Source organism: Aristolochia californica, unplaced genomic scaffold, assembly GCF_029961685.1.
Source record: "Aristolochia californica isolate CCGP_79_NKW_82.1479 unplaced genomic scaffold, dmAriCali1.0.hap1 SCAF_4, whole genome shotgun sequence".
NCBI lineage: Eukaryota > Viridiplantae > Streptophyta > Magnoliopsida > Piperales > Aristolochiaceae > Aristolochia > Aristolochia californica.
In genome coordinates, this window is record NW_027182103.1 from 42,874,143 (window position 1) to 43,148,757 (window position 274,615).

General features: G+C 39.1%; 34 protein-coding genes, 2 long non-coding RNA genes and 2 pseudogenes across 53 annotated transcripts in view; 14 read left to right on the forward strand and 24 right to left on the reverse strand.

Moving 5' to 3' along the window:
• The first annotated feature begins 1,761 nt into the window (after positions 1-1,761).
• Positions 1,762-2,331, forward strand: LOC137963386 (uncharacterized). Its single transcript, XM_068810510.1, has one exon. The coding sequence runs from the start codon at positions 1,762-1,764 to the stop codon at positions 2,329-2,331; it is 570 nt and encodes a 189-aa protein (XP_068666611.1).
• A 2,219-nt stretch (positions 2,332-4,550) lies between these two features.
• On the reverse strand, positions 4,551-6,582 carry LOC137961871 (probable membrane-associated kinase regulator 2). Its single transcript, XM_068808477.1, has 2 exons — positions 5,139-6,582; positions 4,551-5,010 (listed from the first exon to the last, which is right to left on the reverse strand). Exons 1-2 carry the CDS (start codon positions 6,565-6,567, stop codon positions 4,907-4,909), a joined length of 1,533 nt encoding a protein of 510 aa, XP_068664578.1. The 5' UTR covers positions 6,568-6,582; the 3' UTR covers positions 4,551-4,906.
• Positions 6,583-16,474: 9,892 nt separating this feature from the next.
• LOC137961873 (RING-H2 finger protein ATL67-like) lies at positions 16,475-17,398 on the forward strand. The gene has a single exon (XM_068808479.1). The coding sequence runs from the start codon at positions 16,564-16,566 to the stop codon at positions 17,146-17,148; it is 585 nt and encodes a 194-aa protein (XP_068664580.1). The 5' UTR covers positions 16,475-16,563; the 3' UTR covers positions 17,149-17,398.
• A 5,733-nt stretch (positions 17,399-23,131) lies between these two features.
• Positions 23,132-25,239, forward strand: LOC137962541 (reticulon-like protein B2). The gene is made up of 5 exons (XM_068809460.1): positions 23,132-23,553; positions 24,206-24,386; positions 24,468-24,609; positions 24,698-24,767; positions 24,862-25,239. The coding sequence occupies exons 1-5, from the start codon at positions 23,355-23,357 to the stop codon at positions 25,029-25,031; spliced, it is 762 nt and encodes a 253-aa protein (XP_068665561.1). The 5' UTR covers positions 23,132-23,354; the 3' UTR covers positions 25,032-25,239.
• Positions 25,240-26,562: 1,323 nt separating this feature from the next.
• LOC137962937 (CRS2-associated factor 1, mitochondrial) lies at positions 26,563-30,978 on the forward strand. The gene is made up of 5 exons (XM_068810076.1): positions 26,563-27,248; positions 27,542-27,669; positions 27,948-28,173; positions 28,255-28,382; positions 30,594-30,978. Exons 1-5 carry the CDS (start codon positions 26,708-26,710, stop codon positions 30,831-30,833), a joined length of 1,263 nt encoding a protein of 420 aa, XP_068666177.1. The 5' UTR covers positions 26,563-26,707; the 3' UTR covers positions 30,834-30,978.
• Positions 30,979-31,470: 492 nt separating this feature from the next.
• On the forward strand, positions 31,471-43,949 carry LOC137963687 (golgin candidate 3-like). 2 transcript variants are annotated; one of them, XM_068810848.1, is made up of 15 exons: positions 31,471-32,029; positions 33,426-33,524; positions 35,154-35,282; positions 37,536-37,691; positions 37,818-37,956; positions 38,658-38,719; positions 38,891-39,058; positions 39,173-39,265; positions 40,559-40,657; positions 40,924-41,220; positions 41,336-41,401; positions 42,608-42,810; positions 42,894-42,948; positions 43,060-43,245; positions 43,397-43,949. In XM_068810848.1, the coding sequence occupies exons 1-15, from the start codon at positions 31,820-31,822 to the stop codon at positions 43,724-43,726; spliced, it is 2,292 nt and encodes a 763-aa protein (XP_068666949.1). In that variant the 5' UTR covers positions 31,471-31,819; the 3' UTR covers positions 43,727-43,949. The 2 variants fall into 2 exon arrangements, with proteins under 2 accessions (XP_068666949.1, XP_068666950.1); XM_068810849.1 differs by having other exon boundaries at positions 37,830-37,956.
• A 2,078-nt stretch (positions 43,950-46,027) lies between these two features.
• LOC137962023 (uncharacterized) lies at positions 46,028-52,313 on the reverse strand. Of its 4 annotated transcripts, none has more exons than XM_068808721.1 (17): positions 52,001-52,313; positions 51,111-51,380; positions 50,393-50,514; positions 50,219-50,307; positions 50,101-50,136; positions 49,867-49,960; positions 49,747-49,789; positions 49,563-49,663; positions 49,183-49,247; positions 48,494-48,990; positions 48,306-48,393; positions 48,075-48,221; positions 47,137-47,702; positions 46,916-47,054; positions 46,758-46,826; positions 46,551-46,679; positions 46,028-46,469 (listed from the first exon to the last, which is right to left on the reverse strand). In XM_068808721.1, exons 2-17 carry the CDS (start codon positions 51,317-51,319, stop codon positions 46,356-46,358), a joined length of 2,508 nt encoding a protein of 835 aa, XP_068664822.1. In that variant the 5' UTR covers positions 51,320-51,380; positions 52,001-52,313; the 3' UTR covers positions 46,028-46,355. The 4 variants fall into 4 exon arrangements, with proteins under 4 accessions (XP_068664822.1, XP_068664821.1, XP_068664820.1 ...); XM_068808720.1 differs by having other exon boundaries at positions 49,563-49,666; XM_068808719.1 differs by having other exon boundaries at positions 46,551-46,826.
• Positions 52,314-60,015: 7,702 nt separating this feature from the next.
• On the forward strand, positions 60,016-64,141 carry LOC137962708 (S-type anion channel SLAH2-like). Of its 4 annotated transcripts, none has more exons than XM_068809730.1 (5): positions 60,016-60,228; positions 61,154-61,307; positions 61,802-62,479; positions 62,570-63,372; positions 63,523-64,141. In XM_068809730.1, the coding sequence occupies exons 3-5, from the start codon at positions 61,814-61,816 to the stop codon at positions 63,842-63,844; spliced, it is 1,791 nt and encodes a 596-aa protein (XP_068665831.1). In that variant the 5' UTR covers positions 60,016-60,228; positions 61,154-61,307; positions 61,802-61,813; the 3' UTR covers positions 63,845-64,141. The 4 variants fall into 4 exon arrangements, with proteins under 4 accessions (XP_068665831.1, XP_068665829.1, XP_068665832.1 ...); XM_068809728.1 differs by having other exon boundaries at positions 61,154-61,285; XM_068809731.1 differs by having other exon boundaries at positions 61,154-61,272.
• Positions 64,142-68,971: 4,830 nt separating this feature from the next.
• Positions 68,972-69,895, reverse strand: LOC137963388 (probable membrane-associated kinase regulator 6). The gene is made up of 2 exons (XM_068810511.1): positions 69,205-69,895; positions 68,972-69,114 (listed from the first exon to the last, which is right to left on the reverse strand). The coding sequence occupies exons 1-2, from the start codon at positions 69,893-69,895 to the stop codon at positions 69,059-69,061; spliced, it is 747 nt and encodes a 248-aa protein (XP_068666612.1). The 3' UTR covers positions 68,972-69,058.
• Positions 69,896-70,692: 797 nt separating this feature from the next.
• Positions 70,693-79,124, reverse strand: LOC137963130 (uncharacterized). The gene is made up of 4 exons (XM_068810305.1): positions 78,577-79,124; positions 78,000-78,152; positions 71,964-72,035; positions 70,693-71,416 (listed from the first exon to the last, which is right to left on the reverse strand). The coding sequence occupies exons 1-4, from the start codon at positions 78,724-78,726 to the stop codon at positions 70,748-70,750; spliced, it is 1,044 nt and encodes a 347-aa protein (XP_068666406.1). The 5' UTR covers positions 78,727-79,124; the 3' UTR covers positions 70,693-70,747.
• A 381-nt stretch (positions 79,125-79,505) lies between these two features.
• Positions 79,506-81,777, forward strand: LOC137963859 (delta(8)-fatty-acid desaturase-like). Of its 2 annotated transcripts, none has more exons than XM_068811076.1 (2): positions 79,506-79,686; positions 79,939-81,777. In XM_068811076.1, the coding sequence occupies exon 2, from the start codon at positions 80,031-80,033 to the stop codon at positions 81,387-81,389; it is 1,359 nt and encodes a 452-aa protein (XP_068667177.1). In that variant the 5' UTR covers positions 79,506-79,686; positions 79,939-80,030; the 3' UTR covers positions 81,390-81,777. The 2 variants fall into 2 exon arrangements, with proteins under 2 accessions (XP_068667177.1, XP_068667178.1); XM_068811077.1 differs by having other exon boundaries at positions 79,950-81,777.
• A 2,940-nt stretch (positions 81,778-84,717) lies between these two features.
• On the forward strand, positions 84,718-88,423 carry LOC137962373 (G-type lectin S-receptor-like serine/threonine-protein kinase At5g24080). The gene is made up of 5 exons (XM_068809198.1): positions 84,718-85,282; positions 85,606-86,981; positions 87,116-87,296; positions 87,416-87,869; positions 87,945-88,423. The coding sequence occupies exons 1-5, from the start codon at positions 84,846-84,848 to the stop codon at positions 88,284-88,286; spliced, it is 2,790 nt and encodes a 929-aa protein (XP_068665299.1). The 5' UTR covers positions 84,718-84,845; the 3' UTR covers positions 88,287-88,423.
• Positions 88,424-88,666: 243 nt separating this feature from the next.
• Positions 88,667-90,013, forward strand: LOC137962039 (uncharacterized). Its single transcript, XM_068808750.1, has 2 exons — positions 88,667-89,106; positions 89,350-90,013. Exons 1-2 carry the CDS (start codon positions 88,721-88,723, stop codon positions 89,774-89,776), a joined length of 813 nt encoding a protein of 270 aa, XP_068664851.1. The 5' UTR covers positions 88,667-88,720; the 3' UTR covers positions 89,777-90,013.
• Positions 89,970-105,006, reverse strand: LOC137962040 (uncharacterized). The gene is made up of 8 exons (XM_068808751.1): positions 104,784-105,006; positions 103,838-103,913; positions 91,535-91,588; positions 91,352-91,443; positions 91,100-91,213; positions 90,578-90,645; positions 90,391-90,502; positions 89,970-90,297 (listed from the first exon to the last, which is right to left on the reverse strand). Exons 1-8 carry the CDS (start codon positions 104,835-104,837, stop codon positions 90,202-90,204), a joined length of 666 nt encoding a protein of 221 aa, XP_068664852.1. The 5' UTR covers positions 104,838-105,006; the 3' UTR covers positions 89,970-90,201.
• Positions 92,827-96,753, reverse strand: LOC137962058 (eukaryotic translation initiation factor 5A-like; annotated as a pseudogene).
• Positions 105,007-105,353: 347 nt separating the features above from the next.
• On the forward strand, positions 105,354-110,151 carry LOC137962038 (protein ABIL1-like). The gene is made up of 9 exons (XM_068808749.1): positions 105,354-105,664; positions 106,755-106,837; positions 107,724-107,874; positions 108,038-108,137; positions 108,230-108,316; positions 108,446-108,530; positions 108,625-108,677; positions 108,818-108,918; positions 109,884-110,151. The coding sequence occupies exons 1-9, from the start codon at positions 105,578-105,580 to the stop codon at positions 110,052-110,054; spliced, it is 918 nt and encodes a 305-aa protein (XP_068664850.1). The 5' UTR covers positions 105,354-105,577; the 3' UTR covers positions 110,055-110,151.
• A 3,737-nt stretch (positions 110,152-113,888) lies between these two features.
• LOC137963796 (bidirectional sugar transporter SWEET3b-like) lies at positions 113,889-116,701 on the reverse strand. Its single transcript, XM_068810998.1, has 6 exons — positions 116,622-116,701; positions 116,454-116,490; positions 116,124-116,346; positions 115,372-115,533; positions 114,359-114,478; positions 113,889-114,259 (listed from the first exon to the last, which is right to left on the reverse strand). The coding sequence occupies exons 1-6, from the start codon at positions 116,656-116,658 to the stop codon at positions 114,077-114,079; spliced, it is 762 nt and encodes a 253-aa protein (XP_068667099.1). The 5' UTR covers positions 116,659-116,701; the 3' UTR covers positions 113,889-114,076.
• Positions 116,702-118,300: 1,599 nt separating this feature from the next.
• On the reverse strand, positions 118,301-119,773 carry LOC137963782 (transcription factor TRY-like). The gene is made up of 3 exons (XM_068810985.1): positions 119,657-119,773; positions 119,431-119,518; positions 118,301-118,754 (listed from the first exon to the last, which is right to left on the reverse strand). The coding sequence occupies exons 1-3, from the start codon at positions 119,706-119,708 to the stop codon at positions 118,640-118,642; spliced, it is 255 nt and encodes an 84-aa protein (XP_068667086.1). The 5' UTR covers positions 119,709-119,773; the 3' UTR covers positions 118,301-118,639.
• Positions 119,774-122,310: 2,537 nt separating this feature from the next.
• On the reverse strand, positions 122,311-126,053 carry LOC137962981 (RNA polymerase sigma factor sigE, chloroplastic/mitochondrial-like). 2 transcript variants are annotated; one of them, XM_068810137.1, is made up of 6 exons: positions 125,981-126,053; positions 124,262-125,056; positions 123,918-124,064; positions 123,586-123,822; positions 123,116-123,379; positions 122,311-122,782 (listed from the first exon to the last, which is right to left on the reverse strand). In XM_068810137.1, exons 2-6 carry the CDS (start codon positions 124,955-124,957, stop codon positions 122,585-122,587), a joined length of 1,542 nt encoding a protein of 513 aa, XP_068666238.1. In that variant the 5' UTR covers positions 124,958-125,056; positions 125,981-126,053; the 3' UTR covers positions 122,311-122,584. The 2 variants fall into 2 exon arrangements, with proteins under 2 accessions (XP_068666238.1, XP_068666239.1); XM_068810138.1 differs by lacking the exon at positions 125,981-126,053 and adding an exon at positions 125,245-125,380.
• Positions 126,054-130,216: 4,163 nt separating this feature from the next.
• Positions 130,217-132,845, forward strand: LOC137963803 (probable WRKY transcription factor 41). The gene is made up of 3 exons (XM_068811006.1): positions 130,217-130,944; positions 131,037-131,165; positions 131,890-132,845. The coding sequence occupies exons 1-3, from the start codon at positions 130,628-130,630 to the stop codon at positions 132,536-132,538; spliced, it is 1,095 nt and encodes a 364-aa protein (XP_068667107.1). The 5' UTR covers positions 130,217-130,627; the 3' UTR covers positions 132,539-132,845.
• Positions 132,846-134,927: 2,082 nt separating this feature from the next.
• Positions 134,928-136,841, reverse strand: LOC137964019 (uncharacterized). Its single transcript, XR_011115275.1, has 3 exons — positions 136,496-136,841; positions 135,399-136,082; positions 134,928-135,239 (listed from the first exon to the last, which is right to left on the reverse strand). It is a non-coding gene; the product is annotated as an uncharacterized lncRNA (long non-coding RNA).
• Positions 136,842-137,638: 797 nt separating this feature from the next.
• LOC137963389 (bidirectional sugar transporter SWEET3b-like) lies at positions 137,639-138,889 on the forward strand. The gene is made up of 6 exons (XM_068810512.1): positions 137,639-137,678; positions 137,761-137,797; positions 137,940-138,162; positions 138,255-138,416; positions 138,514-138,633; positions 138,729-138,889. Exons 1-6 carry the CDS (start codon positions 137,639-137,641, stop codon positions 138,834-138,836), a joined length of 690 nt encoding a protein of 229 aa, XP_068666613.1. The 3' UTR covers positions 138,837-138,889.
• A 107-nt stretch (positions 138,890-138,996) lies between these two features.
• Positions 138,997-143,369, reverse strand: LOC137962663 (uncharacterized). 2 transcript variants are annotated; one of them, XR_011115154.1, is made up of 8 exons: positions 143,107-143,369; positions 142,604-142,937; positions 142,197-142,226; positions 141,801-141,956; positions 141,072-141,172; positions 140,822-140,933; positions 139,700-139,828; positions 138,997-139,189 (listed from the first exon to the last, which is right to left on the reverse strand). It is a non-coding gene; the product is annotated as an uncharacterized lncRNA (long non-coding RNA). The 2 variants fall into 2 exon arrangements; XR_011115153.1 differs by lacking the exon at positions 142,197-142,226.
• A 2,898-nt stretch (positions 143,370-146,267) lies between these two features.
• On the reverse strand, positions 146,268-148,654 carry LOC137962662 (transcription factor SPEECHLESS-like). The gene is made up of 3 exons (XM_068809664.1): positions 148,109-148,654; positions 147,428-147,955; positions 146,268-146,557 (listed from the first exon to the last, which is right to left on the reverse strand). Exons 1-3 carry the CDS (start codon positions 148,523-148,525, stop codon positions 146,492-146,494), a joined length of 1,011 nt encoding a protein of 336 aa, XP_068665765.1. The 5' UTR covers positions 148,526-148,654; the 3' UTR covers positions 146,268-146,491.
• A 4,914-nt stretch (positions 148,655-153,568) lies between these two features.
• On the reverse strand, positions 153,569-154,682 carry LOC137963390 (hydroquinone glucosyltransferase-like; annotated as a pseudogene).
• A 6,387-nt stretch (positions 154,683-161,069) lies between these two features.
• Positions 161,070-162,948, reverse strand: LOC137963582 (hydroquinone glucosyltransferase-like). The gene has a single exon (XM_068810710.1). It carries the CDS (start codon positions 162,873-162,875, stop codon positions 161,436-161,438), a length of 1,440 nt encoding a protein of 479 aa, XP_068666811.1. The 5' UTR covers positions 162,876-162,948; the 3' UTR covers positions 161,070-161,435.
• A 14,623-nt stretch (positions 162,949-177,571) lies between these two features.
• On the reverse strand, positions 177,572-178,042 carry LOC137963391 (uncharacterized). The gene has a single exon (XM_068810514.1). The coding sequence runs from the start codon at positions 178,040-178,042 to the stop codon at positions 177,572-177,574; it is 471 nt and encodes a 156-aa protein (XP_068666615.1).
• An 11,762-nt stretch (positions 178,043-189,804) lies between these two features.
• LOC137963783 (probable GABA transporter 2) lies at positions 189,805-192,341 on the reverse strand. Its single transcript, XM_068810986.1, has 6 exons — positions 192,150-192,341; positions 191,862-191,959; positions 191,075-191,261; positions 190,785-190,912; positions 190,314-190,550; positions 189,805-190,228 (listed from the first exon to the last, which is right to left on the reverse strand). Exons 1-6 carry the CDS (start codon positions 192,295-192,297, stop codon positions 189,839-189,841), a joined length of 1,188 nt encoding a protein of 395 aa, XP_068667087.1. The 5' UTR covers positions 192,298-192,341; the 3' UTR covers positions 189,805-189,838.
• A 520-nt stretch (positions 192,342-192,861) lies between these two features.
• Positions 192,862-195,432, reverse strand: LOC137963545 (high mobility group B protein 6-like). Its single transcript, XM_068810663.1, has 11 exons — positions 194,938-195,432; positions 194,716-194,838; positions 194,384-194,626; positions 194,262-194,290; positions 194,090-194,195; positions 193,935-194,000; positions 193,788-193,853; positions 193,583-193,687; positions 193,402-193,493; positions 193,242-193,326; positions 192,862-193,172 (listed from the first exon to the last, which is right to left on the reverse strand). The coding sequence occupies exons 1-11, from the start codon at positions 195,382-195,384 to the stop codon at positions 193,050-193,052; spliced, it is 1,485 nt and encodes a 494-aa protein (XP_068666764.1). The 5' UTR covers positions 195,385-195,432; the 3' UTR covers positions 192,862-193,049.
• Positions 195,433-196,092: 660 nt separating this feature from the next.
• On the reverse strand, positions 196,093-201,353 carry LOC137962822 (protein trichome birefringence-like 25). Its single transcript, XM_068809909.1, has 3 exons — positions 200,974-201,353; positions 200,187-200,476; positions 196,093-197,064 (listed from the first exon to the last, which is right to left on the reverse strand). The coding sequence occupies exons 1-3, from the start codon at positions 201,206-201,208 to the stop codon at positions 196,291-196,293; spliced, it is 1,299 nt and encodes a 432-aa protein (XP_068666010.1). The 5' UTR covers positions 201,209-201,353; the 3' UTR covers positions 196,093-196,290.
• Positions 201,354-204,409: 3,056 nt separating this feature from the next.
• Positions 204,410-209,299, reverse strand: LOC137962628 (protein ENHANCED DISEASE RESISTANCE 4-like). Its single transcript, XM_068809617.1, has 5 exons — positions 208,855-209,299; positions 206,338-208,651; positions 206,146-206,206; positions 205,776-205,999; positions 204,410-204,962 (listed from the first exon to the last, which is right to left on the reverse strand). Exons 1-5 carry the CDS (start codon positions 208,967-208,969, stop codon positions 204,908-204,910), a joined length of 2,769 nt encoding a protein of 922 aa, XP_068665718.1. The 5' UTR covers positions 208,970-209,299; the 3' UTR covers positions 204,410-204,907.
• An 8,600-nt stretch (positions 209,300-217,899) lies between these two features.
• Positions 217,900-224,187, reverse strand: LOC137962309 (dihydrofolate synthetase). Of its 2 annotated transcripts, XM_068809104.1 has the most exons (11): positions 223,474-224,187; positions 222,018-222,381; positions 221,134-221,231; positions 220,582-220,732; positions 220,317-220,379; positions 220,046-220,207; positions 219,650-219,841; positions 219,345-219,444; positions 218,866-219,000; positions 218,651-218,782; positions 217,900-218,514 (listed from the first exon to the last, which is right to left on the reverse strand). In XM_068809104.1, exons 2-11 carry the CDS (start codon positions 222,312-222,314, stop codon positions 218,150-218,152), a joined length of 1,695 nt encoding a protein of 564 aa, XP_068665205.1. In that variant the 5' UTR covers positions 222,315-222,381; positions 223,474-224,187; the 3' UTR covers positions 217,900-218,149. The 2 variants fall into 2 exon arrangements, with proteins under 2 accessions (XP_068665205.1, XP_068665206.1); XM_068809105.1 differs by lacking the exon at positions 223,474-224,187 and having other exon boundaries at positions 222,018-222,756.
• A 2,456-nt stretch (positions 224,188-226,643) lies between these two features.
• On the reverse strand, positions 226,644-232,247 carry LOC137962308 (jasmonoyl--L-amino acid synthetase JAR4-like). 2 transcript variants are annotated; one of them, XM_068809101.1, is made up of 6 exons: positions 232,118-232,247; positions 231,203-231,258; positions 230,106-230,441; positions 229,916-230,017; positions 228,921-229,741; positions 226,644-227,411 (listed from the first exon to the last, which is right to left on the reverse strand). In XM_068809101.1, exons 3-6 carry the CDS (start codon positions 230,384-230,386, stop codon positions 226,873-226,875), a joined length of 1,743 nt encoding a protein of 580 aa, XP_068665202.1. In that variant the 5' UTR covers positions 230,387-230,441; positions 231,203-231,258; positions 232,118-232,247; the 3' UTR covers positions 226,644-226,872. The 2 variants fall into 2 exon arrangements, with proteins under 2 accessions (XP_068665202.1, XP_068665203.1); XM_068809102.1 differs by lacking the exon at positions 232,118-232,247 and having other exon boundaries at positions 230,106-230,430; positions 231,203-231,215.
• Positions 232,248-238,981: 6,734 nt separating this feature from the next.
• Positions 238,982-249,031, forward strand: LOC137962317 (mitochondrial adenine nucleotide transporter ADNT1-like). The gene is made up of 8 exons (XM_068809117.1): positions 238,982-239,478; positions 240,209-240,257; positions 240,828-240,991; positions 241,317-241,354; positions 246,476-246,588; positions 246,716-246,829; positions 247,359-247,703; positions 248,258-249,031. Exons 1-8 carry the CDS (start codon positions 239,312-239,314, stop codon positions 248,339-248,341), a joined length of 1,074 nt encoding a protein of 357 aa, XP_068665218.1. The 5' UTR covers positions 238,982-239,311; the 3' UTR covers positions 248,342-249,031.
• Positions 249,032-249,473: 442 nt separating this feature from the next.
• LOC137961913 (COP1-interactive protein 1-like) lies at positions 249,474-258,608 on the reverse strand. 5 transcript variants are annotated; one of them, XM_068808549.1, is made up of 4 exons: positions 258,465-258,608; positions 257,867-258,011; positions 253,679-253,844; positions 249,474-253,078 (listed from the first exon to the last, which is right to left on the reverse strand). In XM_068808549.1, exons 3-4 carry the CDS (start codon positions 253,770-253,772, stop codon positions 249,600-249,602), a joined length of 3,573 nt encoding a protein of 1,190 aa, XP_068664650.1. In that variant the 5' UTR covers positions 253,773-253,844; positions 257,867-258,011; positions 258,465-258,608; the 3' UTR covers positions 249,474-249,599. The 5 variants fall into 5 exon arrangements, with proteins under 5 accessions (XP_068664650.1, XP_068664649.1, XP_068664648.1 ...); XM_068808548.1 differs by having other exon boundaries at positions 253,679-253,859; XM_068808547.1 differs by having other exon boundaries at positions 257,836-258,011.
• A 751-nt stretch (positions 258,609-259,359) lies between these two features.
• LOC137961914 (mitochondrial carrier protein MTM1-like) lies at positions 259,360-265,682 on the forward strand. Of its 2 annotated transcripts, none has more exons than XM_068808551.1 (11): positions 259,360-259,602; positions 259,754-260,015; positions 260,494-260,583; positions 261,233-261,361; positions 261,840-261,899; positions 263,622-263,792; positions 263,973-264,069; positions 264,397-264,488; positions 264,594-264,743; positions 264,850-264,905; positions 265,059-265,682. In XM_068808551.1, exons 2-11 carry the CDS (start codon positions 259,761-259,763, stop codon positions 265,189-265,191), a joined length of 1,233 nt encoding a protein of 410 aa, XP_068664652.1. In that variant the 5' UTR covers positions 259,360-259,602; positions 259,754-259,760; the 3' UTR covers positions 265,192-265,682. The 2 variants fall into 2 exon arrangements, with proteins under 2 accessions (XP_068664652.1, XP_068664653.1); XM_068808552.1 differs by having other exon boundaries at positions 263,673-263,792.
• Positions 265,683-266,789: 1,107 nt separating this feature from the next.
• LOC137962363 (arabinogalactan protein 41-like) lies at positions 266,790-268,506 on the reverse strand. The gene is made up of 2 exons (XM_068809186.1): positions 268,199-268,506; positions 266,790-267,245 (listed from the first exon to the last, which is right to left on the reverse strand). Exons 1-2 carry the CDS (start codon positions 268,314-268,316, stop codon positions 267,139-267,141), a joined length of 225 nt encoding a protein of 74 aa, XP_068665287.1. The 5' UTR covers positions 268,317-268,506; the 3' UTR covers positions 266,790-267,138.
• A 1,285-nt stretch (positions 268,507-269,791) lies between these two features.
• LOC137962293 (tubulin gamma-1 chain) overlaps positions 269,792-274,615 on the reverse strand; it is a 7,518-nt gene continuing 2,694 nt past the window's right edge. Inside the window, exons 4-11 of the mRNA XM_068809075.1 lie at positions 274,181-274,581; positions 272,658-272,711; positions 272,469-272,573; positions 270,677-270,751; positions 270,528-270,572; positions 270,283-270,411; positions 270,060-270,164; positions 269,792-269,974 (exon numbers count right to left, since the gene is read on the reverse strand). Coding sequence (XP_068665176.1) covers positions 269,906-269,974; positions 270,060-270,164; positions 270,283-270,411; positions 270,528-270,572; positions 270,677-270,751; positions 272,469-272,573; positions 272,658-272,711; positions 274,181-274,581 — 983 coding nt within the window. The 3' untranslated portion in view covers positions 269,792-269,905. The remainder of the gene's footprint in view (positions 269,975-270,059; positions 270,165-270,282; positions 270,412-270,527; positions 270,573-270,676; positions 270,752-272,468; positions 272,574-272,657; positions 272,712-274,180; positions 274,582-274,615) is intronic.

Genomic DNA, 274,615 nt, shown 5'->3' on the forward strand with positions numbered 1-274,615 from the left:
TTGCAATTGTTCAAACTTTATCTGTTTTGAATTTTGATTCCTCCAATATTATTCCTCTGAATGGTAACAATTATGGTGATTGGAAGGAGAAAATTCTCCTAGCATTGGGGTGCACGGATATTGATTTGGTACTTTCGAGTGGATGAACCTCAAAGGCCCACAAAATCTAGTATCCAAATTGAGAAAACATCATATGATCATAGGGAGCGATCCAATCGCTTAAGTTTGATATTTTTCAAATCTCACATTGGGAAGAGTATCCGTGAATCCATCCCTGATTGCGCCAATGCAAAGGTAAGCTATTCATGATCAGTTTGAAACTCTTGACAAGGCATTAGCAAGCAACATGATGACAAAAATATGTTCCATGATATTTAGTGGCATCAAAGGTGTGCACGAACACATTATACAGATGCAAGACAAAGCTGGAAGATTGAAATTGTTGGAGCTTGAGATGTCCAAGTCATTTATGGTTTAATTCATCATTGACTAGCTTCTGTCTAAAGGTGAACCCTTCAAGATCTCTTACAACATACATAGAGAGAAATGGTTAATTAATAAACTTCTTATCATGTGTGTACAAGAGGAAGGGAGATTGAATCAAGAAAGGATTAAAATAGTGCATTTGATGACTCGTGACATGAAACCATTTAAGAAAGGGAAGGAAAAAAGGCCTTGTAATCAAGTTTATAAGGGTGTTGTCAAATGTTTTTTTTGCTATAAGAAATGACATATAAAGAAACATGTCCCAAATTCAAGCATTGGCTTAAAAAGAATGGTAATCACATCTCTTTAGTGTGTTTTGAATATAATAAGTTAACATTTCTTATAACACTTAGTGCACTGATATACCATATATTTAGGAAACAAGATGGGTTCATATGTGGAGGCGGCCGAGAACAATAGACTTGTCATAAATACTAGTTTTAATTTCAATTTCCTTGGTAATTCCCTTCCTTTGTATAAAGACAATGTTCTTGTTGGAAATATCATGGATGATGGGTTATTTAAAAGATTCCATTAATTTCATATTTGTCTTCTCTTGTTTAGTTGTAAACATAAAGTTGTATGCTTAAATTTTGATAATGAGTATTTGGAAGTTCATTCATAAATATATATGTCACATATGGTTATCATTCAAAGGAGAAAGTTACATTGTGATACGTAGAAGGTAATAATTGCTCTAAAGGACTTATCGTCGCAATTCATGTAATTTAAATTCTTTTGTTTGGGTATAAAGATATTATATCTATGGAAAAAAGTTTTGAAAATGTATCAATATTGAATAGCATATATTAGGTAACTGCCCTCGTACTGTTTTCTCCGCTTTTTCATCAATAATACTCTTATGCTTTTTAATTGCATGCACAAAGCTAGTTTCCTGTAACCTTGTTTTTTTGGACTTGGATCTCTCTTTTGAGTTCTAGAGCAAATCACAATGACCATCTTCCATTAAGTTTTGTTTTGGCATATCTAGGTCTTTGCTTGGCTCCCTTAAAAACGGAGATGGAGCAACGCATACCACGACGAGAATAATGGAGGATTTACAGAAGTGTAACTAATGAGCATCGCCGAGGTCATAGAGACCCACTTTAAATTGCCTACAACAAAGGGGAATCCCGTTAAAATAGAGATGTTAGCAACAGATAGATTCATCTCGATCCTGATCAGTGACATTCGATATCAATTCCTGCAAAGAAAGATACGAGAGGAAGATCTCTGCTCTAGGGTGCTCAAACTCGGTATTCTTCTTTTACAACGATGTCGAAGAAGGTCTGTATCATCTCCTGCTGCTCAGTGCTTGTAGTACTCGTCGTGGTATGTGTTGTTCTTTCTCAGACGGTCTTCAAGGTCAGAAATCCCGATGCCCATATGCTCTCTGCCACCATCAACAGCATGCAGTTCAATACTTCGGAGAATCCTCCGACTGTGTCCGCGACCGTTACTGCAGATTTGTCCATCCGGAATCCAAACATACTTGATTACAGATACAAAAACGGGTACGCCTATGCCATTTACCGTGGGAGAATCCTGGGAGAGGGTGAAGTTCCGGGAGGGATGTCTCCGGGGAAGAAAACCCTTTGTATGAATCTGACAATGGACACGCATACTGATCATCAGTTGATGCTGGATCCCGACTTCCTTGCTGATTTTACAACCGGTGCCGTGCCAGTGACTGCTTATACCAAGCTTGATGGATGGGTGAATCTGCTCGGCGTGTTCAAGCCGCGGTATGATCTTAGCATTAACTGCTCCATGAACGTCGTTGTTTTCAACAAGACAATACAAACCGGAAGCTGTCTAAGCACGGTTCGTTACCACCGCCACTAGCCACTAGCCACGAGCCATGGTTCAACTCCATCTTGTCTAGAGTTTCTTAAATTTACATCTCCATCCTCATTGCTTCCTCAAAAACACATTTGTTTGGTTTGTTGTGAAATGTGGATCCTGATTTTTCTCATCATTTTACGGCAGCCTCTTGGAGTATCGATTGGAAAAATGGGCAAAAGAAGACGTTTTTTTCTTCGCTTTCTCCTTTGCATTCTGTTGCTTTTCTGCAGAAAGACACAAAAAGCCAGGTTGAATCACAATGACATAAATTAAGCAGTAACTTTATCTTGAAATACCTTTGATCGTTTGGTTTATAGCGCTAGTTCTATATCATTGGCAGCAAAACACTTCAGCAACCTTGTATATATATTATGAACAACGATCTTGTTAGGCTAGGCCACAATAATCTTTCGGCGAATTCAAAACGAGAGTGCAAGAGAAAGTAATGATAAATTGCTATCTGAACTTAATTTGAACATCATAAAAATGGGTATTTACGCAATTGGGGTGCCTATTCACAAGGAAAGAGAAGAATTCTAAGAAGCAGAGAGTTGCATACTCCATCTGCGGTTGTGGTTCGGTGAAAATCAACTTAGTTGCGCGAAGAGAGGATCTTATTCCTAGAAATAACAGAAATACAGAGTTTTTCTGAAATTTTTGAAGGAGGAAGCACCAATCCTGATTCCTGTTTTACGTTTTCTGAGTTTTCTCCGTGGTTCCATACACGGTTCATGAACCGTCTTCAAATTTCAAGAAGGCCTTTTGAGGTGGAGTTTATGAGAATCGCAGGTGCATGAACGAAGAGATAGACTCCAGACTCCCAATGAATACATCCGTTGAATTACAAAACAGATGAAAGATTCATGGTCTGTGATGAGGACAGAATCGCCATTGATGAGCTGCGCACGTTTGTCTGTGAGCAGGTGAGCGAACCAAAAGCAGTAAGAAGTGGGTGCGCGCTTGAGATTTTTGTTCCCAAGTTACCGAAAAGGGGGCGGCAGCTCTGTCTTCTCGTCCTCTTCTGAAGTTCTAACTGCAACTCTCAAATAAATGTTGCTGAGAATTCGAAGCTTAGACTAAGAAAAAGAATCTGACAGCGTTCTCAATTCAGTCGATAAAAGAGTTTATTAGAAAAAATTTCGCATCAATCTATAGGCGTCCACCTAAATTAGAACAACAAAAACAAAAAATACAAAGTGTGAGGAGTGTTAAGAAATAGTCTTACATGAATTAGTAGATACAAAGATCTTGAATTTATTAGTTGAGAGAAAAAATTTCCTAAATGACTAGTTATTTTGGGATAAATCTTTAGACCCAATTTAACAAAAACCTTTTTACTAATAAATAAATTTAATATATTTATTTTCACTAATACATGTATGACTATTCCTTAATACTCCGTTCGCATAAACCATCTGATTCTAATATGTGAATAATTTGGGTGAAGCTCATATATGAGTACCTGTTATGATAATATAAGTTTAGTAGAAAGACCTATAATAAACTCAACATATTTGTTCTCGATAATCTATCAGAGGTGGGTGAAAAACAAAACTGGGACCGAGCCATCCTTATGTTGGGAGGGAAGTGTGAGAGTGGGCCAGAGGGGTATATCTCTCTCGGAGATAATGACAAAGAGAGGGTACCTTGATTTCATAAGACGCATCGACAGGGGAAAGGTTTTGAGAGATGAAAAAAGCTAAAAACAATTTCTCATGCCGGCCCTACATCCGATATATAATTTTAAGAAATGGAGCCTTCGAAATTCGAACTGGCGGGATCGTATCGGGTGAAAATTCTCTTTCCTTAGGGGTAAGAGAGCAGAACCGATACGACATCGATATATCGTTTCGGAACAACTTTGGGGAGGGTATCGTTGAAGAAGGCGACAAACTGCATCTCCAGGTGTACTAACAGAGGCAGAAAACAGAAACAGAGCGTCACAAACCAAGGGATCACGAGAATCAACCTACTCCCATTCTTTTACTCCTTTCCGTAATTTTGCTCTTCTTTATTCGTTTCCTTCCGATGCTTTGGTTCTTCTTTTCTTGGAGCTTTTTACTGTACTTCCCCCGAGCTTTCCACGACTTCCTTCCTTGGCTGACCGAAACAACAAAAGATGCAGCAAAGCTGCACTGCCGCTCCTTCTAGCTCATCTTTTTCAGTTTTGGTATGGAGGAAGAAGAAGAGGAATTTTCGACGCTAATTCTTGCACAAACTTGTAATGGAAAATATTAGGCACTAATGCAGCAAAAAAGCTGTTGATCATGGCTTTACACGAAATCAAAGCTCACTCTTCTCACATCTGCTGCAGGGGTTGGTTTGTTCCTAATCATAATCATCAGTTTTACAGTCACTGAGAGATCAGAATTCAGAACCTCCCTGCTCACAATTCGTAATAATCATCATCACCTTTACAAAAACTGACTAAACTACAAGCCTATCCCTATATATCATTCTAAGCTTTGCATAGATACAGCGAGGTTCTTCTCCTCCAACAGTCCCATCTCACTTGGGCGTTCCGTCTCTCTCACAGATACGAGCAAATTTCGAGTCTTTACTTCTCCCCCACATGTCACATCTCCCCCTTCACTTCTTTCGCTTTTTCACAATTTAGAGACTTGTTGCATGAGGGATTCCTCGCAGATCGTGGGAAAGACAGAGAGCCCTGTTCTTGATCTGCAATAAAACAAAGAAAACTGGGTCGGATAAAGTTCAAATCGTGATCCGAATGGGGCAACGCAGCAGTCAACACCACCTTACCCAACTTAAAATAACAAATGGAACCATTAACCCTTAAATCTCACCTTTCGAAGCTTTAAGGGACCTTTTGCAGTGAAGAATGGCGCTCTGGATCCCATCCTGTTGTTGCAGCAGAGAATCGTCCCGTCTCCGGCATTGAAAAGTCCCAGCCGGTGCGGCAGCAACTGCCGATGCTGATCGACTCTTACCCAAGTGCTTGCAAACAACGCGCAACCCCGACGGAATATGGTTGACTTGCTTCTGGTTCTTACCAGCAGCAGTCGAAGAAGCAGAGTCAGCTTCCCCTACCGCACCCACTTCCTGAGTAGCGGCCTTTCCTGTCCCCAAGCTCAGCTGCCCCGAAAACCTGAGCTTGTCCCCATACCTCTTTGAAACCCTAACATATAGGGGCTTGATCATCTTAATATACTTCTGTAAGACATCTTTCGAAAAGCGCTTCATGTCTGAGGAGGAGACGCCGTCGTCGGAGATGATATCGTCCAGCTTCTGCGGCTTCCCGCCGGAGGCGCTCCTGGAGCTGTAGTCTCTTGTGAAGAGTGACACAATGGGAACCTCCTCGACCTTAAACTTCACGGTAAAAGACTTACCGTGCTGCTGTTGGTGCTTCTGAGTGGCCTGCGTGGGACCGTCGCCACCGTCGTTTTCTGGCACAGATTTGGGTCTTTTGAAGCCCAATAAGAAAACGCGGAACTTTGTAGCTGATTTGAGAAAAGAACCGGGGAACTGAGACTTGGAGTTGGATTCTGAGTGAAGCGAAGCCGCAGGCTCGAGGGGAACAAGCCTGCCTTTGAAGAAGAGATCGTCGGAGGGTGACAGAGCGAGGTTTGGATCTGTTCGCGCTTCGGCGGCAGTTGAAGAGAGAGTGAAATCGAACTCTCTCTCCCCGTCGGTTCCATCCTCGGAACCAGAACCCGCGTCGTCGTCGTCGTCGTCGTCATCGTCGTCGTCATCTTCTTCCTGTTCCGGTTGTTCATCATCGTCGTCATCGGGGACGGCGAATTCGAGGTCGAAAAAAGGACCCTCGTCATCGTTGTCGCCGCCAGTTTCGGAGGATGAAGAAGCGGAGACGGTGGAGGTAGTGGCGGGGATTGGCGTGGCTCCACCGCCTCCTCTCCAGTATTTAAGCATGCTTAAAGCTTCCATGGTGGGGAAAGCCAGAGCAGAGAGGGGGCGTGCGGAGTAGGGTTGTTGAAGCGGGGGTATGAGAAGAACAGGTTCGATGGAGATGAAAAAGGGACGCAAAGGGGAGGATGAGTCGAAGTTGAGTAATAAAGTAGAAGCCGAGGGGCTTTGTTTGTTTTTTCGTTTGTTTAATGGCTCTGGCGGTTCTGATAATGGTGTGACAGGGGAACGGATGGAGCTTTTTGACAGGACGCTGGCGTGACTCAAGGCCACCTCCTCTGCTACATCCTTGGCCGCGGCCACTGGTGCAATCCGACCAGAGAGCATAAACGATTGATCATATTCATTCATTAATTTGTAAAACAAATTTGAAATTTCAGTCTCCGGGGAAGAGCAGCAGGTTCAGGGCAGCCATGTGAGGTCCGGTCTTGAGGCGAACTTCGCAGTCACTTGTACGTGTTTCGTTCGTATATACACTGTAACCTCACCCGTGGAGGTTGCCAGGAAAGTTGGGAAGAAAATAAAGAGAAAAGAAGAAAACAAAAGGGAAGGGAAAGCAGTTCTTTTCCTTCCTTGCAAAAAAAAAAACGGAAAAGGAAAAAGAAAAGAGGAGTTGCTGTTACTGATAGGGAAAATCAAGTCCGTGCTCTTCTGCCCAGACTGCCTTACTACTATTTCTTTCTTTCGCGCCGCGCCCTTTCTTCCTTCTTTTCATAAAAAGGACAAGAGATGCGATGCTCCTTGCTCTTGCTTTTTAGCCTTTTACCCATTCGCTGCTCCGTGCTTTTTCATTTTGACTCGAAATTGCCTGTAGGTTTCACCCTTCGGCTAACCGCCGGTGAGGTCTCCCTCAGTCTGAGGAAGCTCGGTCGAAACAATCTAATTCTAAACAGCGACACTAGGATTCGACGCTAATCCCAAAAATAGTCAGTTTCTCAAATATGAGAGCAGACAAGATTTAGACTACACGGAGACGATAGAACCAAAATCATAAAATGGAAGCAGAAGAAGACGGAGCAAATATCGTCTTTGCAAAAATGTCCAGATACTTTTTTTTTTTTGTTTTATTTTGTATTTGACAGTGGGAGAAAGAAGGACGAAGGTTTCCGTAACTCTCTCTATTCTGTTTTGTTAAAAACAAGAAGAAGCTGTGAAGAAAAATTTAGTCCTAATTTTTTCTCTTTTAATTTATAAATAAATGATTATAATGATATATTGATTTATTTGTTTGAATTTATTTATATAGATAAATATTCAATATTTGGTGAATGGTTTAGTAAACTTGTTGTTTATTTTGCAGTTTTCTAAAATTTATTTGTTCCAAATTTTGATTCGTCCTATTTTTATACTAATTGGATGAGAAAATTCTTGACTTCAATTCGAGTGGTCAAGGCCCATGGAATCCAATACCCACTTATATTTTAGGTAAAGTTTTAAATGTAGGTTGGAGTTCCAACTCGGTTAAAATTATTAGGTTTGATCTCGATTCCAATTTTAGGCTCGAGGATGGGCTCAACTCAAATTCAAGTTCAATGTATTTAAATCAAGCTTAGTTCAAATATATGCAAGTTCGAGATAGGTTCGACTCGATTCAATCCCTAACTACTCTTTTCGAGATGGCATGAGACACAAGTATTACAATTTGAATATTTATATCCCCACCAAAGTTCAAAAATTAGGTTTGAAATGAAAACGATGGCGATCTTAGGAACAAGGCCTACCGGGGGGGGCGTACACTGGCGATACTGCGTAAAAGGGGGTTAGTCAAGTTGAATCAAGAGATGAACTTCAGTCACATTATTCAGTTCATCTCTTGATGCTGTTAGTGGAACACCAATGCCCGATTCATGTTGATGAATCAGATGAATCCTAAGATAACACCCACAGTTTAATTTGGGATTTCAGATTCCGCAGTATATTGCGAATCAATTAGATGAAGCGAGCGGGACACGTCGAACCTATCGTCGATTTTTTTTTGTCTCTCACTCACTCTTCCATCTCTCAATCTCCTTCTTCTCTCGTCTCTTCTTCCTCTGATTTTTTTTTCTCCATCTCGTTTCTCCCTTCTCTCTCTCCCTTCTCCCTTCTCCCTTCTCCATCTCGACCTCCCTTTTCCTTCAACCTCTCACTGCAAACAGTCGAAAAACGTACTTCAATTTTCTCTCATATTTCTCATTAACACCGTCGACTTAAATATCCATTTTACAAACTGCACATGGAAGAATTGCGAGTGATTACAGGGATTACAAAGTTTACAAAAATTTTGGGATTTATGGAACATTTACAAAATTTCTTCTTAAGGTAAGAAATTTTAGAAGAAATCTCAACACACCCCCTCAAGTCAGTGCATAGATATCACTCATGCCCAACTTGTCGAGACAATTGTTAAAGGCTCGGTAAGACCCTAGTTTGGTCAACACATCTGCAAGCTAATCCTGAGACCGAACATGAGGGACTTGAATGATTCTTGCTTCTAATTTTTCCTTAATAAAGTGTCTATCACCTTCAACATGTTTAGTTCATCATGCTCGACTTGGTTGTGGGCAATATCACATGTTGCCTTACTATCACAGTATAATTTCATAGGACTGGTCAGAGTAATATGTAGTTCTAGTATCAGATTTTTGATCCATAATAATTCACATATTGCCTTGGTCATTCCCCTGTATTCGGCTTCAGCTGACAATCTAGCCACCACCTCTTGTTTCTTAGTTCTCCAAGTGACTAAATTTCCACCTACAAATGTAAAATGTAGATTGTCGATCATCTATTGACCCAACCCAATCAACATCTGTATAACTTTCAATTTTCATGTCGCCTCCTTTTTTAAATAAAATACTTTTCCCTTGAGATGATTTCAAGAAGCGCATGAGACGGTTGACGACATTCATATGTTCTTCACTTGGAGAGTGCATAAATTAACTAACCACACTTAGTACATAAGCTAAATTTGGTCTGGTATGTGCAAGATACATACCCCTCCCGACTAGTCTCTGATAACGTTCCTTGTTAGCAGGAACTTGATTTGAATATGTTCCTAGTTTTAAATTTCTTAAATGGATGTTGTCATACCAGTTTCCTTAACCAAGTCTAAAGCATATTTTCGTTGAGATAGAAAAATTCCTTCATTTAATCTTGACACTTCAATACCAAGAAAATATTTTAAGTAACCAAGATTTTTCATTTCAAACTCTCTAGCAAGATGACTTTGCAATGCCTTCTCTTCCTCTAGAGCATTCCTAGTTACTATCACATCATCAACATATACAATAAGAGTTATGATTGCCTCCTTGTTAGATTTCAGGAAGAGAGTGTGATCTGAGTTGATTTAATTGTATCCGATAGATTTCATAAAATTTGTGAACCTTCCAAACCACGCCCTCGGGGACTGCTTCAAACCATATAGGAATTTCTTCAGTTTACTTACTTGTTTGCATAATACATCTAGGAGGTAATTCCATATATATTTCTCCTTGGAGATCTTCGTGTAAAAATGCATTTTTAACATCAAACTGATATAAGGGCCAATCAAGATTCACAACCAAAGATAGTATAATTCGAACAATATTGATTTTGGCCACTGTTGCAATTGTCTCCATGTAGTCGATCCCGTAGGTTTGAGTATATCTTTTGGTGACAAACCTTGCTTTTAACTTTTCAAAGGTGCCATCGGCTTTATATTTGATGGTAAATACCCACCTGCATCCAACTGGTTTCATTCCTATAGGTAGATCAACCATTTCCAATTGAATTCTTTTGGAGCGATCTCATTTATTCATTTATAGCTTCTTTCTACTTAGGATCTTTCAAGGCTTCCTGCACACTATTAGGAATAGATATAACACATAAATGATTCACAAATACTTCATTTTGCCTTTAACAATCAATGATAAGAAAAAAAATTATGCATAGGATACTGAGATTTATAGGTGAGAAGAGGTTCATAATTGACACTAGGTTTTTCTCTTGTGGTTCGATGAGGTAACACTTGTAGTTGGATTTCTGAACTTATCTGAGGCTTAGACATGGACTCTGAAAGTAATTGATCCACTGGTACACTATGAAGGGGGGAAGATATCGGTTGAGATTCTGATTTCATCACTTCCATCTGGACTTGTCTGTCTCCATATTGTGAATCATGCTCATTTGTATCATTTTGATGTTTACTACTGTAATCTAAATACTCACCACTTGTAGTATCCAAGGTGTCCAAACAATGATGAAGGGTCTTCAATTCAATCCAGTTCTCCCCCAGTGTGAAGACTCGGGAGTAGAATAATACGTGTTATCTTCGTGAAATACCACATCAAGCGTGACATATAATTTGCGATAGGGAGGACGATAACGTCGATAACCTTTTTGATGTTGAGCATAATCAACAAAAACACACTTGAGAGCTTAGGGTTCCATTTTATTTCTCAATAGTTTATGGAGGTGAACAAAGGATACACACCCAAAAACTCTAGGTGGCAGATTCGGCACAATAGGTGAACTTATGGTTTTTTGAAGAACACCCAAGAGAGTCTGAAATTGTAACACACTTGAGGGTATTCAATTGATAAGATAAGTTGCACTTGTGATGGCTTCACCCCAGTAACTAGCTGACATATGAACTTTAAACAAGGAAACACGAACAACCTCAAGAAGGTGGCGGTTCTTTCGCTCTGCAACCCCATTATGCTGAGGAGTGTACGAACAAGTAGTTTGATGAGTAATACCATGATCATCAAGATATTCTTTCAAACTTTGAATCACAAATTCTCCACCATGGTCACTTCGAAGAGTTTGTATTGTATACAGATATGAGTGACTTGTTTGAATAACGAACAAACTTCACTTTTTGACTTCATTCAGCAAATCTAAGTCATACGGGTGTGATCATTAATAAAAGAAACAAACCACCGTTTATCACTAAGAGAAGCTATATTTACTGGACCCCACACATCAGAGTGAATAATCATAAAGGGTACTGGACACCTATTCATGCTTATTTGGAATGGAACACGTTGGCTTTTCGCCAATTCATATACATCACATTTAAAATATGAAAGAGATAATTTTGCAAAGAGTTTAGGAAACAATTTCTTTAAATATACTAAAGGATGAGTGACCCAATCGTATATGCCATAACCAAAATTCAGAATCTGTAGATGTATTCTTCATGGACAATGCTTGGGCTAACTGATGAGAACTTTCTAGCTGCAGATTATGGTAATATAGTTTCCCCCTTCTAGTACCATAACCAATTGTCTTATGAGTTCGAATGTCCTTAAAAAGACAAAAGTTAGGCAAAAAATACAATAAAATGCAGAGTACGAGTTATTTGAGCAAATGATAATAGATTATGATTGAGGGTTGGAACAACTAATACAACATCAAGACTCAAATTTTCAGTGAGGGTGATGGAACCTTCTCTAGTATCATGAGAGGGAGTACCATTTACTGTAGATACGATATGTTGTTCAGATGGTTTCATACTTTTAACATGATGATTGTCAAAGGTCATATGATCAGTAGCACCAGAATCAATTATCCATTCACTATTTCTACTAGAAGCGGAAGTATTAAGAACCTTACTAGATGTAGCAATTAAGACTGATGCATCTTGAGTTGAGTGAGAGGTGGAAGGTTCTGCTACTGCAACGGAAACATGATTATTTGGTTTGGAGTTTCGTTTGCGAGGCACTTTGGTAGGTTCCCACCATTATGGATACCCGATAAGTTCATAATATTGTGACTTTGTATGCCCAGTCTCACCACAGTGAGTACAAATGCTCTCTGGTTTGGCTGTTCCACCTTCATAGCTGCGATTACGAGATCCTGATGTTCGATTTTGATTACTGGTAGGACCAGTTGGTCGAGTTGTTTTAGGCTTAGCTCGACGTGCTACCATTACAGATGTCTCAACAAGATCAACTTCACTATTTAAAATGATTATGCGAATAGAGTCACGACGTACGTAAGCATAGGCTTCTTCAAGATCCAATATCGGGTCTTTTTTGAGAATTTCGCCACGCACTTGTTCGAGTTCTACATCTAATCCGTTTAATAAAATATGAACACGCTATCTTTTAAAGGATTTTCTATAAGCGATAAGATCATCATGATCTTTCATTATAATCCTATCACGATGATCAAGTTCTAGAAAAAATTTCACAAGATCACCATAATACGTTGATAGAGGGCGACCAATCTGTTTGGTGGAGAGAATTTTTGCTAGAGGATTCTATATTTCGCTTGCGGTGTGTAGCCAAATATAGCGCTTCATAATATCTAGTGACATAGAGGTTAACAACCACCCCTTGACTTTTTGATTTTTAGCATACCACTTCGCATAGGAGGCATTCGTTTCTTGTGGGAGTGGTATTTTTCCCATAATATATTCTAGCTTCTCATGTCCTGCAATTTGCATCTCCATGATCTGGGACCATACATTGTAGTTTACTTCTATAGGAATTGCGTTGGTTGTAAAATCAGAGTTTTCGGATTGCACATGAATAATCAGTGTTGATTGCTTCGACATGATGAAAGAAGATCAGTGGTGATCAGAATAAAAAAAAATCATCCAAAAATATTGGTCCAGTCCAATTACTAATTTGGTCCATTTTTTGTTCACTAGTTTGATCTGGTTTGGGTTCCGGTTTTCGCTTCGGTCGATTCTGTGAACTGATCCGGTTTGGTCCGGTTCGCTCTCTCTTGTTGGGTTGATCTTGGTCCGGTCCGAGACCGGTGTGCTCGACAAAAATAATAACAATCACGGACCAAAGTTGAAGCGAAAAAATAAAATTTCATGTACCTCGTCTTCTTCGTCAAGACAGTGAGTCTCTTCCTCTTCGCCGATGCTGATTGGAATGGCAGTTTGCAGGAAGGCAGAGCGGTGGCTCAGTTGTCGTCGTTGGTGACGTCTAGAAGGTTCGACTTCCTCGAGGAGCACGCTAGTGCGCGTTGGTGAGGCTCTTCGTCGGTGGTCGGCAACACTTTCTGATGTAAGGCCGAGCGATGGCTCGGCTACAGTCGTCAATTGCTGACAAAACTTTCGAATAACGCTGTTCACGGAGAAACCAAAGTAAAACGGGACAGAGCTTTGGCTCTGTTCTTCGGTGATGGGAGACTACGAGATAGAGCTTTCACTCTGACCTTCGGCAACGAGAAGGAGATAGAGAAGGATTCTTTTGCTTTGATACCAAGTCGAAAAACATACTTCAATTTTCTCATTAACACTGTCGGCTTAAATAGCCATTTTACAGACTGTACATGGAAGAATTGCGAGTGATAATGGGGATTACAGAGTTTACAAAATTTTTGGGATATATGGAATATTTAATGGATTTCTTTTTAAGGAAAGAAATCTTATAAGAAATCTCAACACAAACATTCTCTCGGCCTCCTGCTTGCTTCTCCCTCTCTTCTCCTCCCACTCCCTACTCCCTTTCGTTGCTCTCTTTTCCCCCGAAATTCCTCTCGATTTTCTTCGATTTCTCCCATTTCGATTTTGATTTTCTTCGATTTTTGACATTTCGAAGTCGATTTTTTCGATTTTCCCATTCGGCTTCTATTTTCCCCAAATTTCAGAAGGTAAGCCTAAACCCTATTTTTTTTTATTAATTTAGTGTTGTATTTGATTTAATTTTAATTTTTGTGCGTAATTTTTATTGATTGTTGCATAATTGTGGGATTTATGGTATTTAGGGTTCAATTTCATCGTTATATGGTTTAATTTCGGGATTAGGGTTAGGGTTTAGTGTATTTAGGGTATGGTTCAAGGTATTTAAGGGTTTAGGGTTTGGGGTTTATGGTTTTTAAATTTTTTTTAGGGTTGTCGGTTTTTAAGGTGATAGGGTTTAGGGTTTAGGGTGTGGGACTTTTTGGGGTTTTAAGGTCTAGGGTTTAGGTTATGGAATTAGGGTTTAGGGTTTTTCAATTTTTTTAGGGTTCTCGATTTTTGGTGTGATGGGTTTAGGGTTTGGGGTTTGGGGCTTTTAGAGGTTTTAGGGTCTAGGGTGTAGGGTTTAGTTATGGAATTAGGGTTTTTGGTTCGTTTTAATATTTTTAGGGTTCTTGGTTTGGATTTGGAGTTTAGGGTTTGGGGTGTTTAGTTCAATTCAAATAAGGCTGAGTGTTCTACACATGTGTCCATTAGCCATTGAAACTCAACCCCCGTCATTAACGAGATATGGTTCGTAGTGACTGCGAAGTCATATGGGGCTGCACCATGGGTGTTCGGTGAATTCAGACTTAATGAGTGTGTTTTTGCATTGTTTATTGCATTTGCAATGAAATTAGTTTGATTAACTTTGAAATATTTTAGAATGTTGTGTAATATTTTATAAGTGTTATGGAATGATCTTGCCATGTGGTGAGGAAATGTTTTGTTATAAATATCCATCACATGCTATTTTTTTTTTTTGTGTTTTCGTGTGCCACTAGTTACTATGACCGGTAAGTGTTGTGTGATAAAGTTTTTTCCATGAGGACCACCGGATTTAAATTATACATGGTTGTAAGAAAACAAAAAACTGCTCGATCATATGACATTTGGATCTTCGAAGAAGACAACAAAATGCTTAATCTTTTGGACGAGCAAGTCAATTTAGGGAATAAGTTGCCCAATGGGGTTTGGAAGCATGAGGTATATATGGATTGTGTCAATAAGTTCAATGAAGACCCTGTCAATAAAAAAAATTGTTGAGCAGCTCTAGAATCGAACAAGATCATGGAAGAAAACATACCAAACAGTAACGAGTTGTTTCAACACTAGTGGATTTGGTTGGGATGCAACCACACAACGGGTCCAATTTAGTGCAATGGATGATGTAAACAACTATGATAACAATGATCTTGTGGATGAGGGTAGCCAATTAACAAGCATTCTGAGGCAGCGTGCATTATAATCCACAAAAGCTACACAATGTCAAGATGCTATAGCGACTTGCATGTGGAATAATAAATTATAGTTTTATCTTATTGCTTTTGAACATGTGTCATTCATATGTACTAAATTTGTAACTTGATGATTTTAATATTAAAGACACAAACTCATTATTTGAATAATCTTTCTTAGGTTATTAATAAAGTTGTATATTTATTTATTTATTTCATTTAATTTTATTACTATTTTAAACTAGATATTTAAGCCTTGTAATTAAAATATAGTTAAAGTATGCATTTGAACAATTAATTATTTTTTATTTTGTGGAAATATATTATTAATTAATACCATGTAACAAATCCATCTTGTGTTATTAATAAATATTTTTTTATTTATTCAATATGTTTATTTTTAATTACTATATTATATTAGTGATTTAATAGTGGTAATTTAAATATTGTTAGATTAAACATTTGATCAATTATTTTAGTTTAATTAACCCATTTTTATAATTAATAAAATCAATGGTTTTAAATTTAACGGAAAAATATTATTAATTAATAATTCATAAAGATATGTAGTGTGTTAAAGTTAGCATTTGATCGATTTTTCTTGTTTAATCATTCATTTTTATGTTAAAGTATATCATATGTTATTAATAAATTAATAACTTAACTTATTATATTCGTTTATGTTATTTTTAAGGTTTTTTTTATAATTAATCATATGCACAGTTAATTGACTCATGTAGTTACTATATTAATGTACAATAAATTGTACTAATTAAATAATATAATATTTAAATTAATTTATTAGTATATTAATATATTTTATTTATACATTAAATTACATATTCATATAGTTATCATGTTTATTTTATCTAATTTTGGGTTTAAGTATTATATTTCAATTAAGTATAATATTACACGTTAATCGTTCTCTTGTGTTATATATTTTTCTCTTGAATTTCATGCCGCGAATAAAATGAAAAAAATAAATTTGAAGTAGAAGATAAACTGAAGTTAAAATTTTAGTTCTGTTGAATAACCCCTAAGAGGCGAAGCTCTACGGACTGAAGATCACCCGGCGCGGTGAATCAAACTCCGTCATCGTTAGGGTTATTGTCATCATTATGTGGATCAAGTAAGGTTTTTCGTCGCGGTTTGCCGCTTCGGTTTGGTTTCTGTCGGGAAAAAATTGAATCAGATGGTGAGTCTCTTTCCTTTTTTATGCCACATAGCAACCTTCCGTTGAATGGAGCAATTAATTCTCTTCTCTTTGCCTGGTTCGATTCACTCCAGAATTGAATGTAGCAGCAGGGAAACCCCACCCACCTCCCCTCCCCTCCCCTCCTAAAAAAAACACCCGTTGATTCCTTTTATAATTAATTTTAACGAAAAGGAGGAAGTATATCACTATTACCTTGAATCGATCTTGATCTTTTTGGAAATGAAATCCCCCCCCTTGGACGAACCAAAATGTCCAGCAACGTCCCTGCTGCTGCTACTGGTGGCGGCGGTGGGACCTCCGACCATTTCTTTCAAAACCTCGGCAATCTTGGCCTTGGAAATGCTATTGCCATCGCTCTCGGTTTTCTGGTTCTTCTCTTCACCATCCTTCTCGCCTCTTATATCTGCTGCCGAGCCTCCCGAAGCCCTAACCCTGAGGACCCAATCCCTACCCCTAACCCCAATGGTGTTATACTCCCACGAATAATCTTCGTTGCCGAGGACGACGAGGAAGACGAAGCCGGAGGTGCTGCTATGCCCGGCCTCAACCATGCTGTTATCAATAGCTATCCCAAATTCTTCTTCTCAGAATCCAAAGGGCGCTCCGAAGACGATTCCGTTTGTTCCATCTGTCTATGCGATTACAGGGAAGCAGAGATGCTTCGGATGTTACCTGATTGTCAGCATTTCTTCCATCTTTCGTGCGTGGATGCTTGGCTGCGCCTCAATGCCTCCTGTCCTGTCTGCAGAACTTCGCCACTTCCTACTCCCTTGTCCACGCCGCTCTCGGAGGTCGTTCCGCTCTCGCAATATCCCGCCAACCAACGCTGGTGAACTCCGCCGTGTTTTTTGTCTTTGTCCTTTTTCACCTTCTCTGTAATTTTTATGGGTTTTCACAGGGTCCTCCAACTCCCTCCATCACAAAATACTGGTAATATGATTATGATGCTCCATGGATGGATTCATTTGTGTTTCGGATTGTCCATCCGTGAATAGGATGCGAGAGATAGTATAATGGATAGGTTTATTGGTTTTTTGGCTTCAATAGCAGTTCCTCTCGTGTTTGTTTGTTTGTACTATGAAAAGCAAGGATCTCGAAGTGTTTGACTGTAGAACACACCACACCTCCTGACCCTGCGACGAACTTGACCTCCGATTTCCTTATAGAAGACGTTCTAAAAATTAAACCGGCAGGAGGTAAGGCTCGGTCTGGATTTCAGCGTCGGAACGGGGACTTTCGCTGCCAGGATGAGGGAGTTCAATGTCACCATTGTCTCGGTAACCATCAATCTGGGAGCTCCCTTCAATGAGATGATTGAGTTGAGAGGCCTTGTTCCTCTGTACCTGACCATAAATCAGAGACTTCCGTTCTTTGATAACACTCTTAACATCATCCACACCACACGATTTCTTTATGGGTGGATATATTTTCTTCTTTTGAACTTCATCCTCTATGATTGGGATCCTATTCTCAGGCCAGGGGGTTTGCTTTGGATTGACAGCTTCTTCAGCTCACACAAGGTCTTGGACGATTATTTAAGATGCTGGGTACAGGAAATATGAGTGGGTGGCGGTGCCGAAGTTGGATAAAAGACGGCGATGAGGTCTCCGATATGATTTGTGCAATATTAACAAATCATGTCATTTAAAATATTTTTACAAATATTTTATGTACAGAAATTGAAACCCACTTAAAGTTTAGAACTCAATCAATGCCTCAAACAATCAACCATAATGGAACAACCACAATACAAGATTTACGTGAAAAAACCCTTAAGTGTGAAGGGAAAAAACTACGGGGCAAATTCGAATAATCTTCCACTATTAAAAATGGGTTTATAATATCAATTTCTCTCAAGTTTGCCCAAAATTGAAGTTTACAAAATCATGAGAGAAAACAATTCATAATTCAAGCTCATTCACAAGGATTGTGAGATAACGAAATAAACAAAGGTTAGAGATTACCGAATATGGAGATTTCACCAAAATAAGAATGTAGAGAAAAACCAACTTTGGAGAAGGTTTCCTTTCTTTTCTCCTCTCTTATTTTTCTCTTCTTTTTCTTCTCTGTCGAATTCTCACTGAGGACAACAGCAGCAAGCAGCCAAGGCTCCCTCTCGAGGATGACGACGAAATGGCTAACGCTCTCACTTCCCCCTTTTCCTCTCGGCTTGGCATTCTGCACTTTTTCCTTTCTCTCGCATTTTGTTTCTCTCTCTCGGCCAAACCCCCTTACTTTAGGGTTTTATTTTATTTTCTTTTTATTCTCTCTCTCTTTCACATGTGAGAGATTTAGTGGTGGGGGCCACTCATGGGTTGGACCCCACCTACTAAAAGCAATAATCTCCCCCTCCAGACCATGAGGAGGGCTCGCCATAATCTTCCATACCGGCTAGACTTATGCACAACTCATGTTTTTCCTTAGTCACCACTTTTGTCATCATATTTGATGGGTTTTTATCATTGTGGATCTTCACAAAAGATAACATATAATTTTCTAACACATCTTTAATCCAATGATACCTCAAATCAATGTGTTTTGTCCTACTATGAAAAGTAGCATTCTTACTCAAATCCAAAGTACTTTGACTATCAAAATGAATTGCATACCTCTTTTGTTTGAAGCCTATCTCACCCATCAACCTCTTCAACCACAACATTTATTTACTACCTTCAATTGCTGCAATTATTCAACCTCTGTTGTAGAAAGAGCAATGCATTTTTTAAGTTTACATTGCCAAGAGATGGCTCCCCCTGCAAAAGTAAACAAATAACCTTACGTAGACTTTCTCCCATCTATGTCACCTGCCCAATCTGCATCTGTAAAACCTTCTAATATAGGTTTTGAACCACCAAAACACAAACACAATTTGCTAGACCCTTTGAGGTACCTGAGAATCCACTTAACAACAACCCAATGTTCTTTCCCTGGATTTGCAAGAAATCTACTCACAACACCAACTGCAAAAGCAATGTCTGTTCTAGTACATACCATAACATACATTAAACTTCCTACTGTTGAGGAGTAGAGAATCTTCTCCAGGGTTTCCTTTTCCTTCTCAATTGAAGTACATTGTTGGGAGTATAATTTGAAATGATTTGCAAGTGGTGTACTTACCGGTTTTGCATCTTTCATGTTGAACCTTTCAAGAATCTTTTCAATGTACTTTTGTTGTGACAACCAAATTTTCTTCTTCCTTTTATTACGAGAAATCCTCATGCCCAAAATTTGTTGTGCTGCACCTACGTCCTACATATCAAAGGACTTGCTGAGATCTTTTTTCAACCTGTCAATCAAATTCATGTCTTGCCCAACAATTAGTATATCATCAACATACAACAAAAGAATTATAAAACAACCATTTGGGAACCTTTTACAGTAAATACAATGATTTGAGATGTCCTCTTGTAGCTTTGACCCATTATAAAGGAGTCAAACTTTTTATACCATTATCTTGGGGCTTGTTTCAACCCATAAAGACTCTTTTTCAACTTACAAACCATATGTTCTTTCCCTTTTTCTTTGAATCCTTATGGTTGTTCCATATATATCTCCTCTTCTAAGTCACCATGGAGAAATGTTGTTTTGACATCCATTTGTTGAATCTCTAAGTCTAGGATAACAGCTAGACTAAGAATCAGTCTAATTGATGGCATTTTCACTACAATGAAAAGATTTCTTCAAAATCAACTCCTTTCTTTTGGCTAGAACCTTTTACAATCAATTTTGCTTTGCACTTGACTTGATTATTCCCTTCTTGTTTCAGTTTGTAAACCTATTTGTTTTTCAAGGTCTTCTTACTCTTCGACAATGTCACCAACTCAAAAGTGTGGTTCTTATGCAAAGAGTTTATCTCCTCTTCCATAGCTTTCAACCACATATCCTTGTTCTTATCTTTCAGAGCTTCTTGAAAATTTTCAGGTTCACCTGCATCAGTAAGAATTATAAACTCATTAGAAGGATATTTCTGAGAAGGAATTCTACCCCTTTGAGATATTCTCAATTCAAGTTCAGCCACCGGTTGTTCAATAGGAGTTTTTTCTTCTTCAACTTCTTAAGATTGTTCATTTAGTTGCTCCCCCAATTCGACATCATTAGGAGTCACATCTTCATAGATAACATCATCTTCTTCATGAGATTCTACACTTTCTTTAATAACTGGTGTAGGAAGAGACACAAGAGGCAAGAATGAGGTAATATCTGGAGTACTTTGACTTTTCTCAAATTTTTCCAAGTCTCCAATGGTTTTGTCTTCATGAAAGACCACATATCTACTTCTATGCAACTTCCTGTATTTAGGATCCCATAATCTATATCGGAACTAATTATCTCCATATCCAACAAAGACACATGGAATAGATTTCACATCAATCTTTGATCTGTTTTCTTTAGATACATGCATAAAAGTTTTACAACCAAATACATGCAATTGAGAATAAGAAATATCTTTTCCTTTCCATACTCTGTGTGGAATATCCTCTCCCAAAGGGTATGAAGGTGACAAATTTATCAAATAAACTGTAGTCCTCACAGCTTCCCCCCAATAGGGTTTAGGTAATTTAGCTGTAGAAAGCATACACCTTACTCTCTCCACAATGGTGTGATTCATCCTTTCAGCTACACCATTGTGTTAAGGGTCATTGTAACTGTCAACTCATGCCTAATTCCATGTTTTGAACAATAATCTTTAAATGCTTTAGAAGTATATTCACCTCCATTATCACTACGTAAGCATTTAAGTTGTTTCCCTGTTTCCCTTTCAACCATGGCATGAAACCTTTGAAATATATAAAAAACTTCCTATTTGAATTTGATAGTGTAGACCCAAATCTTCCTGGAAACATCATCTATAAATGTAACAAAATACTCTGCACCACCAAGAGACTTAACATCCATAGAGCATACATCAGAATAAACAAGATCAAGAATCTTTGTGTCTTTCTTATGAGCATTTCTAAGTGTCTTTCTTATGAGCATTTCTAACAAAGGTAAGTCTATGTTGTTTACCAAACAAACAATGATCACAAGGAGAAATTTTCATACCTTTAGGTAAAAAGTACTTATTTGCGAGAATCTCTAACCCTTTCTCACTCATATGTCCAAGTCTCTTATGCCATAAATTTGATGAACTTACTTTTAAGGCTGCAGTCAAGCCTTCATTAATGACTTCTACTTCAGTTTTGTAAAAAGTACATGACTTAATTCCTTTTGCTAGTATAAGTGATCCCTTGCAAAGCTTCGACTTGCCATTAACAAAACAACTCTCAAATCCCTCTTCATCTAATATGCCTACAAAGATTATGTTAAAGCGAAAATCTGGGACATACCTTACATCTCAAAGAATTATCTTGCACCCGAGGTTAGTTTTGATGACTATGTCTTACTTTCTTTTAAGTTTTGAAAAATTTGTGTTTCCCATTTTACCCCCAAAAGGCCTCATACCAATAGAGATATTGTCCACACTTATATATCCAAGATCCTCCCCACTTTTAACCAATGTGGGACTTTTGGTCGTATACCCAATAATAATTGATACGACATGTATTGGATGCAAAGTTTTAAATGTACATTGTAGTTTGAACCCAGCTCAAGCTCGATCTCAAACTTGGTTATAATTATTAGGCTCGAGTTTGATTCCAATTTTAAAGTAAGTCATTGTGAACATAAGGCCAATTCATAAGATATGTAAGTCATTGTGAACATAAGGCCCAACCCGGCTTTGTGTTGCCACATTTCCTTGTCAAGACGTATTTAATTCACTTCAATCGTTTTTGCATGGCCCCCTTCCTGTCCCGTTTGGTCAATTTTTGGATCAAATCAATCACTAACCTTGAGGTCCAGTGACGTTGTCATAAACTACACTTAGCACTGCATAATGAGACATAATTACTTGAATTTTACTTTGAAAAAAATAAGTTATATCTTTACTCTTAGAACATGAAACTTGGGAATTTTGACTATGGTAGTTTTTTAGAATTACTATCCATATTTGACAAAATATGATTTCATTATCAGTTGATTATTGGTTAATTGTGGTTATTAGATGCTTCCTAAGAATTACCGGTTTTTTAATATAAACATAAACACTATAAATAATATCTTGTTATTTCCCATGGTGGCACAAATATAAGAAAACCGGTAAATATATTTTAATACTTTAATTAAAAATTTAATTAATAAATATTATATATTTTATTTTCTTATTGACTCAAATAGTCCTTAATATTAGGTTTAGGGTTAAGTTTGTATTAGTTATCGTATTTAGTCATCTTATCTTTGGAGGATTATAACGTGGACGGCAATCAAGCGCAACAAAGGAGAACCAGTCTCCAACGACCGAACATACGGGGTGCCGGGCACGTGTTACTTAAAGTATGTTTGGTTACGTTCAATTGCATCATTTTCATGTACTTGACCACGTTGGGCCACGCTGGTCATCCTACTCCTTTCACGACGCGTGGCGGTGCGTTCTTCATGCGGAACCACTTGTAAAAGCGACGGCAGATTGACGGCGTCCGGATCGGGTCCGTTTCGTTTCTCGTTTCCACAGTGTGGAGACTGCCTCCGTCAAGTGAGGTCGCCGTTTCGCCTCGAAAAGTCCAACGGGGCTTTTATCTCTTTCCAGACAGCTGCTGCCCTCGCCTGCCCGCTCCTCGCTCTGGATGACACCCCACCGTGCCATTACTCGCTAAGCTTCCGAACCAATAGGTTCGTTCTAGTTCCACGCAACATTTGCTTTTCCAAACCGACGCTTCTGATCGCTTCTCCCAGGGTCGGGGGGTCCTAAGCCGGACGGTCTGTGTATTTAATGAACTCTAGGTCTTCCGCCAAGCCTTGCCCGTGTCAGAAGAAAAAAGAAAAATATCTCACACTCCCTCTGGTCCTTTGCTGTACACCCAACTAGGGCTACACTTTTTGCTTCGTTTCGCTATTTTTCCCTTTCGATTCCGACTCTGAACCAGCTCTCCGTTTTTCTCGACGCCTTGTCTTCTGTTCTGATTCCTCTGGTGGTCTGTTAACTGGATCGGTGTTGGCAGCAATGGCGGAGCATTCAGAGGAATCCAGTTCTTCTGGAGTGGAGTCCTTGGTGGACAAAATTAAGGAAAAGATCCATGACCACGATTCGTCCTCTTCCGATTCCGATAACGAGAAATCATCTCCGTCCCCTGTTAAATCGGCGGTTTATCGTCTCTTTGGAAGGCAGAAACCTGTACACAAGGTCTTTGGCGGAGGAAAGCGTATGTGATTATCTGTGCTCTTTTTTTATATTTGTCCTGTTTGTTTTCTCAGTCCAAAGTGGAAGTGGATGAAATTTTATTTTTTTATTTTCTTTATATTCTGTATGTTGGCTGGAAAGGGATCTGTTTGTTATGCCTTGTAAACCCTCTCAGGGTTTTGAATCTTCGATATTGAAAAAGAATTAATTAATACTTGCCGATTAGTTTTTAAATTGTTTTTAGCAATTACTTTTTTTCCATGATCGACCTGCTCTGATCTGTCCTTCTTTCCCCATGAAAGGTTGTCGCTTTCTTAGCTATATTTTCCACTGCTCATGCAGTGACTTGCGATCGCGAATCGCAACCTTCCGAAGGTTTATCTTTCGCTTGCGTTCTTTCAAATGCATCAAATCTGCTAATGAGAATGTTTCTCCTTCTTTTCTTTGGTTGATGAGATTATGAAGTTACTTGCATTCTGTCAAGTTTTGGCCTACCTATAGTGACTTCCTGCGGTTCATTTTACCGCCGCCGTTGTTACCATGGAATTGTGGTCTTGAGAATTACTGACGAAAATGGTGTTAACGAAGCATTGATTGAGCTGTTTTTCTTTTCGAGATAATCTGTCTTTACTTGTATCTGCTTGTGAATTGATCTGATATTTTTTTTTCTGTAGCTGCTGATGTTTTCTTATGGAGGAACAAGAAAATTTCCGGTGGTGTGCTTGGTGGAGCCACCGCGATCTGGGTTCTCTTTGAGATGCTTGAGTACCACCTGCTTACCCTCATCTGTCATTGCTTGATCTTGTCCTTGGCAATTTTGTTCTTGTGGTCCAACGCGTCCACTTTTATCAACAAGTGAGCAATCCTTATCCTCGAATTCTTTTTTCAAACCACTCGCGAAGTATGTGCTCTTAACCTGTTCAATGCGTGCTTCAGGTCATCTCCTCGTATTCCTGAGGTCTGTATCCCTGAGGACGTTGTTGTGAACATTGCTCTTTCGCTGAGGTTTGAGATCAACCGAGCATTTGCAGTTTTGAGGGAGGTGGCATCGGGACATGATCTGAAGAAGTTTTTAGCCGTAAGATTTTGAATTTTTTTTCCGGTTTATTGACTTAAAAATCATTTTGTATGGTATAGCATATGACTTTGTTCCTTGTGTCACTCAGGTCATTGCTGGATTATGGGTTCTCTCCATTGTTGGTACTTGGTGCAACTTCTTGACATTATTCTACATAGGTAACCAATAATGTTCTGTACTTACTATCGTTGATTTGTGCTGATATAATTGTGTATAGTATGGTTTCATCTAACTTTGTCCTCCTGTATGCAGCTTTTGTTTTGCTACACACTCTGCCCGTTCTGTATGAGAAGTACGAGGACCAGGTTGATTCCTTTGCAGAGAAGGCAGTGGCCGAAATCAAGAAGCAGTATGCTGTGATTGATGCCAAAGTTCTCAGTAAGATTCCAAGGGGCCCGCTGAGGGACAAGAAAAAGGCTTAGAATTGTGGCTGTGATATTTTACAGCCATAGAAGGTTCTGACAGACAATAGCTAGCCCCTCTTTATCAGGCATTATTGTGACTGTTATATCAATTGCTGGCTATGGAACCCTTCATATTTTTGCCTTTTATTAGTGTTTGGGTTCTCAATTTGGGTGGATCTGGTGTTTTGTAGGATTGATATATATATGATGATTTGAATTTCTATTGTGTTTTCTTGTTCATTAGGCTACATTTCTTCTTTGATGCCATCTGGTGATGAACTGCTGCATCAACCATTGTTTGCATTATTGCCTGTTGTAAACGTAGATATAACCTCGAGTGACATGCGAGAAGATACTGATTCTTAATTTAAGACTTTTAAAACTATTTGATTAGTGACTGTGTCTTCTAATACCATGGAGGGTCTTTCAACCTCACGAGGTATTATATTGGTCTTGTTTCCACACAACCTTGAATGGGGAAAAGATACTGAAACTTATATTGATTGAAGGTAATGAATTTGTTTTGAATCTGTTTGCCTTTCGAAGAAATAATTTAGATTCATCTTCTTATAGTTTGTTGCTTTTAAGCTTCCCTATGCGCTGAGAATGTGTGGGTCGGTGCGTGTTTTTGTTCTGAGAATAATTGTTTTAGTATTTTCTTGCCAGAGTAGACCATGGTGTGATAAAGATTATAGTGTCAAAATCCCGGATTATGTAACTAGTAGCTGTCTTCAGATTTTACGCATTGTATGAAGTTTTGTTTCAAACAATGGAAGAGTTATGATTCCGAATTTTCAGTTCTGAAGAGATGATGCTGTTTTCTGTGTATTGATAAAGTCATCTTGCAAGGGTTATTGCGGATGTACGTGTTCTTATAGCTTACGGAGCTTTTGAGAAGATGGTCTCATTTTTGAAGTTCTTCCAATTTTGTTTGTTTTCCTTTGGTTTTGGTTATGGCTACGCAGCTAAGCGTATGCATTTGTGTGATAGTCCCAGTCAGTCTTTTAAATACTCGGGAATTCTCGACATTGGAGGAAAGTAGGTTTAGGCGTCGTATATATTGTATAACGATGAGTGTGATCAGTTGTGGCATTTATGTCCGAAAGAGCAGCCGTAGGTGAGGTATATATGGTCGGATGGTGAGCAGCTAGTTAAGCAAAATGTATGAATAAACTGTAAACAGATCAGAATTTTTACTCTCTGTTTAAAAGAATAGAAAGCAGATTCTCTATTGTTCTATAAAGGCCACAATTGCACAATTAATATAAATATTTATTTTCTGTGGTTATATTTTATATGATATATAATATAAATAATTTATTTTCTGTATTTCCTGAATGGAATTATAAAAAAATATATTTACACCAAGCTTATGAATTAGTACATGACATAAGACTTTACAGTATGATAGGAAAAAGAAAAGAAAAACCAGTAAACAACTACAATAATTTAAAAGAAAAAATTTCTATTTGATTATTAACCTGAATATTTTTATACATTTATACCAAATTTATTAAGCTACCATCCTTGCTTGGCGGGTCGGGTGAGCCGTTCTTTCCGTCTCTGCAAAACAGCTTTGCAGTTGCAAACTTGCAATGAAATGTTTTGACTGGCAGATAGCAATACTTGGATGCTTCATACTCCACATCTGTCCTTGCTCCTAATTTGCTTCGAACTCAGCCTGTGTCTTCCTGATGCTCATCAACTACTTTTCGCGCCAACGAGCTCGATTTCTTTCCTTGCAGTCTTCTCGCTCATTTTCGAAGCTCGCCGATTACGGCTTCAAGCCCCCGCCGTCTTTTGTCCAGGAAGATACTCAAAACCCTAGTGGTAGTTTTGGCAAAACAGAAACCGGGAAGAAGCAAAAGGAGAAACCTCGATACAAACCTCCGTCGTCGCTTAATGTGGAGGGTTTAAAGCCCGTTCGTTCGGACCTTCCATTTGATTTTAGATTCAGTTACACTGAAAGCAATCCCGCCACGAAGCCAATCGGACTGCGTGAGCCCAAGTACTCTCCTTTCGGCCCTGGGCGAGTCGATCGCCCCTGGACTGGAATTTGTGCTCCTGCTGCTGACCCCAAGGTGAAGTCGGTTGATGGGGATGAGAAATCGAGTGAGGACGATAAGTTAAAGAAATGGAGAGCCAAGATTCAAGGGGCACCGCTGAATGAAGCAGAGAGGAAATTTCTTGTCGAGAGGAGTCAGAGGCATCACACAAAACGTCAAGTGAATTTGGGTAAGTCGTTCTTCTTTTTCTTTCTGTTTGTTCGGGACGTTTTTAAGGTGAATAACATCAAAATTCGACGGTGGCATTTGAAAACTGGGTGAAATCTGTTCTGCTCACTCCCTATGCATTTAAGTTGCTCTGGTAGACAGTGGGAGTAGAGGGCTTGGTTTCGTCACTCTTCAAATTGAAAGTCGAAGGGTGTAGTTATTATAACCAAGAACAGGAACTGTGCATCTGTGTGTCTTCTCTTTCTGTCCCTTCCCTTAATGTATTCATCACTGCCTTGGTGAATTGTTTAATAGGAAGGGATGGACTAACCCACAACATGTTGAATGATATCCATAATAACTGGAAAGCTGTTGAGGCGGTACGCGTAAAATGTCTCGGTGTTCCGACTGTCGATATGAAAAATGTCTGCACACAGCTTGAGGTATTTTCCCCCCCTTTATATGAGTATTTCAATTTGCAATGATGCACAACTGTCTGATGGTCTTATTCAAAATTTTGCATTTTTTTTTTTTTGTTTTGTTTTTATCTTTTGTATCATAACCACATCTCTTATGTGTATACTAAATATGAAGAGAAACCTTTCTGGTTACTGATGTTTTATTGTAGCTCACATATTCATAAGTTCCAAAACGGGATTGTTGCCCACCTGATTTTCCATCTTTCCCTAAATTATTGCCTGACTCTATATTTCATATGTAGGAAAAAACTGGTGGGAAGATCATACATAGACAGTGTGGTCTTATTGTTTTGTACAGAGGAAGAAATTATAATCCTAAGAAAAGACCTGTAATTCCACTAATGTTGTGGAAACCCCAAGAGCCCATCTACCCGAGATTGATTAAAACGACAATTGAGGGCTTAACAATTGAAGAAACAAAAGAAATGAGAAAGAGAGGCGTCGCAGTTCCTGCCTTGACCAAACTCGGTAATATTTGTTCTGAGGACCTAGTTGATTCCAGCATTCATGTTGTTTTGTTTACTTCTAATAAGAAAATCATCATTGCAGCGAAGAATGGTTACTATGGGAGTCTAGTACCAATGGTACGTGATGCATTTTTGACAGATGAGTTGCTGCGAATAGACTGCAAGGGACTTGAAAGGAGTGATTACAAGAAAATTGGATGTAAGCTGAGGGTAAGATTTGAATTCTAAAATCAACTTTATTTGCTTTTTACCTGCACCATGGCTATTATTATTCAGGCTAAACAGAAATGTTTACATACTATTGTAGAGATTATATGTTTAGTTTTGTCTTTTTTATTAAAAATATTAGGATGCCTGTTGGATTACCTTATGGGGAAAAGAGTCCTCTGAAAATTTCAAATTTGATTTCCATTTTGTATCTGCATCTAAACATAATGAATCTTCTGTTATTTGTTCATTCAGTGCATGAGCTTTGTGGACCTTTTGCCTCCTGTAGTAACCTCTGATAATTGGACAAGAAGGTCACTGTCTATGTTTGAGTCTATCTCCAAAACACAGATTACTCAAAATGGCAGACACATTAAACTGGGAACCTATCCCAGAAGCCCCTAACTGCAGTCCAGACTATGGGGCTGCTTCAGGGAAATAACTTGTTAGCGAATGGGGTGGACTTAGATTTTGTTGAAACAATGGCAGTGAGAGAGAAATAGAAGAAACTTATAATATATATATGTGTGTGTGTGGTGTATGTCTTTCTAGCCTTTTCACATTTATATTATCCAAACTGGGCTTCTCATTTTTTTCTTTTCACTTTCTCTTTCTTTTTTTTCCTCTTTTTTCCCCCTTTCTCTCCCTTTTCTTTCAAACTAAAATAAAATAAAAAAGATTAAAAAGTATTAAGATGCAACAAAAGGTAAATTAATTGCATTGTTCTAACTCTCTGCCATTCTCTTTTTTCCTTTCTCTCTCACTACACTAAAACCTTGAAGTCACATCATGGAGACCTTTGACTTTGAATCTCTGTTTTCAGGTCCCATATTACCCAAAATAACAGAAGATCATGTTTTTTCATATTTACTCTCCATAGTCTCTGTTAGTTTCCCATCACCATCAGAGGAAAAAGCAGAGAGCTGTTTGATAGTCTGGCTTTGGTCAACGGTTTTCAGCTTTTTTCTGTTTCATCTCTCTTATATCTTAATCCAGCTCTCTATGGCCTCACCTTAGGATACCAGGTCTTTTTCTCATTTATATGACTTTTCCCTGCAACTTCCAGTCTTTATTTTCCTACATTCGTGATTGTAATGCTTTGCTTGTGAATATTTTTTTGAGTCTATAATGTCTTTTCTTTTTTATCAGGTCATGTGCTATATATTGGAAAGGTTTTTTTATTTGAATGGTTTAACATTATTGTTTCTAAATATAGTTTTGGTTGGATAATTCTAGTATTTTGATTCTGATTTCTCAGAAGTTAAATTATCTGCTTTATTTTCTGTTCATTTTATATTTTTTTTCTCGAGAAGTAATGCTTGCAGTGGGATAGATCAATTGCAGTACCTTTTTGGTGTTTTCCAAATCTCTTTTCTTGCTTACAGTATGTCTTCCATATTCTTTGAAACCCAGTCCCTCTAATCGTCCAAATGGAAAAGAGGATTCAGGTTTAGGAAAGTATGCAGTTTGAATATATGCAGGGAAGGTTTGGGGTTTGATATAATTCTTTCATGGAGGTTGATTGGATTGCTAAAGCTTCCCCTGTGGCCGACACACTTCCTTTCTGCATATGACAGTGCAGATTGTGGTACACATGACAAAAAATTGGTCACTTGTGATTCTTTATCAGTCTTTTTCTTGTCCTGTAACTTCACTTTAAACAAGCAAGTATTCCATTTGTATGAGGAATTGTCTTCAAGAGACAGAATGTTATGTTTAATACAAAGTAGGAGCAATCAAAAGAGTTGGAACAAGCTAGGATGGTCTTGAAGTTGTTCTTCCATGAATTGTCTTCTTAGAAGGTCATCTCTATAGGATTTGTTAATAAAGATGGGTGGATTACATTCTAATATTTACTAGTTAAATTCTGGAAATTCTTAGTACATTGATGAATAGTGATGAACAATGTGGACATTTTCTTTTAAAATTTTCAAAGATTGGGCCAAGAAGGGATAGGATAGACAACTGTTGACACCATCCTATTAATGAGAAGAGAACATTTATATCTTATATATAAAAAAAAGAGAACATTAATTTCTTCTTTGATGCAAATTCTCTACTAAGAATAAAGTGCAAGAGTTTTTTTTTGTTTTTTGTTTGTTTCTTTCTCATTGTTCGTTTATATTATTAACTCATGAAAAAATATTGTGTTAATTCCTTCTGTAGGTTGAGACAAGAATACTAAATGTGTTCCACTGGGGTCTGTTGTTGCAGGACTTGGTGCCTTGTGTTCTTGTGACATTTGAGAAAGAGAATATCGTGGTGTGGAAGGGAAAATACAACACCACAGAACTGCAGATGCCCAGCGATGATGATTTGTTCTCTCCACTTTCTGAATTAGAATATGACTCAGAGGAGAAGAGCAGCATTAGCGGCACAGAACAAACCTTTGGTGGTGATTCTACTTTTTCAGACACAAAAAATGCTTCTTCAGTGGATCTTATAGTCACCTAAAATGTTTTTCTTAAGCTTGTCTGGGTGGACGCATTTAGTCACTACAAATAGCATCATTGTCATTTGATACTGCTCTGTTTCTTCTACAGTTGCACGCCTGAACAAAAATTTACAAGTAAACTTAACAACGGCCTGTTCTCTTCTTCTTGACGAGAAAGTTATAGCGTTACTCCTCCGTTACTCCAACAATTTTGAGAGAGAACGCAAGGCCGTACTTGATATTCGTAGAATATGTGTCATTCTTTGAAAATTTAAGATTATAAAAATAGGTATAAATTATAAATGCAAGTGTCGATCAGGCGAAGCCGACCAGAGATCAGCGGTCCGGCTCTTCCTGTCCTTGCCATTGTGAAGTTTCAAATTTTTGTAGGTACTGCTTCCATGTTCACACTGGCCACAGCACTTCTATTTGATGGCGAAAGAGAGAATTAATCATCTCTCTGATCATTTTACAACAGTTAGAACCTTCGTTTCACGCGAGTATCGATTTACCTTGCATTGACTCGGACGGAGCCATCTTAGTGAGCGGCGTCTCTGCTACGGGACCCGAGTCCCTTGACTCAATCACTCACCGACTCGACTGCTCTTTGAGGTCTGTGTTGCCCAAACTTTGTCATCAAGGAGCAAATATTGTCTTCCCAAATCCCTGTGTTATATTTGTACCCGACCTTTTTTTTTTTCGTTTTTCATGGGGAAATTGCCGGTCATGTCTCCTGTAAGATTAAAGCAGAGTAGATTGAAACTGAATGTGATTTTCAGGTTTTTATACAAATAAGGGTAACAGCTCGGCGTTCAGGATTTCGGGTTCGAGGTCGACTCGTTTCAGATCTGATCTGGGACTTTGTCTTTCACTCACCTTCATCTGCTTTCTTCCGCTCATCATCCACTCTCAAAATTGGCGGATATCGCATAATTTATCGTGAATTGGTGGCGGGTGTGACTGGATTTCTTTCTCTCCGGAACCCTACGTCATAGTGGATTAAACGATGTGGAACAGTATAGCTACTTACAAGGAGAACCTCTCCCAGCTCGCTCTCGATGTCGAAGACGCTGCCGAAGAGCTAGACATTTATGGATCTCATTCTCCCGGAGAAGATGTTTCCGTCTTCGATCGTCGTGCTTCTCATCGGTTTGCTCAATCTAATTCCCCTAATCGGGCGTCTCTTCCCAACGGTACGTCCGCCTCCAAGGCTGAGGTAAGTACATTGAACACTTTGAAACAAAATTTTGATTCAAAACATTTTACGGTTATGGGTTTGTTGTTTATCACGCGTTTAAATTTACATCTGATCCTTATCCGAAAGGTGTTTTATCACGCTTGCATACGATTATGTGGAACTCAAATTCTCCAAGTTATCATGTTTACCCTCTCTTTAAAACAATAATACATGCCGACTGTGCATTGTAGAATTAGGTCGTTTGGTGGATTGCCTTCTTAATATCTTATTTGACCAGTGAAGGTTCACTTCATTTCGCCTTCTAGACTTGCTAAATTCTGTTAATGCAACCGAACTTTTGATTGCATTCGTGGCTTGCTTGGCGTATTTGCATTTGCCTTGCGGGATGCGATTTTAGAACAGCTACAGGTCATTGGGACAAAAGGACAAATTGATAATCAAATTATCTCTCTGTTTTGGTGGAATTATAAAAACGTGATAGATAGTTACTGCTGTGGCAAACTTCCTAAATGCTTTGCTCCATATTTCAAGTTTGGGCTAGTTGCCTCAAAATGCTGGGCAGTTCCTTCAAACTGGAGGCTGTTGCTTGTCTATGGCAATGCTGAATTTCTATTACAGCCTGCTGCTTGTGTGAAAATTTGTGAACATACATCCATTTCTTTTTTGACTATGGTCTTCCTTCTGATCAACTGTGACTTTCAAGTTTCACAATGGAGTTGCATCTCTAGCGTCAAGAGCAATGATTAGAGGCCAGGATGGAAAATTTTGAATAAATACCAAAAGGCTTAGCTGCTGATGGATAAGCCTGTGGCTTCAGCTATGGAGGTTCCTGTTAGGCTCATTTTCAGTGGCTTTTCAGCACATGAGAAAGCGGGATTTAGAGATCTCCATTTGCTTTCTAAATTTCAGTAGTACTAGCTGCTGTTGGCTTGTGTGTTTCTTGGGTTCCATCTCTTTTTCATACAGTAAATTTTGCATTATGATTGGCAGAGTATGATGATGCTCTACCCAAATTCTATTGAATCCTCCAAAATTTATGGACCATCACTTTGTTAGTCATTGATTCATACAAGACTTTCAAAAGCCCACTATTTAATACTACACTCAAATTTGCAGTACTTATAACAATGTTTACAAACTATAAGCTATGACGCAATTTTAGAATTGCATTTGGTTTCAAATATGAACAGCTAAATGCAAAACCACCATCTCCTTGGTTTGAGCAAGACAAGATCGTAGTACAGTTTGTTCTGGGATTTCTGCCACTCATGAAAATGATTGTAAGGGAAAAAGTTGATAGACTTTCAGTGCCACCAAAGAAGTCTTTTGTTGTTTATCTCTGCATAGTCTTTTTGAAATATATTCTCTAATAGTTGTTTGGAAGATTTTGTCTTAATCAGATTCCATCTTGTAGGTTGAGCAATACAAAGCTGAAATTCAGAGGCTTCAGGCATCTGAGGCTGAAATAAAGGCATTGTCAGTCAACTATGCAGCCATATTGAAGGAGAAAGAGGTAAGTTGGTTATTCTTGCCTGCTTGCAGTTGGACTGCAATACATAGAGTTTAATTAGTCTAATGAAGATCTCTTAGGGGTCTAACCCAAGATATCATTTTTGGAGTCTAAAGAAATATAAATATCTCTATTGGTGGTCGTTAAAGAACAAATATGGAAGAGTTTTATATGACTCTCATGGAAAGGAGTCTCATGGGAAGAAGGTCCAACTGAGGAATTTTAGTATTATTAGTTTTTTGTTTATGTTACAATTGCTTAGTTATTCTAGGACTTATATTTAAGAATTGTACTTTGGGAATAACTAGGATATAGGTAGTTTAATTCAACTCTGATTCTATGTATTCTCTCTATTATAAATGGAGACCCGGTGTACTTAATTTACATTAGTATTTTCCTCTCCAGGAGTACTACATGGTATCAAACTTGGTTCTATGAGTTTGACTCGGTTAACCCATAGAGAGAATGTGTTTATTTTCTTATATGTTATCTCTATCAGGTTAATTTTGTTTTCTTTTCCCTTTAATCTTCTTCTTTCCTAACACTCATTTTTCCTTCCGATTTCTATTGAATTTTTGGAAAAGAGATATACTTCATTGACTTATTATAATTTGAGTACAAGGAGTCTTTATTTATTATAAATGAAACAAGTAGAATCTAATTACAATTAAATTACCCTTGTCCCAGCTACACCTAAAGTTTAACACTTAAGATAAATCCAAGAATAATTGAACAATTAAATATAAATAGAAGACTAACATAACTAAAACACCTTTTAACTGTAACACTTAAGTGAGACATAGTCTAAAACACGTTCTACTCAAATTCAAAGGCAGAAAAAGATCCATTTTGAGGGCACAACAAAGAGACTATTCACTTTTTAAGGGTAGCTCAAACACAAATCACCTATTTGGTGAAGAACAAAAAGAATTCACTCAAGTTGGATGTTGGGCGCACTCCTATGCTTTTAGGTAGTGGTTCTAGGTATTGCTTAGAAGTTATGAAAATAAGAAATGATAAATTAAAGAAATACTAGAAAAAAACAACTTTAACCGAAAGGAGGCGACTATGCAACACTCATACTTCCAAATGAATCTAGAATATGACTAGGTAAAAATAGAGGAGACTGTAATATTAGAACTGTAAAAATAACTTATCAAACCAGTTTGGCCAAGTATGACCTCAAAGAAATTTTATGGGGGTGATCATAATTTTTGGAGATGACGATGAGGAAAATACATAACCAAGTATCAAAAACGCAAAAGATTGAAAACAACATCCAAGCAAGATATCGTATATCTTCATGTCTTAAAGAGCTTGTCTCTTACAGAATGAATTGTCTGAGCTTGCCCATCTATAGGCTCATGCCTTACTAGAATAAATCTGAATTTATAAAAAAAATTTATCTTGCCGAGAATTTGGACACTTTATTGCTTCAATATGCTTACTGGGGTATTTCTACATAGGCGGAATGATTAATAAAATTAATAAAAAGTGTTTTTTAAAATTTAATTGCTATACTTTATTTTGTTCTCAAATTGTTATTGGTTGAGGCTTTTTGTTTTGGCCTTTTTTCTTTGAAATACATGAATACTATGATGTGTTATATGTTTTTTTTCTGAACTTGATCAGGAAGAACTTTCTCGTTTGCATGGAGAAAATGGTTCATTGAGAAAAAGCCTGGAAACGGCAAGTGCTGTCAGCTACACTTCAAGAAGTGAGAACCGCAAAACATCTTCAAACAACTCAACTTTGGTTAAGGTATCTTTTTGGTTTTCATTTATTGTCTTTCAACTAGTGTCTAGCTGATCAAAAGAAAAAAGAAGAATGCAATGCAACTAATTGTGAAATTTTATGAGTTTTTAAGGGTGGTGATAGGTAATGGTACCCATTGAGTTTCATGGCGCTTGCGTCAAGCTACAACATTCACAATAATTTCTTCCTTTTTTTTCTTTGGTGGTGATGATACAAGTGAATCTTGTGGAAAAAAATCTTTTAGTTTCCAACTTCCTGAATCCATTTGTTCATAATTTTCCCAACAAATCTTCATGACAATCCACTCCCTATAGCTGTGTAATGGTTTCCTCTCCTCAAAGGATGGAGGAAATTAAATTTTGATAGATCATCCCTAGAAAATCCAGGTCCAGCAGGCTTTGGTGGAAGCCTGAAAGATCACAATGGATCCTTTCTATTTCTCTACTCAGGGCCCGTTGGGAACAATGATTCCACAATGTCAGAGGCTAATGCTCTGCTCATTGAGGGGGACTCAGCCAATCTTATCTCATGGGAAGCTGAGAATGCAGTCTCCATGGAGAATAGGCTATATATTTGATGAAATTACTGCTCTCTCCTCTACTTAGCAGATTTTCCCTTGGGAGGGGGAGTCTTCTGGGGACAACTAATTACTAGGAGCTGCTTCTGGTTGTAATGCGGGGATGTTTTCCCTCTTGTATTATGCTTTTTTTCCTTTGTGCTGAATAAAAATAGTGGACCATCTTCCAAAAAAAAAAGATTTTCCCAACAAACTTACTATCGTAAATACGAATTAAAGGTAGGAAGCTTCTTTTATTTTATTTTTTTAATTTAAAGGGATAAATAGCTAGAGAAAAGTCTCAAAGGAGATATTATCAGTATAGTGGCATTTCACTATGGCGCATTTTTTTTGTTTTAAATTTGGGTTACTAATAGCAAGAGATAAGCTTTAAGGGGGATAGAACTGAGTGGCATCTCACTAAGCAATTTAAATTCACTTGCATTCTAAAGTTAAAATACTATTGCTCGGGTGACAAGACATTATTGTCAATTCATTAACTAGTTTATTGATTGCTTAATTTACTTCCATTTGTAAAAGTATAATTTCCCATTAAGCTCAAAGAATTGGACAATCAATGCCCTGTTAGTTCTGCTGTAACTTGTAAAGAAGCGCCAGGATGGCTTCAGCTGCAAACATTTGAAAAATGAAAAACAAAAAAAGATTCATTAAATGTTTCTTTCTTTTGTGTGTGTTGAATTCTTTTTTTTGGTTGTATACATTTATATACTTTCCTCAGTTAGTGTATAAATTGAGCCATAAAGTCCTCAATATGAAATGATTCAGAACCATTTATATTTGAAAATCTGAACATCGTAGGAGTTTTTCTTCTAGTTGTTAAAAGTAATTTTCTTATGTCAATATGTGAGTTATTTTTTAACCCAAGGGCCTCACTGGACTTCATTTTAAACATGGATATGATAAATGAATAATGTCTTGAACTCTTGAACAACATAGTCTTGATGACATTAATACAAGTGTCTGAACCTTTTTTTCCTCTTGATGTAATTTTGAGCATTAAGTAAAATCTATGTATGTCTATAACTTCTGGGATTCATGAAACCAGGAGTAAACATTTTTCCTTCAGGAAGAATATCATCAAAAAATTATATTTACAAGCTGTTGAAAATATGGAAGATCAGAGAAAAAGCTTTCGAGGGAAGGGCCGGATAACAGTTCCTTTATTTTTTTTCTGTAAATGGTATTTTTTTTTATCAAAATCAACCCCATAAATGAGTGGAAGGGCTTGGCAAGATCCGATGTTTTTTTCTTGGATTCCTGTTTTGTTTTTAATGAGCAAAGATATAATTTCATATTTCCTTTTATTTCAACGTGCATGTTTGTGAGTTTCTTATTTAAGTGTCGAGTCTATGATCTCTTGGGTTCAAATCTCGTTGCCAATAAGCTTTGGGGGGCAGTATGTCTGTTTCAACATTCAAAAAGAAAAAGTAATAAGACACCCCGGATGTCAATGAAACTTGAAACTTATACCTCATTTCAAGAACCCCCATGTGGCAAATGAGTCTTTGCTATAAAAGAAATTTGTTTTTGAAAGAAATTGGCTATAAAGGAGTTGCTTTCTCTTGTCATGGTTTTTGAGACATGATTGTCTTGTGATTTGGTGCTGAAACTTTTAACTCCGATGGTTACTTTGTCCTACACGTTAATTCTTGTGGCATTGCTTTTGTGTGGAATCTGCGTAGGGAACAGGTGAGCAACTGTCCAACAAGCTACAAAGAAGTACCAGTCAAGTAACTGCTCATAGCTCTGGAAATTTTCCACACAGAGCCACTGGTCATAAACATGACACATCCAGCAATGGGGGAGTACAAATTACTGATGTGAGAGGAGATGAGAAGGTACTTTTAGTTTCTGCACTCTGATTTGCTAGTAACGCTTGTGTGTTGTCTATGTGGCTTAAGATGGCTTTCATAATTGTTGCCTTCTACACTCTTCCGTGTGAAAATATGTAAAATTTCTTTTAGGAGCTTGCCCAGTTGCTAGAAGAACAAAAGAAATCCTTGGCAACATTACGAGCTAATCACAAAGCAGAGATAAAGCAACTAAAGATGCAGCTGGACAAAGAACGTGATGCATTAGTCACATTAAAGTTAAAGCTACAAGGTACTGCAGTTGCACTATAAAGGGTTGAAATGACTATCCTTCATTTTTAGGAAAGAGTTGAAATGGCTTTCTTTTATTTTTTTGAATGAGTTGAAATGGCTTTCTTTTATTTTTTTGAATGAGTTGAAATGGCTTTCTTTTATTTTTTTGAATGAGTTGAAATGGCTTTGCTTTATTTTTTTTTTGAATTAGTTTAAATGGCTTTGCTTTATTTTTTTTGAATGAGTTGAAATGATTTTGCTTTATTTGTGAATGAGTTGAAAAATGGCTTTGCTTAATTTTTTTGAATGAGTTGAAATGATTTTGCTTTATTTGTGAATGAGTTGAAAAATGGCTTTGCTTAATTTTTTTGAATGAGTTGAAATGATTTTGCTTTATTTTTGAATGAGTTGAAGTGGCATTCCTTTATTTTTTTGAATGAGTTGAAATGGCTTTCCTTTATTTTTTCCTGAGTGAGTTAAATGGCTTTTTTTAAACTGTTTTGAATAAGTTGAAATTACTCTCCTTTTGTTTTTTTGAATGAGTTAAAATGTCTCTCCTTTATTTTTTTGAATGAATTGAAATGGCTTTCCTTTATTTTTTGAATGAATTGAGATGACTTTTTTATTCTTTTGACCGAGTTGAAATGGCTTCTTTCATTAGCACAAGTAAATAAATTATTATCATTTTTTCCTTCTTGTCTTATCTGGTTTCATCTCTAGGGCAAGAATTGAATGAATCGACTCAAAAGGAGCTTCAGTCTTTGAGGATGGAGAAAGAAAGAGTAAGCTGTTCATAAATTCTTTTAAAATGTCAGCATGTTCATGAATTTTTTCATATTTCATGTTTGCCAAGGTCTTACTTAGACTTTTAATTTTCAAAAAAAAAAAAAACAAGGTCTTAGACTTTCTTCTGTCTCATTTTATCTTATCATAATTTGCTTCATATTTGGTAGGCTTTTTTGGAGATGAACGATTTACACAATGAGTTGAATACAAAAGCTGCAGAAATAAAGCTATTGCGGTCTGAGTTGAATAGAAGGGACTTGGAAAAACCTGGTGAATCAGTAGAGGCTTTAAAAGGTTCAATTGCAACCTTAGAGGAGGAGAATAGCAGTCTTAAGGTTGCTAGTTGTCATGATCCTTTTGTATACCAAATGCATCATTTATTTTCCTTTTGATATTTTCTATTATTTCAGCATCCATTTTCTATTATGACATACTTACTTTTAGTGTAGGCAGAGAAGGGTGAACTGGTTGCTGCACTGAGACTCTCTGAGAAGCATAGACTTATAGAAAATTCAGATACTTCAAACCTGCACACAAACGAGGTACTTTCATCTTTTGTTTTTTTCCTCATATTTTCTAACCAAAAACAGTGTTTCGATTGTCCATCCTTGTTCATTTTATTTTTTTATTTTTTTATTAGATTGTTACACCACGTTGAACAATAAGTAGAAAATCTACAATGCCAATAACATGTTAGATCTATGGTGCAACCAAGCCTCTCAGTTATGATTTTATAATTCTTTTTGAACAAGTATAGATTAGAGTACAGTTCAAGAAGAGTGAGCATGTAGTATTAGATGCTTCAAGCAGGTTTGACAGAAACCTAGTAATACGCCAGCTCAAAAGGTTTTGTTGTTAGCAGATGTGGGGCTGGCAAGAATTATAGAAAGGCCAAAATGGGATGGATGAATTGTTGTTGTGATGCAGGAAGGGAAGAAATCTAGCAATGTAACTTGCTGTGAGCAGAATGGAAGGATTCACATGGTTGGAACCCAATATGTTGCAACAAGGTTATGATGAAAATGATGGTTGAATTTTTTTTAAATGCTTGTTCTTTTGGAAAATTTCTGCATGCTGGCGATTTTTTCCCATACCATACCTATAGGTGGATAATAATGTTCATGGACCACCAATCTATAGTTGTACATGAGCTACACGTGTTGGGAATTGTTTGAGATAGATTGTTGTGTGGGAGAATAGTCCCAGATTGGTTTAGGCTTGAAAAGGTCCCATGCGTGTTAGGAAGATACCTCTTAGATTTGGCGAGTTATTTTGGGAGGAACCACCCTAACTTTTACATGGTACCAGAGCCAACCCAAGTCCATGTTGATGTTCTGTGTGGTCTGTGTTTGTTCTCTGTGGCCCATTATGTATGTTCTCCTTCTTCACCAGATTGTTACTTTAGACCTGTAAGTGGGATTGTTCATGGGTGAAAATGTCCAACAATATATGTTGTCTATGTGCTTAATGTCTTTGGATTAGTTATTTGAGAGTGAGAGTTTGTTGTGTTTAGGCAAATAATCTCACATTGGTTTGGGTTTTGACAATATCATATAATACTTAGGGAAAGAGACCTTCTAACTTTAGCTAAAAAGAAACAGCCCAACTTTAACAGCTCCTTTTTCTTCATTGGTCATATTGATATTGCTTAATCTTCGAGGGAAATCAATGAGGTTAATTTTAATTGTTTGTCATCCCACTGGGAAATCTTTTCTGCTCGAGATTTTCTGTTGATAATGTTAGATGGAGTTCACAAATAATGATCGATTGGTATTATTGTCCTGTTGCACTTGTAAGTATCAATCTATTTAAGCTCTTTGGCTGCTTTGATACAGGAATTATTAAAGTTGGAGAAAGCATTGAAGGATACCAGCCGAGAGAGGGACAAAGCATTGCAAGAACTGTCTCGTCTTAAACAACATCTGTTAGATAAGGTTGTTAGAAAATTTTTGAATCATTATATGTAGCTGTTGCAAGAAATAGATCTTCTTTTTCAGGAAAAAAAGTGAAGCAGCTTTTGATTAATCTTGAGTTGCTCTTGCTTGGTTTTCAGTCCTGTTTTTAATCAAATTGTTGAACACAGTACTCAGCATAAAACCTTAACTGGGCTGTGTTTTTCTAAAGTAATTTTTGCTTTTCCTTTTGGGATACGGTAATTCGGTCAAATTGAAAAGGGCTTCTTCTACTCCATGTGTGCCAGGAACTGGAAGAATCAGAAAAAATGGACGAAGACAGCAAAACCATTGAGGAGCTTCAGGCCAAGTGTGAGTATCAAAAAGCTCAAATATCACACTTGGAGAAAGCCTTGAAACAAGCAACATCAAGTGTCGAGGAAGCTAAGAAAAGAAACAGTAGTGAACTTCATAAAGCAAATGAGATGATTCATGATCTAAAGGACCAACTTGCACACTATATGACCATTGTTGATGCAAAAAATGCAGAATTGTTGAATCTCGAGACTGCTCTTGGACAGTATTATGCTGAAACAGAAGCTAAGGTACCTTCAAAAATATCTCCCATTACTTTTAAGTGCATGGTTGCATTCTCTGATCAAGGAACAGGGAATGAGGATTTGATTGTTGATGTACCTTTGCTTGCACATCTGATAACAGGAACGTCTTGGAAGAGATTTGGCTGTGGCAAAAGAAGAATCAGCTAAACTTTCTGTGTCGCTGAAGGTATGAAAAGTCATCTATTTTGGCTAGTTATACCTGAATAACTGTATTCTATGATCTCCAGGATATGTTTGTTTATCTATTACCCATATAGAGCTAGCACTGATTTACTGAATGAACTTATAATTTTGTTACATCTGCATCTCAAAGAGGGGTAACGAGATCATATGCAAATTTTGACATAATACAGAAAATTTTCAAAATTGTTGTGGTTGGTAATAATTTTCATGCTGTGTTGAAGAGATTACTTTCTCTCTTGATTGTTTTTGGTCACATGTACCTGGATCAGCAAATGATATTGCTGATTCTTTAGCTAAACTAGGAGTTTCCCTACAATCTCTTGTTATTAGGGAACTCTTTTTTAGTTTTTATCTTCCTTTCCTCTTTTAATGAGGCATCTTATTCAAAACAAAAATAAAAAAATTAATTGTCATTCTGTGAATTGCAAATCCATAGGGCAGACATGGTTGAAGCCATACAGTCTTAGTCATTTATCACCCAGGTGGTGGCTAAAATATTCACAGTTTGCAAACTGTTTTTTGGTTAAGATAAGATAGTGTAAAACCAATCAAAGTGTTATGCAGTGTTTTGAGAAAGGTCTTTGAAGACCTGTGTCATGAGTTGGCTTGATGGTAACGTCCATCGTGTGTTGGTCTCATTTTGGAAAACAGTTATTTAGGATGATTTTTAATTTTCACAAGTTTTCACTTTGGAGTTAATGGTTTAGAGCACGGTGATTAACTTCCCTATTCTGATTGATCCTCTATCTTGTCCCTCTTCTTTTTCTTACGCTGTTTTCATACTTCGTCATTTTAGAATAGAATAGAAAAAGGGTGTGCTCATCTACAGGGTTGAAGATAGACAATAACACTATCCGTGAAATGAAAATGTACATTTTGAAGGGGATAAGGAGAAAAGAAAGATAGAAAGGTAATGTTCGCATGTCTGAATGACTGGATGTATAAATTTGGAAAAATAGGTTTTGTGTTGTTGTCCTGTCTATTTCTTTTCTCGGTTGTCTTTTTTCTCTACGATCTTTCCTTCGTAATGCCAGGTTCCTGTTATGTGTAACTTAAGTAGCTTATAAAGCCTATGGCCTTTGAAAATGTTCTGCTACTTATAAAACATGTGGATGTAATTGAAATGCTTGTCTCATCCTTGTCATTTTTTGTGTTCACTGCTTAGTTCTGTTTTACTGCTTTCTTTAAGGATGCTCACGAAAGGCTTGAGAATTCCAAACATGAAAAGGATGAAATATTGTCCAAGCTTTCACAAACAGAGAGGATGCTGTTAGAGGGTAAACAGAGATTGCAAAAGCTTGAGGGTGACAATTCAAAACTACGGCTTGCACTGGAGCAGAGCATGACCAGACTTAATAGGATGTCTATGGATTCCGATTACTTTGTTGACAGGTTGCAGACCATTTTTCTCTCTCATCCTTTCTATTTCTTTTTAGTCAATCAGTTGGTAATACTGATTTGTACCATTTTGGCAGGCGCATTGTGATAAAGTTACTGATTACATATTTCCAGAGGAATCACAGCAAAGAGGTAACTTCTTTTCTTGCCGATCTCTCAATGTTTTCTTATCTTATGTTGAAGGTTGCAGAATTCTTTGAAGTAGAACTTTTATTTCAATTGACCGATTAATGGATATTTCAGGTCCTAGATTTGATGGTTCGCATGCTTGGTTTCACTGAGGAGGACAAACAAAGGATTGGGTTTGCTCAGCAAGATGCAGGTAAAGGTGTTGTCCGAGGTGTGCTGGGTCTACCAGGACGTCTTGTTGGTGGCATCTTTAGTGGAAACTCATCTGAAGTAGCTGCTTCGGCCGCATCTGAAAACCAGGTGTGCTTTCAGGACTCAGATGGTTCTATATAGATTGGCTTTCGTAGAAATTTGGGGATTAATCAGAAAATTGCTGATTGATTCTTTCAAATTTTATTTACTAAAGGGATTATTCAGCGGTTTCTAATGTACAAGCGTCTCTTTTTGTCAGTCTTTTACAGATCTGTGGGTTGATTTTCTTCTCAAGGAGGGTAAAGAGAGGGAGAAGAGAGAAACGGCAACAACACCTGCTTCAGCATTTCTGATGGCCTCAGGGAGCAATACAAGTGAACCTGGGAGTACAGACGCTGTAGGAGAACAGCGGGCCAACCTTGATTCTAATGGTACTTTCTCGACGGTAAAACGCCCAATGAGTCCCATCACAGGTAATCATCACCTAAACGAAAATTCAGATACCGAGTTCTCGACTGTGTCTCTTACGTCCACAGCAGCTTCTCTTCTAGAAAACAGCTCCCAAATGTCGAGATTCCCTCCTAGATAAATATGATAGAGGTTCTAGCGTGTTAGAAGTTATTATCAAAATACCAATCAATTCATCAATTTGTTAATTCTTTAAGTTTCCGATGTAAATACATGAAAAGTTGCCTGTTTTTTGGGAATGTAACAGGTCTCCATTTGTGAGATAAAAGGTGGGCCTGAATTCGAACCGCATGATTTTGTTGAACCGCAGTTATGTGTCCTCTTTCAGTATGAAAATCTTTAGAACAACCCAAATGCATAACCTTGTAGGGCATTACTCCTGAGGCAAGAAATCGCAAGTGATTATTTTTAATCCATTTGTTGAAGTTCATCATAGATCAGCAACTGGGAATAACTTAATTTTTCATTATAAAATTTACAATTGACAATTTTCATACTTCCCATGGTGAGTCGATAGTGTGATAGTAGAGGATTAACCTAAATCATAGCTCTCTGTACTCCACCATGGTTTAGTTTTTCAATCAATTCATAAATCACGGGAATCCTCCTACATGAAATCAATCTTTTAAGCATTCAAAAAAAGGTGATAGAATTGTAATGAGGAAAACAAGATTGACAAAAATTTAAACGAAAATTGTGAAGAGATGCCTTGACGTTAATCAATGTTAAAGACAACAAGAACACTTTCATAGATCAAAAACTTCAATACTGTCGTAGAAAGGGAAGCCAGTTGCTTCCTTCAAAAACTTTTTGCTTGTTCTTCTAGTTGTGGCTCTTCTGATTGCGTAGAAGTTTTTGTTCAGAAATTATTTGATTGGATTTATAATTCCTTTACTTCATGTTAAAGAGTTTTATTTTTTTTATTTTTTTATGAAGCTTCGAAGATTGGTTTGGTCTTCCTGCTACAAAGCAAAACATTCTTGAAATCCCCATTGTCCTTGGACAGACGCTACGGAAGAACATGCTATGTTGAACGAAAGAAAAGATGAAATTTGGAAACCTCCGAATCGAGACAATCAATCAGGGATTCAATATAATGAAATTTAGGCGCTTTTTGTACGTAATAACACAGCTCCGCATTCGGATCCAGCCGCAGAACAACAGCAGATCCGAACCAGCGGAGAAGAACAAAAACCACCTCCGTGCGAGAACGGCAAAATTCTGTAAACCACAGAAATCACAAGAGGGAAAAGAACGGAATATAGCCGTGGTTTCAGACTATCTGGTAATTAGGGTAGCAGAGGTCCTACGAAACGGCCGACCCCAATATGTAAAACAAAAATGGGGTATCATTATTCGAAGGTTTTGCTAGTCGTTGGAGAAGTCTCACTGATAAAAGTGACCTCCCCGCTGGGACCTTCGCAAATAGTCAAATCTGAACTCTCTAAAATGTGTGAAAAACAGAATAAAAAGGCCAGCCAAACCGACACATCGATCCGTGCAGGCAGCAAGCCCTGTAATCACATGTGATTCTTTCCGAAGGCAAACTTGGTCGAAAGCGCACAGCTTTTTAAAGCGCTTCCTCCATAGGTCCTTCAGATTTCAAACGAAACGAGCAGACGGTAAACAAAACCAAAACGAAAAAAAAACAAAAAAAAACCGCGAATTGTAGAGAATGTGAGACATTATGATGCTCTGTGAATACGAACCAAATAAGGAGTGTCATCTTGCAGAATTCACGAGACCGCAATCTACAAGACAAGTCATTCTCTTCATCGCATCTACGTTTTCCATTCATCGTAGACAGAGGAGGAAAGCTGCCATGAGGCAAGGACATGAATGAAACCTTCATAAGCCCTAGGGCGAACAAAACCCTAGAAAATAGAAATAGCCTTGGCTTCGATAAGATACTTATAGGATTTCCTCAAAAGTAAAATTTCCAAAAGATCCTCCTAAGAATAGATCTTGCCCTTAATAGCCATGGGCGTCCAGGTAATTTCATATCTCATACCCCTTGATTTTTTAATAAGATTTTAAAATTTCTTGTATATGACTAATTCGAATATCTTTCAAATATTTAATTAATATTAAATTGGAAAAATCTCATTAAGAAATGAAAAAAAAATTAATGGGTTTTCAGTAATAGGTTTCGTAAATATATCTCCGAGTAAATGAGCTAAAACACAATCTGTATTTATCTATAAACTCCATCAAATCGAAGTCTATATCTTTGGAAACTCCAAGGCTGCCGTTAATAGGATAAATATCGAAATAATGTATCAAATAGATTCAAACTCAAAAGCGTTGTAATCTCTATAATCACTGTTGTAATTTTATAAATAATTATCTCCTCTTTAATGAAAATCACGACAAATATTATTCTTATCTCTAGGCCTGTTGAACACTTTTGTGAGAATTAAAGTTACATAAGAAAATACAAGATATATTGACATAAATAATTAATTACAAATTACCACAGGTAGGTAGATAAGGGGTTCTTTTCAATTTTATATGTGACTGAAATGTCCCTCCATTCTTAATCACGCTATAACCACACCAACTCACCCTGCTCGGTACAGATTCCAGCAAACTGTTTCATCAACCAGCTCCCGATCGATCAATTCCATGCTTAAATTCTTCCAATTGCCGATTGATTGGTTCCCATTGAATTTCGCCCACTTCCGTCACTGCAGGGCTCGTGGGAAGAACGAAAAGAGTTTCTGTGGTGGGATCGCTTATTTTTGTCTAATCTACAGGAAGTAAGATAACTGTTCTTTCTTTCTTGAACCTCCTTCTCCATACAATTCGTTCCACTGTTTCAGCTCATTCATGCCTGCTCCTTCGGCAGCAAAACTTGCCGCAACCTGCATTTATAGAATAAACACGTCGAGAGATATATTATAGGTTTCTTTGAGCAGTCTCTGAGGGCAGTCAAGATGGCTCACCTGGTTCTTTGCCAGCCTCATATCTTCCATGTTCAGTGGTCTGAGGGTTATCACTCTCTCTCCCTTTTCTTCTTCTTTGGCATCCTCCTCCCCCTTGTTCTGCGCTTCTGCAGCTCTTCTCTTCCGCTCCTGTGAGGTGAAAGGAAGTCGATAATAGCTCAAAATATGCTTCGCATATGAAGAAAGAGAAACCCAGTTTGTTCTTACCATGTCCTTCAATCTTTCCTTCTGTATTAACTCTCTCACAGGTCTGTAGGCAGCGGTCATGCACAAGTTCTGCTCACCAGGGTAACTCAAAAGGTCATAATGGTAGGCGTGGTGCTAGCATCTAAAAAAAAATTCTTAATGTCCAGAAGGAAACAGACCTTCAGATCGCTTCCACTATGTCCTTCAGTCATCATGGCCAGCTCCTTATAGTCAAGTCCTTCTTCCACCTTTTCCTTCGACAAGAGTGTTTTTAAGATTGATTCTCGACTCTCCACGCCGGGAAGACCCACCATGATTCTAAAGCAACAGCAGCAATTAGATAATCGCACCTCAATAGATGAAAATAAATACAGGTGCCTAATATAGAAACATGTCATACCTCCGCTCAAACCGTCTAATAATTGCCTCATCAAGATCAAAAGGCCTGTTCGTTGCAGCGAGTACAAGGATTCTTTCCCCGGGTTTTGTCATCAGGCCATCCCAATGTGTCATGAACTCGTTCTTGATCTTCCTCATTGCCTCGTGTTCGCCAACTCTTGTTCTTTGCCCCAGCATGCTATCCACTTCATCTACGAATATAATTGTTGGAGATACCTTTGCTGCCAGTGTAAACAAAGCTCTGACATTCTTCTCGTCCTCCCCGAACCATTTTGAAGTAATGGTTGACATGGAGACGTTTATGAAACTCGCCCCGGCTTCTCTAGCAATGGCCTTGGCCATCATCGTCTTCCCTGTACCAGGAGGTCCAAAAAGCAGAATACCTCTACAAGGCTTTAAGAGACCTCCTTTGAAGAGGTCCGGTCTCCGGAGGGGTAGCATGACCAGCTCCTGAAGTGACTCTTTGATCTCATCTAAGGCACCAACATCATCAAAGTTCACTCCAATTTCACTTGCTGGAATGACCTCTGGCCTAATGCGTTTCTCAAACTCATTGTCAGGGATTTCCTATTGCACACACAATACAAGCTCATAAGAAACTTGAAAAAATTCCACATAGAATTCAGTAAAAAATTTGATGAGGAGAATACAGAGTCCTGGTCTAGAAGTGCAAACCGTGTAACTTATTGATGTGTTGGAATTAAAACTTGACTAAAAATTAAACATATGGTACAGAACATGAGAAATGTATATATCCAGGCAACAGCTATTTGTCTTATCCCATTCCCCCATTGTCAAAGGGATTCACACAAGCTTGAACAAAATATGATAGGAACCACGAACATTCGGTTAAGACTCAACTGCAGAAACCTGTAAAAGTTTTTGACACATGAACATATTCAATCTTCTGCTTGAACTATTAATTTTACTAGAACTTACAGGTGCTTTTGTTGGAGGGGATGGATTCTCATTATCCTTGCCCACCACTGGCACAGTTCTCTCTGTTTCAGCTTTGCTTTCATTTGCTGGAGCTTCGGCTCGCGACTCAGGGTTTGCACCAGCAGCAACACCCTCTTCTGTATCTGCCTGAAATGGTGTGAAAAATAGAAAAAAGTGTCAAACCTGTACTCTCTATCTCTTGACTGTTGTATTGATGAATATTTAACTGACCTTGGCAGAGTCAACATTTGTTTCTAATTTTAGAGCATCTTTGCCACCTATTTTACTTTGCTGGAAAATACTCAATCCATGTGACAAGCTGTTCACAACGGCATATACAGCATTATGTTATTGATTAGCGCAAAAGAAATGCGTGAAACCAAATAACATCAATAAAATTATCATTCAAACAACCAGACCTCTTTGATGAAATGACAAGCTTCCCATTCCTGTACTCGGGGTCTTTAGTATTCATCAGATGGTAAGAAATTGCAGATACTACAATTTCTTCAATGTACTGGCAGAGAATTTCTGTATCAGATAGGCAGATGGCACCAAGATCATCACAGTCAAGATCATTTGCTGCTAGAACCTCAGAAATGTGGTTTCTGCTATCCTGGTACTGGATCATTTTCATGTCTTCTTCTAGTTGAGACTTCCAGCTATCAAGGTGGGTCTCGTCTTCCGGTGGTTTGATATTGATATTATAAGGAAATAGAACAGTGAGCCTCTCATCCACCTCTTCGTAATCATTACCTGTATCTAACATCCTTGAACCAAGGATCAATATGGGTCCTGACAGTTTCTGCAGCATTTTCTTGAACAAGTTATATACCCGTTGTGATCTAAACACAAGCCTCTCAACTTCCCTGAGGTAGAGAATGATGGGGCTGGTTTTTGATACTGAAACCAGGACCTGGAAGTGAAGAAAATATTGTTTTTCAATGGAGGATCACATGCTAAAGAACTTGTACCAGCTAACTAATTGAATATTTCTGATCCTAGTTCTGGCATTGCATTGAGTTTACCAGGATATATAGCAATGGAAATATCATAAAAATCAGAACACCTTCTAAAGGTTGTCCACTGCAAGGAGCAGCTTACAAACCTTATATAGTGACTGTATTAGGAGTTTCTCATCAAAAGACCAACTGCTTGTGCGCATGAGTGGAGCTGACAGGAGGAAAGGGACACAAGATGTCGGTTAAAACAGGACAGCTATAAGTTGAAATTATAGCAGTATTAATGACAGATATTGTTAAGCAGTAGATTTTGGTAAAACCAGGAAGAAATTTACATAAAAATGTTTTAACAAAATAAAACAGACAAGAAGCATTAAAGAAAAGATAATAAGGGCAAGCAACACGATTGGATGCAACATTTACGCTTGAAATTTTTAAGACAGTCAGGAATTCAGAAATGCACAAAACGAAGCACATTTACATTTCTCAACAGAGCAAATTAGATGAGAAGATATTGGATCAGAACCTGGATTAGGGGGAACACTTTGTGATGCAAGATTGCTCATATCAGCAGCAGTAGAAGCATTTCTTCGTAGCTTCGGAGGAGCACTCAAAGATTCAGAACCACTGCTGGTAAATGAAGAAGATCAGAGTTAGGAGAAGTACACCAACGATGAATGGAACTGTACTTCTAGACTGTCTGGTTATACCTTGATCTTATCTCCACAACACTACTCTGTCTTCTTAATTTCCCTGAAATAAAATTCTTTTTAGAGCTAGACACAAATTGGGAGAAAAACAAAGCTATTTAACATTAAGCCATTCTGTACCTCTGTTTTCCTCTGGTTGTGGAAGAACAGACAATGACCCAAATAGAGCAGAAACACGCTCCAGTGTGGTCTCAGAGATGGACCTCTTGAAAGACTACAAAGTTAGAATTAACAGAGAGGTATGGATCAGCATTCAATCGATGCAACAGGTAGATGCAGGTTGACCAGTGCAAGTCATGGCTCTCAATAACATGCAATGCATTAGAACTTTATATAAGAATAGAGAAATCTTACTGATTCTCTGTTTGCACTTCCATATTTGCCTGATATCTGCAGGAGAACAAGGTTAGATCCAGTAGGGAAATACAGAAAGAGTCAAAACCAAATTAAACTTGTAGACTATAGACCTTACCTTCAGTGAAAAATCAGTCACATCAAGCAACAGAAATTTGGCTTCAAAGTAATGCGCCAGAGCCTTCGCTAGCATTTGCTGGTAAAGCTCTTCACAAATAGAAAGTTTGAATGAGCAGAACATTCTACGAGTTATTTTGGATTACAGTACAGGATGAAATTCCAGATGACCTACCAGCAGGTCCAGAGAGCAAGATGGCACGGCTGGCTGGAGAGAGATTTCTGGTATATTTTGAAAAATCCACTTGCTTCAGATGAACATAGGCAGCACTAGTCAATAAAACTCGAGTCTGCTCACTGTCAACAGAAAAAGAAGTGATGTTCTTCAAATAATTCGTACGTCTTCTTACTGCCTCAATTGCATGAAACTGGAATTTAAAGACAGCTCGAGTCTATAAAGAATCAGGACTGCGGAAACAAGTTAAAAAGATTAACAGACTTAGGCCTACTCAGTGTTATTTATGCATCAATTATAAGCAACCAAGAAGTCAAGCTAATATAATCTTGAACACCTTTCTTCTGGCAAACAGGTTAGAGACGGAGATCAAGAATTGTCGATGCCATCCGCTTTTGGGTATGGAACCAGTTGCTGCAGTGAGCCTGATTTATCGGACACAGGAATCAAACCCATAATCGGAAACAGGGTGAAGGCAACTGACATTGGAATCACTAAACTGATAATATTTAGATGGGTTGCCCATCTCCGGTCATGGAAGTTGAAATACAAACAAGATCAATATCCAAGTAGTTAAAACAATCAAAAGGATTGAACGTTTGATCGTAGACACGGAAAGCCACAACGTTCTTTTCCGACGCATTTGTATTTTTTAATCACCATATCTTCATAAATAATCTACAAGTTAGGCCTCCGATCAAGCACATAAATCACCTACCTTAGATAATAAGGAAATTCGTCGAAAGTTACGTTACTACTCCTGCCATCAACGATCAGTCTCAGCAGCTCCCGCTCGATCCGCTCGGTAGTGACTCCGGAGGAAGAATTGGCGGACGACGACCATTTCGTCTGTCCAGAAGCCAAACCCAGACCAACACCAACACCGACCCCAACACTCAAGGCCGACATTAGAATTTGCCTGTCCATTGCTTTTGCTCGACACGATTTTTTCTACGTCCGCTTATTCTGAACAACTACTGCTTTTCCCCTGCGAAAAAACGAGACCAATGTTTTCCTATGTAAGCTTAAGCTCTCCTTCCCACGTTTAAATATGTAAATGAAAGAAATTTATGACAGATCTAGACATGAAAAACAAGGCACTTCTGGCAGATTTTACGCTGTGCTGGAAAAGAAAACGAAATTGAAAATCCTGAGCGACTCAGCGTTCCGTTTCGAGATTAAAAAAAAAAAAACTACACCGAAATGGATCCCCCACGGGATATTAAAATCTTGACGCTAAAAAAGAAGGAAATATCTAACAAATTCGACCTTCGAGGCTAGAAATGAAGCAAATAAACCAGAAGGCATTCGACGAGACGTTTCAGTATATTTCAAAAAAACTCCTTGAACGACAGAGGAAACAGGACGTAATGATAGGTGACGGTTACACAGATTAAATTGAAAAGTCAGATTTCTAGACAGTTAGGAACAACTGGAGAGCGGGAATGGTTTGATATATCATCAACTGAATATTGCAGTACTCTCTCCAGGAGAAAAAAAAATAAAATCAAACAGAAATCCAAAACCTGGCCAAATTAGGAAATCGGACAGATGTTAGCAATGAGAAATGAATCTTTGTAGGAAAAGAAGAGGAAAAAATGGTCAGACCAATCCGCTTCGGTGGAATTCAGACAGAAATTCTGTGCGTCAACCTCCGACGTGAAAATCTCTTAACAACCTCCGACGTGGGTGCTTAGACGGTTTCCTTTTTCTTCTTGTTTTGATGTCTTAGCGTGTGGGATGAGTGGTAATATATATAGGTGCGAGTAAAGCGGATCCGGATCTGTCCGCAAAAGCAGCTCCGTCAAGGGGGGAGCGCTTTTCGACTTTTCCGGCAGCCGGGGGAGGAAGAGATAGTTCCCGTTATTTCAGGCTCAGCTTCGTCCCTCGATTTTTGACTAGTTTTCTTTTGCTGGGGGCAGAGAAGATGCGGTCCGTCGTTCTGCATTCTCTCTTATTTCTTAGCCTCCGAAGGGCGTGCAATGCCTATGTTTATGGTTATCGCGGGTGTGGCTTGCTTCGACGTCTGTCAATGTCTGATTGACGTCCGCCTGAGGCTCTTTTTTTCATTTTTCTTTATTCACAAGCATTCCTTTTTCTTCATTTATTTATTTATTTTATCTTCCCTTGTCTAATACAATGTATGCTGTCAAGTACACGAAAGTCGACAATATACCGTCATCGTGTTCCTTCTCCCCGGACGCGCCGAAAAATCAGTCGGAGGCGGTTGCAACGGAGCTTCTAAATTCTACATTTCCATCATAATAATAATAATAATCAACAAATAACTAGCCTCCCTGTCGACTCCACCGTAACCAGATTACAGATATTTAAGACTGGTTAAGATGCTTGAAAATAAAAGAAATCAAAACAAAACTATCTCTTCCGTTTCGCTAACCTAATCAGAAATTCAGTAAAAAGATCTTTGTTGTTTTGTCATAAATGATTTTGTGACTGAGGCGATAAAAGTGGTAGCAAGCTTGGCCAATAAGAAATGGGAGGAAGGGTGACTGAGGGTGCTGTTACGAAGGGGTATGCTTCCGCCGCCAGGGAGAACGGGACAAAAGACGGACGGTGGGTGGCCCAGTAAACGACGGAATTGCGGCCGGGAGAGCAAACACAGCGGCTGATCAGTGTTAACTGTTCTTTTAATTTAACGCATAAAGGGTAACCGTGGAGTTGGAGAGAGATTTGATTTTCCGCTCCACTAAGATTATATATAATTATTTTAATAGACAAATAATTTTGGTTCTGTTCTTTCACTATTCTCCATGGCCAGTCGGCGGCCCGGCTGCTTTACAGCGACGCCTAGGTCTCAAAAAAGCTAGATTTTCTGGCTTTACACGCGTTCTTAGCCAACTGCTTTTGCAATGGGCGGCGGCCACGTACTGGAACGCTTTTCCTCGCATCGGTCTTGACCGGAAGAAAGCAAAGGGTTTCTTCCCCTGTTATTCCATGATGCATGGCATGGATAACACGTAAGCAGGTCCAGGAGATTCCACTCTTTCACTACAGACTCCGTGTAGGCTTCTGGTTCTGGTGCTGCGAGGAGGGGAGGGGAAGTTGGGACAAAAATTCTGGGACGATGAAGAAGAACAGATGTCCTCCCTGCGATTTACTTGGAAGTTGATAACGGTTCTCATCGTAAAATACATTAGATAATATTTCCCAACTCGGCTACGTATTTTACCGAGCACAAGAGGTCGAGATCGATCGGTTTAGATTTTTTTTAGTATTCACTGATAAGCAAGATGGGCAGAGAGACAAGGAAACCAGGCACCTGATGGGGGGCCGCCGTTCAATCAAATAATTCATTGCATGCTCTTCACGTACACATACAGGTAATGGTTGCTCTGTTGGTGGGCGAGTCCATCGACAGAGCCGTCCCTTGTCCGTTTCTGATCTATTGTTTCTTCCCAACAACACCATCTCTGTTGTGTTACTAGTAAACTTCCGCTTGGTAGCATGAGTCCACGAATTTGAGAAACCAAGACCTTTACAAGATTGTCCAAAAGTGCTTTCTTCCTTTTCGTTCTGCACCAGTTAGTGCAAGCGACTGGTTTGGACGACTCAGAGGGTATGTGATGGAATCCACAACGAAATGATTTGACATAAGTTTCCCTCTCTTCTGAGTGGTGCTCTTCAAAAGTCGGGAATCAAAAGCACCAATACAGAAGCCGAGAGATTATTTTATTTTTCCTCTTGCTTTGCGGAAGGTGATATCCAACTGCAAACAAAGGCCTAGCCTTCTTTCTTTCTCTCTCTCTCTCTCTCTCTCTCGCTGCTACCTTTACTTCGCTTTTCTTTTCATCTTTGCCAGTTCTTTCGCCCTTTTTGTAACTTGTTGACTTTCCGATGTCTTGGTTCTTAGATACCGATCAAAGGCAGCAAACTGTCTCTTAAGCGAGAAGGAAAAGTCACGATCTGAAGTCTAAACTTTGATGCCACTTCAGTTTTTCTGAAAGTAGACATTGGTTATCTGGGGAACTACTGATCAGATAAGAGGATTCGGTTTTAACGATGATTCTTTAAAGTAAGATTTAGATGGCAAGGATCTTATATGGACTTTCATGCTTTTCGGTGCTCGCGTGGGGATTGTGGGTTACACGCATGGCCACTAACACTGGTTGGGATTCTTTCAACATCATCTTCCTTTCCCACCCAGTTCCCACCTTGCCTTTTCTCTGAATCCACGCTTCTTATAACCTTCTTACATTCCGTTTGCTTCCACCCAAGTTCTGCTAACATATAAACGGATTCGCTTCTACGTTGTTGCTTAAGAACGTAAAAAAAAAAAAAAGATCTTTCTGGGAGGCTGCAGAATTACTGGTTAAAGTTGAATATTGAATTCCTCGATCAAGTGATTCTCGACATGTTGAAGCATATGAATTAAAACCCCACTAAGCGATGATTTGACATATTGTTGCTTGCCATTTTGTAGTGGTAGATTAGTCACTTCCGAAACACAGAAGTGTCGGTAAAAAGAAATGGGTCAGCATCTCCAGGAATCTTTCTGTACCTATTCATCCAGTCTTGCAACTAGCCAGACTCTTTAATTTATTGATCTGTTCTCTCCACCAATGCAGAACTAGGTAGCTTCTCCTGATAATATGGCTGATAGGTTTTTAATCCCAGTTTTATACAGGCAAGAATACCAGTTCTCGTATCATGTCTCGACGTCTCTTCATATTATTAGTGTATGTGATTGGTGTAATCTCTGTCAAAAGTAGAGTCTACAAGTGATTGAACAAGGTATAACTTTGCTGTTCTTCATGAGCTTCCCAAAGCTGCTATTCAGCGATTGGTAGTGAAAGTGTTCTGCATCGACAAATTTTGTGGCGGCAAATGCAAGACAAAAAGGCAGGTTTCCATGGTTCGTGATTGATTAGGGACGGAAAATGACTCAATCTGTAGCAAACAATACCGTCTTTTCATTCAAAATGCTTCAGCAACAAGACAAAGTAGCTTTTCTGCTTCCTGTTGGCAGTAGCCAGTGGGCTCCCTCCGTCTTCCGACTTACCGTCCGTTTCCATTTCTCCGTACCCAGACTTGTCGGCAAAAAGTGGCGACTCCAGAAGCTCCATAGCTTCTCGGAAGATTTCAGACACGCAAAGTCATGGATCAAAAAAGATGTTAGAAATAGATTCTCGTATTTAAATTCTAAAGGCGCTGCTTTGTTAGGTAACCACTTGCCAGTTCCATCCCAAAAGTTGCTCATGGTGGATGTCTTTTTTACTGGTTTTCCGTAAAAACTTTCGAAAGGAAGGTGGCAAATATAATGCTCGGATGGTCAAGAATTGGTCCAAAAAAAGGGGTTTTGGGCTTCAAATTTCATGGATGCCCTTAATTGGGCTACAGGCCCACAGTGTTTTGGACTTGAAAAGATTGTCCAAGTTCATTCCACCATGCCCATATAGGATCGAGGGCACTTCACCGACCACCCTCTTCAATAATATACATTCCAAAATGACTAATATTTTTTTTGTTGGTTTTTTTTGAAAATCCGAGAAGAAAAGAGTCAACGAGCGTTATCATTAAAATCAGAGCACATTGAATTACGTCATCATTGGGTATGTGATGTGCTTGTCATTAAAATCAAAGCACATTGAATTACGTCATCATTGGGTATGTGATGTGCTTGAAAAGAAAGAATTAATGTTGGAGAAAGTTCACACTAATGAGAATGACTCCGATATGTCAAACAAAGTCCTTACCGCCTTCGAAGCTTGAAGCTTGTTGTGACAAAGCGGGTTTGGTTAAGGGTTCTACCTCATGAATCATGAATGGGGAGGAGGAGTTTTGATAGGTCCCTATTTGGTTAGGACTTAATTATAAATACAAGTTTTGTTTAGACCTTTTTTGTAATTCTCTGTTTTGTAACCTAAATTTACTGTTCTCTCTGGTTCGTCGTTTCTCAACTCAGAAAAAACCAATAGTTTTTTAACTAATAAACTTGTACCCACTAATTCATATAATTTATGCAGAGACGAAACCTTTGTCCGAGATGAGTAAACCAGAAACACACATAAAATTGATAATGGTGAGTCGTGATCTTTCTGCATTTCCATGAAATGCCAGTTTGGATTTATTCTTTCATTACTTCTGACAGCCCAAGAGGACAGCAAATGGATGATGTCTCATCGTTCTCGTCATAATGGCTCTACTAGTCAGAATCCACCAAACGCATGCAGCAAAATTAATAGACACTCATCAAAACGGAAAGCCGTCCCTGAATCTGCTCAAGCATTGAGCTGGTGATGGTTGAAGTGATGTACTTGGTGGAAGAGTTTAGGCCGATAGTGGAATGGAGAATATAAATTCATTTTCTATAATCATGATTCTCTTGAAAGCAGAAGAGCCATGGAGCTTTTTGAAATAGCTGAGTTCAGTCTGGGAAGGAGAACGAAAGCTGCTAACTCCAGTGGAAAGAGCAGAACTGCTTTTGGTGTTTTATTGTGTTAGGTCGGAGTTCGGCAAGCTGACGGCGAAGCAGCTTTCTACTTTAGACGAATTGACGAGTGTTGTGGAAAATGCATGTGGACGCGGACTGGATGGGGACGGAGAAGCTCCTCAACTCAGAGCTACGACTTTTAAGAATTTTGTGCGGTCTCTTCCGATCTGATTTCCGACATTTCTTGCTTTGATTCCTCAGTTACCAGAATAAATAAGGGAATTTTACCAAAATACCGATTAAAAATAACTTATTTATAATAATAACGAAGACCATAAAATATTTACAAAACTACCGAACTTTGACTGGTCCACTGTATATGTGGACAGTCAAAGGTGACACGTAAGCTTTGACTGCTTACGTGTCGCTTCATCATCGGAGCGATGCTGCAGATGAACACATAGGCTGCCCCGTCATTAATTTTGACACGTCATCTGCCACGTAATTTACCACATCAATATAAATTACTTTCTGTTTTCACTGTCATCTGGCCACGTAAGCACCCGCCACGTCAGCCCTCACTTATGTTTTTAATTCTAATCTCTTCCACGATTTTCTCCTCTCCGCTCGTTGCTCCCCTGCCGCTCGCCTCTCCTGCTGCCGCTCGCCTCCCCTGCTACCGCCGCCGCTCGGCCTCGCCCCTGCCGTCGCTGCTCTGCCTCGGCCTCGCCCCTGCCGCCGCTCGCCTCCTGCCGCTGCTCTTCCTCTGCCTCGCCCCTGCCTCTGCCTCGGCCTCGCCCCTGCCTCTGCCTCGGCCTCGCCCCTGCCGCCGCTCGCCTCCCCTGCTGCCGCCGCTCGCCTCCTGCCGCTACTCTTCCTCGGCCTCGCCCCTGCCGCCGCTCGCCGCCCCGTCTCAGCCTTTTATCTCTCCTCTGTTCATCCTCTCGCCGCGAACGTTCTTCCTCTCTGTTCCCCTCCTCTCGACGCCCATTCCCTCGAAAATCAGGGGGGTGATTTTTTAGGATTTTTGTTAATTGAATCGAATTATTGTATTTAATTATAATATTCATTTGAATTTAGATGTTTAATTACTGTATTGATTTTTTTGTGATTTACTATTTAATTTCTGATTTTATGTTAATGAAAATTTTGCTAAATTAAAATTATAGTAAAATTTTGTAAGATTTTTAAATAAATAATATATATTTTTAATAATCTATTATTTTATAAATAAGGTAATAAAAAGTATACAAATAAAATATATTTTTAAACACTAAAACAACTTTTTTTATATATTTTTTAATTTATAAATATTTTAAATGGATAATATATGGTTAAGACTTAAGAGTAAATTTTTTTCTATTTATAAATATTTTAAATAGATAATATATGGGTAAGACTTAAAAAAAATTATTTATAAATATTTTAAATCCATAGTAAATGGGTAAGAGTTAGATTATTTTTATTTATAAATATTTTAAATTTCTAAATATTATTATTTTGTAAATAAGGTGATAAAAAGATACAAATAAATTATATTTTTAAACTCTAAAATATTTTTTTGTATATTTTTTTAAATTTTTAAATATTTTAAATCGATAATATATGGGTAAGACTTAAGAGTAAGATTTTTTAAATTTATTAATATTTTAAATTCATAATAAATGGGTAAGAGTTAGATTTTTTCTATTTATAAATATTTAGAATTTTTAAATATTATTATTTCGTAAATAAGGTGATAAAAATATACAAATAAATTGTATTTTTAAACTCTAAAATATTGTTTTTGTATTTTTTTTAATTTATAAATATTTTAAATCTAATTAATTTACTTATTTTATTTTATTTTTTAAAATATGAAGAAATAAAAAGTGTAACGATACTTTTTTTAATTAATTAATATTTTAATTGTTATTAAATGGTGTTAAATAAGTAAGAGTTAATTTTTTATTTTTTATTTTAATTTTTTAAATAATTTTTTTATTTTAGATATAAGGTAATAAAAAGTGTATTTGATTTTTTAATTTTTTTAAAATTTATTCAAAATTTTATCATGTAATGATATGGCAGATGACGTGTCAAAATTAATGACGTGGCAGCCTATGTGTTCATCTACAACATCACTCCGATGATGGAGCGACACGTAAGCAGTCAAAGCTTACGTGTCACCTTTGACTGTCCACATATACAGTGGACCAGTCAAAGTTCGGTAGTTTTGTAAATATTTTGTGGTCTTCGTTATTATTGTAAATAAGTTATTTTTAATTGGTATTTTGGTAAAATTCCCAATAAATAAACCAGCGTCCACCGTCTCAGCCTCTTTTGTCGTTCTTGGCTACTGTTAAAAACTCTCCTTTTCGTAGTCTCTTTGACGACGTCACTTGATTTCTTTCTGGTCATAATGTAGCATATCCACCATTGAAAGTCAGAAGGATTTCTTTTCTTCCTTTTTCTCTTCGCCACCAAAAATGTACCCCAAATTCCCGAAAAACTGGGTTCCACTTTCAGAACCAACCAGTTGGCCAGATTCCAGAACGAAAATATCGGAGAATCGACAATCCCCTGAAATCTCTCTGGTCCCCTCTTGAAATCCTTCATCGAACCCCAAGAAAAGCCTTCGACTGATCATTCTTCTGGACCTGAAGCACTTGAAAATGAACCGCTACTGCTGCTACAAGCTCGGAGAAACTCCGTTTTGAAACGCAATCGAGGGGAAGCTTCGCTGGGTCGGTTCGTACCTTATGTACAGGCCGATGCCAACGGAGCGTCAGTACCTCAAACTGCACCTTTATTTTCCACTCGGATGCCCTCGACGCATCTTCTGTCAACTCGAAAAGAAATCTTTTTTTATTCTTCTGAATCGATCGACCGCTTTTCTGTGCCTTCTCAATCACATTCTAGTTGATATGGTGATAATTCTGCGATCGAGACTGTATCATATCCAAAAAATTCCATCAGACTTCCATGATTCTCTGAAGATACGAAGAAACTTCTGGGAAGTCACCTTTCATTCCTTTCTAATTTCTTTGACAAAGAAGAACTGAAAATGCTTAGAGATGAACCCCGCGATCACGCCAAACCCATCACACACCCTTCTTCTAGGGTATAAAAGTATTTCAATAATTTACATTTGAATATTTATTGAAAAATTCAATAACTCCTAGCTGTACCAAGGCAGGTGCAAGTGCAACCATGCGTGATGTCCCACTGCGTTTTGGAATTTCAACTCCGATGTTGCAGTCCAACTCCGAATGTGGTGTCCGAACTTCAACATCGGAGCCGATCGACGTTGATTTCTTTCATCTTCTCCGCACTCTATCTCTCTTATAAATTTCGCCTCACTTTTCTTCTTCTCTCGTCTGTATTCCACCCATGATCTGCTAAGACTCGAGGCCTGTCTTCTCCCGGCGGCGCTGCGGCCTCTTTCCTCTATCAATTAAACAAAGTATGGCTTAGCTGGTGACGTTACATTACGCAATTTCGTCCCTTCTTCTGCCCGGATTTTGCTACTTATTCGATACTGTTTCACCTACCCATTTTTTATTCTTTTCTCTGTAGAATTTCTGTAGTCTTTCTTTTTTTTTTTGGTTGGATCTTGCGGTAAGCTATTTCATAGTTTTTGTAGCTTCGCTGTCACGAAGAATTTTTTTATTTCCTGCGTTTGGCAAGCGATTCTGAGTTGTCTTGCCATTTTATTAAGCTTTGTCAAACCTGAAAATACGGTCGATACTGAGAAGAGAACCTGAGAACGAGCTTTGATTTTCAATCTGAATAATATTCCAGAAATTTTCTCTCTAGGTACTCACCGTTCATGATATGTTCATTACTTTTTCTGAAACTATTGCAGCTCTGTCTCCCTTCGTTTTGTACTCGCACATATAATGTATGGTTCCTGGATGAGTTTTTTAACATCTACTGGTTATTCTCAGCTGTTTAGGCCATTGAAATCTCTTTCTATGAGCTTCTCCGCTCGCTTCAAACTCGGTTTTAGGCTCTCTGAGATTGAAATATGAGATTATGCGTTTTCATTGGGTTGATATTTTCTGATGACGTTTTGTGGTGGTTTTTAAAAATTTCTTACCCATATCATCGTCAAATTATTCGATAAATAACCCTAACGGTAGCGTCAATGCGTCTCATGGGCTGTTTTCATGGCTTTATTTGATTAAATTCTCTCTTACCGAGCTCTGTTTTTTCGTGATATGATTGAGTATAATTGATGCAACGCACATGACTTGGTTTATTATTATTATTTTCGTTTTCCTCATTAGAAATAGACTCTGATGTTTATCGGTTCTGAACCAGTTCGAATTCCTCGCTTTTAATATAAGTAGCCTGGCGAAGTGGCTAATTGGTGTCTGATTGCTCAGGTTGCAGATCTGGGCGTGCTTCCATTCCTGCTGAAGAACGCCTTTTTATCTCCTTCGATCTGATTCCTCTGGACATCGCTAAACACATTGAAACTGGTTCACCCTCCTTGCTGTTCAGTGTACGAATCGAAGGTTATTATATTTTCAGTCTCAAGTAATTTCTTCTGCTTCTAGATTGCCTCAATTCTCAAGATCCTTTTTGAAACGGAAGTGATAAAGCTGATGTTGTTTCTTCTCCGTAAGATATTTTCACATAACAGACGATCTTCCCCTGTTAGATACTAATTTCCGTCTTTTGCAAATGCATACATGAGCATTCAAACCAAAAATTTTAATTGTTTCTTCGACAGACGACTTGCTTCTTCTTTCTTTAGTATGAGGTCGGCGATCACCTTTAGAGTTCGTTCAGATGTGCCTATACTCTTCCGTTTTCCTTGCATCCATCTGATTGCTTATAAGCCACCACACCTCAGCTCATCGAATGCAAGTGAATTGGCTGCAATATCGTTCTTTCTGCTTTCCACTTGGCTTGATTACTGTAAAGAAAAGTGCAAAACTCTATGAGGATTACGACCTGAATTCTGTTTTTAGGCACTCTTCGTTCTGCAATTGACTAATATTCTCACTGTTAAATCTTTGTTGGTGCAGGAATTCTTTCCTATGGAAAACACTAAGAAATATGAGAATTCGGTCCAGCAGAATTCCCCTGATGAACTTCCCTATCTCTTCAATTATATAGAATCTAATGTTGTGACTGGCTTCGATGAGGAAAATGGCTCTGACAGTAACAAGCACCAACAAACAGCCACAGACTTCCATGATAATCCGGTTTCGACATCTACCCCCTCATCAAAGCCAGATATGCGGCCTATTGATTCCATTCGATCGCATTATATTTCTGTCAGCATACCCGCTTCACCTGAAACACTCTGTGTGGAGCAAACAAAGAAGGTCCTATTCGTCGATGAAGTCGAAAAGAATGCACGCTCTTCACCTACTAACATTCCGAAGCCGGGAAAGACCAAGTTTCACTCACAGCCAATGCCTTCGGGAGCTCCATATGTACAGAGAAATACCCAGGGAAAGTCAGTCTACTGGTCACAGGAACTGCAGAATTTCAGTAATCATCGGCATGGCGACTCCAACTATGAGTCCTTCAAGACATGGTCTGGAAAATTGGAGAGACAGATATCACAGCTGGTAACTGGAAGACCTCCGATGCCAAGACCAGAGGGCGGCGGCCCTTCACGAACCACTGAAATTGAAGCTGTACCCGTTGATCGCTTCTTTGATGCTTTAGAAGGCCCTGAATTGGATAAACTAAGGGTATGTGACTGGTACTCATATTCAGTTAATTGAAAAAAAAAAACATAGATTTTAAAGAATTTCTAACCTTATAAAAGTATTTTGATTTAGGCTTCGGAGGAGTTGGTTCTTCCACAAGATAAGCAGTGGCCATTCCTAATGCGATTTCCAGTCTCTTCGTTTGGTATCTGCCTTGGCGTCAGCAGCCAAGCTATCCTCTGGAAGACATTGTCGACATGCCAGTGTACAAGGTTCCTACACATTCACCCGGATGTCAACTCAATCCTCTGGTGCATTGGTGTAGCTCTTACAGTGATCATAGCCTGTATCTATTCTCTCAAAATCATATTCTTCTTTGAAGCAGTAAGGCGAGAGTACTACCACCCAATACGAGTCAACTTCTTCTTCGCCCCATGGATAGCCTTGCTCTTCTTATCCCTTGGTTTGCCTCCTCGTATAGCCCAAACCCTGCCTGCGTTTATCTGGTATGTGCTCATGACTCCAATTTTGTGCCTGGAGTTAAAAATCTATGGACAATGGATGTCTGGAGGTCAAAGAAGACTCTCTAAGGTGGCCAATCCATCAAATCATCTGGCAATTGTAGGGAATTTTGTGGGATCGTTGCTTGGAGCATCCATGGGGCTGAAAGAAGGACCAATTTTCTTCTTTGCCGTGGGTGTAGCCCACTATCTAGTCCTCTTTGTGACGCTTTATCAGAGGCTCCCCACCAACGAGACTCTCCCCAAGGACCTCCATCCGGTGTTCTTTCTGTTTGTTGCAGCACCCAGTGTAGCTTCAATGGCGTGGGCAAGGCTTCAAGGGAGCTTTGATTACGGGGCCAGGATCGCTTACTTCATAGCCCTTTTCCTTTATTTTTCTCTGGCCGTTCGCGTGAACTTCTTCCGAGGATTTAGGTAGCTACCATGATCTGTTCTCTAGTGCACTGAAATCTCTCTCGGCCCTTCCAACGGCCAACTCTGTCATTCGTGTATGTATTTGGTGGGTCTTGGGTCTTGGGTCTTGGGTCTTGACACTGATGCTATCCCAACTCATTTGTGTTACAGGTTCTCGTTGGCATGGTGGGCATACACTTTTCCGATGACAGGGGCTGCAATTGCAACCATCAAGTACTCGGCCGAAGTCCAGAACCCTGTCACGCAGGCTCTGTCCACCGTCCTCTCCGCAGCGTCAACCTTTACCGTAACTGCTCTGCTTGTAACCACCGTCGTCCACGCGTTTGTGCTTCGGGATCTCTTCCCTAATGATATTGCCATCGCGATCAGTCACAGACGACCGAAGGGAAAGAAACACTCGAATCATAGAGCCGTCAGTCCAGATGCGAAAAACATTGAATCGAATCGAGAGAGAAGCATAGACAGCTTCTGACGAGAGAGCTCCAGCATCTACGCTTCCTCAGGATTTGGAATTACGAATCCACAGGTCTCTCACCTAAGCAAACACGTAAATTATTTGGAATCTGGAGACCAGAGATGATCCTGACATTAAGCTCGTGGAGACATTTCCAAAGTAGCTTTGCTCGAAGATGGATGGTTAGAGTTTTCCAACAGCTAAGAAATCATTTAGGGTACTTGATAGCAACTTATGTTATTTTAATTGATGGATTTAATGGAAGTGGTGAAGTAACTCGTAATCAAACCAGATTTTAAAAGGTATAAATCGCATTCTGACTTAGATACCGAGTCTCGTAGCGTGTTAACAGTCGCTTGTGAGATTGATTGACATCAGTTTTCTTTGCTGCTTCTTTTGTAAGAAGAGATTGATTGACAGGTTATTACAGTGCTAAATTTTCAGAAATTTGTGTTTGAGAAAAATAACATTCTTATATTCAATAAATTTCACAATCACATCACTAAAATTCTTCTCATACAGACTACAAATAAAATAATTTGACATGAGAAAATAACCTTCTTTCTGGTGTGACAGTTTTTTGCACAACGAAGCGCTGTTACAGCAGGCCCTTCCGGTGACACCAGTGACCAATAGCACCGGCAACAACTACCTTCTACCCTCCCTGCAGCAGCTTCGCTTCTCACAACGGTGAGGAGCCTCTTGTCTTTCGGCACCGGTGACACTCGAGCTCATCTTCTCGCGAGGAAGGGGGGAGATTATTTCTCCCCTGTTCTGGTTTTCCGCCGAGACGACGCGGAAGGAAGGGGGTTACGGCGCTGGGGAGAACCTATCGTCGGGGATGATGGTCACGACGGAAACGACGGCAACGGCAAGGAGAGGAAGAAATCGAACGGACGGCCACAGAGGCGGCCGACGAGCAGCTGCGACGGCGGTATAGACGCCGGTGAACAACTACGACGGCGGTAGAGGCGGCAACAACAACCGATGGGAGGGGTCGGCGGTGACGAGGGGGGAGAAAATTTTTTTCCCCCCTCGCTCTCGCTCTCGCTCGCGATCCCATTACCGATTCATACCGATCCGACTCATTTCGAGCCGGTTCGCGAGCCGACGAACCGAACCTAACTTCGGTCGAGCTCGGCTCGTTAAGGTAAACGAGCCGATTTCAGTGCTCAGAGTTCAATAAATGATGAATCGAACCGAGCCGATACTGAGCCGAACCGAGCCGGCTCGCAAACCGGCTCGGTTCGAAGCCACCCCTAGGTGGGCCCACACGGGCTGAACCCACTGGTGTTGATTTTCAACATCTTAGAGAACACATCGTCGGAGGACTCCAGATTGATCTACCAAAGGCTTGATTTGAGTGAACGAATCGTTTTATAGGATGAATTTAACATGCTAATCAGCGTAAAAGCGCAAAAGCGCCAGCCTTTCAATTCTCTTTGCCACAAGGACATGGGAGACGAATTACAAGATTGATGGGAGGATTTTCTGTATGCTGACCCAGTTGCTACCCAACGTCTGCATCCGATTTTAGACCCATCCCAGCCGAAAATGTCTTAGATCCTCAGTGGAAGAGATTTGTTCTCAAGATCGCTACTCGCTTTGTTAAACTGCTGGACAACCAAGTAAAGCTTTTCTACATGAAGAAGCTGATACAATTGATGTAGTATCTGACCAGTGAAAGTGGTTGAACAACAAAAAGCTGTAGGGTGAGAAAGGAGATGAAGACCTGTGCTATGGGTGGCTGAAGAGGCAAGGGACATGGCAGAGACAAAGGTATTAATTGTAACAGTGACATCCTCGGTTGAGAGCCTGTAGATGCAGATTATGAGGCGCTCGGTCCCCCACCTATCCTTCCCAGGAGCTCAAGCTCCCTATTGTCAACAATCTCTGTGGCGTCCGATGGAGCAGGATCGTATGAGCGAGCCTGGAAGAGAGAAGCGAAGGAGCTCGGAGGTAGTGCTTTCCCTACTTGGCATTTCTCCGAACACAAACTTGTCCATGTCCCTCTCTGTTCCTCGCTGCCGTTCTCCTTTTCGACACTAACCCCGGTTTGGGTTTTCAATTTTCCACCAGGGAATCAAGCACCGAGAGCCATTCAGCCGCATTGCAGAGGACATGAGAAGCTAAACGAGTTCTTCAGCAAGGTTCAAAAATGGAGGGCCCCCCACAGGGGGCATAGAAAGCAATGGAATGGTTTCGGTCCCCGCCAGCCTGTTCAAAGAGAAACAAACCGGTGACAATAAAACCCTCCTTGCCTTCAAAAAATCAACCAAAGAAATTAATCAAGGGAATTTCACAAAAATAACTATTTAAAATAACTTATTTTGAAAAAGAATGATGTCATCAAAATATTTTCTCAAATACCCAACTTTGACCGGTCCACTGTACATGTGTGTAGTCAAAAGTGACACGTAAGCTTTGACTGCTAACGTGTCATGTCATTAGTGCAGTAAACATAGATCAACACGTCGACGGCCATGTCATTATTTTTACAACGTCATTTGCCACATAAGATGCCATGTCATTAAATGAAAAAATTGAATTTTTTTTTTAAATAAAAAAACTAGATGCATTTTTTATTACCTAATATCTACAATATTGGACATTTATCTTTGGGAAAAGTAATAAATTTTATGTCTCAAAGCCAAAAATAGAAAAAACCAAAATTATTACTAATTTTGATTACTTAAAGGTAATTTGGTTTTTAAATTAATTATTTGATAAATAAAATTTTAAAATTCTACTTAAAATCATGATAAATCTAATAAAAACTTATAGAAATGAAAATAATATGATTAATCATGTTAATATATTAATTAATATATTATTAAATTATTTTCAAGCAAGTATTTTTAAACTAAATCATCACTGTTTATAAAGAGAGGCTTTTTTTACTTGCATATGGAGAAAAGAATGTTTATAAAATAAAATTTATTGGATAAATAATAAAAGGGTAAATTAATAAATATTTAAAAAATATTAATATTTTTATTTATGTTACTTTTTTTAACAGAATAAAATAGTAAAATAAATAATTAATTATAATTACCACCCTTAGCGAATCGAGCCTACATATTGAACCGGGTTTAGCGAAGTCTATGAAGGTTAAAAAATTGAAGAGCGAGCGGCAGCGGCTAGAGGAGAGGGGGCGAGAGGAGACGAGAAGAGAAAGATGAGGAAGAGAGATTTTTGAGAAAAAAACATACAAGTGAGGGCTTACGTGGCACGATATGATAGGGCAAAATAATGACGTGGTAGCTTATATGGCAAATGACGTGGTAACCGACGTGTTGATCTATGTTTATTGCATTAATTACATGGCGACACATAAGCAGTCAAAGCTTACGTGTCACTTTTGATTGTACACATGTACAGTGGACGGGTCAAAGTTGGGTATTTGTGAAAATATTTTGATGATGTAGTTGTTTTTCAAAATAAGTTATTTTAAATGGTTATTTTTGTGAAATTCCCATTAATCAAACAACATATGGGTGAAAAGAGACAAGAAGAGAGAGAAACACCGAGACAATACTATCCGTTTCAACACTGGCACTCGTCTTCGAATATATTTATCTCTGTCCCCTCCACCTGCATCTTCCCATGTGTCAACACTAGCACTCGTCTTCGAATATATTTATCTCTGTCCCCTCCACCTGCATCTTCCCATGGGTCTGTTTGTCTCTCTGTATAACGCGCAATGAGACGCCCATTTTGAAATTTCATCAAATCTTCTCTTTCACACAATTCCCTTGTTTTTCAAAAGTTGGTTTTCATTTTTGTGGCGGAAAGCAGCGGTTTCGGCCGATTCTTTCGAGTTTATTAATATGACAAACGTTGAAGACTTGAAGCAGAGAAGATGCTTCCTAAACCTTGAGTTCACATTCTCCAATCATGGCGAGATATTATTTCTTTGGTTATTCTTTAATGGACTTATGTACTGACCACTGGGAAGTTGTACGTAAGAGACTGATTTACTTAAGTCTGCTGTCGTTGGTCTCTTCCCATTCCCATCAGATGGTGTATTCATTTCGACAAGTCTGCAAACAAAATATAAGATGGAATGAACTGTAAAAGGTAGGAGATGAAGTACGGGTGGTGGCGCTGCCGCTACGTGCCTCACATCCCGTTTAACATCAGCCTTCACGAGGTCTACTGTGTGGCTACGACAAACCAAATCTAGTTTATCCAACGAAAGCACGAAGGGCTAACACTTTAGTTTTGATACAGTTCAATATTAAAGAACTGGGAATCGGATCAGCCGGCTCAATCCCGTTGAACCAGCACCGCCGGAGTCCAATCCACTTCTTATACTTTAGAGAAATTCGGCGGAGCCCTGCATCACAGTCTTTTTTCATCTAAAGTTGACGACGTCCTTACTTGATAACTTTTTAGACTGGAATTTCCTACGCTCAAGTAGTATAAAATGATCTGCAAGGTTCACCATGACTGAGACATGGCTTTCCTAGCTAGTTCTCGTTTCCATTAGTATGCAAGAGCGATGTCTTCATCAACCTTAGAATAAAAAAGAGGAAAGAGCAGCCCTCTTGAGAAGAGAACTCTCAGAAAAGCGCAATAGGCGTCATTTCCTGAGACCCCCCAAGATTCAAGAAAGTTTTCCGGCGAGGACTGAGAAGATACATAGAAGGTCCTGTATCAAGAAACGGAAGAGTTGTTTTTGGCTCATGCACGTAGTTGTCCCATCACAGGTACAGCCCAATTCTCTTGGACTTAACGTTAATGAAGATGCCGTATTAGACGACACCTTAATTCAGCGGGACCGCCGACCTGAAACGTGGTACCGATAGGCTGACGCTTACGAACTTACAGTTTTTATCCTCGCTCAGCCATTACAATCCATGATAGACGATAAAAGAGGTGAGCAGGAGAAATTTCTATTATTGGTGAATTCAATAAAGAACAGAACAGACGCTTCTCTATTCTCAAGTAGTGAAGAGAATTACTTTTTATTAGAGGTGTGAACGCCACGCGTTCGTGGCTACCAGCATGATGCCAGCATCTACAACGTCTCATTGCCATTAAAAAAAAAAAAAAACTATACAAATGATCTCCATCTCCTCTCGTCACCAGACAAAATCAGCGAACCCATAATCAAGAATAGGAGAGAGAAGCAGTGAGAAAAAGAGAAGACAAAGAAGGAAATTCTAAGCCCCGTCCCCGTCGTCTTCTCCTTGTCTGTCTTCCCCCTTCTTCCTTCCATGCTAACGCTTAAATAGATGCTTCATTGCTCTGGAGTATTTCTTCTGAATCTATGCTCCTATTTTCTGAAACAAACGGAAGTTCCAAAACATATAATATAAATTAATACTGATTATGATTAGAAGAGAACAAAGTAAGAGGGCAAGACAACCTACCGATGGATTTCTTACAGTGGAGAACGGCCTCATAAATCGAGGTCTCCAAGTCGGCATCAAAGAGCACGTTATGATGAGAGAATTCCGGAGCAGAGAAGACGCTGCTCGTCCTCGGAGTCGTTACACACGAATGGTGGACGCAGCTGACTGAAGTGGGTTCAACCTTTGTCCCCTGTGTCATTCTTTTTTCCATCGGCGTCCTGCACAGGGGATTCAAAAAGCCCAAATACTTTCTCACAATCCGCTTGGAACATCTCTGCCACCTCTGTAACAAAGGGTAACGGGTCCCTGCGCTCGAGACTGCCAATTTGTAGGAAAATTGCGATGCGGTGGTGAGTCTAGAGTCGAGGAGGGGAGGCCGACCTCGGTCGACCAGCCCATCCGATTGTTGGGGCAGGGCCTTGGAGGATTGGAGGAGATGTAGAGGAAGGATTAGACCGTTGGAGAAGATCTGGTCTGCGTGAACCAAAGTGAGATGCTGAGAGTTGGGTAAGGTGAAGTTGAAATCCTGCACATCCGTGGAAGGTGTCTTGAAAGACACCAATCTAGGGTCCATTTCTATGTAAGAAGCCTCATCGGATGAGTCGAGGGATGGTCTTAGAGGGCCTTCCAGAGCATGCAAAGATGGTTTCAGATTGACTAACCAGCTGTAGGAGAAACTGTCGTTGGCGAGTTGTTGTAAGCCGTCCATGGCCTGCATCTTCCACCTCCGCGTCCACCCACCGACGACTAACAGATCGGGGTCCCGTTGGTAGCTTTTTCCTCCTCTTCTTCCTTCTTCCACTCGCTGGGGAAAAAAAAAAAGAAAAAAAAATGAAACGAACTGGTTGCCAAGACTGAAAGACACCCGAGTTTGCAGAGAGAGTGGAAACGGATATAAAGATCCTGAATACCAAAAATGCCCCCATGACTCAACACGTGAAGTACCGACAGTTAAGTACATTCGCAAGTACAGAATGACAATTTTACCCTTCGTGTACCGGGCACGGAAATTGATTTATTTATATTAATTTAAAATTTAAGATAAAATAAATGAGTGATGAAATAGGGAATTTGAGTAAATGATATATTTGATTAACAAATATATAAATTGGGAGCAATATTTGAAGGGCATATAAGTAATTTGGTAGGTTGATATAATGTTAAAAAAAGTTGGTGATGTGCAAACGACAACCCTATTCTAATCAAGTCTTTTAACCTATTACCCATATAAAAACCTTCCCAACCACTGGTTTTATGTGATGGTTTCAACCTTATAAATATTGGTTGGTAGTTCCTAATTAATTTACGTACCATGCCAGAGGTGCCTTCTAAATTGAACGAAGACGAAGACGAAGACAGTACCCACCACCAATGTTGGCAATGGGACAAACCCGTCTTTCAAGATCAGGAATCAGAGCCATGGACCCTTTCTCGCCTTTTCAGTTTTCGTTTAAACCATAATTTTTACAAGTAATTCACGAAACCAAAAGACAATTTCCATCCAGATGCTCAAACTTTCTTAATTTTATAGCAAAAGTAGAAAAATTATGATACAAAAGAGTTATTTCATTAGATCCAGGAAGACAAACCCATTCCATAGGCTATGCAACAGCATAGATGCAAATAAGTTTCTTGACCGGGCAAAGACGGCCCCCATCACCACCCCAAGAAACACCAGGGGCAACATCCTCTGTGCATTAAAATGTGCCAGCGCAAATGCAATTGCACTTACTAATATGGCGCACCACACCGGCATGTATCTGGTTAATGAAGGCAGCAGAAATCCCCTAAATATAATCTCCTCCCAAACCGGTGCACACACTGAGACCACAACTGCATAAAGAGCCATTGCAACCGGATCTCTTGCCACAATCGACATCTCCACACTTGAGGCACCCACTTGAGAAGTTGGTAGCGTAGGTAAGAGATTGACGTTGAACTGTGAAAGTCGGTTCACCAAGGGGAACATGAGGCACCCCAATCCCACATCTAGCTGCCAATTCCCCTTCAGACTGAACCGGAACCAGTTGGCTGGAAGAGGACGGAACCTTGACAGGCATCGGTGAAGGATTGCAATTCCTGCTAGGCCTTCAGCTACATCGGTCAACAGGCTGTATAAGGCTTGCCCTCTGTATGTCAATGTCTCCTTCCTGAAACCAGCTGTGTGGACCAGAAATGGAATGATCCATGATCCAACAAACCAGAATGAAGAGATCCAAAGGAGCGTGACCTGCACTTGTATGTTTGTAGACAATTAGAAAAGAAAAACATGACTACCTTTTCATCCGATTTAAGTGTGTATTAAGATAGGGTTATACATGCCACAGCCTTATCATTTTTCGGAATGAAGCACCCAAAATCATGCATTGCGTGTAAGGTTGTGGATGGATTGAAGCATTGCAGTTGCTTACCGCAGTATTCCAGCTAGTTAAAATCACAAATTCTCGTCCAACATGCATTTGCTTTTTAAAAAAAGAACAGGTTCCTGTAAGTGGGATATATTTTATTGAAAGCCATTGCATATCTGATGCAGTTCATACACAGCGTTTATCCTCCATCTAGAATAAAGATCAAATAAGAGGGCAAGGTAACATAATAATCATGTAAATGCAGTTAACACATCAGTGGAACATCACTTGACAAGCAAAGTCGGTCAATTTTAATAAAGCACCTCCACAACAAATAAATGAATATTTTTGTCAGGAAGAAACTTATTTTCTATGCAATTTTCATTCAGGGTCTTATGCAATGTAATGCTTCAATGCAGAACTTTGTACCTGGAGAACAGTCTCCGCTGTCCAGGGAACAGTCCATGCTTCTCCATGCTTTCTAAAGAATGAAGTTACTGCCTGAAACAGGATCAAGCTAATGATCGAACACATTTTGAAAAGATAATCAACTGAAATACTTGAAACACCATTGCTCATCAAATCAAATAGCATATGTCCATTCAATTCTTAATTCTGAAATACGCAACAATTTTTTTTACTTTTTTCATTGAAATGGCAAAAGATTATAAGTGCCTGAATGCCAAAAAGTAAAGAACAGCAAGGCAGGGAGTCTCCAACAATGAGAAATTGAAAGATTTGCATGTGATAGAAAATTTTCAAGTCAATTAGTGCATGAGAGAGAGAGAGAGGAACAATGCCTTTAAATCCTCCAGAAGATGAAACTTTAAGCATAAAAGAATATATGGATGAAGAAAGTTCAGTTAATAATCCAGGAACATATTCTACCTATCCTAGGCCTCCTCCTAGAGAAGTCTTTAATTCCGGCAATATGCCTAGACTTCCATATACAGAACCAGTCCATTTTGACAAAAAGATACACCCAAAAGGAAAAAGAAAAGAAACCGAAAGACCCATTTCCTTCCAAGATAAGGGCAAAGGAAAGATTCTTAATCTTTCTGCCCATGATCCTCAAGAATGGACTACGGTCTTAGACTTGTGGAAAAACCAAGTAGTTTCAGATTATATCCAGAATTTTTCTTCCCAAGACGTAGAAGAAATGTATAGATATTTAGAAACTTTTTTAGGAGAAAGTGTTAAAGCCCTTTGGGAAAGCTATAAAAGATATAATCCAGAAGAATTTGGACAATTAATGAGTTTAGGATCAAATCCTAATAATTTTGTTAACAAAGTTTTCCAGCTAGTAACAAGAGACGACCCTAATTTAGGATCTATTACATTACAGAAAGATGCCGTCATATACTTAGAACAACTTAGCCTACATAATTACAAATATGTTAAAAAAAATTTACAAGATTATTTTTACTACACCTGTATTTCAGGAAATGCTTTTAATAAAGATCTAGGAATAAAACTCTTTAGAAAACTACCAGGAGCTTTAGGAAAAGAAATATATGAGAAATGGCAGAATATAGAAAATGCTAACCCTACTTCTGTCTATTCCATAAGACAACGAACAAAATTTATTATGACTATTTTACAAGAAAAATGCACAGATATCCAGATCCAGCGACAACTTAAAGGAGATGACTTTGGGTTCTGTAAACAGATATATACTACCCAAGCTTACGGATTAAAAGATTCTAGACAAAAACCTAGAAGAACAAAAAGATTTGTCAAAAAGGGATATTTTATTAGAAGATCTAAAAGTAGAAAACCCTATCTAAACAAAGATAGACATGTTAGACGATTTAACCCTAAAAGAACTTATAAGAATAAACTTTCATGTTATATTTGTGGACAGACAAAACACTTAGCTAATACTTGTCCGAAAAGACAAAATATTAATTCTAGAAGATCAACTCTTGTAGAAAAAGTGCAACAAGACCTTATTGAGGTAGATGAGTATATGTCAGATACAAAATCTATTTACAGCATAGTCAGCATTCCCAATGTTCCTTACGAGACTTCTGATTCTGAAGATGATCTTATTTTAGATTTAGATTTAGATGAAAATATAGATCTAATGGATACAACCTTAGATTGCACACACTCTTGGTTATGGTTTACCGGATTAGATAGTAACCCATGTTTTAGATGTAACTGGTATCCAAGTAAGAAACAACGAGCCAAATGCTCCTTGTGCTTCCTCGAAGCCTGTCTTCCCTGTCTTAAACAGTTAGGCATAGCTCCAGTAGATCAACCTCAACCTAATAAGATTTATAATACCAAATTAGAAATTATGGCTCGAAAAATAGATAACTGCGAAGCAGAAATCTCTCTTCTCAAACATCGGCTTGATACTATTGAGAAAGACACATATGATGGTATTACAGTAGGTTTAGATGTACCTGAGACTTCTTTAGTTTGCAACCAAGATAAATCCTTTTCCAGTATTTTAGTTAGAGCTAAAATTTTTTTCCCTGACAAACACTCCCTTATTCTCGATGCTCTAGTAGACTCCGGCTATACCAAATGTATTATTCACAACTGCTTAGTTCCTTCTAAATATCTCAAGAAGACCCAGAAACAGGTTCTTAGCCAACAAGTTGATGGAACATATAATCCTTATACGACATATTTTGATGAAGGCAAAATCCAATTTTTTACTAATTGTTCTACCTTCTCCAGCTCCTATCCTTTACCATTAACCTGGGTTCGTGACCTCCATCTTCAGGTAGATTTTATTTTAGGCTTAAATTTTATCCTTCACAACAACGGCTCCTTAACTCTTAGCCGTGACTACCTTCACTTTAGTAAGAATTCTAGTACCATCCCTGTCCATACTACCTATACCCCAACCCTTTCTACTTCAGCGGCGCGTGGTGGCCCTACACCAACAGACAAAAATAATCCTTGTCAATGTGCAATTCCAGGAAGGTGTGAAATAAATCCTATGAGCCATGCTTTATAGACCAACAAATAGACAATACCTTAGACCAAAAATTTTTGGACTATTCAGTCACAGAACAACCAAGCTCTTCTCAAGACTCTCCAGAATATCTAGAAGAAATAATGGATGAACATGAAGATTTTGATGCATGGATAGAAAGAATGACTGACTTAGACTATTCTTTTTTAGACACAGAGAAACTCTATTTAGAAATAATTAATATTAATCATAAAGATAAACATCATTTACAACAGATTATAGATAAACTAGACCAATTAGAATACTTTGGTGAAAACCCCCCAAAACATTGGGAAAATAATCATATACAATGTAGATTAGAATTACTAAATCCTAGTTATATAGTCAAAACAGCCAATATAGAAGCCACTAATTTAGATAAAGAAGATTTCAAACTCCATATAAATGAACTTTTAAAATTAGGAATCATTAGAAAATCTATAAGTCCACATAGATCTGCAGCCTTCATTGTACGAAAACATAGTGAGCAGAAAAGAGGGAAATCAAGAATGGTAATCAATTATAAAAGACTAAATGATAATACAGTGACAGATAGCTATAACATACCAAACAAATCTCAATTAATTAATAAGATTCAGGATAAAAAGATATTTAGTAAATTTGATTGTAAGTCAGGATTTTGGCAAATAAAAATGCTTCCAGATAGTATAGAATGGACAACATTCACCTGTCCAGAAGGACATTATGAATGGCTTGTAATGCCATTTGGTTTAAAAAATACACCAGCTGTTTTTCAAAGAAAGATGGATAACATATTTAATAAATATGATAACTTTGTTTTAGTTTACATAGATGATATCCTTGTTTTTAGTAAAAACATAGAAGATCATATAGGACATCTTCAATTAGTACTTGCAACTTTTATGCAAGAAGGTATTATTATTAGCAAGACAAAAATAGAATTGTTTAAAGAATATATAAACTTTTTAGGAGTCAATATAGGTCAAGGACAGATTGAGTTACAAGATCACATATCCAAGAAAATTTTAGAAATGCCTGACGATTTGTCGGATACAAAAAAGTTGCAAAGATTTCTACGATTGGTGAACTATGCTAGACCATTTCTCAAAGATATAGGGAAAATAATAGGACCTTTATATGGAAAAACTGCCCCTACTGGACAAAAGTTTTTTAACCAGGAAGACAAAAATTTAGTTAAACAAGTAAAAGAAAGAGTTAAAACTTTATCTAAATTACAAATGCCTTTAGACTCAGATTATATTATTATCGAGACAGATGGTAGTAACCTTGGATGGGGAGGAGTTTAATTGCCAAACCTCATCAATATAGTACAAAAGATGAAGAATGAATTTGTAGTTATGCTAGTGGTAAATTTAAAGAAAAAGGCAATATGAGTAGCATAGATACAGAAATTTTAGCAGTCATATATTCCTTAGAAGCTTTCCGATTATTTATTATCAATAAAATGGAATTTACTTTAAGAACGGATTGTGAAGCTATTGTAAAATATTTCCAACGTAGTAAAGAAAATAAAATAAGTCGTAGAAGATGGCTTAATTTAGTTGATATTATTACAGGCAATGGTTATACTATTATTTTCGAACATATTAAGGGCAAAAATAACCATCTTGCTGATACTCTTAGCCAAAGATTTTTTGACTCAAAATTTATTTCTTGACAGATGGATTTTCCTGATCGTTCTTCCAGACCGTCTTCATCGAAATTTAATAATTATGGTCAAGAATTTTTATGTTTTGGTAATCAGAAGTTAGTCGTCTTTCCCAAGTCTAACATTACTTTTAAGACTTTACCAAGTGTTTCAGTTACTAAAGAAGAGCAGTGCTTGTTAGACAACTTATGGCTTTCTTATCAAAGAGTGCCAAAAGATCAGAAGTATTTTCTAGCAAGTTTAAACGGTCTCTCAGAATACTTTACCCAGAAAAAGAAAAGTTTTAATTTTTACATTGTCTTCCAAGGTCGTACACCAGGAGTCTTTCATTCCTGGACAGAAGTCGTAGAAAGTATCCAAGGTTTTCAAAGACCCGTTTACAAAGGATTTAACAACCTCCAAGAAGCCTTAGAAGCAGCAAAACTTACTATAGGTGCCAATTACTATATTGCCCCTTCGCTGAGACATATGAGAGAAGATCAAGTTTCTTATGGAGTAGCAAAAGACAACAAAAGAATCATTTTTTGTAATCATTGTGATACATTAGCAAAGACCATACAGAGACTAAATGAAAAAAGAAGACTATTGGAAGAAAAGAACGACTTTCAGAAAGAATATATCCAGACTCTTGAAGAAGAAAACAGAATTTGGAAGGCCAAGGCAACAGGTACTTTCAGTACCCAGACCCCTACTAGAGAGAGAGAGAGAGAAATTGACATGACACCTATGATCACTTAAGCCAATTAAAGTATTATCACTTAATATGCTCCACTAATAAATCCAATGAATACACTCACCAGACTGGTAGGGGTACTACTTCCCCACGACCTTACTTGAACAGGTGTACTACTCATCCTAATCAAGGAGTCCCTGCTAGGATGAAAAATGCTTTTCGGAAGGCACAAGGAGCTTCTCTCATGAAGCAACAAATTGGACATTCAAGATTGTGGTGAGGACAGGTCTCATGTTCTTTTATAAATTATTTTTAGTAGCAAGCAGTTCACACATGGTTTGCCATATTACTGATAAATATTGTATAAAGAAAATACATATCAGATTTGAGCCTAGTATGGGGAGATCAGTAACATAAGTCAATGCAAAATTAATACAGTCAGATAAAGTGAATATGTATCAGAATTTTGGGTACTAGGTATTATATTCAAGACCACATACTTAAAACTGGACCTTACATTAAAAAAAGGGAGTAGGTTGCACTTGAGAAAGGACATCAATTACCACCCCCCAAAAAAAATGTATAACAGACGCACCTTACTACACCCTCCTATATCCAAAAGTATCCAAATGTCATTGAAGTCTTTACAAGAGTAATAGAAAGTGTCAATAGAAGCTACTGAAATTAGATAATGATTTTTTGTATTGGCTAAACCTCTTCTGTCTGTCACTTAAAACATGCCCTAAGAACAATCTTTGACTGAATAAGAGCTTGATTAATCAATGATTGGATATAACACCACAATGAAAGAATGTGAAAGAATGCCTAGTGTTAGTTTTAGTCAATTGGGTGAAACATCTAACCATGCTCTACCAATTGCTGAAAACAATACCTAAAATTTGCTCATTGAATACCAGAGGAAAACCCATCCATGATAAGCACAATATATCAAACTCCAATAAAATGTCTTGCTACTCGGAACATGTGTATCAGCGAGAGAGAAAGAGAGAAGGGAGAGAGAGCAGTGACAAACAACCATGTGTTCCATGTGAATGAATTCGATCTCTTTTTCTATTTCTTCGTCCAATAAATCTTAATCCATTTGCACTAAAACCAACTGGATAGAAAAGCATCAGGCAGTATAAGACCAAAGAAAAATGATATCATTACCTTCTGAAAATTCAAAGTCCAAAAGTTACTTTCTGCTTTTGACTGATCCAACTGTGGCTTAACTGATTCCTCTGGGGCTTTATTTTCTAGAACCTCAGGTTTGTTGACACTGGAGGACGGCTCTTGGGGCACAAAGCATGAAATTTTCCATTTCTACATCAAAGAGAACCAAAGCAAAGAAAAATGATAAGCACAAAGACAGACCCAAAATATGGTGACAACTGTTGAACCCGCCCTTAAATTAACTTTAGTACAACTTAATCAAGTTGAGATAGACGCCAGTAAGTTGGTGAAACTTGAAGAGCACTTTAAAAAGAAGAGAGAGGAACAAGCAGAAGGGAGGAGTGCATAAACTGATTTTATAGATATAAAAGTTGCTGCAATACGATCCTCCCAAGTTTCCCACATATACAGTGAGTCCCCTAACATTTGCAAATTATACTTGAATTTATTAAATTTTAAAAAAAGGCGCACCTTGCGACAAAACTTTTCCCACATCACCGACTTTATCCATTTCAATTCGAAAGAAATAAAAATAAGCAAAAAACTAAAATTAAAATATTTAATTACGACGCACCTTTTTTGGAGTCTTGGAGATGGACTCTCGAGAGCGAAAGTTCGGAAAGGTCGGTCCTAATCTTCGGGAAGAATTGGAAAACCTAACCCTAGAAATGGGAGGGTAAGAAAGGGTGGGACGGTGAGTTAAGGAATGACAAAGGCTAGACATGAGCCAAGAGAGGGGACTACCGGATGTATCAGAATCCGGCGCTTACAAATCTTCTTCTGCATCAGAGAGGGGAAAAGAGAAAACCTAGTCAGGAAGCATGTGTTGAGAGTGTGAATACCAGTGTTCTCCAACAAGTTTGAGGGGAGAGATAAGGCAACTAGGGACAGCAACGGTGGTGGCGGCGGTGGTGTCGTGGGAAGAGGAGTCCGCCCCAGTCTTCCTCACCGCCGCCCGGAAAGAAAACTGAGCACCGACTAGCTTATATTCACCGAATTGATGGACAGGCAGTCCAAAGCTCCGCCTCTCTCATATACAGCTGGCCTGCACCAGCTTCTTCTCTTCTTCTCCGGTACTTTCTCTCCCGTGACGAGGGAGCGATGACTGAAAGCGGCGAGCAAGAACTGACGAGCCTGGGGTGAAAGTCACTGATTGGTCCTTATGTTTTTTATTCCCATCGGACACAAAACTCGGACTGCAATCACAACTCAGCCCCCACGCGTGCGAAACGAGTTGCAACTAGCGAGTGGTCTGTTTTGGGCTTATATAATGGGCCGTTGTCGACCCAATAGATTGTACCCAGCAGCACTCTCATTGGTCATTCCTCTTATAATAGCTCGAGGTCCACGAGGGAGAACCGCCGATGACCTAACAGCCTCACATTAAAATATTAAAATATCTGATGGAGGAGTTTAATAGTTAATTAATAAGAGTCGGAGGTTAACTGCATAAATTTAGGTTAATGAAGGGGGATTGGTTGATATCTTCTTCCATACCTTTCTTCCTACTCTGAAGGAGACTGCGGGTCGACACCTGTTCCATCCGGCGGGTTTTCCTCAAATACACCTGCGCAGCGATTCCATCTCGCTAGCCCTCCCCCCTGTGAAACACCTCCACCCCTGACAACCTCCGTCATGGTCGCCGCCCGGATTGGCAAAAACAGAGCGCTCGAGTAAAGAAAAGGTTCTCCTTCTCCACTGCGCTCCTTTCTATTCGTCTTTCCTCTTCCTCAACGGAAGAAGCAGAGAAAGGAACCATACTGTGCCAGTGCTTTCTATGCTTGTTCCTCGTTTCTTTCTTTCTTTCTTTCTTTTTCTCTTCTCTTACTCCAAGTGCATTTCTGCGGCTGAAAAGGAAATAGGGGGAGGAATTTGAACCAATCACTATTCTTCTTGTGGGTTGTTTCTGACTTTTTCTTTATAATCTCTTCGGAAGTCTTGCTTCAGGGGCATGAGTAGCTGAAGGTTTTGCAGAGGATAAAGGGAATAAAAAGGTTGCCTTTGTGTTCTTGTTCTTGTCTCTTTAACATGTCAATGGCGACCGTGGAAGGGACTGAAAAGAAGTACATTTCCACCGTGGAGCTCCGGAAGCACAATAAACCTGACGATCTCTGGATCGCCATTCAAGGCAAAGTCTATGACGTCACACATTGGGCCAAGGTCCACCCCGGCGGGGAACTCCCCCTCCTCAATCTCGCCGGTCAAGATGTCACCGATGCCTTCGTTGCCTACCACCCCGGCTCCGCCTGGAAATTTCTCGACCGTTTCTTCGTTGCCTACCTCCAAGACTACCAGATCTCCGAAGTCTCCAAGGATTACCGCAGGCTTGTTGCAGAGTTCTCGAGATTGGGTTTGTTTGAAAAAAAAGGACACGGTGTCTTCTTCTCTCTCTCCTTCATGCTCCTCATCATCTCCGTCGCCATCTACGGCATTTTGGCTTCAGATCATTTCTGGGTTCATTTGCTTTCGGGCGGACTCATGGGATTTCTGTGGGTTCAATCTGGCTGGATTGGTCATGACTCGGGCCACTACAATATTATGATCAATTCTTCTTTTAACCGATTTGCGCAAGTTGTAACCGGTAATTGCATGACAGGATTAAGCATAGGATGGTGGAAAAGAAATCACAACGCCCACCACATTGCCTGTAACAGCTTAGATTTCGACCCCGACCTCCAACACATGCCTGTTTTCGCAGTATCGTCCAAGTTCTTCAATTCCTTGACTTCATATTTCTACGAAAGGAAAATGAACTTTGATGGGGTTGCTCGATTCCTCGTAAGCTACCAGCATTGGACTTTCTATCCTGTCTTGTGTTTTGCCCGTATCAATCTGTTTGCCCAGTCCATATTTCTTCTACTATCCAAACAGACGGTGCCCAACCGGGGTCAAGAGATTTTGGGAATTATTTTTTTCTGCATCTGGTATCCTCTTCTCGTTTGGTCTCTTCCAAACTGGGTTGAAAGGCTGCTGTTTGTTTTAGCGAGTTTTGCCGTCGCAGGCATTCAGCATCTTCAATTCTGTCTGAACCATTTCTCCGCCAGTGTTTATGTTGGTAAGCCTAGTGGAAACGACTGGTTTCAGAAGCAGACTATGGGCACTCTCAACATTGCGTGCTCCCCTTGGATGGATTGGTTCCATGGGGGACTGCAATTTCAGGTTGAGCACCATTTGTTTCCACGGTTGCCAAGATGCCAACTTAGGAATATTTCGCCTTTTGTCAGGGAGCTCTGCAAGAAACATAACCTGCCCTACACAAGTGTGTCGTTTTGGGAGGCAAATAGGATGACGCTCAAGACTCTGAGGACTGCAGCTTTACAGGCTCGGGATTTCACTAAGCCAATCCCGAAGAATTTGGTCTGGGAAGCAGTTAATACTCATGGCTGAGGTTTAGTTGAAGATCTGAAACTACTTCTGATCCCATGACATTTTTCTTCCATTCTGATAGCGAAGAATACAGTGCTGTTTGGATTCAGGTTAATCATTTTTAGTGCACTTTGTTTGGCCATTACTTGTTTTTACACTAGTTGTTGGTGCATGTTTGCAGTTAAGTTCTGTCTCTAAAAAATTCTACGATTGCAAATATTTGTTGTTTGCTTCTAGGTGGAATGTGAAACAATTTAAAAAAATGTGTAATCTTTGAATTGTTTTGTTTTGGGGCCTTTTGGTTCATTCAGTTGTTTCAATACATGAAAGTCTGGTGTTGCAGTTATCACTGATCAATTTCTTAAGCTCTTATCCTCTGTCTATCTTTCTCTTCATTCCTTTATTCTGTCTTGATTCCTGTAGTCTCTCTGCTACTACTCATCCTTGAAGTCATGATGGAGCATATACTAAGATGGATGTCTTATTTTTCTTATAGTTGAACATTTTGGTTTGATAACACTATACATGCTAAGATAATAAATTAGAAATTGTTGTATACTGTGCCCTTCCTCGGAGAGTCTCTCAAGTATTTCACTTATTTAAGTTGAATATCCAAATCTCTTCATTGTGCAGGGTATTTTTTTACCTAGTGAACAATTCGATCTGTTCTTCTCATAGTGTTCACTTTTCATGTTCTTGCTTGAGGTTATCTCTGACAAATACTTCTATAGTGTTTTAAATTGTAAAACAAAAAATTTAAACTTGAAATCTCAGCCATGGCAGATCTACCATTCTCGGTTATAATTCTTTCTTGGAAGAAGTGAATGTTGTTTCAGTGTTTGACATGGAACGGATTTAAATTGACTGAGAAAGATGAATTGAAAAAAAAAGGATGCAGGGGTGGTGCAAAGCAGAAGATGTTGGTATACTGGTTTTTCAGTTTTTATGCACTTTTTAGTGGATTGATCGAATACAAGACTCCAAACTTTTCTTTGTTTGCTACTTGTATTACTTTTCAGTTGAGAGTAAGCTTGATTGCCTTAGGCATTTATGGAACTGAAACTATATAGTACCTTGAATGACTTACTTATGACCAGACCTTATGTCCATTGTAATCAAATTGGCTATATATATTTTATGGTTCTTTTTTCCTTCAAATAACTTAAGAAATTGAAATACTGTTAAAGACTTAAAAGTTCAATAAAATAAGCAAATTGATTGTTTATTTTACCAGCATCTGAATTATCCGATCTACTAAGTAAAAAGCAAGCTCTCTGTTATTGATTATATACAAATACTGTCACCGGCATATCATACTGAGAGAAAAGGTTCTTTCTGTCTGCTTTTTTCTTCCTGTCCTCTCCACTTGCGATACTCTAATTGTACACCTTATTAACTACAAGTTACTTGAACTCTTGTTCGAGTGCTTTTTGCACTCTCTTGTTCAAGATCCATGTGAAAATAAGTTACTTGAAGCTGTTAAAGTTAAACCATGTCAGCTAACTCCTCTGAACATCAAAGTTGCTTTGACAGAAGTGCTATTTATATGGGATGCTGTGGGCATTTAAATCATGTCTCCCTTTCTCTGTTTGTGTCACAACCTTCAATCTAAGTGCAACTGATCTTCTTTTCTTTCAATTCTCCATGGGTGTAAATTTTTATCAGTAGTAGATGTTTTGGGAGTAAACATCTGAAAAAGTCTTATTATTTTTGGAGTACACATCATTTATCATCTATGTCAGCAAGAGCTTTCATTTGCCACTGAAGGCTAACTTTACACAGTGAACATGGTTTTGCTCATCCTTGTCAGAAAGGGATAGTATAGGATCCCTTTATCTTGCCAATTTCATGGAAGAATGGAATGAAGACTGCCGTTTCTTAAAACTTTATGTTCTTCCTATAGTTTTGATACTCAACTTAGTACTTGCTCTCATAGCTTATCGATGAATTGAGAACCAGTCTCTTGAAGTACAGGAGCAGCAGAGATCCAGCCTTCATGATAGGAGTTAACTGGACTCTGACAATGTTGAACACCCAGATTAAATGCAACTATTATGTTCTTTAGAGTAGCCAAAAAGTTAAGTCTCCAGATTTCAAAATTATCCTTAGTTGTTTCTCCTGTTTATGAAATCTGGACTAGTTCATCAGGAGAGAGAGAGAGAGAGAGAGAGAGAGAGAGAGAGAGAGAGAGAGAGAGAGAGAGAAGAATGGTATTGGAATAGCCATGGAAGAGTTTGTTTCTCAATAATTGCTAAAATTTGTAGTGCAGTCACGGTGGAAAGGCAAAGTATACAATCCTTGACAGGCAAACGGCCAGGGATTTATTATTTGCTTCTTCCTTGAAAAGTTTTCTTTTTTCCTCTGATCAAACAAGAAATGCACATCATATAGTAACTACTGACAAAAATCTTTACGTTGAGATGAGATTTAAATCAATTCAGATCAGATTGCAATCAGCATTTGCCTCCGAGATTTTCTGTTTCTACTTGGAATGCATCAGAAGCTTATTGACATCCCGCAGTGTATTGACTTGCTGGGAAATCTGGAACTTCATACCTTCGGAACTTGGATAGTCGTTGAATATCTTCAGGATTTACTTACAGTTAGCTGAAGCTAAGCCCGAAAGTGAAATTGGGTCAGGAGCCTCGAGCGAGCCAAACCTTTAGTACTCTGGGTAGGATTCAATGCCAAAGACGAGGGTTTCTTGCAGCCGCAGCCTTTATTGCAATCATTATATCATGCAGAGAAAATTTTAGAGTTGTCTCCTCAATTCAATGTTAGTTGTTAGCAGTGGCTATCCATGTGGAGAAAAACAAGCACTCGATATTTTTAAACTCGTCCCCTCACCCACACTCATACAGAAGTTAAAATTAGCTATAGTAGGATTATGAACAATTTTTTTTTCATATTGATATGATATTGTCCATTTTGAGTCTAAACCCTCATGGATTATTATCTATACATATATATCAAAGATCTTCCCAACTTTTAGCCAATGTTGATTTTGGTTGTATAGCCAACATGCCAAAGGTTTCGTCACCTATGGACTGAAACAATGGATTAAAACAAAGCACCGGAAGCTGCTGTTCAGAACCAGAAGCTCTGTTGGACGGAAACCAGAAGCAAATGCCAAAACGTTCTCTTTTTGTGTCTTCTGTCGCCCCATCTCCATGATTGAGGACCGCTCCATGGATCCACCGCCCATGCATTATTACGCTGGAGCAGGCAAATCAACCTCTTATTTATTCACACCGTGAAAAACTTGATTGAAGACGTGTATGTCCATTGATCAGGTTGGTGACTTTCGGCCATTTTCATTCCTGGACGCCGGACATGGACTCCCCTATCAACACCTGTAACGGCCATGAATCTGAACACATTTCAGTTTGCGGCTTTTTCAACGATTAGTTGAGCTGCCGTATGACATAAGAGACGTGGGCCCCGGACAAAATCCAGTTCAACTACATTGGCTGGATCATGGTGGAGTCGGCCACCCCTGTCTCTTTTGATCGATTCTTGGCTTTGCTCCTCGAAAGTATAAGAATGAACAACTTGTCTGCTCATTTGTTTGGTTGCTGCGGATTAGGGAGGAGAGCAAATTTTACGGTTGAGACTACCGCTAGAAAAATCCAAATCCCAGCTCCCAAGTATATGGCTGCTGCGGCTCATTGGCTTCCCTTCTTCTTCTTCTTCAGTGTGGTTTTCTTTCAGCTATTTGGTAGTCGAGGGAGTGAAGAGGCAGGTAGAATTCAACTGGGAACGAGACTGTCTGCCCGCGAAAACAACTCGTGGCGCTCCGACAATGGAACCTTTGCTTTTGGGTTTGCTCCCGCAGGGTCAGCGGATCAATTTCAGCTGGCGGTTTGGTACGCTTCGCTTCCGGGCGATCTAACCACTGTTTGGTCTGCTAACAGGTGAGCTTCTTCCTCTGGTTACTTACCCGCTCCACAGCAACTGAAGCTCTTCTGTTCTGTGACTCTGTCACTGCGTTACCGACACATGCAGCACAAATGCTAATATTCTTTTGCTGTTTTATGTTTGTTTTTCCATAGTTGGACATTGGATGAGGAGGTACATGAATATTATTATGCTTCTTCTGTCGATCAGATTACATTTGCAATGAAAAAAAAAAGTCAGTTTTTGTCTTGCTGGGTTACTGTCATATTTGTCTAAACAAATGCATTTCCAGGTCATTTGACTGTGTCAACGGTTTACTCTCCTCTGCGTTCTTCTGTAGAAACGTTCCTGTAGGAAAAGATGCAGTGGTGGAGTTAGACATTAGTGGGAACCTTGTCCTTTCCGATCGGAATACCCAAGTATGGTCCTCAAACACTTCCGGCCATGGAGTCGAATTCGCTGTCATGTCGGATTCCGGCAACTTTGCCCTCTACAACTCCAACCTCCATTCAGTCTGGGAAACGTTCTCGCATCCCTCCGACACACTCCTCCCTGGACAACCATTAACGGTTTCCCAAGAACTCACTACACCAAAGTCGCAGGCCCATGACAGAGGTTACTACTCCTTAAAAATGCTTCAACAGCCCACTTCTCTTAGTTTGGCTCTCACCTACAACTCCCCCAAATCCGACATCGAAGCTGACACCGACGAGGACTTGACCTTACCGCCGGAGCCTTACTCCAATTACTCCTACTGGTCTAGTCCGGAGATATCTAATATAACAGGAGAGGTGGTTGCAGTTCTAGACCAGTCTGGCAATTTCGGAATTATGTACGGATCAGATCCAGCCGGGAAGGTATATGTCTACAAGAACGAGGGTAGAAACCATTCCTCATCGTCGTCAGTGATCAGCCGAGTTACCATCGAGTCCAACGGGAATTTACGATTGTACAGATGGGGGGAAGTCAATGGATCGTACCAGTGGATCCCCGACTGGGCTGCGGTGTCCAACCCCTGCATGATCGCCGGCGTATGTGGAAATGGGGTATGCACTTTGAAGGGTATCAAGTCGAACTCCTCCTGTACTTGTCTTCCCGGTGCATCTCCAATGCCTCCTTCAGGAGAATGCGTCTCCAACTCTTCCTATCTACCAGGCCACTGTAACTCCCGCTCCCGCGCAACCAACAGCTCGGCTTCCAATTTCAAGATGGTGACCATGCAGCAGACGACTTATTACTTCTCGGAAGCGTCGGTGATAGCTAACTACAGCGACATCCCATCGGGGCCAGACTGTGGCGAATCATGTCTGTCTGACTGTGAATGCGTGGCTTCAGTCTATGGGTTATCGGAGGAGAAGACTTACTGTTGGACATTGAGAAGTATGGTATTCGGGGGATTGCAGGATCCAAGCTCTACTCTCTCCGTCAAAGTTGAAAGAAATGGCTCGCCGACGCCCAAGGGCGTAGACGGCTCTCCACCATCAGAAGTCTCCAACGCGACTCGACAGAAGGTCTTAATTATCTCCGTCGTAGTCTGTATGTCGGTCCTCATAGGCCTCCTCTGTCTCTTGCTGTATTACAATATACATAAGTCGAGATCAGATTCGGGGGATTGTTGTGTCGATAGCCGTTTGATGGTGCCAGGGGCGCCGAGGAACTTCGGTTACCGTGATTTACAAATCGCAACCAGTAATTTCTCTCAGATGCTCGGAAGTGGTAAGATCGGCTTCTCCTTTACCTTCTTATTGAAAGCAAATTGGTTCCTGAATCCTGAGACAGAGAATTGAACCACTACTATTCCACTGTCCTGTAGACAAGATTTCTGATCTCTTCATCTGTCTTCCGAATAGGTGGTTTTGGGAGTGTTTACAAAGGGAGCCTACTGGACGGGACCCTGGTAGCTGTGAAGAAACTGGAACGGATTTTACCACACGGGGAGAAAGAATTCGTTACAGAAGTAATCACAATTGGATCTATGCATCACATGAACTTGGTTCGGTTGTGTGGATTCTGCTCCGAAAGAACCCATCGGTATGGTTTACTCTCTGCTTTGATTCTTCTTTGATTTCCTGAAGCTCAATAGCACGTAATCGGAAGCACTGATCTACAGAAAAGCATTATTCAAAGTTAAATTTGTTTCCACTTTGCAGTCTTCTGGTATACGAATTCATGAGTAACGGATCACTGGATAAATGGATATTCCCATCGTATAACAACCGGGGAAAGCTGCTGGACTGGAAAACTCGCTTTCAAATTGCAGTAAGCACCGCGCAAGGGATTGCATATTTTCATGAGCAGTGCCGGGATCGTATCATACATTGTGACATTAAACCGGAAAACATTCTTCTGGATGAAAACTTCTGCCCCAAAATATCGGATTTCGGACTCGCAAAGTTGATGGGAAGAGAGCACTCACATGTGGTGACCATGGTCAGGGGCACCAGAGGCTACTTAGCCCCTGAGTGGGTCAGTAACCGACCTATCACGGTGAAAGCCGATGTCTACAGCTATGGAATGCTGCTTCTGGAGATCGTCGGAGGGCGTAGAAACGTGGACATGTCTTTGGACGCAGAGGACTTCTACTACCCTGGTTGGGCATTCAAGGTAAACGAATCGAACCGAGAAAATCCAAATTTTCCGAGATGAATTAGAGTTCTCACTGGGTGCAAATCTTCGCAGGAAATGACGAGCGGGAACGCAATAAAAGTAGCAGACAAGCGGCTGAACGGGAAGGTGGAGGAGGAAGAAGTAGTGAGGGCGATGAACGTTGCCTTTTGGTGTATACAGGAGGAGGTGTGGGTGAGGCCTTCAATGGGAGAAGTGGTGAAGATGTTGGAAGGATCGGTTGAAATGCATACGGCGCCGATGCCTCAATCGGTGCTAGAACTGGTGGATGAAGGCTTGGATCATGTCTACCGGGCGATGAAGAGGGAGTTCCAGCACCATAGCTCCTTCACAGTAAACATGAGCAATCCATCTTCACAAGCCACCTGTAGCTACTCTACCATGTCGCCCAGATGAAACTCAAATCACAGAAAATGTCCTCTTGATTTTACAGAAGATTTCAAGAATTTTGTAATATCCCTTTTTCTGTGGGACCCGATCAAAATATTTCCTATTTCGGGTAATCTCCATTATTCAAATTACTTTTTTAGACTTATCCAAATCGTTTTGAGACCTCAGAGACTCGAAATCGCTAGCGTGGAGCCCAGCTACGCAACCACGTCGCCACAAATATTCGCTTCTATTGCTAATCACGGCTTAGTGTCTTTTTTGTCCGTTAATGAAGCGGCGAACAAGGTTTAAACTTCCATTTTAGTATGAACTCGAGTTACCAGTAATTCTTTTTCAATTGTGACCGATGGGTTTTGGTCTTTCCTGGTTGCGGTGGTGGAGCTGTTTATGACTCGCGGGCGTCGTCGCTTCGACGAAGGAAGAGTTGTTTTTTTCAGCTGATGGCTTCTCTCTTGCAGTCGCCTGATGTCGCCTCCGTTTCCGGAATCGGCCGTAGTCCCGTCCTCTTTAATCTCTGTTTCAACACTCTTTCCACTAAAATTAGAACTTTCGCGGTGGATAGAGAAATTCGTAGGAATCGAAGAATCGGGGCGACAGGATTTAGGGTTTGCGCGAGCACCGGAGAATGCAGGGTTTCTGCTTCTGGTTCTGTACAGAATTTGGGGAATTATTGTTATTTTTCTGCTCCCACGCGTCGATCCTGGACGCATGTACAAGGGGGAGATGATAAGGAGAACTACTACGTTAACGCGGGACATGCTATCCGTACCCTCAGAGATGAATTTCCGGGCATCTTCTACAGGGAACCCAGTTTTGATATTTACAGGTAGTGTAGCATCTTTTATCTCGATTCAACGTAGTGTCTGTTTCTTCGCATGGGATTGAAACATTCTCTGCTTTCAAAGATCTTCTACAGTTCTTTGCCTTTTGTCTTTTTTTTTTAATTTCGTCAAATTTTAACCGTAAGCATCAGATTATATTCTTTTTCGACAGGCAGAGAATCACAGCCTGGTACAAGGTAGTAACTTATAGCCTTAGAAATCAATACGTTCTGTTTCACTTCATGCAGGGAGGACATCACATTCAAGGACCCTGTTAACACTTTCGTGGGCATTAAAAACTACAAACTGATCTGCTGGGCTCTTCGAATCAATGGCCGGATATTCTTCAAGGCTCTGTGGGTGGATATAATTAGTGTCCGGCAGCCGGTGGAGAATACTGTTTTGATACGGTGGGCAGTTCATGGGATCCCCCGGGTGCCATGGGAGAGCCATGGTCGTTTTGATGGAACCTCGGAGTACAAGCTCGACAGAAACGGTAAGATCTTCGAGCATCGAGTTGATAATGTTGCCATGAACTCACCGCCGAAGTTCCGGGTCGTATCTGTGGAGGAACTGATTCAGGCACTTGGGTGTCCCTCCTCAGCGAGGCCGACTTGTTTCGAAACGTTGTCTTCGCTGGTGAATTTTATACCATTTCTGATCACATCTCTGTAACGACAGTGCGCTGACCGGCTTCCACAGCCCTGAGCCTTGGATGACTTTTGACTGTATCGCCGATGAATTATGTAGTTGCTGTATAATGTCGTGAATGTACATATTCTTTATAAAATTCAGGGTGCAAAAATTTGTGTTGCTGTATAAATGTTTGCCATGTGAATTGTGAACAACCACTTTAAGACAAGTAGAGTCAACAAAAAAATGAGATGTTTACAACGAGGAGATTCAAAAATCACAGAATCAAAACAGTGCGAATATTCAAAACACAGAATACTGTATCTTTCTCTCTATAAATGACACTCTCATATCTTGCAACCTAAGCGTTCATAGAAAGAACAGATGTCTTTAGAATACTTTAAGCATACAATCACTGCTTTATTTCACATGGAGAAGATATCATAAGCAACAGACAGTAACAGAGCTCAGCGGTACAAGCTCTCAGATCTCAAATTTTCAGCAATCTCAGTTTCCCAACGGTCCCCATTCTCTAGCAATTTCTCCTTATCATACAACAGCTCCTGAACACAAATAAATTACCCATTTAAAAAAAAATAGTTTTTCCATGACTAAATTAGCAGATAAATCACATTTCACAGATGAACCTAATTCACCTCATGAGTTTCTGTTGCAAATTCAAAGTTTGGCCCTTCAACAATTGCATCAACTGGACATGCTTCTTGGCAGAATCCACAGTAGATGCATTTTGTCATGTCAATGTCATACCTGGAAATTCAATAAGAACAAATCTGAGGAAAACAGTTGGTTAATTAAGAAAGCAAAAGGAATATGCATTGGTACCTTGTTGTTCTGCGACTGCCATCTTCACGTTCCTCGGCCTCAATTGTGATTGCTTGAGCAGGGCAAATCTACACTCAGTAAGAGGCACAAGGCCTCAAGAACAATTAACGCAAGCACAAGAGAATCAGGTAATATTGAATAAAAAACAGACCCAACCATCCAGTGCAAATGATTTAGTATATCAAATCACAAATTTCAAGTTCAAGATGGGCATGAAGTAGCATAATACAAGTTTCTCTAAAACGTCAAGCAGAGTCGCTTCAACCACTGAATCCTTTCATTTAGAAAAGTTTCTTAAACTGCATTGGTTAGAGATACATAATCATCTCCACAAAAGAGTAGGTGAAGATGTAAAGATCAAGGATAAATATTACATTTATCAAAGAAAATTTAAATCTATTGACCTCATGTCTTTGGTTTTCATCACTTCAGCAACAATTCATGAAGCAATAATCAACAATGCAAAGAAGTTCAATCTGTAGGCTCTTCACTTCAAAAATAAAAGAGAACAGCCACACTTACAGCTTCACACAATTTACATGCAATACAGCGTTCTTCCCCAGTTGGATAGCGTCGAAGAGCATGTTCACCTCGAAAACGAGGGCTCAGTGGACCTTTCTCAAATGGATAATTTATCTGCAAAAGCAATTAAAATTGAAAAATTGAAAAGAAAAAAGTTCAGATTCTTACCAAGGGATCTAAAAAGATTTAAATTGTCAAATGACACAAAATATTTATTCTTTAAGAAATGTAAACAGACAAAGGTCCACTCACAGTAACTTTTCTCTCAAAAAAGTACTTTAATGTCAGCATCAACCCCCGAACCATTTCAGTTAGAAATAATGTGTTAATACTTCGCTCAAAAACTGCAACCACCGAGCAAGCATAGAAGATTAGTCATCACAAAAATGTAAAAGCCAACAGTTGTGGCAATAGAAAACCACAGGACGACATTACCAGAACTCCAATCCTTTGAGATCTCCCGTGCAAGCTGCTCCCTTTCCTCATCCTCTGTCAGTTCAAATGTCACAGACAACCAGTCAAGATCACCATATCGAACAGTGAAAATTTCAAATAGCATACTACAACAAGTGGATTAATCATTTAAGATAACATAAGTGAGTTCAAAGTGCACAAAATCCTAGCCTAAACTGTCTCAAACATGTTGGGAGTGCCTGGCAAATTTTTGAAATCAAGCCTCTTTTCCATCAAGAAGTTGGGTCCCATGTTCATGATAGCAAGATCACCAAATTCTGACATTATAAGTGGATTGTAGCTCCGCTCCTCTCTATTCCATTTAGCCCAAATTTCATCGATTCTTTTTATTGAAATAGTGAAGCTTTATTGCATCATCGAAAAAAATACATGGGGGGAGGGAACATAAAGACCAACTTGGACAAAACAAATATGAGAGTAGAAAATCACTCCTAGCTGTACGACAAAACTCCATACACCAATCAAAACGGTCAAAGTTCGAAAAACACTCCACTCAATTTCAAAAACTGAAAAAACCTAATTTTAGGCATGAGAAAAAAAGACTACTCATAATTCAAAGGTAGATCAAACAAAAATCACATTTTGGGTGAAGAATAAAAGACTTGACTCATGCTAGATGTTGGCCACACTCCTACACTTTGTAGGTAAGTGGGTCTAGGCATTGCTCTAAAGTGATGAAAAATGAAAATTGAAGAAATACTAGAGAACACCAGGATAGCAGCACATCATAGGTGATAATGCAACACTTTACTTCCAAAATTCACTCTAAAAACTTCAGATAGATAGGAGTCGACAATGCAACATTCTACTTCAAACCGAGTTCTCAAAGAAATAATAAGGACTTGCTTATCAAATCAATAATGAGTCTGACCTAATTTTTGGAAAATCTAAGGGTGACTATAATGGTAGAACTAGAAAAATAACAAACAAGTTGGACCAAGTATGACCTCAAAGAATTTTGGGGGTGAGCATAATTTTTGGAGATGGGGATGCAGAAGATATGCAACCGCAGCAAACAAGCAAGCCAACACTAGAGAGGAGACATTGAACTTCAACCAAAAAAATTGACCAGAAAATAAATTCCGTGGTTAAGATAAATCTCATCACCAAAAAACTCTTATGGGCGAAGGTACCATGGCAGCTAGGCGGGTTACATGAGCCAGTCTTGCATCTTCAGCTTTGCATATAAAGAGACCCATTGCCTTGTTACGAAATATAGTTTTATAGCTAGGCAATTAGGATAAGAGGTCGTCTTTGTTGACACCAATTTAGTTTTGGGGGCTAATGTCCTTCAGAGCACAGATTTGCACTTTGCCCATAGGAGACATGACTGTCACTACAAGATCTTCTCCTTCCTTAAAATTACGTGCAATCTGGCTCAACAAATTCTCGTCATTGGGAAGCCTCGGAGCCTTAGTGCTACCATTTTCAGTTAAAAGACTCATAGAACCATCTTTGGAGAGATCAATATGTTGATAGTTAATACGATCACAATTGTGAGATGATGGCACATTGCCATTGAAAATATCAACCTCATAAAGTGACACTTAGCATGGCCATGTTTCCCAGTTTTTGAGGTGGAAACCTTGCCCACCGTGCAAGACCTTGCTTAGATGACAATATAACTATTCTTCCTTATGGTTCCATCCTACTCCAAATAAGTCTTCAAGGTTCTGGCATCGGCCTTGGACTCGAAGTGGTGCTCCTCTTTTCACCGTCAAATGAAAATCATGACAGCTTCAACTCAAGAAGCTAGCATTAGTCCACACTTCCTCAACCAAAAGATAGCGCTTTAGAAAGTTCATGAAGAAGAAGTCTGAAAAACTCTACTAGAACCTCCTTGCAAAGGAAATAGACTTAAACACATTTGTACAGAAGTATAAGAAACTCAAAATGACATATCACCGGTGGGCCCATCCTTCTCATCAAGAAATCGAACGGATATCCTCCTTCCAGGATAGGTACGGCTCCTCTGACCTCGTTAGCGTCGCCATTACCTCCAACAAAACTAATGAAAGCAATGCAAAGCATAAGGGCTCCACCGTCAAAGAAGTGTTGTAGTTCACAAATTAACAACTGCTTGGAAGGATCCAATTGTTGGTTTTTTTTTTTGAGAGAGGGGCATGGCGCGATTCGAAGTCGTGACCTGACGCACCTAATGTAAAGAGAATTCCACTAGACCAAACGGCCTTAGGTTCCAATTGTTGGTTTAGAAGCATAATCCCAACAACGTGTGGACTCCACTCAAGATAGCTAACGCCTATTCCAAGTAGGCGTTTAAACACAATAATAATTCTATGTGATGAGGACTTGCTGAAAAAGAGGAGATCTTCCGTTTCTTTCTCGGAGTTCTTCCCCCGTCATCAATGGCCGAGTTTTGTTTTGGATGTATTTTGAATCACGCATCTCTTTGGATCTTGGGTAGATTGTTGATCAAACATGACACTCACGCATAGATACAAACTTTTGAAAACACAACAATGATGTGCACGACAATGAATTGGGCTTTCAATGTCTTCAATATCTAGCATGAATGTAGCTAGAACATGACCTGGATCCTACATAATAGCAATACCCTATGTAACAATCGACATAATAACCAAGAATGTGAAGACGACTACATTCATGAGCCCCAGAGACCTGCTGAGACCAAGCCATTCATCAATCACGACGAAGACAATCGTGTTGAGAAAACGACGACAATTGGAAGGGAGATGTAATTTCGGTTCATTAGTCTATCCAAGTTTTATCTTATTAGGGTTTTCACTAGGAAGAGTTTTCAGCTACAAAAGACAAGTACTCCAACATAACGAGGTTGAACTGAAGCTAATAAAAGAAGTACGAAGCTCAAAAAAATCAAACTGCAGCAATAATAAAGGAACGGAGGCGACGACATGATTCTGCTTTTTCCCAATATGGGACAACGTTGAAAGAATGGCGAAGAAGACAAAACTCAACGAAAGAAGAGAGCAGCGTTGATGCTCTTATTGCAGCATTGAAATTATCAATAGGCATACAACATAACAAAGAAAAAAGGAGGTATATCTTGAGATTTTTTTTTAAAAAGGAGGTAGAAGGAGGCTATTTGGGAGGTTTACAGATGTAGCAAAAGGAATATTTGCAACGATTTTATGGAAGAAGAAAACTAAAAACTTAATCAAAGAAAACTAAAAATTAAGATCTCACTAGAATAGGGTTCCATTGTCTATGTGGGTTGATTGAGTCAACTCACAAAACCTTTCCACTGTCTTTGTGAGTTGATTGAGTCAACTCACAAAACCTGCTTAGATACTATGTTGAATTTCTGGGAAATAAAAATAATTCATTGACTTGATTAAACTTAAGTACAATGAACTTTTATTTATAATATAGGAAACAAGTAAAAACAAGTTATAATTAAACTATCTTCGTCCCAATTATACCCAAAGTCAAACAAAAAAATATAAGTCCTAGAACAATTAAACAATTGAACATAAATAGTAAAATAATATAACTAAAACACCTTTAAATAAATACTCCTCCATGAGACTCCTCTCAGACTCCACCGTATTAATTCTAACTTTGTGACTTCTTGTTGTAAAAGTCATGTAAGACACTTCCATATCTGTTCTTCAATAGAAACCTCCTTCTTTAAATCACCATACAGGAAAGCATTTTCAACGTCCAGTTGAAATAGTGGTCGCCCATAGTTTACAACCACAAAAATCAAAATACAAGCCGAGGTGACTCGAAGCAATAGGAAAAAGCATTTCAAACACATCAACCCCAAAGGTTTGGGTATTATACCATTGCCACCAATCTAGCCTTGAACCAATTAATGGTCTCATATGCTCTTTACTTAATTGTGTACACCTAATGACATCCCACAACAGTTACTCCTATATGCGGGTTACAAAGACTCTACATCTCCCTAGACACCAAAACATTCATCTCTTCATCCATAGCTCGTTTCTACTAACATGAAGCCATAACATCTTGCACTAAACGAGGTATAAGAGACATAGATAATAAAAATGCAAATGACTTGTAGGAGGGTGGCAAAAAATCAAGGGACACATTTCAACAAGGCATGAGAAGATATTACCTTTTACCTCTCCGACAACCAACTGGCAAATCCAAATCGGATGAACCTGGACCTGTAGGCAAAGAGGAAGATGGTTGGTCCTAAGGAGGGAGCTCACGAGCTGGAAGGTAAAGAGCTTCTAATGCTGGTAACAGATGACAAGAGAGTCGACTATACACTTGAAGTGGTGAGAGGAACATACGATTGGTGCATCCATGACAACAATAGGCAACGGGTTATCCAAAGAAGGATCAAATGACGGTTGAGAATTAGTAGAGGACTCACAATAGGAGTATTCACGAAAAAAGGTGACATCAACAGAAATATGTCTTATGCATATCCTTTCTGATGATAGAAATAACCTAGAAAAACACATTTAACAAAACAAGAAGACAACTTATCAATAGAGTTACAAAATAGATGAATAGAACACGTAGCCCCAAAGATAAGAGGAAGGAATCAAAAAGTTTCCAATATGGTTTTAAAACCTGCATAGAAACTTGTGATTGAAAATAAATGATAGCATAATGTGTTCGCCATTGTGGGACTTGCTAAGGAAGAGGAATCCAGCTCTGTGGTAGTACTAGTGGTAGGTGTGGAAGTCAATTGACTAAGCCTCTGAAGTAATTACTGAATTTATTCATGTAGGCCAGTATATGGAACATTCTCTTCCTGTCGTAGTGAAGTTTGCCATGCTGGTTTTCCAAACTTCTCACAGCATTTATCAAAACAATGGTTCATTCGGCTACAATGAATGCACTTTTAGTCCCCTCTATTACTAAGACCATGACCTCAAGTAGAGGAATCTCTACTGCAGCCCCCACGTCCTCGGATCTCAAACACTAAATGATGAATGGAGATTGAGAGCAATTGCATCAAAGACGTGTATCCTTCTCACTTTTACCAGCTACTTCTCCTACCCAAACTACACAATTAAATGTTTGTTAAAGAGTAGTTACATCATCATTAGCCAATAACTATGACCGAATTGTGTCATACTCAAATTCAAGACCATTAAAAACTTTGCCACCTGAATTTGAATTTTCTCCTTACGAATATCATTTGCATTCATAGTTAAAGGATGGAACATACTAATATCCTGAAAAACACCCCTCATTTCTGCAAAATAATCAATAATTGATCTATCACCCCTTTGCATGTTAAAATAGCAAACATAAAACTCATATATTCTAGACAAATTGCTCTCTTGAAACAAGATTGAAGCCAAGTGTAATCCACATTTTTTTTGAAGTTCGACAACTCAGGATCTGATCACTAAATTTGATTTCATGCTATTGACCAACTAAGTCATCACTTGATTATCTTCATCACTTGATTATCTTTGACCTCCTCATCTTCAGATATGGGATTAGGAGGATCATCCCTTATGTACTTGGCCTTCCTTTTTTCTTTAAAAACATAAGAACGAATCTTGATCAAGTCACGTAATTAGACCCATTCAACTTCACTGAAGTAATCAAACTGAAATGAGAGTCTTCACTATATGAACTCTCATAAGGCTTAATTATAACAACATGTTTGCTTAATTCAGCCATTTAGAGCTTTTAAATATATTGCAAATGTACCCCAAGTGATACACTTAATTCAAAATGCAATAAGGACAACTGTGTATGTTAAATGAGCCCCACACTTCTCAATTAAGGCACAACCACAATAGTTACAACTAACAAGAACAGCCACAATCTCCGATTTCACTATCAATCAACACAAATCCCACTCTAAATCATCATCAAGGGATGATTCAAGCAATCAATAGGTGATGCATGCAGTCAAATAGGTGACATAGGCACAATACAGGTGATGCAAGCATGGGTTGAGCATAAAATCCAATATATGACACTCTAGGGGTAGAAAACCACGAGGAACTGCTTAATTAATAGCAGAAGCCATCAATCAAATAGTTATGGTAGAAAGAAAAGGAGAAAAAATTCTTACCTTCCCCCTAGCAGCAGAGAAACTGTTTGAAGAACCTTCCATAGGGATCATAAAATTGTAAAGAGAACCAAAGAAAGTGTAGAAGAACCTCTTAAGATCGGTTTCTACTACTCCAGTAACATGTAAAGTTGCAAGATTAAATGGAAGAAAGGAGAAGATAGAGAGAAAAGAAACGAGAGAGAGCGAAAGCAGCAATAAAAAAGTTGTGTCGAAAGAGGGAAAAATAAGGGCAATAAAAGTACATAAAATGACCAAAATACAACTACATCAGTATTTTAACATACTTAAATAAGGGTGACTCACTCCACCGTTGATAATAAGCTTCTTTTCCAAGAGGCCAATCTCTTCTCAACTTTTTCAATAATTGATTGCAGTTTAACTCAGTAGGTTGACCCAAGAAGGGAAGACCTAGGACCCAGGTATGTACAGGGGAAGGTCAGTCTTGTGCATCCCAACATGAGTGCCATGCAGTCCAACCTATTCTCTTCCAAATTCAAGCCAAATATACCTGATTTATCCCAATTGACATGCTGTCCTTATGTAGCCTCATATAGAGATAGCAGCAGCTTTATCATAAGAATTTGGTCCCTTGAGTCTGCACAAAAACATAAAAGCATGGTCTGCAAACTCAAGCAAATGGATCTTGAGATAGGAGTTGCTGAAACCCCTTGTGACCCACTCTTTCTGTTGTGCTACCTGGAAATTTGAGTTTAGGGCTTCACTCACCATATTGAACAGAAAGAGAGAAAGGGGATCCCCTTCTTAATCCTCTATTGCTTTTGAAAAACTCCTTCACTATTTCATTTAATGAGTAGGGAGAAGGAAGAGGATGATACACAAGATCTTATCCATTAACTTGTGGGTCATGATGCAGAGTCTAGTATTTACATTCCTTCAATGAAAGCACTGTGGGTCTCACTGATGATATGGGGCAGTACCTTCTTCAACCTTATAGAGAGAACCTCAACTATCAGTTTGTATGGGCTGAACAGTTGACTAACAGGGCATTTAATAAAGTGAGCTCGCTGTTTCTAATATTATCTCTTTTTTTTTAAATAATGTTGATTTTTATTAAGACAAAAACTCAAAAGAGCAATTTAAGAAGGAAGGAAACCTTCCCAAACAATGAGAGATTCCTGGGAAGTTTGGAATTTTGCCAATTTATCAGCCAAATAGTTGGTTGATCTAGGAATGAGATTCCAATTAAAATCAATAGAAGATACAATGTTAGCAATACTATCCGTGATGGACCAGTGGCGCCAAGGGGGGGGAGCTGTCTTTGGAACACCAACTAATAGTCTTCGAGTAGCCTTCAATGATTAACTTGCCATGGAGACGATCCCTGACGATTTGGAGGCCGAATAGTAGAGCACTAACTTCAGCAGTATTAGAATCGGCAATGCCCACTGGACCAACATAAGAAAAAATAGGGTCACTATTGTGACCTCTGAACACACCGCCTGCTCCAGCCGGCCCAGGACAACCAATAACACTACCATCAAAATTCAGCTTAACGCAGTCGCAAAGGGGAGGATTCCAAATAACCATACTCAGAGTTCTGCATGGGCCAGATATATGGGCGATCAAACTCCAATTTTCCCGAAGGAAAACACCCGATAGAACGGCAAATTCCTTCCTTGTATGAAGCCATCTTGAGATGAGGCCCATGACATGAGAAGTCATGTTGTCCGAGGTGCAAGCTTTGGAGTTGAATCTCCAATTGTTCCGCTCGAGCCAAATGCACCATGGAACATATACAAGACAGGACAAAAGTATTAACTTGCCCAGCCGAGGAAGGTGAATCCCTCGAACCATTTCAAAGGTGCCAAAAAGGTCCTGATGTAGCCCCACTTGGAGCCCAATCTTCTGAAAAACCTTCATCCAAACTTACCACGAGAATCCACAGTGTAAGAGGACATGTTGGACTGTCTCATCGCACTCACCACAAAGGGGACAAGAAAGATCAAAGGCGGTGAAGCCTCTTCTATGAAGGTTATCTGAAGTAAGAATTTGTTCTCTGACCTCACAAAAAAATTGATTTTGCTTGGCATTGAGAGTTACCAAGCCAGATTCGCCTTGTGCTCATGACTACTGTAGTCTTGCTTTCTGATATGAGAGTAAGCAGAAGTAACAATGAATCGGTCATTATTGTTGGGCTTTCGAATCAACTTATCAACTGAATGCTCCCGAATAATAGTACTGCTGAGTCTGGTAAGGAGAGAGCAAAAAGCCAACAATTCTTCATCATTTAGTCCTTGGCGGAACGGGAGACTCCAAGACTGACCACTCCATGAATCAACCACAAAGCAAGAGAGGTCACTCGCCACCCTATGCAGCCCCGGGAAGTCCTCCGAGAGGGATCAAGGGCCACACCATTCATCCGACCAGAAGAGAAGGGTCCTTCCATTGCCCGTGTGAAACGAGGTAGCATCTTTGAATACTGGAAGGAGCTTGAAAATTGATTTCTATATCAGGGAAAGAAGGTGAGCGGCACCACCCTCTCTCCACCAGGCACCCAAAAACTGAAGGTAGAATTTCACCATATTCCTCCATAAACTGTTATGTTTGTTGTTGAAGTTCCAAATCCATTTGAGCATAAGAGCTTTGTTCATTTCTCTTACAGGTCGGACGCCCAATCCTCCCCTATTATGAGGCATGCAAATATCCTTCCAACAAACCCAAGTTATTTGAAAGTGTCTTCTGAACCTCTCCAGAGAAATCACCGACGAATGACATCAATTTTGGAGCAAACGGAGGCCGGACAGTGCATGAATGATAACAAATAATTTGGTAGCACAACCATACTAGACTTGAGGAGAGTGAGACGCCCATCTGTAGATAAGAGTTAACCCCTCCAAGTGGCTAGCCTCTTTTCAAAAATAATATTATCTCTCTTGGAATATGAAATTCTGATACTCCTCCCTAAGGGCATCTTTCATCATCATTTCCAGATCCGTTAGTTGCCTTCGATCTTTCTCTAAATCCATTCACTGAATTTGGGGTAACAAATCGACTTGTTTTTTGAGGATCTTGCATTTATTGCACCATGCTTTGATTTTCCATTTTAAAACCTTCATCTTCGACATGAGATTGCCATCTTAAATATCGCTGCAACTGTTCTGGAAAATCCTTTTCATAAAGGCCGTGGAGTCAAACCTTGCATTCCATCAGGATGGGAGAGTGACCAGAAGTTGGTCTGGGTAGAGTTCTTGCAGCACAATTCAGCAAATGTCTAACCAATCCTGGGATACGTGAAATCTGTCCATTTTTTATAGTACCACATTCCTTTGCCCATCAAACCAGAAGAACAACCTCACCCCCCTGAGAATAAAGGTATGTCAACCATCCCCTGCTCATCAATAAATTGAGAGAAACCCGTCAACACTGCTGTTACTCGGCCCCTGACACGATTTCTCACGAGTAAATCTGATGACATTGTAATCACCAAGCAAGGGCCACGGGATATCCCAATTAGAGAGAAACTGCCTAAGCTCCTCCCACAAATCTTTCCAGTAGGCTGGGGACTGTGGTCTGCACGCAACCAAAGCCCAGCATACTCCATCTGATTTTTGCCTGAATTTTACCGCCAATCAGTAGTTAGCCCCAAGTCAATCCAGAGAATCCACGGCAGTGGAATGCCATATAACCAGTACTCCTCCCACTGTTCCTATCAAATTTATGGTTCTCCACTCCATTCCTATTTTATGCCATGTCTCTTAAGATGCTGTGAGATGGTGATTCTAGTTCTGTTTCCTGGATAAGCACCACAGAAGCTTTGCATGACTTGAGAGTTTCTCTTATAATAGCCCGCTTTCTCGATGATCCCAGTCCTTGCACATTACATGGTACAGTACTCATGAGGTAACATTGCTTGGGATAACAGATGATGTCTGGAAGCTTATGTTGATACTTTGGATTGCACTAGGCGAGCTGTAGCCTGCCCCCTGAAATTGTACGAATTCCTTCTGCCTTTTGTGCATGATCTCTCTTTTCCACACTGCAATGAGATCTTCAATCTCAGGCCCAGAATCCCCAGTATCTGCCATCAAGCCCTTTGTAATAACCCTCTTTGGATCTTCTTCAACTTCATGTCCAAGATCCAAATTCACAAGCATCGTCTCCTTGCTACCATCAACATACATGGCAGAAATCGCATGTTCTTCTGGGCTGGTGGGAACATCAGGTGTTGGAGGCATCACCTGCTGTCCCACTATAATCACCTTTGCTGCCCTTCTATCATAAGTAAGCTGAATTTCAGGCCTGCATACAGAGCACAGAAGAGGCAGTGGGAGGGATTCCACTAAAGCTAAATACATGCTCTGCTTCAAGGGCTGAGACTCTATAACAGCTCATTCTTTACCCCTCTGATCATAGAGGATGATTTGGCTGTGGTGATTGCTTGGGCTCCAGGTCACTCTTCCCCTCCTTAGCCACTCCATAGATTTTTTAACGAGACCAAAGATGTTTGTTCTCAACTTGATATCATTTGGATGTATGTTCCTCATGAGGGACTCTTTCACTCAATTCAAGATTCTTCAACAACACATTGTTGAGGGAAAGTTGCTCCGCCCTTGATATTAGACAAGGGCAAGTTTCGTGTTTCTGCAATTTTTTTCTTTTTGGTGTTTGAATCATGTCGTTTCCTCCAAAAAAAAATTATTTGTCCTTTTTTTCAATTATCCTTGTATCTCCCTTGTGGCCCTCTTGTTTTCCACTCTACCAATACACAAAAATCTCATTTCTAGCCTGTGTTAAGATAAACTTTGTTGGAAGCTCAAGGAGCAACTTTGCCCAAAAGAGAGGAGGCATGCTTCATGATCATCTTGGGAATATCATCCTTGTTTTCTCTACCGCTTTAGAGTCGGTGATTCCATTGATGCTAAAATACATGCTCTGCTTCAAGGGCTAAGACTCTATAACAGCTCACTCTTTACCCTTCTGATCATAGAGGGTGATTTGGCTGTGGTGATTGCTTGGGCTGCAAATCACTCTTCCCCTCCTTGACCACTCAGTAGATTTTTTAAGGAGACCAAAGATCTTTCTTCTCAACTTGATATCAATTGGATGTATGTTCCTCGTAAGGGACTCTTTCATTCAATTCAAGATTCTTCAAGATTCACACGTATTTCTGTAATTTTTTTCTTTTTGGTGTTTGAATCATGTTGTTTCCTTCAAAAAAAAAATCTTTTTTTTCAATAATCTTCGTATCCCCCTTTTGGCTCTCTTGTTTTCCTCTCTACTAATAGACAGAAATCTCATTTCTAGCTAGCATTTTATATATATATAGCCCAAGATAAACTTTGATGGGAACTCGAGGAGCGACTGTGCCCAACAGAGGGAGGAGGCATGCTCCTTGATCATCTTGGGAATATCATCCTTGTTTTCTCTACCATTTTAGAGAGTGACTCCACTGATGCTAAAATACATGCTCTGCTTCAAGGGTTGAGACTCTATAATAGCTCATTCTTTACCCCTCTCATCATAGAGGGTGAATTGGCTGTGGAGATCGCTTGGGCTGCAGGTCACTCTTCCCCTCCTTGGAGTCTCCATAGGTTTTTTAATGAGACCAAAAATATTTCTTCTCAGCTTGATATCATTTGGAGGCATGTTCCTTGTGAGGGACTCTTTCACTCGATTGAAGATTCTTCAACAATATATTTTGAGGGAAAGTTGCTTCCCCTTGATATTGGACAGGGCATGTTCCGTGTTTCTGTAATTTTTTTTTCTTTTTGGTGTTTGAATCATGTTGTTTCCTCCAAAGCAGATTTTTATTTTTTCTAATTTTTCCAATTATCTTCCATCCCCCTTGTTGGCCTTCTTGTTTTCCTGTTTACTAATGCACTAAAATCTCATTTTCTGCTTGCATTGTATGTGTGTATCTAAGCCTGTGACTGGAGCTTCAAGCCATATATCTAAATCTATATGCTACAGTGAAACTGGGAACACATGCATGGACTTCAGTTCACACTCTTATTTTCTTATATTCCTATGAAAACCATAGGTTGATGACACATGAATCAAGGTACGAAGCAAGCAAGTCAAAAAAATCTTTAAATCTCTGATTTGTACGTACCATAGTTACTAGTTAGTGAACTCTTGTCCCTCTTATAGAAATCACCCAGAAGAATTTATTCTTTTAACTATGTTGACTTACAAACGTAAGGCCCTTTACAGTACATACATAAACTACACATGTTCTATGCTTGTCTATGTATTGAATAAGGTATTTCAGGATTGGAAGAAACCTTTCATAGTAGAAAACGCATGTGAACCAAGTCTTGCTCCATAAAACTGTAAAGATTGCACAGATTGGCCCCTACCCTACAAAACAGGACACATCCATGAAGAAAAACTTCTAATAAATGTGGCACAAATGCAATACAGAATAAAAAAGGTATACCAATGGACAAAAGGACACAAACATAAGTACTTAATGACAGAATAGGAGTCTGGCATGCCTAATCAAAATATAAAGTTTAAAGCATATGAAAGCCAAAAGTAGAATTTTTAAACTACACTAACACACAAAATATACTGCATATGCAGCTCTAAAATTTATAAATTTGTGGAACACCGAGCAGACCTAAACTCCAGGAAAGACAAACTCAGACATGTACGAACAAAATCAACTCAGTGAGCCGCAAATAAACTACCCAAGTAACTAGGTCCTCCCAACTGGGGGATTACTCCTGCTCGTAAGAACTGATGACAATGCAGCTACTCTGCAAACACTGAAGCGGCATCAAGAACGAGACAGAATTTTTCTTAAATGTCCATGTTACACGAAACCCAATGACAACGGTCAACCACGTAATTTCTTGATGATTGCTCGTTAGATTCTACACAACCAACCAAGACAACATCGAATAGACCGAGCATTCGTACATCTTTTCTGCCTATATGTCGAATAACTCAAGGTTTTTCATCACAAAATGATCTCCCTTATAAGAATTCACATAGACATTCCAAAAAACTGCGAATCACAACTCTTTCACACTACCCATATGCCGTAACCCACATAAGGATTAGAGACCTGTTTCTAAATAGCCACTCTCGAAAAGTAAAATTTAAAAGCGTTCTAGGGTTTCAAGAACAAAATTAGGGGAAGCAAAAGGAGAACTAAGGCTTACCATAAGTCCCAATATCTAACAACGAGAAAAATAAAGAAGCAATCTGTGCACGGAATCTTACGAGGCTGCGGGCACGAAAAGCAACAAGGGATCTCCTCGCAAGGATCGCAGCCATGATACAATCGACTTCTTCTCTCCGATTTCGCAGGCGGCGAGAGACGTTCGCCGGAGCAGAGGATAACAGACACTGAACCAGTGACGGACTCTTTATGTTGGGGGGACGAGCAACCACTGACCAGCCTTAAGCCTGAAAGGAAGGCTACACCGACTCGGGTTACTTCGAGTCGAGTACCGATTAGAAACATACGGGTATAAAACGGAAATGGATTTTTATCCGATTCCGATCAAATAAGCATTTACCTCAAGCTCGATGGGAATCGGTCTGATTCTTTTGGTTGGTTATGACTGTTTTTTAGATAAATTAGACAATGATGACATAATAGTTACGGCAGTGAGCCCCAGTCCGCGAGGGCCAGAGGCGGAAGTCCGTGGGCCTTGCAATCCACGTTGCACGCCCGCTCGTGAGCGACCCGGTGATCCGGTTGAAGTCAACGGCAGGTCACTCGACTCCTCAACTAAATAGGGGACACCGGACGGAAGAGAGCCAACTAACGCAGTAACCATCAATAAATACCTCACTACCTTTCTTCCTAATAAATCCAAATTGCCGTTTCCCGGTATTGCTTTCACTTCACTCTCTCCTACCTTCGGTGCGTAACTTTGATGCCGGCATCCACCTTCGCTTCGCCAAATTGCCACCATAATAAATCTTCCACCGTTTTTCCTTCATTTTTCACCGATAGCTTATTCCTTCTTAGGGCTTTGTCGCTCTCATTTTGAGAGATCTCCTCGAAAATGCAGCGATTGGAGCCTGAGAATCCGGCCATGACATTCGACGAGGCTTCTATGGAGAGAAGCAAGAATTTTGTTAAGGCGTTGCAGGTACGCTTCTCTTTTGTCTGTCTTTTATTTTATTTTATGTTATTTTTTGTGGTTTTACTTTAGTTGCATTTTCTTTGGTATTTTTCCTTCTATGTTGTCGTTGCTGAAATTTGATTCTGAGCTCTGACATCCTTGATCCTGCGCGTTCAGTGGTTTTGCAATACTCATATTTCGTGTTTTATCTATTTCATATTTTCTTTCTTGCGTTCGATTCGTTTCTATTCCTCGTTGATCGAGTTTTTGGACTTATTTGGTCGATTTCGTTCTCTCTCTCTCTCGCTCTCTTTTCTTTCCCATTGTCATTCATTTTGTAATTAGGAATTTAAGGGTTGGAGTTTTTGACATTTGCATATTATTATAAGAATCTCAACCATTGACTTGTTCATTTCCACGACATGTGCTGCGTAATTTGTATTATAGCCGTCTAATTGTTTTCCATTTTATCCATATAAATTTTTTAGATTTGTATTTGGTATTTTGTCCCTGAGCTTGGATCATGGCCGTTCAAATGATTCAAAATGTTGTCGAGCTTGGAATTTTTTTCTAGATTGGTTTCATTCATCATCTCCTGTTGCATTTGCCGTATGCAATTTTCAGTGCTCGCTGATGGTAAATCGTTTTTCTAATCATGGAGATGCCGAAAGCCTTTTTAAATTTTAATCAAGACAGATCCTTCGTAACTATCAGTTTTGAACACGAAGCAGCTGCATCTTTGTTCAATCACTCTTCTAACAGACTGTTGCTAGTGTTGGTGATCTTGAAATCAGAGAGTCAAAACGGTTTTGGTGCACATTGTCTCGGATAGTGTTGGCATGTTTTAATTTTTGCATGCTGTGTATTAGCTAATTTAAAGGCATCTCTATCAAAACTTGAGTCAGAGAATGGCATTTCCTTATTTAGTTTCTCTTCTCTTTCCTGCTCTCTCTTCTTCCCCTCCTCCACCCTCAATATTTCTATTCATATGCTCGTCTTTATTTGTCTGTAACAGGTTACCTCTGTCTGGATCTGGAATCTTCCTTTACCTGCTTTAACTGTTGTCTCATAACCATGGTTCTTGTCTCCCTGGCTTAATTTTGTGGGTGTTTTACAGGAATTAAAGAACTTGAGGCCTCAGCTCTATTCCGCTGCAGAGTACTGTGAAAAGTCATATCTCCACAATGAGCAAAAACAGATGTAAGGCAAATTATGTTTGAACTTCGAAGTGACATTTACTTGTTCGCTGTTTAAAGATCGTTTGAATATATTAGTGAAATAAAGAAAAATCCACAATAAATATGGTGTTGCAATTGACAAGGGATGACTCTGCAAGGGATTCATGGATCTTACATAGTGGCTCTCTAAACATGGTCATCACTCTTCACTCCTAGTGAATTAGTGAAATCACTTTCTCTCCGTGCTAAAAAGAGAAAGATCTTTTTTTGAAGGCTATGGTAGCTTCAAATTAGGAGTTCATCTCAGTTTGACAAGTACCGTGGGCGTTGGCTTTTGTTTCCCAACAAAAAAATATCACATATGCTTGTTAAGTCTGTGCTACTTCTGTAGTACAAATGAAAAGTTGAACTTGACACTTTCTTTGCATCAGTGTTGCGTCTTATTCTCCTTAGATAACTTTCTTATGAACTGGGAGAAAGTGGTCAAAGGACATAAGGAAAGTTCATCCCTTGAAGTTAGATGTTGTATTATTTGTATTTATATTAACATTTAGAAATGAAAATACCCCTGAAGGAGAGGAGTTGAAAAGAGAAATCAGCCAATTGCATCCATTGAAAACTACCGAGAACGTATTCAAAAAAAAAAATCTAGCAAGAACAGAAATAAATGCAAGAAAAAGCCAAGCATGGTTATGACCAATAACAAGATGTTACTCGTCGGCCCACATCCTAGGCAACTGAAAAGTGAGAAAGGAAATGGTATAAGTTCAGATATTTGCTAGAAGGAAATGAAGTCTGTTGGCACAAAGCAACATACACAAATCACACTTTATAAATATGTGTTGCCTTTTGCCATTTTAGATTTCTGTGCTTTTATTGTGGCAATCTAAGTTGCATTTCCTCTTCAGGGTACTTGATAACCTGAAAGATTATGCAGTAAGAGCCGTAGTGAATGCCATAGATCATCTTGGTACCGTTGCATACAAATTATCGGATCTGTTTGAACAACAAACTTTGGATGTCCTGACTGTGGACCTCAAGATCTCATGTCTCAACCAGGTAGTTTTTTATAAATTTTGTTACTGTACTGAGAGTTAAGTGGCACTGGCTTGCCTCTTATATGTTTTATCCAGGCTTTGCATTTTCATGTTAGGTATATAATTTTAGTTAATAATTTTATGGTTAGTTGGGGACTATTCTGAGTTTTATGTGCTGCTTTCAGCAAATGCTTACATGTCAAGCTTATACGGACAAAGAAGGTCTCAGGCAGCAGCGGTTGTCAGCAATCACCTCAAGACATCATAAGCATTATATTTTGCCAAGTATGGATGCAAAACTTAATAAAATAGTTCTTCACTGAAGCAGAAATTCCTGAGGGTTTGTATGACTGATATTTTTCTGAATCCCGAACTAGATTCTGTGAACAGAAAGGTCCAGAATAGCTCTCTGAAAGAGACTGATTTGAGGCAGAAAAATATCCAGACAAAGCCACGCCCTTCAGGTACTTTACTTTTTTTTTGTCAGGTTTCAGTTATGGATTCATTACTTCTGTTCTTAAATGGGCTCCTCTGTAGCCAGGCACTCTTCTTCATTCTATGGTACTGATTGGTGCATCTTGATTGATCTGCAGGTACTCCTGCGTCAAAGACTCTTTCCTGGCATTTAGCCTCAGAAATTAAATCATCTCTCGATGGTGCTCTAAATGCATCGGACATGTAAGTTGTTGTGACATTATTTATCCATGTACTTCGAATTGTTTTGTACAGACAGATATCTAAAAGCTGGATGTTTATGCTTCTGCACTTGCAGTATTGGAAATCCTAAGGCATCTCCAACAACATCTCAAGTCTTCCGTCTAATTGGTAGCTTGGCTGTTTTCTGGTCAATTTATTTATTTTTTAGAACTTTCACACTAGCAGATTCTTTAACCACTTATTGGTATGTGGAAATCATACTTTTAAGTCTCAAATTGTAATATGTTTGATGCTCTAATATTATGTAGATGATGGTAACACTCGATCAAATCCAAATACTCACCATCAGTCAGGAGCTGGATTTCCTGCTTCTGCAACTTCGATGAATACTACTGGTGCAGCAAAAAAGGTATGGGATGTAGGAGATACAGAGCAGGGGAATATTTTCGGACCCTTAGAGACTACAACAAACTTCTGTTATGTGTTTATATTTTTTATACTCTATGCTCTCAATTTTTTTGCTATCCTTAAGAATAGGCACAGATTAAGGTTATCCTAATGGTTAAAAGCGCAGCATAGTTTGTGGTAGAAAGATGCTGGATTTTTAACTGGGGAACTGGCTTCATAATGTTGGTCTGTCATTTTAGGATGGGCTAACCCTAAATCTTGGTATTAGAGTTTGTCAAATCCCATATCTGCTGGTCTTCATTGCCCCATATCTGTGCTCCAGATCTCATGCCAACTTGTTTTTTTGTTTGTTCTATTGGGCCTAAACATAAGTAAAGGTGTCAGTGTTAGAAGTTTACAGCAGTTGTGGATTGGAAGATCCAGGAGTAATTGTTGAGATAACTTTGTCTATTTTGGCATGAAAGTTTCCTAATTTATCATGTTAGTCTGCCATATGGATTTGTTCAACCTGGATTTAAGAAGTCCTTGCCTGGAAAGAAGAACTACTTCTAACAGAGGAAGGCGTATGCCATGCTTTATATTTTGCTAGACATGGTCCTTTTTTTTTTTTTTTTGGTTAAGCTGTATAACATGGCCTTATTGCGTGTGGAATAATAACATTCAGAACCAATAGGGACAGTGCACTTTAAATTAGTAACCTTCACATGCTAAATTTGGGAAAGTTCTAGGCCCCGCATTCTTTTGTATTAATTGATTGTGTTGCCTTTCTTGGTGGTGAGCTCATTTCAATCATTTGGAAATAACTAGGTTGCATTGTTCATTCTGTCTGGGTTAAATAAGCTGATGTTAACTCGTGTTAAAAGATAGAAGAAAAGTTTACATATATTATATAAAAGCAAAAAAGATAAAATTTGATATAACTTGGCGGTGCTTAATTTTTACATCTGTCATCACTTGTGTTTTCAGGATCCTTGGGAGGGCAATAAATCATTGTTGGCATTCAGATCCTTTGACCAACCAGGGCGACGCCAGATTTCACATCCACCTGCTCGCAGCAAGAGCATGCTTTCAGCATTTTTTGCCAAACACAAGTCGGGAAAACTGAAGATGACTGGTACCGCTTCATCACTTATCTGAAATAAGTGAAAGATGTGCGGTGCCTTTAAACTGTTGCATAAAAACCATTTGTAGAACGAATCTACCTGCTCGTATAAATTGTTTTTATTTTCTTGGTTGGAGGTTGTTAGATCACTGAGGCCCGTTCAGTCGCTACAAATCACTTTTAATTTCGAGGAAGTTTTGGTATGGCGAACAGATTTATTCATAACGATGAGCTTGCCAGGCAGTGAGGAAGACAGGACGGACGCACTAAGAGTCTAGAAGTTGTATAAGGTAAAGCTCTTTTCTGTTCACTAGAGCCTCACCTCCCTACGTATTCCCTTTGGCAACTTGCTTGCCTTTCTATAGCCGGCTGTAGTATATAATGGAATGGATGGTCTTCGAGAGAGTCAACCCAGTTTCGCAGTTGTGGAGAGTTGTCTTTTGCTGTACTCGTTTAATTGCATCTAAAACGGTAGGAAAGGAAGCTGTTGTCCGATGGTTCCTCAGTCGATTCTGAGTTGTCATTTGACAGAATACTGTCAATGGCACATCCCAACATCTTACAGTACCGTTGCCCTTATTCCCTGAACGTCTCTCACCCACCAAATCTCTCCAACCACGTCGATGACGCTGCCTATCTAGACAGCCCTTTCTTCAACTCGAAGCTTTGTACCTGGGTACGTACGCCTCAAATTGCCAGAAACGAACGCGTCCACGACCTACAGGTTCCAAAGGCGGGTTCAGACAGACCTAAGTGTCCAAATTCCAGTTCAGTCACAGAATGGCAGTCGTGACCAGACTCCAGAGCTTAGAAGCGCGGCGGCAGCCATAAGCGGCTGTCACCGAGTTTCCGAGGAAAGTGCCCAGTGGCTTTTTCTCTTTAAATGACTGCCAATGCGTTTTCTCGTAGAGTCTGGACCATCCTTTAAACAAAATTTTTAATTCCCCATGTTCTGCAAGATGGCTTTTCTTCTACGGCTGTGTACCTAGTTGCACCAGCAGGGGTGGCATCGAACCGAGCCGAGCCGAGCCGAGCCCGAACCTGCTTATGTTCGAGTCGAGCTTGATTTAAATATTTCGAGCCGAGCTTCGAGCCGAGCCTCGCCTCGAGCCTAAAATTGTTATCGAGCTCAAGCCCAACGAGCTTCGAGCCGAGCTTCGAGCCTCAACATACATTTCAAATTTTTCAAAAAATATATATCGAATAAAATGTATATAAAATTATGCATACATTTTATATAAAATTGGGCATGACCTCTACATAAAATTGGGCATAACTTATATATATAATATGTGTATAAGATTGGGCATAACCTCTACTTAAAATTGAGCATAATCTATATATATAATACTTGTATAAAATTCGGCATGACCTTTACTTAAAATTGGGCATAATCAATATACATAATACCTGCATAAACACTCCATAAACACTCCATAAAATTGTTTATACATTCCATAAACACTTCATAAAATTGTTTATACACTCCATAAAATAATCTAAACACTCCATACACTGCATAACATTATAAATAAACTCCATACAATAATCAAACACAACAAAATTAAATAAAATATCACTATCAATTTACAACCACCCAAATAAAAACTATAAATTCTTTAAATAAAATCATATTACTATTACATACTTACTAGAAAATTACAAGAAATATTTTAAATTTTTCTTAGGAAAATTAAATGGACCTCTTATTGCCTTTTCTAAGGAAATAAATAAAAATTAATAATTAATCTAATATATTATTATACTTATCGATAAAATTTTAATCACATAAAATGTCAAACACAAAATTACTATGAAAATTGCCTCATGCTCAAAGTATTATATCATCAACTGTCAAATACTTATTCAAAATTTTTCTATATGGTTTTCTAAACCATCTTGGCAGGAAAATCTTACTTGAAAAATTATAGGATTTTTTAAAAAGAATTTATAATTAGAAAAATATTTTGAAAAAATTCGAGGCACTAATGGTCCCTATATTTCTATTAAAAATGTTTTTTCAACATTTATTGATAAAACTAGTCTTTGGAAACGTATTTCTACTAAAATATCTTTTCAATTTATTTAAGAGCCATGATGAAGGGACAAAGAGTTTTTTGTTTTCCTTGTTTATGATCTCGCACGTAGGGGTGGCTTTGAATAAATTATATATAAAATTATGCATACATTTTTAAAAAATATAATGATAGGGGAGGTTCAGGATTGAATTTCAATAATGGATTAAAATGCACCAATATTAATATTTTTTACTCCAATTGTTGTCTAGCTTGTTTTGTAATTTTTGAATTTGGCCATAATTTATTATGGCCTCCTTAGTGCCCCTAGATAAAAATTTATATTCTAGGAAAAACTAAAAATATTTTTCCTATGATACATATTCCCAAAAAAACCTTTAAATAAAATCTTATTGCTATTAGTGACTTATTAGAAAATTATAGGAAATATTTTAAAATTTTCTTAGGAAAGTTAAATGGACCTTTTATTGTCTCTTCTAGGGAAATAAATAAAAATTAATAATCAATCTAATATATTATTATACTTATCGATAAAATTTTAATTAAATAAAATATCAAACACAAAATTGCAATGAAAATTATTTCATGCTAAAAGTATTACAGCATCAACTGTTAAATACTTATTCAAAATTTTTCTATACAGTTTTCTACCCCATCTTGGTACAAAAAATCTTACTTTGAAAATTATATGATTTTTAATAAAAAATTTCAATTAGAAAAGTGTTTAAAAAACATATGAGACACTAATAGTTTATAGAAAATTATTTCTATAAAATTTATTTTTAATTTTTTCCAGAGGAAATTTTTTTATTTTATTTTATGATCTCGCACGTGCGAGATCATCTTCTCACGAGGAAGGGGGAGATTATTTCTCCCCTGTTCTGGTTTTCCGCCGAGACGACCCCGAGGGAAGGGGCTTACGGCGCCGGAGAGGATTTATCGTCGGAGATGACGGCCACGACGGAGTCGGCGGCGACGGAATCGGCGGTGACGGAAGCGGCGGCGACGGAAACAGAGGCGACGGCGAGGAGAGGAAGAAATCGAACGGACGGACACAGAGGCGGCCGGCGAGCAGCTACGACGGCTGTAGAGGCGGCGGCAACAACCGATGGGAGGGGTCGGCGGTGATGAGGGGGGAGGAAAAATTTTTCCCCCCCTCGCTCTCGCTCCCGCTCCCACTCCCCCGCTCGCTCTCGCTCCCGCTCCCACTCCCCCGCTCGCTTGCGATCCCGTACCGATTCATACCGATTCGACTCATTTCGAGCCGGCTCGCGAGCCAACGAACCGAACCTAGCTTCGGTCGAGCTCGGCTCGTTAAGGTAAACGAGCCGATTTCGGTGTTCGAACTCGGCTCGAGCTAAAAAAATGACGAATCGAACCGAGCCAAACCGAGCCAAACCGACTCGGCTCGAAGCCACCCCTAGTTGCACGGCAGTACTCCACCTCCCTCAGTTTCACGCCGCCACTTTATCAGGCCTGCACCGAAAAGCTACGACAACCTGGTCCAGGAGTTGAGTCCCGGAGTAGGCCGCTTCTCCGGATCCGGCTTCAACATAGCAGGGTCAGCTCAAGATCCAACGTTGACTCATCTATTCCTGAACCATTAGCCTCGTGTGCGGTTGAGCAAATAAAAAAATCTTTTTTTTCTAAAATCAATGTGTTCAAATCACAGGAGAATATGAATGAGACTTGTAAGATATATTTTCATGAGAAAGAGTCTCTTTTGGTCTTTGTGATATAATTGGAAAAAGTGGCTTTAGGGATACGCGGTTAAGCAGATGATTGGAGACAGGAGAAAGATCTCACCATTGCATTAATTTATTTATTAGTGAATATGAAGATCCATAGAAGCTCTGATGAAATTACTGAACCTCAACAACAGGGGTAAAAACACCCCGTCCCTAACCAATACGTTAATCTTCACTTATTGCTAACTGATTGTTAAGATTCTTCTCAATCCTAAACCTAAAACCCTTCCCCTCTGAAAAATGTTTCCCGGCCTTGACCAAAGATCTTCTTCCTCACTTGGTTCCGTTCATCGTTGATACTTGAGATTTGATGATCTCTGTCTCGGCTATCAACTGCAACCCGTTCTTCTCCAAGTCAAACTTGATGGGTTCTGGAGGAATTCCTTTGCTTTTTCTGTACATGAAGTAGAGAACCAGCTGGAAAGCTCCCAAAGGGGTACCCAGAAGACTCGGCGACTGCAATTTACACGAGAAGCTTCATCAGATATTAGATATATTATCAAAATAGAAGCGGCACAGAAATGTTTACAGTCTGCAGGGTTTTCCGGTACTGACCGCTAAAAAAAGATCACGGCCTAAGAGCCCATAAATCAGCCACAGAGTACTCGCAAGGAATGCAAATAATGACAGGTAGAACGGCATGAATTCCACACTTTTCGTTTCGATGACTCGCTTCTGCAGGGAAGACAAAGCAAAACAAAAAAGAAGAAAGAAGTCAGTAATTGCTTGGCTTTTTTTAATTCGATGAAAAAAGTAAACAAAACAGAGCAGACTCAACCCTCCACGAGGTGAGTTATATACAACTTTTACACGTGTGCAGAGCAGAGAGGTAGAGAGGGAGAGACAGAGGAGGCCGGAAACTGGAAAAGGAAGAAGAAGGATTCGGAGACGGGTGACGTGAGGTGAAGGAGATGATTGGCAAACACAAGAACCCCGCAGCATATTCGGGAATATGGATTTGAAAAGCAATTTAAGAAGGCGTCTTGGAGAACAAGTTTAATAAGGCATCAAAAAGTGGGCGCGGTCGCCTGCTTCCGGAGTCTCCCATAACTGGACAAGCCACAGGACCCAACATAAGTTTATTTTCAACAGGAAAAGAAAGTTGAAAATTCTCCATGCCTCCATTTTAATTTGAAGCCACAGCGAGAGGGGGGTGGACTGCTCAACGACCTGCAAACTAATGATCCGGTAACTAGTGAAGTTAGTAAATGCGCCGATGGAGACGGTCTATCAAACGGAATAACAGTACGCGGAAGAAAAATCGAAACATTCGATATCTGGGAAGGAGAACAAATGAAGAGATGCAAGCGGTCCTTTAATGGATTGATTGTATTGGTTTGCTATCTAATGACCCGTTATAAATATGATTCAAGGACCTTAAGCAATCCACAGGAAGTTGGAGGACCTTGACCCGTCTCCATTTATGGAGAATGAGCATGTATCGTGGGTTATCTATAACAGAGTCACCAAAGTTAGGTAAAAATATATGTAAAGAGCAAAATCTGGGACGAAGAAAACTTGTAGAAGAGGGAGAGGATCTAGTACTGAGAAGAAGAGAGAGAACCCACCACAGCGACGAGAGGAGAGCCGTACATGGAGACAGAAGCCAATACGCCGATGGATCCGACGAGCATCTTCCGATGTTGATGGTCATGCAGAGCAAATGTTGAGACTAATGCAGTGGTGACAAACACCACAAGCACTGATGCCGCCAGAGAAGAAACCAGCTTCTGCAAATCCATGAACATGTTTTATTTTTAAATATAAACCTCAAATGCGCACTGATGCTGCCATGCTTTGTGCTCTTATCTGCGCCGAAGATTTTCGAAACCACATGATAACCAGCTGACAAGGATAGAGTTTGTCTTGTTTTTAACTGTTTAACTATTCTAATTTAGATTCAGAAAAGATTTCGCTCTAATGGTGCTCCTGTGTCGATTATTAAGTAGCTTTTCCTATTCCCGTTAGTGAAGAATTAGTGATGCTGATGCTGGTGCATGTGCGGTCCAACTCGGAAGGGAGTCGATGGGACGAGTCTGATCTGACTACACGATGCCCGGTGTACGCTCTGTTTCCATGATCAACAATTAATCCTTCCGAGTTCTCATAATCTTACTCATTTTTTAATCTTTTTTAACATTTATTAGAGGTAAGAGGCATAAAGATGGTAGAAACAATATGAAAATTTTTTAGTGATATTTATTTCAGAACACTTTCTGATTTGATGCATACATGCAGAAATGTATTTTTTTTATAAAAATCATGAATGAATGAATGGATGCATACATGCAGCTAAAATATGTTGACAAGGATGACAGACCTTTTTCTGAACAGAAGTAAACCAGAGATATATGACGATGAACGACAGCTCCAGAAGAATCCCGATGCCATTGACGGTGACCACCGTTAAATTCTCCCACCCGCGGCTTACTACCGGCAAACCATACCAAGTGTAGAGAAGACAGTTCAAGAAAGCGATGAGATAAGGCGCGCAAGAAAATTCCTCCGTGCTTCTTTTCCTCACTACTCTCTTGAAAGTTAATCTGAAAGAGCAGAAGCAATTACTTCTTTTTGTCTCAGCTCTCAATGCATAAAACAAGGAGAATAAGTGAAAAATCTGAAAAAGGAAGACGGGAAGAGTAGCACTCACATAGGAGCCGCATACAGCAGCAGAGATGCTGCATTTCCTGTGGAAAGCAAAACGGTACGAGGACTATCAGTCGATATTTTGTGGCAATTTAAGAAGACGAAATCCACAAGACACGGGAGTGGTGAGAAAGATAACAAGCAAGCTAGAAGAGGAAACAAATCTAAGTACCTACTATCCCAAAGGCCAAACGCAAATTGTCCGCCATGTCTTCTACTGGTTGCTCCGAAACAACTGGTCCAGAGTGAGAAGGACGGGAAGGCTGCTTGAGTCTGTCTACGCCGAAGGGTGGGTTTATATAATGGCGAGAGGTGTATGTGTAGAGTATTCGACGTCAAAGGAGTATTTAGATGTTAATGGGTAGATGGGTAGGAGCTGAGTAATTTGCTTACACTTTCGACGTCAATCTTTTGCGGCTCCGATAGTTAAAAACATTAAATGTCCGGCCAGCAGCGACGGGTGAGAGAGGGACAGAGAAATGAGTCATGGAGAAAAAAAAAAAGGGTGAGACACAAGGAATTCTTTTGTCTGGCCCTGGTTCGTTTCCGCCTTTCTGAGTGGAGCCTGCTTGAAAACTTCCACTAATTCCATCCACTAGGAAAATTACGTATCAGAGGAACCGCGTAAGCTTTTATTCCCCTCGCAGAGTCCACTTCAGACTCTCTCTCTGCAACAGAGAATCCCATTTAACGATTCCTCACCATTCTGATCTCATACTGAAGCAGCATTTATGATAATAGACCTCTCACTCTTCAAAGGTTTTAACAATGTGAGGGAATTTGTGGGCTAAAAGATAAATAGGAGATGAGAATTGTTCCGATGCAGAGACGAGAAAAAGATATTAAAAATACAAAAAAAAAAACCATTCGAAAAGAGATGAGATTGTTGATTGATATGATAACGTCCTTAGCTTTGTTCTTTTACATCTAAAATTCTGTTATTCGTTTGTTGCTTGCTGCACATAAATTTGTACATGAATCGATCAATTTGAGGGATTCTTTCGCTTTATTCTTATACTCGGGAACCTTCTCCATAGAAAATCCATTTTCAATATCACTTTTTCCTTGGGCTGGTTTGATGAGAGCTCATTCAACCTTTTCTTTAGCTTATTTTAGTGCAGCAACCAGTAACCAGAAACCGGCACCGGCAGCCGAAAAAGCTTTATCGGATGAGCCAAAAAGAAAACCGAAGGCGTACATTGTTTTGCTGGGTATTGATCATTATTCTGTACGAGTTGATTGAATTTGGAAAAAGCGATGCCGAGCCAAGTGTAGCTCCGCCAGACTCCAGCTGGGAGCTTCGGAACTTGGGCTGCGCAGACTTAGTGTTTGTTGAGGTTCAGAGGTGGATCCAAGTCGACAAATTCCTAAATCCATTAAAGTAAGGAAAAAGCTTACCAGTTCTCCCACACAGACGAATGAGATTGCCGATACATGGATTTATTTTCTCCATGCTTTTGACCGGATTGTTAGGTTTGCCCACTATGGGTCATTACTGATTATTTAATTAAATCCATCATGGTGGCATTCTATTAACTGAACAGTTCGCTTACAGATTATCACCCTGATTATGTCGTTTCGCCGGAAATATGGACTCTTATGCATCAAAACGTACTCTTCCAATGGCAATAAATCGAGACAGAGATATATGACAAAGATATCAGTGGGTACGTACGAATTAATATCCCATCGGACTCTGACAGCAGAAGTTGCTCTATCCCATTCATTCGTGAAATGAAAGAGAAAAAGAAAGAGGAAAATCGGAGGAGAATGTGGCGTCAGTTCAGTAAAGAGCTTTCTCCGAGGATACACCAACAAAACATTGAATGTGTATCCAGGTGGTGAGTAAGATATCAATCATCAAGCCTGTAGAAATTAGTCCCCGAATTGCCACTGAAATTTGTTAGGTGGTCACATACATTTAAAGAGCCCATGAGTTCGATCTTCTTCCATGAGCGAGGGCATCAATGCAGTATGTAGCTACCCAGAACACTCGTCGTTTGATCAACTCCGAGTTCAGAACTAATCAGGCGGTGGCTAAAAGGGCGTGGTTTGGTGATTGAACAAAGAAAAAGAAAGAACGAGTTCGAAATCATATCCTTGAAGCAAACAGTAAAGATTTTACAAAAGCATTGGGAAGAAAGAGTTCCCGGACAGATACAGAAAGAAGAGCGAGCTCATTTCGAGAACTCAGCTCCCACGACCTTTCCGCTTTGCTTCGAAGCCTTCAGCGTGTCTCATGATCCAAAACCTCTCGATCTCCTCTGGCTTGCGTCCTGGAATTCGGCCTGCTATTAGCGCCCACCTGAAAACCCATAAAGGACCTTAATACCGCACCGCAGTGTTCCATTAATGTTATTGAACAAGAACTTATGGGTCTAACTGTAAGTCGTCGTCCCCGTTGCATGGAGATTCAGGCAGATCCATTAAATATTTGAAATAGTAAGAGAAGAGTTAATATGACAATTATAGTAATCAAATCACATAGAAACACTTCACTCGGCTTTTACGAGTAAAAATTTAATGCCAATAAGCCAACTAACGTAGGTGGCAAAAGTCAAAACACATTTGAGCTCCATTTACCCTTGATCGCAAAGATCCACCCATGGGAGAAGTGAAAAATATTTTATTAGTGCATGCTTACGTACTTTTAAGTTCTGATTAAGTATGAGAGCGTTGACCTGTAGTCGAGTTAGCTTGACAAAAACGGTGAGGCAATTTTTGTTTTGACTAATAGTTGGGAAATCACGGGGTCAATATGGGTCAACCCAAATTTATTAGAACGTAAAGAAATGACTATTTTCAAATACCCAGATGAACGATCAACGTATTGGAAGAGGAACGGGAAAGTGATAAATCATCAGCTTATCAGTTCCTCCATCGCTCGCCGATCGAGTTTGCAGAGCGGGAACTAGCAGTATTTAATCTCCTTCTTTTGGCTACTAATACGTAGACAGGGTAAGAGGCAGAAGTTTATGTACCTATCGCCGACGAGTTTATACATCCGATAGATAAGATCTTCTTCTTGTTCGGTCATGTCGATGAAATCCCATTCGATGCTGCTCACTTCTGCACATTTAAAAGAGCTTCAAATGAATGATCAGTAGCTGCATGCTGAGAAATACATTAGAAGATATCCGAGCCCGTTATTAGCTAGGTTCAGGAAGCATAAATAAAAGAAAGAGAGAGAGAGAGAGCAAAACGGACCTTCGGGCTCGTTGATCACTGTCTTGGCCTGCTTTCTACGACGTTTATCCATTGCTTGAACTGGAATAGAAGACGAGTTCAGAGAAGAAAAGAGAAAGAGAAAAAGAAAAGTTGGAAGCTAAGGAGGTGCGTTGGGAAGTAGGGCCTGCAGCTGCTTGAATTATAAACATTCTACGGAAATGGGAAACGGGCAATGGAGAAGATAAAAACGGTTGGCGAGTATGGAACGACAGGTGATACCGAACAGACACAAGTATGACCACGGGGGGGGGGGGAGGGAGAGTGAAGACTGCAAAGATAGAAAGGAAGACGAAGTTGACGAGTAGTTGTCGTCACCATCCTCGAAATCTCAAATCGAATCACCGGTTACGTACTCGAAGCCCAAGCGGGTTCAACGATTCAACCGGTTCAACACCCGACAAAGCGGTTTGATTTTTAAATTTGTAACTCACGTCTCTTGACAAGAAAAAGTTTCAATAAAGTCCATGCACTTTATCCCACTTTCGTCTCTTTCGAAGTTACTTGCTTCAGGATCGAACTCACTGGTCAATTAAAACAGAAACTGGTATGAAATAATTTCTTACTGCTTCCGTATATACTAAATTTTGTTTAATTTGAGAGGAAAGAGGCCAGAGTCTTGGCAATCTGGAAGGAAGATCTGATTTTTCCGATACATGTAATCGTTTCTGGTTCTTGCAAGTCGCCGTACTGTTGTCTACCTTCTTTTCCCAAATATTAGTTTAGAGAGTTTGGGATGGTTGGGATGGTTGAGATGGCGATGGCTGAGACAGGTGCCTCTACACTGCATATTTATTAGTATCCATGGGAGGGAGTGGAACTGCGATGGCGCTGGAGCTGGCCTGGGAGAGAGAAAAGAGAAAGCTTTGGGAAGTCGGAGAGCTGATGGAGTCAGTGCCTCCTGCTTATGTGGAAACGGCAGATATTATTTCTGCACCATCGTGGGAGAAGCATAGGATCCCCAGATTCGATTCGCTCTTTCTTTTCTGGTCAGTTTTGAGTTGAGGCCACGAGGATTGAGGAGCCCTTTTACCTTCTCCCTTCCTCTGTCGCAAGTACGGGCATTCCATCCAGTGAAACTCCTTGTCTCCTGTACGGCCTACGAGGGCCCCTCTCCTCTCTATTGCCTCCTTTCGTTTAAAAAGTCGAGGCTGCTCCATTGTGATCTTTGCTTGAGCGGACTGAAATGACCATGTTCTTTCTTTCCAATCCCGAGTCCCGTTTGATTGAGTCGTCAATGAACGAAAAAGAAAGCTCGATGCTTTAATTGTCCGGACTCCGTACTCGAGCACTGTGGATGCTGCTTAGATTTGAAATTCGAATGGTAGGAAGTAGGCAGACCGGCCAATGGGGGATAACAACTAACCCCAATCAGATTTCTGCATGGGGGTACTGGTTGGTCTTCTTCCCTGCCAATCGAACAGCTAACTGCTGTCATCCCCCACAAACAGAACTGAAGCAGCTTATGGCTGCAAACTTTTGCAGTTTTCTCAATACAATAGCATTAGTACGAGCTAAATTTTTACGTTTTATCTAAATCTTGATATTCTTTAAAATATTCTCGACCATGTTCTAGAGCTCTAATCCCCTGGAAAAGAAGACTCTGTTACAAACACCACTCATCATTGTCTTATCCTTGTCACTCGATCTCCCATCCCCGTAGAAAATGCTGATGCTGGTGGGAGCACTCGTATTCTAAATTAGAGCACTATGCTTCTGGGTTTTGTTTGCTGTTCGTTTTCAGCGACAAGAAATATACCAGAAGATTACTATAGCGAGCACAGACTGGCTTACCCTTTCAGTTTGACAGGCACTGAGTAATAATCCAAACCCAGAACATAAACCCTCCGTCATCCACTCCATAAAATCTGCGAAGTGGAGGACAAATGTTGGAAGCTGGATCATCGCTAATTTCATCGGGCCCCGTTGCTTACACGAGCAAATTTGGAGTCGGGCGTGATTGTGAGCGTTCACTTCAATGCCAGCGCCATTTCTATAATCTATCTCAAACAAGATAAACACTGATTGCAGGTTTAGTTTCCTTTAGTTTATTGAGAACAATCTTTCAGTATCTCCGAACTCAAGAACATAATCCAAAATGTAATCCCTTCTCAATAAACATACTCACGCGGGGTTTCGACTGGGATATTTTTACTCGACAGTGATTGTTTCCGACTTCGAAAGATTCCAAACCCAGTTATCCACCCATACTTTAGGCTCCCATCCAACTCAATTTGAAACCAAACTGGCTTTTTGAACGCGTTTCTGATTTGTTGGACGAGTTTGGGTCTTTCAGTTCGGAGTGAAGACTACTTCGAATCAGATCTTTACTTTTGACGCGTGGAGATGACAGTAGTTTTTGCCTGATTGGTGCTTAATTCTACAGGCAACGTAAACTTTTTGGTTTGGCCTCACTCTCCCACATCAATTTCATGGATAATCTAAGCCAATTACATCTCTGCTCAAACAAAAAGTCATATATTGAGTACACTTTCAAATGATTTGGCCCTGTAAATAAAACTCCCATCGCTCTTCCAGGTCTTATTACGAGACAGATCCATGAATGGGTTAGTTAGTTCATGATAAACCACTCAAAGAAAAATTACTTCCTTTAAAATACAGACCCACATGTTCAGTTCTTTTCTAAAGAACACAGGCTGAAGTTTAAACAAGAAGCAACTTTCTTTTATCTGCACTGTATACAAAAATTTCAAGTATAACAGAGATTGTGTGGAAGGTATGATACAATATTGGACTTCACAAATAGTGTTTTATATATTTTACATGATGGAGGAGGAGATTACTTCCCACTGATCAGCTGCCTAGAGTATTCTAGCAATTCTAGCAAGAAGGAGAATCGAGTTAGAATACCCTTGTATTTTCTGATATAGAAATGCAGGTGTGTAAAGTTCAAACAAGGTATCTACGAAGATAATCCACTCGAGCTGGATGCTTGAGTTTCATGAATGCTTTCACTTCATACTTTCTGACCATCTCTCTTGACACATTCAAATTTCCAGCAATTTCCCCGAGTGTTCGGTCTCCTTTCCCATCTAGTCCATATCTCTGTCTGACCACCAAGCTCTCCTTAGGCTTCAACGAGTCCAGCTGCAAAGAATTATTAAGAAGAAAAATGTCATATTTCAATCTAGTATTTGAAAATAAGACCAAGCTGAGCTAAAATAATGAAGTGGGAAGGAAGAAATATGCAATTGTCTGTTCAACTAGATAACCTCTCATCCTAAATGTTGAGGCAGGATAAATAGTCTAAGCAGGCCTTTTAAAACAAGAATCTCGATCCATTTTTATCAAAATTTGTAAAAAGCTCATTTAGAATGTCATCTCCTGCCACCTAGAGATCCATGTAGTATAAACTATATAATTCATTCGATAGATTGAATTTCTACTAGTTAAGTGGACTGCAGGCAAAAGATATATTACCACATCATCAATAGCTAGCCTGAGAAGAGCAGATTGCCTTCTATTGTCGCCTGAAACACCGTCAATGTCGGCAATAGCTTTTAGGAACTCTTCTTGAGTGGTTGAATGTTTTGCATTGAGAGAAAGAATGGACTTTGAAGCCTTCGTTACATCATAATATCTTCCTGGGGAAATTCCTGCTTTGGCAATTATCTCCTCATCTGAAGGGGGCCTTCCAAGTTCAAAAGACAATTCAGTTTTAGCCCTTTGAATCTCCAATCTGACCTGCATGATTTAAAATGCACAAACTCTCAGTAAATACCCTGCGGATAACTGATACAGTCGGGTTTTCCACCACAAGGAGCATGTACATTGACACACTGAGGTTACTGCTGTTTCACTGCTCATTCTAGTATCAACTAGGCTAAGTGTGCAAAGTGCTGAATAAAGCAACAACTAAAGTGATATGGAGACCAATCTAATCTACTTACCGATTCAAGACCAAAGGGAACTCGTGTAAAGCTTGTAAGAGTCAATGAACGCATTATAGAATGTCGTATCCAAAACAGAGCATAGGTGGATAGTCGAAGTCCTCTTTTCGGTTCAAACCGATCAATTGCTGTGATGAGACCCTTGACTCCTGCCTGACAAAGGTCTGGGAACTTCTGACCACTTGCAAACTCTTGATAGTGTTTGTTGATTACAAACAAAACTAGTCGAAGATTGTGCTGCAACAAGTACTTGCAAGTTAATCTTCCTGCTACATAATGACCTCTCGAGAACCTAAAGAAGTTCAAAATGCTGTTTGCACTGGAAGAATTACCTTAATTAGTTTGTTCCTTGCTGCTTGGCCGTCCTCAATGTGGGTTTTAGCTTCTTTCACAGTCATATTTGTTGCCTCAGCCAGTTCACCGTCTGTAGGTTCCCTTCCTATGTCTTTTAGCAAGCTTTCCTTCACATGAAGGAGGGCCTAAACTTCATAGAAATACATGTCAGTGCCTAGGGAATGAACTCATGAGAATAAAACCTTCTTCCAGAATTGGTTACAAACTCAAATGGGAAAAAAACTTAATCCTGGAAAAATATGATGAAATATGACAACCTTCTGAAGTATCTCAGTAGCTTGTAAGACTGGAATTATATCAAAAGTAAATTTTAAAAATTCACCTTCATAGGCTGTATCAGTGAGAACAGCCAAGAATGTTCAGAAGAGGAAAGGACAGCTGGCATCTTCATCTTCTTCCAATCCGGGCTAACCAAATCAGTTGAAACAGTGTGATCCCCAGCAAGTCTATCCACATCTCTGCTACTCACTTCCTGCTTCTTCTGCTCAGACTGCCCACTCACATCCTTCTCTTCATCTTTCTTCCGTTTCAAAGCTATCCTTTTCTCAAGGTTCAACCGCCCTGCCTTCCTTCTGTGGTTCCTCACGACAACATGGGTTTCTGGCCATGGCTTTTCTTTCTGGCCATGGCTTTTCTTTCTTGTCTTTCGTCGTAGCTGAGGGATCACCTCAGATTCTTCAACATCAGAGACCTCAGCTGGGCTAAGTTTGTAAATGTTTTCAAGCTTAGCTGCAGCTGCATTGTAATCCAAATCTGGTGTGCAGGAAGAAGCTCCATCAGTGGAAATGGCTCGAACTCTTTTAGCAGTCTTGGTAGCTCTCCTCAATCCCTTCTGATGTTTTTTGGGTGCTTTTATCTGTACAGACTCCTGAGGTGCCACCAGTGCTGAATTCTTGCCTTTGTCAGTTTTGAAAGCTAAGAATATGTGTCTTTTGAGTGGGGAATGATAGGATGAAAATCCTGTACCAATGCCAAATGGAGCCCTGGAAGCTGAACTTGAAACAGTAACAACGCCCATGCCAAGTTATTTGAGAACGCAGAATGGCACAACTGAAGCTTGGAAAACAATTCAAACCCTTCAGAAGAGGTTGCAGTTTAAGTTGGGTGATGAGGGATACTGCATTATAGATAGAATGTCAGTATATTAAACGGAACAAGTTTAATAGAAGTAGGCAAAACAAATATTTTGGTGATACAAACATCTAATACAGAGGAAACATCATTCGTTCAGAAAGAAAAAAAAAAACTATTTAGGTGGCTTCTATATGGCAAGAAACAAAGAATTTTCTAAAGTTAATAATGAACCTGTTACAAAGATGTAAACTGGTCAAGAAGCCAAATGCAACAAACAGAGGCATCGTCTTGGTGTTATATTTGGATGAATGAATAGAACTTATCCACATCTTGAAGATTGATAACAACTTGGGAACGACATCACATCCCCGTCCCGATCCCCCCCCTGGCCAGTCAGGATTGGCCTTAAATTAGATCATCAAGGTAGATCATGCATGAGGGTTTATTCCAATCAATGGCAATTCAAAGATCGAAATGTCCACTGCTTTGAATTACCATAAGTGCACATTTGAAGTAAAGAACCAAAATTTGGTGGTCTTTATGTACAGTTGATGTTATGGTTCATTTCTGAGCAGCGGCTCATTTATAAGGGAGATGATTGCATCCATAAAAAAAGAAAAACCATCTACTTTCAAGACCAATATGTCAGTGCACACGTAAACTCATCGAATTCCTACTGATTCGCTCGCTAATCATCTCATACACAGCCGATTCTTCTCTTCCATGACTCTGGGGAGTGATCATACCGGAGTTCCGTATTCGCCGCCTGTAGAACTAAAATGATGCTGTGAAACTCTTATCTACTTCCGTTTAGTTCGTACTGCCGTCGAAACTAGTAAAACTAAAACTCATCGCGATTGAAAGCGAGCAATACTAAACAAATGAAGCAACAAACAGAAAGAGAAATCGGGATCATCACCCCCAAGAAGATAAAAAAACGAAGAAGAAAGAACTCAGGATTGCATACCTTGTCGACGTCTTGTCCAAAAGGAGAATATAAGATATCCTCGCGCAGATCAAAACTTCAGCAGATACGGATTCTAAGTGAGAGGAAGAACACAAGATACTCAGGGATGGGCCGAAATTACAAATAGAGAAGAGAAAATTTTAAAAAAGAAAAAATGTCGTCCATAAATTTCCTCAGAGATGGACGGCAGAAAATGCTCAGGAGAAGAAACCCAACGGTTGACAAAAGCACACGACGTGTTTCGAACACGCGATCGATTTTAAAAGGCGAATATGTGTGGTGAATACAGAATCTAGTGAGCGGCTTACGTGGCTGCCGGGACGTATCTATTGGGAAAGGTTGTGGATGGCGTTAATGATACGTGGGCGGTTTTTACGGGGTGACTAGATTGGTTTTTGCGCTTCATTGAGGGCCACGCGCCCACCGGAGCAGATCGTAGATTACTTGCAGCCGATATGTTCTGTTTTTTTTTTTTTTTAATTTTCTTTGTAGGTGGATATTATTTTTCTCTACTAGAGAACGGCGAAACTGGATTCTGGATGAAGCCTCGCCCTCCAAATACTTTTTCTACATAAAAAATAAAAAGGAAGGGAAGGGTCCCTTCAAAAGTTTTGTACGGTTGAGATGAGGGTATGCCTTCCCTTTTATTTATAGGTAGGGATGGCATCGAACCGCCTCGGAGACGGCTCGAGCGCGGCTCGATTCAATTCGAATCGATTTATCTAAATGTTGTTTGAGTTAATGAGTCAAGTTCAATTGAACCATGGTTCGGTTCAAAAGCAAGCGAGTTGGCTCATAAACAGGCTCGAAAGTCGGGAGTGGGAGCAAGAGCGAGGGGAGGGAAAATTCTTCCTCCCCTTGTCTCCATTGAGCCCCTCCCGTCCGCTATTGTGGCTACCTCTGTCGTCGTCGACAGCTGCTCGTCGATTGCTCCCCTTGCCTCCGATTTCTTCCTCCCCTCGTCTACCTTTGCCTCTGTTTCCATCGCCGCCGCCTTCGTTGCAACCGTCATCCCCGACGACAGGTCCTCGCAGGTGCCGCTAGACCCCCTTCACTCTGCTTTCCCTCAAAGATGATTTCGCAAGTGCGAGATCATAAATAAGTGAAAAAAAATTTAATTAGAAATTCTTATTAAAAAATCATATAATTTTCTGAGTAAGATTTTCCTGTTAAGATGGGCTAGAAAATCGTATAGAAAATTTTTGAATAAGTATTTGACAATTGATGTTGTAATACTTTTAGCATGAGATAATTTTCATAGCAATTTTGTGTTTGACATTTTATTTGATTAAAAATTTATCGGTAAGTATAGTAATATATTAGATTGATTATTAATTTTTATTTATTTCCCTATAAGAGGCAATAAGAGGTCCATTTAACTTTCCTATAAAAATTTTAAAATATTTCTTGTAATTTTTTAGTATGTCACTAATAGTAATAAAATTTTATTTAAAGGTTTTTTTGGAAATATCTATCCTAGGAAAAATATTTTTAGTTTTTCCTAAAATATAAATTTTCAACCAGGGGCACTAAGAAGGCCATAATTAATTTATGGCCAAATTCAAAAATTATAAAATAAGCTAGATAACATTTGGGGTAAAAAAGATTAATATTGGTGTGTTCTAATCCATTATAGAGATTCGATCCCGAACCTCCCCTATCATTTTTTTTTTAAATGTATGCATAATTGTATATATAATTTATTTGACATATATTTTATGTAGAGTATTAAATGTAGGTTACGTTCGAACTCGAACTTAATTAAAATTATTAGGCTCGAACTCAAACTCAGTTAAAATTATTAGACTCTAACTTGATTACAATTTTAGCCTCGAGCTCGAGTTTAAAATATTTAAATCAAACTCGGCTCGAACATAGGAAGGTTCGGACTCAGCTAGATTATGCCACCCTTATGTATAATTTTATGTAGAGGTCATGCCCAATTTTTTGTAAAATGTATGCATAATTTTATATACAATTTATTTGACATGTATTTTTTGAAATAATTTAAATATATGTTAGAACTCGAACTCGAGACGTGTATTTTTTAAAAAAATTTAAATGAATGTTAAAGTTCGAGCTCAAACTCAATGCCACCACTATTGTAGGGTCCCCACAAAAGTTCTACATGGTTGAGAATAAGATAAGGCTAAGTCCTCCATTGAGGGAACTTATGACTCTCCCTTATTAAGTATTTTTTATTTAATTTAAAATATTTAGTTACTTATGACATCATCACCAATTCAATATGTGGTCATCAACTTCAGCTTGAATCCTATCAGTTTTTCTTTCCTTTCAAAGCAAACCATGTTGGGAATTTCATGTGTCTGCTAAAAAGCTATTTGTGCTTCCCCATACTTAGATTAAATAAGAAATCGAACTCTTTTAAAATTATACAATCTGATGTGGTTTTTGATTTCATCATAGACTTATTGGATATTGTTTGTGGAATATAAAGAACACCATTTACTATTTTAGTCAATTATATGGACCAAGGAATCAACACATGGCCGTGGGACAACCAGATCCTCGTATCCTCAAATTCCCAAAGCACACGTCGCTGGTCGATCCAGTAGAAAGACGTAAATGATTCAGGTTCAGCTCTTTGTCTTCTGCCCGTAAATCATTGGCGAGAGATCCCTTCGTAGATTTCACGCGACCGTTCACTGAAAGTGGAACAAGAGTAGAAGCTTCCGCAGGCACAAAATTCAAACATAATCCCGTTTTACTTTTCACCGATTTCATCTTTATCCAGAGCCATTTTTGGGTTTAACCCAGAAAGAGACCATCCGATGCCAATCCAACCGAGGAGACTATCAAACTGAACTGTAACTTGTAGCTGGATACTGTTCAATCATCCGGTTCCACCAGTTTGAAGTTCGAACACTTTTTAAATAATTTTCATCTACTGGTCTTCTGGTCACACGTCTAGAAAGATCCGAGAAAGACACAGACCATTTCTATTTTCTACGGTGAATGTTTCCACTCTCGGCTATCGCGATAAGATTTCCCGAATTCACGAATCGCTATCACTGCGACTGTAGGATTTTTGGGATCCTTGATGTAAGCACTGTTCTTCGTCAAACTTTGGAATGATTGCACCCTGTTTCTGCGTTCAATACCTTCATCCGAAACTGCTTCATTTCTTTGAGGAATTTCGTCGAAGACGCCATAGCTCGACAAGGAGAAAAAATGATGTAATGTTTACGATCGAGCGCCCAAACTTGTAAGACGCAGAATTGAGTAGCAGAGCTCCCGTCTGCGCTGTTGGGATATGTTTAATCAAGAAATCAGGTGACTGATTGCAATTAACAACCACAGACATGCACCCATAAGTTCCCACGAGCAAGTGGGAGTAGAAAAAGGCAAGTGCAGATGACGCTCAGAAATATAACTCTGTTTGTTAATCTTCTTCTCTCTCGGGCAAATTTACATATTATAATGTCTAAAGTTGTTTCTGCATTTATGAGCTTTTAGTTTACTTTTCTGGGTTTGTCTTATTGTGATGGGAAGTTGGCCCCAACAAGCTCTGAACAGTGAGGGATTGGCGTTTTTTTATTTCTTTCCAATCTTTAAAATCCCTACGCGGAAGGAAAATGCCCCCCAGAAGCAGAGAAGAGCTGAAGCTGACCGCCTCGGAGTCTAAATTGGTAGATCTTCGTCTTTCCTGATCAGGCCAGAGAAGCGGAACCTTCATGCATTAATTAACCTTATCTCCACCTTCCAACGAGACAAACAGTTTTTTCGTTTTCTTAAGCGAGAGAGGAGTGAAAGCTTGTGGGTACCGCCGGTACTGGATGGATGGATGTAAGCAAGCTCGGTCACTTGGGCATGGTGCTGCCGTCAGAAAGTTGGGTTAGTGACGTCAGGGGCCGTATGTCGTCGTGGGGTCGTCCATGACTGCCCAGGCACCAACGCGGAAGGAAGGTTTGAAGATTCATGGTCGTATCTTCGTTGCTTCTTCTCCTCTGACTCATTCCTCGTTTCCCATTTCTTTTCAAACCCTAAAAGTGTCCAAGCAAAGACGAAATGCAACGAGTAAGACTGAAGCGGTCAGCAATTGGACTCACTCATCTACACTTCTAATGACCAAAGACCGGTCTTCCCTTCTCTGATTACTCGGTTTCTCCAGTCAAACTTCTCTCTTACTCAACTTTTTCCTCCGTCCAAATCCTTCTCCCCTCCCCTTTAAAGCAATTCCCCATTCTTCTCCTACTTCAGGTCTCTTCCTCCTCTTTTCCTTCTTACAATACATTTCTTTCCTTCTCTTCTCCTCTAACTGGCTACGAAAAATCTGAGAAGAAGCTACCAAAATCCTTCTTTTTATCTTGCTTCTGTCACTCACTTTGGTTTTTTAGGGGCTTTATTCATCAGCGGAAGATGGGATTTTGTTGAACTTATGTCAGACACCCTGTCTTTAAAACCAAGCTTTCTGAATTCTCAGTCGCATCCGGCCGCCCCCTTTTTTCATATCCGGAGCTGTACATAGCAATAGAGAGAATAGCCCAGTTCTTTCCTTCCGGCCTAGTTCTAATTATGCGGATGAGCTGATTTATAGCTATACTTGCAATCTCCGAACCCTTGCTTACTCTCGACCAAGTATAGTATATAGCCGTCCTCACCCATTTTACTCTTCGGACGAGACAAATGGAGGGTATAGGTGACAGGGAGAAGAAATTGCTGATCAGCGAGCTAATGCTGGGTCAACAGTGTGCCGAGCAGCTCCGAATCCACGTCCGTCCCTTCTTTCCAGCCGAACTTCACGAATCTCTTGTACCGAATATCATATCTTCATTTTCTAGAGCTCTCGCGATGCTCAAATCCAATAACTCCGAGGGTGAGCCACAGCCGACAGGTCTCACCACGGGAACGGATTCCCCGGATTCATTCAGCGGAAGCCCACAGAGCGAGTACTCTGATCAGACATTCAAGGACCAAGAACGACGGGAAACTTCCAAAAAAAGGTACATCTACCTTCGACACTTGTGAATGATGTCCGGCTCATCTTCATAAAAAATTCCAGGCATGAGCTTAGTTCATGTTTTCCATGGAGCAGAAAGACGCTGCCCAAATGGACAGAACAAGTGCGCGTTTGCACCGGAGCTGGGCTTGAGTATCCCTTGGATGACGGTTGCAGATGGAGAAAATATGGACAGAAAGACATTCTTGGAGCAAAATATCCCCGGTAAGAGAAACTTCAATTCTTTAGCTTATCATAAACTGAATCAAATTGAGTAAAATTGATCGTCCCCTCGAAGATTCTTTTGCTTCTGCAGTAGTTCTTGTAAAATCAGCTAGACGAGTTATCCTTCAAATTAGAAGCTAATTATCCTCAATAATAATTGAAACTCTTCATGTAACCAGGACAGTACCGCATAAACGTTAGAATTTTTAGATCAGAAATCCATCTTGAGCCATTCGGTGATATGCAGGAATTGCCTCAGTGTTTAAAGTGCTGCTGTGTCGTTTCTGCGATCCCTCCGGACTTGAAAGGGGAATAATGGGAGTTGAAGGAAACGTGATGCACGCGCTCGTTTTCTTTTGCTTTATTTTCGGTGATACCGAAACTTCAGTGTTCAGACATTACCAAAAGCTTTAAAACACCTTCCAATCATGAATTTATACGTGTTTTGGGGGGGCGTCTTTACTCAAAAGAGTCGACTGTGTGATAAAAGAGCCAAAGTTGGTCTTCTCATGGAAGTGCATTTATTTAAAGCAGAAGTGAGATTGATGAGATGAGGACTACTGCACAACGCACGCAGTGAAAAGGATCTAGTGGATCAAGTGAAGAGTATAATTACCGACCGACTGACTGACTGAATGAATGATCCATGAGTAGTGGATAAAGAAATGTTTGGTAGCTGCTTTAGTGAGTTACTAATGAAAGTCTTCTGTTTTTTGGATTACAGAGGGTACTACAGATGCACCCACCGCAACGTTCAAGGATGCCTAGCGACGAAGCATGTGCAGAGGTCGGACGAAGATCCATCCATCTTCGATGTCACTTACAGGGGAAAGCATACGTGTTTCCAGTCATATCATCAAATAAACCGCAATGCATCGTCTTCCCCTGATAAACAATTGTCGCAACAGCAGCAGCAGCTGCTGCTTCAACCTCAGAAGCTGGGACAGGTCCAACAACCCAAAGAAATATTACTCAACTTCAAAACCAGCCTCAAAGTAAAGACCGAAAGACTTGAGAACAGGGATCTGTATTCCCCTCCTTTCTCCTTTCCTCCCACGTCCATCGAGTCCGTAACTCCCGAAAGCCGAATATTCTCCCCTTCTAACCTTGACGCCAACAACTTCATTGGGAGTTTCTCTCCTCCGTTTATGTCCCCGGCGACATCGGAATCCAATTACTTCTCCGTGTCCCCATGTAGAATGCACAGCGTTAAGGGAGGACCCAACATGCAGACTTCCGAATCGGAACTCACCGAAATAATTTCGGCCTCCACCTCCGTCACAAACTCCCCATTGGTGGACCTGGACTTCAACCTCGAGCCGGTGGAATTCGACCCCGATTTTCCGTTTGATGCCTCTGTCTTCTTCAGTTAGCTCTAATAGATATCAACTTGAAGAGTCCGGATCAAGGGCGAATAGCTGGATCTCGTTTTCATCCTACTGAGTTGGGAAATAAGAGGCCTGATCTCCGAGGAACCGGATGAGGTTGCATTTACCGGTGGCGCTTGCTATGCAAGTTTTGATTTTTCATTTTCTTCCCTTCTAAGAATCCTAAGTAGGATAAACTAGATGCAGCTAATTTCTTGTATTTTGCCAACACGGACTTGTGCAAATAACTCCTGTTCTCCCCTTTGGCGTTTTCCTCTTCTTTGCTTAAATTATCCAAGTAGCAGCCTGTTAAGAGGAGGAATTTGTAATAAACAAAGACAGATGAGTGTGACTAATCAAGTAATTAATACAAGTTGGTTTGCTCTCCTAGTTAATTAATCAAGATTAGCACATTATGGTTGAGGAGACCGTCTTGTTAAGAAATAGCCACTTGTGTAAGGGTGGCATGTCTAGTAAATAATGAGAACTTTTATAGAAATACATAGAGTTGTAATTATACAGCTGTTGTTTATCAATTTTCTTTTAAATCATGTAACCCTAAGGGTATTTTAGTAATTATAAATACCTTCACAAAACTATAATTATAACCTTAAAGTATGAGATAGAGTATTCATTCTTCTTAGGTCAAATTCGTCCATACACCTCTCTCTCTTTTCTTCATACTTTTTTTCCCTTAGTTTCTTCTCTCCTCTCTCCTAAAAGCTAGAATTCCTCCCTTCTCTCCTTCCTTTGAGATATCTTGTGTTTATGTTTTGTCCTTAAAAATCAACATGGTATCACAGTGGGCAAAGATCTGACATGTTAAAGGTGATAAAGATGGAGAAGAAAGAGAGAAAGAAGAAGAAGAAGAAGAAGAAAAAGGGGAGCTTCTCGTTTGCCCCTATAGTCTTCTTTCCTAATTCCAATTTATACCATTGGAAAAATCTTTGAGTTTAATTTCCAACTCAAAAAGAATCATTGAAATCGTATTTTTTAAGAAAGAGAAATCAACATTTGAAGCATGAAATGTCAAACAACTGAAAAGTTTCGTGTAGCAACAGAAAACCTCAACTTTATAAACGATTTGTATTAATATGAATGATAATTTATATAGAGAATTATATCTCAAAAGAAAAGTATGTAAATCTACTTCCTATTCCAATAAATTGTTTCTCAATATGATCTTCCTAGAGAGATATCTACATTGGAAGAATCAAAGGTCATGCTGGTATCTTATTATATGCGATAATTCGAATCTAAGCCAAATTTTTTGATTTACTTTTTGAGTTGCTAATGTTGGTTAAATTTCCTATTTATTTTCAAAAATAGTCAAAATTTTACCAATGAAAGTTTATTTTGTTTAATCTCATATTACATTAGTTTCCTTAAGAGAAGTCTTTCCCATTGTGAGTTTAATTTTTATTTTTTACACAGTCTGAAAATTTTGAATTAAAAAGTATTGTTTCCTCGTTCTAAATTCCAAATCTTAGTTTCCTAAAACCACTCTCATTCCGAAAATTATCTTTTCAATTTTTCTTTGTATATTGGTCAAGTTGTGTTAAAAAAATTATTGTCTTATTAGAAAAGTCTATTTTTAGAAAATTTACATTATTATGTTACATCTGAAAACTTTCTTATTGAAGATATCTTTTTAACTTTTCTCAATCATCATCTTCATAGAAAGGTTTTTATACATTATGCGCTCCCTTTTCGTTCAAAGTATGAGAGTTATTATCTCTTTATTCACACCTTAACTCAAAGTACTTTTTTTTTAATTTGTATTTGATAAAATCACTTCAAAACAATATTTATAAACCCACTACCTAAAAGTATAGGAATGTGTCTAACATCCAGCTTAAGTCAAATTTTTTATTCTTCCCCCAGTGTTTCATACTATGACTGTTTTGACTGATATATAGAACTTTGTTGTATGGCTAGGAGTGATTTTTCTTCTCTCATCATTATGTTGTTAAAGTCCTAGGCAAAAGTACTTTCCAAGAAGTCACCCATCTTAGAATTACTCTTGCCCAAACTCGCTTAACTTCAGAGTTCTGAGTCAGATATCTAGCCAATACAACCTGAAAAGACTAGCCGTTTAAGGTACGGAAAACCAAGTAACTAACTCAGACCACAAACTCTAACAAGAGTGGACGAGAACCACTCTGACAATGTTATGCAACTTAGGTCTCTTAGTAAAGAATAAAGAGATCCCCAACTTGAGCGGGAGAAATAGAAGAAGTACAAGATATAGGTAACCGACAATAAATAATTCCAGTTGTTGTGGTGATCAAGTTTTATGTGGCTATAATATCTAAGGGGGAGACAATATAAGAATAAGATGAGTCAAAGCAAGGCAATCAAAATTTCTTTTTCAAACATAAGTTTTTTTACCAAGATTATTTGCAAAACGAAGTTACAAACACCAGCTTGAAGGGGAATGTTAAGAGATATCTACGTGTCCAGCTTGAAGAGGAGTGTTAAAAGATATCTACGTGTGTAGGGGTGGCATTACTAGTAAATAAGGAAAACTTCTATAGAGATGGTATAGAGTTGTAATTATGCAAGTTGGTTTTTTTCCTTTTGAGGTCATGGTGCTCTTGTCTTCTCTCTATCTTCATGTCCAACCACGAGTTTGTCAAGCCAGCCTTCTAAAAGAAAACCCCATCTTTGTCACACTCTCAAGGTGACGGGTTGAACCGGATTTATACTGAAAAATAAAAAAAATTCATTTCAATGTGGATTATTTTCTATTTGGAGTATTTTCGGAAATCGTTTTCTAAAGAAAGCAAGTGAAATAAAACCTACACTTCAAGTTATTAATTTTTATCAATTGATTAGTTCGCATTAGATGAAGTGAAGTGCTCACCTCCGAGAGTGCAACAAAAAGTGGGTTCTTCTCCTTCCTCTGTTTCTCTCGTCTCTGCTTGTGTTCTCCTCTGGTCAGGTTGCTCAGCAGCCTCAACTAAGGTTTAAACGGGTGCTAGCAGCAGTAACTGGTTAGAATGGTTCTTGCACATATTACCTGCTATAAAATTTGAGTGCAGATTTGTTTGTATCTCCGATAATCTAAAATATAATATCTATCTAACAGGGGGACTTCCAAATGAAAAGCTCACAATCCTTTTAAGACTGCTGTGATTCATCACGTTCGACGTGATCTTCTGTTGCTCCCAAAAGAACATTTCAAGTTTAACCTTCTGTTACCTTCTTTCTCTTACCTTCTGTTACTACTGAACTGAATTAACATTGGAGAAAATCTCTCATTGGTGAGCTTACCCAATCTATCAGAAGCTCATCACGTAATTTCTTCAGATAGAAATGCTGATCTGAGTAAGCTCATAAAAAGAGGAGGCAACTTCATTGTTCAATTTGAACAGGAGACTGATCCTCTTTTGTCATTGGAACTGCTTCCGAAATGTGGATTCTTACCTTCTCTAAGTGCTTCTCTCAAGCCCAGCACTATAAATACATTTGTAAGAGTGAGCAGAGACTCTGCACAGCCATGAAAGCCAGTCGACATTGGACAGAGAAGTTCCATAATGCACTTTTGCTGCACAAATAGTAAATGGAAGGCAAACCATATTAGTGGAAACATAGACCAAAGTTGCTTTTACATAAACCTTCCCTTGTCAATCTGAAATTTTGGATGAACTGTTGCAAATTCCAATGCTGTGGAGCATGAAAACATGAAACACAATAACAGACTTGAGAAATAAAATGTGGGCAAAACAATCAACACAAACTGATGAACTGGTGCAGTGGAAAGCAAAGATCTTTAGTATTCATCCATCTGATCCCCTGAAGATTGATAGAGTACCCAAACTGACGAAAACCCTAAATTTCCCCCCGAATGTACGTTGGTTCGAGAAATTAATCCAAAAGGTGATAAAGTTCAGAAGTGTGTTCCTTCATTTTGGCTCGAATCATTATTAAAATGAAACTAGAACAGGTTAACAAACTTACTTGTGGCTCCCACGAACGCGAGCAAGAACTAGAAGCCAAAAAGGGTAAGCTTTGGAGCAGACTGGGATTTGGTGATGAAATACAAGAAGCCAAGGTAGGGAAACAGAGAGACTGCAAAAAGCTGTGATGCTATACTCTGAGAATCTATGCTTGGAGCCCAAGGATCTACGGGCAACAACCCACAGACAGCAACAGCCATTTGAGAAGAAGAAGAAGAAGAAGGAGAAGAATTTCTGTTGGCCTTACTTGTGCTTCTATTGGTAAAGCAGGTTTGCTCTTTTCCCTTTCTCGATGGGTTTCTTCGGAAGTTCAGCCGGTGTGAGAATCCAAGGAAGCAGTTGGACGAAAGACGAAGATGCAAAGGGCAGGTTGCTCGTCATCACGGAGCAATGGCTCGTGTTATCTACAGGCAGGGGGCTGAGCATATTTATTTCAAATTAATATATTTTTTTGTGAAAATGAATTACCTTTCGAAATCTGGATCCGATGTTGAATATGTCCAAAAGGAGTTTTACTATTGTCATGTAGTTACCAGATATCCAATTTTCTTCTTCTTTTTGAATTAGTTCTCGGATTACAGTCTTTTCATATTTTACGAAACATTGACTCATCTGTGACTGCATCGTCTTCCATGGACAGTCCGTTTCCGGTTATTGTTAAGAACAAAACATTTACCTTTTGTACTTCTCCTATTTGTCTTCATAACATTCATAATCATATGCTGCGGATTCCAATTTCAAACTGTTTCCTTTTTTTGTTCGATTGCCAACATATGGTGGGCTCCGCTCTACGTGAAGAAAGAGTCAGATCCGAGTCAAGAAACGTCCCACAATAGAATGTTTCTGGTTCCAGCCAGAGATCCAGAGGAGATGACGTTGTCAGCGCCCACGAGCTGTGAGGAGCAAACTTCTCTGGCCTTACCAAATGATGAGCTATATAGTCCTGCACACACTCAGATCCACGTCGTCCCTGAGTTGGAGCAAGTTTAGCTTTAATTCACGATTCCGTTTTGGATTTCTTCAAGCAGCTAGCCCACCGCTTATAAATCGTCTCTTTGGATCAAAACGGGATTGGGAGAGATCCCATTTTTATCACTCCCTGTGTTTCTGCTCGGATAACGCGTTGCCCTCGTTGAGTCTAGGGATGGACTTGGAGGCACTCCGCTTTGCGGTCGGCGTCGTCGGTATGTTTCTTGCCTTCTCCCTTCTCTTCTTCCTCCTTCCCTTGTAATGCTTTCTGGGGGTGATTCCTATTCATTTATGCAGGAAGCGGGGCTTCTTTTGTGCTTTATGCGGCACCCATGTGAGTAGTAAACGCTTACCCGCCTCTTTCTATTCGTATTCACGTCCTTCCTTCCTAGTCTTCTTCCTGCTGCTCAAAACTGTAGCTTCGGTTCGTGGCTGCTTTTTCATTTATGAAACAAAATTTTCTTTCTTTGTTTCAGATTAACTTTCAGAAGAGTTGTACAGAACAGAAGCGCTGAAGGGTATTCATGCGCCCCTTACATTCTGGCTCTTTTTAACACTCTAACCTATTCTTTGTACGGTTTACCGTCGGTAAGTATCGGGTGGGAGAATGTGCCCTTGTTCGCCATTAACGGCCTCGGGGTTTTTCTTGAGATGTCGTTCATTATCATATTCTTCCGATATTCTTCAGCTCAACGACGGGTTAGCTTCGGACTATCTCATCTCCCACATTTTGTCCAATATTGTAATTCATGAGATGCAGAAACTGATGATCATGCTGTAACAATTCGCAGAGAGTAGTCTTTTGGATGCTGATACCAGTTCTCGCGGTTTTCACCATTGCTGCATGGGTAACTTTGCGAGCTTTCCATGACCATCCACGTCGGAAAGCCATTGTTGGAACCATGGGAATAATTTCCACCATGTTTACCTACGCTTCTCCATTAATAGTCGTGGTGGGTACCTCGCAAAGTAACTTTTATTAAATTGTCTACCACCATTATTGTTTTTCATAAGCTTGATATACTGCTGCTACATGCTCGGAATCTGCAGAAGCAAGTTCTGAAGACGAAGAGTTCAGAATTCATGCCCTTTTCTTTGTCTCTCTCCACCTTCCTTGCCAGTTCCATATGGATGACATACGGGCTTCTAGGCCGCGATTACTATGTTGCTGTAAGTAAAACTAACAAAATAAGATTCTATTTTGTAAATGCCCAGAAAACCATCCGATCACTCCGTTTCTGACAACAATTTTCCCGCGATTTCAGGCTCCAAATATTCTGGGATGCCCATTGGGATTCGCTCAGCTTCTCATCTATTTCATGTACAGAAAGAAAACGGACGATTCAATACAAGAGCCTCTGCTTCTGGCTTGAGGCAGGTGGAGAGGAGAGGAATTATGTAAACTAGCAAACTCTAGGAAGCTTGATCTGGTGCATTAACGTTTGTTATTTTTTTTATTTTATCCTTGTATCCCTGTATGATCTCATATGGTTTTGCTGCAAAGATTAATCTCCTTCCCAAACTGATTAGTGATTGCACAATTTTTTTAACGTCTCTGCTTTCCTTCTGGGGGTTTGAGAATAATTCGCTACGGTACTAAAAGATTGCTCACTCCATAAATCGTGAACTGTTTACACCGGTAAGTTAAATAGGTACTTGGAGTTTCTCATCCACACTCCCTTGACCATGCCATCACTGCCAGCACTTGCAACTCCAATTGCCACACCTAAAACAAATCATAAAAGGATCAGATGAAAACCAAAATTTCCACTAAAAGGAAGAAGAAAAGATGATCTTCTTCTTTTCCTTTCTGAGAAAGCGAACTGAAATGCTTGTGATCCTTCAAAATTGTTGACAGTCAGAAATTTTCTGTCTTCTCTCTTATGAACAAAAGCAAAGCAACATCTTCAATCCAGGGAGCTATGGAAAGCAAATGCTACCAGACATTGATTTATATTTGAAGAATATAAATACTACCAGATACCAACATGTTGGTTACTTGTACCCACACTGTGCACCTGGACAAGCACTTCGTGTTAAAATTGATGACTTTGTGGTCACGATGAAACTTACTAAATTTCAGCTTCATAAAAAATTCATTGCCTTGATACCATCAACACTTGACACGATAGATTTATAAGCATATTTCAAGTAACCTCATCCAGTATTAAGTAATTTTTACATAGTTTACAGTTTAACACATGTCTATCTGAGATATTCTTCAGAACCTTCATACCTCCCTATCATGGCCAGAAAGTAGAGCTACTGTCTCTACAGGTGGTAGTCCATCAGTCTCGGAGCTCAACCGTAAATGCCAGATGCCAATTTTCCCTAGGAAGTTGCAACAGCTACCACTTCATAAGGCCTACAACAAATAACCAGTCACATAAATAGCCAAATGATTTCTCTTAAGGGCATTTTGGGCAGAACCACGAAATTATAGGTTAGCACCAATGTTAGCATAGCCAGATAATCACAAATAAGCTATGAAAGGAAAACGCATGAGAAGCTGAAGATACTGATCACATTATTGTAAGGAAGATATCTTTTGTGGACTAGCCAATGGTTCCCTCTTGAGATACTGATAAGAGAGGAAGGGGGTTGGCCCTGGCAGGTGCCAACAAACAAGTACCTAATAGAACCATCAATTCTTCAATGAGGAAAAGGAGGCCAGCCAACCTTGGCTGAACTCGACTTTTACTTCTTATGAAAAGTTATTTTATTTATAAGAATCCCATTTACTTCATTATATTTACAACAATGTCATTATCTATATATCATCATTAAAAAATGATAAAATAAGAAAAAATCTCAAATTAGCATCAACACGAATGCTTGACATAATAAGTAAATGATAAATAATAAGAAATTAAATTTTAAGTCATTCAATTTAAATTTGATGGTTAAATGGAAAATTTAGTGCACCGAAGATTATATAAGACTTAGGTCCATACTCCTTTTTGTCTTTTTTAATTAGTGAACACCCATTTCAAAAAAAAAAAAAAGTGAATCACACTCTTCTCGATTTCATCACTACTGACGTCACAACTTGTAACAGAGAGAGGTTTAGTTATTTCGAGCAAATATTTTGAGACAGCCTCTCAGGATTTATCTACACCAGATTATTTTTCTTCAATGATCTACATCCTGAATGCCAACATCAGAATGTAGAGAAATTGGCTAACTATTTAATCAGACCCAGAAATTTACATGACGGTACAGAAGATGATATGTGCTTCTACTAACCAGCCTCACAAGGTTGGCCCTTTCCTCAAATTTTAAAAGTGGGGACATTTTGCCTTTGGGAAATTTAAGGATTGTCCTGGTCAGGCAAGATAAAGCCAAAAGGAGATGATACCTGCCAATACTGGGAGCCAACCAATGGTATAAACAGGATCACTACTTGCCCCAGGTAAAGCCAAGTCTACAACTGGCAACCACCGCTGGTAATCTTCATCAAATTCCCAGACCTGTACAGGTTTCACTATGTGAGATAGTAGTAGCAGGTTATTACTTAACTAGGTTGCTTCTCCACCATTCTAGTTAAGTAACTTGACCAGAACAGACAATTCAACCTCAAGATGCAACATAACAAAAATTTACCAGACCTCATTGAGAAAGTTGAGGTGGGGGTGATAGCGAGAACAAGTATGATGTTAAGTAATATTAGCAAAACTATCTCCTCTGCAGCTATGTCAACCCGACGAAACTGTACCAAAAAATACTTTTAATTGCATATGAAATGCAAAAAAACAGGTAATTAAATGTAGAAACCTTAATAAAGCAATGATTGCTTCATCTTTTTTTGGAGAATGATGCAAAAAAAATTAGAATTTCTGGTTTTTTTCTTTTGATAGCAGGCTTTAGTATTGAGGCCTCATGTAGATAGCTTCTACATAGCTTGTATGGCTCAACAGTAAAATCCATGCATTTCCATGGAATAGCAAGTAGAAATCATACTGTTTGGTTTTAGTTTTTTAATTTTGGATTTTCCCCTCTTAAATTTTTAAGAATAATACTCTATATGATGATTTGATATCTCAATTATGTTTTATTTGTAGTCTACAAAATAAGTCTTGATTTGAAATGCCTTTCTTCTGCATAACCAAGGATAGGGATTGTTTCACAACTTCTATGCCATCATTTGCTATTTGTGTAACTCTGTGGTATTCTCTCTCATTGGCACTGATTCTCGGTAAATAGATTTTTATTTCTCTGTTGTTAGAGCAAGTCATGATGTAACTAATGATGCTCTAAACTTACACCACTAGAGTTTCAGATTTGTCCAAAAATACTGAATGCAAATAAGAGAGTAAGGTTTCAGGACACCATTTTACCTTGGAGGAGTTGAACAGAGGTAGATCTGAGTTGAAACCCAAGATAAAGCTTGATTGTTCGTTTGCATCTCTTCGTGGTTTCCATGCTACGGATGCAGACAAGCACGAGGGCTTCACAAATCTAGAGACTGAATCAATGACATTCTGAAACTCTGCCTGTCATAAAAATCAAATGAATGCCTAATCAAAATTACAATAATTTTTCTCTCTTTTTCCACTAATCTCTTTTTCTTTTAAATTTAAGCTTGAGAAAAAACTCAAAAAAATAAAAATAAATAATCATACATCTAAAGTATGCATTATATGAATCATAGAGTTTAATAATAGGACAAATTAGACTTAGTACACCCGAAGTTGCCACTTATCGAGTTCTAAAGGATCCAGGAGATCGTAAACCTTTACATGCCCATCAGAATATGCAATAACCTACAAAAGCAGAAATAACACCCATATGTAATATGTACTAGATCAACCCACGAGCTCTGCTAATGACCAGTCAATGCAACAGAATATGCAATAAGCTACAAAAGCAGAAATAACACCTATATGTAATATGTACTAGATCAACCTACGAGTTCTGCAACAAACCAGTCAATGCAACAGCAGCAAAAACCTAAAACTCTGAATCTCGAGACCAAAGGAATCCAGAATTAATGTCCATATCCTCAAACAACCAATAAAATCAATTTTGAACCAGAAAGGATGCTAAAAACTTTTAAGGTCCAATTCAGAATGAAATTTGCAAAGTAATAAGATAACATGATCAAAATACTGAAAAAAGAAGAGGTGAAATGGGTAACTACCAATTTTAGACTTGTTGCAGTGACTTCAAATTGGAGATCGAGAGCCTGGGTTCGACTGCCCTCAAAGATATTACACAGTTTCCATATTAGACTTTCTGTACCAATGAAAATACCAGTAGAGTGAAGCTAAAACGAAGCGGGAAACATTTTTTATTCACTAGAGCAAACACTTAGCTTAAAGATAAGTTCCAGCCAGTAAAGTGACAAATACAACGACCACACTTTCTTCAATTTCTTCCCAAAAAGATACCGTTCCATCTGCCCAATCACAAGTCACTGCATCGCCATACTCGGCTAGAATCCATTGCAGTTTCACGACAGGCCTATAATGTGCCTGAGAAAAATTTCAAATAAAAACATCCGAAAATACATTAAAATGATACATAAACAAAGACGCGGACAGAAAATTCTCATGCTTTCCACTAGAAAGAGCGGACAACAGAGGGAGATCCCTGGATACATTAAAATGGTACACAAAGAAAGAAGCGGAGAGAATCTCATACCTTCCACTTGAAAGAGCGGATAAAAGAGGGAGAACCCTGTTTAGTGGAGTCGTAGATAGGGACGGTTCCATCTGTGGCACCTGCGGCCATTCTGAGGTTGCATTAGTTCCAGGCCGAGCAAGTAACCCCCTTGCCAAGTGCGATTAGATGTTTCTCCATGTCACCGGAAGCCTCGGCTGGCGCAGGAGTGCCAGAATCGGAGATTAATGCCTAAGCTAGTGCACGCTCGCTGCTATCCGCGGCCATTTAATTGGCGCGAAAGCTCCTGGTTGGAGGGTAGACTATTTATGGATCCCTTCCCAGATTTGCAGGTTCTACCATTAAAAAAAAAAAAAAAAAAAAAACTGCTCATAATATTCGCATAGTATAATGGCGATCGGGCAAGTATGCTCGTGTCGTCTAATGGGTCAGAAAATTTCTCTTTCATGGAGGCAGCGGAGCTTCGACTTCCCCTTGGGGGTAGGGTACTAAAAAATTACGAAAAAGTATACAAAATAATGTAATTATTTTGAGATTAATGCCTTTGACTAAATTCTGGTGTTACAACTCTTGCAAACCCCTTGTGACCTAATCTCACATGCCACAAAACTGTAACATCATCACCATCATTATAAGATGTTATAGTTGGTGAACTTGTAACAATCTTCTATATCAAGTGATAAAGATTTTCCACTTCTTTTCCTTCCTTCACAACAACTATGTTTCATTTATTTACTTTCATGATTCTACCCGTTGCACAGAATGAACAACCATTAGAATCCAAAGCACTAAGAGAATAAGGTTTTTCTTCAACTTTGGTACATACTTTACATCCGTTAAAGTTTTGATAAAGCTATAAAATACATTCTAATTTTAATTGTTCCCGTTCCCTTAGTTTTACACATTGCATTGTTTCTCATAAGTAGTTTACCACTATTATATGCATCAAAACTGTTGCACCAACTCCTATGAGGACACATATGATAAGAACAACTAGAATAGAAAAATCCAACTATTCGAGAGAGAATCCATATATGTGGAAATGGAGAGAGCATTTCTTTTATCCTCCAAGTCGGAAACCACACTAGCCATGCACACCATATTTTGCCTTTACCTTTGCTTTGAATCTAAAATTTTCTCTCTTATCCCGAACCACTCCTTAAACCTTCCTCTCTCACTACTATACCTTTTCACGTATAATCCATCTTCATTGATACTTGAGCTATATAACTTCCTTAACTATCATCATCTTTTAACTTCACATCTACTATAAGATGTTCTTTGACAATCTTGTTAAACTTGTGTAAGTGGTCTAGTAAATTTGCACCCTTTACCGTACGAAGGTCGTACAACTAATTCTTCAAATACAACTTATTTGTAAGACTCTTTCTCATGTAAAATTTCCCTTACTTCAACCACAAATACTGTGTCAAAGTTTCATTTATGACATCATAGCCTCCTTGTCTATAAAAACATAAGCTAATGATTCTAACTACCTTTATCTCCAATTCCTGATGCTCCATTGGAGTTGGCTACTTCCTTCCCCTAACACCCAATGCATTAAACATTCCCTTCACACTAAAAATATTTCACCTTACTTTGACACATGATGATATTTCTGTAAATCACCACAACCCGTTTCCCAACATCAATAATTTTACAAATACCTTGTATGCAAATTTCCTACTGGGATACCAATTGTTGGGGTATTTCACCCACCCAAGATCATAATCTATAGCAAGTATGATGATTACAAAGCATTATAAGAGAAATTGATACGAGGGAGACTCATTCTAAACTGTGGGAGCATTATGTCTTGAAGGCTCTTACTTTTTCTATTTTAGCAAATCTCAGCCTTAGTACTAGCATTAAACTGGTCCCCTTCAATCCACATAGAGAAGACGAAGAAAACCCATTTCTTCAATTAAAATGACTCTCACCCATTCCTTTTTTAAATTTTGGTGAATGTGGGAGATGGGCTTTATTGCTAGTACAAATGCTAGGAAATTTGTTGTCTCCCCAATGGGGGAGGGGGCTGCTGAAAATTTAATCTTCATCTTCATCTCATACATCTACATGATCTTCATTTTTGAAATGGGTGTTAGTATGGACAAGTTCAAAATCTTCGATATAGGGTGTTAGTGTGGACAAGTTCATCTTCATCTTCGAAATTTAAAATCATTGATTTTATTAATTATAAAAATGAGTTAATTAAACCAAGTGCTTGAGTTAACAATATTTTAATTACCACTATTAAAACACTAATAAAATAGAGTAAATAAAAAATAAATATGATTAATAAATAAAAAAGTATTATATTAATAATATAAGATAGATTTTTTAATGGTATTAATTAATAATATATTTTCACAAAATTAAAAGTAATTAATTAATCAAATGCATACTTTAATTATAATTCACCAGAGACTTAAATATGAAGTTTAGTATAGTAATAAAATTGATATAGTGCTGTGTTGCTAGTTTGCGTCAAGCGTTGAACCGACGCCACATTAATTTTTTTCCTAACTTAGGAAAATCAAAATTTTCAATAGTGTCTTCTTCCCACGGCGCTGAAAAACCAGAGATAATGACGAACAGAGAAAATAATCCAGGTAGCTAATCAAGCTCCAACCAAATTTACGTAGCAAATCAATACGACTTCCAGAATAAACTCCTCCGAATAAACATCAATAAAATCAATCCAGCAAGGAAGATAAAAATTTTTGGAAGCTCACGGATATGTATCTCAGTATGAAAATGCAACAGCAACAGAAAAATAGAGATGGCAATCAGAAGAATTTTTGAAATATTCTGTTAATGAGTCCGAGAGAAGACCGAGAGTCGGAGGCTGGAGATGAGAGTCCGAGAGAAGAGAGGGAGCAGCGACGTCCGGGGCACAGGGAAACAAGAGAGGGGGTGCGGGAGAGAGGGAGGAAAAAAGGGAAATGAGGACGCGTGAGAGAGGGGGGTGCGAGGAGAGAGAGGGAAAAAAAAACAAGCCGTAGGCGTCCTTCATCTCGAAGAAGATAAAAAATGGTTTTCAACGAGATAAAGGATTTTAAAATGTGGAGATGAAATGTCATTTGCACTCCACTAACGACTTCAACTGATGAAGGGCATCATGCGGTTGGTCTTCATCTCAGATTTCAATAACCCCCCCCCGAATACATGGTTCAAAGTATTTGTATAAAATGCTACTAATCAAGTTGATTAATACAAAATTCGATACATTAAATGAAAGCTTTTTAGTGGACTACGACGGTTATACTAACCCTCCTCTGCATGGTCAAGTTATATTATAACTTGAATACAGTTTTTTCGATAAAGCAGCTGGATGTGTCCATACTCCTTGCCTAAGTAGCTTTAACGAAGGAGACGGAGAGAAGTTAGGGTTGCGCTGGCAGGCTTAGCAGAACGTCCGTTGGACTGCATGGGCGAGTTCTTCAGCGCTCAGCTCGCATTCAATTCCTATCTGTGAATAAAAAAAAGCCGAGTCCTTGTCCATGAGCTTTCCGTAGCAGAGTAAACAAACATTAAAATAACAAGCAAGAGATAAAAATATCAAATTACGATGTCTAACAGTTGAGCAGATAAAGCTGTTCGAAAATTGAAAAGAAGTTCTGAAATCATTCTGGGTTACAGGTGAGGAGCGGTAGTCGCATTCGCCAAGAGGGGCGAGAAGATTTAAATAATCGACGAGAATCACGGGGTGGTCCATTTGCTCTGAAAGTATGATAGATATGATGTCGATACTTCTCGAAATGGACCTGACCGTTACTGGTCGGTCATCTATCATCATTTAATATGATGGAAATTCAGACAAGAGTAATTTACGAGTAAATTACAGAGGAATTCACCATCTGGTTTTTGCATCGTGGCTATCATTAGATTCAGCACGACAGGAATTCCCTTTCTATCTCCGGCAAATGGCTTGAATATGTACCCGACCCAGCCGAATCGTTTATACCGCAAAAATAGGGGAAACAATCAGTTCACCTCTGTAGTCAGTATTGATCATTTTGGGGTGCGACTGCACTGAGCCCTAGTTTTGTTTAAAGCGAGCGATCTAGAGGGATGTTTTAATTCAGAGATGTTCTTGGGCATCTCCATGCACGGTTCAAAAGCTCTTATAGCTTTGTGCTTGGCTTAAAAAGAGCTGGTTTTTTTTTTTATCAACAAATAAGAATGCTTTTCTTCTAATTTTCTCCGTGAAAAACTGTTGAAAACGATGAGCTCTTACCATGATGGATAGAGAACATTTTGGTGGCTATCCGTGTAGGAGAAGAAGAGAAGAAGAGAAGAGAAACAGTTTTGAACAGAACTGGAACGTGTACGCGTTTACCTTGATGGTGAACGAATTAAGCATAGCGTCATCCACTGTGCTGATGCTCAAATGAAGTATCTCAAGAGCGAGGCCTTCTAGGGAAGCGATTATCTTCGATACCTGACCAGGGATCTTCTGAGAGACGGTCTTCAACAGTACATTCGCTCCAGAAAACTTGACCTCGACTTCGGCAACAGGAGACTTCGAATTGGCTGCAAGCTCCATGACAGTGGTATCAAAGGGCGAAGGTGGTGGCGTTTCATGAGAAGGCATAGCTACAGCAGTGGGAGAGAGGTAAGGTTGCTGCATCCTAGGCTTGTATGGGCTAACTGGTTGAGGGGTTCTGGGACTGATGGGTAAACTTAATGTAGAACTTAGGGGTGAAAGCCTTGGGCTCAGTGGTGAGGGTCTGGGACTCGACACTGTTCTAGGGCTTAGTACTTCACTGTAAACTTTCCGCTGTTTTTTGGCCTCCAAAGATTGCAACACTTGCTGCAGCTCCTTGATGAAGTCGACCACTCCTCCGATAATCGATGCTTGATCTCCCTGCAGTAATAAAGGAAAGAAGAAGGTGAAAATAGCTGTACTGAAAGAGAATAAAACATCTACTTGTAAACATGGTTGAAATATAGAAGTCTAAATAAGGCACACAGTCAGTAGACAGCAATGAAGAAGCATGGATTGAACATCTCGGCTCACTCTTTTGACGTAGAAGCAAGGCATAAGGGAGCGGAGGACGGACAAGTGCTCGTTCATCTGTTTTCTCCTGTTACGCTCCACCGCTATGTGCGACATCCTCTGTTGTCCGTCTGGGCCTACCTCCTCTGAAGAAGCCATGGTCTTCATGAACTTCAGCTTCTTGCACGACGGGGGAGTCTCCGTGTCTGTCTCAGACTCCAGTTGCCCGCCAGAAGAAGCCGTCGATTTCTGAGAAACTAGTCGCTTTTGGGCGGTGCCGATTTCCTTTAATGTAGAAACCGAGTCGGTGAACAGAATCTCCGGAGACCTTTCCAAGGCCTCCAGGATAGCGAAGAGATTTTCCGGCGAGTCCGCCCCTGCCAAGTCAGAGGTTCCAAACTCTGGGTCATCGAAGAAATCGGATAAGCTATCACTCATTTCTCGAAAATTTTCACGAATTGGGATGTAGGTATAATTGGTCGTCTGTCGGTACAAATAAGGCAATGTCTACACTTTGAGAAAAAGAGATTTCAGAACTCTATCAAGTGAGATTGAACGGAAGCGAGGAAGCTGCAGAGAGGAAGAAAAGCATGCCAAATAGCAGTAACCAGTGAAAACAACCGAACTAGCAGAGACGTGCTTTTTCTTCTTTCGACGTTTCCAATTAAAGTAGCCGAGTGTAACACCTTAGATAAAACCAGAGCTCCAATAACGGGCCTCCGACTCTCCGGCCAGTCTGAAACCGAAAGCAAGGAATCGAGATTGAGACAGAGCAAGGAAGACAGAGACGATGGTAGCTGCTATGGGAATTTAGATGAGGCGTGACCTCTCTCTAGCTATCTAGAAACAGAGAAGAAAACCAGAGCTTGTTATGTTATATATAAATGCAAATGAAGGGAAATATTCAAGGATGAACACTCGTACGTATTATTACGAATTTGCCCATGAGTGAGTTACTGGAATGCCCTCCATAGCTCTCGGTGGACGTCTTCCTCTTGGCTGTCTTCTCTAGTACTGTCGCTCTACAGAAGCCTGAAATGCATGCATTGGTTCGGACAGGAAATGTTCAGCAGACTGCGATCCCTTCGTGCAGTCGTCTCGCATCATTTATTAATCCAAGGAGTCGTCAATCTATGAAAATCCTGAACAAATCTATGAACGCCCGTCTGTGTAAATTGCAAACGATTTAATGAAAATGCCGTGAAAAATAAGGAATGAGCAATCTTAGTAATGTTGATACGTGCAAAACATTTATTTCCGAGGCAATTCCAGTACCCGTTATGCTCTCGAATTAAGAGAGGATGAAATGCGTTGATCCTGTTAGCCAGTAGATCTCATTATGCGTTACAATGGTGCATTTCCACTCCCTCTATTAATGAAGAGCTAGGCATTTTGGTGTTACTCTTCCTCGACTATATCAGACGAACTGTCCGTCCCAGCACAGGGCGAGATGACTCGTCAGTAGGGGTGAGGTGCTTGCGTTTTCCTTCTTCTTTGAAAATTTTCCCTCACGAAAGACAAAATATTGCTTACTTCTCTCTACAGATTGTTTTAAACTTCTGAAATCTTAACGAGGAGTTAATAGTTCTCTTCTAAAATAAATCCAGCTAATGTCTGAGCAGAATGACCTGACTTGATTTTAAAAACCAAACAACATCAGCAGCAGGTGAACCTTTTTTCCTATCGCTGTCATTCAGCTTTTTCAAAGACGCTGGCATGGAATCGAAATGGGATCCCTGCTAAATTGTTCTTGTGATGATCAAAGAACAAAAAAAATAATCTCATGAGTACAGTACTGCAGACGCATTCATGTACGTTGCTGGATCTCCCAAACAGAAGAATAATTACAGTTCATACCGTTTTGATCAGCTTTCGCTGCTCTCTGGTAAAACTAAAGCAGTTGGGTAGAGGATACAGACATTTAGCGTCCGCTGAATCCTTTGATAGATGTGAATCGAAAAACTGAAAAAAGGGAGAGAGGGAGAGATAGAGATTTTCATTTGGTTCTCATACAGGGAGCAAGATTTGCAGCCTACACGGATTTTGACCTCTTTTTCTTCTTTTCTTTTTCAGCTATGATGATAGAAGATAAACAGATGCATGAATAGATCGATGAAAGGAGGTTGAGATCGAGTTCGGCATTTTCAACTCTATCAGCAGTGTCATGGGAAGTAAGCAAGCTAGACGAAAACGAGTAAGCAGCTTACGTGAAAGAAAAAAACTCCTGGAGGTCCAAAGGACGAAATAAATAAAAGATGGGGGCGGGGCGATCACATGAATTAATGAAAACATGGGTGGACATGAATTCAAATTATGAGATAAGAGTGATGGCCAAAAGAGGAAGGTGACGGCGATGATGACGATCGATACAGTTCACAGCAGGGGGGCTGCAATGGCCTTGAATTGAAGAAACACGGTATCTCCGTGCCAATTTTATTAAGACTGCTAAAAAAAAAAAACGAGAATAGATGAAAGGGAGGCGATGGGCAGTAATGGCAGTTCCTGCATGGGAGTGCGTTTCATTTATGTGTCTTCGCCGTTGGATTCTACGTTTGGCATCTCAGGCTCTGCATTTACTCTGATATTTACCCCTCCCAACAACCCCCTTTCCTCTTCACTCAAGACGACCCCATCTGGCCATTTTTTCGACCCTTTTGGCCCTTCCTTCCAAGTAAAACGAGTCGATATACAAGAATTTTAAAAAATCTCGAATTCTATCGGTTTTATCTCAATCAAAATGGAATTTGACATCGTGTCGATGTTGCACCTGCTCGTTACCTCTATCTCGATTGTGATTAATTGGGCTTCTGACACGCCATTAATGTAAATGGTTGTTGATTTCTGGCATTGTTCATTTATTAGGACGGGAGAAATACTTGGAAACCATGGAGGTAGCTTCAAGTGGGAACAGGAGAGGGACTCTACTGCAGAATGCAGATATGTTCCGCTTCTTTCACCTACAGGAATGACCCAACGCTTCGTAAATTGCAGACCACACTAGGGAGATAAAATCAACAAATATTACTGCTCGCAAACGCGCAACGATTTGAGTCTGAGATTCCAACAACAACACCCGAAACCCTGCTTCAGGAGATTGCATTCCATGACGTCGTAACATTTGAATAAATGCTGCTGGTGTCCAACGATTCTGTTTTAGATAGATTTGATGCCTCAGCTCTCTAGAGCACCTTAGTTGCAGGTATTGTTTTTAGGCAATCTACCTTTGCCGACTGAGATCAATGATCTTCACGCCAAACACCATTAAGATTTAGTTTTTACACAGTGCAACGCCTACTAGCAGATTACTACTTAAAGAAGAAGCATTATGGATGCAGTTGAACTGTCTTGCTGATGGAAAAGACTATTTGGATACCCAAGCAGAATGATTCCTCATGGATGAAACCAGTGATTCTTCTTTACTTCTCCGAAGGAGACAATGGTAAGAAAACAGTGCTTGTGAGGAAGAATTTCCAACTATATTCATATAAGATTGACATGGGTGCATTATATAGGCCTTACAAGGGGGGATATTCCATTAAAGGGAGTACAGAAGTGTTCATTTTATTGAGGACCCTATCTTATATTTGCTCTGCCTATTTATTTCCTCATCGCATGTGCGTGATAGGTGTATGAAGGTGGAGGGCGACTCGCAGCTTCCTGTGCCTCCTCCCACTTGTATGGATTTTCAGTTTGGTCCGTTGTTCCCAGTTATCGCCGGTCATGAACCCTCATCGTTCACGCCGGCAAATGACAAAAAGTGGAATTAATCGGCAACAATCGCGGGAGGCTTTGGGAAATGTGTAAGGGAGGGGGACCCGTCTATTGATTGCGCTGTAAGATTGTGTACCTCTGCTCCCTCCCTGCTCTGTTTGTGTCTGCCTCCTCGCCAGTCGCCTGCAACCGACATTGCCTCCACCTCATTCGTCTTACAGTTAAGGCCTATGGACCACTGTATCCACGTACGTCTCCAGCCATTGTTTCTTTCTCGGTCATTCATGTTTCATTCCGTTCTTCTTTTTGGCTTCGCCTTCCGGGCCATTTAGTGATCTCGATCAGTCACTTTTGCTCATGATCGTACATAAGGGATGTCTTTTCGTGCTCTAGATTCGAACCAGTTTCATTTAGCCATTTGGAACGTTACTGGTGTGTCTCCATAAGTGCATCATGTCAAAAGCTAAAATGAAAGAGGGTCAGATGGGTGGGCCCATTAAATTAATTGATCCCCAAATTCTTTAAACACAGGTAATCATTTTAATTAGAGTGAACGCGGGGGCATTCGAAAGAGACCACTAGAAATAATTAGCACAATTAAGGATATTTAAAAAATCAAGGGCGTTTTTAGAAAATGGGTTAGGAGAACTTGAAATGCACGCAGGCGGAAGGGAGGGCGATGCGGGGCCGACTCGGACGGAGTCTCCCAGAATTTTTTACAGTTTCTCGCAAGTTTGGGGAAGTGGCTGCGTCGCATCCGAGTCCATCCATCGCGCCGACGTCCCATTTGAGTCGCCCTCGCGTCCTGCCCGTCGAGTTCGAGTCCCTTCCTCGTCCCGCCCGCGAGCCATCCGCGTTCAGTCAGCGTTGCATCCGAGTCGAGCCCTGCATTCCGCGTTCTGGCCGCGTCTCGCCCGTGTCGCTCCCGCGTGCCTTCCGCGTTCCATCCGCGTCGCCCCCGCGTCCGCGTTGAGTCCGTGTGCCATCCGTCCGCGTTCAGTCCGCGTTGCATCCGAGTCGAGCCCGCGTGCATTCCGCGTTCCGTCCCCGTCGCGCCCGCGTCCTATCCGCGTCGCGCCCGTGTCGCGCCCGCGTCGCTTCCGCGTCAAGTCCGCGTCGCGCCCGTGTCGCGCCCGCGTGCCTTCCGCGTTCCATCCGCATCGAGTCCGCGTGCCATCCGAGTCGAGCCCGCGTGCATTCCGCGTCGCATCCGAGTCGCGCACGCGTCCCTTCCGCGTTCCTTCCGCGTCGAGTCCGAGTTGAGCCCACGTCGCCCACGTGTCCTTTCCGAGTCGCACACGTGTCCTTTCCGCGTAGCGTCAGAGTCGGCTCCGCGTTGTGTCCGAGTCGCCTCAGTGTCCCGAACGCGTTGAGTAGGGCCCGCGTTCCGGCGCGTCCAGCCGACGTCGTCCCCGCGTCCGGTCAGCGTCGTCCTCGCTTATTGGTGGACTCGCGTCCCGCCCGCGTAATTAAATAGATTTCATGTTCTTCGGGTGAAAACCGGAATTGTGTAAAATTATTCGTATAATCCCATTTTAATATGTTGTAAAATGCCCTAGAAATTTCTTTATCTTACTTGCACCTCCGACCCCTTCACATGGGAGTAAAACTATCAAAAATTATATACTCTCTTATTTGGCCATTAAATTTTGTTAAGAGATTATTAATTATAGGTGATTTGCATTAAACAAACTTTCAAATCCATTATTCTAAAAAATAGGTTATCCTCAACCACCACATAAACGGCTCTCACAACTCAACGTTTCTTCTTCAAAAAACACACAAAAACACGTCTCCATTAAATTGACCCGAAGGCGGGTCTTCATTGCTTTGGGAGTTAAAAAAGGAAGCGTCGGTGACGGCGTCGTTGGGGCTGCGCGACGACCCACAGAAACCTCTGTTCACTCGACAGAGTCCCACCGATCCCGACAGACACGAACAAAACTGATCCAGGCAGCTGCTCGTCCAATCAATTCAAACAGTCAGCGCCATCGACAGGTGCGGCGGATAACCCCCGACTGTATCAGCGGTCCAACTGGGTAGACTGGCGGAAACCAACCATTTCTTTCAGGGCACTGATGGTACCGGACGTTTCGCTTGCCGTGGTGGAGCAGCCAGGAGTAGGCCTCGTTCTTCCGGTTCTGAATAGGATCCATGAGATCTTTGCCACGGATAGGAAGGCAGCCGGGCAATTTGAGAGGCTCCGTCATATCCCGGTACTCGCCTAAAATAGCTTGGTCGATCGCCGGCATATGGAGGAAAAAAGACAAGGCCATGGAGGAGGAAGAAAAGAAGATGAAAGGGTCGAGCGCAAATTCTTGGGCCACATCGAAGGCATCCGTTCCGAAGAGATCAACCACGAGCGCAGTCAACCTGGTGGGTTTCTTTCAAGGTCTTAACGAGCTGGGAGAGAGCGAAGCACGCAGATGCAGATGCGGGTTTCGATCTTGGCATCGGCCGGGACGTCGTCGAGATTGGGAGGGGGGAGTTGGTGGGAGCGGATGCTTTTGGGAAGCGCATCCAAGTAGGCCTTCTGCTCCTTGGAGGGAGATCCGGCAGAGAGGGTGAAGAATGTCACTGAGAAATTATGTTGCAGAGCGACTCGTTCGGCAAACTCGGCGAGTGGGACGAGGTGGCCTATGCCAGGACTATGTGTGGAGTCTGGTTCTCTTCCATGGCTAAAAAAGGCCAAAGGCGGCTTAAAGGCTGAAAGCTAACGGTAGCAGAAGATGTAAGTCTTAAACATAAATTTCTAACAATAACATGAAATTCATCATATAAGTTAAACAGAAGCTAAATCATACCTCCTTCCATACGCTTCAAATTCCGTTATCTGTTCGGCGCTTCCGATCTCTGAACACTCACGGTGATGGCTCAACTGAAGGGGCTTGAGTGACGAGACAGGGGAATGAAAACAACCATGTGAAGCCAACTTCCCATCAAGGTTATTCATGGCTTCGTGTTATCGAGGGAGTTGCAACTGCCTGAAGTTTGAGACCCTGTTAATGAGAAAACCGTTTCTCATAAAAACGGTTAACATTCTCTCACTTGGTCCAAACTTCTAATATAATTTTAAACCCATTGATAATCTGAATTTAAGTAATAAATACATGAATTATTGCGATAGTTCCTCTAATGACGAGTATTATCTTTCATGTATTACTATGTATGTATTACTTATACTTTATGAATAAACCCTATGTTTACTCTTGGTCCAACACAGATGAATTTTCTCAAAATTAAAGTGCACATAAATATGAGAAAAAACATCACATTAATTAAGAATTTCACTAAAATAACATTGTTCATACAATGAAAAATTTACATAATGGAACAAAGTCCCATATTCACAACATGATCCTTGAATTTAAAAGGTGGCATGTCCTTAATCAAAGGATCTGCGATCATTAAGTCAGTGCTGACGTGCTCAATGACCACTTTCTTTTCTTTAACACGTTCTCTTATGGCCAAATACTTTATGTCGATGTGTTTACTTCGACTTCCACTTTTGTTGTTCTTGGCAATAAAAACAACAGTTGAATTATCACAATATATGTTTAATGACCTAGAGATAGAATCTATAATTTTAATCTCAGAAATGAAACTCTTAAGTCATACACCATGTGAAGTAGCCTCAAAACAGGAAACTAACTCGGCTTCCATAGTTGACGTGGCGGTCAAAGTCTGTTTGGTACTCCTCCATGATATTGCTCCACTGGCTAACAAGAAAATGTATCCTGATGTTGATTTACGGGAATCAATACAGCCAACAAAGTTAGAATCTGAGTAAACAATGACTTCTATATTGTCCGTCCGCCTATACATCTGCATGTAGTCTTTGGTTCTTTGAAGGTACCTCATTACTTTCTTTGCAGCTCTCCAGTGGTCTAACCCAGGATGACTCTGATATCGCCCCAACATCCTAACAACAAATGCAATATCAGGTCTTGTACAGACTTGAACATAAATTAGGCTTTTGATAGCAGAAGCATAGGGAATGTCCTTCATTTGTTCCCTTTCAAGGTTGTTCTTCGAGCATTGGTTCAAATTGAACTTATCACCCTTCACAATGGGAGCTACACTTGGTGAACAACTCTTCATCTGAAATCTCTCTAACACTGTATTAATACAGGTTTCCTGAGACAGACCTAAGATACCTCAAAATCTGTCTCTATGAATCTTAAAGCCAATGACATAAGATGCCTCACCCATATCCTTCATATCGAAATTGTTAGAGAGAAATTGTTTCACCTCATGCAAAAAACCCTTATCATTGGTTGCTAGCAAAATGTCATCCACATATAAAACAAGAAAATAGATTTTACTCCCATTGACCTTCTGGTATATAAATTGATCCATAATGTTTTCTACAAACCCGAATGAAGAAATTACATTATGAAATTTCAAATACCATTAGCGGGATGCTTGTTTTAATCCATATATTACCAATTGGTTACCATCATTAGAGGGGAATCCTTCAGGTTGTTTCATGTAAACCTCATCCTCTAGATCTCCATTGAGAAATGCCGTTTTCACATCCATTTGTTGCAACTCTAAATCAAAATGGGCTACTAATGCCAAAATAATGCATGAGGAATCTTTCTTAGATACAGGAAAAAATGTTCCCTTGTAATCGATTCCTTATTTCTAAGTGAATCCCTTAGCAACGAGTATTGCCTTGTATTGCTCAGTGTTGCCTAATGAGTCTTTCTTTGTTTTAAAGTCCCATTTACATCCAATGACTTTAAATCCACTAGGCAACTCAACAAGATCCCAGACTCCATTACTCTTCATAGAATTCATCTCTTCCTTCATGACATTGTACCATAATTCTGATTCTTTGCAACTCATGACTTTTGAAAAATACATAGGATCATTTGCGGATCCAATGGCAAATTCTTGCAGATACACAATATAATCATCAAGAATTGCTGATCTCCTGAGTCTAGTAGATCTTCTTAATGTAGAACTATCATTTTTCTTAGAAGTATGTAGTTCAACTAATTATTCAAAAGTGTTTGGCAACTCTTGTAAGTACCTGATCTACTGGAATGTTGTCAGCATTTTGTGGAACTTTAATGATTGGTTGTTCAACACCAGTTTGTACTTGAGGGGTGCTGTGAATAATAATCAATCTATCACTTGAGGTGGAAGGTTGAGATTTTGAATGATCCTTCACAAAAACTATGTTCCGAGTTGGATTCCTCCCATTGATCAAGTTATTTTCAAGAAATTTTGCATTTCTTGATTCCACAATCCTAGTGTTGTGAGATGGACAATAAAATCTGTAACCTTTAGACCTGTCAGCACATCCAATGAAATACCCACTAATGGTCTTTGGGTCCAACTTCCTCTCTTGTGGATTATAAATTCTCACTTTAGACGGGTATCCCCAAATGCGCATATGTCGCAAACTCGGTTTCCAACCTTTCCATAATTCAAATGACGTTTTTGGAACAACCTTGGTTGGAACTCGGTTTAATATATACACTGCCGTCTTATGTTTTTCAGGCCCCGAGGATCTAGGAAGATTGGAGTTGCTAAGCATACTTCGCACCATACCTAATAATGTTCGGTTTCTTCTTTCTACTATACCATTTTGGTCCGGAGAACTAGGCATGGTATATTGGGCAAAAATTCCATGTTCTTGAAGAAACTTTGCAAATGGCCCAGGTGCTTGTCCATTCTTTGTGTATCTACCATAGTATTCTCCACCTCTATCTAATCTCACGATCTAAATATTCTTACCTCATTGTGTTTCTACTTCAGCTTTAAAGATCTTAAAGGCATCTAATGCTTCATTCTTATTATAAAGTATGTAGATACATGTATCGTGAGGAATCATCTATAAAAGAGATGAAGTATTTCTGACCATGTGAGTCCATGTCTGGACTACATATATCAGTATGTATGATCTCTAATATGGTTGAACTCCTATTGGCACCTTTCTTTGACTTGTTAGTCTGCTTTCCCTTAATGCAGTTTACACAAATCTCAAAATCAGTAAAATCCAGAGTATTAAGTGCCCCTTCATTAAGTAATATTTTAAATCTATCTATGGAGATATGACCTCATCTCTGGTGCCATAATGTAGAGGAATCTTCATTAAAAACACCTCTTTTATTACCAGTGTGAACATGCATTGAACCGTAAGTGGCATTATTTTGTAAATTAATGCTATAAAGACCATCAAACAATGTACCATTCCCAACACAATTAGACTTATAATGTAAACTGAAAGATGAGTCTGAAAAGTTAAAAGAATATCCATAAGGTACAAGCCTTGAAACTAAAATCAAGTTTCTAGAGAAACTTGGAACATAAAAGGTCTTTTCTAATTTTAAAACAAAGCCACTACTTAAAGTTAAATAGCAAGTTCCTATAGCTTCTACATGTGAGCTCAACTGATCTCCTGAGAAAATGTGATGCTCACTTCCCACTGGTTTCCTTAGGTTTTGCAAACCCTGCAAGGAATTCGAGATGTGGATTGTTGATCTAGAATCAATCCACCAAGTGTAATTATTGACATTAACCATATTAGATTTATAACAAACAAATGAGGTTGGTGTACCTTTGTCAGCAAGCCATTTCTGAAACTTGACACATTCCTTTTTCATGTGTCCCTTCTTTTTACAGAAGAAACACTTGAAATCTTTCTTAATACCAGCTCGGGGGGGGTATATTTCCCTTCCCTTTTTGTTGGGCTTGATACTTGCCCTTTCCATGTGTGGCCAGCATGACACTTCCTCCTTGTTCTATTACCACTCCCTTCCTCTTGAGCACACATGGTCAAAAGTTCATTAACTGACCATTTATCTTTATGTGTATTGTACGAGATTTTGAAGGGTCCATATTGGTGCGGAAGGGAATTCAGAATGTAATGCACCAGGAAAGATTCTGACATATCAACTTCGAGATTTTTTAATTGAGCCGCAATATCCTCATTTGCATGATATGCTCGCGCACACCTCTCATACTGGTGTGCTTTAGGGATGAAAACTTCATGATTAAGGTGTTTGCCAATGCCTTATCTGAAGTGACAAATTGAGCATCAATGGCTTTCAGCAAGTCTTTGACATTTTCATACTGCTCAACAGAACCACGAATACCAGTAGCAATTTTAGTCTTAATGAACATTACACTGAAGCGATTAGATTGCTCCCATCGTTCATAAAGTGTAATTTCAGCTGCAGTGCTGGTATCAGTAATTACTGGTGGTTCGTCTTTCCTAATAGCATAATCTATGTCCATCCACCTTAAATGAAGAAGTATTCTCTCTTTTTAGACCTTATAGTTATCTCCCTTAAGATCAGGGATATCACAATGAATATTAGAGAAATGTGCAGGTTGTACAACTGCATAAAATTACAAATTACATGCTGATGTTAAAAATGAGGCCTGAATAAAATACTATGCTTAAAAATCAAATCAATTGACATAAAAAACATTGCCTATGGGCTAAATATTTTTTAATTCAAGCAGATTCAATATTCTTTACGAGTAAACTTGATGATAAAACTATCAAATTATTTATGAATTCATAATTCCTGTGGGTAAATTATGAATAATTTGATATTTTATCCTAATTAATATACTCAAATATAATAAAAATTCATGTGGGATAAAATTTATTATATTAAGTATAATTAATTATAATTAATTTCTACTTTTTATTTATGATAAAACTATCAAATTATTTATGAATTCATAATCCCTGTGGGTAAATTATGAATAACTTGATATTTTATCCTAACTAATAAACTCAAATATAATAAAAATTCATGTGGGATAAATTTATTATATCAAGTAAAATTAGTTACAATTAATGTCTAATATTCTTTATGTGATCCTAATCATAATATATAATTTCTATTAAGTTAAAGATACTATGGCTACTCTCTAATTAATAAAAATTATATGGATTACTAGACATTAAATCTCATAAATGTATGAGAATAACATGAATTGCATAATTGTAACTTATACTAACATGTTATCATTATGCACAAAATATTCTCATAAGATATGCATAATTAAAAACTATGATATTATGCATAACTTTAGTTTCATGCATTTAAATATATACCAAAAATCTGCATAAAACTATAACAAGAAATAAATTTAAAAGTTCCTATATACATAACAGTTGACAGCCAATGGCCTATTGGTCACTGGAGCAAAAAAGCGCAATTGTTTTTGCCAAGACGCGGGTTGGAATCCCGTTGGCGCAAAAACCATTATAAGTACCGAGTCGGCTCGGTCCAGGAACGGTGAGCCAACTCAACTCGTCCGAGTCGACTAGACGGTTTTTTTTTTCATCGAGTCAACCCGACCTGAGTCGCGGTTGCCGAGTTGGAACGGCGAGTCGCAGAAGACTCGTCCCAAGCCAATTCGATGGTATCTATAAAATACCTTATAAAATTAATTAACATGTTTCTGCGCATTGGTGGTCGTCTTCAACCTCCAGCCGCGCGCAGAAGGAAAGTTCGTCAGCGGATCGCCGACGTTCTTTCAAGTCGTCGACGCCGGCAAACCTGTCGAAATGGTCGCCGGCGTCAGCGCTGTGGCTCCGACGCTCTAAGACGTCGCAAGAGAGCCGCCGACAGTCCCGCACTGAGAGCGGACAGAGACTGTCGGCACCAGATGTTTTTATACAATGTCAACATTGGCAAACCGTGCGGAATGGTCGCCGGCGTCGATGCTGTGTCTTTCTCCGACGCTTTTCGCCGATGCAAGAGCCCCGGCTGTCGCAAACGGGGAGCACATAGAGACCGCACATAATTTGTTTTTAAAAAACAAAAACAGAGCCGAAAACAAAGCTTTTAAATTTAAGTTCAAATAGAACCGAAATGCTGGATCAGAAGTTAGCTCTAATACCAACTGTAAGTCTTAAACATGAATTTCTAACAATAACATGAAATTCTCATATAAATTAAACGGAAGCTAAATCGTACCTCTTTCCATACACTTCAAAATCCATTATCTGTTTGGCGCTTTCGATCTCTGAGCATTCACAACGATAGCTCAATTGAAGGGGCTTCAGTGACAAGACAGGGGACCGAAAACAACTATACCAGGCAACTGTAAGAAATTTAAGACCACGTAAATGAAAAAACCGTTTATCATAAAAACCGTTAAAAGAACCTCCCTGCTGTGTACGCTCATGTGTACGCTCAAGCTGATGACGGCAGCAGAAGAGCAGCTACTTCCTAATATATAGGCTGGTACGGAGAATTCCGTGCCAGAAACCGTAAATTGCCGCACTAACTCAACCAGAAAGACAAAAACCCTCTTGATTTTTTCCTGAAAATTGTTTATTGATTGGGTGCTTCTGTCGGCTGGCGTTTTAAAAACACAAAAAAAAACAAAAAACGTCTCCACTCACCCACTGGCCACTCCCTAAACAATCTCCTACAATTCCAGACACGAGCGACGGCAATAAAAGTTTGAGAGAATTCGAAAGAGATTAAACCAAACGGGTCCAATTCCTACCATTGAAATAAAGATATGAGCTTTTTTTTCTTCTAAACTTTATTTAAATAACTTTTTATTTATCTTATTTTATCATGGGGCACGAACGATCTTAGAACAAGATCATACTGCTTTCATGTACGGAGCCTTCTAAATCCTCTCTGAATTATGATGTTCGCGATGAGATTTGGGAGAGGAGTACCTCCCTACAGGAGCCTTTCTCCCCCAAAGCCCTCTTAGCGGCAGCTCGCAGCCCTTGCATCCTTGACCTCATCGTCATCCCTTCTTCTCCTTCCATTAAGGCCCTTACAGCACATGCGATCGCTTCCCTGCCCACCACTCCTCCCTTCTCGCGTTCGCCGGCCGCATCCGCCCTGATGGCCACCCTCAGCCCCTCCACTAACATCACAACGTTCATATACTGCTCCGCGTAGAGCGGCCACGCGATGATGGGCACGCCATTCATCAAGCTCTCCAGGGTAGAGTTCCACCCACAGTGGGACATGAACCCCCCCGTTGCTGAGTGGCTCAGCACACGTACTTGCGGTCCCCAGGACGCTACCACGAAGCCCAACCCTTTGCTCAGGTTTCTACTCACGAAACCATCCGGCAAGTAGGAAAAGGTCGCTTCTGCTTTGCTTGCTCCACCACCGACGGTCAGAAAGGCCGCGCTGTTCGACTCTTCGTTTGAACTTCTTACCACCCATAAGAATCTTTGCTCACTCATCTCCAATCCCATGGCTAACTCTTGCAACTGTGCGGAAGAGAGAGTCCCGCCGCTCCCGAATGAAACGAATAGCACCGAATCATTTGGCTGCTTATCCAACCACCTCAGACACTCCCACTGCTCCATTTCCTCATCCTCCAGACTCCGAACCAGAGGCCCGACAGGATAGATCTCTGGAAGATCTGGGTCCTCCTTCAGAGCCCTGATAACGTCAGGTTCTAACTCCGCGAAGCTATTCACGAAAATACTCTTCACGTTCCTGCAACGCCAGCAGAATTGCAGGTACCAACTGTACACCTCGTCGGAGCGTTCCTGTACCGTGTCACATAAGTCGATTCCACGGACAGGCAAACAACCGGGGAGTTTGATGGGTTCCTTCGCATCCCTGAATTCACCAGAAATTGTCTCGTCCAGCTTGGGGAAGTCGAGCACGAAACGCAAGTTCAAGAGCGATGTCGTGAAGAAGAGGTAGCATGGCACATCGAATTCTTGGGCGACTTCAGACGCTTGTATCCCAAAAAGATCGACAACGAGCGCGACTAGTCTCTCTTGTGGAGGCAAATCCTTGAGTAGGTCGGAAAGGGAGATGCGGGAACGAGCGGCAGCTACCCACAAGCGGGTCCCTATCTTTGAAGTTTGGGCCATGTCATTCATGGAAGGGGGAGGCAGTGTAGCAGCGTTTATAGCTTTTGGGAGAGCCTCTAAGACGGAGATTTCGGCTTCTGACTGGGTGGAGCTAACGGTGAAACTGATGAGTGTTACAGAGAAGCCGCGGCGGAAGAGTAGTTTAGCGAACTCGACGCATGGGATGAGGTGACCCATGCCGGGACTTCTGAAAATGGCTACACGACCAAGACTGGGGGTTTTGCGTACATCCATGATTGTTGGCCGGACTCTTGATCAGAGGAATTTTCAGATCTATTTCCTCCTCTCTCCAACGGGGATCTCTTTTGTGGGTACTACGCTGGCTGGTTTATAAAGAAAGCGACGATGCAGGGGATTTCTCTTTTGTTAAATTGGGTTTAAGGCCCCTCCCAAAATTTTCATTTTAAGAAACCTGTCAACTAATAAATTCAAATTGTTTTATCTTGGGATTATGAAAATGGGGATGGGCTAGATAAGGTGAGCTAACCCTGTTTGGTGGTCAAGGAAATCTATCGGTCCCGTTTGTGGCTGGACTCCCATAGATTCCCTATCCCATGAGCAATAATCGACAAACTGGTTGCTTGGATTTTGTTAATAACAGTCTGACACGGCTTTGAGGATAGGGAATCTAACTGCAATTGTGTTTTTCTCCTCATAGACACTTTTTACTTTTCATGCAACCAAATTTAAAGAGAAAAATGAAACTCACTCCTCTTCGATTAACCTCAAATATAATCTCGTGGGTACTTTCCTCTCTAATCCACCTATAGCCTGGGGAAGTCACCCTTCTGTTAGACTTGATATCTAATAATAATATAAATATCATAGAAAATAGATATTAAATCATCCATAATTCCATTATCATGAAACCATACATATATTATAGAATTGAAATAAGAAGAATAAAGAGAGTGTACCTTTCATCTTGAAGAATATAAATAGAACTTGAAGTGCACAAGATAACCTTTTATAATTCGTTTACAAGTGATAAACTTACTCTCATTCAGCCAGACTGGGTGTGCAAATAGCCTTAGCCTCACTTGTAAGACCATGGAGGAATTTATAAATTTTCAAAGGGTGTAACATTAATGACTATTCATAAGGACACGTCCTCTTAGAAGAGATACATCCTCTCAAGAGAGACACATCTCCTTATTCCCAAGGGATGTATCCACTAAGTCAATGCACCCATTTAATCTACCTCTACAGGGAGATGTGCTGGCCATTATTCCCTGTACTGAACATCCAATGACAAAGCATCTAGAAGTGGGCCCCATGCCATATGAATCATGGTAATTTTATTTTATAAACAATATATTTGAAACCATAATTCCAACAAACTCCCACTTAGTTTCAAATCCATTTCAAATTCCGATTTTCGAAAAAATATGAAAAATCAATCTTGACACATAAAACCATACCATGACTATAGGCATTACCTTAAACACTTTAATATACATGTGTAGTTAACCTGGGCCTACACACTATATATCTTAGATATTCAAGGTTGGGGAATAAACCAAATCCATACTTGTCAAATTTGCCAGTTCAGTGGTCTCCATTCATAGCATACTCGGACTTGAACTCAGGGTAAAACTATATACCAGTTCGAGTATTAGCCACTAAGGTAACTGTGCCTAATCAGTACCATAGGCCTGAATAATTTAGACATCTAACCCTACCTTCCTATTGAGACCCTTCCATATATACATACAAGTATATACCTAATAGAAAAGTTGGACATCAAGGCATCTCACCGTCCATAGCACACTCAGTACCTGAGGAGCTCAGGGTAAAGCTCTATACCAGCATGAGTATTAGCCGTAAAGGAAACTGTGTCTATGCAGTCTCGTTGGCTTGGACAATTTAGAGATTCAACCGTCATTCCCTATTGATACCCTCATATATACACGTATAAGTGCATACCTAATAGGGAAGCTGAATCTCATGGCATACATTGAGTACTCATATTATCACACAAAAGCATATGCATTTTGTCAAAATCATTCCATGGAATATAAATTACAATGTCATTACATACATAATATTACAAATCATTGAGACCACAATGCATACAAAACAATGTTCTCCCACTTGGTCTCATCAATTATAAACAAATCAAACCCATGTTCCCCACATGGAAAGTGAAACTGGTCATGGGAAGACACTTGGTTAGTGGATCAGCTAAGTTATCCGGAGAAGATATCTTATAAATAACAACTTCCTCCTTCCTTAGCATGTCTCGTATGTAGTGGTATTTTCCTTCGATATGTTTAGCCTTGGAGTGACACTTCGGATTTTTCGTGATAACAATAGCAGATTCATTTTCACAAAAGAGAGGAATAGGTCGCTCCACACAGTCTACCACTAGAAGACTTCGCAAGAATTTGCGAAGATAGACAACCTCCCTTGTAGCTAAGTTCATAGCCACATATTCTGCCTCCATGGTTGATTGTGCGACACAGTTTTGCTTCTTGCTTTTCCAAGAAATGGCACCTCGCCAAACATAAAGATAAAACCAGAAGTAGACTTTCGGGTATCAACACATCCTTGATAATCTGAGTCGGAATAACCAACCAATTCCAACTTGTCCGCTTGATAAGTCAAAGCATATGACTTTGTTCTTTTTAGATAGCGCATTACCCATTTTACCCCTTCCCAGTGAGTGAAACCTGGATTAGCTTGAAACCGGCTAAGAATCCCAACAGCATAAGCAAGATCAGGTCTTGTACAAATAAGAGCATACATAAAATTCCCCACAGCAGAAGCGTATGGATACTTAGATTCATCCAACTTATCTTTGAGGCGAGAAGGACAATCCACATAGCTCATCTTTTTAGTGCTATCATAAGGTACTTTACCTTGTATCAGTTAGACATGTGAAACTGATCCAGAAGAGTGTTGATATACTTCTCTTGAGACAAACTCAATTTTCGCAAAGATCTATCCCGTAGAATTTTAATGCCAAGAATATAAGAAGCTTCCCCAAGGTCTTTCATATCAAATGTCTGAAACAACCATGCTTTTATACCTTGGAGTAACTGAATATCATTCCCAGCTAATAAAATATCATCTATGTGTAAAGTAAGAAAAGCAATGCGATCTCCCACTGTTTTTATATAAACACAGTGATCTTCTGGATTCTGAGTAAAACCATACGCTGTAATTGCTTTATTGAACTTGATATTCCATAATCTTGAGGGTTGTTTCAAACCGTAAATATACTTGTCCAACTTACACACTTTTGCTTCAGTTCCAGATCTAACAAATCCACGTGGTTGTTCCATATAAATCTTCTCATCCAAATTTCCATTTAGAAAAGCGGTTTTAATATCTATTTGGAACAACTCATAGTCATAATATGCCACCAATGCCAGGAGAGCTCGAATAGACTGTATTCTTGCAACAGGAGAGAATGTTTCATCATAATCAATCCCGTATTTTTAAGTAAAACCCTTGGCAACAAGACGAGCTTTGAATCTTTCAAATTTACCTTCAACATTTCTCTTCCTTGTAAAAATGCACTTGCACTTAATGGGCTTAACCGATGTAGGAGGATCTACAAGTTTCCAAACTTCATTTTTATACATAGAGTCCATCTCTTCTTCCATTGCCGACTTCCACTTGTCGGAATCCACATCAAGGAGTGCTTCCTCGTAAGTGTCAGGATCAGTAACATCTTCATTCAACCTTGTTCTTTCATAAGTTTCTCCAGCATAGGTATAAAAATCTGAAGATGATAAGAGTTGACTAGGTTTTCTTTCTCTAGTCCCTCTTCGAATATTCATTTGGGTGGAATTCTCTATATTAGAAGGAGATTCAGAAGAAAACATTTCAACACATTCTTCCAAGTGAGACTTCATACCTAAATCTTCATCACAATCAAATTTATCCTCAATGAATTTTACATGTCTACTTTCAATAATCACCTTCTCCTTGGGATCATATAACCTATATCCTTTCGAATGTTCAAAGTACCCAATGAATAAACATCTTCGAGTCTTAGCCTTCAATTTGTCCTTAGGATCAAGTTTTAAAACATGAGCAACACATCCCCATACTTTAAAATGGTTACGACTAGGAGTTTTGCCTGACCATACCTCATAAGGTATTTTCTCAACCGACTTTGAAGGCACTCTATTTGAGATATAGGTAGCTGTCAATAATGCTTCGCCCCAAAAGGATATTGGCAAATTTGCAAGTGTCATCATAGATCTTACCATCTCTAGTAAGGTTCGATTTCTCCTTTCAGCAATACCATTTTGTTAAGGTGTATAAGGTATGGATAATCCCGTTTGACTTGCAAAATTCAGAGAATAACTCCGAACAATACTCTCCACCTCTGTCAGTGTGTAATGTTTTGATCTTCTTTCCTGTAGTATTTTCTACCTCCAATTTGAAGCTTTTGAAATAATCTAAGGCCTCATTTTTTCTATGCAGTAAATATACTCTTCCATATCTTGAAAAATTATCTATAAATGTGATAAAATACGAATGACCATTACGAGTATTCACATTCATAGGTCCACATATATCAGAATGAATAATATCCAAAACATGAGAACTTCTTGAGCCTTTGGATGGAAAAGGTATCTTTGTCATTTTCCCATATATACAACACTCACAAATAGGAAAATCATTATGTGAAAGATTTTTCAATAATCCTTGTGTCACAACTTGTAATTCTATCCTTGTTTATATGCCCTAGTCGTAAATGCCACAAATACAATTCATTTTCTTTAATATCCGAAGAAGTAGAAACATTGAACACCATATTTCCATTAAGTTGCAATTGATATAAACCAGAATTTCGAAAACCTCTCAAAATAACTTTATCATCTTGTAACATAAGAAACTTTCCATTTCCAAAGTAAAATGTAAATCCAAGTTTCTCAAGACAAGATAGAGATAATAGACTTCTTCTCATAGAAGGAGCATAAAGACAATCTTCTAAATCAAAAAACTTATTATCAACAAGCTTTAGCTGGTAAGTTCCCACGCCTTCCACAATGGCCTTTTCATCATTTCCCATGTAAATAAAGCTTGTTTTGTCCTCAATCTTTCTTAGCTCTTTGAAGCCCTGCAACTCATTCGATACATGAACAATTACACCAGAATCAGCCCACCAACTAAAAGGTTTGATATAAATAGTACAAGTTTCAAGAGATAAGGACTCACTGGTGTTCTCCTATTGCCCTTCTTGCATGGTTTTCAAAGCCGTTATATGTCCTGGCTTATTACAGAAGAAGCAAACACGTTGATTTGCATGTACTTCAACCCTTTGTTGATTGACCTTTTTGTCCTTGAAGTTTTGAAATCGAAAGTTCTTTCCCTTCTTCTTAAAATTATTTTTCTTCGGCTTCAAAACTACGTTAGCACTAGGTGAAGGTTTATCTAACTCAATACTTGGATTGAGTCTTTCGGACTGGTGGTCGATCATATTAACCAAATCAAATATAGTCCACTTTGTCTTGGACAAAGAATAAAAGTCTTGAATATATTTGAGAGATTTGGGTAAAGAGTTGATAATGGTGACCACTTTAGTTTCTTCATCCATTGGTCTACCATGATATTGTAACTCATCTACCATGGCAAGCATGTCATTTACATGTTTTCTCACATCAGCATTTTCTTCACATTTGGCACGAGTGAACTTTTGCCATAAGTTATTGATGTGAGTGGACGAATTTTTACCATATTTAGCCTCAATCTGGTCGAGAATCTCTTTTGTAGTGGAGACATAAAAATAAGTCATCAAGAGAGTCTCACTTAGAGCCCCAAGAATATGTGACCTAGAAATTTCATTAGCGTTATCCCATTCCTTGAATTTTCTAAGGTCCTTAAACTGTTTCAAATTATCAGGGTAGTTTATTCGGGAAGGTCTTTGAGGAGGAGTATCCACTTTGATAATCTTATCAAACCTATAGCCTCGTAGCATTAAGTCAACCCGTTGTGACCAGTTCACATAATTAGTCCCATCAAGTACATTTTTCTTTAGGGACTCAGCAAACTTATGTCCACTACTGGATATTCCTGTCATCCAGAAAATATTTCAATATTTGGGAGAACATACATAATTATACAATCATTTAAGCCATCTAGTACTCCCATTTACCCTTTGGGGATTCATGAGAGTTACTAGGCAAATCATTCCACACATGATAAACAACCAACAATATCACAAACCAACAAACAAACAAATAAATTAATTCATACTTACCCTTTGGGGATTTATATGAATTAATTTACAACATACTAATCTAATTATACAATTCGCATTATCCTTTGGGGATTTTGCTAATCATATAATAAAATTAGTATAACTCCTAAACAAATTATACTCAAAATAAATACACATAAAATTAATTTAATCTATACAAAATGAATTACCCTTTGGGGATTTTGCAAATTATATAATTAAGTTAATTTTCACATACAAATACATAAATATATAACAAGGCATGGAATAACACTAATTATAAATACTTCAAATAGCCAAATAACATGGAAATCCTATTCAAAATACAATTCTGGGTAAAAATAAACCCTTAAAACACATTCTGGTTCATTATATTAGTAAAAACCCTATTTGGTTCATGATTCTAGGTCATTACCGACCCGGACCGCACAAGCCTGCACCAACAGGCCCGTGGACAGCAGCCCACACAGGAGGCCCGCACACAGTAGCCCGCACAGCCAGCACCAGCAGGTCCGTGCATTGGCAAGCCTGCCTGCGGCGCCAGAACCCAATAAGCCTAAACTAGGCTTATTTCTATTAACAAATAAATAGCCAAAAAATCCAAAAACAATTATGGAAAAATATAGAAACCTATAATCTATCTCTATGATACCAACAGGGGCATTAATCACTTGTATTTGTTAGACTTGATATCTAATAATAATATAAACATCATAGAAAATAGATATTAAATCCTCCATAATTCCATTATCATGAAAACCATACATATATCATAGAATTGAAATAAGAAGAATAAAGAGAGCGTACCTTTCATCTTGAAAAATATAAATAGAACTTGAAGTGCACAAGATAACTTTTTATAATTCATTTACAAGTGATAAGCTTGCTCCCGTTCAGCCAGTCTGGGTGTGCAAATAGTCTTGGCTTCACTTGTAAGACCATGGAGGAATTTATAGATTTTCAAAGGGTGTGGCACTAATGACTATTCATAAGGACACATCCTCTTAGAAGAGATACATCCTCTCAGGAGAGATACATCCCCTCAAAGAGAGACACATCTCCTTATTCCCAAGGATTGTGTCCACTAAGTCAATGCACCCATTTAATCTACCTCTACAGGGGGATGTGTTGGCCATTATTCCCTGTACTGAACATCCAATGACAAAACATCTAGAAGTGGGCCCCATGCCATATGAATCATGGTAATTTTATTTTATAAACAATATATTTGAAACCATAATTCCAACACCTTCCACTCTCCTCACCACCTAATAAAAATCTTACCTTCGGACCGTGGCTTTCGTTCGTCGGCGAGGAAGAACTTCGGATGAAGAAATCGAAGAGGAAGACAAAAAAATCAAAGTTTTTGACAGAGATTGAGGAATCGGGCAATGATTTCCGCGAGAAAATTATACTGAAACGGCATGGAAATAACAGGAAATGACAGAAAAGTATAGGTTTCCTAGGCGGCAGGACGGAAGGGAAGAGACGAGACTCTCTTTACCGAAAATTTTCCTAACTCCCCGCGATTCCTGAATAGCCGCTCGTTAAATTAAAGAGCTTGTTCACGAGCGCGAGCTGGCTCGATTCGAAGCCACCCCTAGAAGCCACCCTTCCACTCTCCACACCACCTATGTCCACTACTAATTCTCTCTTTTTTTTAAAATAAAAAAAATTCTTAAACTAATTTTATATTTTCTTTTACATTTACATAATATCAAGGTCATACTTATTCAATAAAGTTTAAATTGTAATGATCAAATTTAAAATTAGGGAGAGAATTATGACTTTTTGTTGGCCCCTGAACACTCTGTTTCTCCCTTTTTTGTCACCATAGCATAGTCAAAATAGAAGACTGAAAGAGAAGGAAGTAATCCATTCTTTTTCCCAAGCAGAGAAGAGAAAAAGAGGTCTTCAATCCTGTTGCCCTTCTATTTATGACTTCCAACAATCTCTGCTCCCCTTCCATCCTCAAACAAAAAGAAAAACAATAGGAAGAATCCATTAGAAACTTGTTTTAATTATTTGAATGTAACTAAAAACTTTATATTTGACTGCAGAAATGTATGATAACTCTCTTCTAAGTGGAGCAGCGGCCGCCAGCACAATCACATCAAGGGCTCTCCATATCTTCTACAGCTTAAGATAACCCTTGCTTAATCTTCAGATGACTAAGCTTTTTTTTTTTTTTTTTTTTCACAATCACATCAAGAGCTCTCCATATCTTCTACAGCTTAAGATAACCCTTGATCTTCAGATGACTAAGCTTTTTTTTTTTTTTTTTTTCACAATCACATCAAGGGCTCTCTATATCTTCTACAGCTTAAGATAACCCTTGCTTGATTTTCAGATGACTAAGCTTTTTTTTTTTTGCACAATCACCCATATCTTCTACAGCTTAAGATAGCCCTTGCTTGATCTGCAGATGACTAAGCTTTTTTTTTTTTTAAATAAATAGAAGGGCATAATCTCACTCTCTTAGCAGCTGACCAGAGGGGGATTTGATCAGTTATAGGGCGAGAGTTCAGAGACTCCTTTCCCCCAACGTCTTGCTTCTCTGTTTCAAGCCTTTCTGTAAAAGACAGTGAGAAATACATATATTTTATGTGCAAAACGAACAAGCAAGATATCTTGGTAAATATAAAGTTCATAGCAAGAGCAGAGCCCTTAACCAACTCACAAAAAATACAAAAAAGATATATCAAGTATGCAGAGAACAGTTTTCTTTCCTGTGAGAACTCCCTGAAGATCCTTACCCCAAGATTTTCACAAGTCTTCCTGTAAACACATTGCAAAAGTTTCAATCAATATATCACAACTTTCGAACAGGCTAGCAAAAATGTACAATTGCAGATCCGGAGTCCGCAGATATATCTCTTCTGTACACAAAAAAAATGCCCATCAATGGGGAACTAAGTGCCACTAGCAGGAATGAGACAACGAGATTATGGGAAGCTATATCCAGCTCTCCTTGCTACATCCAGAATGAATTCATCTTCAATCCTCCGGTCTGACTCCTTGGACAGTATCTTCACAGCCTGAAGAAAAGTGAGAGGAGCGAAGGCAGGAGTGGATGCCTGACCGGAATTACCCATCACAACCGAAGAAGAAGGGTTCTTGAGACCAGGTGCATGTTCTGTGGTTTTCTGCCCTGAAGGACCTCCTTTTGATTTAGACATGTCAAGATCCTTTTGTGGATGAGATTTCTCCACCTCCGGTCTAGACTTCTTGCCACTCTCAGGAATCCCCAAATTCTCACCACCATCATCGTTTCTATCCGCATCTTTTGTTCCAGGATCTTCATCAATCTCATCACTGATTCTCGCTCCTCTGGTTCGACTTCGGTAGATTGGTGCCTTAGAAGCACTTAATTTATCAGCTAGACTCCTTCGGTCCCTAGGATCCGACGTTACATTTACAGGCGTCGCAACACCAGTTTTGCCGCTGGTATCCGATACCCGAGCTGCAATTTCCGGAACCCGTGTTCGGCCATATGAGCAGTCCCCTTTCATGCTTGTATCCGACAATGGAACCCGATTATCAACTGCTGCTGCATACTTCCCTGAAGAATTTCCCTTCGCATCGGAGAACCCTGGATCCTTCTTGACTGCAATAGGAGGATGCTCGCCACTCTCAAGATTTTCAAGATGATGTTTTTCTACAAGAATATCATTGGCAGTTTCTAATTTACCAACGGGATCCTCCTTTTGAGTCAAAAACCCTAAATCATTATGTTGCATAGGCTCTTCAATGCAAACACTCGGCCTTTTGACATGCGCCTCCGACAACCCAACAGTCTCAGCAACGGCCTTTCTTTTCCGCGAAAGAATTCGATCTTCCGCCTCGGAATCAGCCAAGGCTTCAGATTTTGGCGTCAGAAGTTCTAAATCATTGGATACTGGAGATTTTCTTACCAAACTGAAAGAGAACTCATCCTTCGACTCACACAACTTTATTTCCGCAGCATCATGGGCTACATGAACCACATCTTCATGATCAGTCGCACAGGAGGCGGTAATTCTAGGGGGTACCGACGAAGAACCCTGATCTGATTTCAAATCCGAAGACGATATTGATAATTTTAACTCTAAAAACCCGAATCTCTTAACTACATCAGCAGCAAACCTTAACGCCTCCTCAGCCACCAGAGACATCGTGTCTCGAGCTCCGGCATTGACTTCGTCGCCGGTGTAGATGCGAGCACCGTCACGGGCGGCCTCCGCACCAAAACCCACTTTACCGGCGTTGGCTTCTTTTACGGGCGTGGGGATAAGAGGCTCATCGGGAAGAGAGGAAACGACGATATCAGGGAAAGATGCAGGATTCTGAGCGAAACAGACGTCCGCTTCGACGGAGCAGGGCGGCTGAGCGTGTCGCGGCGACGACTCCCCGCGGATACGAAGGTTTTTCACTAGAGTTTGTAGATCTCTCGGAATCTTCCCCTCGTCAAGAATCGCTTCGTAGGGATCGACGACTTGTCGAAACGTCACATTCCTTTCGTGAGAAGACTCCATTCTCACCCCTTTCCCCTGCTCTCAAACAGCCTCAACAAAACGATGATCTCCATTCCCCGCAATTATCCCGAGAGACTTAGTTGTATACATTTTAAAACTGCTTGTTTATCATGGGCCAGAATAAATCATCAATGCAGTGTCCACAGCCCAAATACTTATTTGTGGCCCAGAAGTAAAGGAGAGCATTTACGTATTGTGAAAAATAAAAATCGTAACAAAGCCTTTCCAGTGCAAACTCTTCGTTGTTAGTAGTTGAGCATTATGAAATACTTTCACTCTTGTAAATTTGTATACACTTAGAATAGCTAATTTAGTTAAGTCTTCTCCCTTTTGTTGAGGTCATTTTTGTTGTAAATGATTCTTGTTGTAAATATGTATATAAATATAATTTTCAGTCAATACAAAATCGTGGTTTAATTCAACAAACAATAATTTCTTACATGGTATCAAAGCAACTTCTTCCCATTAATTCTTTTCTTTTTCAACGTTGTTGAATTGACTTTGAAACTGCTGTTTATTTTCCTCCACTATTGTTGTGTCTTCCCCATCTATTCTCCGTTTTCCTTCTCCTTCATCTTAATCAAGGAAGCGCTCAAGGTTGAGATTAGCAAAATCACAATAAGCATAAAAAATACGATTATAAGAGTTAGCCAAAGGGTCTTTACTACTTTTGGAGTTAAAAAAATGAAACGTTGGTGACGACATCGTTGGGGTTGAACGAGACCCACTGAAACTTCTGTTCGCTCATCTCCAACCCAAGGGCAAACTCCCTCAGTTGTTCATTTGACAGAATCCCGCCACTCCCGAAAGACATGAATAAAACTGATCTAGTTGGTTGTTCATCCAATTGATTCAAATAGTTAATACCATCGACAGCCATGATTGATGATCCCGACTGTATCAATGGTCCAACTGCATAGGAGTCTGTAAGCTATTCACTTGACAGAGTCCTGTCGCTCCCAAAAGACAAATAAAATTGATCCAGCCGGCGCGAGTAAGGGAGTTGCACGTGTGAGTTTTGTATGTGTTGGAAAAAGGAAAAAAGAAGAAGAAAAAAAAAACGCTTGTGCTCAAAGATTACCAGCTCATTGTTTCCAGTTCCAGCTCATTACCTATATTACGTACGTCAACTCAACCAGGTCTTGATAAGTTTATGAGCACAAATGTTCATCCCGCATCCCAAGCACGTTGACTGCCTCCTCATACTAACGCTACCAGAGTTTTTCCCTTTCCTCTTTCCAAAACAATCACTTTGACCACTATAAATAAAACTCCCAATGCCCTAGTACAATCAACACCAATGAATTTCATCTTATTACCATCAATATTTCTACTCAAACTCCTTTCAAACTCACATCTACCAATTATCTCTCATGGAAACTTCAGTTTGAAACTCTCTTCATCAGATATGATCACATTCAGTACATTGATGGCTCCAAACCTTGTCCACTGAAGACCCACACGGCAAACCTCTCTCCAAATCTAGCTTACAATGTTTGGATTCGACAAGATTAACTAATCTTTAATGCCTTCATCGGTTCTCGGTCTCCTACAATTATTCCATTCGTTGCTCGAGCCACCACCTCTCAAGAAGTATAAATTATTCGTGCCAATACATACGCCAAACCATCTTGTGGACACATCAAACCAGTCAAGAATCTTCTAAAAAATCCTACTAAAGGTACTATGAATATCACTAATTTTTTTCAATATATTAAATTCGGTACATATGAGTTTGCCATATTAGGGGCATCAATTAATGAGGAAGATCTTAGAGAGAAGATCTTGGATGGATAGGGAGATGATTACAAATAGCTTATTCATGTTGTTCAAGCTCGAGACACATCCATCACCTTTGATGAGTTTCATTAGAGACTTCTTTCTTTTGAAGCATATATTCACGTAACAGAAAACTGATGCAAATCTTCCAATCACTGCAAATCCAATGAATCAAACAAATACTACTTGGCACCCACCAAACTCCAACAACAACCCTTTCAATATCCTACTAGTCATGTGAGCTAGCGCTTGTTGCCTAACAACCCTGGCCCACCACCCTTGGCTACCAACTTATGTGCTCCAACTTACAATAGCCATTTTCGACCTTGTCCATATTTGTGGTTTTATCAGATTTCTTGCATCCAAAGGCACTTAGCTAAGCGATGTCCATCATTTTAGCTTGTAAAAATTCAACCAACCAATAAAGGATCTCCTCCTCCTCATACTTCGACAACATTGTAGCAACCACAAATTCATTATGCCGCTAACGTCAGCTCCAACAATCCGGCTTGGTTACTTGATAGTGAAGCATCTCACCATGTCACAAACAAACTTGAGCAAATTTTCTCTTCTCGCACCTCATACTGACTCTGATGATGTTATGATTGGTGATGACAGTTTTTCATCACCCACAAATGTTTTATCTCCCACTACTATTTTTACTTTGAATGATGTCCCTTGTGTACCAACCATGCAAAAGAACTTAATTTTTATCTCTCAATTTTGCACTACTTATAATGCTTCCATTGATTTTTTAACATCTTATTTTAATTGAAAGATCTTCACATGGGGGCAACCCGTTTGACGAGTAGCACTAAAGATGGAGTGTATGAGTGACCAGTTAGTAAATCTCTGTCTTCTCCAATTTTTGCCTTCTCTCACGTCAAACTATATCATCCAATCATCGATTAGGTCATCCCGCTCTTCCCATTTTGAAATAGATTCTTACTAGTTATCATTTATTTATTTTACTCATATGCTAAAAGCGTTTTCATGTAATGCATGTCTTTGCTGTAAAAGTCATAAGATGTCTTTTTTCTTTTCATTTTTTATATCTACTGAAACTTTTGAAATTGTTTTTCTGATGTATGGACTTCACCTATTTTGTTTCAAGATGGTTTCAAATACTATGTCATTTTCGTTGATTACTTTACTAAAGACATATGGTTTTACCCACTCAAACGATAATCTGAAGTTCAGGAAGTTTTTCATCATTACAAAACCATTGTGAAAAATTATTTCAAAATAAAAATTATCACACTTTATTTAAATAATGGGAGAGAATATATAGACGTCAAATATTACCTTTCACTCCACTCCATACACCTGAACAAAATATCTACTCAGAAAGGCAACATCGTCATATTGTTGAAACTGGTTTCACTTTACTTTCTCGTGACTCTCTTCTAATTACCTTATGGTCCCATGTCTTTGCCACTGTTGTCAATTTAATAAACAAGATGTCAACCATTATACTCAATCTATCATCACCTTATGAATTAATTTTCTACAAAACGTCAAATTATCTTAAACTACAAAATTTTGGTTTGTTTATGTTATCCTTGGCTTTGTTTATATACATCTCACATACTTAATCAAAGGTCTAAACCATGCATATTTCTTAGATACTCATTGCATCTTTGTCACTTCAGCTACTATTGCCAGTTTTTTCTCGACGATTAGTTAGACCGTTTCTTATCGAACTTTGCTGTCATCTAAATAATTAGTTCCGTGATTTACTGTCATCTAAGTTTCAGTGTTTTTTTTTCTTCTGATGAAAAAACTGGGAATGAGAGATCAAACCCAGAACTCAAGCCATATGTCGAGTCGATGCTTTTGATGGTAATATATTTTCATTGAAAATATATTGTAGATGAAAGAGATAATCTCATAGTGTGTCCCATGCTATGATTGGGTTTGTCCTACGGGTTACTGTTCGCGGAGTCGACTCGTGATTTGGCTGAGTAGACTGGGATTTAGGGGTTGGGACTTCCCCGTGACTTGGGTCATTTTTGAACCTTTTACAAGTGAGTCTGTTCAATCGAGCACTACGTCACAATTCAATCAAAGGAGAGGGATAATGGCTTCTTGCTCTGCCTTCACAATCGAGCGTCATAACATCTACGTAAATAATATTGAGAAAAAGATTCAATTATGCAGATTTTTGAAGCTTAAATTTCAAAACAAAGAGACGAATATATAAATCAAACTAATTTACATTGCAGTTCACATCTCTGTTGTGGGATCTACTCCGTCGTCAAACTAATTTACATTGTGGTTCACATCTCTGTTGTGGGATCTACTCCGTCTTCTTTCCATGTTCGCTGCTTCTATGAAAAGCCTCGAGAGATTTGGGGAGTAACTATAGGCAGAACTACAACTGTACATGATAAACCGACAAAGTTACCTGATCGATCCTATTCTCCAAGTTCATCCTTTCAGATTTTTCCGACTAGATCGCCGTATAAGGCACAAGAGACGCCGGTTTTTCTGCCCGTAAATCTATCCGATTCAGCCCTCCTTACCCTCGAGTCAGCAAATAGTGAGATTGCAGCAAAGTCCCTAGCCTTGTCAGTTACCTGACCCGAACTCTCGTACAGTACGAGGTACCCATCCTCAGATCGACTGTCGACCCTATAGCTTGAACCTGTTGTGGGTTTCTGATGGGAAAAGAATCTCAGTATTTTAGCAAGAGATCGAGAAATCCTCGACGAAGGCTTTCTCTGAAGACGACAAGATTTGGACTGTGAGTCTCGGACGAGACGGGGCATGGAGAGTGTATGAGAAGCCACAGCGAAATCGAGTTGACGGTTAAAAGACTTTAGCTCAAACGAATCATAGAGAGAACTATCACAATCCCATAAAAGAGCATCTACTCTTCCGGATGCTTTATGAGTTTCTTGCCCCATTTCAGCTTGGACTTTCTTCTACTCTTCGCCTTCTCTGTATAGAAAATGGAAATGGAGGGAAAGATGGAATTATGTACAGATTGATAAGCAAAATTAAAATAAAGCAAAACGGATAGATATGTGGTTAGAAAGGTTGAAAACTTGCTTTGTTCACATGGCTGTTCCAACGCGTTAAGAAACCCAACTAGCTTCCTACGTCTCAGCAATGGCCGTTAGGAATTTATGCACCAGAGTTCGGTGAAAAGAAGGTGCATGCAATTAAAAACAACACAGGGCGAATCGGCGGCGACGGCAGAGCGTAGGAAGCGTCGCGCGATGGGACCGGTTAAGTCAAGGCTCGAGGATTTTTTTTTTTCGTTTTTTTTAAAGAATATCTCATGCAAGATTGTATGGAGAATGGGAAGAGAATACCAAGGTATATAGGCGGCTACAATGGGCTGTGGCATTGGAGATGAGGATTTTTAGCTACGGCAGACTGGTTTTTATTAATCATTCAGGAGCTTTGATACCATGTAAAATATAGGAAAGGAGAATAATATTAGCATACTTATTATTGATAAGGTGTATACTATTTATAGAGTTACAACATAGACATAAATGATTACAATTTTATAATTTTAGTTGTTTCTAATTATTTTTATTATTATTTATCATTATCTTTATCTGTTTGTCATCCAAACAACTTTCTTTGTCTTTTGACTTCTCAATATGAACGTTTCTCCAATCACGAGATCTTTCTAGCCCGTCTTTAGTAACCAATTGATTTTGTTTGTGTAGTTGAAAATAATATTTCAATTTTCTCTCATATTTCTCATTAACACCATTGGTTTAAATAACCATTTTTCAGGCTATACATGGAAGAATTGTGAGTGGTTACGAGAATTACATAGTTTACAAAATTTAGGGATTTATGGAATATTTACAGAATTTCTTCTTAAGGTAAGAAATCTTAGAGGAAATCTCAACACTCCCCCTCAAGTTGGTGCATAGATTATCGCTCATGCCCAACTTGTCGAGACAATTGTTAAAGGTTTGGTAAGACACTGCCTTGGTCAGCACATCGACAAACTGATCCTGAGACCGAACATGAGAGATTTCAATGATTCTTTATTCTAATTTTTCCTTAATAAAGTGTCTATCAACTTCAACATGTTTAGTTCTATTATGCTGGACTGGGTTGTGGGTAATATCACATACTGCCTTATTGTCACAATATAATTTCATAGGACTTGTCTGCTCAATATGTAGTTATTGTATCAGATTTTTGATCCATAATAATTCACATATTGCCTTGCCCATGTAAAACGTCGGGATTCGAACGCGGAACGTGTTGACCAGCTCTGATACCATGTCAAACGCCTAGCCACTACAACCCAAAAGACTGGTCTGTTGAGTGTGGAAAGCCAAGTACCTAACCCATCAGTGGTGGACGGAACCACCCAGCTCTGACAACCCATTCCCCTATATTTGGCTTCAGTTGACGATCTAGCCACCACCTCTTCTTTCTTACTTCTCCAAGTGACCAAAATTTCACCTACAAATGTAGAGTATTTGATAGATTTCATAAAATTTGTGAACCTTCCAAACCACGCCCTTGAGGATTGCTTCAAACCATATAGGGATTTCCTCAGTTTACATACTTGTTTGCATCCTTTGGTTTGCATAATACAACCAGGAGGTAATTCCATATATACTTCTTCTTGGAGATCTCCATCTAAAAATGCATTTTTAACATCAAATTGATATAAGGGCCAGTCAAGATTCACGACGAGAGATAGTAGAATCCGAACAATATTGATTTTGGCGACTAGTGCAAATGTCTCCATGTAATCGATCCCGTAGGTTTGAGTGTATCCTTTGGGGACAGGCCTTGCTTTGAACCTTTCAATGGTGCCATTGGCTTTATATTTGATGGTAAATACCCACCTGCATCAAACTGGTTTCTTTCCTATACGTAGATCAACCATTTCCCGTGTTGAATTCTTTTGGAGGGACGTCATTTCTTTATTCATTTATTCTTTCCACTTAGGATCTTTCAAGGCCTCCAGCACACTATTAGGAATAGATATAGCAGATAATTGATTCACAAATACTTCATTTACCTTTGACAATCTATGATAAGACACAAAATTAGAGGTGAGGTATCACTCATAGTTGAGTTTCGGAAATTACCTAAGGCTCAAACATGGACTCGAACTCAAAAAGTAATTGATCCACTAGTACACTATGAGGGGGGAAGATGTCGGATGAGACACTGGTTGCATAACTTCCATCGGTCTTGTCTATCTCCATCCTGTGAATCATGCTCATTTGTATCATTTTGATGCTTACTACTGTAATCTGAATGCTCACCACTTGTAATATCCAAGGTGTCCAAATGATGATTAAGGGCCTTCAATTCAATCATGTTCTCCTCCTATATTGAAGACTCTGGAGTACAATAATACATGTTATTTTCGTGAAATACCACATCAAAAGTGACCTACAATTTGCGAGAGGGAGGATGATAACAACGATAACCTTTCTGATGTTAAGCATAACCAACAAAAACACATTTGAGAGCTCGGGGTTCCAATTTATTTCTCAATGGCTTATGAAGGTGAACAAAGGCTACACACCCAAAAAATCTAGGTGGCCAATTTGGCACAGCAGGTGAACTTATGGTTTTATGAAGAACACTCAAGGGAGTTTGAAATTGTAACACACTCGATGATAGTCGGTTGATAAGATAAGTTGCAGTTGTGATGGCTTCACCCCAATAACTAACCGACATATGAGCTTCAAACAGGGAAGCAAGAACAACCTCAAGAAGGTGGCAATTCTTTCGCTTTGCAACCCCATTTTGCTGAGGGGTGTAAGAACAAGTAGTTTGATCAGTAATACCATGATCATCTGGATATTCTTTCAAACTTTGATTCACAAATTCTCTACCATTGTCACTCCGAAGAGTTTGTATTGTAGAATGATATTGAGTGACTATCATTCTGCGAAATTTTTTGAACAACGAACTAACTTCACTTCATTAAGCAAATCCAAGTCATACAGGTGTGATCATTAATAAAAGAAACAAACCACCGTTTATCAATAAGAGAGGATATATTGGTTGGACCCCATACATCAAAGTGAATAATCATAAAGGGTGTTGGACTCCTATTCATGCTTATTTGGAATGGAACACGATGACTTTTCGCCAATTCACATACATCACACTTAAAAATCTGAAATAAATAATTTTTCAAAGAGGTTTGGAAACAATTTCTTTAAATAACCAAAGGATGAGTGACCCAACCATTTATGCCATAACCAAATTTCAGAATCTGCAGATTTATTCTTCATGGAGAATGCATGGGCTAACTGATGAGAACTCTTCGGCTGCAGATCAAGGTAATAGAGTTTCCCCCTTCTAGTACCATAACCAATTGTCTTCTGAGTTCGAATGTGCTCAAAAACACAAATGTTAGGCCAAAAAATTCAAAATACAATGCACGGTATGAGTTATTTGAGCAACTGATATAGACTATGATTGAGGGTTTGAACGACTAACACATAATCAAGACCCAAATTTTCAGTGAGGGTGATAGGACCTTCTCCAATAACATGAAAGGGAGTACCATTTGTTATAGATACGATATGTTGTTTAGATGGTTTCATACTTTTAACATAATAATTGTCAAAGGTCATATGATCAGTAGCACCATAATCAATTCTATTCACTATTTTTACTAGGAGAAGAAGTATTAAGAACCTTACTAGATGTAGCAATTAAAACTGATGCATCCTTAGATATGTGAGGGGTGGAGGTTCTGGTATTGCAACAGAAACATAATTATTTAGTTTGGAGTTCCGTTTGCAATGCGCTTTGGTAGTATCCCAACATTCTGGATACCCAATAAGTTCATAACATTATGACTTTGTATGCCCAGTCTCACCACAGTGAGTACAAATGAGCTCTGGTTTTGCTGTTCCAACCTCATAGCTGCAATTATGAGATCCTAATGTCCAATTTTGATCATTGGTAAGACCGGTTCGTCGAGCTGTTTTAGGCTTAGCTCAACGTCCTACCATTGCAGATGACTCAACACGATCAACTTCACTATTTAAAGTGGTTTTGCGAACAAAGTCACGGCGTACGTAAGCATAGGCTTCTTCAAGATCCAATATCGGGTCTTTTTTTTAGAATTTTGCCACGGACTTGTTCTAATTCTACATCCAATCCATTTAAGAAAATGTTAACACACAATCTTTCAACAGATTTTCTATAGGCGATAACATCATCGGGATCTTTCATTATAATCCTGTCATGATGATCAAGTTCTTGAAAATTTTCCACAAGATCACCATAATAAGTTGACAGAGGGCGATCAGTGTGTTTGGTAGAGAAAACTCTTTGATTCAATGAAAATAATTGTGATTCATCTGACCCATCATAGAAATATTTTTCCAGAGCATTCCTTATTTCGCGTGCGGTGCATAGCCGAATATAACGCTTCATAATATCTGGTGACATAGAGGTTAGCAACCACCCCTTGACCTTTTGATTTTCAACATACCACTTTGCATAGGAGGCATCCGTTTCTTGTGGTAGTGATGTTTTTCCCATAATATATTCGAGCTTCTCACGTCCTGCAATTTGCATCTCCATGATCTGGGAGTAGGGGTGGCATCGAACCGAGCCGAGCCCGAACTTGCCTATGTTCGAGCTGAGCCTCGTCTCGAGCCTAAAATTGTTATCGAGCTCGAGCCGAACTCGAGCCTCAACATACATTTAAAAATTTTCAAAAAATATATATAAATAAATTATATATAAAATTATACATACATTTTACATAAAATTGGACATGACCTCTACATAAAATTAGGCATAACCTATATATATAATACATGTATAAGATTGAGGCATAATCACTTCTTAAAATTGAGCATAATCTCAGTATATAATACCCGTATAAAATTCTGCATGACCTCTACTTAAAATTGGGCATAATCAATATACATAATACATGCATAAACACTCCATAAACACTCCATAAAATTACCTATACATTCCATAAACAGTCCATGAAATTTTTTATACACTCCATAAAATAGTCTAAACACTCCATACACTGCATAACATTATAAATAAATTCCATACAATAATCAAACACAACAAAATTAAAAGAAATATCACTATCAATTTACAATCACCCAAATAAAAACTATAAATCCATTATAAAATTAAAAACTATAGTTTTTTCTCTTAATGCTAGAAAATAATATACATCTCTGCATGAGCAAAATATCCACCTATGACAAAAACAAAAATATAAAGTTAGTTATTGTCAGATAAAAAGATAATCTTCCACTACTAGTTACTTAAATGTCGTTAAAAATATTAAAATTACCATGATGAGAGAAACATGAAAAATCACGTAGTAAGTAGCATTATCTCTACACTCTTCTTCTCATGCTATAATCATAAAACAAAATTTTAATAAATAAAACTAAAAAATATCATAATAAAGAATTTATCAAAGAAATTCACCTTTTGATTTTTCTTTACACCGTGAAAAACTCGAACCCAATCACCGCTACAAATCAAAGCTTGAACTGTATTTGGTGCCAAGAAAGAACGATATGAGTCTATTACTCTACCACCAACACTAAATGTAGACTCTGAAGCTACTGTGGATATGGGAATTACAAGGATGTCTGCTGCCATCTTAGATAATACCCAAAATTTCATATGATTCACTTTCTACCATTCTAAAACATCAAAATCATATTGTGAAGTTTCCTCACAACTATATACACCTTCTTCAAGATAAATTTCCAATTCTGACCATGGTGACTTAACTACATCCTTTTGTTTCATATAACTCATTAATTTTGACCAACCCGAACTTGATGAAGGCCTACGACTTGTGAAAACACCTGTAAAACTAGTACTTGAAACAATCTCTTCATTTCTAATATCCACATTATATAAGGATACATATTCATCGTAGATCTCATATAAGGTGCGTCAAACTAAATTTATATTCATTGTAGCTTCTTCCTTAGAATATATCACTGGAAAACACATTTTGATCAACTTTAATTTGACTCTTGGATCCAAAACTGAAGCAACAACCATCAATAAATTGCATTCACCCCAATACTTCTCAAATTTCTCTTTTATTCTACCAACCATTGTCCTAATGAAAACATTTTTATTTGTAGAATGAAAATCCAGAACTTCTTTTACCTTATATACCTCACTAAGGTACAAATTAGAAGTAGGATAGTCACTCCTAGAAATTATATTAGTAACCGCATTAAAAACTTCTAAAATCTTACACACCATGTCAACCTTTTCCCATTCATCAAAACTTGGCAAACAATCATAAGTTGGTTCTCTAACTTTAAATCTAGAGAATGCATCCTTAAATTTTAATGCAGAAGACTAAATGTCATAAGTGAAGTTCCAACGAGTTGGACAATCAATAACCAACCACTTTTCACCAAGTTCTAATTGTGGTACAATTTCAGAAAAAGTGTGAAGTTTAGCCTGAGGCAGATTTATGAATTTGACACTTTCACGCACATTATCAATGATATCCTTAATCTGAACAAAACCATCTTGGACTAATAAGTTCAAAATATGAGCACAGTAACACACATGAAACAACTTTCCACAACACACCAAAATTTTTTCCTTGAAAAATCTTGTTTCAAAACTCTGATACAAACATCATTATATGCAAAATTATCAACTGAAATACTAAAAACTTTATTTTTGATCTCCCACTCTTTCAAACACTTGTAAATAGCATATGCTATATCAACGCCACAACGAGGAAGATGAACATACACAAAACTCAAGACTCGTTTTTGTAGCTTCCAATTACTGTCAATAAAATGCCCAGTAATAACCATGTATTCAATTTTTTGATTTTGGGACTTCCAAAGATCCGTGGTATGACTAATCTTGTCAATCTCTTTTAACAAAATTTTTAATTTCTTTTTCTCTGCCTCATACAACTCCATACACTCCTTAATGGTCTCACGGGATATTTCTTCATAATTCATATTTGCATTTTCATTACAAAATTAAATCCCTCCTCTTCTACTCTCATGAATGGATGCTCATGCATAAGAATCCAATGAGCAATGAGTACTCTCATTTTTGCTTGATCATATTTTCCTCCAAAATTCATAAAAGGAAGTCCAGATGGACTCTAATTAACATTAGACCCCGCTCCCACTGGTTGAAAGTATAAGGTTTTTTGTTTTCTCATTGCCACTTTTTTACTAGTGCAACGTTTCAAATGTCGACTCATATGTGTGGTCACTCCACTACTAATAACACTCAAATTGATTTTACAATAAACACACTGAGCTTTTTTTTTACCATTAAGTGATACTTCTTTGAATTCCAACCACACATGAGACTTTCTTTGTCTTTTTGAAGTATGGGTAGAATCACCTTCATCCTCATTTATGGTAATTTCATCTGGGCCCACTTCTATGACAGAAGGTAGTGACTCTGGTAGAGTTGAGTCACTATTTATAGCCACACTAGAACTAGTGTTAATTATTGATGCCAATTGAGGAGGTGTTGACATTCTTACTTCTACAAAAAAACAAAATTAAAAATTAAAAACATAAAGAAAAGAAAGTTATCCAAACAACAAAGATCCTACACATAATTTAAGATACTTGTCTATTCTTAGAGGAAGGTACGTGACATTGTGACAATCGGGAACGACCCTTGTCTTTCTATGCAGCGGGGTCTCTTTGAGCCTGTAGCCCTGCACCCAATAGTTTCCAGTCCAATATACCGATCTTTTTTTTATATATAAATTTAAAAACTTCTAAGAGAAGGAAATCACACCAACATTCTCTTCTAATATTTTGATGAAATTCAACATCAATACCAAGAAATTAATGATAAAAAAAAAAATCAACACTTACAGAACCCGAAAGTGTGTTCGCCGTTCAGGGATATCTCCAAAAGCATTTCCAAGAATAAAGGAGCACTGCTGAAACGAAGCGAGAGTTAGAAATTTTGTAGGGTTAGTCAGCAACGAAAAAAAAATAGAACATTAAATAAAAATCTTACCTCCCATCGGACCGTCGCTTTCGTCTCGCCAGCGAGGAAGAACTTCGGATGAAGAAATCGAAGAGGAAGGATAAAAATTGATTGTAAAAAAGAGAGATAAATTACATCCGTCTATATCTAACGTATCTATTCAACAAAATATGAACATTTGACAAGGTTTAGGCATCATATATCATCCAATGAGTAAATTTAAGACATCAAAGGTTCACACATAAGATCTCAATTTCCAAAAGATAGAAAAGGAACTATCAAATCACTTTTGCTAATACATCAAGCCATATAATATTTTAGAATAGTAGCAGATATAAGTTCAATGAGAATTAAGAAAGAAGGACAAAAACTAACAATTTTTATTTTTTTTTATAATAAAGAGAAGTTGGATGCAATTAAGAAAGTTCCTGATTCCATTAACTATAATAGAGTATTATTGAACAGAATATGTTACCAACACTAACATTTTTTGTTTTTTTACAATAAAGAGAAGTTGGATGCAATTAAGAAAGCTCCTGATTCCATTAAGTATAATAGAGTATTATTGAAGAGAATATGTTATCAACACTAACATTTTTTATTTACTTTGACAATAAAGAGAAGTTGGATGCAATTAAGAAAGGTCCTGATTCTATTAACTATAATAGAGTATTATGGAACAGAATATGTTATCAACACTCAAAATCATGAAATAAAATTCCATTGCTAAAATATATCAAGTAACAATTTGAATACCATTGCTGTTTATTGCTGAAATGTATGATAAACGTACAAAATTTTATAAGAGGTCAGACACCTAAAAATAAGAAGGCAAAAAAGAAACAAGATCCCAAAACATAAAAATATTTGAAAGTCTAGAATAATAACTTCATTTATGAAGAACAGTGGAACTTGAGCAAAAAAATCATTGATAACCAACTATTTTCCAAATATTATAGCACTTGAGCTTAGTAAGTCATTCTAAGATATACAAAAACATAACAAATGACAAGGTGGGGGATTTTTCTCCCCCACCCTTCCTTTCCTTCTTGAATGTCGTAACTCAGTATGAAGTTTCTTGGTTCTCAGCCAGCTACAATGCAATTGATGGCACACTCAACCAAAAAATAAAACAAAATGAAAAAAATATTAAGAGAATAAAATAGGTCAACCTCTAGTAAGAACAGGTGTCACTCAAGCACCATTGAACTATTTGAGATGTAAACAATTGCAAGAAAAAGAGAGTATACCAAAAACTCATGTAGTGGAGGAACCTATATTACAATACCAACTACCAGAATTTGAATGCCCCTCACCCACCAAAATCACTTAAAACTAACTTGAACATTAACATTAGGATTGGAATTGTAAAGGAGATTTCCTTAAAATAGTAGAGGTTGTGCATATGAGACTTGAAATAAGACATGAGAACAAACAAAATAATTATGACCATCTCTGTTGGAAAATCCATCCCCCAAAGCTCTTTTTCTTTAAGTTATAAAGGAAAAGGAAACATCCTTATACAATCTGTATAAAATGATTGTCTCGGTACGTTGTGACAGTGCATTTCCTTCAACCCTTAAATCAAGAACTCACCGTTTCAAAAAATAAAAAATTCAACATTCAAAATCATGAAATAAAATTCATATTGGCAGTTTTCTTCCAAGGATTTCTTCCCGAGTGTACTTTGTAAGTTCAAGAAAACTGTCAGCAGCAAATATCTGCAAAAAAAAAAAAAAAAAAAAACAGATCGTTATCTTTGCTTAGGCATAAATGCATTCTAATACAGAACATTTCACTTACAAAAACGGAGTGTTTACCGTTCGGATATCCAAAAAGATTTACCAAGAATGAAGGAGCACTACTGAGAAACGAAGCGAGAGTTAGGTCGATGACGAAAAAAAATAGAAGATTAAATAAAAATCTTACCTCCTTTCGTTGAACCGTTGATTTCTTCTCGTCGACGAGGAAAAACTTTGGATGAAGAAATCAAGGAGGAAAAAAGAGAAAGAAATCAAGGAATCAAAGAGGGAGAGGGAGAACGAGGGATTTGAAGACCAAATCCCCCATTTCCCCTGAATACCTACAAACGGATAGCGATTTCCGCAAGAAATCATGCTGAAACGGCATGGAAATGGCAGAGTGAAGTATGGGTTTCGCAGGCGGCAAGACGAAATGAAGAGACGGTTTCCCAAAAAATTTCCAAATCTCCCAATCTCCGAATCACTCGTTAAATTAATGAGTCAGGTCGCGAGCTGATGAACCGAACTTGGGTCTGCTTGAGCTTGACTCATTAATGTAAACGAGCCCATTTATGAGTTCGAGCTCGAAATATAACGTATCAAACCAAGCCAAAATCGAGCCGAACTCAAGCGGCTTGCGAGCCGGCTCGGTTCGAAGCCACCCTTATTTGGGACCATACATCGTAGTTTACTTCTGTAAGAATGACGCTGGTTGTAAAACCAAAGTTTTCGGATTGCACATGAATAATCGGTGTTGATTCCTTTGACTTGATGAAAGAAGTTCAATGGTGATTAGAATAAAAAGTCACCCAAAAATATTGGTCTGGTCCGATTACTGGTCTGGTTTTTTTTTTCACTGGGTTGACCCGATTTGGTTTTTGTTTCCGGTCCGAGAACTGATCCAGTCTGGTCCGGTTCGCTTTCTCTCACTGGGTTGATCTTCGTCCGGTCCGAGATCGGGTCGCTTGGCAAAAATAATAAAAAAACCACGTGACCTAAATTTATGTGGAGTTTTTTTTTTGTACCTCGTCTTCTTCGTCGAGACGGTGTGGCTCTTCGTCTTTGTCGGCGCCGATTGGGCTGGTGGTGGCTTGGCTGCAATCGTTGGTGACATCCAGAAGGTCCGTCAGAGTAGGTTCGTCTTTGTCAAGACGCACGCTGGTGCGGCAATAGTGGGGCTCTTCGTTGTCGATCGGCTACGCTTTCTAATGGAAGGCAGAGCGGTGGCTCGGTTGCAGTCGTTGGCGGCCGGTGGAACTTCCGAACAGAGCTGTTCACGGCGAAACAAAACAGACCTACTCTAGTTTCTCCGGCGACTAAGATTAATACTGTATCGTCTTCGATGACGGGAGACTACGGGACAGAGCTGAGAAAGATTCTCCCGCTCTTATACCAATCAAAAATAATACTTTAATTTTCTCTCATATTTCTCATTAACACCGTCGGCTTAAATAGCCATTTTATAGATTATGTCAAAAGTTGCAAGTGATTACATTACAGAGTTTACAAAATTTCGGGATTTATGGAATATTTACAAGATTTCTTAAGTTATTTCTTGTTAAAGTAATAAATCTTAGAGGAAATCTCAACACGCGTTGCCTTAGGGAAGAGGAAATCTCGCACGTCACAGGATGAAGATTTAGATTAAGGTGGTTTAGGCGATTTGCGATTGCTACAAATCATTTTCTGGTTCCATAACTTCACCTGCGCTCAATTGACTAAAGAAGAGTAATTAATGTGGTTATCATCCGTTACCTCATCGATGCGTTTAACTACGTTTTTCTCAACAAGCTTATTTATACTGTCCTGTCATCTACTTCACTGCTTTCGATATCCTGGTCTCATGTGCAGCTCAAACGCGGGAGGACTCAAAAAGATCCAGTTCAAGCCAAATATCAGACTTCGAGTAAGAATTACCAAGAAACAATGCACAGAGTAGGTATAAATCTCATAGGTTTTCTGCTCATTATCAAAGGATATCAAAATCATGAATACTATTCATCAGTCGACAACGTCACTGCTGAAGAGCTTGAATTTGTGAGCGTCGAGGACAAGCTGCCTTAAGGAGGAGAATGCACCCATAATTCCGATGCCCGTAAAAACCACGAGGATGGAAATGTTCAAGCAATAGGTGAAGGATGTCTTGGAAGGTTTGTATGTCATGTTGTATAGGAGCATGGGAAGGATGTAATCCAGAGGAATAAAGCCGATGGCTCCTACCACAGCGTTAATGTCTCCAAAGAATGGAAGCATTGCGGCTATGAAGGCACACGATATCATATATGCGGATCGAAGAAACAATCTTGGAACCAAGTTCCTCTTTGAAAATATCCCTTGATTAACATCAGCTGATTTCTTCTCCATGATTTCGTAGGCCACTTGAGAATACACCTGCATTTTGATCCAGAACTTTTGACTTCTCCGATGCTTCAAGAAGAGATTTTAATCACTGAATTTGGAAAGTTTTTTCACTTACCTGACCAATTGCGAAGAGCTGAAGCAGGACAAAGGTAATGGCAAGACCAAGTAGCCATGTGGGAGCCAGTGAAGGTCCCTCGTCAGGCATTAGCCTCTTCAGTATGTTTGAACTAGCTTTGTTTCCAAATGCCCAATATCCAGAAATGGCAGCGGAGTAAAATGTAAAAAATATCACCGAGTAGCACATGAGTAATCCTTTTACCATCTTCCCTGTTGCCGGAGGAGCCAAAGTGGCCTGAATCAAATTTGATTTTAATGGAGATCACTAAACATGGAACAGGGAACCTAAAATAAAATACAATCTAGTTACGGTAAGTAATTTGAAGAGAACAACTTCAAGGAGTAAATATTTGCAGTTTGGGCGAATTCATTAATTATTGTTCCAGAGAACTGAGTTTGCACTCTCAAGTCTCAACCTATCAACCGACTGTCTGAAGGAGGCATGCGAGGAGAGATTGGATGAGCATACCTGGATTTCTGGTAATATACCATTGCCAAAAAGTGAAGCAAGAATGGAGATGGAGGTGAAAACATCGAACGTTCTTGACTTGGAAGGATCAAGAGAGTAATGCCTCGGCGGAGCGTTTTTGGAGTAACCTGCGAAGTAAAGGTTGACAACTTAATTTGAGCACACTAAACCGTTTCTCAACAGAGTATACAGAGCTCCTGTAATGGCTCTCGTTGATGATATTTTTTTGAGTTTCGATTTTGTACTAAGAAAAAATGGAGAGAAGAATAATCTAGCTGTGGCGACTGTACCTGCACGAATACAAGCGACGACAACCAGAGATGTGTAGCCCAAACTGAGGATAAGGGATGCAAGGTTGAGGTGTCTGAGAGAGTGGAAAGTAGGAAGCTGAGAGAGAAGGATCATCACCACTGTTACCATCGCTATGAATTGATACAGTTTCAGGGGTCCATCTGGGAACAAGTTGGAGTACATAATCTTCTCCCCGACATAATAGGAAAAAAACAGAATAATCAGCTGCTGGAACAAAAATATAATAATAATTCAGAGCAGAAGCAACAAAATTAACAGGGGCTGAGTCGAGTTCCGAATCCCAAGTCCCGATACGTCGACGAGACAAGTTCATAAATTGGGTGGCGGTTTCAGACTTCCAGATTGTTTCTGTTTCACAAGAAGCAGGAGCTCCGTCGTAACAACCCAGAAAAATCTGTCCGCACCCGTTCGGTTGGACACTCAACCAGGCAAGGGATTCGTCCTTCGTATTGGATCCCACGTTACGCGGATTCTACAGTACTGACAGGGAAGACTACTTGACTTGTCCACTTGGCCTTTTTGCTTATGCGGTTTCGGATGTCAAGCGTCAACAATGAAGAGGAGAGTGACGACGACGATAACGCCTTCAGTTAAGCAGGCGACGTCGCCGATAATGCCTCTTTCTCCGCCGCGACCCGGCGTTGGTAAAAACTATAACCTCCCCACCCAATTCCACCATCACGGCGGCAGGATTACCCCATCCCCTTCACCCACAACTAAGAAGTTGGAACTTAAGAAAGGCTTCCTGAGAGGGACTTTAATTACCTCCAGGCACTCGCCGGCCAGTAAGATGCACCCAATTCCAACTCCCGTGTTAATGGCTGTCTGTATGCATATCACGAAATAGAACATCCATCCGGAACCTGCCAAACTGCCTACTTTATCAAATACACCATATGAAAATCCAATACACAGATATACAATCTCGATTGTGTTCGTTACAGCGCAGGCCAATTAAAGAGATTTCTTTTTTTTTTGTAGTAATTTACCAGCAAGTAATAAACTTCGGAGGAGGAGGAAGAGAGAAACGAGACAAGGATTGCAAGTACGTACCCAAGACATCGGCGGCGAGCTCCCGGAACCGAATATGACGACGTCCTTCCTTCTCGCAGAAGTCGAGAACCTTGGACATCAAATAGTAGGCATAGAAGGTCACAGCAGCGGAGACAGAAAGAGACAAGACCCCCAGACTCCAACCCATTCCCCTGAAAGCGTATGGCAGCGTCAGGATCGTGGGTCCAACGATGGCGGTCGTCAGGTGAAACCCCGCATGCCACCAATTCCCTACCAAACAGTTGCATATCCGACTTATTCCCCTTTTGCGACGGAAAGGATGAGTTGAACACATCTCAGAAACATGAAGTTCAGGTTAGTGGCGATGGACCTACCTTTCGATTCCAGGACGAAAGCAGCACCAGCGTCGCCATTGCGGACGTCGGACAAATCGCGCGTCGCCGGCGCTTCCATGTAGATATGGACCCAGAAAGCCAAATGCTAATCGAGGGGTTTATAAATGGAAAAGTATTTTAAAACAATATTCTCGGGTGAGGTCGAGGAATAATGATGGACTTCATCGATTATCAAATCGAAGAGACAATGGAAAAAAACTGTAACCTCTGATAGCAGCAACCTTGCGTTTCCTTCAACTCCACTGTCAGAGGAATCGACAACGATAAGAAAATAGTATATAAGAAGTGACGGGTGCCAAACGATCAATACTACCATTCTTATAGCTTTTAGTTTTAATTGGAATTAATAATTTTTAACATTTGTGACACGACGTTGTTGCTCTTCACACGTTGGCATTAATAATTTCACCATTGAAAATGATAATTTTTCCAATACAATAAGATTCGGGCATTATCCTGCATAGTATTTGTTGGGCATGTTCAACAAAACCACTTGAACATTATCATAAAATGCTCTGAACGAGACAATCTTCACTCGGAATCTTCACTCTTGTAGCTTCTCCGCCGTGGCTACTGGTTTGCTGTACTCTTCCATCTCCCTTCTGTACTCCTCCATGGCTATTGAGGCTCTCTTGTTCCACAACTCTTTCTCATCTTCGTTAATTTCCTGTTGACACAGTGGACCAATTTATATAGGCAAACAACAACATGGAAAAGTATTTCTAAACTATATTACCTTCCATTTCACCGAAACCATAGCTCTGAGTGTAGAGGTGTTGATCCCTGGCCTTTCCTGCAGCAATTGCTTCCTCGTCTCCTTGCTGCATTAAGATTTCCAAGCATTATTTTGTCTGTAGCACAGGAGATACAAACGTGAGCTTCTGGTTTCCATTTACCTGAAGAGAAGGAAGGAAGTTGCGGGCTTCTTGGGTCTGTTAGGATCAACGTTCTTTCCTAACTTGTGTTTCTTCTTTTGTTCCTTGATTTTCTGAGTTATCAAACAACAACATCAAATCAGCTAACGATTAGAATATGTATTCTTTTTTTCAGAATCGAATCTGCTACGAAGTTTTTTACCTTGATTATATTCTCTGTTTTCTCTTTTTTCTTGAGCAGTTGCAAGGCTTCCTGTTTATGAATTTTCATTTGTTCCTCCTCTTCCCTTTGTGAAACTGCAGCTTCCTGTCCAGAAAAGCGTGTAAAAATAATATCATGAATTTCTCTCATTGAAAAGATTACTTTGATCCAATATGTTCTATAATCGATGTCTGATGGAGATTACCTCTGCTTTTTTCTGCTTGTAAATTTGCATTTGACTCAGATACTCTTCCTTCTGCTGCTTCGCAATCTGCTACGTACATTTTTAGAATACTGAAATTGGACCAGGAATACCACTTAAATGAATTAGGGAAAATAAGGTGAAAAGAACCTCTTCATAAGGGGCTCGCTTCTGCTCATTCATATTTTTCCAATCCTCCCCTAATATCTTTGACACCTGCGTTGTAAGAGTAGAACGAGATCACTCAGAAAATTTAGAATTTTAGTACATAATTACAAATCTTGAAAACAAAGATGTTTCATTACCTCCAAAAGGTTCTTATTTTCCGCAAGCAGAGCTGCCCGCCGTTCATTTGAGAATAAGAAGAAAGCCGACATGGGATGTTTAGGTCTCAGAGGATCTCTCAACTTCCTAAAGAAATAAAAATGAGGTTATTATTGCGAAAAGATCATTTTAGAGTTAATAGCTCAGTCTTACCTTGTTTTCTTGCTCTCCTTCTCAATTTCCTGGAATAAACATTTCACAGAGATGTGAGAACCTTTTTTGAATTTCATAGTCCAAACCAACGAAACGATACATAGTTTTATGTCAAACTGAACCTGTTTGAACAGGAGATACTGATCTAGCAACTCCATTGCGGTTTTCTGTTTCTGCTCTTCTTCGAGCAGGTTCAGGGCCTCCTTTTCACGTTTTTCCTTCCCAATGATCTGAATATAAGTTTCTTTCGCATCATGGTATTTTTCCTCGTAAGGTTTCTTCTCTTCTGGGCTCAAGTTCTTCCATCTTGCTCCCATGATGTTGGAGATTTCTTTAAAGTCTGCATCTGGGTTCTCTTTCTTGACCTGAATATTGACCAGAAAACACAAAAAAGAATGTTTAGATTTTTTGTCTCGTCGGCTCAATTATTTTCTGAAATATTTAGAATCATTACCTCGTTCCAGTGATCTTTGCACCAGAGACTATAAGGAGGACAAGGCCTCTTTATTTCGTGCCCTCCCTTCTTCTCCTTCTGTTCTTGTTCCTTCTCCCTGAGAGACTGAACGACGGTAATGTTCTGAAAATAAAAAGAAACAAGGAAAATTATACCAAATCAGTGGTTGAAATATAAAACAAATTTTTTTTAACAGGATAAAAAAGAGAAAACGCAACATACCACAGAGGGTTTGAATTCCTTCAATTTCTGCAACTTCTTGAGCTCTTTCTGAAGTTTCTCTTGCTCTTTTCCACGGTTTTCAAGTTCCTCTTCTTTCCTTTTCAGCATCTCATCTCTCTCCTTCAAGAGCTCTTCAGTTTTATCTTTTTCGAGCTGCATTTGCTCCAGTTTCTTCTGCAAATCGAGCAGTTCGTCCGCAAAAGATTGTTTTGACTCCTTGGATTTCAGCCGCACCTTACCATGGTTTGTTGGAGAGGAAAGACCTTGGAGGTTTTCTTTTCCGGGTTCGACAAATGTCTTGAGAGGGGACTTGGAGGCCTGCAAAGACAAAACGTTTGCTCCCGTTGCTGGAGCGTTTTTGGGCTTTAGTGCTTTTCTGCCTTTTCTTCCTTTCTTCGAAGGAACCTGCTCTACTTCCGCGAGAACCTGGGCAGCGATGTCCGCCATGGCTGATTACAGCGGACACAGGGATAAGGGAAAATGGGAGAAGGAAACTAGATCGAAAACGAGAATGAAGATTCTTGGGGCAAGCTCCTCTCTTATGTAAGGCGCGTTAACGCACAACGGTATGTTTTTCAAATTCAAACCAGGCCAAATCAAAATGAAGAAGGTTTTGAGTTCCAGGAGCGACCTCATTTTTCCTGTAAATCGACTCTACACGTGGACACTTTGGGAAATCGAAGCATGAGGGTGTAGTAATGGCACAACTGTTAAATTATAGAAAAGATTATCCCTAGCCTTCTTCTGGAAAAAATGCAATACAAGAAAATCTTCTTGAACCCTAAATGTGGTCAATTTGAATAAAATATTCCAAATTTAAAAATTAGAATTTTGGACTTTTTAAAAAATTTAAGGGAAGGCTCCTCTTCCCCGGCTCCTTTTTCCCTTATCCCAGTGGAACAATCGAGGCAGGAAGGCGGAACTACCGAATGGAGGAGAAACAATAAATTATGTTTGCAGCAGTAGAGCCACAGCGACTTGTTGGTTTATCTGCAAGTAAGAGACCTTGTGAAGAAGTTGGAGATCACCAATGTCCAGCCAATTGATTAACGTCAGCTGTCCAGGCTCTTAATTAGCAAGTCACAGACCAGAGACTAAGCTCTGAACCAGAATTCAGATTGAAGCTTCACGTTTTCAATTGAAATATAAGGCTTCATAAAACATTTAAAAAGTGCTTCAGGTTACAAAACAAACCCAGAAGCAGAATCAGAGTTTACTGTACACAATCTACTACCAGCACTTCCTCATGTACTGATCTTTCACTACAACATTTTACAGGAATCCTGTAAATTCAATAGCTGTAAGGAAGCCAGAAAGAGCTTCATAAACACAGAATTCTACCCTAAAAAACCATCAATCATTTAAAACCAACTCCATCACCAAATCATTCCAATTATCTATGGGTCCAGGCAAACACCAGTGCAGACAATCATTTTGAACTCTTGCATTTTTATCCTTGCTGAATGGATGAAACTGCCTGTATGGACCTGGATGCCCATCTGGTCTAAGTAAAGAAAGTCCCGTAGTGTCCAAAAGCCTAAGGTCCACACCTCTACCTGATACAGAAGTCTTTGCCTTCTCAAATTCTTCCAGCTCAATGCTCCTCAGTCTAGTATCCACATCATTTAAACTGATATCCCCTTCTTTGAAGGGTGCCATTCTTTTGCAAGTCCCACCACTAAACCACTCTCCATTCTCAAAGTGGTCAGGGGTGGAGGTTCTGAACAGCACAGAAGCCTTGTGATCAGATGTGGCAGTGAAGTTGAAGACTAACTGGATGGCCTTTCTGTATGCAGTGTAAAATCCAAGTTCCGTTAAGTTTTTCCCTAGACAGTTGTGGCACCCAATAACTTTACCCTTCTCACGGTACATGGCAGTCTTGAGAAACCATTTCCCCCCGGAAATGATCATGTAATCAAAATTCGAATATTGGTCAGTCCACTTTGAATCCAACAAATCAAGATTAAGCTGGATATCAGATGTCGAGACACCATTAATGTCCTCAAAAATTGAAGCCTTGATTAAAAAAGGTGACCAGACAACAGAGACTGTGAAGTTATAGGAGGGGAAGTACCATCTTTTGGATTTATACTCCTTATCGTGGTATACCTCAGTAACTTCTGCAACCTGCATCACAAAATGAAAGCAAAAAATAAGAACGCCAGTGCTTTCTATAAAAAAATTTTATAAAATTTTCATAGGTAAGTCTGCTTTTAGGACCAGTAATTTTTTTATAGATTTAAAACTATGACACTGACTCACTAGAACAGAAGCATCAGGTAAATGAGCAGTCAAAAAGAAAGCAAAGAGTTTACAGGGCACAGAAAGAGGAATAGCAGCCAGACAGAGGATTGATCAGGGCAATATAACTGAAACATACCTATTCAATGTTAAAGCAGCCAAGGATGCAGAAGAACATTTGAATCATAAAAGAAATAATAGATACAAATAAATATTTTGAACCAATTAACTATTAACTTAAGCTTTTTTATTGCACAATTATAGTCCAAAATTAGGCTTAAGAGATTGCAATATAATTTTTTTTTCTCATCTGCAAAAGTGAAGAAGTGAAAACAGAGGAACTTTCGCAACATAAATGCCAAAATAACCCTAATACTGTGACTGGCTATGTCTCTGAGATAATGATGATGACTAAAAAAACTGAACGACTTCAAGACAACAAAGACTGATTCATGAGCTTGATGTGCTAGGACATGTTGCTACCTCTGGCTGGGGTTGATCTGTTTTAATCGGTATCTGAGAACTCAGTCGGCTGTTTTCTGCCATCTAACACATAGGTCGATCAAAGGTACACCTATTTATGTGGCCCAAACCCTAGGCAGATTGGTATCAGGTGGATTATGTAATATGGATGGCTCTGCCGTGTCAATATTACTGAGAAATTTCAAATCCACACACAGAATAATTGGAATAATTTGGTGATGGAGCTGCCGTTGAATTGCTCAGGGCCAAATAACTGCCTGACCTATTTAATGTTAAAGCAGCCAAGGATGCAGAAGAATTTAACAACTTTTAAATCATAAAAGAAATAATAGATGGAATTAAATAATTTCAACCAATTCACTATTAATTTAAGCATTTTCATTGCACATTTATAGTTCTAAGCCGCTATAATATGAAATCCAACAAACTCACACTCCACATACAAACCCATTCACGTAATCCTAGAAGTAAGGAATGTTAAGTATGTTAAGTACCTAGCTCCGAAACTAACGTAATGCGGAAAGCTAGACCTCTAAACCTACCGTATCCTAGATTTTAAAGGGCCTAGTTTTTCATGTTCCATTAGGAATGAAGTTTTTGGCATACCAGCTAGGAACTAAACATTTATCCATCAGCATGCATGAATAGAACTCTTCTAGCTGTGCAATATTAGGTCCAAACTGAACATGCACAAACAATCTCACACTTATCTACATAATTTTCTTGTTTAATTGGTACAACTTCAACATGTTCCCCAATAGATTTGTTTCTTATTTTGTCATTCTTTCTGCCATATATCCCTCTCAATGTTCTCATTACTGCAATAGATGTCATTTCTTTATTGCCAAAAGTCCATGCCAAAAAGCATATCTAGCTGCCTCACAAAATTTTGCCTTCACCACCAAGTCACATGTCTCATAAAACTCAAAAGACTACATCCACTTTAAATGAGTAAGTTAGATCCTATCATGCTCCCCTTTCCTCGAGGATTATAATATACTTATTGAAATATTATTTAAAAATGTAGACTATGTGCAGCCTCAAATGAAGGATAAAATGAATATATAACTAGCTCAGCAAAGAAAAGAGTCACACATTACACACAAGACGAGCTCTATATTTGTAAAAGATAAGCCTGAAGATAACTGCAGAGATGTTGAAGTACAAAGTCCAAAGCTGGAGTAGAAAACCATACTGATCCTCCATGCAGTTGGTAAATAGTATTAGCAGTACTATTTTCTTTCTCTTCTTTTAAAAAATAGTATAGACAATAGTGGGTTAAACAGGAAACCTAAACCGTGAGTTGGAGCAGGGAATGGGTTCACCAGAATTACTCAGGTACAAACAGAACTAAACCTGCCCGACAAGGATCATTCCTTTCCCACCCTTTGGCTAGATGAAAATGGTAACATTTTTAACTTATTTCACAGAAAATCGTATCATAATAAATAATAGATGGTAATACTATAAAGAACCCACACCCTAAAATATCACCTTATTCCTTTGCAAAGTCCTGTTTGGCAAAACCAGCAATGGATGGCTACAGCTTCCAGCATTTTTTGTTCTTTCATTTACTCCTTCACTCATTCACCACCCATTTAAAGGTCAAGAAGAAGAGAAAAGGATGAGGAAAGTATCTATTTCCCTCCTTTTGAAAGATTTCCTTATTTGACCTCCTTCACTGTGGAGGTATATAACACAGATAAAAAATCGATTTGATACATTTCTTATGTACCCATAGTGTTATATTGGATTTCAATCAGATTTTGGATCAATCTATATTGATTGACCACCTCCATATGAGATTCCAACCAAGATAACTGGAAGTTCCAACCAATAAGAATCCAAGTGAGCCTAAAAAGAGGTTATGGGATGAAATGAAAAGTTTTTCTTACGATTATGCCCAACAGCCCACTTGAGCAATTTACCTCTCCCATTGATTCCTACAATACTAGGTCTTTTTCCCTTTTTCAGTCTGACAATTGATCTCCAGCAGAGAAAGAGTTTCTGTTCTTTGTTAGGTTTCTATTTGCTGTCATTTTAATCCTTTTTGGTCCATATTTCACACAATTTCTTATTTTCCTCCTTTTACTCTCTCTTTCTATCTCTTATTAATTAAATCATAAAGTTCTTTTTAAGCCCTATAAGTGGTGGAGGCACGTAGTGCGTCATAGGCATGTTAGGTCTTCTGAAAGCTACCTTTAACCTGCCCTGCTGCAACTCCTATTGGCGTAGAAACTCAAGCTCTAGTGCTATAACTTTGCTACAGATTTTATATGTAAAATACTCAGTCAAAGAGACCCCTCACAGGCTTATTCAATCGTACACTCTCTCTTTTGTTTGGAACTTAATATAATCTCACTTTTCTTCAATACATAAGACAAAAGAGAAGCTTAATACCCGAAACCATCATAGTCTAACACAGGGTTTGACAAGTTCAACTGAGAAAGAATATTTCATATATATAGTCAAAAACATACGAGTAACCATTAAATCCATGATTTGCATAGACAGAAGAAAAGTACCTGTGAAAGCATGCACAGTAAGGACTGGACATGGTTGCGAGAAATTGAGTCCCCAACAAATGCCCAATGTTTATTCTGCATAGCCCCCAGAAATCTCCTTGAATCAAATTGTGGTAACTCACAGTCCAGAGGCTTCCACCTCCAAAATAGATACCGGTTATCTGGCCGCCCATTCTTCATACAATTCTGATGCCCTTCCAACACATGACAGCTTTCATTAGTGTAAGCAGGTCCCATAGGGTCGGGTACCCAATCACCAACGAAAAGATCACATTTATCCGTAGAATTTCCTGTCAAATTCGTTGGACCCAAAAAAATTAGTTTAAAAAACCTACAGAAAACATAAGAACAGAATTCAAAGAATTACAGAGACCAGCATAGCAAACAAAGTAAACCAAATACAAAACGCGGAGATTTTTCTATGGAGGGCTAGACAAATTCCACCAGCGTTTCTGTGAAAATTGAATAAAAAATAATAGAAAAAAAGAAAAGGGAAACCAAGGAAAAGGGACCAGTACCCCATCAGCAGAAATTTCCTACTTCGAGTACCTTGCTTGCGGATTTTTCTAACGTTACTTTCTAAAACCTCCACTGTCATATCCTTGGCAATAGCCACAATTGAAAACAAGTAAAGTCCCTGGGATACATGCAATAATTTTCCTAAAGGTAACAAAGGAAAAGCAAATGCAGGATGACTAAACAAAGCTACTCAGAAACTCAAATTTTCTAATACCAATCTTCCAACTAACAAATTTCTGAACCATATCAGAATCTCCCAAACACCCACCTGTATTTGATGCCTGGTTATCTATCTCCAACGTTGTAGTAGAAGCGGGTGCATCCGCGGAAGCCACCTTTTCCACATACGGGGTCTCGGTAGCCGGCCAAAAACTGCCCGAACGAGAGACGACAAGGCGGAAGGCAAGACCCACTAGAAGGAGCGAAACAGCAAATTTTACATAGATGTGGCTGTGTTTGTGAAGGGACCATGGGTTCCAATCAAGCCTTATTCCCTTCACCATTTTCAGCCTTCACTGATACAAGCAGAAGAAATGCCGATGAAGAGGAAGATTCAGGCTCCTTCCTACCTCTCTCATATGGGTGTTAACTCACCAAAGTAAAGAAGATAAAGCAGTTACAAATGGAAAAATAAACTTTTGTCTGCTCTTGGAGTTTTCTGAACTCCGAGCGCCTGTACTTTTGGTCCGAAATCAATCTAAACCAGAATTTACATGCAAGCTGACTATAATGCCCTTCTTTGTCCTCTACTAATCAAATGTTTTTTAACTTTTAACAAACAAACACCTGAACAAGAGAAAATGAGACCAGATAAGCCACAAGGGTGTTGTTAGATGTTTAGATCTAAATCTTGCCTTTAAATATAGATAGAGAATCGCAGAAAGCAGTCGGCAACAATTAGATGATGTTTTCTATTCTAATTGCATGTTGTTGGAACACACTCTCAGTGGGGCAACTCCATAGCTTCATCATTCACAAAATCATTTTTACAGAGATTTCATTATCACAGCGAAGAATCTTGTCTCTGAAGTAAGACTTTTTCACCGGGCTCCATCCAGTGTAGCCAATAACATCCACTGTTTGCCAGCATTTATCATTTATGAAACAACAATGGTCCTGTGATTCAGTTTTTCTCCATCTCCTCGGGAATGTTCTTCCTACCAAAAAATTTGGTGGCTTCTTTTGGCACAAATAGCCTTTGGGTGGTATGTCTTCGTCAATCAGCATCTCCGCTTTGATTACAGTGATCGAATGAATGATCTCCCGCAACCTCTCTTCTTTCTCCTTTCCATTTTGTTGGGGTTATTCACGCCTGATTAACCGTTTTTTAGAAGAGTAATTATCTTGATGACCCAGTTAGGTGTTTGGTCCTTTTTCTCTCTTGAAAAGAGAGGACAATTGCTCTCAGGACAGTAGCATTCAATCTTTCAATGGAGGGTTCCGGTGCTTATTTAATGATTAGATAGAATATCAACTTAGCAACCGTCGCTGTTAATTTTATATGGTATTCGCCTTGACCGATGTAGATAAGAAGAAGATGCATCGGTCATCTGATTTGCCAAAGACGTCACTTGTCAACTAGGAAAAACCTAGAACATGCCACCTACAGATTGTTTGTGCTGACTGAAAAATTATTTTTCTTTAACTAATTTTTATTGAAAAAATCTTATTAGAAAAAAATGCCTTTTCAACGGTTTTCTTGCATTTTTACAGGAAATAATAAGAAAATTAATTCTAATTAACCATGGCAACGTGTTGGGCTTCCCCCTTATTTTGTTGGGAATTTTACCAAAATACCAATTTGAAAAAACTTATTTACTAAAACAACGCCCATCTCAACTTATTTTCAAAACTACCGAAACTTTGACCAGTCCACTGTACATGTGGACAATCAAAGGCGACACGTAAACTTTAACCGTTTACGTGTTGCCATGTCATCAATATAACGTGAATAAATTAAAACATAAGCCGCCACGTCATTATCCTATCACATCATTTGCCACGTAAACTGCCACATCAGTATATATTACTTTCTTTTTTCCCTATCATCTAGGGCCACGTAAGCATCCGCCACGTCAGCCCTCACATATGTTTTTCATTATAATCTCTTCCACGATCTTTCTCCTCGCCTCTCGTCTCAGCCCCTCTCCTCTTGTCGCTCCCCTATTGCCGCCGCTGCTCTACCTCGGCCTCGCCCTCGACACCCCCTTGTCAATTGCTCTCTCTTTGCCTGAACCTAGACTCTCATTCTTCTTCTCCATTCTCCTCTGTTCATCCTCTCGCTGCCCCTTTCTCAAAATTGAAAACTTATCATTTCATCTCTTCTTCATCTCTTCGTCCCCCTCTCTCGCAAAACCGAAAACTATCATTTCATCTCTTCGTCACCCTCTCTCTCAAAACGGAACCCTATAATTATTTTAATAATTTATTATTTAGTAAATAAGGTCATAAAAAGTATAAATATTTTAAAATTTTAAATATTATTATTTTTTAAATAAGGTGATAAAAGTATACAAATAAATTGTATTTTTAAACTCTAAAATAACTTTTTGTATATTTATTTAGTTTATAAATATTTTAAATCGATAATATATGGGTAAAACTTAAGAGTATGATTTTTTAAATTTATAAATATTTAAAATCCATAATAAATGGGTAAAAGCTAGATTTTTCTATATATAAATATTTAAATTTTTAAATATTATTATTTTTTAAAATAAGGTGATAAAAAGTATACAAATAAATTGTATTTTTAAATTCTAAAATAACTTTTTGTATATTTTTTTAATTTATAAATATTTTAAATCGATAATATGTGGGTAAGACTTGAGTAAGATTTTTTCTCTTTATAAATAATTTAAATCTAATTATTTTACTTATTTTATTTTTAAAAAAATAAAATAATAAAAAGTGTAACGATAATTTTTTTAATTAATAAATATTTTAATTGATATTAAATGGTGTTAAATAAGTAAGAGTTATTTTTTAATTGTTTATTAAAAAATTTAATAATTTTTTATTTTAGATATAAGGTAATAAAAAGTGTATTTGATTTTTTTATTTTTTAAAAAATTTATTCAAAATTTTAACATGTAATAACGTGGTAGATGACGTGTCAACTATAATGACATGGCAACCTATGTGATCATCTACAGTATCGTACTAATGACGGGGCGACGCGTAAGCAGTCAAAGCCTACGTGTCGCTTTGACTGTCCACATGTACAGTGGACCGGTCAAAGTTCGGTAGTTTTGCAAATAAGTTAAGGTCGTCGTTGTTTTCATAAATAAGTTTTTTCAAACTGGTATTTTGGTAAAAAAAAACCTTATTTTGTTCTATGAGAGCTTCCCTCTCACCCTTCTAAATTCTACAGAAAAACTACAGAGGACAGGCACAAGGAAGTCCCCTCCTTCAAGTCCAGAATGTTAGAGACATCAGTGGATCTAGTTAGTGCTTAATCCAATCTGCTAACCAGCTTTAGAAGAGCAAATACCAGTCCATTTCTTGATGATTGATCTATTTCTTGTTATCGGTTTTTTACAGGTGAAAAATGACGTTAAAGCTAAGAGTAATCCCTTGAGATTTTCAAAAGCTGGTCGTCTACCCCTTTAGATTTTCAAACAAGGCATATGGTCCCCCTTCAAAAAGATTTCCCAAAAAGAGGCAGGGGTGTCCGATTCAACGACCAAAAGCTGCTCTTTCAAGTTTGTAATGCTGGTCCAGTTATATATAACAAAAAAACAATTGTCGTAGCTGGCATTTGTTCACATAAAGTACACCTGAATCACTATACATTGCCTCCTATATATATCAAGGAAGTTCAATTTCCAGTTAGTCCATCGACTGTAACTGATGTCCATTGATATACAGAGCTTAGGAAAAACTGTTAAGACAGAAGAGAGAGCCTCCCCAAAGCTGCCTGACTACTTTGACATCCCACGATTTCACAAAGAAATTGATTCCAATAAAATCACACATGACCGCATAACAAGTAAACAAGACACTGCTCAAGTTATCGTATTGCTCTCCACATTAGTAACCAGGTAAAGCCTCTTCAAGGCATAGCAGAAAAAAGGAGAACCATTCAATAAGGAGTAGAATGCCAGCTGCTGGTATCTAAATGAAAGAAATCCTCTCTGACATAGGTGAAACACTTCTGAGCATCTCGATCGCACAGTTTTCTCCTCTAATCGATACACCTTCTATGCCATTCCTCTGGGGACTCGCATACCAAACCCATGCTTCACCTTCTCAACTCTGTTCACACATTAACATCAATTATTTATTTTCATTTGTTATAATACCAACAATTGTGAATGATGGGTATAAGCAGTGAAATCTAGTGGATGTAGTTCTTCCTACAACAACAAGATTCTTGAAAAAATTGTCATATGAAAACAATTAACAACCAATAAAACAAGTAAAACAGGAAAAATATATACTGTCAGTACAACATCAAACCAAACTTTCAGTTGCCCTATGACAATTTTGTTGACTCCCCTCAAAATCACCCCTCGAGATACCACTATCTCCTACAACAATAGATTGTATTCTTCTTTTTCACTAGGTAATTTTATTGAACTTATGGAGTTTTTCATTATTTTTTAATAAGATTTTCATTAAATATAATTATGAAAAATACAAAAGGCCAGCTGAAGAGAGATAAAAAAAACCATTGGAATCAGCAAGTTGATCACTGAATTCACAGAAATCCAAATTCTCTTACAGAAACAATGGATTCTATTCCTAGAGTGACAACCACATTGAAGAAAAACATTACACAAAAACTTGAAATTAAGGCAAGAAAAAGAGCCACTCAGAATGGCCAAGCGATCTACAAATACAAACCAAACAAATCAAACTTTATTGAGAACACAACAAATACATGAGTAGCAGGGAAAATAATTCAGATGTGCTGAAACCATATTATTACTAATATTCTCACATTACTATCCAAAATGGCATTCATAGCTTATTGGACTGTACACAGAATTCCCGTGAAATATTCCTCATATAAAAGGCATTAAATGATTGAATTCAAAATAAACTCTTTCTTGTAAAGTAACTTACGTAGGAGCAAGTCTGCCAAGGCTGTCTAGCTCATCACCTGAGGCCTCGTCAAATACTCTACCAGAAATCTCAATGATGTATGATTTGTCTCTAGTGAGTGGGAGTCCTCTGCTCGCAAGTAGATCTAAGTCTCTCTGATGAAGCTCTCTTCCATTAACAAAAATGCCAGTAGCCCCGCCAGAGCAGTTTTTAGGCATTGGAAAATTGAATTCTTCAATGAATGACTGGAAATAGTTTAAGAACTTTATCAGCATGCATCCAGGAAATGTCTGACCTAACAAACTAATAATACTACAAATATCTATTTCAAAAACAAAAAATTATACTACAAATATCTTGTATCATCTAACAAAGAGTCTAAGGTTCTCACAGGAATTATGCCTACACACGGCTGGCCCATGACACCCCAGAATCCAGCTCTGTAATCATACCTGGTTGAGATAGATAGAAAAAAACTAAATATTATTAACTGACCACAGATTCCCTAAGGTCAGATAACTGAGAGGCACAGGATGAAATAATCTGAATGCCAAAGTAGTTTACATAGTAAAGAAATGCTTACCAATACTGCCCAGGCTGAATTGGTCCTGCTTGTTTTCCAGCTTTCTTAACTACACGATCTGAAATAGGTTGGCCATTGATAAAAACAGAGGACTTCCCACTCTCAAAAAGTTGATTAGACCGACCAAAATCTTTAAAACTTTTCTTAATGATACCAGCAAAGAAGGATTCACCCCCCTTACTGATCCTTGACCGATCTTCTTCTTTGCTCACCTCCTCGGAATCCTGAGACATGCCAGAATTTGGATATTCATTGTATGAGCAAACCATTTCAGTTGCCACTGAGACATCCTTCACAGAATTCTGTCTGGAAGTATTCAACGATCCCTTTGTTGTAACTATCTTTTCTTGCACTGACCTTTTACTCCTACTTCCCTTTCCAAACTTGCTACCGATACGATTAGTCGGAGAGTAGTCAAGTTGGTCACGAGGAGGGGAACTTGGCAGAGAAGAGGCCAAGTCTGCATTCAAGTTCGACCCATTTCTTTGAGTGGCCATACTATCAGGGCTTTCCTCCGATGAAATGGATGATGGTGAAAGCGCTCTTAGTCTCTCAGACCCACTAAAGTTTGATAATTGTTCGTCTCCAGTAGCATTTGGACTTGCGTTTGGAGAAGCCATCATAGGCATACCGTCAGTTAGTTGATCAGGATCATCATCAGAAGTGATAATTATTCTTTCCTCCATTTGAGAATTCAAACCTCCCTCCTTCATCATCTCACCAGAGTCATTTGAGATCTCTGATGGTATATGATTATCTAAAGTAGGAAATGTGAAGACAACCCTCTTACCATCAAGTACAAAAGAGATAATCTCTGAACAGGCACCACAACGCATTTTCTGTTGGTGCTTCATTGTTGAGAATTTCTTCGGCAGTTGCAGCAATTCAGAGCAGTTGCAGCAAGTTATGAAGGGTGCTCCACCAGCTGTGGGGTGGCATTTTCGCCTGTTTTCCTTGGCAACCATGGCTCTTTCTCCGACCGCGCTCCTGTTTGGAAACGATCTCCTAAACATACCAAACCCAGAGTCACTGGGATTTCTCACATGGGGTGCAGGTGCACAAGCTCGAATTGGAGCATATTGAGCTCTATAATCATAAGCACCCAACCCAAAAGCAGCCGGTCTTTCTACATGGTAGAGCATGTGGTTTGCTGCCGAATTTGGTAACTCCTGATTACCGAACACCGGTGGAGGAACCGGACCAGGCACTTGCCAGGAGTGACTGTGGCAATTCAAACAAGAGCAGGAGAATGCATTGCGTGGATATAGCACCATAGGATCTGCATCCGAACTGTATTGTCCAGGAAGACAGTCCTTTGATTGATCCCGAGGAAATTGGGGGAATTTTGGATGAACTCCCTTCAACATTTGGCTCCCACCAAAGTGATCACCATATCCAAGAATCTGATCAGTTGGAGCATGCACAGGAGGATAAAAACTCCTCGCATCCAGATCATGCCTACTAAGAGGGGTAGTGTCATTCTGAAAGAGTGGAGGCCTCCGATCATCTGCGGGCAAGAATTGGGAGGAAATCCGAGTCGATTCAGAAGAGGTTTCATGGAACCATCCACGATGATTTGCCTTATAAGAAGTTGAAGGTACCACCCGTCTATTGGCAGAAGACCACTCTGTGGTTTTCTCAGACACATCACAGGATCGAGTAAGCTGGTCCCTCAGCTCGTCTAACTTTCTCAAAAGCTCTGCCCGACCTTGTTCGAGGAGCTCGGCTCTATCAGAGCTCTCAGGCTTCTGATTCTTCAACGGTCCAACAAAACCATAAGCAGGATCTTGGTGGTAATTGGACGGACCCACTTCAGGATACTTAGAGAACTCTACGCCTTCTGACAAAGCTCTCGGTGTTCTCCTAAATGCCGAAAGCCCCTCCCTCTCCAGGGGATGCCTATCATACTTTTGTCTGAATGTTCCAAACTCATTACTCTCTTCTACTTGGGCTTTCAGTTTCCCCTCTCCATCTGTATTTGTTTTAATTAACTCGTCTGAACTGGCTTCGCGAGTCTTTGAAGGTACCCATCTATCAACAGGGGCCTTGGATGGATCCCTAAATGTGGCGTCAATCGTAGTTTCATTTTCGGTCCCTGGCGACACATTGTTGTTAAAATTTGTCGTTCTATCCGGAAAGACGCTGTCTTTTTTCCTGAAGTCCATTCTTTCCCTTTTTTGATCCGTTTCTGAAGCTTCATTCATAAGAGCCGTATTCTCCTCAGAGAGAGTCTGCGAGTTTTCGCAAACTCTAAGCTGGGCATCCTCAGATTTTTCTGATGGAGTATCTGTTTGTGAAGGTTTTTGTCTCCTCGCTGAAATTTGTAAAAGAAACCGATTTTCAACGTAGAGAATAGAAAACACCAAAAAGAATGATGAAAGAGAGGTGGGTACGGATTTTCGCCAAGAGCTGAAACTGTTAAGATCAGAAATTCGGCTTCGCCTAAACCGTCAAGACTAGACTAAAAAAACAAAAAGTCGAACAGAAAGGAGAGTGGAACTGAGCTACTTCGCTTACCTTGGAGCGTTGTATCACATCCACCGCATCGATAGACTGGGTTATCTGGGAGTTCCAGCAGAAGCTTCTCGCACTTGGGGCAACGTACAACTCGAAATTTCGCACCTTCAGCCATTCTCAAGTAAATTAAAGAAAAAACCCTTTCCTCAGCTAGAAACACATAAAAACCAGAGGCTGCTACGCAGATAAAGCACACAGGACTCAAAAATCCGTGTTCACTGAGCAGAATTAGTAACGTCAAGACGTAAGAAAACACATGGATTCCACAGCTAAATTTATCGAAACTCCCTCTAATGCTCGTCTGAGTATCTAAAACATAGCAGAGCTAAGAAAAATCCGAAGAGAAACTTTCTGGCATCACAGATTGATTACCAGTCATTTTTTAAATTTTCCGATAGCTTCAGAAGAGAACAAAACAAAACTCTGATTTCTCTCCATTATTTTTCTTTTCACCAGAACTCGAAAAAGCATGTCGCAACAGGGAGAAGAGGGTTCCCTAATAAACAGCAAAATTTCTGACGAAAAGTGATTCTGAAAAGAATCAGTCCTTACGATCTTCGATAAAATAAAAGGAAAGGAAAGGAAAAGAAGGAAAAAAAAGCAAAAGCAAAAGTGAATGATTAGAAATATATTATTAATTTTCTCTATTCAGTGAATACTGTGTATACTGTCATACATCGACGAGTGAGCGAAAATGATCGTCAAACTCGCCAAGCACGGAGATGAAGCTGAAAATTCAGCGCAAGTTTTCTCTCGACTTGTCTTGGATAGGAAAGCTGTAGAATTTCGAGAATGCTGACTTTTTCAAGCTTCCTCAATCGTATCTAATAAGGGACTATTACAGCAAAATGCACGGAGAACAGTAAAAGGGATGAATTCTTAATCTTTGATCAGAAAAAAAAAAAAAAAAGTAAAGATTAATTAAAGCAGAAAGTGGGAAACTTCATTCGGTTTCGGGGTCAGGGCTGGGTCGTGGGCGGGAAGCTCTGACTAGTTTTTTTTGCTTTCCCAAGGAACCGGTCTTTCCTCCTCGTCGGTCATGGTCGAATGTCCTGGTCGTTGGTGAAGGTGATCGTGAGAGCCAAACTCCGTGGAATCTGTCAAGAGGAGGTGAATGGAATACAATCTCAGTCGGCAAACTGGCTGCTTGTCGAGGTGAGGGAAGATAAGAAAAGTAAGAAAATCAAAACGTGTTCTTCTTCTCTGGTTCTGTCAAATACGGAATACAACCTCTGTATAATACGGTAGGCAGTAAAGGTAAAAACACGTTTCACTTCCATCAGCTTCTGGTTGCTTAATAAAAAACACACTAAAACTAGAACATTGGGAGAAAGAACTGGCTGAGACTGTGAAGTCACTGAAAAACTCGGCGCGGTGAAGAAAGCAAAAGTGTGGGTTTGGCCGTTCTGAAAAGGTGGGGGGAGCTCGCATATCTTAGTCTGACGAAAGAGGTGATTCCCCACCTGGGCGGCTGTGGTCCCTTCCCCGTCCAAGACACCGACCCATTGCACTCTGTAAATCCAACATTTCGCTTAGTGGTAAAACAGATAATTTTTCTAAAGAGAACACAGTATCTGTTTCTTTTCTCTTTCGGCGATTATACAAAATAGATCGATAATGAATCGTTTTTTTCAGTTTTTGCTAGTCTGTGCAATCCCGTTGAGAGTGGAGAGTGCCGAGAGAAGAAGCGCAAAAGGCCAAGGAAGAAAATAAAAAGTACACGCAAACGAGGAGCGTATCTGTCTCACTGTCTGTACCAGAACAAGCCTTTGAACAGTGACGTGCGAGGGACTGAACCACCGAAGGCATCTTCACAAGGAAACGTCCAAGCAGCCGTAAATCGTAACGTACGATACGATTCCCTCAGAGCCGGGTCGGAGTCAGAGTCACTGTTCATCCTCCGATCTGACCGGTCGGGGGTCGGCCGCCACTGCCCGACTACTATGCGACAGATTAAGAATACAGAGAAGGAAAAAAAAAATTTCCACGCGCGATAACACGTCACCAAACGTCGTAGAAGTTGCCTAAACGAGGGTGCGCCAAGGTGTCAATAAATGCTTTGACCCCATCTAATTAATAAGATCGGTCAAGTCAACGATGCCGCGTTAGTCTTGCGTACTTAGCCTTATCATTAACAAGCAGACACTTTCAAGGGTTGTGTTTTTCCATTAACCTGAAGACCATCGACCATCGAACTATCGGTGTCATCAATTTTTTTTCATTAATTAGAATGTTCTGTGTTCGTGCTATTTTGAGGAATAAAAAAAACTCTATTTAATTGCTCTTATTAATGTGGTTCTCAATCATTATCTCTTACTTCAATCGAATTTTATTATTAACATAAAATTTATTTTTTTATTTTTTTTCTCAATTTAATTTTTCTATTATTTCTTATGTCGATACAAATGCAAGAAAATCGATCAAAAAAAATTTTATTTGATAAAAAATAGTTAAAAAAAATTTCATCATCTTATTTTCTTATAACAACATAAACAATTTTTTAGTAAAGTTTTCTCTCCAATAGTCTGGAGACCCAAGAAAGCAATTTGTGTTTTAAATATACAATATGGTTTGGGATTAGACTAATATACTATTTCAAATTGAAGCAGCACATTTCAAGTGGAATTGATTCTATAATGACCTCTAATTATGGAAGAGATGAGAGCTGTTTACAGTGAACCACTCTCAATTAGTAGTTTTACATGAAAGAAAGAGTAATATCTTGACAATATTCCATCTTCTTGCATGCTACAATTAGAGTTAAGTAACGAGTTTTAAAGTAAAAATAGTGGAAATCAACTTGAATCCAATTCCAATTTGGTGAAAAATAAAATGTGGGTGATGAATTATGGAACAGATGTTGTGTTATCGGTCTGAGAAACAAAAGATTTCATGTTTCAAGACGGTCACTATGTCCTGTGTCAAGTTCCTCTAATTTTTCCCTTCTAAAACCACCTACATCCTTCTGAGAGCAATTAGAACAAATTCCTTAGCCACAAAAAGATTTAAAATACATCAAATACACTAATAGAGCAACTGTCTGCCGAAATCCCAAGGCGGCATGATTTAATTAAATCTTTGTAATCACCACAAATTAATGGTGAGAGTTTACATTTAATTTATGCTGATTTTACAACAGAGAATTACCCCTCCCCAAAGAAAATTTTCAAAAAAAAGGCATGGAATACTTTTGGTGAAAAAGTCGGCAATCTACAAGTGAGATAATACATATTGCGTGTGAAGTTTGTCACCAATAACAACATGTTAGGTTCGCCTGTCAGAAACTAGATTGGAGCTTAGGAATATTGCACTTTTGTTGTCACATAAGAGAAGAGTTCAATGTGGAATAGGAACATGAAGATCACAAAGGAGATGCATAAGTCAAAGAAGTTTAACTTTAGTGTGCACAAAAGCATAGTACTCGGATTCACAACTGAAATGTGATACTGTAAGTTACTTTTTAGCACTACAAGAAATCAAATTGTCTCCAAGATAAATGGAGTAACCAGTGATAGAGCGATGAGTGTCAGGATAACTTGCCCAGACAGCATCAGAGTAAGTATTGAATTTATAGAAAAGAGAAAAACTTCATTGACTTGATGTAATCAAAGTACATCAACCCCTATTTATAATAGAGGAAAGTAATAGAGTCCAATTACAATTAAACTACCTTTGTCCCAATTACACCCAAACTCTAACACTTAAAGATAAATCCTAACATAATTAAATAACTAAACATAAATAGAAGACTAACATAACTAAAACTCTTATGTGAGACCTCCATCTGTGAGACTCCTGTAAAACTCCACCATATTAATTTTTGCTCTATGAGACTACTTACTATGAGAGTCATGTAAGAGGCTTCTATATCTTCTCTTCAACACTCCTCCTCAAACTGGAGTTTATAACTTTAGCTTACAATGAAAAGGATTATTGGTTTTCAATTTTCTTTGCTGCAAAAATTTCTTCATAGATGCAAAAACTTCATCTTTTGTACTCTCCCTTTCTTGAATATTTTTGTCACATTAAAATTACCACAACATATAAAATAAAATACATTTTTCTTGTATTTATTCTTCTACTTCTCTTCCTTAAGCTGGGAGGTAATGGTAATGATCTCAGTTTAAAACAAATAACATAGATGTAGTAATAATCTTCTCCATCGCGGTGTCCCAAGGATAAGTATGAAACTGGACACAAACTCTCAAAGGTAAAAATGGGTAATAAAACATATGTCGAAACCAACATCAAATGATTTCGAACAAAAATAGTGACAATAATCGCTAAAATGGGTAATGTCTTTCATTCACAAGACAACGATAAAAAAACCCAAGGGTACCAATAAAAAGTCTCAATGGACTTAAAAACACCCATATATATAAAAAGGTAAATCAACCGAAGGAACACACAAAAAGTTGGCCCAAAGAGGTATGTGAGAGTAAAAAAAGGATGGTAAGAGAAAGGTAACCGACAAAAAGGGGTCAGTGAGATATTTGTCTGATATTGTTGATCAATAACTGCAACTCAAAAAGTGACGCAAAAAATTTGGCTAAAATTCGGATTTTTCATTGCTATAGGATACCGACATGACCTTTGATTCTTCCAAGATCAATATCTCCATATAAAAAACTCAAATTGAGAATTGGTTGAATAATTTAAAAAATAGAATTATAGATATTTCTTTGGATACATAATTCTCCCTGTGAAGTTTTGTTCTTGATGGCATAAGCCAGCTCAAAAGTTGAAGTTTTCTGCTACTACTCGAACCACTCTTGCAATATAACATTTTCTTCTTCAAATATCAATTTCTCTTTGTAAAAAACTCCGATTGCCAAAATTCTTTTTTTTTTGGAAAGTAGACTCGAATATCTTTCCGTCAATATATAATATATAATATAAAAATCTCAATATAGAGGTCAAACCATATAGAAAAAATGGGTATAGGGACTGAAAAGAAAAAAAAAGATAAATACAAACCTAAACTGCTAGAGATAATAGATTAGAAAATGATCACATTATCTCTATGGGTTGATGGGCTCAACTCACAAAACCTGGTTTGATATTATGTTGAATTTATGAAAAAGAAAAAAACTTCATTGACTTGATGTAATCAAAGTACATGAACCCCTATTTATAATACAGGAAAGTAGTAGAGTCCAACTACAATTAAAAAGAAAGTAATTGAGAGGACCCAAATGCTTAGTGGCAAACTCAAAATTGAGCTTACGAGTGAAGCTGGTTATAAGAGTTGAGTTGTTGCCAATAACAATGATGCCATCAACATAAAGGAACAAATAGATAATATCAGAGTGCTTATAAAAAACAAACAGAGAAGTGTTAGCACGATTGCATGAGAAACCAAGTTGAGTGATAAAATAGTTGAAGAGTTGGAACCAGACACTAGGAGCTTGCTTGAGACCACAGAGAGCTTTCTGCAATGGACAAACACGATGAGGGAAATGAGGGTCAATGTACCCAGGAGGTTGTTTCATTTAAACATTTTCAGTGAGAGTACCATTGAGGAACACATTCTTGACGCCAAGTTAGTGAAGAGGCCATTTGTTGGTCACATCAATAGAAAACACAATTCGGACAATGGTAGCATTTACAACAGGACTAAAGGTGTCAGTGCAGTCAAGACCAAGTACCCGAGTGTAGCCCTTGGCAACAAGGCGTGCTTTGAGACACCCAATGGATCCATTAGGTATATATTTGGTCTAAAACACCCATTTGGATCCCACAAAGTTGGAGTTGGCAGGTCTAGGGACTAAAATACAGGTGCGATTATTTTTTAGAGTTTGAACCTCTTCATTCATGGTAGCAAGCCAAACAGGATTCTTAGCAGTAGATTTGAAACCTTTAGGCACAGTAGAGACAAGGACAACGAAGAAAAGTCCAGAGGATCCCACGATACTGAGGTTGATCGGAGGGCGAGTTTTGAAAATACCAGTTTTAGCTTGTGTAAGCATATCGTGACCCAATGGAAATACAAAACCAGGAGTTGAAGGAGTGATTTGTGTCTCAATAGGTTCTGGACTGGAAACCTGGTGCGGCAAGGAGGGACCTACAAAAGAATCAGTGGCCTACAAGGACTCATCGACCAGATCAGTACAAATAGCACACATGTTAAATCCGGATTGAGTAATGGGTGGAGAATGGTGTGCAGAGGAAGGAGGGGGTTCTGTATAACCCTAACCTATGTTGATGTTAATTACCCTATTTAAGGGGTAAGGATGGAGAAATAAAGCAAGTTCGGAATTAGCATAAATTAGGATAATTTAGGTTCTTGCTAGGCTCCCTATTCTAGGGTTCTTGGCGTGAACTCTCTCTGGTTATTTGGTGAATACATTGGGGGGTATCTAAGGTGATCGTGAGAGGAGGAAGAAGAGGAATTACCTTTCTCTTCCGAGTTGTAAGAGAAGACTATCTCTTTCACGGAAATTCCAGAAAGGGAGAAGGGTTTGCGTGAACTAACCAAGAAGGAGGATGAATTCTGGTTGCGGGATTGGGTGTTGACATCAAGAGGTAATTCTTAATCTTGTTCCAAGTATTGAAGATTAGAATTTTGTTTCTTTTTACGTAAGGTACCAGTATTGCATGGTAGAGGAAACCCTACCTTGACGTGAGTCATAAGAAAGGGGGTTCCACGTTGGAGCATCAAGGAGCTCCATTGATTCTTTGGTTTCATCCATAATTACGAAAAGGAAACTCCTTTTCAAGGGAAACGAATTCAGCAAAGAGAACAGGTTGTTCTTGGATCATTACAGTGAGTCAAACCATCTTAACGTGCTGGATTCATCTATACCTCGCCGAGTTACTAGATCCATGGCTAGGGATCATAACAAAGGAGGGCAGCACCCTTGACCAAAATGGGTTCGGCCTTGATTGGCATAATGTCGGCTAGAACCTTGGGTCGGCCATGGGTTCGACCAAAGTTGTGGTGGATCGACCGGTCAGAACCACGGGATGCGGCTATGAAAACAGTAGTGGGAGGAACAAGGCTCTCGAGCGATTTTTGGAAGAGGTCAATGCTCGCATCTTTGGAGACGAGGACAGAGAAACAGGGGAGAGGCATGAGGGCCATTTGTGTGATGGGGAAGGTGGAGAAATAGGTGTCGAGTCCACTGAGAAATCAATGGAGTTTTTCGGTGTTGTCGACTAGTCTATCGATCGCTTAAAGCTAGTCATAGAAACCCTTGAAAATATGGGTGTAGGCGTTAACAAATTGATTGTCGCACTTTAGCTATTGTAGGTTGTCCTTGAGACGGATTTCGCGAGCCTTTGATCAATGGCTGAAGGCATTTTCCAATGCAAGTCTGACCTCGCATGTAGTGGAGAGGCCAACGGCTTCAGCCATTACCTCTCGGTAAGGGAGGAAAGGAGGAGGTTGAGAAGGCGTTGATCCATTATTTTCCATGGAAAAAATTCGGCAATAGGGGTGGTAGAATACGCGGCTGCAAACTAATGTGGTGGCACTAGGGTTCCGTCCACATAGTTGAGAAGATTCTGACTCTCAAGAAGGGGAAGAAGTTGGTTTTCTAGAGGAGGTAGGTTGTGGAGGAGAGTTAATGGTAAACATGTGGATGAGGGTATGAAAGGGAAGAAAATGAGGAAGGGATTCAACGGTCATTGAAGTTTGACTTGAGAGACCAACTACTTCGCATTTCTAACATTTGAGGATAATGTCTTGGATAGAACAAAGAGACGAGGGAGTTGGGCTGAAAACTTATGAAGAGGTGAAAACTTTTTGACTTGTCGGAGTTTGTTGACTTTTTTTTTCTTTTTTCTTTTATTGCTTGAATGGTGAAGGAGTTGTTTGGGTCAACACTATTTGACCATAGGGTTCACGGCACAGTCGAGTGAAAGAGACGAAACAAAGATAGATACACCTCGGGTGGGAAAAACGTTATCTCGACGAGAACGAGAATGAGTCAAACACATTGTTTTCTTCTCAAAGCGTCATCACTAATTTGTCTCAGGATTACAACCCGGTGCTGAAGCCAATCCGCAGGGCGTAGCTCGCTCATGGATGAAAACCTGTTAAATTTGGTCCAAGGCCTTATCCTAAAATGACTAGCCACTTAAGAAACATCTTCTGCCAACTAATAAATACAAGATCTTTATACTCACTAATGTATGTGGGACTATCCTTTAACACTCCCCCTCACGTACAGGCACGTGGATAATTTGGGTAGAGGCCCTCACGTGGTGGTACATGGATAATTTGGGTGGATGCCCACATATGAGAACCTTACTCTGATACCATGTTAAATTTGGTCCAAGGCCTTATCCTAGATGACTAGCTACTGAGGAAACCTCTTTTGCCAACTAATAAATGCAAGATCTTTATACTCACTAATGTATGTGGGACTATCCTTTAACAAACCCATCAGGCGAGTGAAGAGGGGAAGGCGATGAGAGATCAAAATTGCCGACCAAGGTCTGATGTGCAGATCCAGCAGAGTTGCAATGGTAGTGGACATAGAGTTGGAGAAGCACGACGGGGTTGTCAACGTTGCGATAACAGTGATGCATTTAGAGCGGATGTTGGAGATCCACTGTTCGACTACAACAGTGTAAGAGGGGATCCCCGTCGGAAAAAAAAAACGAGAAATACAATCAAGGAAACAAGAGATCAACGAGGACTCCTGATACCATATAAGATTTAATTAAATCTTTATAATCACTACACATTGATTGTGAGAGTTTACATTTAATTTATACTAATTTTACACCCCTAAACCCTATAATCACTCAAGGAAACGTCAATCAAACTTGAACGATTTCGTAACTAGGTAGTATTCCTCTCCATCTATGACTTCTTGTACCCAAGAAAGGGTGGTGAAATGTCGATGACAGCGAAATATCAGTAAGCAATAAGTAAATTGATTGTGAGAGTTTACATTTAATTTATACTAATTAGAATAGCTCAAGGAAACGTCAATCAAACTTGAACGATTTCGTAACTAGGTAGTTTTCCTCTCCATATATGACTTCTTGTACCCAAGAAAGGGTGATCAAATGTCGATGACAGCGAAATAACAGTAACCAATAAGTAAGCTACACGAACGTTTTATATCCGCTAAATGGGTGCATTATACAAAGTTCAAATTGTGGAGGCCACTGCTTGGCCTCATTATTCATCAAAATCACTTCAAATAGATGGGCAACTTCTGGGAATATTACCTATCGCCCTGGAGCAGTCACTTATACTCCCTAGCTCCCATTTAATGAAAAACGAGTAACTGGTTAAACAGACACACAAACAACTACATGCAGACTAAAATGCAGCCTTTTACCCATGTAGCATCGTTAATACCAAAGAAACAATATGCAGTGATCCAGTAACAACAACTAGGCCCGATTCGTCTTGAGCTTGAGATCTAAGCAACTCACTTGCAAGTACCAGAGTATCTTTTGCTGATTCCGTTGGGCAGCAGGTTCTCAATACGATCTTATGTTCTGATGATCCAGTAGAGATGCTATACCTTCCATGTGAAGCCTGTTTCTCCTGGCCTTTCTCAACACTGTCTAAGGTTCTGATACCCAATTCTGAGGCAGCTTGAACCCATACTTCCTTCAAAGAGGAAGCTGGAGTCACGCGAGACCTGGATCCGACGACGCTTGCTTCTGTCAGCAGTACAACTTCTGGCTGAGTACCTGAAAAAAAAAGGTCAATTAGACAGAATTCAGTTCTTTTCAACAACTAACATAAGTTGAAAGACTGGGAACCATGAATATGGGATTGATCCTTTGATGTTAAACAAAAGACAACATTTGACTTTCTGATTTTTACCTGAAAGCATTTCTCTTGCAAACGCTAGATGATCTTTATCACTTGCCATTGCTACCACCAGAGCTACAGGTCCTTTTGGATATGCCATTCTAATCGTGTCTGCTAAACCTTTGGCTGATGCTTCAGTGTGAGCTAGAATGAGAACAGAAAATGTTTAAGTCCCGATAATAGCAATTTGTGAACTACATATTAGACAAATTGTCAAGAGAAATCACCTCCATCGATCAACACTGATAACCCTTCAGGAAGACCCAGTACCCCAGCTTCGTTGCCTGTAAGAAACTGGCTTCTCCCAGGCAAATATGTTTTCTGCAAACCAGCATGAATGGATTCATCTGACACTCTCCACCCTATCATTGTCATATTGCACCATGTGAGAGTACAAATAGCAACATCCATGACTCAAAAGCATTGACATAGGGCAAAATGAATCAAGTTCTGGATAGCTCTTAATAGAGATCTTGAGAAATTGTTATTTCGAGGTTGTGAGCCATCCAATGGCCAATTAGACCAACAAAAGTGTATCACCATGTACATGTTCTAAATGTCTAGGGAGATTTACAAATGGAGAAACCTAATTACACATTCTAATTCACCGGAAATCAGAGCAGTCTTTGAACCCATTCTACAGTACGTATAACCATATTCACTTTTGAAGAAAGATGGACAGTGGAACTTGAAAGGGTAAACCCACCTAGCTCACGAAGACAAAGTGCAGTACAAGTGGCTGTAACAGCATTTTGCAGCTGATGCCTCCCAAGCATTCGTAACCTCACATTATTTAACTCAATGAACTGCATAAAGATTTACCAAAAGTCAGATGTCATGATGCTAAACAATACCAAAACAACCAAGAAATGGCTCTCAACACTACAACGAAAATGGAGATTTGTAACCTAATTTAGGTATTTTAGTATGGTGTTTTACCAGGTTTATAGGGTTCAAGATTCTGAAAAAAAAAAAAAAAAATCAGTTATCAACTAATGTCTCAAAGCATACCATCTTCAAGTCCTCTTCAATCTGAATAACTAAATCACATGACTGAGAAAGTTCTTCACACTGCTGATGAATGCCTTTTACAACACTTTGAATTCGAGAATCAGAGGCTGATATCACAGGTGAACCCAGCAAGGATGCTTTATCACGAAGAATAGACTCAATTCGAGGTTCAAATGGGCCTCCTATCACGACCTAATTTAAAAAAGAAAAAAGAAAAAGAAGTTAGTCATTTGTGGAAAATAACACCAAGTTCCTAAGTGCTTTAATAATATGTAATGTGTGTGTGTGTGTGGAGGAGAGAATCTGTAAGAAGCTGAAAACATTGCATTTCACAGTTTACACAGTTTACATAGACATACATATGATTATACAAGTATGAGAAAACTGATACATAACTGGGCGGGCATGTTTTATTATTCCTGACTTTGCTTTAGCGATGCTCTCCAAGGAGCCTCCAAGTGCAGCCAAATGTTCCAAACCTATTGTCGTTATAATTGACAAGACAACTTCACTACAAGACAGGACGTTTGTGGCATCTCGAGCCCCTCCCAGACCGGCCTGTCATCTCAGCAAACAACAGAGTTGTATTTTTAGCACATAAAAAGGGGCTCAAATCCAACTGCTATAGTTTCAAAAGACATCCAGGCAAGAGGCTAATAGTCCCAACCTCAATAATTGCAACATCAACATTTTCTTGAGCAAATATGGAAAACGCTAGAGCTGTGAATACCTGAAAATTAATTTTTTAATTAATAAAAGAGGTAAAAGTGCACTAAAATAAAAGCAACAGCGTGAATATACGAAACCAACCTTAAAAACCAAGAAATATAAGTAACAAGAACTAAATATTAGAATAAAATATGAGAGACCCACAAGGACCAAGATATCTTAAGGTCAGCAGTTGGAGAATAGCTCCACATGGTAAGAAATACCTCAAAATGAGTGAGACTTCCATTTTCCAGCTTAATTGATTGGTCAAGAACACCTTTGACCTGATGGAAAAGATTGGTCAATACTTTCGGAGAAATTGGATCTCCTTTCTTTCCTAAAGCAATCCGTTCTCTGATGGTTAGAACATGTGGACTGCATTTGAAAAAAACAAAAGGAACATTACATGTGGATAACAATTCATTTGATTTTTTTTTTTACGTCAACATCCACAGAAAAATGAATTAGTTGGGCTTTGCAGATTTATGGTTGTTAATAACAGACATCTATGCTAGCAGCCCAATTTGTTCTAAAATCAGATCACTTGAAGTTTTTCAAGCTAAATGAACTTACTCTCATATACAAACGGATTCAAACTAAGGCATTTGATGATTTTATAGGCAAAACTTAATTTTTTTCACGTTTTTGCCACTTCTATAAGCTTCCAAAATTATTGATCAGTTTCAACTTCCTTTTAGAGATTGTAATCTGCATAGTCTTCAAATATTAACAAGTTACTTGAGAGCTTATTAAGCACAAACAGCGTATAGACTTACCTAGAGTAACAACCAACAGAATATCCTTCTTCACGTAAAATATTGCAGAGGAATGCGGCTGTTGAACCTTTTCCTTTGGTGCCAGCAATGTGCACTGCCTACAAATACTGTCAACATTGTGAGGTAGATAGTCTTGTACCATTGTAGTAGAGAAATATAAAAAGGATCCAACTCACCAAACCTTAGGGAATACTTAACTGCTTACTACAATTTCTAGAAATAACTAAAATATTTAAGTAAATAAAAAAATAGTTCACCATTCTAGCACCGCCAGGTTAAGTAAAAGGTCTACCGAATTAACATTTGGTCATTCCTGAAGTTTCATTTGCCTCGGAAAATACACTATACACAAGTTTGATACCTATTAAAAAAGGTCTCCAAATAGTACAGAGCAGACAAATTAGCTAACAGAAAATATTATTTGAATTGGTTATTGAAGATATGAACCTGTAACTCGGCCAAATGTCCCAAGTATAAATGTCAGTGTCTAATAATCTAAACTATCCGTTAAGAATCAACATCAAAATCTGATTAAGAACCTGGAGATTGACAAGCTAAATCTAGTAGAACATAAAAGACATGAGATACATTCAAAACTTATTTTCTACGTCAGGCAAAAATCAGCTTTGTTCAGGTCCATTTGAACCAATGGGTCTCCAGTGTATAGAATTCTTTTCTTTTGAACAAGGATCACCTTGGCCATGAACCAGATGACCAACCCATGTCCAGTGTCTCACACCAAGATCAAACCTATACCAAAGTCTAAAAGCTAAGGAACCAACACAGGAATTGAAATACTTGTATGCATGGTATAGTAGAGGATAACTTATAAAGAAAGCTTAATTCAAAGGAAAAATTTAATAAAAACAAAATGAGTAATTTGCCTTAAATTTGGATTGAGGGTCTCCAAGCCGTTCCATTAATCGCTTCATCCTTCCCAAATCAAACCCCTCATCAGAATCTGTTCCAGCACCTTTTGGTACACCATATTTTTCATGATTCTTAAGATTTTCCAAATAATCCAACAATTCTTTCAACTTTGGATCAGCTGAATCAGTTGAAAATCGACATTGTAGTACTAATTTTGAAAATGTCAGTGATGCAAGTAGCTTTTCACATCTAGGGATAACTTTCATGAAGTTATTGCTGCCTTGATGAAGAACAGGTAAAAGGCGATGCATTTTTTTGTTCTTAATATCAAGATAGAGGAATTATGATGCCTTCAAATATCAAACCTTCACACCACTCCTGCACGAGTTGCAATTGCAATTGTACAATTTGTTAACTTCCGACAAAGCAAAAATTATGCAGAGAATTTAGCAGAAAGGGTGAGAAAGAAAATGGTCATGGGAGAAAAAAAAATGGTTTTTTGCTTTTTTATTTAAAACATCTGAAAACACTAAAAAAGGCTAAGATAGAAAAAGGTATTACTTGGAGAACAAAGAAGTTAAAAAAGAAATGAATATTCTATTTCTTTCTTTCAGTTTGTCTTCTTTCAACTCTCTTCTTTCAATGAATTGTCACTTGGTTTTGCTTCTCTATTCAGTCTCCATGTGTTCTTCGTATCCATACATCTGAGCTAAAAGTTATCATTAGTTGCTTTGCTGGTTATCCAAAATACAAATTTTTAACTATTGAGTAACTCTGGCAAACTAATAAGCAACAAAAAATAGAAATATCATTCATAAAGGACCTACTTTTGAAGAAAATTTAATTGGTTTTGAAACCATTTGCATCCACAGCTTTAGAAAGAGTTGCAGCCTTGGTTCCTTCTAGCTACTACCGGACACGAAATTACTGAAAGACCTACTTTGAAACTTCTACGTAGTTTAAGCTTCAGTCACCCATTTCAGTCCGAGTAGAAGAATATCTACAACACTAGAACTTGCTCGTTTTTCTGTTCATGTCATTCTTCAAGAATTGCTTTAAAGTAACAATTTTTATGCGAGAAAACCACTCATCCAAAGTACACATTTATTTGAAAGACAAATAATCATCCATGAATCTACAGATTTGGAAGGTACTAGGAGGAACGAACGAAAAACTTTACCATGAATCAGTATCCGAGAGATAATTTCTGGAACCAAGCGGATCATAACTTAATACTTGGAAGACATTATTCCAAATCACACTTGTAAGTAAAATACGTTTAAAGTCTTCTTGATTTTTATTTCTAATAAAAACAAACACCAACAGTGCAATTTCGAGACGAATTTAGCTGCATGCAGCTAAATCTGATTAATAAAGAAGTAAATATGAGAGTAGTTTGATCATGCAAAATAAAAAACAAAAAGCAGGAGCAACAAAACCGAAATCAGTCAGTGGTTTTCGATTTCTCACCAACTCGCTTCAAACATAATGTAGAGTTAGGACTAACTACAACTTTTGTGTGAGGTAGGAAACAGCATTTAGGAACAGAGTTCAAAGGGAAAGCTCAATTGCTCTAGTTCGGGTCCGGGACAGATGAAGGATGGAACGATGAACCAAGAATGGCGAGATAAGAAAGAGAGCCTTGAAACAGCTTCTTCTTTGTTCCAGTGCTATTGCTTACTACGGTTGACGATTTTACAGCAGAGTAGCATCTTTTACCGGTAATGGGGCCGATTATGTAGTAGATCACGTGGCATTATATGCAAGCCCGTATCAATAAATCCTCCTTGAACAATTGTCTCTTCAGAAACCATAACCAATCCAATATATTTGAAAACTATTTCTGCTAAGAATTAAGGGAAAAAAATATAACCAAAAGAAGGATTTTGATGGATAACAAGGAGAGTAACAGCACACAAATGGAAGAAAGAGCCTGGGGCAGAAATAACGGATATAATTAAATAAAAAAGAGAGCGAGAGATTAATTGAACGAGAGCACCAAGGAATCGAGAGAAAGAAGGCAAAAAGGAGGAAATGGGCGAGAAGGAAGACCACGAACGGCGGTAAGAGGTAAAAATAGGGAGCGAGCAGACAGAGGAAGCGTGGCCTAGAGGGGGGAGAGGGAAGAAGACTCAAGGTGAGGGGGCCCGGGGAAATCTCTGAAGCGAGGAAGCAGAAACGGGAGGGAGGAGAAAGCCAGGCGAGGAAAAAAAACAGAAGAAGCAAAGACAAGATTCAAGAAGAGACGCTCGCTGCCTTGCACGTGGCAGCCACAGCACGATCACTATTCCTACCCGTCCCAGGGACTTGAGTGAGGCTAGGCCGGATTTCTCATGGACCGAGAGCCACACGCACACAACCAATCATGTAATATGTGGGTATGGGCTGAATACATAGAAGTAGTAGGATGCAATCGGCCCACAAAAATCTCAACCACTGGGCTCCATTCTGTATCTGCATTGAAGCCCATAGTTGAAAACCGAGTATACGTAGCTGAAAATAGGGCCGTTCCCCAAGGCGCAGGGAAGAAGAAGACGGAGTTAACCAATCGCCCGATTTTTTTTTTCGTTTTTCCTTCCACCAATTCAAATTATTTTTCACCGGGGCCAATGGGTTTTATCCTTAACTGCTGAAACAGGGCTTCATTGCGTACAGGGTCATCCACCATTGAAGCTGTAGTGGGTGGAGGCACCACAGTCAACAAAACATTTGAGATCCCCAGCACCCTTTCCAGCAATTAACCCTGAACGATCTCTTCAATCGTTAGTCCAGACTACCCTTTTTAAAAGTAACGGAAACGAAAGAAAAGATAAATGCTTTTCTGGGCGCTCTGCTTTTTTATCGAACTTTCGAAAGGTTGATTCCTCATTTATTCTGATAAACACCTGAATGTTATCGTCTTTCCGTCGTTCATGGTGAAATGAGAACCCATGTAAAGAAGAGATTTTCAGTGCCTTATAGAACAGCGAATAATCTCGTTATAATTTAAAAGACCGGATTTCATATTGGGCTCCTCAAGATTTTAATTGGTTTTTGCGTATGTATGATCACGGGCATAGAGGGAAAATGGAGGCTACTGAATATAAAATGGAAAGTTGCAGACTTAGGAAGATGATTTCTGGAAAGAAAAACCAAAAATAACATAATTTGAACGATGTAACATTTCAAAGAGAATCGTCCGTTTAAACATATATACGAGAAGGCTTTTGACGAATTACACAAGTTGGGATTTCCATAAGAATTTCAATCAAACTGTAGAAGACTAGAACTACTTTCTCCAGAATGTAAGAGATGCGCAGAAGCCATGCAGGGTAGCCTTCATCCTTTTCCTGCTCTCCTTGCTTACCTTCAATTTTCTCTTGTTGGCCTTCACGAACCCATTCAATACAGCCACCTTAAACATTCCCCTCCTCTTCATGGCCGATCCCATCCGGCAGGTCTCAGAGACTTCCTCGGCGCTTTCCGAATTCTGGGCAGTAGAGCTTCTCGATTCCTGTGAAAACGGCAAGATCATCGAGTTCCGGTCGAGGATGTTAGAAACAGTGACCAACTCGAACGAGTCGTACAGAGGACTGCCACAGTCCCAGACTGAAACCCGTGCCTCATCTACTTTCTCTTCTTCTTTCAAGTTTTGGGAGGAACCCATGATAGGATTGTCATCAATGGAGATTCTGCCAATTCCCCATTTGAATTTTGATCAATTGAAGAGAATTGACAGAGCCACCGTTCGAAAAACTGCAGCACTTAATAAGGGAAAGCACCGCTAGATTTGGCCGTGGGGCCCTTTTGTATTAGATGCGTATTCACTGATTTTATGGATTGTGAATGAGCCAAAGTAATTGAGGCCTAAGGACTCTTTTTTCTTTTCTTTGCTTTCTTCCTTCAACGCATCGGTACCGACTCTGCTTGATCTGAGCCAAATTGATTTGTGTTCTTTAATCTGGAACCTGTCTCTTGTCAGAATTTTCTATCCGGGTTTGCGACGGATTCCTCAAATCTTCATTCTTCAATCTTTTTACTTGATGATACTCGTCTATTTTAAATTAGGAATCTCAAAGTTTCAGCGGCAGATCTACCCCAATAGTCTCTTGCACTAAACAAAGTTAAGTTGCTCTTCTACATTCATCCAGCTCTGTTTGTCCTCGTTTTCCTCTGTGCAGTCGGTAGTTTTTTGTCCTTGGCCGATTACACAAAACACAAATGTGAACCAAAGCATTCAGTCACCTACCCCGATTGCTGAAATTTTTAAACTGGCCGATTACACAAAACACAAATGTGAACCAAAGCATTCAGTCACCTACCCCAATTGCTGAAATTTTTAAACCATTCTGTTACTCGTATTCAGTCGTAAGTCTAAAAGGAAGCTCACTTGGCGTAAATTTTCAGCTTACAATACGTTTGGATTAACTAATTTAATGTTTCGGAATCCATTTGCATCTCTGTCCTGTCTAAAGAAAGGCCAGGGAGAGAGACGAAGTGACAGTGTGACACATGCCTTTAAAAGAAGGTTGATGTGGTTGATCTATTACGTTGAACCAATTGACCCCATTACCAAAACTGGGTTTTGGCTTTTCTTTGATTTTGTGCTTGTTAGTTGGGACTTTAATGCCTCTAATGACGTTTTTAAAAGTAGCCGTACTTTGTGTTACTGGAGAAATTGTAACTGATGAACAGTCTATCTATTACTTCCTTCCTACCTCAACAATTTCCTAAAGAAAGGGAACAAAATTGAACTCCTGAGTCTTCGAATTGGAAAGAAAAATTGACTCCCAATGTATCCACTTTATATCCCCGAATCCTGTGGATCGCATATTGGGATGAAGGAGCGCCTTCTTCTTCTTTTTTGCTGGATAAAAAAAAAAAGATCCATCAGAAGGGAGTGCTGAAGTAGTCTTTAACAACATTGCTCCGCAGTATCTGTAGAACCACACTGTTGGAAACACCAACACAGCGTGGGGTCTTGAACTGGCTGACAGCCGCTCCCATGCCCAGGAAATGATCTAGAATCTTCTGAAATGTTCCTCTCCTGACAACACGGAGCTCCAGTGCTCCAATGGCGTTCACCTTTCGTGAACCCACGTAGCCTGCATCGACGAATGACCGGTCCAAGCAGTCGCAGCAGCTTTTCAACACTTCCTCAGTCGCCTCCCCGTTGAGTTCCCAGTATATCACGTAGTGCCCCGGGTCCGTCGATAGGTCCACTTCACTTGTGAAGTCCACCACCTCCAGCTTCTCTTTCGCCAACACTTTGCTTGCAGCTTCCACTGCCAACTGCAAGTCCTTCTCTGTGTTCTTGTCTATGTTCACTGTCAGCAGAAGACTTCTCCGGCAGACGAATTGAAGCTCCGGTGTTGAGTTCTTAAAGCCCATCACTTTTACCACGTCTCCCAGTCTATACCTGTAGAACCCTGAAACTCAAAAGACACCAGATACTTTTATCTAGTTGAAGAATATCCTTTCTCATTGAACAAAGACTACTTTTTCTATCTGCACAGTTCTAGATAAATCATACTTACCTTTCATTGAAATAATATAATAATAAGAGCCTTCCGAAAAGGATGGAAATTAGTACAATCACAAGTGAAAGCAGAGGCATCCCGGGGTTCAATAATTGGATGAAAAGAGTCATAGTCATAGATAAACAAATCATACGGACCATCACCCATTCATCTTTATAAGAAAAATTCACTCACATGATCAACTACGAGAAAACTCAAAAGCTCCAAAACAGTCACAGTTTTATATAGCCACACTCCCAACTTTTCCTGACAAAGCTGAATTAAATAATGAAAGCGGCAGTAAAGCAGAATAGCACCGCCTTAAGAGTAAGACTAATGACAGTGGTCTTCTGTGAAGCTTTTCACCTATCCAGAGTTAAATATTAACTAACCATGGTTCACTATGGCAACACTTCGCACAAACCATTAATCAAGCAGTAATAAGATGACTCCATTGTATAACGTTTCCTGGGTGATTGAGATTCTGATGGACAATAGAGGAAGTAAAAGTGAAACACCTTCATTGGGAAAAGCTGACGAAAGATTTGCCCCACAGAAAGTTCAATAACAAGGGTTCCTAATTCATCAAGTTTAAAAAGGTCAGAATTTCAGCTCTGGCCAGAAAACAAAAATGTCCATCAAGAATGGTTCTGGCTTTGCTTGAAAGGGCTATTTATGCTACTGAATGAAGGAAAAGTTATGCACCAGCAGACAATCAAGGATATTTTACTTGACACCACTTAAAAAATAGCAGGAATAAAGAACCTGCTCCTTTTTTTATATTAAGCTTTTTATTGCTGAATTCTTTTGTTTACCATTCTCACTGACATATTTTTCATTCCAAAGGGATTGACATCTTATACAGACAGCTATTTGATAGATTAAACAAATGAGAAAAAAACAAGAGAAAACCTAATGTGCTTCACATCATGAAAACAGCTAACAAGATAAATATGAGAGTGTGGAACAACAGGCAACTCCACCCGGTATGTGAAAAGTGTCAAGAAGATGCTTTCAGCCAACATGTTTGACCACCGCTTGTGAATGGCACGTGGTTGTGACTCTGTTTCTCCAAAAAGGCTAATAGGAGAGAGGAGGCTGGAGAGAGTCATATGGAGCTTACAGCAGATTTATTGTCTTGTTCAATTAAAAGAGAATCTGAAAGAGGAAGCTTCAATTTTGAGTAAAGAATAAACAGGAAAGCATATGTTTGACCTATGGATTTGCAACTTTTTTCTTTTGCACAGCTCAAACAGAGAGAAAGAACACTACATGAACATATATTTTGACAAAAGATTTTGTCAACTATGAAGACTAAAACTGTGATTAGTGACAGAAAATCCAATATTAAACATACATAACGCACAACAACTGAAACTCTTAACAATATGCTAAAGAAATCAGATCAAGGATGCATACCAGCAAAATTAGTGAAAATAATTTCATATTCTTCCCCAACCTTCACCTCTGTCAAGCCAATCGGTTGCAATTCTTTATATTGTATTGTAGAAGGTGTCCTCTCTAAATCCTGCTCAGATTTTTCTTTAAGCGGAATAAATTCAAAGTATCCAATATCTGGAAGAACGGCAAAAGTAGCAAGCTCAGGAGGCAACTGAGGGTTCACATTTGCCCCAATCCATCCCTCAGATGACCCATAATCAGCACTTAACAGAGGCAAGTTACCAGCATAGTGTCTCAATTTCTTCAAATAGGGAAGCATAGATCCAGTCATAATCCCATAAACATACTTGGCATTGGGCCAAAGCTCTGGAATCACTCCATACCAGTTACTCAACCCAGTACACTTCTTATATATGGAATCTGCCAGCTCTGGGTTAGGCCTCAGGAGCTTTGAAACAGCTTCCCTCATGGATGGAACTGTAATTCTGCTACTGAGGACTCCTTCTCTGATATCAGTACAGAGCTCTTCCCAAACTTGCTCAAGAGTTCGAAATGCATGAACAATGCTATGGGCAAAAGTGGAAGAGATGATTTGGACTTCATCAGAATAGATCAGACCACATAACAGATGGCAGTACAAGGACTGATGGAAGTCGGACCCAAAGATGACCTCATCAGGGCTGCAAGACTCAGACATAATAGATTTCAAGGTCTGTTTGAAGTGTTCACAACGGAATAGGTTCGTCGTGGCGGTAGAAGAAGGCAGACCTCCTTTGGTTTTGGACTGCTTGCTGCTGTATATGAACTGCAGGGATTTTCCACCGTGGATAGGATATTCTCTGCCAAATAATTTGTGAAAAGTAAGACAGAAGAACTGGGTTCAAAGGTCACTCTTATGCTAATGATGAGGATGAATGTTTACGCACAGAACTTGCATCATAGAACAATTTATGCATTTAGAAGGCAATTAGGGTAGAAGAAAAAGACTAATTATTAAGTTTTGTAAGTTTGACCTGTTTCTGAACGCAAAAGATGTTTTGTATATCTGCAAGGTGGAATGAATTAATTCTTCATTGAATGGAACAAACTTAGGCTTTCCCTGTGTAGTACCAGAGCTGGAACAAACAAAAAGAGGAAATTAGAAGCAATGTACATAACTGCAAAAAAGGAGAAAAAAGAAGAAGAAGAAGAAGAAAATAGAACCTTAATGACAAGGCTTTTATGCTTTTTCCAGTGAGAACAGGCGAAGTATCTCCATCAACAATCCTCAGGATGTATGGTTCCAAATCAGTATGGGTACACAAAGGCACACATGCCTTAAAGCTCTGTGGATCAGTTCTCCCTCCAAGGCCAAACTGCTGCAAGTACTTTGCATTCCCATTTTCTTCTAGAATTCTCTGAAGAGTTTCCTGTTGGACTCTCCCAGCATCCTTTGTCATTGCCTCAAATTCCTCTATAAAGCTCTCTTGATCAAATTTTTCCATGTTCTGTGAACTTCTTGTTGCTTTATTAGTCTTTAATAAATGCACTGTACAGTTCCTGGTAGAAAAGGGAGAAGCAGAAATATAGCCCAGACTAATGCTTAAATTTGAAATAGAGAAATATAATGCAATAATCCAAACCAGGAGAAAAACAAGAAAACTCTACATAAGCAACTTTCTTCCTTTCTAAAGAACAACCCCTTGCCAGAGAGTAAAAAACAAGAAGAAAACTCTTTGGAGATTTCATCTTCATACCTTAAAAAATAATCTCGCATCTAGGAGCACATAACGTAAAGAAAACATCAATTTCAAAGAACTCAATTAAAGCTCTTCAAGGCATTAATAGCAGTGTGAAGAACCCATTTACTCAGGATTACAACTGTATGATATTGTAAACAGAGTATGTTCTTCCAAACAGACAGAAAAAAGATTCGTATCTTAAAAAAGTTTCTATAAATTAGTCTTGACCAGAAAGCTGGCATATTTCGACAAACGATGAACACCTTTCTCAAACTTCAAAAATGAAAAATGTTCTTATTAAAAAAAGAAGGAATCTTGCAACCCATCCTCTTCCCTCCATGGAGGAAGAAAGAAAAGGAAAGAAAGATATCAAAAGCCAGAAAAGCTACTGCACTTTCTGAAAAGAAAAAAAACAGCATCTGCCAAAACATCTCTTCTTCATAGATGATAAGGAAAGATGACAGAAACGGAAAAGGAAACTTACAGGGAACTGAAACAAACAAATAAGCAAGTGACATCAAGCTCTCAATTACTAAGATGTTAACGCAAGAGAAACGATGAATTGTGAAAAATACATACCCGAATCAGTTTGCTGTACAATTCAAACTTATGTGCTACAGATTATTCCAGGTTATCTGTCAAAGACGACCAACAAGATCACAAATCAGACCAGTTTGCTGGAAAAAAAAAAAACAAAATAGTGAATGGAAAACGTATTACAAACAGCAAAGAACGAATGAAATCTCTGACTATCCGGAGGAAAACTTGTGACATACGATGCATTCTCGAATTGGACAGAGAAAAGTCGGAAGCAGATAAGCAGGCGGAAATATAGAATGAGCAAGGCTCCGGATAGATTCTAATGCAGTATCATTTCAAGTCCGCCACCCAACGAAGAAAGACTGAGGGCCGAATTCTGAATACTTTCGAACATCGATATTTCATACAAAAACTTAAACAGAAAAGAGTATTTGAACAACTTTGAAAAGTCGTTACTTCATTGTAGACTACGGTCCAGATCGTTACGGTAAAGACATAAGCGGAATTTTTAGACAATGACAAACCTTTGGAAGTTTTCTTCCTAATAACAGAACAAGGGGAAAAATTATTGCAAGCAAACGTAATAAAACCGAGACTTAAGACGAATCTATCAGAACCAAAGAAAAATACAGCTCCAGTCTCTCGCCCAGAAAAAAAGAAGCAAACAAGCTGAAAGCTGGTTAACTTGGGAAATCGCAAAAAGAAAAAACCGAAATTAATAACTAAAGACCGCAGGAATTATGAAAACAACTGGTGGTTTCGCACAGAAATACAAGATTGAGCTTTGAAATTCCAACGCCCGAAGATTTGAGCTGTTCGAAGAACTGTAAGGAAAGCTAAAGCTACCAAAGTAATGCTTGACACTGAACCGGAAGTAGAAGCTGCATCAGACTTTGTAGATCTTTGAGCGGTTTTAATGGCGAAAACATAAGAACAGAAGCACTTGACTCCTACCTTTGATAAGCTTCTTCAATCGAACTGTAATTCACCAAGAACCTCGTGTTTATAACCAGAATCTTTGAAATAAAATTGACTGAGATCCCTTTTTCAGTAGTAAAGAAAAACTGAAACAAACAAACGAGATTTTCAGTGGACTTTGGACAAGTGCGGGGAGGTAAGTCTATTCGGGTGGCCTTTTATAGAAGACGCTGTGGAGAGACGCCGTCCAGCTATTCAATGGGGAGATAATCAGAAGGGACATTACTTTCCTTCAAATTATGGAATTGCCACTCCTCTTTGACTGGCACCAACGCGAAAAAAATAACGGAAAAAATATAGCACAGTTCTCGTGATCAACTTTCCGTCGGGATTTCATCGCCTTTCCTGTGTTTCATTTTAAGTGCATCTCCGTGTTATCTACCAAAAAGCGCTGTCTCCTTCACCCCTCAATCCAATCTAAAGGTAAGAAAATTAGAGAAACTGGAAACTGATCAGTTCTTACCATCCCCGCATCACTGTCAGACTTCGTTTCTGGGTTGTCGTCATTGAATAAATCCATCATAATACGAAAACTGTACCTACTCTCCGATCGGTTGACGCCATTAACTCATATAGAGCTCTGTAAAATTCGATTTTGAACCCTGAACCCTCCCGGGTAACTTTTAATCCTTAAATAGCTTATTTGACCTCATGCATGCGTACCTTCCCTCTGAATTTCTTTGGATTCAACTCTGATTTTCCTACCTCATGAAGTTGAACAACGAAGATACTAAATTGGGTTGGAGATGCAAGTATCTGGTTCGGTGGATTTGATCCTGACAATGGTCGGTCGCTCATCTGGGTAACCGTAACCCGATTAATTGACACGTATATTTTATATTTGTGATTGTCATCGCAATTCGCGAGCCGCGACCATCCTCCGATCCTTCGTCTTTTATACTTCTAACCGGCCTGGATTTGGGCGTTATCAAGGTTGAAGAAAAAAATGAAGATCTACACTTTGGACCTCGAGCTTGCCGAAATAAAGACTGCCGATCATCGTCCCCAAGTTTATTAATCCTTCTGGTGCTCACAATTAGCTCACAAGTACCAAGAAATTTTCCACGTCGCGATTATTTAAGCAAAAAACACTTCTTATGCATGACAGAGCAAAAAGAGTGTCGCCGCCTTGCTGGGCTTTTTAGTTTTTAACTCATTCTTTGTTTGGTTTATTGGAGTTGTCGTTAGCAGTGAAGGTGGGTTCGGTTTTATCCTCTGCACAGAGTTACAGAAATGGAAACTATAAAATAGAAAGCTTTCAAGATAAATCAAAACTATAAGTTTCCTCTTTCCGTCAACGAACACTTCATGAGAAAAAATAAAAATAACCCTAGAATATTTTATAAATTATTTTATATATAGGGAATCCAAAAGCTACGACGATTGGAACCATCGAAGTTTAACAAATTTAGTAAATACGGCTTCACGTAAACGATAAGACTTATATAAAAAGTGGAATCTGCTCTTGTTTTGTATCTTTTCTCTTTTTCTTTCTGGAACTACCTAGCTTGATGCATAACGTAGTTCTTCATTATTTCCCAGAAGAAGATCTGTGCGCAACCCAAGTTATTGGTTTTGTTTTACTCGTCTCTGTCAACCCTGATTAAGACTAATAATCCATACATGAGGCATCGGAAGTTGAGCATTGGTGCTTGTAACTAGAACTTGCCACTAATCAGCTTGAAAATGTGCTTGGCTGATTTCTGGTTCCTCCAGTGACACTCTGAAGAGAGTGGGTTTTATTCGAGTAAAGATCTTTTACTAAGATTCAGAGAGTGCATCCTACCAGACTAACGAAAAGATGCTCTTCATGTCAAAGCTCATATTTGTCTCAAGTCTTCTTCTTTCCGAGTTGCCGGAAGACGAGAAGGTGAAAAAATGTCTTCTGTAATTAACTTCCTCTTTACACAAAAACTTGCGATTCCGCCATTAAACTTAACGGAAGGTTTCAGTTCTAACGAGGCTGGATTGCCACCGGTAACTGTGTTTTAGTTTCATGTTTGGTGTCTATTGTCCACAGAAATTGGGAGGTACTGAGCCACCGTATCGAAGACTCCAGATAGACAACGGCCTTTAGCCCCACGTGAAAGCTTTTCAAATATTCTAAAAACGCAACATTTCAACAATCTGAAACATCGAAGAAGTATATTGGAGAGACAAGATTACTAGGAAGAAAGCCATGTGCTAACGATCTCTGAACCCATGAAATTTTTTATTTAATGGCACCCTTATTTTTTCCGTCCATCTAGCTCCATCACTTGCACTTTTTCATTCGTCAACATCCTCTCACTCTCCCTTTGTTACTGCTGTAACTTGAAAGTCAAAATGCCTTCCAACCTCCTCTCCTGTTGAAGGTGAAAGCGGTGGAGCGACGGTGGTGCAACACTTGAAGACGAAATGAGAGACACATCTGTTACTGCTACCGACACCCACTTAACGAAAGCTCTACTCTCTTCGGATTTGATGGTGGGGGACCCTTTTCGGCGTTTTACACGATCTGGCCGCAAGCCCCTAAAGCTCTGTTACTCTGGCTTTTAAACAGCTGCTTTTATCTTCTTGGCTGAGTCAGTCCCCACTTCCATCCACGATCACGCATTGAACATCATGATCCATTCGGGTCAATTCCGACCGATTCTTGTTTGCTTTTGCTATATTAACACGCTGTAGAATTTGCAATTCCCTCCTCAAAACTCCGATTAATAACTTGGAAGTGAGAGATCAGATAGAGGAGATGATCTAAGACCAGATCAGGCCATTAATGTTGTAGCTAAAGAAGACGTCGAATCTACGACTTGTTCTTGAACCTCTCCGTGATTTGCAGAGGAAATTGTTCATTCTTATGATCAGTGAACACAGGAAGGCACGTTACTTTCAACAAGGACTCAGTGGGACTATAAAAATTCGTAACCACATTTCATGAATCATGACAAAAAAACGCCGGGCCCTCGTTTAATTGAGAAAGAACCCACCACTAAAAGCCGAACCAGAAGCCGAAACCGATTCTAAAATTTATGGAAAATCTTCCGATAATCTCCGAATCATCATTATCATCCACACAAAGCTTGAATGGATAAAAAGCAGTCGACTCAACGTACTGCCGACGTGATTCCCGGCAGAAACAGTCGGTGCATCGAGTCGAACGAAGCGAAGGAGCAGATTAATCGGAAGCCAACCCATGAAGAGTCTTAAGCAACTCCTAATTAAGCAAGGTTTGTTCATCGGAGAAGGCCATTATATTTCCTTCCCATTTCAGGAAAGGGATAATATAGAACACACCTTTTCCAGCACATTTTCAATGTTGGTATAACCTCTTTATAGGCTTCATTTCACGGTCAAGAATGTCGAATGTTCCTCCTCATCCATTATTTGTCCATTCTGCAGCCTATTAAGCAATTCCCCACAAGTAAAATATGCCACATATATTGTTTCCTGGTGCATGGGAACGCTTTCGACAGTTAGCAGCTGTAAAACTAAGGAAAGGCAGTACAATTTGATACTTTCTTGCCATTGTAGTCGTAGGGATGGATCCAGGAAAGTGGACCGCCCACTGCATTTGTCCTTTCAAAACTCAATAAATGCTGAGATGTGACGAGGATGGGCCTTTTTAGTAGTCAACAGGATGAACCCCTTGGCTTCCCCTTTCAGATTGGACCGGTGTAACTTCATTAACCTTATGGTCCTAAACCCTTCACCGACCTTCCTTAACCAACTTAAGAAACCCTGTTTTTGAGGCGAGAATGTAATCTCTGCTCGCCAACAAGAAACCGATTGGTGCTATTCACTCAGGCAAATACAAAAAATGGAGCTGAATCGTTCTTGTCTATCAACGTCGTGTGGGAGGATCTTCGACGACCACTGTTTATTTAATGGCAGCTGAGTGCGGCAGAGCCTTGTGTTTAAGCCGGAAGCACGGCCTTATAAGCTTTCCTGGCAATTGTTCTCATCACTAGACGGGATTCACCTCAAGATTTGATGGTGACTTTACGGACCATCAAGCTCCATGACTGATATATGAAAAACGGGATTAAACATACGGCGATTAGTTTGATATGAAAACGGCGACGTGACTAACGGGATAATGTCAAGCTCACAAATGACGAGGCCGGACGGATTTCTCTGGACTTGTCACGGAGTCATTTGCATGGAATTGGACGACAAGGTCGGCGGCGTGCGGTGTACGAAACCGAACCTACTCAAACGTTCAAAGCTCAAACCAGTCTCAGTCAGCCGACGAGGGACGCGGTCTTGGCGACAATCACAAGCCTCTCAAGTCTTGATTCGTACACCCTCATCCCCAGCAGTCAGACAAAACTCCTGTAGATGCGCCTCTAAATAAATGATTTAAAACTCCATCATATTGAAACTTTTGATCATCTTTCACGGACACTCTTTTTGTTCTTGGTTCTGTTTTTTTCCGACGACCACCATTAATACGGTGAGAAACTATTCGAAGTGAATTGGTTAAGACGATATCCTAATCTTAATGAATCGACAAAGCGGATCCTCCTAAATAGCTCGAGAAAGACTCCACATACGTAAAAGGAACCAAATGTATACTTCTCTAGGGTACGTTTAAGTCAATTAGTACTAATCTAAGTAAATTAGAAATAAACAATATGAAAGACAAACTCGCTGCTATACCACGTGTTAATTATATGTTATCTCCTGTATTTAGGTGACAATATCTTATAAATTCTATTTATTCTTACAATCAAAAGTTTCTACTTTGACCATTAATTAAATAATTTTTTGATTCTTTCATTCCTAGTCATTGATCAATGCCCACAATCTCGACCTGTGATTGGGGTTTTTAAATTTGGTAATAAATTTTTTATATTTGCAACTTCAAAATGATGAAAAATGAATATAGAATCTTTTCATTTGGAAAAAAAATATTTTGAAAGATAAAAAATAATTATATTGTTAAAATTTTCATTCGAAGTGCAATCAGTGTTGCCATTGGATTAGATTGTTTTTTTATTTTTTATTTAGCACAAAACTGGGCCTTTTATACCTGAAAAAGCAAGTGACACTTGCAGTCCAATTACACAACGCCCATCTCCAAATCCATCAACAGTTCTACCAAAATTTTGGAATTAAACAGACAATCCCTCTCCCCTCTTTCTTTTGAACTACCTATCGTAAGGTGAGGATATCAGGATCACGATCAGCTTCCTCAACGAATTTGGAACTGTTTCGACGTCTTTTGGATTTGGATTTGGATTTCTTGGTGGGTGCCATAAATTGGAAACTTTATAACTGCCCAAACCAAGACCACTCGAGCGGCCCCAAACAAATTAACCCTTTGAAGTTTGAAGTTGTCTCTTCAGGTGGCGGAGAGCCCAATCTCCATAAGTCGATGTAATTAATAACACTTAAATGGATCGCATGAAGAAGGTGAAGACCCGCAATCCGCACGGACATGGAGGCCATTAACGAAACGCTGATTACAAGCCAATTAATCCGCACTGGATATGGATCGCGTCTGCACCCCGATAGCCGTTCCAAGCACTCGTCTCAATCTTCTGCAACTAACGAAAAGGAAAGTCGGACTTAAGGCCGACACTTGGAACATATTCCCTTATCCACTCCGCATTTTCAAGGACCATAACAAACGTATCGTTTTCGATCGGAGAAATTCTGTTGTCTAAACTCGTAAATCTACAGATAAGTTCTCAACCAGAAACGGCGAGCGTCGACTTTCGTAACCGAGAACTTACCAGGCGGAGACGTCGATCCTTCAGTAAACTGGAAAACTTACTCGAAAGTGTATTTGCTTTGCGTGCTTCACGGGAGATCCAAAGGTTCAAAGAGAAGCACGAACCGGAGGAATAAATTCAGCTCCTCCACTAATGAACCTCATCTTCTTCATGAGAGATCTCTTTCTTCAGTGGCGATGGCGATTTCTTATTCTGAATGGCCAAATTACCCGCGCAAATTGACATATTCTCGCCTTTTACCCCGCCTTCCGCTTTGATGGAATTTTCTAAAAGAGGGAGAGAGACGACTGATGCTCGATTAATCGAGACGCAAAATCTTTTTTTAGTGTGACAGAAATACCCCCACTTTGTTGGAGCCACGTGTATCCGTATTCGATTCGCCATTCACTCGGATAACTTTTAGGGGTAATTCAGTCATCTCATAGAAGGAAGGGTAAGAACGTTAATTGAATTAGTTCCGGGATATTATGGTAAAAGCATCCTCCACGAATGGCCCCTGATCCGGCGGTTGCCGAATGGACACTCGCTTCTGGTTCAAAACGCCGGGAAAGCTGTCGTTCAAACGACCGTCAGACGGGCCTAGGTTTCCGTTTGGAACTCAGCGATAGTAATCTAGTTTACAGACTCGCGATGCTAGTGTCCAACTGCATAACGTACACGCGCTTGGGTGATGGTTGATAAAGTGGTCCTCATAATAGATGAAACCAGAGTTTCTCGTGGTCCAACCCACTCACGGACCGCATAGTTTTTTCTGAAAATTAATTAATTATTTCAATAAAATAAAATTTTAAAGCGTAAGACTAAAAGCATATTTAAGAGTTAGAGAATGGACGTAAGTCTTTCTCGGGAAATAATTTAAAATTTTTCTTTATTTATTTTTATCCCATGCATTTAATCGTTGATGTTTATTTTTATTTATTATTTTAATGAAATTTCGAAGACAAAAAGGGGTATGAAATCTTGCATATTTAACAGTAAAACAGAGTTAAAAATCCTGAGATGAATTTGAGGGTCGGGGTGGCTGGACTTTAAAGACCGGACCCGGCTCCAACCGTGCGTGTAATCTTAGCGGATTACACTCAGATCCGGTACTAATTAGTCGACGGTGGTTCTGACCTCAGGGAAGAAGCGGGCCGGAGACACAAGCAGAAGTAGCTAATGCCGCAGGAGGTTTGCTTACATATAAAAGTGACACCTGAAAAAAAACTAGACGCTGTTACTCCGCTCCGCGAACCTTATTATTTCGCGGCGCATCTTAGCCACCTCACTGCACACCTTCTCTGTTGCGCTCGAATTTTCCGCCGCCGACAGCAAGGAAAAGCGGAGAGGAGATGCAGATTTCGGCTCGGAAGTAAACAGTTGGACCGATCGGTAGCCTCAGGAAAGTCGCCAGGATAGTTGAAGTTCGGTTTGTGATCGTCTTCGGCCCATTGTCTTTGTGAGGGTTTTTATGGCTTCGGAAGATGTCGTCGGGAAAACCACGGGAGAGTCGGCCGTTTCAACAATCGTAAATCTTGCCGAAGAGGCCAAGCTTGCCAGTGAAGGCGTTAAAGCTCCCGGCCATGCGATCCTCAGCGTCTGTAAATCGCTCGTTGCCGGAGGCGTCGCTGGAGGAGTGTGAGTCTCCAATTTGTATTCATTTCTTTGCTTATTACAGATTTTTTTCTTTTCTCTTTGCTCTAAGGTCCCAAATCGAATTTTGACGTTTCGAAAGGAAAACAAGCTTTTTGGTAATAGTTTTATTATTTTTCTTTTGCAATATAAGACTTTCATTAGGCACTAGTTCTTGTTCCTTTGCTCTGTTGTTGCTTGCCTCTGATGGTTTACGTTTGCATTTGGTTCTACTTTACTTGGCATTTCTCTTGGTCGAAGCCGTAGTAATTTCCTCCGTGTCTGTATTGTTTCTCTTCGTAAAAAATGGCTGATCTTGTTGTTGCCATCTTGGGTTTAAGGACTTGTGTGGGCAAGTCTTACTAAATATCACCTATTTCTCTTCTACTTGCCACGATCGTTTACTTCAGTTTTTGTTTAATAGAGGAACAATGCTTCTCTGTGTGCTCATATTGTTCTCGTAATTCAATGATTTTGCGTTCTAAATTACATTTCTGTCTGAGTAAGTGTATCATTCTGGCTTAATTCGTTTCCCAATTAAATTCACATAAAATTGATCCTACGGTATCTGTGGTGAGATCATGTTTGTCCAAAAGGGGACAAACAAAATATGGTTTTATCTTTTCTGTCATAGCAGTATGACTTTGTTTCTCAAGCATTTGTGTTGCTGACGGTAGCTTATTGGATCTGTTATTCAACGTTTGCTTTCATGCCTGATTATATGCTCCTGCAACAGATCACGGACTGCTGTTGCTCCATTGGAGAGGTTAAAAATTCTGCTTCAGGTTGGTTACACATATTCCTGAGACTGCCTAGTCATACTTTTTATTTTTCATATTCTTTTTGTTGCAGATGGTAGGTTACTGTTCTCGTTGGTTGACACTTTTGGCTCAAAACTTTGAAATTGATGTTTGAGTAGCATAGTTTGCTTTCATGTTATGAGGGCTATCAATCTTTGAAACTGCTTTAACTGGACATTTTTAACTTCTAACGAGGTTTTGTGGGAATGAATCTAAAACAATTGTGTCAGTTTTTGATATATGGCATACAAAAAGTGAGTTTGGACCCAAGACCTCACATTAAGAGACACCGTATGTAGCCGTTCTGCCAACTGCTCAATTCAGAAGCCATAGATGAACTGAAACTCTCACAAATACATATCTTTTAATGATAACTAACAAAATTTGGTCTGAGTAAATATATCTACTTATATTTCAAAGCAAAAGCTGACTACCATGCTGGATACATTGTTCTGTGACACCTAAAAATCTCAAAGCAGGGATCTTAATTAGCTTCATTGTATTTAATATAGTTACTTTATATTACTGCATTACATCCTGGGATTGTTAATGCAGGTTCAAAACCCTCACAGTATAAAGTATAATGGAACCATTCAAGGGTTGAAGTATATATGGAGGACAGAGGGTTTTCGAGGCTTATTTAAGGGTAACGGTACTAATTGTGCCCGTATTGTTCCAAACTCAGCAGTCAAGTTTTTCAGCTATGAGCAGGCATCTAGGTGTGCATTCTTTAACCTTGTTTTTGCTAGATTAGAAATGGTAGATAGCTGGATTCTCTAACAAACATTGGTTGCAACCATGTCTTCATTTTTCAAAAGAAAAAAATCATATTTATTCAGTTCTTTGTATGATATGTTTGAGTGTTCACTCCCCTAGGCTTTTTATTTTCTGTACCATCATCTTAATATCCTGAAAGCACCAAAACTTTTTTTGAATTTTTCATGTCCAATTTATTTGTTTCTTTTATGTTTTTCAATGATTGCTTATTCTTATCTTAACTATGTTGTCTTAGTTTTTACTCACATAGTTTGTTACTTCTACCAGGGGAATTTTATGGCTCTATCGGCAGCAACCTGGCAATGGTAATATCTTTTCTCTTTTAGTATTTCCCCAAGATCATTTTCTAAGTTCCTAAATTTATGTGGGATTGCACCTACACAGCTGCACTATCCTTACCATATTGATGAATGTTTTGGCATTTATGGTTTTCACTGTAAGAAAATAAAAAAAATAAATGCTATTTCAAAATAAATAATCAGATAATAAGTAGACAAAATGAAGTTACTGTATATTCTTTTGGTCAAAGTGCTTAGCCTGTCTTCTAGAGAGAGTCTGGCCGCTGGGCCCTCCGTTGAGTTTTAACTCTCTCTGAGCTAATTTATATTGCATTTCATATTTTATGTTGTATCATTACTGCTCAGTTTGATCTATAAAAACTTATTGTCATTTTCAAAAAAAGAAAAACAAGTGTCCAGCCTGTCTGTTTGAGGATGGTCAGACATTGCTTCTTGCTTTGTGTTGAGATTAAACTAGCTGTTTTGTTTTTCTCTTTTTAAAATTTTTTTGAATGATGAATTAGCTGATTTTTAATGCTGAAATAGTATCTAAGAGGAATAATTTATGGAGTTTAGCATAGTCAACATCTAATGAGTCTTCCAAGTCCATAAGATGTTTTCTAATTTTTCTGTTTTTAGTTGTAAATTTCAATTGACAATATCAGATTTGGCTAAGTTCTCTTCTTGTTTTTATTTTCTGTCATAAAGTACATCATGAATTTTTTAATTTTTGCTGCCATGAAATGATTTTTTTCCTTCTCTGTGCCCTCGGGCATTGCGAGTCCATAAAAGTGGAGTTGAGAGCCTCATGACTTTTGTTGACCTTCTCTTGTCCACTGATTGTGGAGAGCAGTTCAGCAATCATTATCAGCTGGCCATTCTGAAAGAAAGTTAGGCACTTCTTGGTGTACTTCAACAAGATTGTACACATTTGCTAACAATTGCTTATCTCCAAGAATTGTCAATGGCCTTGCTGATTCCTTGACTAGGGATGGGTCTACCTGGATAGACCTTATAGTCTGCCATTGACATCACCTTGGCTGATCTTGTTTTGTGCTTTGGCTTTGCTTGGTATCTTCTGCTTTCTTCAGTTATTGTAATGGAGCTCCTCACATCTTGTACCTTCTTTGGAGTTTGCTGTTTATAAAAAAAAATTTCATTGCTTTCCAATACTAAAAAATTTCTGCTAAAGGAAGAAAAAAAAGGGTTCCTCTCCACAAGCTGTACTTGCATTTGAACCTTAAGCTTGCATGATGGCCTATTGCTGGGTCTTCCTTCTCTTTACCATATCTCAGAAAGCAGTTCTTTAATTTTTTTTGACATAAGTGCAGATATTGAAAAACAACAGAGGAATACAAACCTAGCTTTGAGGGCCTGACTCCACAACAAAGTGTTGGAGAGACACACCCGCCTTAGCCTGAGAGTCTGCTAAGTGATTAGCAGAGTGTGGAATGTGGTTCCAAATACAGTTTAAGCCAGAAAGTAAATTAAAAATTTCATTGAACATATCCCAATGACGCCACGGGGGGTGACCATGGTTAGCACACCAATTGATGATTACTTTTGAATCGCCCTCAATTAAAAGGGGGCCAGAGAGGTGGCTAGGGAAGACCTTGAGCCCGTGCAGAAGGCCAGAGAGTTCTGCAGTTGTAGAATCTGAGATGCCAAGGGGACCTGCATATGAGAAGAGGAGATCGCTATTTCCATTGTAGATAACACCACCGAATCCTGCAGGACCTGGGCAGCCTAAAGCACTGCCATCAAAGTTGAGTTTTGTGCTGCCAGGTGGAGGGGGTTCTATGTAGCCATAGTAGGGGGTGAGATGGCAGGGACATCTCAGCAATAGATTTCCAACTTCCTCTAAAGTTGGAGTTACTGAATATTTTGAATTCTTTTCTACTTAAGAGCCAGACAAAGGCCCTATAAAGGTAAAAATTTTCATGTGGAGTGTTTGTCAAAGTAAAATTCTCATGGCTGATGTGCTCAGAAGAAGAGGTCGCCCATCTATAGATCCACTATGCCCTTTCTGCCACAATGAAGATGAATCCACCAGTCATACTCTTCTTCAGTGCCAGTTCTCATGGACTATGTGGACCTCTGTTTTAAGCAAATTGGAGATTCAATTTTGTATTGTTGTCGACCTGATAAGCTTTTGCAAGTCGATCTTGGGATATCCCCTTCCTGGCCTCGGTAAATTGATTATCTCAGCTTGTGCTAGCTTCGTTCCATGGGGGCTTTGGAATGAACGGAATAGAAGGCGGTTTGATGCTAAAAGTGAATCTGAGGCTAGAGTTGTTGACAGAGTGATAGGGCAAATATCAACCTGGTTATTGACAAAAAAACCCCTCTCCTCTTTCAAAGGCACTGACATTCGAGACAACTGGAGCAATTTGGCGAGGATGCACATTGGAGCCAAAATCCCAATTATGTAGGAATGGACCCCTCCAGAAACTGGCTACCTAAAACTGAACTTTGATGGATCTTCTCTTGGAAATCCCGGGATCGCGGGATTTGGGGGCGTCATTTCAGACTCAACTGGGAATCAATGTTTTTCCTATGCTGGTCCTTTAGGCATATCCGACTCAATGTCGGCGGAATTACATATGGCCTTCTTAATGGACTGCGGGTGTTCAAAGACAAATGTAGTGGGCTTATTCACATTGAAGGGGACTCCAAGGTGGTGATTGGTTGGTGCCAGCGCAACTCTTCTCCCCCATGGAGGCATTGGGACGTATTCCAGGAGATTTTGGATATTGTATCTTCCTTTTCTTGTATTTGGTCTCACATTCCGAGATCTGCTAATTCGGCAGCAGATGTGCTTGCCAAGGAGGGAGCTTTCCTGCAATCTCTCGTTGTGAAGGATTTGCGCCCTCCGCTTTTGTAGTTTTCTCTTCCTTCTTTTAAATAAAAATACATCATCAAAAAAACAAAAAAAAGAGCCAGACAAAGACTTGACTGGATATTTGCTCAGTGAAAACCTCAATAGGACAAGATTTGAATTTGAATTTCCTTTTGTTGCGCTCTTTCCAGAGAGCCCAAATAATATGACCAATATAGCAAGATAAGACCATTTTCCCTAGTTTTGGGAGCTTTGTACTGACTAGGGAGAGGATAGTGTCAGCAATGTTTCTCGAGGCACAAAATTGAAAGCCAATTTTGTTTAAAAGGGATGTCCAGGCTCGATAGGCAAACTGACATGAAAGGAGGACATGTGATGCTGTTTCTGGGGTATTTGTACAAAAAGGGCAGTGAGGGTCCAAGATAGAGGTACCCCGACGAATTAAAGCATCAGAGGTTAAAATTTTGTTTCTGCAAGCAGACCAAATGAAAAACTTAGCACGTGGGGGGGGGGGGGGGAGCGAGCAGATCCCAGGCATATGCAGCAGGGTGCTTTGGTGGTCCAAAAGATTATTTAAGTATGTATAGGCAGAAGATGTGGAGAAAGATCCCTTTGAACAAGGTGTCCAGATCAGAGTATCATTGGAGGAGTTTGGTTGTCTGGGTGGGAGAGTGAGAAGAAATTGGGATGCAAGGATGGCTTCAGTATCAGAGAGATGTCTTTTAAGGTTTAGGTTCCAATCCCCATTTCCTGACCAACTATCTGAGATATTGATCTCTAAGTTATTTGAGAGGCTGAAGATTTCCGGAAAACTATTTCTGAGGGGTGATTGGCCAACCCACCAATCATTCCACCAATCATTTCAGAATTTTGAAGAATTTCCATTTCCTATGTAACATTTTGTAGCCATTTTGAATTTGGGGAGAAGTTGAGCTATTTTCCTCCAGGCAGGTGACAGTGAGCAAATACGCCCTCCTTCTATTCACCAGCCAGAGGGGAGATTTACTTTCTCTCTAACAAAAGCTCTCCAAATCAAATGATGATTCATATTATATTTCCAAATCCATTTAAGCAGCAAAACAGAATTTGTTATGAATGTGTCTCGGATTCCCAGACCACCTACTACTTTTGGTTTGCAAACCTCCTCCCATTTAACCAGGTAATATTTTTTTTCCCCGTTTGGACCCCCCCAAAGGAAGCGTCTCTTAAGGAGCTCAATTCTGTTTCAATTTGTATATCAATTTGCATGACTTGGTCAATTTGCTGATATGTTTTGGAACAGTGACAAGTCTTAGCATTAACATAGAGAACATTATCTCTTGCTATTTTGCTTCAGCCACTTCGAACTTCTGCAAGGTTTTGGGGCTTAGGTGTCTGATATTCATACTTCATATTGCTTGGAATCTGATTGGCACTCATGCCGGATCATTATGGTAGTATCTTGGCAATTCATTAATGGATTGAAACCTAGACAAGTACAAAATATTAACCTGAAATGGGTTCGTCTTTCTACTTACATACATTGTAGATAGATGTTTCTTATAGTTGTTTTCACAGAGGAAAGATTGATGAGTTTCTCGTAGTTATTTTATATACAACAATAGTTTGCAGAAGGCTTGCCAAGTTTGTGTGATGAGCCATTCATTCACGAGTGGAGATGTAAAAAAGTACCCTATATCTGTTTGGGTTAGCTACAAAAATAGCTACCGCACTACATTTTCTCTACACATAAATACACGAACTTGTTATATGTGTTGAGAAAATGCTTCCAATCGATTATTAACAAAATACTTCAGTATGTGATGCTTTTGTAGAGGGCTCATTATAATTTTGTGCCATATGAGCCATATGGAGACGTGAAACTGTCCTACGTCAGGTTGGTTTGATTCAGCTATAAGAAAGCATAATAAGCCTCTTTGAAACATGTCAGTGTAGAACATTTTAATATGATATTTTATGTGGAGAAAGATGTGTATGTCCTGCTCAAAGAAAAATATTATAAGAGTGTGAAAGTATGTATTATAGACTGGGAAAGTCTGTATCGGTATTTATTATTATTTTCGTCATATCTTTTCTCTATTTCTGTTCAGTGTTTTTGTTTTTGTTCTTGGGTTCTTTTCTACTGAGTTGTTCCATGAGTTTTCTTCCACTTTGCTCTTTCTTTTCTTTTTTCACTTGTTGAAGCTTTTCTCTCAACTTCCATCAATATCGTTTTCATGATTCCGCCATTTTTTGTCTGCCTCAACTAGGTAACAGCAAACAGTTGTACTTGTGACGACTCACTTCCTTTCCATGTTTATTATTTCCAGAGGATGCTCAGCTTACTCCTCTATTGCGGCTTGGAGCTGGAGCATGTGCTGGAATCATTGCCATGTCAGCAACTTATCCCATGGACATGGTGCGAGGCAGGCTTACTGTACAGGTATTTAATCATCTGTAGTGTTCAACTGTTGTTTAGTTGCTGTTTTTCACATGGTGAACATTTTTTGTTGTATGGATGGCCACAGTTTTAATTTAATTTTTTCTTTTAATTGATACCGCTTGGCCAGACAGATAAGTCCCCTTACCAGTACCGAGGAATGTTCCATGCTCTATCAACTGTTCTCCGGGAAGAAGGCCCAAGGGCTATTTATAAAGGCTGGCTACCTTCTGTTATTGGAGTTGTATGTACTCTCTTCCATATCTGCTAAAGCATTTCTCTTCTCCTTTAGTTTCCTGCTGGATCCTTTTCGGAGGTTCGCCTGCTTCGTAAATTTAGTCATCTAAGATAAGGATCATGAGGCTGGTAGATGAATTTGGGACTGGGATATAGTATATAAAAGGCAACGAAGTTACTTAATTGGCTGATTTCCTTTACCAAATATGACATAATATGGCACCTCACACATGTTTGGAATAGTTTATCTGGGAATTAATTTCATTCTTAAACTTAATTGTTGTACCCGATCCATTCATATTAAAAAAATTCTATCAGGAACCTTGACTGAATCATGCATAGCTCTTCAGTCAATTTCCAAAACTTGATTGAACTCTTCCTAACCTTAAAACTCAGCAGTGGACACATCAGTTCAAATTATATTGGGATTACCCAAAACTCAAACCATTAGAGGATCAGATACTTAGAGCACAAGGTGGCATTTTGTTCTGCTTTTCAAGGGGCATAAATTCTTTTTCGTTTTTTTCTGTATTCAGATTCCTTATGTGGGCCTCAACTTTGCTGTCTACGAGTCTCTAAAAGACTGGTTATTCAAAACCAAACCACTTGGGCTGGTTGAAAATGATGAGTTGGGGGTTGCAACAAGGCTTGCATGTGGGGCAGCGGCAGGAACTGTAGGACAGACAGTTGCATACCCTCTTGATGTGATTCGAAGACGTATGCAAATGGTGGGTTGGAAGGATGCTTCTTCCGTTGTGATTGGGGATGGTAGAGGTAAAGCACCACTGGAGTATACAGGCATGATTGATGCTTTCAGAAAAACAGTCAGACACGAAGGATTTGGAGCTTTATACAAGGGTTTGGTACCTAATTCTGTGAAGGTCAGCAAACAATTTTCCTTTTTTGTTCTATAGAAACTGACAATTTATGATGGATGTAGAATTTAAAAATTACATGGTGTTTTGGGAGGTGTGCATCCTAGAAGTGCTTGCATATCGATTGGCTAGGCTGCATTTTGAGGAAACCGTTCATGTGATAGGACCTCAAGGACAAAAGAAACAGAAGTCATCCCAATGGATGATGACCTCAAGGATAAAAGAAGCAGAAGTCATCCCAATGGAGATGACTCGAATCATCAGTTTCGACTGTTGAGCATTTCAGTTCCCATAGTGCTTCTGCCAAGAATGGGTGACTGCCTTTGCAAATTGTGGACCATTTACCCTATGGCATTTTGTTTGTTCTCCACGATACTTCTATAATTTACTGGCATACCTATGTTGCCTCCCAAGCATTACATTATTTCCTCGGTAGTCCAAGACTCTTTAAATGGAAAACAAACTATGACACATTACCTTTGTTTGAAGAGCTGCATTCAGAGGAAGCACCGTGTTGCTGCAAGTCTCATATATACTCACAATGCTTTTATTTTGTGCAGGTTGTCCCGTCCATTGCTATTGCCTTTGTGACGTACGAGGTTGTGAAGGATGTTCTTGGGGTGGAAATGAGAATATCAGACTGAGCCGATTAGCTGGATAATGAAAGAGAACCTGGAACCGATTTTTGTAGGCGAAAGGGAAGCAATATAAAACTAGGAAAGAGAAATTGTATAGGCCCCGTGTCTATATCATGCAATCTCTTCTCTATCTTCAAGACAGGAAAGCCCATTGGTTCTTGCCTCAGTTTGCGTGCAGTTAATAAGTGTGTCAGTGAAAGCAGCATTCCTAGATTTCTCATAATGGTTCTTAGTTGATTGAGATTGTCATCTTGTGAGTCAGAACGTTCAGTTAAGTTAATGTTTGACCTATAGCCATGCGGTAACCGATCCATATTTACCATTAGCAGTTCATGGAAACTTTCTGCCACTGTACTGGTGCAGGCCTTTTCTCCACGTGATCATATCAATCAATTCTCTATCTGATAGTCAATGGTGCAGACCAATGCTAGACTGCCTTAGTGATTCTGCGAAGAATGGGCTTTTTGCTCAGTGAACAAGAACCAGGAGCCTACTGGAAATTTGCATCCAAAGATTGTCGCAACTGTGCATGATTTTGTGACCACAGTTGCCTGATGCCTCTGTAAAAATAAATTGGTTGACAATAACCTATTAAGATAGTCAATTCCATTAGAAGAACTTTGTGAGTTTCTGCTTTAGAGATGGGAGGAGAAAGCTTAGAGACATTGTAGCAAAACACATTTCTGGAAAATAGGAATAAATCCCTCATTGCAAACAATTATCCGACTCCCTCTTTTGACCATGCAAAAAACACGCAGCATAACGAGCTAAATTGAGCTCAAAACATTCGCAGCAAAAGTTCAAAGGGAGGTCCAAATGGATTAGGCAAATTCACTCTTTTGACTTCACCCACCGGTACAAATGCTTAACCCAACGACCTATTGACCTGTGCGGTTAATCAACTGAAGTTCAAAAAAAAAAAAAAAAGGTCTGGAAGGAGAAAAGAGCCAATACGGCTTTTTGTTTCTACTAAGATGAGGTGAAGACAATAACAATGGGGCAAATAATACTGAAATTTTCATTTGGTATAAAATTTATGATCGCACCCATTCACCCAACCAGTCGGGTCTTACAATAACTTTTGGTCCTTTTCTTATGAAGCAAACTCTACGTTGACTGTTAAGTTCTCACGGTAAGCTAACATTTAACTGAACCCACACAAAGCATTGCCTTATTGAGAAAAAATGAACAAATTAGGTACATAAGTGAAACAGGAATTGCACAAAATAACCACAACACTGAAGAAACGAATGATGTCTGTCCACTATTTAGTCCTCTTAAGCAATGCCAGAAGTGTTTCCCTGAGGCGATCATTTTCTTCTCGGCGGTATTCCATCCAGAAGCATAATTGTCTTATGGCCTCCCTTTTCTCTTCATTCCTGTTCACCATCTCCTCTTCCTTCTCCTTCACTCTATTCTCCAATTCTCCCGTCTTCTTTTGGTATACGGCAACAGTTTCCATTAGCTTCTGCTTGTCTTTCTCCCAGTTGATGGCCTTTTTTTCTGAAACCTCAAGCTTCCCTTGTAACAACGTTGCCACTTCTTCTGCATCCTTCAGCCTTTTTGCTAGACTTTGAATCTTTGCCTTCAGTCCAAGCTTCTCGCTAGTTGTTCCTGATACCCATGTCCTCATAATGTCAAGTTCTATGATATAATTTGATAAGCGAGCATCCACATGAGCATGATTTTCTTCAAATTTTTGAACTGTCACTTCCAGATTGTCAACTCCTACACGTACGGCTTGCAATGCAGTTTTTGTCATTTGTCCAATCTGATTCCGTTCATTTTCTAAAAGACTAACTTTTTGGGACAGTTTCATAATTTGGTCATCAAGCAACCTGTGCCCTTCATGCAGCTGCATTTCTTGCTTACGGTACTTCTCTTCCTTCTTTTCAAATTCAGATTCAGTGATCTTGAGCTTCTGATTTGACAGCCGGAGCTGGACTTCAATATTCTGGGCAATCTCTGATAACTTTGCAATTTCTTCCTTTTGTTCTCCTTCTATTTTCTGCATCATTCCGATTTTCTCATCTTTCAGTCCTAGGATTTCCTTATGTCTTTCCTCCAGCACATTTATATCTAGTTTCAAATTTCTGATGTTGTCAGCAGATTCTTCAATTTCCTTCCTCTGTTTGTCAATAACAAGTTCTAGACTTTGAATCTCACTAGCCATCTCTGCAATCTTCAATTCCACAATCATAACCTGATTGCTTGACTCTGTCAACTGCTTTTTTGTTTGATTAAGTTCCGCAATTAGGTTGTTTGAATATTCTTCATGCTCCTTCAGCATGTTTTCATGATTTGACTTAACGATATCAAGCTCCTGGTCCGTGCTTTCTCTCTGAATCTGGAGTTCAGAGGCTTCACTTCTCACTCTTTCAAGCTGCTCTCCCAATCCCATTGTTTGGGCATGTAAAGAGCCCATCTCCAGAGTCATTTCATTCACTTGTTTTCTTAATGACACATTTTCCTCTTCCATTACTTCAATCCTCCTTTCAGCTTCTTCAAGCTTACCATGTGACTCAATGAGATCCGTGTTGAGGGCACGTAGTGAGTCCATTTCAAGAGTAAGGTTGTCTACTTGCTTTCTTAGTGCCATGTTCTCCTCCTCCATTTCTCCAATTCTTTGTTCAGCCTTTTCAAGCTTACCCTGTGACACCAGGAGATCAAATTCAACTTGTTTATGGTTTATAGTTAATTGATTCAGCTCTTCCTTCAAAAACTGGAGTTCTGAGACTTCACTTCCCATTGTTCCAAGCTGCTCTTCCAATACCATGATCTGTGCGCGCAGTGTGTCCTTCTCCAGCGTAATGTCATCTACCTGCTTTCTGAACAGCATGTTCTCCTCTTCTATTTTCCCAAGTTTCTGTTCAGATTTTACAAGCTTATCATGTGACTCCTGGAGATCAGACTGTACTTGATTATGTTTATCAGTTAATTGATTCAGCTTTTCCTTCAGAATCAGGAGGTCAGAGGCTTCTCTTCTCACTCTTTCAAGCTGCTCTTCCAGTACATTGTTCTGGGCACGTAGTGAGTCCATTGCATGTGTCATCTCATTTACCTGCTTTCTTAGAAATATGTTCTCCTCTTCCACTTCTCCAATTTTCTGTTCAGCTTTGCCAAGCTTCTCATGTGACTCTTGGAGATTAGATTCAACTTTCTTATGATTTTCATTTGATTGGTTCAGCTTTTCCTTCAGAATCTGGAGTTCTGAGGCTTCACTTTTCATTTTTTCAAGTTGCTGTTCTAATTTCATATTATGGGCATGGAACACACCCATCTCGAGGGTCATTTCATCCATCTGCTTTCTTAGCAAAATATTTTCCTCTTCCATTTCTCTAATCTTCAGTTCAGCTTTTCCAAGCTTATCATATGACTCCTGGAGATCAGATTCAACTTGCTTGTGATTCTCATTTAATTGAATAACAAAGTTTGTGCTCTCTTTGCATGATCTTTCCAAACTAGAAATCTGACCTAATAACTGCAGTTTAAGATTTTCATGTTGAAAAAGCTTATCAGAAGTTTCATTCTTCTCACTTTCCATCTGTTCTTCCAGCTCCTTTTTCTGAGAGGACAGCATATCCAGCTTTAATTGCAGCTCCTCTATCTCAGAAGTCAGATCATCTACTTTAGCAGAGGCCTCCATCTTGACATCTTCCAGCTCTTTGGAAAGAGAAGTGCTCTTCTGCCCACCTTCTTCAAGTCTTTTCTCCAAATCCAGAACTTGATCTTGCAAATTGGTTTCTTGTTGCTGAAGAATAGAAGTTAAAGCTGTTAGCCTCTTGATTTCAGTTTCTTGTTCACCGAAATTCTTATTAGATAGCTCCAACCTCTCCAAAAGTTCTGTATTTTCTGACATTAGTTTGGCTTTATGCTCTTCCGCACCTTGGATGATTTTGTTTAGGTCAATCAAATCTTGGTGAGCCTTTTCCAGCTCATGCTTCACATCAGAATTTTCAGCCTGCAGCTTGGAGTTTTCAAGGTTTAGTCTCTCCATTTCACCTTTTAGTTCCTGTACAATTTTCTGTGTTTCCTCTTTATTAACGTCTAATCTTTTTATTTCATCTCTTAGTTCCTCAATAATTTTTTCCACCTCTTTCAACTTGCTTTGAGCAGCAAGATTTTCAGAAGTCAAAGCATCCTTCTCGGCTTTTGTAGTTGACAGTATCACTTTCAAATCGTCCACTTTGCCGATGAGCTGTGTATTATGGTCTTTCAGCAATTTCATATCAGCTTTAAATTCTTCTAGGGTTTTCTCCAGTTCTTGAGCCTTGTTCAAGGAAACAGACCTTTCCAGATTAAGATCTTCAATCTCAGCCTTCAGCAATTGAACTTCACTCCTAAGCCCTTCCATGATTTTATCTGCATCTTGTAGATTGCTCAGTAAATCAGCTTCTTTTTTACCTAAAGCTTCCAAATCTTGCTTCATATTTTTATTTTCCGCTTCCAAAGACTGGAATTCTGGGGAAGAAGAATTTCGTTTCCCAGCTTTTGTTTTTCTGTTTTTACCCTCTTCTGAGTCTGAGTCTGAGCTAGAGCTAGATGAAGAGCTCCCATCCGTTTTGCCTCTACTGTCAACTCTTGTCTTTAGTTCTTCGGTCAGATTATTGTATCGTTCATGAAGGACTTTGTAGTATTCATAGAAATCTTCAATAAGGGGGCCAATTTCTGACCGCTCATCAGAACCACCTTCCTTTTCTTCATTGAGCAAGTTCAGTATCTTCTTCATGTTACTCTCAATTGCTGTTATGACAAAGATCCCTGTAATTACTGACTGACTATACAGAAAGCACTTCAATTTCAAGCAATCTTTCATGTTTAGCAGAAAAAGCAATCAAGAACTTCCAGATGTTAATATCAGGAAGGGACTGTGAATATGTAAAATAATTACTAAGAAGAATGCAAACTTATAATACTCTGAAACACTTCTCAAAATTATTCACCACAAACATTTCGTCAAAATAAAAAGGATTATATTATGTTAAATTTTTATTTTTTGAAGCTTTGCAACATTTCTAAATGAGAAAAGAAACAATTTTAACTTCAGCAATGGAACTCGTAGTTCCTTCCACTCTTTAGCATCAAAATGAATACCAGCAACTTATTACAAACCAAAAATGTGAGAATATTTAGCAATTTTCTTAAAAAGAAGGTAGATTTCATTAACATCACGTTTCCTATAAAATAAGCATCATTTTTACAAGGACTCCTATAAGGATCATAGATAAGCAAAGAAAATTATTATGATTTTTGTTTCATAAAATAACTACCAAAATTTCTTTTATTTTGAACACCTCGGGAAATCTACCACAGACAAAATGATTATTGAAGTTTAAACCTCACCTTTCTTGTGCTCTTCCAGCCAGACTGAGTCATCAGAATTGACATGATCTACTAAAATGGACGCAAGGAACCCACGAAGCCTGTGTTTCTTCATTCTTGCTGCTGTAGCTCAAACCTCACCTTGAGCAGAAAGAGGCTAATCTCCTCAAGTGCAAATTCATTGAATCTGGAAAACAAAAATCTATACACACTCACACATGTTTACTGATTTCTATATAACAAAGTAAGAAAAGAGCAAAGACGCACACCAAAAACTCCTCAAAATTTCTTTTTCTTTTTATCCTACTTCTATGAGTAACAAGGGACAGCCTTGTAGTAGCTATTCCATACAGAAAAGAAATGAATAAACTCTGGAGAAAATTCTGTATAGAGATTTAGGACTTAAGATATGTGAGAAATTGAAATAATCGTCAACAAAAATGACAAAGTTGAAATTTCAATGACTGAATAAAAAAAGATAGATTATTTAGATATGCAGGTGTTCTTTTAGACAGGCTTAAAAGGCAAAGGAAGAGTGTTGTTGCATCAGCGTCGGTAATTCCACTGAATTTTTAAAATTTGTCTGTGCTTCTCTAATTATGATCAACAAAAAAACAACAAACAGTTACAATAATATTGCTGGAACAACTGAAACTATGTGAAGTGATAGAATTCATGTCATTATGTACGAGGGGATTAAGAGTGTAACAAGCTCCTTATAAACCCCTATTGTGAGGAGACATCATTTAAAGCTTATTTCAGTGTTATTAAAATTATATCTGTCTTTTATTTAAGCAGTATACGATATACAAAAGAAATAGCCTGTTTGTCATAAAGAGAATCTTCTAAGTTAAAAGCAGAATGAAAGTTACCTTGGCTTTTTATAAAACATAGACTACTTTATGACACAGTAAGAACCCAAAGGAATGCAGGTTCAAGAAACTAGACTAAACTTTACTGAATTTTCTAAAGCAGATAAAGCCAACTCAACTAGCTTTTGTAGAATGAATCAGGAAATTTCACTGGGAATTCACCTTGACTCCTCATACTAACTGATGGATCTATTGATATTAGAGCATTTTAACTGTACATGATTTTAAATATTAAACTTCTCGTATCAAAGTTGATCACAGGGAGATATTCATGACTTTGGAATAGAAGGGTATCCGACCTATTTCAAATAGAGACCATAATGTTTCCAGTAAATACCCAAACTTTTAAAAAACATCCACAACGATTACAAATTTGAAAAGCTTATCACTCATCAATCGAAAAGGCAGAAAGAACGAAAGCGTAGGAGTCATTTGCAAGTAATCTTCGGTCGCTTACTTTTTTGGAATCTTGATTAGAAAGGCTAAGAAACAACGTTTAGCTTCAACCAACGGTGAATGTCGGAAACATTAAATTCATTTTGATGATTATAATTAAAAAAGAGCAAACGCTTTCTGGAGTAGCTAACATACGCACTTGGCAAGATCTTTTATCTAACGCCACCTACCGTACTGCATAACCGCCAGTAAGATTCAAGAATGACAACTGACAGCTTGAGCATGAGAAGAATAAGTTGTAACTAAAAACAAGAAAGACAAAAGAAAGAAATATTGGCGTGAGATTCTACATAGGAGGACTTCTTCCTCCATCACACTGTCTTCCAGATTCATAAAAACAGAGGAAGAAGTCCTCCATAACAATAGTTTCAGAGATGATCCGAGAGACCGGTTAAAATCACCTTTCAATCCTTTCATAAGATGATCCAAACTCAGTTCTCCGCCAACATTCGAATTCTTCAATCTGAAAATGGTGGAGATTATGTGAATCATTAGTTCCGTGATTATTTCCATCACCATGGACTGATTCATGAAACCTCATGCCCCCAAACTCCTCAACAAAATGGTATTGCGGAGAAGAAAAATCGCCACATTCTTGAAACATCTCAGGATCTTTTACTTGGGGCCCAAATGCCTAGCCATCATTGGCCTAATGCTGTTACTACGGCTGTCCACCTCATTAACTGCATGCTTTCCAAAATTCTTGAGTTTAAGACTCCCCTTTAGGCCCTGTCAAACTATATTTCATTACCCTTTGTGCTGATTCTCCCTCCTCGAATTTTTGGTTGTGTTATGTTCGTTAATCTCCACAAAAACCAGCACTCGAAGCTTGATCTGTGTTATTCGGTGTCTGTTTTTGGATACAGTCAATCAATACGATCCAACTACTCGGCCCACATATGTAACTATGATATCACGTTCTTTGAATTTGAAACTTTCTACTCGTCCGCTACATCCAATTCTTCTCTTCAAGGGGAGACACGAGAAGAAGAACTGAATTGGATGACATTTGACTGGTTCAAGGACACTGATATAGCGACCACTGTGGAACCAGATCCAGAGAAAACATCCTCAGAAATTGATGAAGCAGTACTTCTCTTCCCCTCAGTATCCAGCGACCCATCTCCTAAGAATATCATTGAGGTAAGTAATCTTGTCACACCTCAAAATTCTAATGATATGGCTACTCCTATTAGCTATGAATTACCTATCAGACGCAATCGGGGTAAACCACCGAACAGATATTCCCCTGAAGTGAAGGGAAAAAATCAAAATATCTTATTGCCAATTATGTGTCTACAAAAGAACTGTTTGAACCCCTCAAGAAGTTTGTAAATGAACTCTCCTCACACCATGTTCCCACAAGTGTTGGTGAAACTCTGAAAGACACCAGGTGGGATCATACCATGAAGGAAGAAATGGAGGTATTAATGAAAAATGAGACCTGGAGTCTTATTCCTTTACTTGAAAATAAAAAAACAATGGGGTGTAAATGGGTATTCCCCATCAAATACAAATCCGATGAAGCAGTTGAACGGTACAAGGCAAGGCTAGTAGCAAAAGGATATACACAGACATATGGAGTGGATTATCAAGAAACATTCTCACTGGTGGCCAAATTGAATATTGTTAGAGTTTTGTTATCTCTTGCAGCTAATCTTGATCGGCCACTGCACCAATTTGACGTTAAAAATATTTTTTTCTAAGGAGATCTTGAAGAAGAAATCTACATGGATGTTCCTCCAGGATATATAGCAAATCTTGAAGCAAGGACATTGTACAAACTCCAGCAAACTCTATATGGCTTGAAGCAATCTCCTAGAGCATAGTTTGGGAGATTGAGTTTGGCAATGCGGAAATATGGTTTTAAACAAAACAACTCAGATCATACGTTATTCTTAAAGCATCGACGAGGTAAAGTAATAGCTTTGACCGTGAAAGTAGATGATACGATCATTACAAGAGATGATTCAGAAGAAATAGCAAGACTTCAAGAGCAATTGGCAACATAATTTGAGATGAAAAATCTGGGAGGTCTCAAATATGTTCTGGAAATCAAAGTTGCTAGGTCCAAACAAGGCATATTCTTTTCCCAACGAAAATATATCCTAAATCTATTATCAAAAATTGGACTATTGGAATGTAAACCTGCAGATACCCTAATAATCCCAAATCACAAGTTTAGAGAATATCTAGACCAAGTGCTAACAAACAAAGGAAGATACCAGAGATTGGTTGAAAAACCTAATTATTTCTCCCATACACGACCTAATATCGCCTATGCAGTAAGTGTAGTAAACCAATGCATGCATTGTCCAAGTGAAGATCATATGAATGTTGTGAATCAAATTATTCGATACTTAAAGTCCTCCCCTGGGAAAGGACTCGTGTTCTCAAGAAACCATCACCTAAAGGTTGAAGATTATACAAATGCTGACTGGGCAGGAAATATTTCAGATAGAAGATCCATCTTAGGCTATTTTACGTTTTTTGGAGGGATCCTAGTTACGAGAAGTAAGAAACAAAAAGTGGTAACGTTATCAAGTGTTGAAGCTGAGTTTCGTGGGATGGCTAAGGATCTTTACGAGCTTCTCTGGCTTCGGATATTATTAACCGAAATTAGCTTTAGCCCAAACTGTGAGATGGACTTATTCTGCGATAACAAGGCGGCTATTGATATTTCACATAACCCGGTTCAGCATGATTGGACTAAACATGTGGAAGTAGATCAACACTTCATCAAATAAAACTTTGAGGCAAAGATAATTAGATTTTCTTTTGTTAAATCTGAAGACCAGTTGGCAGACATACTAACAAAAGCAGTATACAGTAAGAACTCCTACAACTCACTTGGCAAATTGGGCATTAGAGCTATACGCACCAACTTGAGGGGGACTGTTGGCATGAAATCGTCCAGAGGAGGACTCCTTCTTCCATCAAACTGTCTTCCATATCCGTAAAAACAGAGGAAGAAGTCCTCCTTAACAACAACTTCGGAGATGATCCGAGAGACCGATTAAAATCACCTGTAAATCTTTGTATATAAATATGGATGTACTTGTATGAAATAAATGAAAAAGAAAGAAGAAAGAAAACTTACAATAAACTCAAAACAAAAGAAATGGTGTTTGACTGGCAGAAGAACCGGAAAATTCAAAAGAAAAAAGAACGAGAGAAGCACACCGAAGGTAGAAGAGCAATTGATGGTCATAACAAAAGCAAACTCCCAAAAAAGTACTTGCCGGTCCTTTGTTTCGAAATTTCAGCTTTGATCAAGCATAAATCAAATCAAGAGAAAACAACAAAGGATACAAATAAAAAGATAAGACCAAACTAAAGCAAACAAAAAGAAAGCTGAAAAGCTAAACTCCCTTCTCATGTATGGAGAAAGATCAGCTGTCCCTAAAATGAAAGCCGAGCAAAATTATCAGAAAAACATCAGCGCTTAGAGAGAGAGAGAGCGAGAGAAAGGAACTAACCTGGCGCGTCTCTCTTTCGTCCCCTTCTTCTTCGCGTCCTGGAATTGTAGAGAGACTAAGATGTCGGAATTCCGGCTACGAAATGCTCTTTCTCTCTTCTTCTTTCATGGAAGAGGATCGCATAATCGATATTCGAAACGGTAAAAGTGGGAGCACCAGAGAGTGTAAGACAGAGGTTTTAAACTGCGGTACAGAAGCAAAACGAAAGACAGATAATAGCACCTTTCTTTTTCCTCACTAAGCATCAAGCGGGACCCACGACGACCTGTACCTGACATTTCCCTGGCGCGGAAGCGGCCGCGGGATGGAATCTTTGGAGTACCTATGAGGATAATGCCCCTCTTTCATTACATTATTACAATAATACCACTAATCGATCTTCTGCCTGTTTTTGACGACCTTTGCATGAAGCATGAAGCATGAAGCATGAAGCATGGAGCATGTGGCATGTGCATACACCTGGGATACCCGTATTTTTAGCGTGTCAGCATGAATCCGTCAGATCTATTTTCTCTTAAAATATTTTAGAATTTTATCGATTTTTCTTTATTAGAGAAAAATTGAGCCTACTTAAAAACGCTCTATTTAAACTAACTATAATGTATTTAAATTGTTTAAATAATTATTTTTGTATTTCTTTAAAATGTTAGATTCTCAGATAAACTATTTTAATTTTAATATTTGTAGTAATGTCAAAATTACGATCGGTAATCAAACTCGAAGCGAGCCAATGTTGCACGCGTGTGGAGTGGGGTTAACTGACTAGGGTTCGCCAAATGCGCCCTGGTTTTACTCATGACCGTTGATGTGTCTCTAAGCTCTCCTACTCGCTAATTTGCTTTCCCTCCATAAATTGAGGAAGCGTCGAAGCGAGCCGGATCCACGTCACCTGTCTTCTCTTTCTTTCTCTGCTTTTACAGATGTTTGCGTGGTGCCCCAAATTCAACCACAGGGCACCACGAGTCATCCCCGCATCTCCCATGCACAACCGAAACTCCTAGAACTATTTTGAGAGACATTTTTTATTTATAGAATCAGGTTACTTCCCTCTGTTCTCTCTCTCCCTTCCAACCAGGAAGTCTTGAACTCTTTTGATCGAGAAGAAAAGAGGACCTTTTCGGCTTCTTTGTATTGTCAGGTTACTTCCGGAGTCCAATCTTTTTTCCTTGTTTCTTCAAAAGTCTGTTCCCGTCTTTTCCTTCTGTATGGTTTGTGCTTTACTTTCCTCATAATATACGATACTTGGCGCTTCATTCTTATGTTTGGGATTTCTGTTTGCTGATTTGCAGGAACGGGATGGTATGTTCCAAGCATACCGTACCTTCATGGTTGAGCGCCGCATCTAGGGTCGATTTCGACGGTGGAACGTCATCGAATGCAACTATGTCGGAGGCGACTGTGTACTCCGCCGACGGTAGAGAATCTTTCTCTTCTTCTTCTCACCATAAATCTCTCTCGGATTTCAATATGGGATACGGACAGCGTGCCTTCTCTGCTGCTGGGGCCGCTGTTGTATCGGCCATTCTCGTTAACCCCCTCGATGTTGCAAAGGTACCTCCCTTCTTTCTCTACTTCTAGCCCATTCTCTGCGTTTGTATGTCTACTTTTTTCGGTGTAGGCGTATGAGGAGACCTAATTGTTATTTCTAATAATTATGGAATTGTCTCTGTTGTTTACGTCGGCTATTCTGATTACTACCCGAAGCATCATTATCCCGGAAACAGTCAAATTCCTCAGCTTCATTTATGTATTACATTGATCTGTTTCTAAAGAAACTGGCGGTTCGTTCATCAGTTCGTTTCACAAGTCTCTCGCGTGAAATGGCTAATGATCATTCAGCAGGGGGATGTATTTTCAAATTCTCTTGGTGTGTTACCTTTCCCATTATTTTGGCAGCTGCATCTTTAGGAACTTGTTGATTCCTTCTTTAGGTCTTCTTTCGCTGCTTCAAAAGTTTGCCTTAATTAGGTGCTAATTGGTTTTTTCACTATCAATAGGTGCCACTTATTTTCTTTTCTTTTTTTTCCAGACGAGATTGCAAGCACAGGCAGCTGGGGTTCCTTATTCACATCCACAGCATCATATCAGTGAGCGCATGGCAGCTCTTGGTCCAAACACGGTATGCTGAATTTCTTCTGTTCATTTGATATCCAATTCTATATGTATCTATGAGAATTTTATTTCCAGGGTGGAAGGTCTGTGAAAAGGGATGTGAGCAGGAGTCTTATGATTACTGCTTTTCTTATACAAGGATAGTCTATCACAGAATTGTGGCTTTTTAATTGTCAAAGAGGATAGATAAAAACTCTCTTTGCTGTCACCTTGGTGTTCTAGAATCTGATTTAGAGTTTCTGTAAATGATTTCAATTCCCTAACTCTTACATTGATACGTTTGGGATTCTCCCTCCTTTTTATTGAACATTGTGTATACACACAACTTTGTACCTGATTTGGCAGTGAGACCTTGAACTCAATTCCTCACGTTATGAAGCCCCGGAGTGGCCATTGTGTCTAAGTCTCTTTTAGGATTAACTATGTAATTTCTAGACATTGGCAAATTTTCTCTTGAACATTGTTTCTGGCATGGTGGTGAGGCCTTGAACTCAATTCCTCATATTAAGAAACCCCAGAGTGGGCATTTTGCTGAAGGCTCTTTTAGAATAAACATATAACTATGTAGTTACTTGTCAGTGGCTAATTTTCTCTTGGGTATTATCGACATGTCATAATGCTTGATATAATTACTTTCAAATGTTTTATTGATTCAGATGTTTCCGGAATACAGATGTTCTTCATCATGTACAAGAGGTGGAATTCTTGGTACTGGACCCTTTTGCACCCCTGATTGTTTTCGGTACAAAGGGACTATGGATGTCTTCTACAAAATAGTTACGCAGGTTGGTTATGCAATGATGTGATACTTCTTGCTACAATGAACATACAGAACTTAAAGATGTATATAAAACCTTGTCCAAGAACTAGCAGATTAATTTTCGAGATAATTTGGTCAAGCAAATCTTATCATTGGCACTTCAAATTTTATTTCTCTGTCTAAAACTAAAAATAAAAAATAAATAAAAAAATCTTAAGGTTTGAACTGGTAATATGGTCTGTTCTGTCATTGTTTTGATGAACTGACCAATCCATTGTCATAATGGTGATCCTAGTTAATACTCTTCTCACCAAGTTTAAACAAAGTCTTTTTATGGCTGAGCATCTATGATCTCCAAAGTGCCAAAACAAGTTTGTACTGACAGGGAAACAAGTCCATACTGACAGGGAATGATGGTCACTGTTACTAGTATTAAACTGATCATTTAGTTATGGTTTTTTAGAATTTTCTGAGCATTCATCTAATGGATCAATTCATTACAGGAAGGATTTTCTAGATTGTGGAGAGGGACCAATGCAGGATTAGCACTAGCAGTACCAACTGTAAGTTATTGTTTTTCCAACCATTTTCTACTGTCGTGTACACCTTGGTCATACTATCTTGATCACTTATAATTTGAGAAATATTTGTGGATGAGACTTGTCTGCTGATAGCACTTATTTATAGGACTAGACATACTGTATTAACTTGTTAAGCAATGATGAGTTACAACATGAATACATTCTTAAAAAAGAGTTACAACCTGAATCTATCTTCACTTGTTTTATCTTGTGCAAACACTTCAGAACTTAACTCTCTCCCTCATAACATAATGTTTTAGGGTTTTTTAGTTACCAATTATGGATAATATGTATCTACTACATGTAATTATGGAAGTAGGCTGTGAAAAAGATTTTAAGTTCTGTTTTATCTGAGGAGATTACATAGCTTATTTATTTTGGGAAGACAACTAAAGAGCGCAATGGACATGGGAGGTCTTGGGTTCAATTCTCACCAGGAATTGGGTTGTTGTGTGTGTTTATGCAGTGATTGTTAGAAAAAACTTATGCGGTAGTTATTGAAAAAAGTGCATGATTAGAAAAATTATGCAGTGATTATTAGAAAAAATTACGAATGTGATTATAGAAAAGAAGTTCTTAGACCTATTCAAAACACTAAAACATTTCTTTGCTTCTTTTTTATCAAAAACCTTCTTCGGTCAGGGTATAATTCCATGCTCTTGCCTAAATATTTTTTTAGTCCCATAGACAACTCTATGAGCTATTTAGAAATTTTAATAGAACATACTCCTGTGAGCTGTAGCATTATTTCAGGGTGTTTGGGAAATAATATGCTCGACTGACCATTTAATGAGAATAAAATACTGACTCTTTATATTAGGGGTGTATTTCTACCTGCTGTATAGATTAGTTTCTTTGGTTTTTATATATTTATGTCTTGTCTAGAATACAGAAAACAACTGATTTGAGATGTGGTTAAATAAGCATTAAAAACATTTATAGCCACTTGGGTGTCAGTCCCGCCATATATCACTTCTATTGAATAAATATAATATTTACTTTATTGTTTTGAAATCTTCAAAGTTGGATCTTTTTGCTAATATCAGGGCTCATATACATTTTGTTAAGTTGGGTCCAAGGCCTATCCCAAAATGACTAGCCATCTTAGGAAACCTCTTTCCCAACTAATAAACTCAAGATCTTTGTACTCACTAATCCATGTGGGACTATTCTTTAACACTCCCCCCACGTGTAGATCCTCTTTTCGTAGCTATACAGGTGGATAATTTAAGAGTAGGCAATTTAGGTGTAGGGCCTCTTTTGTAGCTCTACAAGTGGATAGTTTAGGTGTAAGCCCCCTTTTTGTGGCTCTACAAGTAGATAGTTTAGGTGTAGGTCCACATATGAGTACCTACTCTGATACCATGTTAAATTGGGTCCAAGGCCTATCCCAAAATGACTAGCCACCTTAGGAAACTTCTTTCCCAACTAATAAACTTAAGATCTTTGTCATCATTAATCCATGTGGGACTATTCCTTAACACATTTTTTTAGATATGGACTTTGTTTGTCAATGATTTACTAAGGCCCGAGGGCCAAAGAAACAAACTACAACAAAGCTAAGCCATAGGCCTTTTAGCAATGAAAGATTACTCTCAACAAGAGTGCAACATCAAATATGGACTTAATTTATCAAACTTCTCTATGCTTTAAAATTGATATGTTGACTGATGGGTAAACTACTCTCTCCAATTTTTAAATCAGGTTGGTATATACTTACCTTGCTATGACATCTTCCGAAATTGGATGGAACAGTTTACAACCCAAAATGCTCCATATCTGACTCCGTATGTTCCCTTAGTTGCTGGTTCAGTGGCACGCTCATTAGCTTGCATTACTTGTTCTCCAATTGAGCTTGCCAGGACACGTATGCAGGTATATTCCTTATTTCTTGTAGCATTGAATTCTAATCATTTGCATCATCTTCTAATTTGCTCTTTTTTCTAAGATTTGAGCAAAGCCTTCTTTGATGTCCTATCCCTGCCTAATTGTTGCCTTGGGGTTTGGTTGTAATTTTAGTATAAACAAAATTGTGTTCCTGTTCTGTTGAAATAGGCTTATAAAGAATTTCAGAAAGGTGCAAAGCCTCCGGGCATACGGAAGACTTTGCTCGGGGTTCTCTCATCAGTCAGGAATACTAATAACTTGAATGGTAAATGCTCTTTCACTTCTGGATCTTAATTAGCAAGAGGCAGTCTGCTCATGCAATATGAATAAGGTAACATGAGCAAAAAATGTGGTCCTTGTCTCCTCTCCTTGTCTCATGCATCTTCCTAGTGCATTCAGCAATGGGTTATCGAACTGTTACAAACTATTGCTTGATTTGGTGAAGAATTGCTTCAAATTTCTGAGACAGTCCTGAGTCCAAATGTATAGACTCGGTGGAGAAATGACTGGTTGTTTAGTTTTACCACTCTCCCTCTTCCTTGCCTGCCCACCCACTGTGGCTGGGCCATAACTTGGCTGCTTTTCTTTGCAGTCAATAGCTATCGCATTCTATGGACAGGTGTTGGGGCACAACTAGCTCGAGATGTTCCTTTCTCTGCAATTTGCTGGTCAACTCTTGAACCTGTAAGCTTTCAGTGAAAAATGCAACCCTGCTATTACATGTATACAGTATGCTTATGAAATAGTCATTTGTGAGTCTAATTAATTGTAAACTGGATTTTGATACAGATCCGAAGAAAATTACTCGGGTTTGTTGGAGAAGATGCTAATGCAGCTAGTGTTTTGGGTGCAAATTTTTCTGCTGGTTTTGTCGCAGGGAGTCTAGCTGCTGCTGCTACGTGTCCTTTAGATGTTGCCAAAACTCGTAGACAAATAGAGGTTTGTTCTTAATCTCTGGTTTAAAAGTGGAACATGGACCATTGTGATTGTTCTTTGTTTTGTACTTCATTCAAGTCTAATCTGCTATTACTTGGTCTCTCTGAAGGACCCAGCAAGGGCATTGAAGATGACAACTCAACGAACGCTGCTTGAAATTTGGAGGTATGCATGACTTTGGTCTACATTCTGCCATGTCTTTTCTTGTGGAAACTACTGTCAAGAGGTGTCTAAATTCTGACATGTCAGCAGCAGCATGTCAGAAGCTCTAGATGCCTGTTTACTTGGATATCCTGACATGTCTAAACTCTGCTTCAGGGATGGTGGGATGAAGGGACTTTTTACGGGAATTGGTCCACGGGTTGGTCGAGCAGGCCCCTCAGTTGGAATTGTAGTATCGTTTTATGAAGTCGTCAAATATGTTTTACATCAAAGACATATGAGCTCGTGAAGAGGAAAATGATGTCGGAGGATAGTATTACAACGTCATTTCTGTTGAAGGGAAGGGGACGTGGCCTAAAGAAAAGGCAGACTGGATTGGAGCAAGGAAATTTTTTTGGTTTCAAAGAGAGTGGAGCTTGCAAGACGGTCGTCTCGCCTGACTGAGAAGCATCAGAAAGTAAAGCTCGAAGTCTGTTTCTTCCGATTGTGATTTGGCAAGCAGGTGGCTCACCCAATAAATTTGAGAGGGCCGGTAGTGGTAGTCTTTCATGGAGGCGAATAAACTCGTCGTAGCCCTCCTTGAAGGAAATTTTGTAGCAAGTGTCATTATTTGTCTCCAATGGCATTATTTGTTCCCGGGATTATTTATTTCATTGAAAGTACAGCCATCAGAGGGTCCGAAAGAAGGAAAGTTGTCACTTATTTTCTGTCAGGTTCCTGTCACAGTTGACAATTAACATGATTCAATCAATGGACATGGTGCATTTCTTCTCTTTTTCCTCCCGTGCTCTCTTACATCGTAATGCAGCGTAGTAACGTACATTATCTCATGCGTGATTGAAGCCATTTCCCCTCGCACAATTCCGGTGGCCCCTACTTGATACTCTTCCTCAGCCCGCGTCTTTCTAAGAACCAAAACAAAATAAGCACTTCCCTCTTTTAATGTTCCATTTGCCTCGAGTGCTGGATATCTTCTGCTAAAATTACAAAGGGATTAGATAAAGCTAAGGTGTTTATCTGTCATATAGTTGAAGAGGAAGCAGAGTGAGCTAGGGGGTGGATCACTGTACTCATGTTTTCTCTTGCCTCCTCCTGTCTCGGAACTCCCCTCCCGGCTTAATGATTTTTATGGGAGGGAAAAAAAGGAGTTGGACGCTGCCCTTAACCATCCTTTCCCAAATGGGAGAAATTTTTCTTCACATAAAAATAAAGATTATCCTTTATTAATATTATAACTCATTTTAATAAAGATGAAAAAACTTGGTTACTGAGTATAATTAATTAAATCCGACCATAATTTTTTTTACTACCTTTGTTATTAATGGTTAGATCAACCTTCACATAAAAAATAAACCAAGATATATTTTCCAAGTATGTAAATCATTATTCTAAAATAGCCTTCGCCTTCTTTTAAATGGTAGACTTACTTGTGACCAATGAAGCCCAATAAATGGAAGATTGGCCCAAGGAAAAGAAACGAGCACCCAAGAAACAGCCACCAGTGGGTGCACGTCCCAAGCTGATGAGAATTAGAGAAGCTGCAGCTGTTGAAACAGATGATTCTTAGATAAGAACTATTTTTTGTGGGTATTTTGTTTTGGAGATTTTCATTTTTCAATTCAAGGACATCTCAGCCACATGTATGCACTTACCTAGCCCGCAGCGAACAATTTCACATGCACTAGGCCCACTTCCCCTAGAAACATGGTCCAACACATGTGAAACAGCACATGGCAAAATGAGTACAATCATGTCTGTCACATGTCACATGTCACATGTCATGACTGGCAGTAAGTGAAATTTCTTTGTACAGGGGACGCATACAACTCCACGGCTGCACCACTGCTGTATATTTAGCAGAGGGAGGCTAAAGTTTCACAGAATAAATGGCACCATTCAATCACACTCTTGTTATTTGCGATTTACAAGAGATTTTTACACTACGAACTTTGCCAAGAAACTGGCAGATTTCAACGGAAGTAATAAATAGACTGGTTCTGAACAGATCGTTGAACTCAAATAAAAAAAAAAAAAAAAAAAAAAAAATCTGTCATCAAACATCAGCCACGAAAACTTGCAAGAACAGAGTAGGAACTCCAACTAACACAGAGACCTGAAGAAGACCAGACATTGCACAGAACTGAATTAACCTAGCCACAGAATTATGTTACAGCTCCCCCCATCCCACCCCTCTTCTTCATCTCTCTCTTCTCTTCCCCGCATTATTCCCATCAAATTAAAAAAGTCTGTAGGAGGAGGTAGCGTCCATAGGGTGGATAAGGTATGTGAGAACCAAGGCCACCAACATCAGCACATATGCAATCCCTTGATCAATTGATGTCCCTGCGATAGAGGAAACCACCCGAACATATTAATTAATAATAGCAAATCATTGCATAAAGAACAGATTGACACCAGAAATGTTATCAGGAGTATTGATTCGAATCAATAACTTGTCATAACAATGGAAGAAATATGTCCACTGCAAAATCTTAATGGGGGGATAAGCAAACATTGACAAAAGTTCGGTTAAAAGGCCGTTTAAGCAGCGAAGGTACCAATCGTAGCCTGCAGTCTATGGCCAATATATAATATAGGAAGAACACAGCAGAAACACCAAAGAAGTCCGAAAGAAAAGGGGGAACGGTTGAAAAGATCCGAAAGACATAATAGCAAACGCCCATTAATTATAAAAATTCCTTCGATATGCATAACAGGACATCACAACAAAACGTAAATTTGAAGACATGAAAACGGCTCCAAGATAAAACGGAAATGTTCTAATACAAATTAGGCATCAAGAATGCGGAGAAGAAAAAAAGTTGGAAGGCCAAGCAAACTGTCGGTACCATCAAGGAATAGACATCAAACAGACAATAAATCTGTAAACGATACTATGAGAGAATCGCTTTAAGCACGTAACAGACGAATGAAAATAGAGTAAACGAAACCATGACACATCAAGGAAGTGAATGCCAAAAACCAAACATAAACAACGAGAACAATGTATGAATCTACAAATAAACGGAGACAAGAAAGCGGAAAAAACAAATATCCCCTATCAACAGTAGAATAAGAAAGGCATAACCACGGCAAGGCGACACTAACAAATATCACATAAAGAACGCAAATCGAATGAAAACTAAATAAGGCGCAGAAATTTGAAGGTAAAACTCGAAGAGCATAACTTTCTATCAACAACGAGAAAAAGTTAATGCATAGCAGAAAATGGCAATGCCAAAGCGTGGATCTAGAGGAAAAGGAAATAAAAACAAGAACAAGTAAAGCACACAGACCGTCACTCGCCGGAGCAGGAGCCGGAGCCAGGTTCTGCGCCTGAGCCGCAGGCAAAAAGATACTGAAGACGAGTGCAACGACCAGCATGGCTCCAAAAGAAACCCTAGAAATCGCCATTCCAGATAGTGATTTTTCCCGTAAGACGATCCCCTTCACCTCTCTCTCTCTCTCTCTCGGCTTCCCTCCTGTCTCCGCGGCAGAGAAAGAGAAAAAAGGAGAGAATATACGACGAGGAGGCTCCGGAGAGCCGCGGAGGGAGTACAGGGTAAGCCCGAGAACACGCGCAACGATTACTTGAACCAGCCAGAGAGGGTGCCCTACCCGGCAAGGGGACGCGCCTTAATATACACGCGCCAGGGGCTGTAACCGTAGGAACGAGAAAGGGGGAGCGGGACCCACGTCGCATGTGCTTCGGCCAGACTGGCCGGTCAGTTGTCGCCAGCTCGTGCTACCGGATTCGGATTCTTACAGATGGCTTTTCTCCTCTCTTTGTTTGCCGTTGAGGAGTCTTGGCCCCTAATGGATAAAGGCTTTCATCTTATTTTCTAATTTTAAGTTGCTCAAATTAAGGGTTAACAATCATCTCTTCAGTATCCAAAACAAATTAAAATAAGAGGCTTGGACGTTTTAGATCAAATTTACTGGATGGGCAGCCACTCTCGACATTTCGGGTTTCGCTTACCGACGGAAGCTAACAAGTGGCTTTCACGTTTGCCTTTTCTTTTTTCTTTTGCAAGTTCAGCGTCCAAGATGATCCAGCATCGACCACGAACCGTGGCCTAATTTTTTTTTCTATTTACAGCCTGCCCCAGCTTTATTAGGACTCCCAAGTCTGACGCAGCACTGCAAAAGCAGGCAGTTTGTGAATTTGAATGTTTCTTTCTTTTTATATCCGAACATTGTTTAGAAGAGGATCTCTCTCTATGTTTGCGGATTTCAATTGTCACCATCAAATCATAAATTTTAGTTTAATGGCTCCTCATCACTTCGACAATGAGATTTAATGACGTCCAGAGTTAATGAAACAACTTCCGTAACGAACCAACAAATAATGAGTTCTATGGAAGAAGAAAAAACGTATTAATCTATATAACAAAAAATGCCCATCATCAACAGAAACAACAATTCAAGCACCATTTACTCTGCAAAGCTTTTCACTACCTTGATCAGATAGGATTTTGTGACGCTATAAATCCTACTCGAAGTGACATCATTCCTAAGTTCCATTTAGTATGTAATGTTATTTCCTCTTGAAAACTGATCACAGAAATTTCACATTTGCCTGATGACTTTGAAATGCTAACATCTGATGTAGAAGATTGTCCAATCAAAATGATTACTACCCGACTGTATAGGAAAATCTCAAGCATAACCAATTAATTTTAGCCACTCAACTGTGGGGTTCCGATTTATTTAACTGATAGGCGTCAAAAGGGACCCGGAGGAATGCAGCACATCAGTAGCCTCCACATGGTCTCAGATGAGTGACACAAAGATAACAAGGTACGGAAATGCAGCAGGCAAAAGCGTAGACTCCAAATATTTCATGACCTAGAATTACTTTCAACAAATGCTGCTGATATTTGGCGATATAATAAGAACAAAATAAAGACATGCAAATGCGATCTCGTAGACATTTTCAGCTATTTTTAAACAGTAAAAAATCACTTTACATAATTTAATCAATATAAAAATGCGGTTGGTTTTTATAATGCAAGTTTAGGGTCCAAAGTTCCAGTTGCATTGCCTTCAGCAGACATAGCTCCATCTGGATCCTGCATTGAATGCAACAACAGTCAACTTGCAACACAAAAATGCAGCTCAAATGTGAAAGTTGAGCAGCGATAGAAACATACATACCTCCATTCCCCATTTAATGTAATCAGGTGACTCACAAGCCTTGTACTCATCAACCAAACTCTCTATAATCTCTCTAGACTCATCAAACTCAGAAAGATCGTTATCCTGGCAAGATAACCATCCAAAGATACGCATACTGATGGGTTTAATTTGAAAGAACAACAAACACCTTGCCAAACAAGCAATACAAATGCAAAATCGAATTGGAGAGGAGGTAACATACTTCAAACATTGGAAATTTCCGGTAATTGTCCAAAAATGCTTGCTTCTTTCTGAGTTTCTCATACTGGCTCAAGCACTTGCTGAATAGGTGCCGTATGCTAGTGTGGCTTGCAAGCATCAGGCCACTAACCTATTAAACAATGCAGGCAGATGTTTAAAGTCTAATAAATGTACGAGATCCACAATTGAATACCAAGTAAAATGTATCAAATGCCATTTGTATGGGCAAATATGATAAACTCTTACCCTGTGAGCAGTTTGAATGTAAGGAGATTTTCTAGACAACGCAACCTGCCAGAAAATGACACTGTTACTCTCAGAGAAAAAGAGAATCAACAGCAGAAGGAAATTGATCAATCCATGCAATATCTTCTGTTATAATTCCAGAACTAAACCTGTATGCTTGCTGGACCCCACTCAATGAAATTAACAAGCTTTCTTTCACGTATTCTCTGCAAACTTTCATGTACCTGGAAGAGAAACACGTAACGTGTTAGATAGGTATAAAGCATCTTCTGGCTAGCCATTCCAAGATACTTCTATTTGAAAATTATTCAGAGAGCACATGTCAGCATGCTGACATTTCTTGAAAGAATAAAGCCCAAGCAGTTAGCCACATCCAGAGGAAGTATCTAACACATCATCATACACACCTAAAGTTTCCGTCTGTTATGTGCTGCCAATGGTACTAACCAGAAAACAAAATATGTGCATATGCATCCATTTAAAATGTGGTATTGAATAATTAAATTCTTTCTGCAGTCACAAAGAGGTACGTACAATAGAGAGTTATGATTTTTTGGGGGAAATTTTTTTGGCTTTTATTGATTAGTGCCATAGGAAAGAAGTCCCTCACAAGAAGTGAGGGACAAGAAGCCCCCTCAGCTAACAAATCAGAAATACTATTTGCAGCTCTAAGAGTGTGCTGCCAATTAATTTGAAGAGGATCACAGATGTCACTTGTTAGAAAGAGCAAGAGTAAAATTGTAATTTCATTTTAAGCTTGGTGGTGGACTCTCTTCCTAGTAGGAATAAATAGGATAAAAAATTTCTACCTTTTTATAAGCCTAAACAGTGGCTGTTTTATATTTTCTTATGTTTATGGGGAAGAGGGGCATTTCTGTCCTCCAGTATTTTGTCACTTAAGTGATTAATAAAATTGGGTTAAAGGTCATCATTAGGCCACTAAAGCCACTGCTAACAAGAGAGAGAGACAAAGAGATTAAAGGCACACTGGAAATACACAAATATGCCTCATAACAATAAACCACATTCGGAAATAATCTGTTGCACTTTGACCTCTCATCTTTGTCCGAAGCTAGAATTGGACCAAATAAGTAATTAATTATGTTAGTGGGAAAAATCCCACAGAGATAAATATTCAGAAAATCGTTGGTTCATAAGGTTAAGCAACAGACATCTAAAGTAGCTAGTCATTTTTAGGTTAGAAACAGGCTCAATCTTAATGTGGTATTAGAATGGGACGTCTGCTTGGACTTGGGCCTAATTTGTACCCGGTCTGTGTTGTCCACATCTCATACCTGCTATCCATATATGTAGGACGTGAGGGAGAGTGTTGGTGTGAATAGTTGATAAAAGTTAAGAAAAAATTCTGGTTTATAAGGTTGAATGATAGACCTTCCATGTGGTTAGTTATTTTCGGGAGGAATTAGGCTCAATCTTAATAAATAAAAAATAAAATATGAGTGAGAAAAGAAAAAGATATAAAACACTGCTACAAACTAACAGTTGGAAATCGTTGGTCATGGCCATTTTCTGCTAGCAATTGCTAGCAGTAAAGAACTAAATAGAAACCAATGATGACTACATACAAATCCAAGAATGTAAGTATTTTAGATATTTCCTTTTGGACTGTGCTAGAAAAACTGCTCCTACCGGCAGATATACCAGGATAGAAAAGTCATTGAGATGGAATAAATAAGATTTGGGATACATTTTTTTATTTTCTGGGGTGCTTCTACTGTAGGCACTAAACTCATGCCTGTTCAGACTTTTTATTTGCATTTGTTGCCATGGAAAAAAAAGAGCTACCATTAAATGTCTCACTAAAATAAATGGAGCAAAATGATCTCACTGACAATTTGTAAAAATAGGTTCTTCAAATCATGGGATCCCATAAGATGACAGTATACGCAAAACAATCAGAGAGAGCTACTTCCAACTTACCTGAGTAGGATCTACTTCTCCCTGAATGATATTTAATATTGATATGTATTTCCCTTGACTTGCTTCTTTTGTTCGAGCATAGGAAGAAACCATGATGTTCTTTGTCTGCAAAAAAATAAACATCAGAACTATTTTTATATAAGTCATGCAGTGTAAACACACAAATGCTATCAAATTTTATAATCTTGCCTGCAGAAGTCTTCTCATAACATCCAGGACAGTTGTTTTACGGATCACATTAGCCTGCATGAGAAAAAAAGTTTTTCTTAAATAATGGAAAATAATCTACCAGACAAATTAACTAGAGGTTCTCAAGAAGAACAATAATGGGAAATATCACACACCATCAACTACTGAGCAGGAGTTAATAATAACCTGTAAAAGTCCCCAAAGGAAGCCTCAACAAGTAACAGATCAATAAGGAGAAAATGAAAAAATAATCCAGCAGCTCAAAGCAAGGAATGACCAGCCTCTGCATGCTCCACAGTGGTCAAATGCTATCAAGTTCGGAAATCGAGTGATCAACTTATAAGATCATGATTCGGTGTACTAGTAGCCACAACTAATAGTTAAGAAAACTAAGAAAATGACAAAGACCCTGTTTCCGCTTGACATGCTGAGAACAGAATGATGATCCTCTTTCCATTTACACCAAAGATTTAAATATCATCAATGGTTAAAGTTTCCGTTCTGACATAGTTCAGAATGGTTTGATAATGTTGATGAAGACGGACATGTCCAAAACCCAAATTTGACATCTATATGACTTATATCTTTTACGAATCTGACATTCAAAACTAGTAAAAAAGTTTCTAAAACTGCAAAATATTGAATGTATGCATATATTCCTACACCTAGGAGCAAATTGTAGTAAAACAATAAAGAAACCCGCATGATAGAAACCAAAGACCTGCCATAGACGCAATATATGTTTTTGAATCCCCTCACAAACAATAGTTATTGACTAGCTAATTTTGTCAATTGCAAGACCTCAGAGAAAGTTGGCTTCCCTATTGGAATGTATTCTCGATATGTCTCTCCTTAGACTTATTCTTCCAGCCAAGACTAACTTTTCTTCGTTTCCTGTTGCTGTTGATAACATTTTAGTATTGAAAAGCTTTTGATCTCCATGTTTATTTACATAACTCATCACTATATCAGAAAGTACTTATAACACATAACGAGAAACAAGTCATCTCCACTGCATAATTTCCTTCTTACAAATCTGTTTTGGCACCTCATATCAATTAGTATCTCAATGTTAGCACCAATCTGCAGAAAGCAATTCATTAAGAGAACAAGTTGAATATGTCAGCTGTCTCCAAAACAGCATCTACTCCTTGCCTGATGCTTTGTCAGTTCCAACTCATCAATATTGACCCAAAATTTTCTAACCTTTTTATTATTTTTTTTTTTTTTTTTTTGATGTGTGTGTGTGCACAAGCTAGGCAAAATAATTCCAGAATAATATTAACTATAGGTTTCAAGCCCACGCAAAAGAGCGTGGTATCAGGAAGATTGACAGACGGGCAAAAAATCTTTGTCACAACACATATGACAAGTCTTGACAAATGATGGATTAGAATAGAGAAAAAAGAATCATGCAACAGAGCCAACCATAGTCGAGACAATCTTGGACGATGATGATAAGGATGATGATAAGGATGATGATGAGGATGACAAGCTGTATAACAAGATCTGTGACATCTTACCTGACGTTCTACGGTGAGCGGTGTATACCCTGTCATGAGGAAATGGCACCTTGGGGTTGGAATTAGGGAAGCAAGAAGACCCACCAAATCATTGTTCATGTACCCAGGATATCGGAGAGTAGTTGTGCTTGCAGACATCACAGTAGACACCAATGAATTTGTTTGTGCAAAGGTGGGATTAGATAGATGTAGACGTTCCACTGCAATTCTATTTAGTGCAGTATTGTCAAGAACAACAACACAATCTGCATTTAGTGTAAGTCGCTTAAGAGTCAAGAGAGAATTATATGGCTGGACCACAACATCACTTGTCTCCATCTGATTGGGGAAGACACTATATGTCTGAACAAGCTTTTTGCTGTAACGATCATTCAGGGTCTCCAACAAATAGGAACCCATTCCTACATGAAATCAAGGAAAAGTTTAACACATCAA

What these genes read in the sequence shown, in the direction of transcription:
- LOC137963386 (XM_068810510.1), top strand. Translation starts at nt 1,762, where the DNA reads ATGTCGAAGAAGGTCTGTATCATCTCCTGCTGCTCAGTGCTTGTAGTA.
- LOC137961871 (XM_068808477.1), bottom strand. Translation starts at nt 6,567, where the DNA reads ATGAATGAATATGATCAATCGTTTATGCTCTCTGGTCGGATTGCACCA. An exon ending in GTCCCTTAAAGCTTCGAAAG is followed by an intron (nt 5,011 to 5,138) that starts GTGAGATTTAAG and finishes GTTTTATTGCAG; the next exon opens with ATCAAGAACAGGGCTCTCTG.
- LOC137961873 (XM_068808479.1), top strand. Translation starts at nt 16,564, where the DNA reads ATGTCCAGCAACGTCCCTGCTGCTGCTACTGGTGGCGGCGGTGGGACC.
- LOC137962541 (XM_068809460.1), top strand. Translation starts at nt 23,355, where the DNA reads ATGGCGGAGCATTCAGAGGAATCCAGTTCTTCTGGAGTGGAGTCCTTG. An exon ending in GCGTCCACTTTTATCAACAA is followed by an intron (nt 24,387 to 24,467) that starts GTGAGCAATCCT and finishes TGCGTGCTTCAG; the next exon opens with GTCATCTCCTCGTATTCCTG. An exon ending in ATCTGAAGAAGTTTTTAGCC is followed by an intron (nt 24,610 to 24,697) that starts GTAAGATTTTGA and finishes TGTGTCACTCAG; the next exon opens with GTCATTGCTGGATTATGGGT.
- LOC137962937 (XM_068810076.1), top strand. Translation starts at nt 26,708, where the DNA reads ATGCTCATCAACTACTTTTCGCGCCAACGAGCTCGATTTCTTTCCTTG. An exon ending in ATGTCTGCACACAGCTTGAG is followed by an intron (nt 27,670 to 27,947) that starts GTATTTTCCCCC and finishes TTTCATATGTAG; the next exon opens with GAAAAAACTGGTGGGAAGAT. An exon ending in AAATTGGATGTAAGCTGAGG is followed by an intron (nt 28,383 to 30,593) that starts GTAAGATTTGAA and finishes CTGTTGTTGCAG; the next exon opens with GACTTGGTGCCTTGTGTTCT.
- LOC137963687 (XM_068810848.1), top strand. Translation starts at nt 31,820, where the DNA reads ATGTGGAACAGTATAGCTACTTACAAGGAGAACCTCTCCCAGCTCGCT. An exon ending in TGAGGATGGAGAAAGAAAGA is followed by an intron (nt 38,720 to 38,890) that starts GTAAGCTGTTCA and finishes CATATTTGGTAG; the next exon opens with GCTTTTTTGGAGATGAACGA. An exon ending in AGGAGAATAGCAGTCTTAAG is followed by an intron (nt 39,059 to 39,172) that starts GTTGCTAGTTGT and finishes CTTTTAGTGTAG; the next exon opens with GCAGAGAAGGGTGAACTGGT.
- LOC137962023 (XM_068808718.1), bottom strand. Translation starts at nt 51,319, where the DNA reads ATGGACAGGCAAATTCTAATGTCGGCCTTGAGTGTTGGGGTCGGTGTT. An exon ending in TGACTGATTTTTCACTGAAG is followed by an intron (nt 50,137 to 50,218) that starts GTAAGGTCTATA and finishes GTTCTCCTGCAG; the next exon opens with ATATCAGGCAAATATGGAAG. An exon ending in GTTGTGGAGATAAGATCAAG is followed by an intron (nt 49,667 to 49,746) that starts GTATAACCAGAC and finishes TTCATTTACCAG; the next exon opens with CAGTGGTTCTGAATCTTTGA.
- LOC137962708 (XM_068809730.1), top strand. Translation starts at nt 61,814, where the DNA reads ATGGAAAACACTAAGAAATATGAGAATTCGGTCCAGCAGAATTCCCCT. An exon ending in CTGAATTGGATAAACTAAGG is followed by an intron (nt 62,480 to 62,569) that starts GTATGTGACTGG and finishes ATTTTGATTTAG; the next exon opens with GCTTCGGAGGAGTTGGTTCT. An exon ending in AACTTCTTCCGAGGATTTAG is followed by an intron (nt 63,373 to 63,522) that starts GTAGCTACCATG and finishes TTTGTGTTACAG; the next exon opens with GTTCTCGTTGGCATGGTGGG.
- LOC137963388 (XM_068810511.1), bottom strand. Translation starts at nt 69,895, where the DNA reads ATGGACGGCTTACAACAACTCGCCAACGACAGTTTCTCCTACAGCTGG. An exon ending in CCACTGTAAGAAATCCATCG is followed by an intron (nt 69,115 to 69,204) that starts GTAGGTTGTCTT and finishes CGTTTGTTTCAG; the next exon opens with AAAATAGGAGCATAGATTCA.
- LOC137963130 (XM_068810305.1), bottom strand. Translation starts at nt 78,726, where the DNA reads ATGTCTAGCCTTTGTCATTCCTTAACTCACCGTCCCACCCTTTCTTAC. An exon ending in TCTCCAAGACTCCAAAAAAG is followed by an intron (nt 78,153 to 78,576) that starts GTGCGTCGTAAT and finishes TCTTTGATGTAG; the next exon opens with AAATGGAAAATTTCATGCTT. An exon ending in CAGCGGAGACTGTTCTCCAG is followed by an intron (nt 71,417 to 71,963) that starts GTACAAAGTTCT and finishes ATACAAGTGCAG; the next exon opens with GTCACGCTCCTTTGGATCTC.
- LOC137963859 (XM_068811076.1), top strand. Translation starts at nt 80,031, where the DNA reads ATGTCAATGGCGACCGTGGAAGGGACTGAAAAGAAGTACATTTCCACC.
- LOC137962373 (XM_068809198.1), top strand. Translation starts at nt 84,846, where the DNA reads ATGGTGGAGTCGGCCACCCCTGTCTCTTTTGATCGATTCTTGGCTTTG. An exon ending in ACTGTTTGGTCTGCTAACAG is followed by an intron (nt 85,283 to 85,605) that starts GTGAGCTTCTTC and finishes GTTCTTCTGTAG; the next exon opens with AAACGTTCCTGTAGGAAAAG. An exon ending in CTCTCAGATGCTCGGAAGTG is followed by an intron (nt 86,982 to 87,115) that starts GTAAGATCGGCT and finishes TCTTCCGAATAG; the next exon opens with GTGGTTTTGGGAGTGTTTAC.
- LOC137962039 (XM_068808750.1), top strand. Translation starts at nt 88,721, where the DNA reads ATGGCTTCTCTCTTGCAGTCGCCTGATGTCGCCTCCGTTTCCGGAATC. An exon ending in CCCAGTTTTGATATTTACAG is followed by an intron (nt 89,107 to 89,349) that starts GTAGTGTAGCAT and finishes CACTTCATGCAG; the next exon opens with GGAGGACATCACATTCAAGG.
- LOC137962040 (XM_068808751.1), bottom strand. Translation starts at nt 104,837, where the DNA reads ATGGCTGCGATCCTTGCGAGGAGATCCCTTGTTGCTTTTCGTGCCCGC. An exon ending in TTTTTGAGAGAAAAGTTACT is followed by an intron (nt 91,214 to 91,351) that starts GTGAGTGGACCT and finishes TTGCTTTTGCAG; the next exon opens with ATAAATTATCCATTTGAGAA. An exon ending in CATGTAAATTGTGTGAAGCT is followed by an intron (nt 90,646 to 91,099) that starts GTAAGTGTGGCT and finishes TACTGAGTGTAG; the next exon opens with ATTTGCCCTGCTCAAGCAAT.
- LOC137962038 (XM_068808749.1), top strand. Translation starts at nt 105,578, where the DNA reads ATGCAGCGATTGGAGCCTGAGAATCCGGCCATGACATTCGACGAGGCT. An exon ending in ATTTTGTTAAGGCGTTGCAG is followed by an intron (nt 105,665 to 106,754) that starts GTACGCTTCTCT and finishes GGTGTTTTACAG; the next exon opens with GAATTAAAGAACTTGAGGCC. An exon ending in TAAGCATTATATTTTGCCAA is followed by an intron (nt 108,138 to 108,229) that starts GTATGGATGCAA and finishes ATCCCGAACTAG; the next exon opens with ATTCTGTGAACAGAAAGGTC.
- LOC137963796 (XM_068810998.1), bottom strand. Translation starts at nt 116,658, where the DNA reads ATGGCGGACAATTTGCGTTTGGCCTTTGGGATAGTAG. An exon ending in TTTGGCCTTTGGGATAGTAG is followed by an intron (nt 116,491 to 116,621) that starts GTACTTAGATTT and finishes TGCTTTCCACAG; the next exon opens with GAAATGCAGCATCTCTGCTG. An exon ending in GCTCTCCTCTCGTCGCTGTG is followed by an intron (nt 114,479 to 115,371) that starts GTGGGTTCTCTC and finishes TCTTCCCTGCAG; the next exon opens with AAGCGAGTCATCGAAACGAA.
- LOC137963782 (XM_068810985.1), bottom strand. Translation starts at nt 119,708, where the DNA reads ATGGATAAACGTCGTAGAAAGCAGGCCAAGACAGTGATCAACGAGCCC. An exon ending in AGTGATCAACGAGCCCGAAG is followed by an intron (nt 119,519 to 119,656) that starts GTCCGTTTTGCT and finishes TTAAATGTGCAG; the next exon opens with AAGTGAGCAGCATCGAATGG. An exon ending in TATAAACTCGTCGGCGATAG is followed by an intron (nt 118,755 to 119,430) that starts GTACATAAACTT and finishes ATGGGTTTTCAG; the next exon opens with GTGGGCGCTAATAGCAGGCC.
- LOC137962981 (XM_068810137.1), bottom strand. Translation starts at nt 124,957, where the DNA reads ATGGGCGTTGTTACTGTTTCAAGTTCAGCTTCCAGGGCTCCATTTGGC. An exon ending in CACTGATACAGCCTATGAAG is followed by an intron (nt 124,065 to 124,261) that starts GTGAATTTTTAA and finishes TATGAAGTTTAG; the next exon opens with GCCCTCCTTCATGTGAAGGA. An exon ending in TTCCCTTTGGTCTTGAATCG is followed by an intron (nt 123,380 to 123,585) that starts GTAAGTAGATTA and finishes TAAATCATGCAG; the next exon opens with GTCAGATTGGAGATTCAAAG.
- LOC137963803 (XM_068811006.1), top strand. Translation starts at nt 130,628, where the DNA reads ATGGAGGGTATAGGTGACAGGGAGAAGAAATTGCTGATCAGCGAGCTA. An exon ending in CGGGAAACTTCCAAAAAAAG is followed by an intron (nt 130,945 to 131,036) that starts GTACATCTACCT and finishes TCCATGGAGCAG; the next exon opens with AAAGACGCTGCCCAAATGGA. An exon ending in CTTGGAGCAAAATATCCCCG is followed by an intron (nt 131,166 to 131,889) that starts GTAAGAGAAACT and finishes TTTGGATTACAG; the next exon opens with AGGGTACTACAGATGCACCC.
- LOC137963389 (XM_068810512.1), top strand. Translation starts at nt 137,639, where the DNA reads ATGGACTTGGAGGCACTCCGCTTTGCGGTCGGCGTCGTCG. An exon ending in ATTCTTCAGCTCAACGACGG is followed by an intron (nt 138,163 to 138,254) that starts GTTAGCTTCGGA and finishes AACAATTCGCAG; the next exon opens with AGAGTAGTCTTTTGGATGCT. An exon ending in CTTCTCCATTAATAGTCGTG is followed by an intron (nt 138,417 to 138,513) that starts GTGGGTACCTCG and finishes CGGAATCTGCAG; the next exon opens with AAGCAAGTTCTGAAGACGAA.
- LOC137962662 (XM_068809664.1), bottom strand. Translation starts at nt 148,525, where the DNA reads ATGAGTGATAGCTTATCCGATTTCTTCGATGACCCAGAGTTTGGAACC. An exon ending in CTTGCTTCTACGTCAAAAGA is followed by an intron (nt 147,956 to 148,108) that starts GTGAGCCGAGAT and finishes TTATTACTGCAG; the next exon opens with GGAGATCAAGCATCGATTAT. An exon ending in TTAATTCGTTCACCATCAAG is followed by an intron (nt 146,558 to 147,427) that starts GTAAACGCGTAC and finishes TTTTATTCACAG; the next exon opens with ATAGGAATTGAATGCGAGCT.
- LOC137963582 (XM_068810710.1), bottom strand. Translation starts at nt 162,875, where the DNA reads ATGGATGTACGCAAAACCCCCAGTCTTGGTCGTGTAGCCATTTTCAGA.
- LOC137963391 (XM_068810514.1), bottom strand. Translation starts at nt 178,042, where the DNA reads ATGGGGCAAGAAACTCATAAAGCATCCGGAAGAGTAGATGCTCTTTTA.
- LOC137963783 (XM_068810986.1), bottom strand. Translation starts at nt 192,297, where the DNA reads ATGGGTTGGAGTCTGGGGGTCTTGTCTCTTTCTGTCTCCGCTGCTGTG. An exon ending in CGTCGCTTGTATTCGTGCAG is followed by an intron (nt 190,913 to 191,074) that starts GTACAGTCGCCA and finishes TTTACTTCGCAG; the next exon opens with GTTACTCCAAAAACGCTCCG. An exon ending in GTATATTACCAGAAATCCAG is followed by an intron (nt 190,551 to 190,784) that starts GTATGCTCATCC and finishes AATTTGATTCAG; the next exon opens with GCCACTTTGGCTCCTCCGGC.
- LOC137963545 (XM_068810663.1), bottom strand. Translation starts at nt 195,384, where the DNA reads ATGGCGGACATCGCTGCCCAGGTTCTCGCGGAAGTAGAGCAGGTTCCT. An exon ending in AGCGAGCCCCTTATGAAGAG is followed by an intron (nt 193,854 to 193,934) that starts GTTCTTTTCACC and finishes TGTACGTAGCAG; the next exon opens with ATTGCGAAGCAGCAGAAGGA. An exon ending in ACTTCCTTCCTTCTCTTCAG is followed by an intron (nt 193,327 to 193,401) that starts GTAAATGGAAAC and finishes ATCTTAATGCAG; the next exon opens with CAAGGAGACGAGGAAGCAAT.
- LOC137962822 (XM_068809909.1), bottom strand. Translation starts at nt 201,208, where the DNA reads ATGGTGAAGGGAATAAGGCTTGATTGGAACCCATGGTCCCTTCACAAA. An exon ending in TAACCAGGCATCAAATACAG is followed by an intron (nt 200,477 to 200,973) that starts GTGGGTGTTTGG and finishes CGAATTTGACAG; the next exon opens with GAAATTCTACGGATAAATGT. An exon ending in TACTGTGCATGCTTTCACAG is followed by an intron (nt 197,065 to 200,186) that starts GTACTTTTCTTC and finishes TTTGTGATGCAG; the next exon opens with GTTGCAGAAGTTACTGAGGT.
- LOC137962628 (XM_068809617.1), bottom strand. Translation starts at nt 208,969, where the DNA reads ATGGCTGAAGGTGCGAAATTTCGAGTTGTACGTTGCCCCAAGTGCGAG. An exon ending in CGTGTGTAGGCATAATTCCT is followed by an intron (nt 206,000 to 206,145) that starts GTGAGAACCTTA and finishes AACTATTTCCAG; the next exon opens with TCATTCATTGAAGAATTCAA. An exon ending in CTTGGCAGACTTGCTCCTAC is followed by an intron (nt 204,963 to 205,775) that starts GTAAGTTACTTT and finishes ATGTGTGAACAG; the next exon opens with AGTTGAGAAGGTGAAGCATG.
- LOC137962309 (XM_068809104.1), bottom strand. Translation starts at nt 222,314, where the DNA reads ATGCATCGCCTTTTACCTGTTCTTCATCAAGGCAGCAATAACTTCATG. An exon ending in TCTGTTGGTTGTTACTCTAG is followed by an intron (nt 220,733 to 221,133) that starts GTAAGTCTATAC and finishes TTTCAAATGCAG; the next exon opens with TCCACATGTTCTAACCATCA. An exon ending in ACTTTGTCTTCGTGAGCTAG is followed by an intron (nt 219,001 to 219,344) that starts GTGGGTTTACCC and finishes TGACAATGATAG; the next exon opens with GGTGGAGAGTGTCAGATGAA.
- LOC137962308 (XM_068809101.1), bottom strand. Translation starts at nt 230,386, where the DNA reads ATGGAAAAATTTGATCAAGAGAGCTTTATAGAGGAATTTGAGGCAATG. An exon ending in TCTTTTGCGTTCAGAAACAG is followed by an intron (nt 229,742 to 229,915) that starts GTCAAACTTACA and finishes ATTATTTGGCAG; the next exon opens with AGAATATCCTATCCACGGTG. An exon ending in TATTTTCACTAATTTTGCTG is followed by an intron (nt 227,412 to 228,920) that starts GTATGCATCCTT and finishes TTTGAGTTTCAG; the next exon opens with GGTTCTACAGGTATAGACTG.
- LOC137962317 (XM_068809117.1), top strand. Translation starts at nt 239,312, where the DNA reads ATGGCTTCGGAAGATGTCGTCGGGAAAACCACGGGAGAGTCGGCCGTT. An exon ending in GGTTAAAAATTCTGCTTCAG is followed by an intron (nt 240,258 to 240,827) that starts GTTGGTTACACA and finishes TTGTTAATGCAG; the next exon opens with GTTCAAAACCCTCACAGTAT. An exon ending in AGCTATGAGCAGGCATCTAG is followed by an intron (nt 240,992 to 241,316) that starts GTGTGCATTCTT and finishes TACTTCTACCAG; the next exon opens with GGGAATTTTATGGCTCTATC.
- LOC137961913 (XM_068808549.1), bottom strand. Translation starts at nt 253,772, where the DNA reads ATGAAGAAACACAGGCTTCGTGGGTTCCTTGCGTCCATTTTAGTAGAT. An exon ending in GCTGGAAGAGCACAAGAAAG is followed by an intron (nt 253,079 to 253,678) that starts GTGAGGTTTAAA and finishes TTGTCATAACAG; the next exon opens with CAATTGAGAGTAACATGAAG.
- LOC137961914 (XM_068808551.1), top strand. Translation starts at nt 259,761, where the DNA reads ATGGTATGTTCCAAGCATACCGTACCTTCATGGTTGAGCGCCGCATCT. An exon ending in ACCCCCTCGATGTTGCAAAG is followed by an intron (nt 260,016 to 260,493) that starts GTACCTCCCTTC and finishes TTTTTTTTCCAG; the next exon opens with ACGAGATTGCAAGCACAGGC. An exon ending in CAGCTCTTGGTCCAAACACG is followed by an intron (nt 260,584 to 261,232) that starts GTATGCTGAATT and finishes TTATTGATTCAG; the next exon opens with ATGTTTCCGGAATACAGATG.
- LOC137962363 (XM_068809186.1), bottom strand. Translation starts at nt 268,316, where the DNA reads ATGGCGATTTCTAGGGTTTCTTTTGGAGCCATGCTGGTCGTTGCACTC. An exon ending in TCCTGCTCCGGCGAGTGACG is followed by an intron (nt 267,246 to 268,198) that starts GTCTGTGTGCTT and finishes CCTCTATCGCAG; the next exon opens with GGACATCAATTGATCAAGGG.